General features: G+C 55.1%; 5 protein-coding genes across 28 annotated transcripts; 3 read left to right on the top strand and 2 right to left on the bottom strand.

Moving 5' to 3' along the window:
* The first annotated feature begins 471 nt into the window (after positions 1-471).
* ARVCF (ARVCF delta catenin family member) lies at positions 472-51,309 on the top strand. 10 transcript variants are annotated; one of them, XM_045887131.3, is made up of 20 exons: positions 472-698; positions 5,403-5,455; positions 29,402-29,629; positions 38,644-38,802; positions 38,988-39,511; positions 40,516-41,015; positions 42,102-42,285; positions 43,091-43,208; positions 43,610-43,781; positions 44,504-44,521; positions 45,529-45,600; positions 46,926-47,053; positions 47,358-47,508; positions 47,775-47,973; positions 48,053-48,164; positions 48,278-48,368; positions 48,709-48,762; positions 49,189-49,274; positions 49,871-49,987; positions 50,444-51,309. In XM_045887131.3, exons 3-19 carry the CDS (start codon positions 29,420-29,422, stop codon positions 49,973-49,975), a joined length of 2,883 nt encoding a protein of 960 aa, XP_045743087.1. In that variant the 5' UTR covers positions 472-698; positions 5,403-5,455; positions 29,402-29,419; the 3' UTR covers positions 49,976-49,987; positions 50,444-51,309. The 10 variants fall into 10 exon arrangements, with proteins under 10 accessions (XP_045743087.1, XP_064434095.1, XP_064434096.1 ...); XM_054510392.2 differs by lacking the exon at positions 472-698 and adding an exon at positions 2,872-2,959; XM_064578025.1 differs by lacking the exon at positions 49,871-49,987 and having other exon boundaries at positions 49,163-49,274.
* An 847-nt stretch (positions 51,310-52,156) lies between these two features.
* Positions 52,157-72,259, bottom strand: COMT (catechol-O-methyltransferase). Of its 2 annotated transcripts, none has more exons than XM_045887136.3 (5): positions 72,124-72,259; positions 57,878-58,163; positions 56,838-57,049; positions 56,373-56,504; positions 52,157-52,974 (listed from the first exon to the last, which is right to left on the bottom strand). In XM_045887136.3, the coding sequence occupies exons 2-5, from the start codon at positions 58,161-58,163 to the stop codon at positions 52,774-52,776; spliced, it is 831 nt and encodes a 276-aa protein (XP_045743092.1). In that variant the 5' UTR covers positions 72,124-72,259; the 3' UTR covers positions 52,157-52,773. The 2 variants fall into 2 exon arrangements, with proteins under 2 accessions (XP_045743092.1, XP_045743093.1); XM_045887137.3 differs by having other exon boundaries at positions 56,856-57,049.
* Positions 72,260-72,314: 55 nt separating this feature from the next.
* Positions 72,315-122,086, top strand: TXNRD2 (thioredoxin reductase 2). 5 transcript variants are annotated; one of them, XM_045887135.3, is made up of 18 exons: positions 72,322-72,363; positions 76,451-76,519; positions 83,756-83,812; positions 84,352-84,493; positions 85,040-85,114; positions 86,914-86,992; positions 87,491-87,553; positions 91,304-91,374; positions 99,701-99,720; positions 100,560-100,651; positions 103,093-103,267; positions 113,023-113,159; positions 116,330-116,425; positions 116,717-116,809; positions 118,334-118,405; positions 118,585-118,682; positions 120,438-120,647; positions 121,808-122,086. In XM_045887135.3, the coding sequence occupies exons 4-17, from the start codon at positions 84,411-84,413 to the stop codon at positions 120,559-120,561; spliced, it is 1,278 nt and encodes a 425-aa protein (XP_045743091.1). In that variant the 5' UTR covers positions 72,322-72,363; positions 76,451-76,519; positions 83,756-83,812; positions 84,352-84,410; the 3' UTR covers positions 120,562-120,647; positions 121,808-122,086. The 5 variants fall into 5 exon arrangements, with proteins under 5 accessions (XP_064434100.1, XP_064434099.1, XP_045743091.1 ...); XM_045887134.3 differs by having other exon boundaries at positions 72,331-72,363; positions 76,454-76,519; XM_064578030.1 differs by lacking the exon at positions 120,438-120,647 and having other exon boundaries at positions 72,315-72,363.
* An 18,478-nt stretch (positions 122,087-140,564) lies between these two features.
* LOC123852808 (guanine nucleotide-binding protein subunit beta-like protein 1) lies at positions 140,565-203,267 on the top strand. 10 transcript variants are annotated; one of them, XM_054510389.2, is made up of 10 exons: positions 140,895-141,035; positions 143,101-143,210; positions 143,338-143,559; positions 144,210-144,301; positions 169,043-169,188; positions 169,681-169,806; positions 176,102-176,264; positions 181,086-181,184; positions 187,322-187,537; positions 202,799-203,267. In XM_054510389.2, exons 3-10 carry the CDS (start codon positions 143,454-143,456, stop codon positions 203,114-203,116), a joined length of 1,266 nt encoding a protein of 421 aa, XP_054366364.1. In that variant the 5' UTR covers positions 140,895-141,035; positions 143,101-143,210; positions 143,338-143,453; the 3' UTR covers positions 203,117-203,267. The 10 variants fall into 10 exon arrangements, with proteins under 10 accessions (XP_064434088.1, XP_054366364.1, XP_054366366.1 ...); XM_054510391.2 differs by lacking the exon at positions 143,338-143,559; XM_054510387.2 differs by having other exon boundaries at positions 143,338-144,301.
* A 16,448-nt stretch (positions 203,268-219,715) lies between these two features.
* Positions 219,716-228,060, bottom strand: TBX1 (T-box transcription factor 1). The gene is given in 9 exon segments (XM_064578017.1): positions 219,716-220,351; positions 220,724-220,751; positions 220,753-220,825; positions 220,910-220,977; positions 221,604-221,759; positions 222,363-222,534; positions 223,404-223,505; positions 225,442-225,820; positions 227,133-228,060. Coding segments are annotated over 9 exon segments (1,650 nt in total). The 5' UTR covers positions 227,317-228,060; the 3' UTR covers positions 219,716-219,863.
* Positions 228,061-243,793: the final 15,733 nt, after the last annotated feature.

Below are 243,793 nucleotides of genomic sequence, written 5' to 3'. Positions count from 1 at the left end.
CTGTAAAATGGGAAGGCGGCAGAACTCTCCCTCGCGGATTGTGTGAAGAACACAATTAGATATTGACAGGAGGGCGCGGCGCGCAGCACCCGGGCGAACTGCTGACGCCTGAGAAGGATCCCAGTGAGCTAGGGGCAGTGAAGGAGGCAGCCAGGCTGGAGTCCCGGGAAGGGGCGCAAGGCCTGCCAATCCCCGCTCCGGGCCGGACGGTCTGGGGACGTCCTCGAACGCGGCCGAGGGGGGGCGGCCCGAGGCCCCGGCCGCGCCGCAGCGGTCCCGGCAGGTGCCGGGGCCTCGGCCACTCCACGAAGGGGCCGGTCGTCGTCCGGGACGGACACCCCGGGAGCCCAATGGCAAGCCGGCGTCTCCCAGCGTCCGTCCAATCGGCGCCGGTTGCCGGGCCGCCCTGGGTCTCCCGGCCAATGGGAAAATTCGCGTTCGGATGGGGCGGGGCGGAGGGTCGCGTAGCCGGCCAGACCCGCTTTGCGCACGGGCCGCGCGAGGGGCGGGGAGGGCTGGCCCCGGGGCTGCACGCTGGGCCCGGGAGGGGTCCGCCCCCGCACCGGCCCAAGTTGAGGCCCCGCGGACCGCTAACCCCGCCGCGCCCTGGGGACGCCGCGCCGGGTGCGCCGAGAGACCCGGGGACGCCCGTCTGGGGGCGGGGGCCACGCTGCGGGGCCGCCCACGCCGCGCTCCAGGTAGGCTCAGGCCGGGGGGCGGGGTCCGGAGGTCGAGGCCGGGATTGGGACGAGGCCAGAGGTCCCGGACGGGATCCAGGTTGCGGTCCAGCAGGGGCCGGCGTCTAGGTGGGCTCCTGAGCGGGGAATCGAAGTCCGGCCGGGTATCGCGGCCGGGGAAGGAGCCGGGCTCCGCCCCACCTGCCCCTAGCCCGCGCCGCGGTGCGCGAGACCCTGGACCACGGGGACGGGTCCCTTTGTGCGCGGCCTGCCCGGGCGCCCCGCACCGCGCGCCCCCGCCGAGACGCGGCCGGAACCCGCAGCCTTGACCGCCCTGCGCGACGCCGGGCGCCTTGCGGCTGGGATCCGGCAGTCACGGGAACTTTCCAGGGGCCCCAGGGGCGGCGGGGCCGGGGAACTTTCCTGGGGCGGCGCGCCACTGGAACCCGCTGGGGCACGGCGGGGCCAAGGGGATGTCCCCGCTCCCGCTGCTCCCGCCGCCTAGAGGACGAGGGAGGGGATGCCGCCCGGAGTCCCTGCCTAGTGCCCTGAACGGGGCCGCCCTGACCGGGGATCCCCCTGTTCCGCCACCCCTGGGTCCCCTCGGTGGGACACCGGGCCCCCGGCAGAGGTGGGTTCTCCCCAGTCGGGGTGGTACTCAGCCTGGGTTTGTTGAGGTGTGGCCGCAGGGCAGGCAGCCTGAGATCCCAAGCCTTCCCATTTTAATGTTTAATTAAATGTTGGGTACTTAAAACATGTCACTGTTTCTAACTTGTGCGTAAGTTATCACTGAAAACGGAGCTCAGGGACTCTGGCTGTTTTCCCTCTAGACCCAGGCATGTTTAGAAACAAGAGAAAAGAATCACCCCAACAGTGTTTCATCCTTTGGGCTAGGCTCTCAGTGTAACCTCAGGTGGTTACTCCTTTCTCACACCCGTTCCAGTTGTCACCTACATTACTGTGCAGGACACACACCAAGTCAGGATTTATAAACCCAGGGGGTTGGGAGATGAGCAGCTTAGTGCCTGTGAGGGCAACCTGTCCCCATGAGGACATGCACCAAGGGTGGACTGAGTGCCTCCATCCCCTCCCCCTGCCTCCACTTGAGATGCAAGCCACCACCAAAGGTCTGCTGGTCCAGAGCAGGTCCTGCCTGTCTTGTGTTCAGTGTATCTCCGGATCTGGGATGGTGCTGGACACAGGAGACAGTCAAAACTCTCTACACAGTATACTGGGCCCATGGCCAGTAGTTCCTGAGTAGGTGGTCCAGACCTTGGGTCTGGCCACAGCATGTAGGGCTGTGAATCTGGAATGCATCCTTTCCCCCAACCTTGCCCTGTCCCACCCACAGTACCATGTCTGTCCCCTGCTCCCTCAAGTCTATGGTCCACTGGCACCCAGCGCAGGGCTGGGCACAGAGCATTCACTATGCTCAGGATTCTAGTCCTGGCCTAGGAAGGAGGATCACAGCCAAGCCAACCCCTGCCCTGCTCTTCTTCCCAGTCTTTTCTACGTAGACACAAGTACCTGCAGTCCATGACCCTCCCAGGTAAACTGGGCCAGCTCTCAGTCCTGCTAAGTTAGCTTCCCCATGCCACGTTGGGGTTGCATGGTGCCTCCTCCAGAGGTGGCCCCTCAGGTCTCTGTATCTCTGAGGCTCTGTGAAAGCAGGGTTGTACTTCCATCCCTGTTTGTGCTGCCTAAAGATTCAGGATAGATTCACCACACCCACTTCACCCCAAGAGTCAGGCCTGAAGGGCATGAAGAGTGGGGTCCTGCACCTTTAAGGGAAGCCAAGAGCTACACACAGCTGGGGGGCAAGGACACTAGGCATGCTAGAGTCCTAGCCAGTCCCTAACATCTGCCCTGTGACCTGGTCTGGCCTCAGCAGGGGGAGGGAGGGTGGGGCAAGCCCTGTGGACTGCCAGGGGGCCATTGGGGGTTCTGGGGACTTCCCAGTGGCGGCTCAAGTCAGGGGAAGGCATCTGTTTTTTTACCACCAGCTTCCATCAAGATAGTGATGAAGTCTTGGGCTGCTCAGCAGGAGACCCAGGATTGGGAGTAACCAGAGGGAACATGGGGTCAGGAATCCCTTATTGGGCTTTCCTGACTGGGACAGCTGTACAGTTCGGTTTATTTCACAGGTCAGGAAGATGAGCCCAGAGCAATGGACACCCATTTCATCCCCATCTCATCCCTTCCCCCACCTTGTGTCAGGCTCTTCCCACTGCCCCAGTGGATCTTGAGGAGCCAACAGCCTCCAGGAAAGCGGCGACTAGCTGGTACGGCCACCAGAGGGCACCCAGGACTGCCATGGCAGGCGAGACTGGCCCCACCCAGCCTCCCTCAGGGCTGGGACCCTTCCTGAGGAACCTGGTGGGGAGGCCGTAGCTCTGCTTTCTCCAGACTGCCTGTCCAGGGTACAGAGCTGGAGAGGAACAAGGCCCCTCAGTAGCCCCCAGAGCCCCTCACCACCTTTAGTTCAGGCAAGGGGAGACCCAGGGACTGAATGGCAGCGTGATTGAGCGCAGGCTCGGGCAAGGACAATGAAAAACAGGCCCTGAGTGAGGCCGCCTTCAGACCTGGGCCCCAGGGGACTCCTTGGCTTCCATAGGCTGACCCTGCCAGCATCTAAGGGTCCTGGTGCGGACTCTGAACCAGCCTGTCAGGGTGAGGCTGTGCCTCTTCCACTTTATCTGTGAAAGAAGGTGCCACAGAAGCGGGTGCCTTTTCACATTGCACCCAAAGTGGCCAGCAGCCTGGAAGAGCACGTCAGGATGTGTCACAGTGGAGGAAGGCGTGAGGTTTGAGTGCAGAACGGGCTCCTAGACAGACCTGCCTGACCCCCCCCACCGCCCCCCCCACCCACCACCCGGGTTCCTCATCACCTGCCATAGCCCCAAGTTCCCCGCCCAGCCCACCCAGCTGGGGCCCCATCCCTCTTCTGGACTCTTCACTTTGTGCTCATGGAGCTGCCTCATGCCATGGACACATGACCAGTCCATGGCTTTGCAGGACAGGCCGCTGGGTTCCTGCCCCAATCGGAGATGCAGCAGGCCTTCCCAAGAGAGGGGACAGACTGGACAGATTTTCGGGGTATGCCAGTGTGGGGAGGCCCATGGCATGGTTAGGCTGAGGCTTGTATAGCCAGGTGGAGTTGCTCCACTTCTCCAGACCTTCCTCATTTGGGGATGGAGCCCAATAAGATGCAGGGTTGGTGGCTCCCTTAGCCCCAAGGCTCCTGGCTCAGGGGTCCTTGGCCGAGTAAGTGACCCCAAAGCCTACAGATCAGCCCTGAGGGGGAGCTAAGAAGGGATTCCCGAGACAGGTACCCCCTGCACTCTCATCACAGATCCTGTCACTCGTCTTCTCTTCAGATCCACGTCTGTCCACTCCCTCAGGGCTCCTGTCAGGCCCTGCCCTGCCCCCATCTATACAGTGTCCTGTGACAAGGGTGCCTTGGGGACCCATGCCTCCCAAAGCTGCCACCATCCTGCATCCCCCAGAGCCTCCCACTTCCCCTACCCTCCTCCTGCAGGAAGCCTTTGGTGCTCACCCCCATACATGCCACATCCACAAAGGAAGATTAGATAGAGGAACGATCTGGAAAACACTGTAGAGCCCAGGGGAGAGAGCTTCTATCACCCCTGACTCCCCAGAGATGGCTTTCCATTTGCAACCCAGACCTCCCCTCCTCTTTGTGCCACCCTGGCTTTGGTTTCTGGTTTTAAAGATTTTATTTTTAAGTAATCTCTACATCCAACGCAGGGCTTGAAGAGTTGCATGCTCTTTAGGGTGCCTGGGTGGCCCAGTCAATTAAGCATCTGCTTTCGGCTCGGGTCATGATCTTAGGGTCCTGGGATCAAGCCCCACATTGGGCTCCCTGCTCAGCAGGGCATCTGCTTCTCCCTCCCTGCTACCCCTGCTTGTTCTTTCCCTCCCTCTCCCTCTCTCTCTCTCTGTCAAATACATAAATAAACCTTAAAAAAAAAAAAAAGAGAGTGTTGCATGCTCTACGAACCAAGCCAGCCAGGTGCCCACCACCCTGTTTTTCATTTTTATTAATGTAAACACTTTCTGGCATGGTCCGCAGGCCTAGATAAAGTGACAGGGAATGTGTCCTCTAGGTCATGGGCTGAGACAGGAAGCCATGGGGCCTGTAGCTCCTGCATGTGAAGCATACCTAGCCATAACTCTGGCCCCTTGGTCCCAGGGTCTGGGAGCTGGGCTGCCTGCCTAACAGGGACTCGGGTTCTGGGCTGGCCCCAAGGAGCATCAGGAGAGGCAAATGGCCTGTTGCACAGGGCAGGAGTGGGGTCCCGGAGAGGGGAGCAGAGCTAGGCAAGTGTTGGGGGGAGGCAGTGGGACCCTGGTGCAGAAGTTCTCCTTGCTGTACTGTTTATCACGACGAAGCACACCCAGCCTTCTGGAATGGGGAAGACATTATTACCAGTCTACAGCTGAACAGTCACAGTTTCGAAGACTAGTCAACAGCAGTAGAAACATTTACAAGGGACGGTGGTAGTCTGACATAAACTGCAGACACCACGGTTCCAGTCGAATGGGGATAAGAGTACGTGCACGAATGTGTGGGTACATGTCAGGAGTGCCACCAGATGACCTCAGGGTCAGGGATGACACTGCCCCACCAGGGGTCTGGCCTCATCTAGAAGGGACTTAGCCCAGCAGGTGGCTCTCACAAGGTACCCTGTGGTTTCCCTGCAGGAGCTGGGACTGGCAGGATGGGCGTTGGGACATGCTGATCTCCCTCAAGACAGGTAAGTGACCTGGGCTTGGCCTGGGGATGTCCCCCTCTTTGCATAGGACAGAAGAGTGTCCCGGTGGGCCTGGCAGGTGTGACTGACAGAGGGATGGCCCAGGGTGGTGTATGCTTCCGGTCAGCCTCACTCTGGGGATGAGCCTGCAGTGGGGCTGACACTGGGATGTTGGCTGGATCTGATCTTCACCTATCTTGACTTGGATGCCTGCCATGCAGTGTCTGGTGTCAGCATAGCCTACCCAGCTTGGCTCTTAGCTCAGGTGGTCCCTCCTGCCCGGGGGAGACTAGAACTACCAGCTGGGGACAGACTGTCATGTGCTAGCCCATGGCCCTGGGTGTTACCAGTGTTTGTAGGTTTACCTGGTAGTCGCTCCTCCAGTGAGACTAAGGCATGGTGCCTGGGGAGTATGGCAGGGCTGGGAAGCAGTGTGGTCCCTGTGTCCCCTGGGTCCCTCTGAGTGGTGGGGAAGTACGTGCTGCTAGCACCTGGGCCCGTGAGAGTTTGCTGCGGTGGCTGCATTTATAGAGTGGCGATGGCTAAAGACAATGCCTCTGGTCATTCTTGTTCCTCCAGTATGGGTGCCCAGTCCCAACCCAGCCATCTGCTCCTGCCCCACCGGGCGCTGTCTCTATGGGAGGCTTGGCCAACCCAGCCCTGTGGATTCTCAGTGGCCCCAAGGATCCAGTGTGGACGGCCTGGCCCAGCCAGTGCCATGCTGTGTGATGAGAAGACAGTGGCCACACACCTAGGAGCCCCCAGGCCTCCAGACACCTCAGTGTTCTGTGCCAGGGGCTGTAGGACAGGGAGGGACAGGGCCTGGCTCCTTCTTCCCTATTCCACATGACTGTGGGTGTGGGAAGCTGCCTGCTGGGCTGGTGGTAGCTGTGCATCTGCTGCCACCTGGCGGTGTACCCCTGGGCCGATCAAGGTCAGGCCAGGCAGCTCAGTGGCTGGCTGTTGGGCTGGGGGAGGGGGGGGCCTCTGGATTGGGATGAAGAGGCTCGGGCTGCATCCAGGGCTCAGAACGTGGCATTTCTTGTGGTATGGGTGACGTGGTATCTGGGGGTGAGGTTGGCAGGGTGCTGGCCCCTACCCCCCTTAACTCCTGGTAGGCCAACCAGCCAGACACCAAACGATAGCTCTGGTCACAGGGTCTCCCTTATCCTGCCCGCTGCTCTTGCCCAGTCTCCCAGCATTGCTTGCTTGTTTCCTGTCCCTGTTTATCCCTTTCTACCTCCTTCTCCTGGTCTTCTCCCCGTTTTTCTCTGGTCTTCTCTGTGTCTCTCTCTGCGTTTTCCTCTCTCTTGTTTCTGTCCTGTCCTTCTTGAGTGTGGTGATTGATTATTCTTATCTGCTACAGTGATGAACTATTCATGCCTGCCATGGGCACTGGAATGATAGCTGTGTTCTTCCTGCCATCTCTCCTCTGGGCTGGGACCATTTCACAAACTGGGAAGCAGAAGCTGGGCCCTGGCTAGGGCTTCCCTGCTCTGTGGGGACCCTGGGGTGTAGCCCTGACCACATCAAGAGGGAGATGGGGAGGGGGAGACCTGGGGACTAAGTTGGGATAGGGGCTGATGGCAAGCACCTGTGTATCTCCCATACTCACCTTCAGCCATTCGGTACCCAGTTGCTGAGCTCCATGTCAAATGCTGAGTGTTGTGACCCCATCACATCCCCTCGGGCAACCCCTGGCCTGGCCAAGAAGGCGGCAACAAAGAGAGAAAGGGGCCAACCGTAGAACTGCAAGCTGGTGATGAGAATTGCAGGGCTCCCTGAGAAGGGGGAGCCGGAAGGCAGTGCAGGGCTGTGGGTGCCCTTCATTGCAGCCATGCCAGCACTGATACCACCTCCTGGGGAGCCCCCCTCCCCCAGCCTGGCCTTGCCCCGTGGCAGCCTTGTCATCAGCCTCCGCACAGCTGTGCTGAGCATGGCTGCGCTTCTGTGACCACTGGACCCGTGCTGGGGTTTTTTGGGGTTTTGATGTGTTTCTCAGTCATTGATTGGAATCTTTATTTATTTATTTTTTTTAAAGATTTTATTTCTTTATTTGAGAGAGAGAATGAGAGAGAGAGAGCATGAGAGAGGTGAGGGTCAGAGGGAGAAGCAGACTCCCTGCCAAGCAGGGAGCCCGATGCGGGACTCGATCCTGGGACTCCAGGATCATGACCTGAGCCGAAGGCAGTCGCTTAACCAACTGAGCCACCCAGGCGCCCATGGAATCTTTATTTTAAAGTATGAATTCTTCCCTCATCTGTGTGCCTGCAAGTTCTTTCTCAGTCTTTCGATTTTTGTTTATGATGGAAATTTTTATATTTTACGGTGAAATTCAATGAACGTTTTCCTTTTTTAGTTATTCCATTGTCCTTCCAGAGCACCTAATCAGGTAAAGGCGCCCCTATCTTTTCCTGAGGTATTTCTAGTTTAGTGTTTTACATTCAAGATTTCATCTATCTAGAATTTATTTTGACATAAATGTAGGTTGAGGATTTAACTTTATTTTTCACTTGTATCTGAACCATTTCTTTTTTTTTTTTTTTAAGATTTTATTTATTCATTCATTTGAGAGAGAGAGAGTGCATGAGCAGGGTAGAGGGGCAGAGGGAGAGGGAGAAGCAGACTCCCCACTGAGCAGGGAGCCCGACACAGGGCTCAATCCCAGGACCCTGGGATCACGACCTGAGCCAAAAGCAGATGCTTAACCAACTGAGCCACCCAGGCACCCCTGAACCATTTCTTTGACAAATTCTTTTTTTTTTTTTTAAAGATTTTATTTATTTATTCATGAGAGACAGAGAGAGAGAGAGAGGCAGAGGGAGAAGCAGGCTCCCAAGGAGCAGGGAGCCCGATGTAGGGCTCGATCCCAGGACCCTGGGATCATGACCTGAGCTGAAGGCAGACGCTTAACCATCTGAGCCACCCAGGCGCCCCCACCCCTGAACCATTTCTTGACTAACATTTTCTGTCACCAGAAGTTGGAAGCATCATGTAATGTGTCCTCAGGTTTCTGGTGCCCGTGGCAAGTGTCTAGCCCTTAGCCAGGGACCACTGCCTGATTAAAAATATCAGGTTGGAGCCTCCCCTTGATCAGTCTTTGTTATCAAAAGTCATGGTTATGGGCGCCTGGGTGGCTCAGTTGGTTAGGCGACTGCCTTCGGTTCAGGTCATGATCCTGGAGTCCCGGGATCGAGTCCCGCATCGGGCTCCCTGCTCGGCGGGGAGTCTGCTTCTCCCTCTGACCTTCCCCCCTCTCATGTGCTCGCTCTCTCACTCTCTCAAATAAATGAATAAATAAAATCTTAAAAAAAAAAAGTCATGGTTATTCTGCACGTTTACCCTACATGTGCTTGTTGGAACCACTCTGTTGGGTCCCTCTCCCTGGGACTTCTGTGGGATTCACCTTAGGCTTCACTCTTTGGAGCCAATTGGTCCTCCCTGTGTGGGTCTGTGGCATGTCCTATGCCAGTCTCCCCATGTCTCAGGGCTCCCACAAGAGAGCCTGTCCCCCCTCTGAGAAAAGAGGTCCCTGCACGGTAGAGCCCCTCAGAAGCAGGGCCCCTGCTGGTGTGGCTGGAGAGCCTGGTGCCTGATTGCTGTTCTCTGTCCTGTGCAACTCTCAGCCAGGCATCCAGGGGCCTTTGTCATCAGACTCCTGTGTCATTTCCAGGTGGGCAGGTCGCCACAGGAGCCCCAATCCCTTTCCCAGCCCCACAGCCCGTGCTTCTCAGGCGAGGCAGGAGGAAGAACGTTCTGCACAGAGGACTTGGGCTCAGACCCTGGCTCTGCTCACCCTGTAGGCCTTGTGAAGGGCTTGACGCAGTTACGTCTCGGGTGCCACACCAGCTTCTGGCTGTGCCATCCTTGTTCAGGGTGATTCACAGCTGCTGGTGTGGCCCGTGCAAGCAGGGCTAACCTTGTGAGGCCTATGGGCGAGATGGTGCTGTGCTGGCCCACACAGGCTCTCCTGGGCCGTCTCTGCAAGCCCGTGGTAGCATTTACCCCAGCCCTGCATTTCCCTGGGCTCCCAGCCCCCAGCTTATCTCGCCCGCAGGAAGGCTGCCCACTATCAGGTGGATAGATGGAAGTACCCCACCCCCCTGGCACATCTTGCCAGGTTGACTTTGCAGCTGAAGGGTTTGGTATTTCGAATATGCCTTTAGTTAAACTTTTTCTTTTCAAAATATTTTCACTCTCCGTGAAATCCTAATTAGGCCATTCATTCGTCTGAATGTACTTGCTGCTCTCTGCATTTTGCAAGATAATGAGGCTGCGAGATGCTGCCGCCCCCAAGCTCTCAGGGCCTTCACTTTCTGCCCCGGAGGGAGACGCCGGCACCTCTGTTGGCCATCCCTGCCTGTGGGATCTGGGCTACAGTGCCTGGGCGGTAGGGGGCACTGAGCGTACAGATGGGGAGATGGAGGCCTGGGCCACTCACAAGTCTGCGATGGTGTAGGTGAAGGGGTCTCAGCCCCAGCAAGGCCCACCCTTTACAAAGCAGCATCCGCCTTCACCTCCTGTCACTCCAGGCTCAAGATCAAGGCCAAAGGAGGTACCTCCTAGATCCTGCTGGCCCAGGCTCCCCTGGGTGTGCCTGAGGGGCTGAGAGCAAGGGAGAGGCCACAAGACTGACCCGTAGATGCCAAATGACCATGGCACCAAAGACCCCCATTTTGCTTTTTAAAGATTTTATTTATTTATTTATTTGAGGGAGGTGGGGAGAGAGAGAGAGAGAGCACACTCACAAGCGGGGGTGGGGAGCAGAGGAAGAGGGAAAGAGAGAATCTCAAGCACACTCTGGGATACCAGAGCCCTATGTGGGTGGGCTTGATCTCATGACCCTGAGATCATGACCTGAGCTGAAATCAACTTAACCGACTGAGCCACCCAGGCACCCCCACCTCCAGTTTCCTCTTTTTTTTTTTTTTTAAAGATTTTATTTATTTGACGGAGAGAGAGTGAGCGAGAGAGCACAAGCAGGGAGGGGGCAGAGAGAGAGGGAGAAGCAGGCTCCCCGCTGAGCAGGAAGCCTGATGCAGGGATTGGTCCCAGGACCCCAAGATCACGACCTGAGCAGAATGCAGATGCCTAATGGACTGAGCCACCCAGGCGCCCATCCATTTTACTTTTTAAAATAAATTATAAGTATGTGCTTGTTTATAGAAAATGTAGAAGATACAGAAAAGAAGGAAAATGAAATCATACCTGTTGCGTCTGTACAGCCCAGCACTTTCTGTCCTCCCACAGGTTCCTGGGAGGTGATTTCCACATGTGCATGTTTAAGGGGGCTGGAAGTTGTGATCCCCACCCCGCACCCACCAGCATCTCCCATGTTGGTGTTGGGATGCTTGGCCAATGCAGAAGGGTGGGTGCCCTATTTCCAGGTAGTACTTGCGGTTGACTATGCTGGTCCTGCTTCTCTGGGGCACACACACCCATGTCAGGCCCCCTCTGTCCCTGGGGCCTGTGTGCCCCTCAGCTAAGAGCTCAGAAGGACATCTCATCATGGACTCAGGCTGTTTGCAGTTCTCTACCATCAGGGCCGCTGCAGTAAATAACTTTTGCTCAGAGCTGTTTTTCTACATTGAAACACCTTGGGCTTGATCTTGAGGTTCAGGCACTGCTGGGGTGTGTGTGTGTGTGTGTGTGTGTGTACGCACACGCATCCTCATGCTGGGGACAGAGCCTTGGTGGGAGCCATCAGATGCCAGCGAGACCTGAGAGAGTGGCCTAAGGGTGGGCCCTGTGACAGCCCCTCTCCCAAGAGATAGCTAGGCCCACTGTCTTCAGACAGCCCACCCAGGGCCCTGCATAGGACACAGACCCCAGGAAGGGAGGAACACCTCCAGTGAGGCCCCCACCTCACCTCCTGTCCCCTCAAGCGTGAAATGGGAGCCCAGGTGTCCCAGCAGGCGTCTGTGAGGTGACCCCACTCCTGGTGCTGTGCTGAGGGATGCGGGTGATCAGGAGGCTAGGCTGGTCCCCTGGCTCTGTGGGCATTGCACACAGTGGGTGCTAGGGCCTCCCCTTGGCCCTCGGCCTCTGCTCCCACCAGGCTGTCTCACGCGTACTTCCTCACACCCAGACTGATGCCCAGGGTGTCTGGAGGCCAACACTCCCACAGATGATTACCTCCAAGGTGAGTCATTCGGACCCTTGCGGAGGGCACACTGATGGTTCTGTAGTAAGAGTCGAAGCTTCAGTGAGGAGTCTCCTCTGCACACAGTTGGAGGCCCAGGGCTCAAGGCACCTCAGCACCCTGACCCTGTCCAGAGGACCATGCTGGGGGAAGGGCTCTAGGGCTCTGAGAGTGTCAGCCGTGCCCCTCGGAGCATACCATGGGCTAGCCAGTTCACCCACCATGGGTGAGCGTGGGATCCAGAAGACCTGACAGGGCTGAGAGGGAAACGGGTGGGAAGGGGAGGGGTGCAGGAGGAAGGAAGGGCAAGGATGTAGGAGTATAGGAGACAGGGCAGGTAGGGCTGCAAGGGGAGGTAGGGGTGCAAGGAGGCAGAGGTATAGGGGAAAGTGGGGCTTTAGGGAAGGTGGGAGTTCAGGGGAAGGAAGAGGCAAGGCTATAGGGAGAGGGAAGTCTGCTAAAGAGGGTAGGGAATAGGGGAAGTGAAGGTACCAGAGAGAAATGGAAATACAGAGTGGAGGAGCAGGGATGCAGGGGGAAGTAAGGACAGGTGTGCAGGGGGAGGCAGGGATGCTGAGGTCAGGAGAGAGGCCAGCAGGTGGTTGAAGGTCCCAGGTTCAGGCCCTGTGATACTATTTTTTTTTTTTTAAGATTTTATTTATTTATTTGACACAGAGAGACACAGCGAGAGAGGGAACACAAGCAGGGGGAGTGGGAGAGGGAGAAGCAGGCTTCCCACTGAGCGGGGACCCCGACGTGGGGCTCAATCCCAGGGTCCTGGGATCATGACCTGAACCGAAGGCAGATGCTTAATGACTGAGCCACCCAGGCGCCCCCTGGGATAGTATGTTCTAAGTACCCTGGCCACATGCTGAGCCTTCTGAGGAGAACTGGAGCTGGGAAAGGGGGCTTTCCTGAACACAGCTTGGGAGGGCAGGTGTGGGCTCTGGGATTCCTGAGCCTCCCACCCCCCTCATCAGTGGGCACAGGCGGCCAGCCTCACCTGTCACCTCCTGCCCAGGGTGAGCGGCCGGTTTATTGCCACCCAGGGAGGCAGGTGACCTGTCCAGGGCCCCAGAGGGTGCAGGGCCATAGCTAGGACCACAGCTGGGTCAGGGACTTGTATGGGACCAAAACCATCTTTTCTCTTGGGCCTCCCAGCATGGGGGTAGGGAATTATGATGGGGAACTGAGGCTCAGCAAGCAGAGCTGGGCCCTGCTCCCAGGCCTGCCCCAGGCAAGCACATCTTCTCTTTCCAGGTGTCTTGGTGACAGTTCTCTGGCATTTGCCTGTCTGTAGGGAGCTATTGGTTATGATGAGACTATTTCAATATTTGTATTTGAAGAAATAATTTTAGACGTTTCTTTGCCAAACCTTTGAAACTGGGCATTAGTTAATTTTTATTTAAGCCTTTATGCTTGCGAACTTTTGTCTTTATAAAAGGGCCAGGACATCCAGAGGTGTAGTGAGGGTGGGGGTAGGCAATGCCCCAGGGCATGGTGCAGGGAAGGAGGCCATCTGTGACTATGACACAGGCAGCAGCCTTGTGCCCTGTGGGAACCCTGGGCCCTGGCACGTCCCCTTGCTCCTGGTGACTCTGTGCCCCTCCTCGGACTCCACTGCTCAGAGCATCCCCACAGTTGATGGGCAGGAGGAGTGAACCTCAGACAAGACCCCGGGTCCGAGAACAGCAGTCTTGGGCAGGGCCAGGGGGCTGGGTGGGAGTGGAGGGGTGTTTGCTGTCCCCTTCCCTGCAGCTGGTAGGGGCTGCTTCAGCCAGGGCAGGGGAAGCTCTTGAGCTGGGCCTGGTTCTCTTGTTCACTCCTTCAGCAAATATTTATCTGGTTTCTCCTGCCATGAGATGCCCCATGGCCTCCAGGATACAAGTCTGGTCCCTGTCACACTGGCAGCCCCGCTCCTTGCTGCACCCACCTCCAGACTCAGCAGGCTATGCCTGGGTGAGGGTCTCTGTGGACCCACTCCCTGCATCGTTCTAGATGCAGAGATGCCCTCAGCAAGGCGGCATTCTCCTGAGCCTTCAGGAGCCCAAGGCAGTCTTTCTCCTGACATTTCTCCAGTTTTTCACAAAAATCAGCCTCCCTACAGAACACAGGCCCGGGTTCCTCAGTGCAGCCCAGGCCTGGGAGCCACAGTGCTCTGTTGGTCTAGATGCTGTTTTCCGGCTGTTCATCCTTGCTTCCTTCTTGCAAAGAAATGAATTGAGTACCTGCCACGTGCCAGATGCTGTGCTGGCTGCCATGCAGCAGAGGCCAAGGTGGTCACTTTCCCCAACACCCCCTCACCTTTGTTACCATATGTGGCAGCAGGTGAGGGTTCAGATTTGTTGTGTCGTTTGGCCCATGCAGAGGCCTAAAAGCTGGTGACAGAACTTCACAGTGTGATCCTGGACTCACAGGTTAATTTTCTGTAACTTCTTTAAGTCCTGTCCTCTCTGAACTACATCTATGAGAAATTTCTATTTCTGGCATGTGAGAGGTAGTCAGAAATGCATTGGTCATTTCGACGGGAATCTTGGTTTGGGGACTTAGATACCTATGTGCTAACTTATTTTAGGTTTGTCCTAGATTATTCATATTCATTCATTTTTTTTAAAGGTATTCTGGAATCATTTATGTTGTTGATTCTCTCTGTTAGAAATTGTCTGGGTATTACTCCTGGGAGAGCTTTAGAAATAGAAAACAAGGTGCTCGTTGCAAGGATGTTTTAGCGTTTTTCATTCAGCTCTGGTGCACTCGTATTCATAGTCATTCTTTATTGTTTAATAATTATTTAAAGCTGTGAATTTGCCTCTGAGTATAGCTTTGGCTATTTCCCCCCCAGCTTATTGAGTTATAATTGACATATAACATTGTGTGAGTTTACGGTGTACAGTGTGATGATTTGGTACACATATGTATTACAAAATGTTTGCCACAATAAGATTAGTTAACACATCCTTCATCTCACATAAATTGTCATTGTTTATTGTTATGGTGAGAACATTAAACATAGCAACTTCGGAGCGCCTGGATGGTTCAGTCGTTAAGCGTCTGCCTTCAGCTCAGGTCATGATCCCAGGGTCCTGGGATCGAGCCCCACATCAGGCTCCCTACTCAGCGGGGAGCCTGCTTCTCCCTCTCCCACTCCCCCTGCTTGTGTTCCCTCTCTCGCTGTGTTTCTGTCTGTCAAAATAAATAAATAAAATCTTTAAAAAATAAATAAATAAATAAATAAATAAACATAGCAACTTCTCTCATAGCAACTTCTAAGTATACAATACAGTATTGTCAATTATAGTCACCATGCTGTACATTAGATCCCTGGAACTTATTGTATAACTGAAAGATTATCCCCTTTGACCTGCATCTCCCCATTTCCCCTACCCTTCATTCCTGACAAGCACCATTCTACAACCTATATATTTTTATGTATGATGTTTGAATATATTTTTCACTGTTTCTAAATAGTCAGCTTGGTATGCTTAAATTTTTGTCTTTTATCTATTTATTTAAAAGAATGTTTTGCACATTCTAAGAGCCACAAGATGGCTTTTTTAAAATTTCTATTTTTTGGTAAAATACACAAAATTTACCATTGTAACCATTCTTCAATGTCTGGTTCTGTATCATTAGGTATATTCACATTGTTGTGCAACCAATCTCCAAAACTTTTTCATCTTGCAAAATTGACACTCTGTATCCATTAATGAACATTAATGAACCCATTACCCCCTCTCTCCAGCCCCTTGGAACCACCATTCTACTATGTCTTTCTGTGAATTTGACTAATTTAGATGACTCATAAAAGTGGAATAGTACAGTATTTGTCTTTTTATGATTGGATTATTTCACTTAGCATGATTTCTCAAGATTCATCATGTTGTGGCATGTGTCAAAATTTCCTTCCTTTTAAAGGTGGCATACTCTTCCATTGATAATAACATTCCATGGTCCATAAGTGTGTATCGCATTTTGTTTATCCATTCATCTATTGGTAGACACTTGAGTTGCTTCACCTTTTGGCTATTGCGAATAATGCTGTTATGAGCATGAGTGTAAAATATCTCTTCAATCATTTGCTTTCAATTCTTTTGGATGTATACCCAGAGGTGGAATTACTTGATCATACAGTGATTCTATTTTTAACTTTTTGAGGAACCACCATATTGATTTTCTTTTTATGCCATTTTACATCCCACTAACTGTGCACAAGAGCACCAGTTTCTCCACGTCCTTACCAAAACCTGTTATTTTGTGTTTTTGAGAGTAGTCATCTAATGGGTGAAGGTGACATTTCACTGTGCTTTTGATTTGCATTTCCCTAACATTAGTAATATTGGGCATCTTTTCATATACTTCTTGGCCATTTATGTATCTTCTTTGAAGAAATGTGTGGTCAAATATTTTCCCCGTTTTTAAACTGGGTTGTTTGTTTTTTGTTGTTGTTGATTTGTAGGAGTTCTTTATGTATTCTGGATGTTAATCCCTTATCAGGTACATGATTTAAAAATCTTTCTGCCATTCTCTGCATTGCCTTTTTACTCTGTTGATTATGTCATTTGAACAAAAGTTTTCAATTTTGATATAGTTCGATTTATCTATTTTTACTTTTGTTGCCTATGCTTTTGCCATCATATCCAAGAAATCATTGCCAAATCCAACATCACAAAGCTGTCCCCCTATGTTTTCTTCCAAGAGTTTTATAGTTTTAGGTCTTTTATTTAGGTCTTTGATGCATTCTTAGTTAATTTTTGCATATGCTATAAAATGTTGTAACTTTATTCTTTTCCATGAGGATATCCAGTTTTCCTAGCACCATTTATTGAAAAAACAATTATTTCCCCCATTGAATGGTCTTGACAGCCTTGTAAAAAATAGTTGATCATATATATATGAGGATTTCTTTCTTTCTTTTTTTTAAAGATTTTATTTATTTGACAGAGAGAGACACAGCAAGAGAGGGAACACAAGCAGGGGGAGTGGGAGAGAGAGAAGCAGGCTTCCCGCGGAGAAGGGAGCCCAATGTGGGGCTCCATCCCAGGACCCTGGGATCATGACCTGAGCCGAAGGCAGACACTTAACAACGAGCCACTCAGGCGCCCCTATGAGGATTTATTTCTATTCTATTCCATTGGTCTATATGTCCGCCTTTATGCCATGACCACACTGTTTTCATTACTAAAACTTTGTAATAAATTTTGAAATCAGGAAGTGTGAGACCTCTAACTTTGTTCTTTTTTATGATTGTTTTAGCTGTTCAGGATCCTTTGAGATTCCATATGGATTTTAGGATGGAGTTTTCTATTTCTGTAAAAAATGCCATTGGAATTTTGATAGGGACTGAATTCGATTGGTAGATCACTTTGGGTAATATTGACATCTTAACAATATCAAGTCTTCCATTCTATAAGCATGAAATGTCTTTCCATTGGTGTAGGTAGATCATCTTTAATTTCTTTCAGCAGGGTTTTGTAGTTTTCAGTGTGCAAGTGTCTTTCTTCACCTTAGTTAAGTTTATCTCTAAGTTTCTTGTTCTTCTTGATGCTATTGTAACTGAAATAATTTTCTTAATTTCCTTTTCAGATTATTCATTGTGAGTGATTTCTGTTTATTGATTTTGTACCCTACAACTTTATTGCTTTATTAGTTCTGAGGGTGTGTGTGTATATGTCTGTGTGTGTAATCTTTAGGATTTTCTACATTTAAGATCATATTATCTGCAAACAGAATTTCACGTCTTCCCTCCCCATTTGGATACCTTTTATTTCTCTTTCTTGCCTTACTGATCTAACTAAGATTTCTAATAGAAGAGGACTTGAACAAAAGTAGCAAAAGCAGCATCCCTGCCTTATTCTTGATCTTAGGAGAAAAGCTTTAACTCTTTCATTATTGGGTGTGATGTAAGCTGTGGTGTATGTGTAGTATAATGTGTAGCATGTAGAGTATGATGTCTTTTTTATGTATGCTTGTTATCATGTAAAAGTGTTTCTTTCTATTCCTAGTTTGTGTTTATATCATAAAAGAGTGTCGAATTTTGTCAAATGTATTTTATGCATCAATTGAAATTATCATTTCCCCCCATTATTTTGTTAATATACAGGGTATTATGTTGGTCGATTTCTATATGTTGAGCCATCCTTGCTTTCAGGAATAAATCCCACTTGGTTATGGTGTATAATCCTTTGCATATACTGCTGAATTCAGAATGCTGGTGTTTTGTTGAAGATTTTTACATCAGTTTTCACAAGGGCTGTTGATCCATAGTTTTCTTTTATGGCTTGGTATCAGGGTAATTCCAGCCTTGTAGAATGAGTTAGTAAATGTTCCTTTCTTATCGATTTTTGGGGACAGTTTGAAGATTTATGCTAACTCCTCTTTGAGTATTTGTTAGAATTCACCAGAGAAGCCATCTGGTCCTGGGCCTTACTGGGAGGGTTACTTACTGATTCAATCTGCCTGCTAGTTATTAGGTCAGCTCAGGTTTCGTTTCTTCATGGGTCACTTTTGGTAGATTGTGTGTTTTTAGGAATTTGTTCATTTCTTCTAGGTTATGCAATTTGTTGGTGTATAATTGTTCATAGTATTCTCTTATAATCCTTTTATTTAAAAAAATTATACAGAGAAGAGACATACTGAACACAAGAGAGTGGGGTGGGGTTTTTTTTTTTACATTTTTCAAGTTTATTTTTTATTTTTTTAAGATTTTTATTTATTTATTTGACAGAGAGAGAGCGAGTGAGAGAGGGAACACAAGCAGGGGGAGTGGGAGAGGGAGAAGCAGGCTTCCTGCTGAGCAGGGAGCCCGATGTGGGGCTCGATCCCAGGACCCTGGGATCATGACCTGAGCCGAAGGCAGATGCCCGATGACCGAGTCACCCAGGTGCCCCTCAAGTTTATTTTTAAGCAATTGAATTTGTAAAATTAAGGTAGCTAAAAACGTTCCTTCGTTTTTCTTCATTTTTTTCAGTTTCACTGAGTATAATTGACAAATTTGTAGGCTACTTGGTGTGTACGTCATAGTGGTTGGATATACGAATACATTGTGAAAGAATTCCTGTGGTCTAGTTAATGAGCACATCCATGATGTCATATCTTCTGTGAGTTTGTGTGTGTACGTGAGTGTGTGTGTGTAGTGTTTGGGTTTGTTGTTATTTTTGGCTTGGTTGGACTTTGTTTTGTGTTTCATGGATTCACACCTAATCTCTCTTTTTTTTCATACCTAATCTCTTACACTCATCAATCCACAGATCCACAGATATCTTGAGACAGTAAAAACACTCCCCACAGGCAGCTTGCAAAGGATGGCTAGGGACAGCTGAAGTCATCTTAAGGCACGCAGCGTATCCAGGCCTTGCTGGAAAATACGTTTCAACCCCTCAGCAACCCTTGTTCCCCGAGGCATGTGGTCTGGAGCTTCTGCCTATGGTGGGGTGACACCCAGGTGAAATACCCGGTTAGCCTGGACTTCTCTGGGCAGTCCAGGGCTCCTGGCGAGCCCTGTTTGCTCCCTCCCAGGAGCAAAGGAAAGATCCATCATGTGAATGGCAAATCATGACTCTGAAAATCCAGGAATTTCACCATGAAGTTTCCTTAAGGAATTTCAGAGCGAGGTTAACTTTTTTAGAGATCTCAAGGTAAGGAAGCCAGGCATCCTGTTGAACAAAGCTGTCAGCTAGTCCTGGCCGTAAAAGAGTGTCTGCAGCACAAGAGATGATGAGCGGGCAACAGGATGTACAGCTGACATCTGCGGATGGACGGTGTCCAGCCCCTCTGGGATGTGGACAGCCTGGCGGAGAACAAGCGCTCCGGGGAATGTTCGCCCCGCCAGCAGGTCAGGCCAGGCGCGTGCTTCCTTCCCACACCACAGAGCCAGCCTCAAGCACTTAGGAAACGGGTGTGTGTGTGGGGGATACCTCAGCCTACCAAGAGTGAATCGTAAAATGCCAGAAATAGACACATCCACCCTTTTCTGAGCTGGTGTTCTGGACAGGAAGCTTTGATTCTGACCTGTACGCTGACAAGCCCGCTGGAGGCCTTCTCTCTTGAGGGTGGTTTCTGCCCGTTTTGAGAGCGCCGCTCTGCTTTTTCTGCCTTGGGGAATTTTTATTGTGTGGAAGTTTCGTCCTGGGATCTAGTTTCCACATCTCTTGCCTTCCCTCTGTCATCGACTTCTTGTCATTTTCTGCTGCTTTGGAAGGACTGGCCTGAGTTTGCTTTCTGCTACCCCACTATGTGCAGATTTACTGCGGCAACCCGTGTGCCGTTCCCCGCCTCTGCCCATGGGGGCCTCGTCATTTATGATCACTCCCTTCCATTACGGTCTGTTCCCAGTTCATCAGTTCAACACTGCCTTCGACCTTTCGAGGACACATATCAGCTATTCCCTAGTACTTGTGCTAATAAGTGTGCTAAATATAATTTAGCGAAAAGTGACTCTCTCCAGGAGGATTTGCCCCGGCATGCTGGTGTGCTGTGCTGTGGGCAGTTCTCTGCTGGCTAGGTGCTTCTGTCCAGGGTCCGTGGCCCAGCCGCCCTCACCTGCCACAGAGAGACTTGGTGTAGACCAGAGGCTGGAGCCACTCGCAGACTGTGGTGTCACAGACAGGCCTGGCCTCAGAGGTCTTGATGGGGGGCAACCTTGCAGGTGTTCAGGACAGTAACAGGGTCTGTGTTAGGATGCTGACCCTTACCAGGGCCCACAATGGCTAAGTAAGGAGCGCTCTGCCTACCTTCCCCTCCTGCAACGAGGACCTGTCAGGACTTTCAGGCCACCCACCACCCATTTTCCAGTGGGGCAGGTGAGGTCAGGTCCCATGGGGCAGCTATGGTGAGCTCAGCAGCAGCCACACAGCGTGGATGGGTGTGGGTGTGCCTGTGGGTGCATCGTGCGTCCCTGTGGGTGTGTGCGTGGGCTTGTGGGGGTGGCTGCCACATGTGCCTGCAGGTGAGTTTTGGGAGGTCCCCAAACTGTACGCATGCCTTCTGCAGTGTTCCCACCTCCTTCTGGCAGGGATGGGACACACAAACAAGTCCAGCTCCCAGCAGGCGCTCATGGCATGTGTGGGTGGGGGGCGGGGAGTCGGAGGGGACACTGCAGGGCCTAAAGTCTGTGCTGGGTGGGGGTGGGGTGGAGCCCCCTGCCCTTTCCCACTGAGTAATTTGCATATAAAAGGGGGGAGTTTGTTACTGGCTGGAGGTTGGTAGTGTCTGGACTTGTTGCCATGGGCACTCCTGAGCTTCAGGAGCAGCTGAGCTGGCTCCCAGCCTGGAGAGGGGGTTAGGAGCAGCAAGGCTGGTGTCCAGCTAAGCTTCTGGGAGGGAGGGATGTTCCTGGGGCCCGGGAGAAGCCTGAGCTGGCCATGGTCACCTGCTTGTTGACCCTGGACAAGAGCAGACTAGAGGGGACCTGGCCCTTGCATGCTGTGGGCCAGGAGCAAGGCTGGAAGGGCCTGGAACCTCCCTCCCCAGGGCATACACTGCTCTCTCGCCCACACTCACCTCTGACCCATCCAGAACCGGATGGCCCCAGCCACCCTACCTCTGCCCATGGCAGCTGGAGGGCCTTCCTGCCACCTGTGGTGCTTGTTGGCCCTGTCCCAGGCACTGGGCTGTGGGCGCTGTGCTGCCAAAGTCCGGCGGAGTCTCCCTCCTTGAGTCCCCAGTGTTGTTCCTGCTGAGGGAGGGAATGAGTGGCCAATTTCCGTACACATCTCACTCTTCCCAGAGAACTGCCTTCTGGAGGCTGAAGACAGTCCTGCTGAGCCCCAGGACCCCATCTCCCTGGATGGCAAGAACCTGGGCTGGGCTTTGTTGGGAGCCCCCTTTGCTATAGGCCCCACCACACCCTCCCTCCCAGGGCTGTGGAGAAAATTGCCCTGGTATTGCTGATGATGGGCAGGTACATTGGTGCCTGCAAGCAGCTAGCGGGAATTTGACGGGAAAAGCAGGCAGGGAGGGTGAGGCGAGGGTGTTAGGGGGTGCTTGTTGACTCAGAGGGGCACTGCCATGTCAGGGTTGGCCCCTTGGCAGCCTCCCCGGGACCTGCGTAGATCTGCCCACAAAGAGACTGATCTCTCCTGGGGCCAGCTCTGCCTCGTGCTGTTGCCCCGGGGCCGTGACCCCCCACCCCAGTGGCTTAGTTAGCAAAGCTGCAGTGGGTCAGGCTGAGGTTGCTTGGGGAGGGCTGCCCGGGCAGGGCGCCCGGCATGCAGGGGCACTGCCAAGTGCCTGGTCAGCAGCCGTCAGGGTGGCAGGGACCCACAGGCGGGGATGGGGAGGGGTTCCAGGGCTGGGAGCCTGGTAGGGTGAGCTAGGGCCCTGACAGGGCAACCTTGCTGGGGTGTGGGGAGAAGTGCTCTGTGCTGGCTTCCATCACCAGGCCCACATTGCCTTCAGGGTCTCCTCTCCCCTACCCTGGAGCCAACTACACCACAGCCGGTTCCTCTTGTCCAAGTCTGTCTTGAGGTTGTGGTGGCAGCAGGCCCGCCCCAGGCCACACAGCTGGGCCAGCCAGCTGCATTCTCCCCCGGGCAGGCAGGCAAAGACAGGGACCCCCTACAGCAGGGGAAGCCAGGCGAAAGAAGCAAGGGACGGCGCGCTGGGGTAGGCCTGGATGCCATGCGCAGCCCCCTCAGCAGACCTGGTGCCAGACTTGTTGTCATCTGACCTGTCTGCCCCCCAAGGACTTCTTGTGTCCAGTTCCCACTGGGTCCTGAGCCTGGTGGCTCAGTTCCCATCAGGTGGGAGTTTTCCCCACTGCCAGTGCCTCTTCCTCTTATCTAGGCAGAGTGTGTTCCTTGTCAAAATGATGGGAAAGATAGGGAAAACCGCCCAGACTCTAGCTGACAGCTGTGGGGCTCATCCCAGGGACCCTTCTGTGGGCAGCTGGGGCAGGTGGCACTGGGGTGGGGGGGATCGGTCCCAGCTGCTAATCACCAGGCTCTGCAACCCGAGAGGGGGGTGGCTGGGCTGAGGGGCCCTGCCTCACCCCCCAGAGGCTTATTGGCCACAGGCTCCTAGGGGCTGCACTCCCACTGCCCCTCAAAGGGGCTTTGTGCCACCACAAAGAGGCTCTGTCCCTCACAGAGAAGCCTGGGTGTTGCCATGGTGACAGAGGGGGCCAGGAAGAAGGGGGTCCACCGTCTTGGGGGGGAAAGGGCGTTCCTAGTGTACACAGGCCAGTAGCCAGTGTGGGTGACTGCCATACTCGTCCTGCTGCAGCCCTTGGCCTGGCTAGACAGCCGCCGCAGCTGTGCTTTAGTGGGGCTATCTGGACATTTCATGGACACCTTGGCCCCTTGGTAGGGGCTGAGCTCCCAGGCTCTGGTGCCAGTCAGGGCTGTCTGCTTCTGGTCCCAGCCTGGCTTTGAGTGTCAGCCCCCTCCTCGGGAATGCCTTGGTCCCTGTGCCCACTCCAGAGTGTGGTAGGGTGGGGCTCTGAGCCTGGGCCCTCATAACCGCCCCACCATGCTGCTCTGCTGTCCTTGAGATGGAGTGTGGGGGAGGGGAGTGTGAGCCTCTGCTGGGAGGGCAGAGGAGCCACTCAAGGTGTCTTGGTGGCATTGGCCTTGGAAGCAGCCGGCCAGCCCACCCCACACAGTAGGATACCCTGGGGCTTGACCCCTCCCTTGCCCCCCAGTTTCCCCTCTCATGGCCAAGGTGGAGTGGCTGGGCTGCTGGTGCAAGCAGAGAGGGCACTGTGACTGCCAGGCCCCACCTTCCTCATCTGGAGCCCCATGGCTCCCCATCCCTGGGGCCTTGGGCCCTTGGGGTGCCCCTGGGCTGGCTGCTACAGGGACCGCTGAGGAGTGAATCCTTGCTGCCCATACCCCACACTCGGAGCCTGCAGGGTATCGCTCTGGGACTGTGGCTCCGGCTGGAATCTGGGTCAGGTGCAGGAGGGATAGCAAGGGGGCTGCCCTGAATCCCAGCCTGGGGCCTGGGGGAGAGCTGTCCATCCCCATCCCATGAGTTCTGATAGAGGCAGTTCCCAGGGAACCAAGGAGACTTGGTGACTGAGACCTCTCCCAGTGGGAATCCCAGGCCACCCCTTTAGGTGCCTCTGGTGGTGGCTCCCTGTGGCTCAGGCCTCCCACCGAGGAGGGGGCAGCAGCTGGGATATTCACCTGTCTCTGCCTGCACTCCTGCCAGAGTGAGGCCTGTCTCTGCCCTGTCTGGCCTGCGCTCCCAGCTCCAGGCTCTCAGCTCCCAGACCTCAGGCGCCCTGGGCCCCTACAAGTGTCCCTGCCTTGACTTGACCCTGAGGCTCCTACATCAGTACCGCCCCCAGCCTCTGGTCGTTCTGGACCACTTGGCCTAGGGCACCCCATTGGCACAGGGGAAGAGCCCCCCCCCAGACTGTTCTCCCTGCACATGCGAGTGTGATCATCAGACGAGTGCTGCTGCTTATCCATGTGGACAACCTGGGGGCAGGTCACTAAGGGGCCATCTGTCCCCGCCCCCACCCCCATCACGGCGTCTGGTCCCTTGCAACGGGGGTGCCTCCTCTGCTGGGGAAATCTAATTTCCAGGCTGAATCCAATTACCATTCTGTCAGCTCCCTGAAAGTCCCTCTGCTTCCCTCAGCCCACGGGTGGCACTGCCTAGGCCCCTGGGGAGCTGAATTCCCAGGCCTCCTCCTTCACTTGCTGCTTTTCTGTCTCTTCCTTACCTTCAATTGTAGCAGTAACTCGGCGCCTCCCTGAACACTGGCAACACTGGTGGGTGCAGAACTCTGCTACCCAGGGTGTCTCAGTGACCTGAGACGCATCTCCTTATAGTCAGGACGTGGGCACACTTGCTGGTTTCCATGCTCATTGCTTTGCATCTTATGTCTCTGGCCACATCCCTTGTTTATAGCCTTTACACAGTTAGAGTTGAGGTTCTGTTTTTTTCTTATTGATTTGCAAGAGTGCTTTAGAGATGAAGGGTGTCACTTTACTGCTGGTTGTCACAAAGACCTGATCCCAATGTGTCGATTGTCTTTTGGTTGTCTTTATATCTTTTTCTCCCACCTTCTATTATGGAAAATTGCAAATGCACGGAAGTAGAGGGGGCTAGTGTGATGCCTCCCCGTGTGCCCCTCACCAGCTTCTGCCGTGATGAGGTCAAGGTCTAGAAGAAAAGCCATTGCCTGTCTTTCGTCTGAAACACGCCCTGCATATGTTACTGTAAACGGTGTCACTTTAAAACCCAAACCAAAACACCATAACCACAGTCCGTGACGCTGTTTTGGCGGGGGATGTACAGAAATGCTTGGTTCTCACAAAGTTGAGCTGCTCTGTCTTTCCTTGGCAGTTTGTCCCACTGCTTTGAGGTTAAGAACAGCCTCCTCCCGCCCAGACACCCCAGGCCTGACACTGACTTCCGAGCAACACTGTGGTCCTGGCGGGGATGGACAGACCCGGACTCCGCCCTGTGTGAACTCCCCGGCCCAGGCCTCCTGCTCCAGCCTTGGCTCAGTGCCCATCCTTCTGGGCTGGCCAGAAGCTGTCCCTGCAGCTGCGGGCACTGTCTGACCACAGTAGGGGTGACAGGGTAAAGACGGGCCCCCGTGAGGCCTGGCCAGCCGTGCTGGGAGCAGGTCACCATGCTGGCAGCGTTCAGGGTGGGGGATGCGATGCCCTCCCAGGCGAAGTGGGCTTTGGAGCCAGCAGGCCAGGGTTCTGCTTCTGCTCACACCACTTCCCTATCCAGATGGGGGGCGGGGGCAGGATGAGGTTCGCCCAGTGGCCAGTCCTCTCTTCCCTCTTGGGGACAGCTGGCCGTGTGCCGACGGATGGCCGGCGAGGAGTCGGGACTGGAGCCCAGGCCTCCTGCCTGCCTCCCCCTGCCGGCCTGACCCTTGGGAAATTCCTCTAATTCCTCAACCCAGATTGGACTCGGGCCCCGTAATTTGATTTTCTGGAGCAGGGTTTGGCTGGACTCCTCGTGAGGAAGAATGTCTGGGTCAGCAGGAAGACGTCAAATGTGGGTTTAGGTTTCAGGGGAAGGCTCGGCATCTCCCCCTAGCTCCTCTGGTGGTGCCTTTGCTTTCCTGGTGGACCGAGTGTTAGCCACAGTTGTGCCCCAAAGTGCTCAGGGTCCACGCTCCCCCTGCCCAGCAGCATTTCAGAGCCTTGTTCTTATCTGCCCGCCCACCCACTCATCCACCCATCTCACTCTCCACCCACCCACCACCTTACACCCATTCACCTGCGCATCTGATTCTCCACCCACCCACTACCCACCTACTCATTCACCTGCCCCTCACTCTCCACCCACCCACCACCTTACACCCATTCACCTGCCCATCTGATTCTCCACCCACCCACTACCCACCTACTCATTCACCTGCCCTTCTGACTCTCCACCCACCCACCACCTTACACCCATTCACCTGCCCATCTGACTCTCCATCCACCTCTCTGTCCACCACCATCCTCTCGCACAACCACCTACTCACCCTCCTATCCACACGTCCATTAACTTGTTCATCCATTTCCCCATCCATCCAGCCTTCTGTCCTTCCATCCCTTCATCCATTCAGCAATCTGTCCACCTGGGATCACTTGTGGGATGTCCAGGCAAAGATAGGTTTACCCCAGGTTCACTGCCTTCATTCCTGCCTGGGGCCAGTGAGGCTGGCTCTGCATTCCATGTTCGTTCCTGGGAGGTCGGGCATGGTGAGCAGCCTGCACCAGGGACTGCAAAGCCAGCAGCTAGGGTCTGGATGAGGGTTGTGAGGGCTCTGGCTGATGGGCAGTGTGGGGCCCTTGCCAGGTGAATGGAAGCTGTGATGACACTGGCCAGAGAGGAAATTAAGGGTCAGCTGAGACCCTGCAAGCATGGTACTTCCCTGCTGGCCTTGGGCCCTCCCCAGGATAGGGCCCCTCCCTGATGCCCCTCTGGGGATGATGTCTTTACAGTCTCGTGGTCAATCTTAAAAAATCATGTACAGGGGCGCCTGGGTGGCTCAGTCCATTAAGCGTCTGCGTTTGGCTCAGGTCATGATCCCAGGATCCTGGGATCGAGCCCCATGTCTGCGGGGAGTCTGCTTCTCCCTCTCCCTCTGCCCCTCCCCCTGCTTGTGCTCTCTCTCTCAAATAAATAAATAAAATCTTAAAAAAAATTCATGTACAGTTTGCTTTCCATGTCATTACATATTTATTGTTTTAATATAAAAATAGCATTTTGAGTTATCATCAGAAAAGCCGCCCTCTGGAGTGCTGGCCCAGCTCACCTGTACCCACATGTGCTCCTGTGCACAGGCCGTATACCTCGGACCCAGGAAGGCCACCATGTCAGGGGAATAGGCTTAGGTCTTCCCTGCTTCCTAGATGCCGCCAGCCAGCAGCCTCCCTCTTGCATACCCCAGGGCTGCCCTCAAGGCCACCGAGGTGAGGAGGCTGTGGACTACAGGCCCAGCATCCCCACCCACATGCAGATAGAGGGGTGCACCGTCGGGCTGAGGCAGAGAGCATGGGCCCCAGACCCAGGGTCTCTGCTCTTTGTGGATGGTTACATGGTACTCTTCCTCCAAGCTGGCTGGCATTTGGGGGTGTCTCCTGGGAGACACACAGTCATTTAGCTCCAGCTGAGAGAACTGGGCAATGGGAAGGTCATTGTGGGGTTTGGCTACCTTCTCACTGCCTTAGATTTCTGGGCCCCTGCCAGAGCAAGTGGGCCCCCTCTACGGGGGAGTTCCTTGGAGCCCAGAGTTGGAACATGCTGGAGGGCCCAGGGCAGGGAAGCTGGAGGCTGGGGCTGTCCCCAGGGTCTGCAGCCCCAGCCTGGTCTGAAGGGGAGCCTGAGGTCAGTCAGGAACCCATGTCCTGGCACAAGGAAGGAGGAAGTCACCTCCTAGGTATGAGGCCCACAGATATCCTTTTTTTTTTTTAATGTTTTATTTATTTATTCATGAGAGTCAGAGAGAGAGAGAGGCAGAGGCAAAGGGAGAAGCAGGCTCCCCACCTAGCAGGGAGCCCAATGCGGGACTCGATCCCAGGACCCCAGGATCATGACCTGAGCCGAAGGCAGATGCTTAACCATCTGAGCCACCCAGGTGCCCCACGGCCCACAGATATCCTGATCACCACCTCCCAGGGCCTTGAGACCCATACTTCGACCAAGGGCTTGAGTGACCTGGCTCCACCCCCTGCCCCCCAAGGAGGAAGACCCCACCATGCTTGCCTGGGGCCACCAGCTTCAGTCCATCCATGCACAAGGCCTACTCTACTGTCTGAGTGGCACCAAGTGTGGGGCTGCGTGCATCTGTGGCCGGTACCCAGGTAGCAGTGGGTGTGCCCAGGAGGCTGTGTGCCCACAGCCATGGACATGCCATGCTCTTTGTCCCTTACTCCCCGCTGGCCAAAGAACGCAGTCTATACCTCACTTTCTTCATCCCCCCAAGCTCCTCCCCTCCCCCCATGATGGCCACCGCCTCTCCCAGCCCAACATACTGACTTCGCTGCCCCTCTGCTGGGTCACATTGCCCGTTTTATTTGCGTGACAGGTGCTGGGAAAATGAAACTTAGCTTCTGGGACCTATGCTGGCCTTTTGCTTCACTGGGCCTTGGTTTCCCCAGCTTCACAGTGGGCTGGGCTCCATGGTGTCTTCAACTCTATGTACACGCATGCCCCCCAACTCTGTCCCTGGCTCAGCTGGTACCGATGGCCAGGCCCAGCAGCGACCCCTCCTTTCTAGGGTTCAGTTCTTGCAGCTGGCCTTCCAAGGGTGCTGCCCACTGCTTTGTGTCTCTAAGCTCAAGCCCTGTGTTGTGCAGGGGCCCCAGGGCCAGCAGAGTCTGCCTCAGCCGGCTGGTGTGGGCTGGACCAGGAGGAGGCCCTGAGCACATGGCCTGCACCCCACCTGCTGGCCTGCTGCTATGTGCAGGTCTGGGCTCCATATACTTCCCCTGCTTCTTTTTGCTCATGAAGAACAAATATGCTGGGCAGCCAGGGAGCAAGCAGCGAGAAGAGTGCTGGTTTGTGGTTGCAGCTGCTGAGTCCCTGCCACCCCTACCCACCACCCTGGGGCCCTCAGGGGCAGCACTGGGCAGGGGCCCAGGCAGGCCTGACCCTCCCCACAGACTGGGCCTCAGACACCTGGGACCCTGCCCTCCACCTTCCCTCCAGATCCGGCGTGAGGCGCCTGGACCACTTCTGAGTGCAGAATCCCAACCAGGCTGTACTCAGTTTTTACTCTGTCATGTGGGTAGATAGCACCCTTGTTCCCAGCCAGCGTGGCTGTGAGTGGAGGCCTAACTGCTGGTCCGCAGGCTGGTGTCATCCCCTCACCTGCCCAGGTGTCCCGCCCACCTGGCGGCTGTGGAGCGGCTTCTCTCTCCCTGCCCACTGGTGCACCAGCTGTGTGGCTATGGCTGGGGGCCCTGCCTTCTCTGGGCCGGAGCACTGCCTCCGAGAGTTGGGCCTGTGCTGGCCCCATGAGGTTGGGATGAGCTGGCATGTGCTGTAGGTAGCAGAGGGCCTGGGATCTGAGAGGTGGTCACGCCAGCTCTTCCTACCCTTCCCTTCCCAGAGGGCTCTGGGACGCCCAGTCAGTGGTTCTGCTGAACCTGGCAGGAAGCAGGGGCTCCCAGCTCAGAGCCCCCACACTCCACAGGGAGGGAGCCGGCTGCTTCCAGCCAGCCTCGGATTAATGGCTTTTAATTTAGAATTTAATCAATGCAGCTTCTCTCTGGAGAGCTGGATGCTCTGGTCTGGGAATGAGTTGTATGATCTGTGAGTGGGGTGGGCATGGGGCCTATGATGGCCTCTCCAGGCCTCTGTCCTGGCCCCACCCTGACCTTGCTCTGCTTTGCCTGCAGCCTGCTGGCATCCTGGTCATGGAGGACTGCAACGTGCACTCGGCTGCCAGCATTCTGGCCTCGGTGAAAGAGCAGGAGGCCCGCTTTGAGCGACTGACGCGAGCCCTGGAGCAGGAGCGGCGCCATGTTGCCCTGCAGCTGGAGCGTGCCCAGCAGCCTGGCATGGGCAGTGGTGGTGTGGGCAGTGGGCAGCCCTTGCCAATGGCCTGGCAACAGCTGGTCCTGCAGGTAACACCCCAGTGACTCCAAATGGGTGAAAATGGCCAAGTAGGGAAACAATCAAGGAGCCTTGGACTACAAGCCAGTATTGAATGACTTATTGCAAGATATCCTGAGGCCTCTGAGGAGGGTAGGAGAGTGGGATCCCAAGGGGGCTGGAAGTTTCACTTCAGTGTGCAGGACGCCATGTGATGAATGGGCAGGACACAGCCCAACCCTCAGAATGGCACCCTCCACTCAAGTGAGTCCTCAGAGCCCAGGTAGCTGGGCAAGGTCTATTCTGGGCAACTCTGCAGTCACCCTGGTGACACTGAGGGTTTTACCCGCCCTGGAGTCTCCTTGCCGTGGTTTCCTCCTTCATCGTATGCATCAGTGAGGAAGCCTTCTAGAGGAAGGCTTGAGCAAGACCTCAGGCTCTGCCTACGTCTCAGAGGGTGACCTGGAGCCTCCATTTCTCCACCAGCCAATGCCCTTAAACTGGGCTCAGGCCCCTGCTCAGCCCCAAGAGGCGTGAAGCCCTGTCTCCTCTGTGGCCAGGCCCTAAGGCCTCTAAAGTCAGGAGTAAATGGCCTGGACCCCTCCCTCAGCCACTGTACCCCAGTGCCTGACTTATGGATGGGGCACAAGAGCACTTGGTTTATGGGATGGTAGGGGCAGAACAAGAAAACGTGGGAGGCCTGGAGTTTGGTGTGATTTTTCAGATCACAGTACTGACTGAGGCACAAGGCAGGGGATAGGCAGGGCAGAGCTGTCCCAGGAGCCAGGAGAAGGAGGGCCCTGGGTGGGACTCCACCCCACAGACCTCTCACTGTTGCACCTCCTCACTACCAGACCCAGAGGCCTAGGGGGCCACGGCCTACTGAGTCCCCAGGGTTCCTCACAGAGTGACCCTAGAGGGCCCTCCCAGTGGTGTTTGTTCTGTTTCTCTGACTCAGCTCCCACACTATAGCCCTCCTAAACCTGGCAGCCAGAGCTCCTCCCAGTATGTCCCCCAGCACATGCTCTTGTCACTGGGCCCCCACTCCAGGGAACCAGACATGCTGTTGGCAGCTTGGGGCCGCCTGCACCTCTGTGGCTGGAGAGGGAGCAGGTCTCGGGTGAGACTGACCCAGTTGGGCTAGCTTTGCCTAGCCAGGGCATGTGGGGCCTAGAAGCAGCAGTCCATGTCAGGTTGGGGAACTTGGCGAGTGACCTTTACCCCCAGAGCCTTGGTGGTCTCATCTGCCAGTGGGCAATCCATACGCACAACCCAGTATGGTATATAGTCTCCAGAGGGCCCAGACCCACCAGCAGCCCCTATCATTGGGAAGCTGTCTTTACAAGCCTTTGGTGCTGAGGTGGGCCAAGGAGCCAGTCCACAGGAGGCCAGGACTGAGGCAGGGTGGGTCTAGGTGCAAGAGCCACCCCCACCACCCCTTGGATCTCAGGCACCCCAGAGGGTGAGGGCTGCACCCCCCAGATGTGTTGGGGAGTGGAACAGCCCAGCTGGGCCACATGGGGACAGTGGCAGTCAGTGACCTCAAGGCCATCCTTCAGGCGCCAGGCCCTCTTTCTAGCCCTCCCAGGCTGGAAAGGGCTTTAGCCTCCAGCCCAGAGGGCCCTGCTGAGGGTCAGTGCCCCCACAGAAAGATGTTCCCATAGCCTGGAGCTGCCCTGGCCTCCTGGGGACTGTGGACTAAAGACCTCAGGCTATGACCTCTCCCCGCCCACTGTCCTCCTGGCCTGCCCTTGATTTTTCTGTCTCTTGGGAGGAGATGGTTTTCTCAGGGTGAGATCGGAGAGAACATGTGTTCTCAGGGCTGTGGCTGGACTGGCAGGGCTAATGGGACATTGGGGGAGGCGGGGCCACATCCGCTGGCCAGGCCTGGCAGCCCTGATGCCAAAACTGCTTCCCAGATTTGTCTCAGCAGGAGATACCTAGTGACCTACCTGCTGAGCCCCAGGGCTGCCTGGAGCTGATCCTCAAGGTCAGAGCTGGGGTCTGTGAAGCTCAGGGCCAGTGGCAAGGCAGGTCGCTGGGACTAAGGGGTTGAGAGGCCAGGGGCTACGGCTGTGCTCCCCAGGCTGCACCACTGTCCTGGCCACCTGCCTTTAATCCTCCAGCAGGAAGAGCTCCCCGCTGGAGACACCTGGCTGGAGCAGGGCCAGCCCTCAAGCAGTGGGTGTGTGTTTGTGCATGTGGTCGGGGGGACGCCTTTAGGGACCTGGCCAGCCCCGGGTTAGGCCAAGGTGGGTATGTGGCTGGGGCACTAGCAGCTGGTGAAATTTGGGAGAAGGCAGAAGCAGCTGAAATGTAAGTTCCTTCGGGGCAGTGGTCCAGCCCTCCTACTGCTGCTTCTATTCCAGGTGGCTCCCTGTGGAACTGCCATGGATGGAAGGTACAGGGGGCCAGTGGTCAGGGCAACTCACCCCTGTGCAGGTGGGGAAACAGAGGCTCAGAGGGACATGCAGTGGACACCCAGAGTGCTTGAGCATGCTGGCTGCATAGCCTATGTACATGGCATGTCCAGGAAGAAGGGTAGCCCCTGGGGATGGCTGGATTTTCTGAGCGGGGTCTGGGGCAAAGCAGGAGGGGCACAGGAAGCCCAGGCCTTGCCCTTCTGTCTTGCCAGACCCATGGAACCTCCTTGCACCAGCCCTTGCCCTTATTCATCTCAGAGCCTAGTTTCCTTATTCGGGATACACGAGCCATTGGCTTGCCTTTGTGGGGTATGACCCAAAAGGGCCCCAGCCCAGCCCAGCCCTTCTGGGTCTGCGTTTCCATCCAGCACAGCCAGACTCTCCAGGGTGTGGCTGTACCTTCATGTCATGCCTGGTTTGGAGAAGTCCTGATTAACCAGGCACTGTGATACCACTCCCCTCACCCCCCAACCACTTCCCAGTGGATCAAAAGCATGGAGGAGAGAGAGTCTGAGGCCCTCTTGGCCTCGGGAGCTTTCACCCAGGGTCACCCAACTGCTGAGTACCCCCGCACACACCATTTGATCTGCTCTGACACCCCTAAGAGGGTAGGGGAAACCCTGGGCCTCTGTGTCTTGATGGGGAGAACCCAAGACAAAGTGGATCAGTGCCAGGTCCATTTGGCAGGCCCCGACTGAGCTCTATGAAGGCACATACTTGGGGGGCTGTGCTGGGGTTTGGGCAAGGGCCTGGGGCCAGATCAGGGACATCTGAGAGACTTTGTCATGCTGACATCGCTATAACTACTGTCTGATCAGTCCTCATTTTACAGCAGGGGGAAACATTGGGGTCAGGATAGCAGCCTGTGCCAAAGAGGATGGCCGCACTGGCCCCAGCTCTGCCAGAACTCAGTTTCCCTAACTACAGGGGGAGGGGCCTGTGAGTTCTTTTACTGGAGGCAGAATGAGGCCCGGGAAGCAGGACTCGGCCAAAGTCACTAGGCGGGAAAATGTCACCCCCGCAGGGGAAGTGGAGGGACGGGGAGGCCAGGCCAGGCCGGCCGCTCGGGAGTTAAGGGGCGACCCCAGCCCCGCCCTGATAGCGGCAGCAGAGCCCCGCGCGCGGGGGGGGGGGGGGGGGGGGCGGGACCTCGCCCCGCCCCACCGGCCCCCGCCCCGCCCCGCCTGGGCGCGGCCCCGCTCCATTGGCTGCTCGCCGTGACCGCCGCCAGGTCCGCCCCCGCGGGGAGCGAGTCCGCCGAGCCCGAGCCCGAGCGGCCGAGGCGCCGGAGCCGAGCCCGGTTCAGCTGCCGCCGCCGCCGCCGCCGCCGCCACCGCCGCCGCCGTCCTTACCGGCCCGCGCCCCCACCACCCACGAGCCCGGCCCGATGCCGGCCGAACTCAGACAGGTTGGAGGGAACTTGGTCTTATGCGTGGGGGCACCGTCCCGGGGGCCCGGCGGCGGAGGGCGGGGCGCCGGCCTTCCCGGGAGGACCCGCTTTTGTTCCGCGGAGCCGCCGGCCGGAGAAGACTATTGTCTGCGCTTTGGGCCAGCGCGTTCGGCCCCGGGGCGGGCGGGGCGGCGGAGTGAGCGCGCCGCCCGGGGGGGTGTGCAAGGCGCGGGGCGGGGCCGCGGGGTTTCTGGGGACCGGGCGCCAGGCCCCGGGCGGGGCGACTCGGCGCGGGGAAGCGAGGCCGGGATCGGGGTGGGTGCACCCCAGGGCAGCGCCCAGGACAGGTGCCTGGGGTGGGGGTGGTTGGTGAGGTCCTTCCTGAGCAGCCCCTCTATGCGGGAGGGATGCGGAGTCCGGAGAGGGCAGCCGGGCTAGGCCTCCAGCTCCCTGGGGGGCTCGGTGGGCCTCCCCTCCCCTCCCCTCCGCACTCTTAGCGCGGGCTCCGACTCTGGGGACCTGCGAGGAGCTTCCGGAGCTTTAATGGAAGCCCTGTCTGCCGCGGCAGCACACGTGAGGGGAGGGGTGGAGGAGGGCCCTGCCCACGTGCGGAGGCAGGAGCGGGGGTCTCCGAGGAAAACCCGGGGAGTCAGCCTCCCAGTGCTGGGAGGGAGCGGGAGGGAGGCATGTGGGCAGCCAGCACCTCCTGCTTACAGGGTTTGCGGTCCAGTAACAGGCAGGGAAACTGAGGCCAACTGGAGGAGCAACTGCCCCAGGCCCCTTGTCATTGGGGGCCGGGTCACACCTGCCTCTCCCTGGCAGCTGGGTTTCTGCCTGCTGTATGGTATGGCCCCTAGGGTCAGGCCGCTGACCATCCCAGAGATGTAAGGGTCAGCTGGGGGGAGTTGGGGCTGCTGTGTAGCTGATAAATGTGGGCTGGGCTTGGAGAAACTGGGGTGAGTGACAGCCAGCCCTGCTATCCCCCACAACCTTGCTTCCCCAGTCTGTGGGCACCCACTGCCCCTTGGTCTCTTGGCCACTCAGTGTGGACTGCAGGCCCTGGCAGGCGGCTTCTGCTCTGGAGGGGTGAGCTCCCCATCTGCCTGGGCTGGGCAGAGCCTCTGGGCATCAAGAGAGGGCATCTGTGGTGGCCAAGGGCTTGCTCTGTGGAGAGAGATGCCAGCCTGGATTGTCTTGGACTCTTATCAGGGATGGCTGTGCTCGGTGGAGGGGATAGGGGAACACGTTCATTCCTTCACTCCTCCCTCCCTCCCTCCCTCCCTCCATTCATTCATTCAGTGCTAGCTGTCTTGTGCCCTCTTCGGGCCAGGACTGGGAATTGTGGGAGCCAGGTGTGGGATCCTACCTTAACCCATTCTCTGTGTGTACGGTGGGACCATGGGCAGGGTGGGGCACCTGTCTCGAGGCTTGCTCTTCACGATATGTACCATGGGTGCTCATCTGTGAAGTGCGGTTGGTGACATAGATCCATGCCTCTGGGACTCCAGTCCAGCCCCCCTCCCCCATTAAGACTTGGCTTGTTTCCCCGGCCCCTCTCTCTGCCATTCCCACATGTACCTCAGAGGTGGTTGTGGGCTTTTGCCCCGGTGGCGGCCCCTCTGTATGTTGGCCCACATCTTGTATTCTACTCCCCACGTCCCTTAGATCTGGCCATGAAGGTGGGACTGGCACTATCCTGCTTGTCCTTTGGCCTTGATATCCTGGGTGCTTTCTGTTTCCATATGAGGAAGCCAAGCCCTGGATGTGTGACAGGGCCTAGGGGACCCTCTTGAGAGCAGTGGTGGCTGGCTGTGTTTACCTTTCTGAGGACTGGCCACTCTGGCCCCGGGGGCTTGGAGTCTTGGGCCAGGCCCCTTCCACAAGTTCAAGGGAGCTCCTGGGAAACCCCAGGTTTGGACAGCAGCCCCACTCTGGGCCAGGCCTGTAGACCATGACCAGGTGGACCATGGATGGGAGCGCCGGGGGACAGTTTGGGCCCTGGAGGTAGGCTATGGGAGGCAGGTCAGTGGTCCCAGGAAGAGGGGCAAGAATGAAGCTAGGGCTGGGGATGGGTAACAAGATACAGTTGACAGGATTTGGCAAGATTTGGGATGTGAAGGGCTGGGGGTTTTGTGTCCAGGCTGGTGCTCATGTCTGGAGTGCCGGGGGGACCTGAGTTGTAGGGCCAGGGGTCTCTGGGGTGTGCTGCCCTGGATAGGTGGACATGTGGCCCTAGAGCAGGGTCTCAAGGTCAGATGAGGATGTAGGCACCCCGGTCAGCTGCCTCTGTTGAGTGCCAACTATGTGCTGGTCATCAGGCTTTGGTTCCCCACTCTGCTGCCAGCTCTGAGAGCCCCCGGAGTGGGTGGTTGAATGGGTGTCCAGGCAGTCTGGACACAGGGGTGGGAGACAGGAGGAGGTGATGGGGATGTGTCAGCATGTGCAAGTCCCTCTGGGGGCAGTGCGCACTGTGTCTGGGGGCTGTTAGGACAACATGCAGATTGACGCGCTTGGGCCTGGGGGCCAGGCTGGGTGCTTACACACACATACACACACACGTCTGTGCACATGTCCCTGTTGGAAGCACCAGGTACACGCACGCATGTCCAGGTCCTCATCTGCATGTGTGCCCAGGCGTGTGTAACGGGGGCCAGGCCTTCCTGTGATCATCGGCTGACTCCCGCTCCCGCCTGCCCGCCAGCCTGGGTGAAGTCATCGCCTGTTTTTAGCTCTCTGAGGTCATTTGCCAGTGGGGGCTCTTGGGGCCTCAGGATCCCACTACTAGGCTGCCTGGGCTGGGTGTTAGTGGGTGATGCTGCAGGGTTGCCAGGCCTTGTGGGGTGGAGGGTTCCTGGCTCTTCTGCAGCCCCATCCCTTTGTTCCCTCTACTGCACTGTGTCAGACCCTCATCACAGGCTAGAGTGAGAATAAACTGAGTCAGAGTAGCATTGAGGTCTGAGGTATGCTTACTCCTTCTCCCTCCTCACACCCACCCCCTAACTAGGGAGTTGGAGGCTCTTCTCTGAGAGTGTTCACGTATGCAGATCTACTCAGGGGCCGTGTCCTCCTGGCCAGGCTCTGGTCCCCTCTTGTCGGTCCTGCTCCTCGCACCTCCCCTCCACTTGCAGCCACCAGGGTGTGGCCCTAGGCCCCTCTGTGCCTGGACCCCAGGGCCCAGCCGAGAGAACTCAGCGCCTGACACACATTTGCTCCCATAGTTGCCAAATACAGCTGGGGTCGCCGAGGTGCCGGCAGTGACAGGCTTTCCCTGAGTCTTCTGCTCCGGAACCATCCCAGCTCCCAGCACCCTCAGAGAAGGGTCCAGGCCACCGTGCCTGGCAGCCCAGCTGCATGTCCCCGTTCAGGGTCTCAGTTTACTCCTCTTTCTCAGGGAACATCGTTCTTCCTTCCTGGCCAGGTCCCCACCAGGCATTCCACCTACAACCCCAAACTGAGTGGCAGCCAAGGCTGTGGCCCACAAGGGGTGAGGTATCACTAAAAGGCCTTGCAGAACTGTCTTCCCTGGGGATGCCTGAAATTCCCTGTCAATGGTTTGTGAAGTCCTGGTTAAGCCTCTCCCTTCTGTCAGGCCTCAGTTTCCCTTTTTATAAAATCACATATTGTTGTCCTCTGCTTCTGGGGGCAGAGTCTGCATTCTGTGACTTCCTTCCTGTGTCACCAGAGCCCAGGGGATACACCTGTCCTAACATGGAGCAGGCCCCTCTCTGGACCCCTGAAGACTTTGCGGGGGCCTAGAATCTCAGCACTATGTGCAATTGGGGGCTTAAGCATTTTGTCAGGATAGGACCCCGACCTGAGGAGACTTCACACCCTGAGGACCTCAGGAGGCAGGCCGTTGGGCAGCTCTGGGCACCTAGGCTTGCATACCTCCCAGGCTCAGGGCCAGGAGCAGAGTAGGGCTCTGGGGGCAGGCAGATAGGGGTGTGGCCTTCCTTGGGCCTCAGCTTCGTTTCTGTGTAGGGCCTCAGAGGCCTGGGGCCCACACAGGGGACCCATTCCTCAAGGCACAGCATCTGGGCCACAGAGCAGGGCCTGTCCTCCTGCTGACCTGGCCCCGCTGCCCAGGAATGTGCTCCTGCTCGCTTGCCCGCTGCAGCTTGGGTTTCAGCCCCTACCCATCCTGCCAGATGCTAATCCTAGGATATTGGTGTGGTGCGGGGACCCATGCGGTCAGAGGCCCAGGGGTGGATGGACTTTGGCTCTTGGACCCCTTTGCTAGTCAGCAGAGTCAGTTCAGCTCTGCTATGGACTGGCCTGTCCTCTTTGAGCCTCCGTTTCCCCACTGGCAAGTCTGGCCATAGGCTTATGGGCCTTAAAAGGGCTTCTGTCCAGAGCTATCTTGCCTGGAATTCCACCATGGTTATCCCCTGCAGGGATGAAGGCAAGGGGAGCTGCAGGTTGGGGAGACCTGGGGGGAGGTATATGGGGAGGGGACACCAGGTTCCTGTCAAGGACTAACTGGGCACACCTGGCCTGAATTCACTATCTCTGGGCTCTGATAAAACACCCAGCATCTCACTGGGGAGCACCAAACACTGGCCCAAATGAGGTAGGGCCAGGCTGTGCCCACTCAATACCCTAGGAGTGTCCAGGCCGGAAGGAGCAAGGGTATTTTGGGCATTCTGAGAACTGAGTATTTCTGTCCTGCGAGGGCGTCTAGCTGGCCTTGGGAACAGTGGGGGCCTGGGTATGGCCCTGGGGAGTCTGTGAGCAGTGCTGAAACTGCTCCCCCAAGGCCTCTGCACTCAAGGTTTCTTGGGTGGGGCAGGGAGGAGGCCCAGGACATGGGAGGGCCCAGCCAGGGGTTGTGACCCATGTCAAGAGTTCGACCTGCAGGTCCCACCAATCTCCTTGGGCCACCAGGAGCCTGTAGCAACCAGGCCTTGCAGCTCAGATGGGGCTGCCCAAGACTGCATCACTGGGGACAGGGGCTTTATCTGCCAGCTCAGTCCCAGGAGGCGCCAGGATTGGGGGAGGTCAACCCCCAGAGGTCCGCATGGGATAGGGCAACAGGGCCAGTAAGCCCCATGGCGTTCAGAGGCAGGAGCGGGCTGCTGTCTTCACCAGCTGGGGCTTGCAGGCCCTGGGGTCCATGGGCTCCAGGGGTGGGAAGAAGGCTGTCCTGGCCTTGGGGCCAGCACAAACCTCTACACTCCAGGACCAGGCAAACTATGGGTCCTCCCACTGACACCCATTCCCCCCGCTTGCCCAGGAGCAGAGCCCGGGCAGCCAGGCCTCACTGGCCACAATGCCAGAGGCGCCCGAGGTGCTGGAGGAGACAGTGACAGTAGAGGAGGACCCTGGCACGCCCACCTCCCACGTGTCCATTGTCACATCAGAAGACGGCACTACCCGGCGCACTGAGACCAAGGTATGGCCAGGCTCCGGCAGTGGGCAAGTAGGCTGTGTAGCCACGGTTGTTCCACGTACAGAGTGGCCTCCCAGGGGCCACCTGTTGGTCGGGGGCAAGACCGAGGACACCCTGGCCCTACTGGGCCAGTGTCTGGGCCTCTCAGGCTGCCTAGCCCGCCCACTGGCCACCCACTTCCCCACCAGGTCACGAAGACGGTCAAGACGGTGACCACGAGAACAGTGCGCCAGGTGCCCGTAGGCCCAGATGGCCTCCCCCTGCTGGACGGCGGCCCCCCACTAGGCCCCTTCACAGACGGCCCTCTGGACCGGCACTTCCTGTTGCGCGGGGGTGGTCCGGCAGCCACGCTTTCCCGCGCCTACCTCAGCAGCGGGGGCAGCTTTACCGACGGCCCTGAGCCCCGTGATGTCCCCAGCTACGGCAGTCTCTCCCGTGGGCTGGGTGTGCGGCCCGCACGTGGCCCCCTTGGCCCAGGCCCTGTCGATGGCTGCTTCACACTGCCTGGCCGACGTGAGGCCTTCCCTGCAGGCCCTGAGCCTGTGCCACCAGCCGGTCGCTCCCAGCCCGAGCGCTTCCAGGCAGAGCCATACGGCTTAGAGGATGACACCCGCAGCCTGGCTGCCGATGACGAGGGTGGCCCGGAGCTGGAGCCTGACTATGGCACTGCCACAAGGAGGAGGCCTGAGTGTGGACGTGGCCTTCGTACCAGGTGAGTACCCTGAGCCTGGCAGCTGCCTCCGGGAAGTCTGCCTTCCACTGCCCCACAGGAAGTCTAGCTGCTGGGGCTAAGTTAGTTATGCACGTTAGTTTGAATTGGCCTCAATTCAAGGACAGCAACAAGGGAAGCTTCTGGGATGGTGGAAGTCACACTGGGCACCCTCCCTGTGGGTCTGGGGCATTAGGGAAGTTGGTGACAGTGCCCAACACCTGCTACCCCTGCTCCAGCCAGCCGGCCATGAAGATAGGAGCACAAGAGGCTCAGAGCGTTTCCTCTGAGTTTGAGGCTCCAGCCTTTCTCCAGGCCTCAATTGCCCCTGTGTACAGAAGCAACCAGAAACTAGGTTATCTAGCTCTTCCCAGCATAGACTCTGCCTCTGTCACCTTTGCCCTCAAGTTTTTCTATCTGTAGAGTGAGAACATGATCACAGCCTTGGTATGGATTATGCTGTGTGACCTCAGGCAAGACATCTGACCCCTCCTAGCCTCAATCCCTGCCCTAGGAAGTAGGTTTGATGGTGACAACCCACAAGGACATCTTGTACTCCGGGGGACCAGTGACCTGAATGCCCCTCATACGGTCCCACCAGGATGGCTGTGTGCAGGGAGGGTCACCTCCTGCCCCCACATCCTGGCAGAGCCCACTTGGCCGAGATGGGCCTCATGGGAGGGCAGGACCTCAGTCACAGACAGATGTTTCATAGAAACGCATTTAGCTCAGAATTGGGGAATGCTGCATGGTGATGGGAGTGAGTGAGCTCCCGTCTTAGGGAGATCTAAGCCCTGATAACCATTGGCTGTTGTTAGGCCATGTCACTGGCTGTGAGTCAGTTGTTGCTGGCCTGGGGTGTGACTCTCAGCAGGTACTTGGGGTCCAGTACCAGTGCTGTAGGCCTGTCCCCACCCTTCAAGGGTTCATGGTCCCCTGGAGAAAATAACGGTGGGGTAGCTCCCGAGCAGTGCCGAGATGTTTCTGCGCCCTGCCTGTCTGCACAGGGCCTACGAGGATGTGGCAGATGATGGCGGTGAGCTGATGGAGGAGCGGCCCCCGTTTCCGGCTGCGACAGCCCCTCTGGCCCAGCCAGAACGGGGCAGCCTAGGCAGCCTGGACCGAGTGGTCCGACGGTCGCCCTCAGTCGACAGCGCCCGTAAGGAGCCGCGTTGGCGGGACCCCGAGCTGCCAGAGGTCCTGGCCATGCTGCGACACCCCGTGGACCCTGTGAAAGCCAACGCAGCCGCCTACCTGCAACACCTGTGCTTTGAGAACGAGGGCGTCAAGCGCCGCGTGCGGCAGCTGCGGGGCCTGCCTCTGCTCGTGGCTCTGCTGGACCACCCGAGGGCGGAGGTGCGGCGGCGGGCCTGCGGGGCGCTGCGTAACCTCTCCTACGGCCGAGACACGGACAACAAGGCTGCCATCCGGGACTGTGGCGGTGTGCCTGCCCTCGTGCGCCTGCTGCGGGCTGCCCGGGACAATGAGGTCCGAGAGCTCGTCACAGGTGAGTGACACCTGGCTCCCCCTCGTCCGTCAGGGAGAGGAGAGTGAGACTTGGCCAGGGAAAGACTCCCCCCACCCCCCGCTGCCACCACCATCTGCCCGTTTAGTCAGGAGGTCCAGTTGCTGGGGGTAGGCATTAGGCTGAGACTGAGAGGTCCCCAGCCTCTCTACCTCTGGACTTTGTTGCCTCTCAGGCAGGCCCCCTTTCCACCTGCCCGCATGTCCCCATACTCCTCCAGGTCCAGCCTCCTGGTCCCACCCTCCAATGGGGCCCGGTGCTGGGGGATTGTGCCTTATGGGCCCCAATTGGCCAGGTAGGGTCATGTGACCACCTTTAGGTGGCGCCAGTGAGGCAGTAGTGCCATCCCCCACGTGGCTAAGAAGGGATGGGGAAGAGAAGGCACCTGCTTGTCCAGCCACAGGCCCCCTGCCACCCCCCCCCCACGTGGCTAAGAAGGGATGGGGAAGAGAAGGCACCTGCTTGTCCAGCCACAGGCCCCCTGCCACCACCCCCCACGTGGCTAAGGAGGGATGGGGAAGAGAAGGCACCTGCTTGTCCAGCCACAGGCCCCCTGCCACCCCCCCCCACGTGGCTAAGGAGGGATGGGGAAGAGAAGGCACCTGCTTGTCCAGCCACAGGCCCCCTGCCACCACCCCCCCACGTGGCTAAGGAGGGATGGGGAAGAGAAGGCACCTGCTTGTCCAGCCACAGGCCCCCTGCCACCACCCCCCCATGTGGCTAAGAAGGGATGGGGAAGAGAAGGCACCTGCTTGTCCAGCCACAGGCCCCCTGCCACCACCACCCCCACGTGGCTAAGGAGGGATGGGGAAGAGAAGGCACCTGCTTGTCCAGCCACAGGCCCCCAGCCAGCCCTTTCCTGTGTCACAGCCCCTCCCAGCTGGTAGCTACTGTTGGGTGCCTGTGCACATCTTGCCTGGGCCAAGGTGGGCACCCAGGACCTCTCACGGCTTTTGTCACTTCCTGCTTTCTGGTCTGATCGGGGCATGTCCTGAGCGAGGTCACATGGGGAGGTCAGAAGGTTGCTGCCTGTGTGGTGAGCACCGGCTGGTTGATGACGCCCTGCAGGCACACTGTGGAACCTGTCATCCTACGAGCCCCTGAAGATGGTCATCATTGACCACGGCCTGCAGACGCTGACCCACGAGGTCATTGTGCCCCACTCGGGCTGGGAGCGCGAGCCCAACGAGGATTCCAAGCCAAGAGATGCCGAGTGGACAACGGTCTTCAAGAACACATCGGGCTGCTTGAGGTGTGGGTGGGGGCTGGGCTCGGGCACTGTCTGTGCAGCCACCCAGGACTGTTCCCGGCCGAGGAGGCAGGAGCCAGGCACCAGAGCCTGTACGCACACCTGCGAATGTCCTCATGTCTGGTATAACATGGAAGACAATTAGCCACCCAAGTTTTAGGAGCTTGGGACACAGCCATGTCACAGTTCCTGCCCAAGTCCTGAGAATGGGGCCTGATGGGGCTGTACTCGGCCCCAAGGGCAGCCTCTGGACAAGGTCTGCCACCCTCTCACGTTAGGACCCCATGTCTCCAGCCCTGCTCAGCTTCAACCCACTCTTCCATCACTGTAACAGCCAGGGTAGGGGGAGCCGGGACCCTCATTTCCGTCTGCCTCAGAGGCCTCGTTCCATGTCCTCGTGACCTCTGCCCTAACCCTCCCACCCTGGGAATCACTAGAGTCCCCACACGTGGTCCAGGGTCCCCATGGTCCTGTCTATCCATCAGGACATAGCCCCGTGGCCCTATGCGGTCCTCACCTCAGGGTAAGGTGGAACCCAGAACTGTCACTGTGCGTGGATTCAGGACTCTGGACCCACTTCTCTCCCCTCCCAATTCCGCTGGGTATCCGAGAAGGCCCCCTGCCACACCCAGATGCCAGGCCAGGGCTCCCTCCTAGGGTCTCAGGGGTCGAGACACTGTCGGTAGCCCTAACGGTGGTGTCAGAGCCGGTTTTACAGATGAAGACAAAACCCCAAGGCTGGGGTGGGGGGGGGCTGGGAAGTTCCCATGGGAGCCAGGGTTCACAGGGCTCGCTCTTGGCCCCCCAGGAACGTGAGTTCGGATGGTGCAGAGGCCCGGCGGCGGCTCCGGGAATGCGAAGGGCTGGTAGACGCCCTGCTGCACGCCCTGCAGTCAGCTGTGGGCAGGAAGGACACGGACAACAAGGTGGGGGGCCCCAGCAGGTCCCAGTGGGGTGCATGTTCACAACCTCCTGCAAAGGGTCGGGGACATGGAGCAGGAACTGGGCCCAGGGGGCCCTGAACCATTTGGGCAGCACAGGAGAAGTAGGCATATGCATTCTGGGGCAGTGCCCTGCCCACCGGCCACCCCGTAGTGGCCACAGTGAAGTCCCAGACAAGGTCCTACACGCTGTGTGTTCTCCACCTTTTTCCTTCCTCAGCCTCTCCCTGGGAGTTCTCACCCCCGGGGGCTCCCTAGCTTAGGCCTCCCCATCTTTGCACCCCCAGTTCCTTCTGTGCGCACTGGCTGCGGCCAGGCGTCCCGGGGAGGGGTGGCAGTCTCCGTGCCCACCGGGTGCTGCTCCACCATCTCTCCTCTCCCCACAGTCAGTGGAGAACTGTGTGTGTATCATGCGGAACCTGTCCTACCACGTGCACAAGGAGGTGCCTGGGGCCGACAGGTACCAGGAGGCTGAGCCGGGGCCCCCGGGCGGTGCTGCGGGCTCCCAGCGCCGGAGGAGGGATGACGCTGGCTGTTTCGGTGGCAAGAAGGCCAAAGGTGTGTGGGAGGGACTGGGATATTACACTCTAGGACTCTCCCTGCCACCCCAGGCTGAAGGGTCTCCATACCCACGGCTGTCACGGAAGCTGGAGAGACCACCTGGTCAGCTCCTGATGGGCAGGTGGCGAAGCAGGGAGCCAAGGAGGGTGTACCCAGCCTGCTGGGTCGTCCGGTTGACGGGGCAGCCTTCCTTCATCTGCGCTCTGGGGCCCCTGGGGGAGGGCAGGAGTGAACCTACGTGGTGTCCCTGGTGCCGCCTGGACTGTCTCTCAGCTCCGGGAAGGGTTCTTTGGGCCCGTGTTTGGAAAGCTCTGAAGACGATGCTGCCTCCTGGCGTTCACAGAGCACCTGGAGACTTTGAGATGCCCCGGAGGCAGCACCCCACCCTGCCTTGGTGCCATCCCGCCTGGCATTTGCTGGGTGCAGGTTCCAGGATCTACATTCTCTGGCACCTGCTGGGTGACGTCTGTGCACTGCCTCCCCCCCCCCCCCCCCCCGCTCCCCATGTGCACCTGTTCTGACCCCAGGCCTCCCCTCTCTTGTTCCAATTCTGGGCACTCAGCCCTCCACAGTGATCAGGGTGGGGTTCCACGACCCATCTATTCAACCCAGGGTACACAGTGGGAAGTCGAGGCCTCCCGGGAGGGCGTGCGGGGAAGGAGGGGGTGCTGCCCACTGAGGCTCGTCTCCTCTCTCCTGTGCTTCCTCCGGCCGCCCAGAGGAGTGGTTCCATCAAGGTGAGTCCCTATTTGTCCTGCTGTCCAGGCCCGGTGGGGGCAGTGGGCACCGGGGAGGTGCCGCCCACCCTTATTGTCGAGGCAGTACTCTCCATGACGACCACAGGGTGATCTAGCCCCAGGGCCCTGCCCCATCTCCAGTCCCTTTCCCGGGCAGCCATCTCCATGACAACTGTGTGGACATGACAACGGCAGGAATGTCAGCCCTGGACTCATTGGGAGGCCAACGGGCTGTTCTCTGTAACCTCAGACTCCGCTGCCGGGCCTGGAGCTGGAGCTGGGAGAATCAAGGGGGGGCAGGGTCTGGGTGTATTTGTCCCCTCAGGCACCAGGGAGCAAAGTCTGCCCCTGGGAATGCAGCAATGTGTGGCTTAAAGGGACCACACAAAGGCCCCGTGAGGCTGGGCAGAACAGGGAGCCCAGATCATCAGAGCTCTGCTGCCTTTCAGAGAAGAAGCTCCCTCGTCTGAGATGAGGGTGACTGGCAGCTAGTGAGCTCACTCACAGAGCGGTGCGGGCTGAGGCTGACAAGTGCTAGGTGGGGCTGCTCTAGGGGCTCAGCCTGTGGGTGGTGGTCTCTCCTAGCCAGCAGAGCCTGGGACCAGGTCCTGACCCCAGACAGGCATTTCCCCGTGGCTGGGACTCTTGGCCCCAGCCCTGCTTTACTGTGCAACCGGGCAGGTCTTGTCCTTGGCAGCCCCCAGCTTCTCTGTACCTCCCTGTCATCATCCAGCCTGGGCTCCTGGCTCCTAGTAGCTGCAGGGAGGCTGTTGGGTGGTTAGCAGTGCTGCTCCCGGCACCTAACAGATCAGTCCTGGTTGCTGGGGGCAAAGCTGGGACATCCCCAGGCCCCAGTGCAACCACTGCCCTTCCCAGGGCCTCCTGGTACCCAGTCCTGGACTTGGGGGTGCTCTTGGGCCTTGGGCAGGAAAGTGCCATGTCCACCCTCCTGGCGCATACCTGCCCCGTGCAGGGCCGGCTTCACCTCCGTCTATTCTCTGTTCCAGGGAAGAAGGATGGTGAGATGGACCGGAACTTTGACACACTGGACCTGCCCAAACGAACTGAGGCTGCCAAAGGTGAGTGGGTGGAGGCAGAGTTCATCCCAGGCCCACGCAGGTGGCCAAGCTTTGTGCTACCAAGCAGGCGTGGAGGGCCTTGGGGAGCCAATGGAGAAACAGCGCACAGGTGTGGGGCTCCCCAGAAGGCTGTCCAGTCCCTGGGTACCTGCTGTGGGTTCAGAATCAGGGCCAGTTGCATGGGTCACTCCAGGCAGGGCAGGAGACAGAGGCACAGAGAGGCCAGGCATTTGCAAGGTCACACAGCATGCAGAAGACTAGAGGAGATAGAGTGAGGCCTTCAGTGAAGGACAGAGACCAGCTAGGCAGGACCTCCAGTATCCTCTGAGGAGCTCACATTCACTCCCGGGGGTCTGGGAGCTGAGGTGTGCAGTCAGATCTAGTCTGGAGGCTGATAGTGCAGGGGGCAGAGTGGTTTGTCCTTCTCGTCCCCTGTGTCTGTTGGAGTCCTACTGTGTGCTGGCGCTGTTCTGTACAGGGAATTGAGCCTGAGCCCCAGGCCACGGCCCACCCTGCAAGCCCAGATGCCTCCAAGCAGGGTGGAAGACCCCAGCCATGGGAGGCCTAGGGGAAAACATCACACACAGACCGATGCCTGCGGATGCCTTTAGGGGGAATACCCTGAGTGGGGGACATGCTTGGAGCATCTGCGGAACAGGAAGCCCAGCAGAGCTGAAGTGAAGGGATGATGAGGCATGAGGAATGGGGAGGGGGTGATAAAACATGGGGTGGGAGGACAGGGGAGAGGGAGTAATGTCTGGGTACAGGCCTCAATTGATGGGGGACCAGGAATGGTTGAGCAGGGTGCAGACTGAGAAGGCAGACCCTGTGGCTAGGGGCGTGCACTGGTAACAGCCTAAGTTACATGAGAGAGAACAGGGTCCTGTTCCGGCTAGGGCTCCTCCCCCTAGTTGCACAGCCTGTCTACCCAGGAGGGCTGGCCCTGTTGTTAGGGAGTTTGAGTCCTGTTGCTAGGGGAGCAGCCCTGGTTGCCACCTCCCCCCCTACCCCAGGCCTTCTGGATGCTCTGGCTGCCAGGCAGGTCCAATACCATTTCTTTGGCAGCAGGGTCAAGGGAACAACAACCTCACTTAGACCCACTGCCTCCTCACTGAACCTCTGTTCTTCCATGAAACGGGACTGCTTTCTCCCTCGGGTGGCTCATAACGGGTGGATATGTGTTGATGTTAAATTTTCCCTGACTGCACCACACCCATCTCTGGCCCCAGCTGACTCTTGCCCTGGGGGCATTGATGGGAGGAGGGGGGAGAGGGGGTAATGGAGGGGGCCTGGGTGACTGTGGGCGGTGGGTGCTCTGTGCCCAGGCTTTGAGCTGCTGTATCAGCCCGAGGTGGTACGTCTCTACCTCTCCCTCCTCACGGAGAGCCGGAACTTTAACACCCTGGAGGCTGCCGCTGGCGCCCTGCAGAACCTCAGCGCTGGCAACTGGATGGTGAGAGGCCGAATCTGGCAGGGAGGGGACAGACAGAATCCTGGGTACCCTGTTGGTGCTGGCCTCTGCCTTTGCCCAGGCTGGGAGGGTGGGGACCACACGGGACACAGTGCTTCCCCAGGGTCCGGGAGGTTCGCGGCACAAAGGATGCCAGCTGGAGGTGGCGTTGAGTTGCTTGGGTAGGGCTTTGTCTTGCCAGGGAGGAGGGTCCAGCCAGAGGGAACAGGCAGCTCAGGTAGCAGAGTGTCGAGGCGTGTGGGCGGGACCCAGTGTGCTGAGCACACTCCCCGCTCCATTGCCACAGTGGGCCACCTACATCCGTGCCACGGTGCGCAAGGAGCGTGGCCTTCCGGTGCTCGTGGAGCTGCTGCAGTCCGAGACTGACAAGGTGGTGCGTGCTGTCGCCATCGCCCTGCGCAACCTCTCCCTGGACCGGCGCAACAAGGACCTCATTGGTGAGGATGCGGGTGGGGCAGAGCCGGGATGCAGAACCCCGTGGGCTGCTCTGGGGTCCCACCAGCAGGGGCTGGGGGCCGGCAGGGTGGGGAGGAGTTCAGGGGCCCAGCCCTGCCCCTATCATTCCATCCCTGAGCAGTCTCAAGGCCTAGGCCCTAGACACGGTGGGTGACTTTGCAGCTTGCCGGGGCTCTCCTGGTGGATCCCGCTCCCTCCCGCTGGGCTGGGCAGAGGCGTGCCCTGACAACTAACTCCTGCCCTTCAGGGAGCTATGCCATGGCCGAGCTGGTGCGGAACGTGCGCAATGCGCAGGCTCCGGCGCGACCGGGTGCCCGCCTGGAGGAGGACACCGTGGTGGCCGTGCTCAACACCATCCACGAGATCGTGTCCGACAGCCTGGACAATGCGCGCTCACTACTCCAGGCCCAAGGCGTTCCAGCGCTGGTGGCCCTCGTCGCTGCCAGGTGGGTGAGAGTGCAGCCGGGGGCGGGCGGGGCCTGGGGGGCGGGGCTAGTGCTGATCCCGCCCTGTGCCTGGCCGCAGCCAATCGGTACGCGAAGCGAAGGCCGCCTCCCACGTGCTGCAGACTGTGTGGAGCTACAAGGAGCTGCGTGGCGCCCTGCAGAAGGATGGCTGGACCAAGGCACGCTTCCAGGTGCGGCCTGCCTGGCCTTTCTTTTCCTCTTTCACTTTTCCAGGCTAGGTCCCCCACGGGAATGCCCCTGACCCCACACCCTGTTTTGTGCCCCCCCCCACCTCCACCCCTAGTCAGCCGCTGCTACCGCTAAGGGACCCAGAGGAGCACCGAGTCCCGGAGGCTTTGACGACAGCACGCTGCCACTGGTGGACAAGAGCCTTGGTGAATACGGGGTCGGGGCGTGGAAACCTATCTCTGAGGTATAAGAGATGCTCCTCCACCTAGGTGCATTGATGGTGACAAGGCAGGTGAGGGGTAGGGGGGCCCCTTTCCTGGCTTGCAGCCTCCTACAACCTCTACACCCATGGTGTCCACATTGATGTTAAGTGGGGGTGGGGGGGTGTCAATGGCAGAGGACTGGCAGAATGGTGCAAAGATGTTAAAAGATGTTAGCAACAAAGCGTACCCGGGTCAACGGAGGCCAGCCCTGCTGTGGGTTTGTCTGTCCTGGTATCCCCACTGGTTCTTGCAACCAGCCAGCCACCTGGCTTATACCTTGCAGATGGCGAGAAACCAGGCAGCCGGGACGTGATCCCCATGGAGGCACTTGGCCCAGGTGAGTGCAGATACAGGGCTGCTTGTTTCCTGTGGGGGGGGGGCGGGGGCGGGGATGGTGCTGAAATGGGCCAGGTGGTTTTGCCTTGTGTGTTTGGTGCTGGGAAAGCCTTCCAAGGAGGTGCTGGTTGGAAAAGAGAATTTGGTTTAGGGGTGCTGCTGAGGGGGGTGGGCAACCAGGGAGGGGTCAGTGCCCAGCCACAGTCTCTGGTCTGCCAGCCCAAGGGGGCTGGAGGGTTCTGAGCCACCATGGTGGGAGGGGCCACGAGAAGACCTGGCCTAGGCCTCCAGCACAGTGCTGGGGCAGGGCAGGTGGGGGTATCTCCCAATGAACCCTGTCCCAGGGGCCCCCTGTGTCTGGGCTGAGGGAGAGATCTGCTCCTGCAATGCCTGCCCCTCAGAGTTCCCCTCATGTCCCCACCCCAAGACGGATACTCCACTGTGGACCGGAGGGAGCGGAGGGCTCGAGGCAATGACCCTGCAGGGGAGGCCTCTGAGAAGGAACCGTTGAAAGTAAGTGGCTGTGGGCAGGTGCCTAGGGAGGTGCCTAGGGCATGCCTGAGAGGGGCCCTGGCAAGGTGCTGAGTTTAGGCTGGCCGGTCCACCTGGGGTGGGGCTCGCCTGCAGGGCAGCTGGGCTGGGAGATGGAGCCTGGGGCCTGGCCCCCCAGCCTTGGGAAGTTTATCGTCGGAGTCGGTCTGTGGGTGCAGGTGGTTTGAAGCTCACAGCCACTGGGAGAGAGGGGGCATGGGACAGAGGGCACTGCCCAGAACAATGCACAAGGGCCAGGGGAGTCTGAGTACAAGTGTCTTCACCCTTCTCTGCCTGCATATGTGTGTGTTTGGGGGCAGGGATGGGCCCACTGTTTTCCTGCCTCCAGGGTGGTACCTGCCAACCTGCTCTGTGACCATCCCTGGCTTTGGGCACAGGCCTGTGTGTGTCCACGCGTCCGTGTGCATCTTTGTGAGCCACACTAGCTCAGCTTCCCCATCGTGTGCACCCCGGCTCTGGCCTCACCCACTGAGTAGCCCAGCCCCCACCCATCAGCGCTGACTAACCTGCTCTGTTCTGCCTCTAACGCCCTCCTGCACACTGCCTGTCCGCTGCAGCCCGACCCCGGCAGGAAGGTTCCTCCTGGGCCCAGCAGGCCCGCGGTCAGGCTGGTGGACGCCGTGGGGGACGCTAAGCCTCAGCCCGTTGACTCCTGGGTCTAGCTTGCATGCCTGGTACGTTCTCTCTCGTCTGGTTTTTCATTCAGCTGTTTCCTGTCCTCTGGGAAGGGGCTTCTTGTTAATCTCTGCTGGCTGCATGTTCTGTCCCTTGGTGCTCCCTGGTGGGACTCTGGCTTCCAGCTCAGCAGGCTCAAATGTCCATCTTAGGGATAGGCTGAGGTCTGAGATGGACATGCCCCTATGGGCCTGCAGTCCCGGCTCAGGCACTGTGTCATCGGGGCCCAGAGCAAATGGGGCCAGAGTAGGGATGGGCCCCCCACATTTAAATGCCCCAAGCACAGTGCCCCCCGAACGACCAGCAAGTCGGATTGGCCCTGATGCTGAGATTCTCGGGGTCAGCCTCTGCCACCTCCAGTAGCTGCCTTGGTCCACACTTTCGTTGGCCTAGTCTGTGGAGGGGTCCGCCAGACCCCGGGCTGCCCTGCTTAACCTTCCCCTCTCCCTCTGTAGGTCTCCGGCCCAGCCATTTGTTCTTAGGGACCTGATCGTGGGAAGAAGGGAACTCCAGGGCCGGCCCTCCCAGACAGACCCTGCTGTGGAGCTTGGAGCCCCCTGGCGGCCGGGGTTGGCAGCGCTTCTCGCCGGGGAGCCAGGGCCGGACATTCTGGACACACTTCCCTTCCCGCCCCTCGCTCCCTCCCTCCTAACTCCCTAGGCTGAGTTAGCTGTTTACTGACATGGTGCTGTGTGCGAGTGAGAGAGAGAGAGAGAGAGAGAGAGAGAGAGAAAGCCAGTGGAGCTGCCAGAGTGGGGCCCAGGGAAGCGGCAGGAAGGGCACCTGGCTTTGCTTTGGGGCTGGTGGTATAGAAGAGTGTGCTCTTGTGTGTGCGGGGCCCCAGAGGAGCCTACAGCAGGGAAGGGAGGAGAGGGGCTCAGAGAAGGAGTTTGACTCTGGAAGGTAGAGGGGATCCGCTGGGCGCTGAGTCCCACCCTGCATGGCCCGTGGCAGGGGGTGGGGGCACGGACTGGCCCATGCGTGCAGAGAGGCTTTGGAGGCAGCAAGATGGGGGTCAGGCTGTGCTTGCCCCCACCCTGCCCTCGGCTACATGGAACCCCAGTGCAGCAGGAGCCTTCCCTGAGCGACTCTGGCCTGGCCGTGGCTACCAGACCCTGTCTGCTGGAGTCCGGAGTCACCCCTCTGGGACTGACCTTCGGCAGCAGCGGGGGACGCTGCCTAGTGCCTGCTGTTTGTGACTTAAAAACCGAAGAAAAACACTGACAAAAAGCATTAAAAACAAAACCAAAATAAGACTGTATTGGTAAACACCTAAATTTTTGTAAGAAAACTTAAAAATTAAAAAAAGCAACAAAGGAAACTTCCTATTTTCTGCAGCTCAGATCCTTTGCCACCAGCTGCTCGCTCTTCCCTGCTTGCCAGGTGGGGCATGGGTGGAGGTGGCCCCCGGGTGTCCATGTGCTCTGTCCAGAGGGGGCTCAGCTCCCAGGCTGCAGGGGTGTTTCTGCACATGTCCCAGGCTCACTGCGATCCCCTTTCTGCACACACACACAGGAGAGGGCTTGCTTTGGGGTGGTTAGCTAGGCCCTGATTCCCACGGTGGTGTCGTGGCCAGAGGTCAGTCTGCACACAGGTGGGCTCAGTCAGGATTGGGGGGGGCAGGGGTGGGATCCCTGGAGAGCCTCTGAGGTAGCTAGGGGGCCTTGGGGCCAGGAGCCAGGGTTGGGACTGGGGATTTAGGCAGCTGTGGATTTAGGTAGATGCAAAGCAATTCTACTTCCCTTGCTAGCTGGGCAGCTGTAGAAGCGCCAGAGCTGACCTGAGCCCAGTCTTCCGTAAACAAGGCCGAGTAGGACTGGGGAAGTTCGCTTCTACTCAGTGCCACACAGGGACCCCAAGGGGCCAGGTGCCAGAGAGCTCACACCCTGCACTGTGGCGGGGGCCCCATGTCCACCGTTCCCTAGTGCCTGCTTGGTCAGAGATGGACAGGAAGGCTGACCAGCTGCCCTGTTCCAGTTTCCCAGGACAGCCTCCAGATGGGGGCTCACCTCAGCCTGCCCACATCCCCATGGGGATGCAACAGGTAACCTCAGCCTGGCCACATGAGCCCCCTGGACCAACATTAGCATCCAGTGAAGAGGAGCACTAGCTGAGGGCAGTGGGGAAAGAAGGAGCGGGGAAGCAGTTAAAAAGAAACACTAAATTGATCTATTTAAATATTTAAAATTTTAATTTCTCTTTTAGCATCTTTTAAACATGATACTGGTATACAGGATTAGTAGTAGTGAGCTGATTTTAGTAAAGAAGGTACATTTCATTCTTAAAAAGGTGAAAGAACTCAGGAATCACAAGTGGGTGTGAGTTGTTGGGCACGGTGCCATCACTGAGGCATTGCTGCCACCTGGTGACAGCAAACCTCGAGGACAGACTGCGAGTGCACAGCTCAACAGTTTCCACGGGTTCCCACTTCCAGCGTCTACTGCATATGTCGATGCCTGAAGACCCATCTGCGTAAGAAACCCTATTGATTGAAATGCTGGTGGGAGCAAAAGACACTGTCCTGGGCACCACCCGTCCTGATTTGGTATTTACAAACATACTTTACAGATTTATTGCAATGATTGTGTATGGTGAGCGGGCCACACTTGGGGTAGACCAGGGGTGACAACCTGGAGTCGCCATGGAGAGGGGCCAGGGCCGGCAGGCTTTGGGCTCATACACCTCAAGCGTGCTACACTGGACCCCAGAACTGCAAAAGCGGGTTGGCAGGGGCGCATCCCTTGTGCCCTCAGGCTTGGCAAGGGATCGGGAGCAGGGTGGGTGGTCAAGGCTGTGTTGGGCTGCCCGGGCCCACGTAGACAACCTTCTCCAGGCCATCCACTGCCTTTGAGTATTCCAGGTACGAGGTGAAGTGTGTGCATTCAAAGCGGCTGTTCCCGCGCACATACGCCAGGAAGTCTGGTGTTCCCGGGAAGATGACGTTGTCGGCCAGCAACACTGTCCCCTTCCGTAGCAGGCCACACTCCTGCGGGGGACAGATGGTGGGAAAGGGTGAGGGTGACAGGTGCCCGGCAAGCCCGTCCCAAACTGGGAGGATAAATGCTCTTGGAGATGGTGGCTCCATACACTGGCCTCTGCCTGGCCTGGAGTCAGCCCCGCTCCAGCTCCTGGGGTCACAAGGGTCTCCCCACTGCCTCCCATCTCCTCCCTGGCAGCTGAGCACAAGTCCTGCCTCCAGAATGTGGCTCTGTGACGGAAACTCTTTTGCTCCCCGTTAGGTCCTGCGTCCCCAGCCCCTAGGACAGCGTGTGGCAGGCACACAGGAATTGTTCAGTGATGTTAGCCGGATGAGGAAGTGGAAGAGACAACGGAGCCAGGATTCCGGCCATAGGGCCGACTCAAGGCCAGCGGGTCCTTCGGTCACCCGGTGCCGGGCTCTTGCAGGTGAGATGCCTGGTGCCCAGTGCACGGGCTGCTGTGCGCTGTCACTTGAGGTCCTCATCGGCCTGACCAGGGTGACCCTGCAGGGATGGGGGCCCCTCGGGGCTTTGCTCTGGACATCCCCAGACTCTGGCATGTGAGACGCCCCTTCTCTGCCAGCGCCTGGGCCTGGGCTCTGCAGAAGGAAGGAGCAGATAGACACGGCCAGGGTGGTGCGCTGGGGGCAAGGCTGCCTAGATTATAGGAAGCAATGGAAAGAGAGCTGGAGAGGAATTGCTTGCCTGTGCCGGAGGGGCAGACCAGGGCAACTGGTCAGCCCAGTTGCCTTGTCCTAGGTTTAACTTTGGAAGCAGAGAGCTGCTTTTTCACATGATCATAAAAGTTAAAAAAAATAAGCAATCCGAAACCTCAAAAGCAAAATCAAAGTGACCCCAGGCAGGTCTCAAATTGCCAACAGGACCACATGCAATGGAGCATCTCTAAGTGACTTAAAAACAAGGGCTTTAACTCTGCATCCCACTCCGCCCCCCCCCCCCCCCCCCCCGCCCCAGGGATGTGCCCTAGCACAGAGTCTTACAAGTGTCTCACTTCTCCTGGTGGCCACGGTCCCTTCCAGCCTGTGGGCTGTGGGGGAAGCCAAGGGTCCTCCGTAGCCAGACTGGAAAACTCAGCTGTGAGGTCAGTGAGGCAAGAGACAACCCATGAGCCAGAATTTGAACAGTTAAGTACCACTGTGAATCATGGTGCATTTCCTCGTATAAAAAGAAAGCTCCCTAGCAGTCTTGGCTAGAAAGCCCTAGAATGGAGAGCTGTCCCGGAGGAGGCGCCCCGGGCCCAAGCCCCGGAAAGGCAGCTCAGGTCTCCAGCCGGAAGCAGACAAGGTGAGCAGGAGCAGACTTCAGGAGGCACTGCTGGCCCCAGATGGGACAGTCAGTGGCCTGAAGGTCATCAGACACAGGAAACCAATGAGTTAACCAGGAAAGAAAGAACAAAAGAAAGAAGCTTTGGGCACGTTTGGAGGGTGCTGGGGCCTACCCACCCTTGAGGAAGCTGGACGGAAGGGAGAAAAAGGCAGCACCTATCCTGCCTTTCTCCAGCCACCACACGCCTCCCAACACGGGACACAGACCCCTCAGAGAATTCTGGCCAGAAGCCGACCACATCTGAACAAACCCGCTGCGTGAACCCCTGCGGGGAGGAAAACAGCCTTCCTGGAGGTGGTTTTAAACTGTGCACAGTTCCTTTTCCGTTGGGTGGGCGCCGGGCTTAGTGACTCGCATCTAACAAAGGGAAGGAGGCAGAGGCGGGGGCGTGTCCGCCTGCAGAGGCACCAGGGCTCCTGTGTTGCCCCTCCCATCTCTGCCTCCCACCCCTGGCTATAGGGAAAGCCAGCCGCCGCCATGTTGTGAGGACACCCAAGCAGCCCTGTGGAGAGCCCGTGAGAAATGGCACTGAGGCCTCCTCAGAGCAGCCATCCGATTTCAAATTGCCACCCACCCCTGCCAGCCTCTAAACCCCGACTGAGAGAGGCACGGTGGGGCCACTGCAGAGCCAGGCTGACCCGGCAAAAGCCGAGGGCCCGCAGAGCCCAGCTGCGGGGCTAAAGAATGCGTGTGTAAAAAGCACAGCCATTCCCAATTCATGACTTCTTTTCTTTTGAGATAATTACCAGCTTTGAACAAGCAGCGCTGAGAAAACTATTAGTTTCCTAGTTACGAAACAGCAATATTTGCTACTTTTCTATAAATGCAGGCCCTGCAATTATCACACACACCAGAGCTGCTGAAATCCCTCCCTCCCTGTGCAGGCCCGGCTGGGCTGGCTGTCTGGCCTCTGCCCTCAACACCTGATTTCCAGGTTCACGCCCCCGGCCTGGAGATGGGCCTCCCCTGGCCGGCCGTGCTCCCCACAGCTGCCTCACTCCTGGCCCAAGGATCTCCTTGCCATCCCCCACTGAACACCTGTCTCAGCAGGTGACCAGTCCAACTTCTAGCTCCTGGCTCCCCTGTCCCCCTCCACGCTCAGAGCTCAGCACCACCCTCTCTACAGCCATCCCTCCCCACACTCCACGCACCCAACAGAGATCTTTTCTGGGGACAGATCTAACCTTGTTGTCACCCGCTTAAAACCCCCCATGTCCCCACCAGTGTGTGGCGTTCAGGGCCCTCCACGTGTGGCTCTGGGCCACTGCCCCAGAATATCCCCACAATATCCTGTGCCCTCATAGACCCCCCGGCCGGGGCAGGTTCCTTCCTGCATGGCCAAGCACCTGGCCCTCCACGTCTGCACTAGAACCACTGGTGCAAGGTCCTACCCAGCCTCCAGCCATGGCTCCGGTGGCCATGCAGCCCATGCTCACAGTCCCTCTGCACCGGGCAGAGTGGCCAGCCAGTGGGGGAACTGAGGTGGGTGAGCATGGGATGGACAACATGGAATCACTCCATGCTGGCCACCAGGAGGGGGAGGCCGTGGTGGGGCGAAACATCCGAGCCCCCAGTGGAGGGCCAAGTAGCCACGAAGTGTGATCTTGACCGCCCAGGTGGGGGAAGGTAGTGATCATCGATATAAAGCTGTGTGTGTCAGCTCATTAAGGGCCCGCCCGGTGCCCCACCTGGGGACGAGGCAGCCTCACTTGTGGCTGGCCAAGCAGCCACACTGAGGGCTGGGACAGGATGGGATGTGAGCACAGGGACAGAGGGGTGGAGGGGGCTGCGCAATAAGAAGCCTCAGGGGAAAACAGGCAGGAGATGCCCTGTTGGTGCTCACCCCTCCCTGCCATCCCAGCGCAGGCCACCTAGCAGGCCCAGCCAACTCCTTCTGCCCAGAACACCCTTCCTCCCATCTCCATGCCGCCCTTGAGGCCTCCTCTGGCCCTCCACACTCCCTGCCCAAATCACCGATGCCACCAGGGCCAGCCAGGGCAGCCCCTGCACCAGCAGTCAGCAACGAGGCCCATGTGGGCCAGGCGGTTGCACAACTCACCTCCAAGAGGAGCGTGTCCGGCAGGTACCGGTCCTTCCAGTGGTCGAGGAAGACCATGTCTAGCGTGTCCACGTCATATTTCTTCTTCAGCTGTGGGATGAAGTCCTGGGATGCCCCGACCACAATGGTGACCTGGAACGGCACTCTGTCGGTGCCCATTCTCACAGACCGCCCTGCCTGGACACCGGCTCGAGTGTCACCACCAGTGTTCTTTGGGGTTCTGGGGAGATAAGTCCCCACTCTACCCCTCCCTCCAAGGGTGGTCTTGGGAGTTTCCTGCTCTGTTCAACAGGGTGGCGAGACCTCCCTCACAGAGCTGCTGGGGCTTCCGGGAAACCTGGCCTGGGAGGCACCACGAGGCCAGGTACAACAGGCTGAATGCGGCCTTGAACTGCACTGGGGCGACGCAGGCCCTTCCCCTCCGCCTCGCACAGCCCCTGGCGCCTCCGTGCCTGCACTCCTCACCCTGGGGCAGCAACACACCCTGTCCTGCAGGCCCGCGAAGTCCAGCATCTGCTGGGTGATGGCGGCGTAGTCCGGGTTGATCTCAATGGTGAGCAGGCGGGCCCCGGGCTCCAGCAGGCGGGCCATGCGCACGGCCGAGTAGCCGCAGTAGGCGCCCAGCTCCAGCACCACCCGCGGGCACTGCTCCCGCACCACCGCATCCAAGATCTGGCCTGCGGGGCGGAGGAGGGCGTGAGCGCAGCAGGGGGAGGTGACCCACTCCTGGTCCTGGGCCCGCTCCTTCCAGACTGAGCATCGACCCCTCCCGATGCCTGTTCCCCCCGCCCCCCATCGCACTAAACACACCCTCCGAGCTTCCAGAGTCCCTCAGGCCTCTGGGTCTCAGCACACGCTAGTCCCTCTCTTTCGCATGGTTCCTGACTGAGCCCAACTCGTCCTAACCCAGAGCTGCCCCCTGCAGAAGCCCTCACCCCACCGTGCCCACAGGCTGCACTCAGGGCCTCCCTGCCCCCCTCCCCCGGGCCTGGACACTGTCAGAGGCTCCAAGGGGGCTGGACAATGGCTATCTCATCTGTCCCCAGGGCCCAGCTCCCAGGGGTATAGCACAGCATAGGCCCGTACCCCAGGCTGGAGTCCAAAGGTCAGGAGGCGGCCCTGAGGCCTGGGCGGAACAGAGTCCCAGGAGCTCTGTGCACCCTCATGCCCATCAGGGACAGCTGGCGTCACCCAGCTCCATGAGAAGGCATGCCCGTGCCAGGCCTACCGACTAATGTCGGCTGAGTCGCTGTGTGGCAAGGAAGGGTCCCGGGCAGTTTATCGAAAGTCCGTCCCTCCCCACGAGGACAGTGATGCGGATGCCGGGGCCTCTGCACAGCCTTTACCCCTGGCCGGGGAGCGGCTGCGTGGGCAGCTCAGGGCTCCAGGCAAGCCCCCACCCCAACACCCAGAAGCAGTGACAACAGGCCTCTCCTTTACAGGCTGTGCTGCCCCCGCCGAGGTCCCCTTTCCCATGCCCACTACCTGCTGGCCGGGCTGCCCACCTTTCTTGTCACCCACGTTCATAGCCCACTCCTTCTCCAAGCAGTAGGTATCGATGGCCTTCAGCACGCTTTGTGGGTCCCCGGCCACTGCGTGCTGCAGCACATGGTGCAGGATGCGCTGCTCCTTGGTGTTGCCCATGAACAGGTTGTAGAGGGGCTGCACGACCAGCTCGTGCCAGTAGATAAAGGGTATGGCCAAGCCCCAGCGTCGCAGGCACAGCACCAGCGCCAGGAGCACCAGGCCCAGTGAGAAGGCTGCCAACAGCAGTGGTGGGGCCTCCGGCATCTGAGACAGGGCAGGGATACGATGGGGTGAGGAGGAGGGGAGAGGAGGGGGAGGGCAACGGGCTTCGGTGCTTCGCGGCTGGCCAGGAAGCCCCGTAGCCAGCTTGGGGGCTCAGAGCCCCTCGGCATTAGTGCAGACCTGCCCCTCCTGGCTTACCCACCCTCTCCTCCATTTGGGGGTGCTGCTCTTGCCCCCCATTGCTGATGCGAGCCTTCGAGAGGCTAGCCATGTGTCCCAATTACCCGGCTCATCTCAGTGCCAGGGGAATGCAGACCTCCTGCCCCCAAACAGCTTCCTGCCCCTGGGGCTGCTCCCTCAGGCACACAGAGCAGGTGCTGTGTCTGGCCCTCCTGCCTGGGGACCCTCCCTGACAGCCCTGACGGAGGTGGGCACAGGGGAGGCCCCGTCCGTGTACAGCTCTCTTGGGTCCTCACACCAGGAATAGTCTGGGACACTCGTGTGGCCCTTTAAGTGAGTTTCCAGGTAAGAACACAGGCGGTGCCCAGGCCAGGCACACAGGACAGAGACCTGCTCGCCACTCCCCTCGGGGACAGCTACCAGTGCTGCATCCGCCCTGGGTGAAAGCCAGCCTTGCCGCCTGCACCATAGGTGAGGGAGACCCCCCAGCTGTAGCAGACAACTACCGGGACGGCACCACTTCCCCCTGGCAACCTCCCTTCAGGTAGCTCGGGACCCAGTCAGACGGGGCCCCTGGAGACACAGGCAAGGTTGAACCCCTCAGCCCTGGGCACCTGGCCAGCACAGAGCAGTCTGCGGTATTCTGGGCAGATGCTCAGAGTTCAGGCAAGACACCTTAAAAAATGGGAAAGGGCAAAAATAAAGAGGAACATGGGAAGCTTCCGCCGGGGCCGATGGGTCGCTCTGAGGTGCCTCACAAGGAAGGGCCACGGAACCCCAGCAACCACACAGGCCCTTGCTCTCCCAGAGGTTCCGATTTGGAAAGGCACATCCGGGAGAGCAGGCAGGCTGAGAGCCTTGGTGGCAAGAGCGCTTGAGGACCTTTGAGCGCTCTACACCCCACCACGCTGGACCATGAGGAGACGGTGGTGGTTTGGGGAACAGGGCAGAGGAAGGGAAAACTGAGGCTCTGCCCCAAGGGAGTGTGGACACCCAGATTCAGGTGTTGTAGGCCATGTGGCCTATTTACACTGAACACTTCATCAATGGGTCGGAGTGTGTACACACAATGGGCCCCAATCCTCTGCCCACCCTTGCTCTCCTGTTCCCAGGCCCACCCTGACCTTCGGAACCGCTCTCCCAGCCAGCTCCTGCCTTCCATGCTCAAGAATGGGTCTGTGCACTCCTTCTCTGAGCTCAGCAGCAGAGAAATTGTGTGCAGGATTCTTTTGCCTTTAGATCTCACCAACAGAAACAATAAGCTGAAAATGACCAGGGTCCAGATATCTGGGCCACTTCCTCAAGGCCAGCCTTGCCCATTATGGCAGCGCTTCACCCTTCCGTCCTCAGAAAGCTGAAGGCCCCAAAGAGGTAGTGAGATTTCAGCCTGGGACACCAGGGACACATGACAGCAGAAGGCTTGAAGTCCTAAGCAGGTGTGGCAGGTCTCAGCACCAGAGTGTGGTGCCCCTGCCTGCGGTGCGCCCTAGGCCCCACCATGCCAGAAAGAGTACATCAGGTGTCCTGTCTGCCAAAGCTCTGGGGCCCACACTGGGCAAGGGCCCCTGAGGGGCAGCATGCAGCATGACCCAGGAGGCCGGTGAGGGGGTCACACGGGGGGGAGGGTACAGTGGATAAGGGCGGACTATCTCTCTTCTGGGGGACAGCTGACAGGAAGTAGTGAGGGGAGGCCCCTGCAGCCTGAAGGAGCTGGAACTTTCTTTTCTTTTTTTTTTTTTTTAAGATTTTATTTATTCATAAGAGACAGATAGAGAGAGAGGCAGAGGGAGAAGCAGGCTCCCCGCTGAGCAGGGAGCCCAATGCAGGACTTGATCCCAGGACCCTGGGATCATGACCTGAGCCGAAGGCAGACACTCAACCATCTGAGCCACCCAGGCACCCAGGAGCTGGAACTTTCTACTGCTTAGGATTTCCTAACCACACACCTGTGTTGCTTTGTCATTACTATTATTACTCGTAGTAGTGTTTGGGTGATGATAAAATGGGCCCCTCTGTTTTATTCTCCGCATTTAAAAAAATATCCAGTAAATGTTGGAAATAAATATCAAAAATAAGAAGTAATATTCTACTTAGGTAACCAATTACTTGCTGGACTCTGGGGTCATAAGCTATAAATTTCAATCTCCGTAATACCTGGCTTGTGTTAAAAATCTGGCTTGTAAATCTCTAATCTCTAGATCTGTCTGCACAGCACTGTGTACCTCAGGGCCGATAGGAGGGCACAGGGAGGGGCCACACCCGGGAGGTGGCTCTGCTTTGGCTCTGAGTCCCGGTTACCTAACAGACATGCAAACAGAAAGGACAATGCTTTATAAACCATTCTGGGGGGAGGGGGCATCATCAGGAGGATAAAGGAAACTCAACCCCCGGCCAAGAGGCCAGAGCACAGAAGCCAAGTGGCAACTCTCAGATTCTCTCTGTTTTGTATGTGTTCAAAACAAGCCATAAGGGAAACTTTTTAAGTGGCTCGCAGAGCACAGTTTCTAACATGGTTTCTTGGCCACATCAAGGGATGGAGGCAAAGCTTTGATGCAGGATCCCGGGTCTCCTATCTTTCGTGGCTGTTGACCTCTGGGCAGTGGTGGTAGTGCAGGGAGAAGCTGCTCACGGACTTCAGGGTCTGGCTGAAGAGGCTAGGCCTTTATAAGGCTTCCACAGATGATACATTTAGTATCATGAGAGCATGAAAGAAATAAAGAGAGACACAAATTCATGGAAAGACATCCCATGTTCATGGACTGGAAGATGCGATATTGCTAAGATGTCAGTGTGAAAGTCCTCTACAGATACAATGCAACCCTATCAAAATTCCAATGGCATTTTTTTGTAGGAATAGAAAAATCCTCCAAAAGGTCATTTGGAATCCGAATAGCCAAACAATCTGGAGAAAGAACAGAGTTGGAGGGCTCACACTTCGTGATTTCAAAACTTACTACAAAGCTACAGTAAATAAGACAGTGTGGTACTAGCACAAGGTAAACATACAAGCCAACAGAACAAAACTGAGAGGCCAGAAATAAACCCTCATGTCTATGATCAAATGATTTTTTAACAAGAGTGCCAGGACCACTCTATGGGAAAGAACAGTCCCTCTAATAAATGGCTTTGGGACAAACAGATTTCCACATGCAAAAGAATAAAGTTGGACTCTTACACACCACATCCAAATTTAACTCAAAATGGATCAAAGCCTTGACTTCCAGAGGTAACACTATAAAACTCTTAGTAGAAAACATAGGAGTAAATCTTCATGACCTTGAATTTGGCAATGGATTCTTAGATATGACACCAAAAGCACAGACAACAAAAGAAAAATAAATTGAATTTCATTAAAATTAAAAGCATCAAAGGACATTATCAAAAGAGCCAAGGGACATCAGGACAACCCACAGAATGGGAGAAAATATTTGAAAATCATACATCTGATGAGGGTCTAATATCTTGAAAATATAGGGGTGCCTGGGTGGCTCAGTCACTTAAGCATCTGACTCTTGGTTTTGGCTCAGGTCATGATCTCGGGGTCGTGGGATCGAGCCCCATGTGGGGCTCTGTGCTCAGCGGGGAGTCTGCTTGGAATTCTCTCTCTCCCTCTGCCCCTCCCCCTGCTCATGCCTCGCTCTCTCTCAAAAAAGAACGGGGGTCTTGAATATATAAAGAATTTCTACTTTGCAACAACAAAAAGACAAAGAACCCAATTAGAAAATGGGCAAAGGACATTTCTCCAAAGATCTACAAATGACCAATAAGCATATGGAAAGGCGCCCAACCTCATTAGTCATTATGGAAATGCAAATTGAAACCACCCAAGATAGCACGTTACACCCATTGGGGCGGCTATTTTCCAAAAAAAGTTGGTAAATGTTAAATAACAAATGTTGATGAGGATGTGGGAAAACCGGAATCCTTGTGCGCTGCTGACAGCAACGCGAAATGGTGCAGCTGCCGTGGGAAACAGTCTGGTGGTTTCTCAAAAAGTTAAATATAGAACTATCATATGATCAGCAATGCCACTCCCGGCCCGGGTGCATACTCAAAAGAACTGGCCGCAGGGACTTGAACCAATGTTCACAGCGGCATTATTCACAACCACCAAACGGTACAAACAGCCAGTCTATCAAGAGATGAATGGATGTGGTGTGTCCCTACAATGAATCGTACTTCGTCACTAACATGAATGAAACAATGATTCAGGGCGCCTGGGTGACTCAGTTGGTTGAGCGACTGCCTTCGGCTCAGGTCATGATCCCGGAGTCCTGGGATCGAGTCCCACATCGGGCTCCCGGCTCAGCGGGGAGCCTGCTTCTCCCTCTGACCCTATCCCCTCTCATGCTGTTTCTCTGTCTCTCTCTCTCTCTCTCAAATAAATAAATAAATAAAATCTTTAAAAAAAAAAAAAGAAACAATGATTCATGCTACCACATGGATGAACCATGGAAGGCATTATGGTACGTAAACAAAGGCACAAAAGGATAGATACTATAGGATTCCACTCACATGAAATATGTAGGGTAGGCAAATCCATAGAGAAAGAAAGTAGAATAGAAGCTGCTAGGGGCTGGTGGGGGGGGGGCATGGATATGGTGTTTGTTTTGGGGATGATGAGAAAAAGAAAGTTCTGGAAATAGTGACAATGGTTACACAACACCGTGAATGTACTTAATACCACTGAATTGTACACCTGTAACACTGAAATGGTTAAAATGGCAAATTTTAACTTATGTTTTTTTTTTTTTTTAAAGATTTTATTTATTTATTTGAGACAGAGAGAATGAGAGAGACAGAGAGCACATGAAAGGGGGGAGGGTCAGAGGGAGAAGCAGGTTCCCTGCCGAGCAGGGAGCCCGATGCGGGACTCGATCCCGGGACTCCAGGATCATGACCTGAGCCGAAGGCAGTCGCTTAACCAACTGAGCCACCCAGGCGCCCACTTATGTTTTTTTTTTTTAATTTTATTTTTAAGTAATCTCTACACCCAACGTGGGGCTCAAACTCACGACCCCGAGATGAAGAGATGCACGTTCCATTGACTGAGCCAGCCAGGCGTCCTTAAATTAAGTTTTACTACAGTAAAAAGAACACAGTGGGAAACAAACAAAACAGGCAACCCTGTTTCTGGCCCTCCCTGTTCCAAAAAAGGAAAAGGGACACGCCAATCCCCGTAAGGAAGCAGGATCCAGAAAATCAACCGCTGCTCCCATCTCCCTGGGGGACCCAGGGCGCTCAGGGGTCTCTTGCCCTAACCCCGCTAATTGGCTGTGGGGGGCAACGGGGGCAGGGGGGCGGGTGCAGCATGGACACCTGGGAGGGACACACTCATGGTCCTTCCCGGAGGCAGTGGAGGGGGCCTTCCTGTCTCAGCAGAGTCTGCTTGCCCGGTGTGCTTCCTTCCGACAGCCTACGGTGTATTGCCAGCATCGATCTCTTCACAGACCCCTCGGCCCACAGGGCAAAAATAACACCCGGCCCCAAACCCTCCTTATCATAAGCCCGTCCTTCAGTATTCCCCCTGCAACCATGAAACCATAACCTCCATCAACTCTGATCACCGTTTATCATCCTCCAGACCCAACGGGGGCAATCAAGATGCTTGGCAGCTAGGCCAAGACCCCCAGCCACCCCTGATCCAAGGTGGGGACAGGCGCATGGGCCCCTGACACCCAGAGCCACTGGGCCCAGGACCTTCAGTTCCATGATCCTTTGTGACAAAAGTGCTTCTCTATATCCAGCCTGACACACAATACAATTTCACCGAGGCCTGGTCCCCCAACACGTGCGTGGGGGGGGGCTCCACTCCCTGCCAGGTCTGCCCCTTCCTTGCCCACTCAGTTCTTAAGCTCCAGCCCTGTGGGATGGGTACCTCGGTGCTGCTTCTGTCTCTCTCTCTGCTTCGTAGCCAGATGGTCTATCCCTTGTGTCAGCTAGTCAGTGTTCTTTTATGCATTTAACATATCCTAGATGACACTCTTTTTTCTCTAAAGGAAATGAAAATGTTTTTCATATTGCAAGCAACCGTCAGTGGATAAGTTACCAAGACTCTTACAATTCTGTAAAAAGATGAATCAATATTTTGACATCATTCCTAGGCTCACTGAAAAAACCCGTGAGAGTTCACTAGACCTTTTGGTCCCTCTCTGAGGATCTGCTGTTATGCCCACATTGCCATCACCTCCTTCTGAAGAGCAGGTCCCTGCCCACACTTGTTCTGGAAATGAGGGAGGGCCAGGATGGTCCTTGTGCCTGAGGCTGCAGGAGCATCAGAAGTCCAGGCCAGAGGGAATGCAGGCCACCTCCCTGACCAAGAGCTGCAGGGCCGAGCATCCCAGCTCCCCCAGTCACATCTGACCCTGTCTTAGCACCTGATTCTTGGAGGACCCCCACCACAGGCCCAACCCCGCTTCTGGTCGATGGGCTCATGCACTAGAAGCAGGGCCAGCTGTCTTGGCTCTGAATGGACGACAGGCCTCAGAGTGCACAGAACATTCTGGGGGCAACAAAAGGCAGGCTGGCCAGGATCCCTGTGGGGAGGACAGAAAGGTGGGGGTGGAGTGAGCCAGGAGAGGCCTGCCAGGGTGAGCGTCCAGGGAGGGGTGGTTGGCTGCCTGCCCCACAGGCCAGTGTACAGGGCAAAGCCCAAGATCTCACTCTGCCTGGGGACTGGGACAGTTCTGGTGGCTCATGGGCACTATCAGCAAAGCCCCAGCAACTGTCTGCCTCCAGCCCTGCCCGTGTGCGAACTGAATGCGGACTCCCCATTTTACTCCTCAAAGGCTGGATGGCAGCCCTTTGTTCCGTCTCTGGTCTGCCGCTCACTTAGGGCATCTGGTGGTGATTCGGACTCCCGATCCAGTGCTCCTGACAAACGTCCATTACAGCAGCGAGGGCAGGTTTCAATTCCATGATTCTGAATATACTCTCAGAGGTTGGGTGAGAGGCCAGGCTTCGAAACGGTAGCTCCTGGGCTGGAAGTACTTCCTGGCTTCTTGGGAGGCCTTTTTGTCTCTCTGGTTGATCGTGCTCCTCCCACGGGAGCTTCTCAGCTGACTGAAACCCCCTTCTCGCACCCCTGCTGACAATGTGCCACCATGGTGCTAATTCTGTCCACTTCCTTTCCGATTGGCATGTCTTCACTAAGGATAATTTGGAACTTCAATGGCGTTCGTGGGAAACTGCAGATCTCCCCAAAGTGGCTCCTGAGACCTCTGCCTTCCATCTCCTCTGCTCCTCCTTCCTCCCGTACCACCTTTGTTCTCCCTCCAGCTCCCCTGCATCCTCTGATATGACCCCTGCAAGCCCCTACCTCCTCCTTCCCACCCACCCTGCCAGACCTTCCCCTTTCCTCCAGCCCCTCAGCTCCATAGTCACTGGCACATAGACCCTCCTGCCCCATCAGGGGCTCTCAAAGGACTCAGGGACCCCCAAAAGTAACCACCTGAGGTTGAACAAGAAAAAAAAAAAGCCAACTGGGAACAGACATTAGTCCACAGCCTCCATAAGATTATATACCAGGGCAAAAAAATCTTAAAGGCCTCCTCCATGAACACTGGTGAAAAGCTTTAGCCCTCATATTGAACAGGTAACTAACCTGCTCCATCTGCTAGAAACACAATTCAGATAAAAATATAAAATGAGCAGCGCCTGGGTGGCTCAGTTGTTGGGTGTCTACCTTCAGCTCAGGTCATGATCCCAGGGGCCTGGGATCGAGCCCCACATCGGGCTCCCTCCTCAGTGGGAAGCCTGCTTCTCCCTCCCCCACTCTCCCTGCTTGTGTTCCCTCTCTCGCTGTGTCTCTGTCAAAAAATAAATAAAATCTTAAAAAATATATATATATATAAAATGAAACAAAGACAAGGTCCAACTCTTATATAAACTAGTGAGTTTTATATAATTGTATTTATGCCTGATGCATGGCTATAAGTTTTAAATGAAAACCGTAAGATCTCCATTTGCACCTGTCTCTATGTTTACATATGTATGTACACACGGGTGTGTGTGTAGTATTTCTACCTCCAGAGGTATTACCAAATTAATTTATAAAATCCCTTAAAGTAGTTCTATCTTTATCTAATTGGCTTAGAGAAAAACAAGCACTTAAATAAATTAAATCTTCCCCAAACGCCCAGAAATATAAGAACCAACTCAACTGTTATTCAAGTGTACATAATTTGGGTAATCTTTGGTAAATAAGACTAGCTTATTAATATTGTTGATTTAATGAAACAGGTATATCTTCAGTGTTATCAATATTAAATATAATACAAACATAAATTTTAATTCTACTTTGGCTTACTAGTCAAATAAACTAATATTATATCTACTCAATGTTTAAGATTGCACATATGATAAATCTGATTTTCATCAAACTGAGTTCCTATTCTTTTTTTAAAAGATTTATTTATTTATTTATTTATTTGAGAGAGAAAGAACCTCAAGCAGACTCCTCGCTGAGCTAGGAGCCCAATGCAGGGCCATTCCCATGACCCTGAGATCATGACCTGAGCTGAAATTAAGACCTGGTCACCCAGCCAAGCCACCGAGGTGCCCCTCAACAATCATTGTTATTTTATAATATATCTGCCTCCAAGCGCCTAGCTGGCTCAGTCAGTAGAGCCTGTGACTCTTGATCTTGGGGTCGTGAGTTCAAGCCCCATGTTAGGGATAGAGATTACTTAAAATATATATGTATATACGTATCTGCTTCTAAAAACTGTCTCCAAAATCTTTCTGGTAATTTGCGACCTTAGAGTTATGCCAAGTTAAGTCAAATAACAGATATTCATTGAATACGTAATTTCTACGTAAGATAAAGTGCTGAAACACTCATTATTAATTATAGTTTAAGTTTTAGGGCGCCTGGGTAGATGCTTAAGCATCTACCTTCGGCTCAGGTCCTAATCCTGAGGTCCTAAGACAGATTATTTGTCTTCCCCCTTCCATCAGGCTCCCTGCTCAGCAGGGAGCTTGCTTCTCCCTCTTCCTCTGCCCCTCCCCCTGCTCGTGCTGTTTCTTGCTCTCCCTCTATCTCAAATAAATAAATAAAATATTAAAAAGATATATTTGTACTATTCAGAGTATATACCTCTATAGATTATGACACGGCATACTCATAAAATTTGCTAATCTGTTACAGAATACTGGTGTATGACTGATGATTCATAATTATCTACTTCCTAGTTTTCTCTGTAAAATAAAGGTGGCGAATGGCTAAAAATTATAATCAGTATATGAAAATAAAACAACTACTACAAACAAGGCGAAGCGAAACAACTTTGCATACAAAGAATTTGAGGAAAATAGCATGTGTTTCACATGAAAAGTATGCAAAGAATGTAGGATTTGTTTTTGTTAAGGAAAGAAGTATCCTAGGGTTACATTTTCAAAAAGGGAAAGTATAGGACAAGAACCTGAATGGATATAGGAAGTTGTAGGTCAAAGCTGGCTAAGATTAAATGGATTTATATATAAAGTTTTTGAAATAAGCTTTACTATCAGTAACATACTAATGTAAAACTAGAGTTTGGTTTTCTCTCTGCTAAAGCAACAAAACTTCTTGGATTACTGGTCTGCTTTTAACAAGAGATTATGAAAGGTTTTTCTTTACCCTTTGAGTAATCTTTACCAACATTTCCCTTTTGTGGAAACAAAGATTCTCTCCTATCAAAATAATTTTCTGTGTTTCATGTTGTCATTACCATGTCCTTGATTACATAAGATAATCTAGTCTTCTCACTGGCAAAAGAGCCAAGTAGTTTCTTTTTAAACAATCATGTTATCTCCTATGTTTATTTATGAACTCTTATATTGTCACTTAGGTTAGGTAAATAACCAAAAAATTGTTCCACAGTAAACTGGGATCCTATTTACCCAGGCATTCACACCTTTCGATATTTCTGACAACTCTGCCTTCCCCAAATCAAATCCTAAATGAAGTTATTTTCTTGATTTCAAACTGGCTTTGGGATTTCCCAGAAGGCCTCTGGAAGATCTCAAAGGGTTTGTTTTTTCACCTCATAAAAGAGATGAGTTAAACGTCGTTTTAATTGACACGCTGGATTTCATGAAAGTCATTGTCAAATTAAGACATGCTGCTTAACCTTCCAAAAGTTATATTTGTGAGTTGATGTTATTAGTATCAGGATGTCAGAATTTACATAAAGTTCCTATAAATTTGTGAGTGCCCTCACTGACCATGCAATATTCTGGTATACTGTTATCAGTCATCATTCCAGTTAATACTTTAAATGGTGTGTATGTTACAGAAACAATCAAGTTTCCTTGTCAATTGTGTTATTTTTATAAGGGACTCCCACCAAATCTTTAACTCCTGGCCATTTTAAGTCTTTGTTACCCACAGATAGTTTTTGTTTTGCTCTGATTCTTCTTCAAAAGCATTTGCCATCAGCTACAGGCCAGAGTGCTTTGTCTTCAACAGAAAGAGACTATCTCCGAGACCCATGGAAAGGACTATGACAGGTACCTGAGGTACAGACTTCCACTGGCCTTGCTTCAGTAACTCTTGAGATCATCCCATGGGACTGAGTAAGGGGCTTCAGAACTCTAGTGGAGAAACCTATGGGCTTGTGAAACTAGACAAGAATTAACTAAATAGAACTGGATGAACTGATAAAAGATGATTATAATTTTATATGGCTTTTGTCTGGAATATTCTTGGCTCATTAGTGTTTCATTTTCTGGATATAAAAAAACACCCTTTCTTTTTTTCTCTTAAGCTATCTGTGAGTCATCCCACTCTAGCAAGTTACACTTTTGTAAACAAAACTGAAGCATTTATCTTCTTCTCCCTGCTTGATTCCTCCAAAAATTGGAAACTATTGTTGAGTATTCTTATTTTCATGGCAATATAGTTATTTACATAGGTTCAATAAGAATCTGTCCTCTTTGCAATAGGACATAATTTTAAAGCACTGGTTATATAACCAAGGAATGTCATATTTGAAAATGATGCATGGTATCAGACATGACCAGAAGGTTTTGAGGAACTGCAGTCGACTTTACAAGGAGCAATGCTTACGAAGCCCTCTCGAAAAAACTAGCCTGGTACATGGCTTACAGAGATTCCCAGCCTTACAGGTGAGTAAGGAAGGTCACTTCCTGGCAGACCCAGGAACCCTAAGATATTTGGGGGACCTTGAGAAGAGAGGAATTCACCCAAATCTACAGGTGAAGTCTGATGGCAAGTTCTTGCTTTGGCTTCCTAGCCTTGAAAGGCTTTTAAAATTCCAATCTGAGATTCCCCATAAAAAGTTCCACAAAGCAAACTTAACAAGGTCTATGTGGTCAATTGCCATTTTTGCTGCACTTATGTAAATAATCAGGCCAAATTTAATGAGACCAGAATTATTTTGTAAACAAGAATAATCTTCCTTTGACTATCGTTTTTTTTAAAAAAAGATATATTTATTTATTTGAAAGAGAGAGTGTGCGAGCACACACAAGTGGGGGTTGGAGGCAGAGGAGGGGTCGGGAGAGAGAGTAGACTCCCCGCTGAGCATGGCGCCCGACACCGGGCTGGATCCCACAACCCGGAGATCACAACCTGGGACGAAATCAAGAGTCGGACACTTAACTGAGCCATCCAGACACCCCTTCCTTTGATTATCTTTGATCAAAAAGGGAGATGGCTCTAGAGGGAAATGTTATGTCTCAATGGGGAAAAATAATACACCCTTGTAGGTTATCTGATTCTAATCCTGCTTATTGTGTTCAAGGTTTTACTATACTACCTGTGACTGGGACTACCATCCTGCCATCTTACACGTTTTGTCAGCCCTTACCAAACCCTCAGTTCTTCTAGTTTCCTTCAGTATCTGGCTACAACTCTCCAAATTGATGTTTCCAATTTTTCCTCCTTCCCTCCTGACTTGGCATCACTGAGAACTAAAATCTGACTACCCAGACCCTTCCTGGGACTCCGGTTATCTTGTTCCTGCCCCTTTTCCTCCAGGATCTGAAAAAGCCCCACATGAACTTGATAAAACCTTCAAGGAGCTCATCATCGCAACAAATTTTGTGTGCCCGCCTTCATTCCTGGAACTGCAGCTGCATGGGCCACTCCCAGCCCATGGGAACTCCCACATCTTCCATGCTCTGTTCTGGGAAATAACCTTGACTGTGACACTTCTGTCTATACTATCACCACAAACACTCAAACTACAAACTGGGAAATCCATTGGATTGGTCCTCACCCCATAACCTAGAGATGTTCACACATCAATGTCTAAACTCGTCCCAACTGGCCACCCATAGGGATCAAAAACCAGGTTTACGTTCAGCTCTGACCATTAATCTTCGCTTTCCTTTCTGTTTCCATAGAAAGGTCCCTCATTAAATGCCTGATCACTGGAATCATCCAGCAAATATCCTCTACTACCAAGTCCCAACAGTTGGTTCAACAAAAGGTGATCAAATGGAAAACAGGCTTCTATTATTCAGCAGACAGAACATCTCTTCTTTCCTTCAACAAGAGGAGGACCTGCCGAAGATTCTCTCCTTGACCATACTCTATCCAGGCTCCTCTGAGCCTTGAGAATTCTCAATTAGGTCTCAACCTTGGCCTATAAAGACTTGAACAAACACTAGTGTCTATCAGCTCAAGGGCTGCATCCTTAGGATGACTTTAGGTGGCACGACAGAGAAAACTCAAGGGTTCCAAAAGAAATGATTGTTTCAGCCAACACCTGAGGATATGGCTTCATCTCCCAGCCTCTGTAGAAGCAGGGAAGCCTAACTTCCATAAGCATCACTTAGTATATCCAGATGGGTGTCACATGGACAAACCACCTCTTCCCAATTTTGTAATTTCTCACTTCCCTGACTCACTCAAGTCCTGTCATTCCCATCCCCCCACACACTCACTCTCCCTTTAAAAGTGCCTCTGAACAAATGCGAATGGAACTCAGCTCTTGACAGGTAAATCAGGTCCAATCTGGGGTGACTTTCTCTTTCTCAACATTCTCACGTCGGTATGAGGCCACACCACCCAGACCCAGTCCTGTGGGGTGTTGGGCTCTAGTCACTTTCCTTTCTGGTGTGGCAGTCATTCCCCTGAAAGGAAAAGCCTGGCAATACCCCAAGTTTTCCCCTGGAAAAGTTTCCCTTCCCAGGGGAAAACTTGTTGGAAAGATCACTGAGCCCCTCAGGGCCTGGATGCCCACAATTCTCCCACTCCCAAGCGTCTGATCCCTGCTCAAAGACCAAGTGTGACCCTCCCTTAGCGAGTCAGGCCCTGACCCTGAAAGCCCATCAAGTCAAAGCCCCCCCCAAGAGACAGCCCCCACCTGAGGGTATGGGTCCCCACAGGAGGCTGGATCACCTACCCTTGTCCGGAACCCTATCCCCAAGTCGGATCTTCCCACTCCAACACAGATCTCCCACTTCCTCAACCCAGTCTGGTATCCCAGCCCCTTCCTTTCTGTCCAGAGACTCCCACCCAAGGTCGGATCCTTTCACACGGGTTCTAATTTCCCACCCCGCATCCGCAGCTCCTCACCCTAGGACAGATCCCCAGATCCCCCACCCCGGATCAGATCCACCCCAGGTCGGGAGACCCCCACCCCGGATCAGATCCGCCCCAGGTCGGGAGACCCCCCAGCCCGGATCAGATCCACCCCAGGTCCGCAGACTCCCACCCCGATCAGATGCACCCCAGGTCCGGAGACCCCCCCAACCCTGGATCAGCTCTACCCCAAGTTCGGAGACCCACCCACCCAGCCCGGATCAGATCCACCCCAGGCCCGGAGCCCCCACCCCAGGCCGGATCCCCGCGACCCGCCTGCGCTCTCACCTCGCCCTCGGCGGGCTGCGGCGTCCTTGATCTGGAGGACCCGCCCAGGGCCGGCGCAGGCAGCGCGGCGGACAGCCCGGGCGCAGGAGAGGCCCCGCGCGGCGAGGGCTGTGATGGCGGCTGCGCTGCGGGGAGCGGGCGGGCGCTTCCGGTGGCGGACCTGGGCGGCGGCGGCGGCGGCGGCGGCGGCGGCGGGCGGGGTGCGGGGCGCGGCGCGGGGCGCGGCGCCGAGCGCAGCAGGTAGGGCGGGGCGGGGCGGGGGCTCTCTGCGCGGGGCGGGGGGTCCCCGCCAGGGGTTGTCCACGTGGGGGTGTCCCCGCGGGCAGCACTTGGCTGGGACCGCCGTCTGCCGGCTTCCACCCACCCCTAGCCCCCTTTCCAGATGGGGAAAGAGCTGCGGGACCCCGCCGGAGGTTCTGCGGGGGCGGGGGGGATGATCTGTGCTCGCTGCCCCAGCCCCCGGCCCAAGATTAACAATAGTCCTGATGATGGGGGTGGTGGCTCACCTCCTGAGGTTACCAGACGCCATCACCTGCAGACCCCACTAGTCAGACCTGGCCACCTCCTCCCCGCGAACCCAGTGGGCACACACAGCAGGTGCTCAGCACATACACTGCATAGACTCTGAGGGGACGCTTGTAAACTGATGGGCAGTGAGCACTCCCTGTTTGCAGTGCTTCGCGGGTGCCCCGAGGCAGGGGACAGTACCCGGGCTTGTCCTCCTGGAGCCACCAAGGATCACCAACCAAACCAGGCACAGGGGGTGGTGCCAGGCTCCGGAACAGGGACTGGGTGCTGGGTCATATGCCCAACCCTGCAGGACGGGCTCCCCAGAGCTAGTCACAGTGCCACCACATTTGCCATGGTGACATGGCCAGCCCCACACGTGATGACGTGCTCCCCACCACATGCCTGCTCAGTGACCGACCCCTACCCCTTGCCCCTGGATGACTCCCCATGGGGAGGAGTGTTGAGGGGCCTGAGCAAGGGAGGGACGAGGCTTCCATCACAGAGATGGTGGCTGTGAGGGGAGTGGCAGGGCGCTTGGCCAGCAGTGGAAAGAAGCTGACAGCGGATGTGGAAGGGCAAAGCTGTGTGCCGCTGTGGCCTTGGGGAGCCTCGGGCCTGCAGAGTCCTGGGAAATGGGGAGATAGGGTTGCTCTTAGGGCAGCTTTGCTGACCCCTGAGACCTTGGTCAAAGCACCCACTCTTTTTTTTTTTTTTTAAAGATTTTATTTACTTGACAGAGAGAGAGAGCGAGAGAGGGAACACAAGCAGGGGGAGTGTGAGAGGGAGAAGCAGGCTTCCCGCAGAGCAGGGAGCCCGATGTGGGGCTCGATCCCAGGACCCTGGAATCATGACCTGAGCCAAAGGCAGACGCTTAACGACTGAGCCACCCAGGTGCCCCCAAGGCACCCAGTCTTTGAAAGCATCCTTGCTGCGTGAGTCAGGTGGGACGTTCGTGAGGGTAAATGCAGCTGTGCGGTGGGGCCCTCACCCCATCTGATGCAAGTAAAAGATGGTGCTGCTGCCATTACACCGTCCAGGGCCCTTCAGGCCACTGTAACCTTGGCCTTGCAGCAGAACAGGATGGCTTTGGGGTGGAGCTTTTTGTACCCAGCAGGGCAGCACCAAAGATTCTGCCCCCATGGTCCTTGGGCAGCAAGGGGAAGGAAGCCCCAAGGCTAGAGCTTACTTAGCTGCAGCGGTGAGGGCCTGACAGGGCCGGGGCACAGCGCCAACCCCCAACAAGGATGCGCAGGGCTGATTCCGAGCCTCCTCTTCCATCTGAGCCCAGCTTTCCATCTGAGAGCAGGAAGGCACCTGCACCGTCCCAGGTTTGGGGGTGGCCCATGCCACTCCTGAACAGGAACCAGAATGATACCACCTGTGGTGTCACCTGTCCCCTAACACCTGCTACCAGGAAAGAATGCGTGGTGGGAAGGACAGTACAAGAGGACTCCCAGGGTGGCTCCCTGGGGTGGTCAGTGAGCCTGTGAGCACACAGCAAAGGCTCCGCGTGCGCCCCTGGAGTAGCGCACCATTCACTCCGCCTTGCCACACTTGCTGGGTGCCAGGCCCCCGGTTCAGAGGGGAGCAGACAATCAAAGGACGATGGGTTCAGAACAAAGAGAAGACAGACCTTTCCGGAACTGAGCTCTGAACATGCGGTGGGGAAGGGGAGGCTGGAAGACTGCCCAGGGCACTGGAGTGATGTGTCCCCGGGTAGCCCGCGCAGAGCAGCGCCCACCTCATCCTCCTTACTGGCCCTTGAGATAGGTTACTCTTCCAAGTGTTTATCCGACTGAGAGGGCTCCTGGGTATGCACAGCAGGCGGGGAGGGCAAACCCACAGAGATAAGCTCGCAATCCACATGGCCAGTTGCTCGCCCTGCCCTCTGCCTGATAGCAGGCAGAGGGGACACAGTGTGGAGCTGGGGACAGTCGGAGCTAGCCGGGACCCTGCTCTGTCGGCAGGAAGGACCAGCATCAGCACCTGCAATGGAAGGTAGCGCATTGTCCTGGGCAAAAGCTTCGCGTCCCCCTCCCCCACCACGGAGCAGTGGAAAGGAGAGATGCAGGCGCTCCTCAGGGCCCAGCAGCTGCTTCTCTCCCACCAGCAGTCTGTCTCTGGTTCTTTGGGCTCATATCAAAGCCACCAGAATAACTGACAAAAGTTTAGGCCTCTTCAGAGCCCCTGGGTTGAATTTGGAATTGAGTCCCCTTTGGACTGGCTGTTTGAACCAAGCCTTGGCTCCGTTCGGTCCCATGTTTGCCTGGGCACACATCTCAGGTGGCCTCGGCTGGGGTGGGTACAAAGCCAGGGGTGGGCCTGGCTTTGGGGTGGGTACGGTGACGCCTCTCCACAGGGCAGGCTAGCAGCAGGCCACCAGCTGGGCATCTGGACACAGCTCCCGGTGGCGACTCCCCTAGCTTTGTCAGCCCCAAGCCAGGGCCGCCTCTAGGCTGGAGCTCCTGTGTCCTTGCAGGAGCTCAGCTTCTGAGCCCCAGTCTGTGAGCACAGGGACCTACAAAGCCGAGGTCCCTGAGGGTCAGAGGACCTCAGGAGTATTCTCTACAGCCTTGCCCGCCAGGAAGGTCAAGGTGACACAAAGGCAGATACAGTCTTTTCACTTCTCAGGCTCCAGGGTGATGTGGGGGCAGCCGCGCTGGCCTTGGGTGGCAGAGCCGGATTGGATCACGGGACCAGGTGCTTTGCCTAGGAGCTGTGGTCAGCTCTAGACACAATCCAGCAGTCTGCACCCTCCTCTCCCTCCCCACATACTGATGATTTTCTATTATTTCTTCCTTTCACTACAGGGAGTGGGCCGGTGCTTGGTGCTGGGTATCTCAGGCTTGGGCCCTGGCTCAGAGCTCTGACCGCCTGGTCACACCTAAGGACACACCTGCTCCTCACCTACCCCCCCTCACTCCCCACCCCCTTCCCCTTTCAGGCTATCTCTTGCCTGCCTTCCCAGCAGTTTGCTGAAGAGAGACAGATAATGTCTTCTGCAGGGCAGGAAGGATGTGAGCGACCCTCTGTGCTGGGTGTGGTAGTGCGTTGCCTCTGAGGTGACACCATGGTGAGCCCAAAAGGCATTTCAGAGTCTCTTCTGTCCCAGGGCCCGCAGTGCACCAGGCACTCTGAGAGGCCAGGGTGTGCTGCCTGATGCAAGGACTGCTTTTTATTTTTCCTCGTTTAGAACAAAAAGGGCGCCTGGGTGGCTCAGTTGGTTAAGCGACTGCCTTTGGCTCAGGTCATGATCCTGGAGTCCCTGGATTGAGTCCCACATCGGGCTCCCTGCTCGACGGGGAGTCTGCTTCTCCCTCTGACCCTAACCCCTCTCATGTGCTCTCTCTCATTCTCTCTCTCTCAAATAAATAAATAAAATCTTAAAAAAAAAAAAAAAGAACAAAAGGTGACTGTTGTAACCGAAAGACAGACTCGAGAAGTGTTTTAATCCCATGTCTTGGCTTAGAATGTTCAGTGAAGTTTAAGTTCAGAGCAGTCCTGCCAGTTAAATTACCTTCTTCTTGACCTGATTGTTGCTGTCAAGGTGATTATGCACCCTGGGCCACCCTCACCTGCCGTTGCTTACTTTCGGGGTTTGCGTGATGATGGATACTGTGGTTGCCTTCTGCCCTGATGTGTGATGCGCTGTCACCCGGACCATCACGGGCTGGGGGCTTTGCTCCAATAATGTAGATCCCATACCACATTTAACTGGGCAGAGCTGCTTGCCCTTTGGAAATCGTGTGGCACCTTGCGGGATCCGGGCCCCAGACTTGTCCTGGCCCTTCCACTCACCTCTCACCCCTTTCCCCAGCAGGGCGGCAGGACTATGATCTCCTGGTGATTGGCGGGGGATCCGGTGGCCTGGCCTGTGCCAAGGAAGGTATGTGTCCTGTGCCCTGCATCCTGCCATTGTGGTAGGGCCTCCAAGTTTTCAGCACCCTCCCCCCCCCCCCCGCCCCGAGAGGGCTGCATTGTTCTCGAAGCTGGGTGGAGAAGCGCCCTGTGTGGCCATGCAGAGGGCATTATCTCTGTAGCTGGCCTGCCGGCCTTTGGGTTCCTACGTCCAGAGTCACTCCAGGACCCTTGTCAGTGTGCCCTACTCCCTGCCACTCCCCAGTTGTCTGTGCAGCACCCAGTAGCCAGGATGGTACCCCAGTCTTAGCCTGCTCTCCTGGGCTCCAGCACTGGGCCACATGGGATCTGCCCTCACCCATCTGACATGTCTCCCACCACCCACACCTTGCCCTCTTGTGCCGCTCCAGCCCCTCACCGCCTCGGTATTTTGCAGATGCTTCCTGAAGGTCTTTCTGGCCTTGCTTCTTGCCCTGGCTGTCTGCCCAGCCTGGTCTTCTGTTTGCCTGCCTGATTAGCTGCAGGGTTCACTCACCTTCCTTTAGTCTTTGCTGCTGAGATGGTCCTACTTAGAATGACAGCCCTGCCATCTGGTCCTTGTCCCCAGCTCCACTGTCCTCATTCTTAGCCCTGGCATGTCCCACAGAGATCAAGGTTTGTTCCGTTGTCTGTGTCTTACTCTGTCTCCTCAGCCTGACACCCAGAACGGCCTGGGGCACCCTAGGGTGCTCAGTAAAGATGTGTGGAATGAAAGGGCTGGCCCCAGAGGCATCCAGAGACCTAGTGTTGCAGGTTGCCGCTAATCTGGGTGGGGAACAGACCCAGCATTTCCCTGGGAGCTCTACACTGTGCTGGAGGAGCGCCTAGCAGTCTGCTTGCCCGTCTCAATGATAAGGAGGCAGATGTGGGTGAGGGAGGGGGGAAGCCAGGGGAGAAATGGAGCCCCAACAAGAGGGAGTTGAGCAGGCACCCTGACCATGAAATTCCAGCTCTCTGCTGTCAGATCCTGGGTTTTTAGAATCACAGTCGGCATAAAGGAAATTTGCTGTCCACTGCTCTTCCCTGAGGGGCAGAGGACGGTGCCAGCCTGTGGTGGGGGGCAGGAACCTGGGAAGTCTCCCAGTGGATATGGGGGCCCACAGAGGGACACGAGTCCTCATTCCACTGGGCCACCGCAAGAAACAGAGGGTACAGACAGCCAGTTGTCCCAGCGATGTCCCTTGGAGCAGAAGAAAGCCCTAGATGTTTTTTCTACTCCGGTGTCCAGAGACACATCTCCGCTAACTTGCAATTGTTCTCAGGTCTGTCTTTGCTTTTGTAACAGCGACATTCTCCCTGTGGATGATGGCGCTCTTCTACAGCATTCTTGAGCCATAATTGATGTAAAACAAACTAGACATGTTTAAAGTGGACGACTTGCTATGGTTTGACATATGCACACACCTGCGAAACCAAGTACCCCAGTCAAGCTGGCGAACGTATCCATCACCCCCGTATTCGCTTGCTGGGGCAGCTCTGGAGGCTGGAAGTCTGAGGTGAAGGTGCCAGCAGGGTTGTTTCTTCTGAGTCCTCTGTCCTTGGCTTGTAGATGGCCATGATTTCTAGTGTCCTCACAGGGTCTTTCCTCTGTGTGTCTATGTCCCGATCTCATCTTTTTATATGCACACCAGTCAGATTGGAGTAGGGCCCATCTATAGGGCCGCATTCTAATTTAATCACCTCCATAAAGACTCTGTCTTCAAATAAGGTCACATTCTGAGGTTCTGGGGCTTTGGGCTTCAACAAGAATTTGGAGGGGACGTGACTCAGCTCATAACAAACCCCAAAGTTTCCTCAAACCTTGGGAGCCCCTCCCTGCCACATCCCCAAACAGCCAACAATCTGCTTTCTCTCACTGCAGATGAGTTTGCATTTTCTAAAATTTTGTATAAATGGAACCATGTAATATGTATTCTTACTTCTCTGGCTTTTTTCACGCAGCCTAATTGTTTTGAGATTCATCTGTGATGCTGTGTGTGTCCAGAGTTCATTCCCTTCTATCACTGATCAGTATTCTGTTGTATGCATACACCACACTTTGTCTATTCACCTGCAGGTGGACATTTGGGTTGTTTGCAGTTTGGGGCTCCTGTGAACGGTGCTGCTGTGAACATTTGTGGTTATGTCTTTGTGTGGATATATGTTTTCAATTCTCTTGGATAAATGCCTAAAAGTAGAGCAGCTAGGTCATGTAGTATATCTCTTCTTTTGGTATTTTTTTCATTTATTTCTACAATCTTTTGTAGTTTTCAACATACAGCTTTTGTCAGATTTGTCTCTGTTTCATATATTTTTTAGTAGCTTTTTTTTTCTTTTTTAAGATTTTACTTATTTATTTGACAGAGAGAGAGGCAGCGAGAGAGGGAACACAAGCAAGGGGAGTGGGAGAGGGAGAAGCAGGCTTCCCGCTGAGCAGGGAGCCTGATGCGGGGCTCGATCCCAGGACCCTGGGATCATGACCCAAGCCAAAGGCAGACGCTTAACGACTGAGCCACCCAGGCGCCCCTCTAATAGTTTTTTTTGAGATTAAGTCATATACCGTACTATTCATTCATGTAACGTGCATAATTCATTCATTTTTAGTATATTCGCAGAGTTGTACAACCATCACCACATCAGTTGTAGAAATTCTCATCACTCCCCAAGACTACTCTGTACCCCTTAGCAGCCACTCCTCAGCCCCTCCACCCCTCAGTCCCTCCACCCCTCAGCCCCTCCACCCCTCAGCCCCTCCACCCCTCAGCCCCTCCACCCCTCAGCCCCTCCACCCCTCAGTCCCTCCACCCCTCAGCCCCTCCACCCCTCAGCCCCTCCACCCCTCAGCCCCAGGCAACTACCAGTCTGCTTTCTGTTTCTATGGATTTGCCTATTCTGGATATTTCATACAAACATGTGGTCTTAGTGTGCTATGTTCAGCGTTCATCCACAATAGAGCATACGCTGGTACTTTATTCCTTGTAATGGCTGAATATCATTCCATTGCACGGACAGATCGCATTTTATTATCCACTTGGCCATTAGTGGACATTTGGTTGTTTCCACTTTTGCGCTATGGTGAATAATGCTGCCGGGAACGTTGTGCGCGAGTATTTGCGTGGACGTGTTTTCATTTCTCTTGGGTAGATGTCTTAGGAGTGGAATTGCTGAGTGGTATGGTTTCACCTTTTGAGGAGCTGCCAGACTGTTTTCCAAAGTGGCTACATCATTTTATATTCCCACCAGCACTGTCGGAGGATTCGAATTTGCCCCTATCCTAGCCCCATTTGATGTCTGTCTTTTTTTTACTACAAGTCATCCTGAGTAGGTGTCAAGTACTATCTCACTGTGGTTGGTTTGCATTTTCCTAATGATTAAAGACAATGGAGCATCTTTTCATGTGTTTATTGGCCATTTGCATATCTATGAAGAAATGTCTGTTCAGAAGCTTTGCCAGTTTTTGTTTTTGTTTGTTTATTTATTTAAGGATTTTATTTATTTATTTTGACAGAGAGAGACACAGCCAAGAGAGGGAACACAAGCAGGGGGAGCAGCAGAGGGAGAGGGAGAAGCAGGCTCCCCACTGAGCAGGGAGCCCAATGCGGGACTCGATCCCAGGACCCTGGGATCATGACCTGAGCCGAAGGCAGACGCTTAACGACTGAGTCACCCAGACGCCCCTGTTTTTTTTTTTTAAAGATTTTATTCTTTTAAGTGATCTCTGCCCCCAGTGTGGTGCTTGAACCTACAACCCCGAGATCAAGAATCTCACGCTCCCCCATTGGAGCCAGCCAGGTGCCCCAGCTTTGCCCATTTTGAAATTGGGTTGTCTTTTTATTACTGAGTTACATGAGTTCATATGCATATGTTCCATACTCTTATGTAAATATAGTCTGGATACTAGACCCTTATCAGATATGTGATTTGCAAATACTTTCTTCCATTCCGTGGATTATCTTTTTACTTTCTTGATTGTGTTCTTTGCAGCACAAACGTTTTTGATTTTGATGGCAGTCCAGTTTACCTGGTGTGTCTTTTGTTGCTATGCTTTTGGTATCTGAGAAACAGTTGTCTAATCCAAGCTCTCAAAGATGTATGCCTGTGTCTTCTCCTAAGACTTTTCCAGTTTCAGTCCTAACACTTAGGCTTCTGGTCCATTTCGAGTTCACTTAACAAATATGGGGCTAGGTAGTTGCCTTGGGGTTTGCAGAAGACATCTTGAACTTGTCATAGTCTACCTGCAAGTGCTATGGTCCAATTCACACATAGTACCAAAACCATGTGGCCACATGTTTTACTTTGACATGTTATGAGGCCCATAACACATTGCTATATTTTGTCTAAACAGTTACCTTCCAAAAAAGATTAAACTAATGAGAAAAAAATCTTACAGATCTGCCTGTGTAGTCACCATTTCTGCTCTTTCCTTTGTATAGATGTGAGTTTGCATCTGGTATCATTTTTCTTCTGCCCTAAGGATGTCCGTGAACATTTCTTGTAGTGTGGCTCTAAGAGTAATGAATTCTTTCAGCTCTTGTATGTCTGAAGACATCTTTATCTTGCCTTGATTTTTTTTTAAAGATATTTTCTCGGGGCGGGGGGGGGCGGTGCCTGGATGGCTCAGTCGGTTAACCATCCAACTCTTGATTTCGGCTCAGGTCATGATCTCAGGGTCGTGGGATCGTGCCCCACATCAGGCTCCCTGCTCAGCGGGAAGCCTGCTTCTCCCTCTCCCACTCTGCACTTAGCAGGGAGTCCGCTTGGGATTCTCTCTCTCTCCCTCTGCCCCTCCCCCTGCTCAAGCACGCGCTCGCTCTCTCTCTCTCTCTGTCTCTTTCTCAAATAAATACATAAAATCTTAAAAATATATAATTTTCTCTAGGTGGAGAATTCAAGGTAGATAGTTTTTCTTTTTTTCTTTCAGCACAGCACTTTAGAGATGTTGCCGTCCTGGCTTCTCCCTGCATTGTTTCAGATGTCATCTGCTGCCTTTTTATCTCTGTTCCTTTGTTGTGTGTCTTTTTGTCTCTGGTGGTTTCCAGGATTTGCTCTTTTCATTGGTTTTGAGCAATTTAAAGAGGGTGCACCTTGGTGTAGTTCTTAATTATTTTTCTGCTAGAGTTCACTGAGTTTCCTGAGTCTGTGGATTTCTCATCAACTTGTGAGAATTTTCAACCGTTATTTCTTCAGGGAATTTTCCTGCCCTTCCTCTTCTTCACTTTTGGAGACTTTAATCACACATACATTAGGCTGCTCAAAGTCTCCCTTCAGCTCATGGGTATTGTCTTCATTCTGGAGAGTTTCTATTCCTATGTTTCCAAATTCACTAATAAAAGATTCTGCAAAGTTTAATCTACCATTAATCTCACACGATATGTTTTTCATCTCTTGTATTGTAATTTCATCCCTACAGATTGGACTTGGGTCCTTTCTTGTATCTTCTGTGTTGCTCCTTAACTTTTTGAACATGTGGAATAGAGTTACAATACTCGTTTTACTTCTTTTCTGCTAATTCTATGTCAGTTCTTCGTCAGTTTCCATTGACTGATTATTTCTCTCTTGTGGCTTATCTTTTCCCACTCCTTTGCATGCCTGGTCATTTTTGATTGAATTCCAGACACTTTGAACTTTCCCTTGCTGGCTTCTGGGTATTTTTAGATTCCTAGATACATTTTTGAGTATGTTCTGGGATGCAGAGAAGAGAGTTTGAGTCTTTTGCATCTTCCATTTAAGATTTGTTCGGTGGGTCTGGAGCTGTGCCCAATCACTCTCAGTGACTGGCATCTGACCTTAATACTTACCCAGCTCCCCAGGAATTATGTGTTTTCTCCAGTCTGACTTCTGGGAACAGGCACTATTCCCAGCCCTACATGAGCACTGTCTCCTCTACTAGTCTTTCTGGATGGTTCTTTCCTGGCCTCAGGTGGTTTTCTCACACACACACATGCACTGATCAGCTGTCTGGGGTTCTGTACAGCTCTCTCCTCTCTGGTCCTCTGTTCCAGGACCTCTGGCTGCCTCAGTCTCCCCAGAATCCCAGTCCTCTCCTCAGCCAGGGAGTCCAGTGGAGTTGGCCTGGGCCCCCTCCCCATGCTGTGTCACCTTATTTGTTTCCTGTCTTCCAAGAATCACTCTCCTTGGTCTTCTGATGTTCAATTTCTTGAAAGCACTATTTTATGTCTTTCCCCTGGATTTTTGGTTGTCTCGGATGCAAGGATAAATCCAGTACCTGTTGCCCCATCGTGGTCAGCTATGGGAAACAGACGTTGGCATGTTTGAAGAGTCCCCTTGGCTGGAGTTTTTAAAACAAGCACTGCAATCCCATTATTGGTCAGTCAAGCAAAATGGATTTTTACGTGAAGGCTTCTAAAACTTTGTTCTGATCTTGGTCAATAGACATGAATCGAGTGCGTTCTGTAGTATGTCAGATGCTCACGGGTCACGATGTTTAAGTCGGGCATGCCCTCAGGGGCGGTCAAGTTCAGAGCCCAGGTTGGCAGGGCAACTCCCCAGGCAAGCCAAGGGGAAGCCCCGTGATTAGCCCTGGCTAATTGGTGATGGGGTCAGCACCTGGGACTCGTGGCCCTGGGAGGAACCCACTGACAGCAAGTGGGAGAGGCCAGGAGACTCCAGGCAGGAGGTGGAGTTTGGAGCCCAGGTCTCCCTCCCCCTGTGGGGGCTGGCTGACCCTGGACCTGCCGTTTGACTTCGGAGCTTCCCGTTCCTTGCCCTGAGAATGAGGCTGCAAATGCCCACAAGAGTAGACCATGGGTGGAGGGCCCCCCCGCCATGTCCAGTGGGGAACAGAGGAGGTGAGCGAGTCCACTGGGAGGGCTTGGGGAGAGAGCCAGGGGAAGCTCCGAGGCTGGGGCCTCTCTTGGGGAGTGGGTGCTCCTGTGACACCTGCTAGTATGTGCCAGATGGGCGCTGGGCTCATGCTGAATGTCTGGGCTGGAACCGGGTGCGGCAGGAGGCGGGGGTGGGGGGTGCTGGGCCCAGGGCGGCTGCAGTGGGCTTGTGAAGGAGGGTGGGTGTCCCACTAGGTCCTGGCACTGTGGTGGGTGGGATGAAGGCTGCAGTCAAGAAGAGGCCCGAGGGTGCCCACCTGTGGGCAGCACAACTGTGTGGTGGCAGACAGGTGGGGAGACCGGGGGCAGAGCTGGTGGGCACCTCCTTCCTTGCCTTCATCTGGTCCTCAGCCCCAGCCCCTAAGCAGCTCCCCACCTGCCTGCTCCTCTTGTCGTTCCAGCTGCTCAGCTGGGAAAGAAGGTGGCCGTGGTAGACTACGTGGAGCCTTCCCCCCGAGGTAGGTAGCCCCGGGTGGGAGTCTTCTGTCTTGGGGGAGCAGGAGGATGGGGGCCTGGTTCACATACAGGGGCAGCGGCTGAACCCAGAACCATTCACCACTGCTGGCCAGGCTCTCTGGCAAGTGTCCTCCTTGGCAAGTCAGCTGCCATTACTTTAAAGTTCTTCATTCTTATTTAAAGACAACACAGACTATAATTATAGAGAGTAAATTCCCAGGGCAGGGTTCACCTGGAGCGTGCTTGAGTTACAAACAACCTGAAGGACTCTTTTTTATTTTTATTTTTTAAGATTTTATTTATTTATTTGAGAGAGAGAATGAGTGAGCGAGAGAGAAGCAGGCTCCCTTGCTGAGCAGGGAGCCTGATGTGGGGCTTGATCCCAAGACCCTGGGATCATGACCTGAGCCGAAGGCAGACCCCAACCTACTGAGCCACCCAGGCGCCCCAACTTAAAGGGCTCTTAGACAACTGTAGAGGAGTAGGAGGGCCTTCCAGTCCCCTGAATATAAATCTAAACGTGCCCTTCCCAACATGCCAGGTACCAGATGGGGCCTCGGCGGCACATGTGTGAATGTTGGCTGCATCCCCAAGAAGCTGATGCACCAGGCAGCGCTGCTGGGGGGCATGATCCGAGATGCCACCCACTATGGCTGGGCCATCCAGCCGGTCCTGCATGACTGGTGAGGAGCCCACCCACTCGCTGCGCCTCTGTGCTCCTCACGGTGGGGGCGGCGGGGAGGCTTACTGCCCCATTAACCTTCACAGAAGCGAGCTACCAGACGGGCGCTCACCCGGGGCCCACCCTCTCCCCAACATTCAGCAAAGTCTGGAAACATTTTTGGTTATCACCACTGGTTGAGGTGGGGGCCTCCTGCACCCTCACAAAGGACAGTCTGGCCCCAGAGGCCACTAGTGGGAGGTGAGAAACCGATTTGGCTTCCACAGGTGGCCCCTGGTCTGCTCTGAGCTGCACACAGGCCCCTCAGTGGTTCTCAGATGACCTAGACTCAGGGCCACTGCTGTGTCCTGATGGCTGTGGCCCACAGCCCCAGACCCAGGACAGAGATAGTGGCCAGGGGCATAGGTGTCACATTTTTCCACCTTTAGAATCACCTTGTTTCTTGGGATTTCTGCCCACTGGCTATTTGCGTCTACTTGTCTGTTGTGGGACTCTGCGGTTCATGCTTCTGGGGTGGTTTCTGACATGTCTTGGTGTGTGTTAATAGGGGGACGATGGCAGAGGCCGTGCAGAACCACGTGAAGTCCCTGAACTGGGGGCACCGGGTCCAGCTGCAGGACAGGTACTGAGGCCTCGCGCGGCCCTCCCCCCTTCTCTGGGGACATTTTCTCCCTTGGCAGGCACTTTCTCACTAGAGGCTCGGCAGTGATAAGACCAGAGGTGCCCGCCCGTGGGGTGGGGTGCACACACGCAGAAGGAAGGCCGTCCTGCAAGCTCGCATCTGCAGAGCCTGGAGTAGCAGGGGCTGAGGGGCATGTTGGCAGGACAGCTGGGGCCTGGGTCTGCACCAGGGAGGAGGCATGCTCGGGGCTGGCGCTGGGGAGGCCAAGGGCCAGAGCATGGGGGCACAGAGAGGGCCATCCCAGTGACCAGCGCCTTCCTCGAGGCAGGTGACCTTTCTCCTGTCAGGGTCGACCACCGTGATGTGGAAAGAGCCCATTGAGCCCCATGTTGCTGTTGCAAAGAGGATGCCCGGGCACCACCCTGTGAAGCCCACACTTCACCTCTCCAGGCTCCTCTCCAGGCTCCCAGCCCTGAACCCCACACCTCACCACCCACCTCCTGGCTCCCCGGGCATGTATGAAGGCACCTGGTGTTGTCTGCTGAAGCAACGTCCAACATGATCATTCCAGCCCGAAGCCGCCAGGTCCCATCCGCCCTTTGGGGTTCCCCAACCTGGATACCGACCCAAAGCATCCTCCCTGAGGAGCTGCTACCAGGAGAGGTGCTCAAAACTGCACTCGACTCTGGCGAGGCTTCACTCCTGGCCCTATAGCTCTGCCCTTTGCCCATGCAGGTCATGGAGGGGACACTGTGCCCTCAGAGGTCTGGTGCTCTCATCTGAGCACTATTTGCTTGGCTCCAAGGAGTCTTCCTGGGGCTGTACAGTACACGACTGTTTTGTGCCCATGAAACCCAGGCCAGCTGAGCCAGGGAAGCCGGCCCGCATGCCCATCCTGGGTGTTCCCAGGGGTCCCCCCCTCAGGGAGGTAAGCTGCATCCTGTCGCTTTTCCTCTGTGTGGGGCTCAGTATTCCCCAGGGTAGTTTGCTGGAAGCATAGGGCTCTGCCCTCCTTCCTGCTAGCCCCAGGCAGCTCCCAGGCAAGTGCCAAACAGGCCCGAACGATCCCACCTTCTGGAGGTGCCCCCAGAAGGAAGCCAGTGCGGAACCCGTGTCTGTATCGTCTGGCTGTTACTGGGCTGTGGGGGTGAGTGAGGACTTGGTTCTTACAGCTCAGGCGGCACATGGGGGTGCAGGCCTCGCTTGTGGGGAGGATGTAAAGTCAAGGAGGTGGTGAAGCCATAATTACCAAAGGCGCCAAGAACCCACCACTACAGACTGGCCTTCATTATCAGAAGGTGTGGATCGTCTGTGCACACCTGCACCTGACCACCCTTCTGTCCTCATCATACCTGTTTTCCAGCCTTACGGTCCCCTAAAGGCAGGGGGTGATGCCTATCTGGTGGGCACCCTCCCTTGTCAGCGGGAAGTTGGTCATTTGGGTGGCGGGGGTAACTGGGTGCAGGCGGGGGCCTCTGCTCCCTGCTGGAATGTGCCCAGGTGACAAGGAGGGACCCTGGGGAGGCCCAGCCACTTCTGTCATCACACACCCAGGCTGTACTTGGGCTCTCGGGGCCATCCCGAGCTGGCTTCTGTCCTGGCAGTTCCAGGGATCCCTGGCCCGCCTCCCCTTGCACACCTCCCGGTGCCCCTCTGCACTTGCCCCTTGCCCCGCCTGGGTTGGGGGCAGGGGGCTGTGGGCCCAAGCTTTCCTTTTAGCCATCTGCTCCCTCTTTAGTCCCATAGGTGATGCCTAATTTGCAGAGGAAATATTTGACAATCATATTGTTATTTTGCAGAAAAGTCAAGTACTTTAACGTCAAGGCCAGCTTTGTCAACGAGCACACGGTTTGCAGTGTCGCTAAAGATGGGAAAGAGGTGAGTGCCCAGCTCTCCCAAGTGGCTCCTCTCCGGTGGTCCTTAACCTTCCAAGGACTCCAGCCTTGTTTGACCTCAGTGCTCTTCTCAGTAATAAGCACTGCTGGAATTGACCGCCGATCCCCCCGAGGCTGGTTGTGATTCTCTGCGAGCGATGAAACGCATCACTGAGATGCACGTGGCACCAGGCTGTCCGCTGTGCCAGGCAACAGGGCGGGTGATCCTACCCTCGCAGAGTTTTGCGGGATTGAGGGATATGAGACACCTGCGGGGCTCTGTAAACCGCGGGGTGCTTGGAGTTAGAATGTCTCCCTGCCCTCTTCTGCTGGGCCCCCTCCTGGCTCGAGGACCCTTGACAGGTTCCCAGCTCCAAGGGGCCTCTGAGCTCCTGGCCGGAGGGTCCACACTGCAGGGCAGGAGCTGTGATTAGAAAGCGTGGGTCTCTGCTGGGAGCCTATGCCGACCTGCCTGACCACAGCTTCCTCGGTTTATTCTCAGACTCTGCTTTCAGCTGAGCACATCGTCATTGCTACTGGAGGGCGGCCGAGGTACCCCACCCACGTGAGTGTCCCCAGCACACAGCCTTCCCTCGCACCCCGGGCACATTCACGGTCTCCCAGCTTACGCTTCCCACACCAGTGGCACCCCCACTCTTTCTTTTCTTAAAAAAAAAAAAAAAAAGTTTTTTTCTATATTCACTCTGGTCACTTTCTAATGTTCTCTCAACTGCGTTCTATGGAAGCAGGTTGACAGGGACCCCCACATCCCCTCACTCTTCACGTGGCTCTAGGACACCCCTGCCCCTGGTCTCCTTTATCTCTCTTTGCTGATTCTTCCTTTTCTCCTCAGCCTCAAGTTATTGGAACATCCAGGACTTAACCCTCTTCTTCCTGCCCCTACCCCAAATCATGACATAAGATTCTCATACCATAAAATGCGCCCTTTTAAAGGGTACGATTCGGGGGGGTTTTAGTTTATTTACAGAGTTGTGCAACCGTCAGTCTCCACTACCTAATTCCAGAACATTTTCATGCCCCAAATGAAATCCTGTCCCGTGAGTGGTCACTCCGTTCCCGGCTCCCCAGCCCCTGGTGACCACTAGCCTGTTTTCCGTCTCTGTGGATTTGCCCATTCTGGGCACTTCACATAAATGAAATCAGACAACATCTGGCCTTTGTGCCCGACTTCCTGCACACAGAAGGTTGTCAAGGTTCATCCACATGGTAGCCTGTGTGAGAGCTTCATTCCTTTTAATGCCTGAATAATGAGCCATTGTGTAGCTGGACCATATTTTGTTTGTCCACTTGTCCATTGATGGACATCCGAGTTGTTTGCACTTTGAGCTGTTGTGAATAATGCTGCTGTGAACATCAGTGCACGAGTTTTTCCATGGACTTAAGTTTTCACTTCTCTTGGCTCTATACCTAGGAATGGAGTTGACGGGTCATAGGGTAACTCAGTTTTTAACCTTTTGAAGAGCCAACAGCCTGTTTTCCAAAGTGGCTGCACCATTTTGCATACCCCACCCCCTCCAATGACGTGTGAAGGTCATACTTTCCTGGTTCTTCACATTTCATAACTTTTTTTGGTTGTTGAGAAATGAGTATTTTAAATAAAGTAATGCGTTAACTCTGGAAATCAGAATCTGTCTCCACCGTAGGATTTTGTTTATTGTTGTTGTATGTTCGGTGGTTTTCTGAAGCAATTTTGTAAAGTCTGTATTCTTTTTCAGGGGAGGCCACTGAGGTCTCTGCTCAGTTGGGTTAGTGGTCAGCTAGTAACTAGACAGAGATTTCCTGAAACACCTGGAGAAACGGCCCAGTCTTTGCTGACAGATTCTGTAGGCATTTGGGGGCATGCTTTGGGCAATCAGGCAGGCGCCAGAAACTCTACCTTAGCCCTCACTTCCTGCCCATGCCGGGCCTCGAGGTCAGCCAGAGGGGAGACCTCAGGCTGTGTGGGGCCTTTCCCCGGGTGTGTGTGCAGCCCAGGGCCTACACCTGGCCTTCTAGGTCCCCGGGAATATGCAGGAGCTTTTCAAAGCCCCTGTGGACAGCTCATTCCTTGGCTTTCCTTTTTTCTTTTTTTTTAAAGATTTTATTTATGTGTCAGAGAGAGAGAGAGCACAAGCAGGGGAGGTGGCAGGCAGAGGGAGTGGGAGAGGGAGAAGCAGGCTCCCTACTGAGCAAGGAGCCCCATGCAGGACTTGATCCCGGGACCCCAAGATCATGACCCAAGCCGAAGGCAGACGCTTAACCAACTGAGCCACCCAGGCATCCCTGGCTTTTCCTTTTAAGCTCTTGGGTGGTGTGTTGTTTGCTTCAGCTGTTATCCGTTGCTTCGGGCAGCTGTGGCATCAGTCACCGGGCAGATCCTCCTCTTAGAGAGGCTTCTGGCCCTCGGCCAGGTCAAGCGAGGTTGAAGACAAGCCTTTTGAGTAGGGCCTTCTGGGGAAGCCCCAGCCAGGTCGATCGACGACTGTTTCTTGGGAAGGAGCTTTGCAAGGGCTCCGGCTCACCTCGGCTCTGCTCTCCCCACTGTGTTTCTTAAGTAGCTCATCGTTGCTCAAGCTTGCTGCTGTGCTGAGGGATGAGGCTAGAGTCCGTTACAACTCCACAAAACTCTCTGTCCATACCAAGTTTCAGCCATTTTTCTTGACTAGACTTTCCAGAGTTCTCAAAAAGTTGAATCTGACTATTTTTGCTAGTTGTCTGGCTGTTTTTATGGAAGGGTGAACATTGGGAGGTCCTCACGCCACCATTTTTTGCCAGCGTCCCCTCCTGGCCTGGTCTGCTGTGAGGGCGCTTCTCTGCCCTCACTCCTGTGAGGCAGGTGGAGCTAAGGAAGGGGCCACGGTCAAGGTAGTGGAGAGGGGGATGGGAAGCAAGAAGGGGCTTGGCCGAGGCCACATCCTCGTGGGTCTCCCAGGGGCCCTGGGAAGCAGATGGCACAAGCCCTGAGCCTCCAGATGGGCTGCAGCGAAGTGCATGAGGCCCACAGACTCCCTGGGCCTGGAGGCCACTTCTGCCTCCTAGTTAGACCGACAGAGCACAGATGGAGCAGATGGAGGAAGAACAAGGGAGTGGTTCTGTTTCTCCCCAGATGCCCAAATCCCAAGCCTCCATCTTCGGTTCTGTGCTTTCTCTGGAAATGGGGAGCAGAGGGGGCATGGGGAAAACGCACACCTCCAGTCCTCAGAGGAGCACCACGCCTCCGTCTGGCTGTAAGGCCCTCAAGAGCAGCCTCTGGAGGGGACAGGTGGCTTGCACAGAGGTGGCCCTTGGGCGGGTTACATGGCTCTGTAGGGTGGCGGGGTGCTGTTGTTCAAGGGAGGAAAGGTGGGCGACCATTAGTGACCCCTGACCCTTCAGCCAGGCCTACGTTGGTTCTGCATAGAGCCCCTGAAGGCCACAGTCAGCTCCCAGGAGCTGGGCGGTCATCTGGGGCAGACCGACATATGTGCCCGCGCCAGGGTGCCCTGCAGAGGCGACAGGCCTGGCCCCAGCCTGCTAGACCTCGGCTAGGCGGCTGCCATGTGTCCCCCGGCCAGGGGGGTTAGAGCAGGAGTTATCTGGCCCAGGGGGAGGCAGCCGTCCCACCACCTACCACCACAAACCCTTCCCCGGGGGCCTGCCAAGACTCACTTGTGTTTTAGTTCCTTTGATTTCTAGACCTTTTGGTTTTCTTTACACAAACCCGAGAAATTCCTAGCTTTATTTTTATTGCCGATTAGAATCATAAACTGTTTGAAATCCGCTTCCTCTCCACCCGCACATCTTGCTCTTCTTACTCTCATGGGCCACTGAGGGGACACGGGTCCTTGTCTCCCCCGCCTGCTTAGCGGCCCCTCCTCAGGCTCCACTGGTATACACCCTGGAGGATGCCCAGGAGCGTCCAGCCTTCAGCCCCGTGCCCTTGGGGCCAGCCTGCCCCTCCACACCCTGCGTCACTCTGCTCCCCACCTGTCCTCCCTCAGCCCAGCATCTGGATCAAGGGGAAGGCCCTGGAGAGCAGGGAGGAAAAGGCTGTGGGCCACACGCCGGCTCCCCAACCACCTTGCACAGCCAAGGAGTGCTGGGTGCTTTGCCCAGAAGGTAGATGGTGCACCAAGTCAGATATAGCCAGGTCACCTGTCCCTAGAGGCCACAACCTGAAGAACAGTGTGTGGAGCAAGGAAGCGCACCCATGGGTGGGCTGGGGGTGGTTCTGCTTGAGTTGTGTCTACAGAATGGTCATCCTCTTTGGGGGAAATCTCTGGAGACAGGCCAAGTGATGCTCTTCTCACGTTGATCCTTTTTTTTTCCTGGATAGATCGAAGGTGCCTTGGAATATGGAATTACAAGTGACGACATCTTCTGGCTGAAGGAATCCCCTGGAAAAACGTAAGACCCAACGTGTGCCTTAATGGAGATCCTCTTGTTCACCGTTGCAAACATCAGAACCATTCAGAACCACATGTTGGTTATACACCCGTGTATTACAAAATGTATCAGCTGCTGTCTAGGGGCGGTGGTTTTCAAACAGGGTTCCCAGAGCCCCAGGGTTCCAGTGTGTCCTGTCAGGGACATCACGGAGGGAGGACATTCAAGGAGGAGAAAGTGAGGCCAGATCCTCAGAGAAAGCCGTTGGCCTCTCCGCAGGCCTTGATTAAACATCCCCTTTCCTCTGGTTTGAACCTTGGGCTTCTCTGAAATGCAGCAAAGGCTCCGAAGTTCTCAGAAACTGTAGCCCAGGAAATGAGACGTGCAGTGTGTGAGCAGTTTTACACTCCTTGAGCAGGTGTTCATGCACCAAATGTATTGCTTGTACCCACAGAGCAGGCTGTTGGGGGGTTCCAGGTCCAGACAGGCCCTGTGAGTGGCATTTGGGGGACTCCATGCTCGCAGGGACTGGAAAGGCCACCAGAGGGCAGCAGAGGCTTGGTCGTCAGTGGGCTCTCAGCTGTCTTGGGACTTGCGTTTGAGAAAATAGAGGTGGAGAAGTGTGCCAGGGTGGGTGGGCGTGTGTGTGAACGGGCACCCATGTGCTCTCCTTATCACTGCTTCCCACTTCCTGAGGCATCTCTGGTCGCGGTCGGGGCTTGATTCCCTTGAATGGATGTGGTGTAGTTGATCTTTCCACTACTCCCGAGCATCTCGCTAGGCTCCTTTTGTCGGCGTTATGAAATGCTGCAGCGAAAACCTTTGGTGTGCATCTTACCTGCTGTCATAATGCTTCTTGTGTGTTCTACATACCTGTCGGGGGTTTCCTACAAGCCGAGAACGCAGGTACAGGGCTTTACACGTCTTGCTAGCAGGTGCTCCCTCCTGGTGGGCTGCCCTGTGTTCCCGGTGCACCCCTGCCTGCCCCACCCCCCGCAACTGGGCCGGGCCATCGGCTTTTTCATGAGCCGTAAAACAGGAAGGAGCCTCTCCTCCTGCTCCCGTGGAGGGTGAACGCCGGTTGTTTCTGCCCAAGGCGTGTGTGGTCCCTCCAGTGACTGTGGTCAAGCTCACACAGGCTTGGATCCCTCTGTCGCGTTCCTCTGGCTCTCCAGGCTGTGGTTTCTCCTTTTACTCGGTGATATTATCTCATACAGAAGTTCGTAATTTTTACGCTGTGACATCGATCACTTTTTTCCTTTTTGCTGAAATATCTGGGTTATCTATTCTTTTATCTTTAGCTAGCTAATGGGTTAAACGTGACCTGATTCTATTTGCACTTGCTATTACTAGTCATCGTTCCGTGTGTTTACTAGCCGTTTAGAACTGAGTGTGTCTGTGAATGTGAGAGTGAGTGTGTGTGTGTGTGTTGTCAGCTTGGTCCGTGGCCCACTTTCTATCTGGTTTTCTTTTTTCTTATCTGTTCCTTATCTTCCAGCTGGTTTGCGTTCTAGGGCTGTGATCCCAGGCCATTTCTATTGCACATTTTCTTGGCTTGTCATGTCATTTCACTTGCGTGATGTACAAATGGTTTTTTTCTTATTTTTTTTAACCTACCTTAGATCTCTTTTTACACTTAATGGCTTTTAGATTTATTGCATGTTCAGGAAGGCCTGCTCCACCCCTAAGATTGTTTTTGAAAACGAGCCTCCATATTTTCCTTTAGGGCTTCCACAAGTCAGATTTTCCTTTGCGTCCTCGGGGTGTTTGCGGTTCATCTTTGGTGTGGTGTGGCATGGTGTGTGGTATGGTGTGGCATGGTGTGGCATGATGTGGCACGACATGGTGTGGCATAATATGGTTTGGCATCATGGTGTGGTGTGGCATGGTGTGGCATGGTATGGTGTGGCGGGGCATGGTGTGGTATGGCATGGCATGTCGTGGCGTGGCGTGATGTGGCATGTGGTGCGGCATGACGTCGAGGGGGCCGGGCTGCCAGGGTTCCTGTGTCGCTGACCAGCAGCCCCGCGAGCCAGTCTGAAAGCTCAGTCCCCGAGTGGAGTCCAGTCCTGCTCTGGCTTCTGACTCCGACTTTCCCGTATCACTGGCCCGAGTGCCTGGCACTGGCTTCAGATCTTAGTTTTCTTTTGCACCAATCCCTCTGGGTGGAATGTAGACCCACTTTGCCGGCCTCTCTGTAGTGGTCCTCTGGACCCGTGGTTCAGACAGCCTCGAATGTGCAGCTGCCTCGGAGGCCAGCTCGCTGCCAGAGCTTATGCCCTGTGTGAGGCCCTGTGAGCTTCGGTCATCTCAGCCTCTAACCGAAGGCCAGCATTTTCGGAATCCCGGTCTTTTGTCAAATTCGTTCCTATGTATTCTGTCAGTTTCTTTTGTTTGCTGTTTTCCCATTACCCAATTCCCATTTCCCATTTCCCATTTCTCAGCCTCGGCCCCCCGAATGCCAGCGTCTCGGTGTTCAGGAAGGGGTCGGTTTCTAGCGATTGTCTCTTGGGCCACTGCTCACAGGAGGCTGGGTGTGTGTGGAGGCTGGGGAGGGCGGGAGGCCCAGGCGCGCTGGGTGTCGCCGGTGCTCAGCGCGGTGGCCCAGGGCCCGGGCCCCTCCTCCGCGACCATGTGTCCGGGCAGCGGCCTGCTCAGCCGGGAAGACACCACCCCAGATCTTTCAGTCCGGAAAGAAAGTGCTGTGTTTATTTTCTTCAGAAAAAAAACATTTAGAAGATTTAAAAAAAAAAAAAAAAAAAGCTCTTTCGTTTAGAAGGAATCTAGGTATGTTATTGTTTAAGAAAAAAAAGTGTTTGCAATGTATCAGTCACCCGTTTCTCGTTCTGAGCATGATTTATGTGAGGAAATGGTTTTTTTAAAAAATTAAGCTGGAGATATATCCCTGTACGATGCTTCTGTGAAAATGTGGCTTTTGTCCGGTGCTGTTAATGCAAGTTGTAACAGTGTGATATGGGAGGCAGTGTTTACATGCTGCATTCCTCTGCTGTAGTCAAAATAAGCCCGGAGGGTCTACAGTAGCATTTCTGTATTTTATCAGCTTGGGCTGGGGCTGAGAGGGAGGCCTCTGCTCACACTTGGAGGGGCTGTTTCTGCCAGATTTATTTGCCTTATAAATATTCCCTGTGTTTATTTTAACTCGCCTTTAAAATGGAGTTGAAATTAATATGGACCTGAGGGCTGCCCCCCGGCCCTGTAGTGCCTCCTGCAGCCGGGGGGGGGGGGGGTTGGCGAGGGGGGGGATCTCTGCTCGGTGCCATCGGGAGGCACAGCCGGTGCTGGAGGGCACCCAGCGAGCTGGCCTCCGTCTGCAGGGGGTGCGGCCCCCACCGGCCAGCTCCTCACGACCCGTCAGAGGCTCCGCGTCCCTTATGCGTTCTTCCTCCCTCCATCCCTCCCCATGATGGGGCACGGGCAGCATCTGACCTTTCAGGGTGTATCTGAGTGGGGCACAGTGACCAGTAGCCCTCAGTGGGCCCTGTGGCCCTTCAGCCTTCTGTGGTTGTTCCATGCCTTTGTCCCCTCAAGGCATGGACCCTGGTGGCCACAGAGGTGTTCAGCCTCATAGACATGTCTGCTCGAATCCAGGTCTGGGGAGCCCAGGGCTAGCCAGATGGCAGAGAGGGCATGATGAAGCCCAAGCCCAGCTGGTGGGAAGAATGAAACAGCCTTCACAACACAGCTGGGTGCCCAGCTTGGCACCCTGGAGGTAACAGATCATGTGTGGAAACTTCCACCATATGCAGCGTGAGCTCCCAAGTCTGTGAGCAGGGCCCTGTGATGTCAGGCCAGGGCCGGGGGGAGACCTGGTGGCCCAGACCCTCGGAGCCACACCCTCGGCCTGAGGTGGGACCATGAGATTGGCATCTACTCAGCCTCGGCCCCCCGAATGCCAGCTTTGTATCTGGCTTGTTCGGCATTTCCGTTGTTCTTGCTTCTTCCTTTTTCTGTGTAATCCAGGGCAGGTTGAAGAAGTGAGGAGGATTCTGGGTGAAGAACAGGGTCCCCTGGGCAGGTAGCAGGAGCCCCTTCGGAAGGAACGGTCAGGGGGATAATGGTCACTTCAAGGAACTGTCAACCACCAGTGGAGAAAGTGGGGGTGCAGAGGAAGTGCACTGCCCTGCACGGGGAGACTTAGAGATGGCATGCAGCCCTGCCTGTCCCAGATGTCCAGCCCAGCAGCTCCCTGGCAGGTGGAGGGAGGGTGGAAGGGAGAAAGGTGGGCCGACTCCCCACAGTGCCTTTAAGGAGGCAGGCCCTGGGGTATCTGGCCCCGCCCTTGATCCCACAGCCTGGTGATCTTGGCTCACTCAGCTGGAGGGCCACCTCCTCTTCCAGGCCTTCTGGACCTGGGCATCCTGGCTGGGACTTGGGCCCGGCCTTCCAGCCTGCCCGGGGCCAGGATCCTCAGGTCCCCGCACCCTGCAACTGTTCGGGGGGCCCTAATGGTGGAGAATCGAGGTCACTCTGCTCCACACCCCCACACCCCCTTGGCTCCCTGGCCCAGCTGGTCAGCATTCTGGCCTGGGGTTCACTCTAGGTCTGCAGGCCAGCTCTCTGCACAGCTGGGCTCTGAGCTAGCAGCTTTGGGGTGACCTCCATGCCACCACCTTTCTCTGGCAGCAGAGGACTTGAATGAGACCGGAGCCACCTAGGGGCAGGTCTTCCCCCACGTTGGCCTGCCACACCACTGTTCCCACTCGCCAGCCCAGGCGTGTCCTCTCAGCTACAGCTGCACAGCCCGGCCCTCTGTCCCTGGGCCCGGGGCTCTGTGAAGCCCCGTGTTTCTATAACTTGGGATGATTTAACACTGCCTCTCAGAGTTGGTCCTGGAAGGAGCTTTTCTTTTTGGTGGGGGGGGGACCCTTATTTTGTGTCTGGAAGCTGACTAGGTATTGTGATCATTTTTCTCTTTCCCTGAGCGCAGAAGGGAAGGATATAATTTTTTTTTTAATTTATTTATTTGACAGTGAGAGAGGGAACAGAGCAGGGGGAGTGGGAGATGGAGAAGCAGTCCTCCCGCCGAGCAGGGAGCCCGATGCGGGGCTCGATCGCAGGACCCTGGGATCACGACCTGAGCCGAAGGCAGATGCTTAATGACTGAGCCATCCAGGCGCCCTTGGGAAGGATATAAATTTTTATCATGCAAAGAACCACAGCCATTTGGTTAGGAAAATTCATTGCTGTGAATACTCTCATTTTCTGCTTAATGTCCATGTTCATTTAGTGTGACACATTGTGTCCAGCAAAAGGGAGACCGGCTATCTGCCTGAGACTTGGCTACCAGCCTGTAAAGTCCCGCTGACCATCTCCCTGGTGTATCCCGATGGCTGCTGGGCCCAGGGGCTGAGGAAGACAGCTCCTTGGGGTGGCATTGTTAGGAGGCCAGAATGGAGAGGCTCTGGCTGGGCAGAGGTGGGCCCAGTGTTGGACCTGGGTTGGATGGGGCTGGCAGATCCCAGGCAAGCCTGGAGCCAGTCCCCACTGGGGAGGAGGCCCTGGGGCCCCCCACTCTCCCTGCTGCCTCCCTGGGGCACCTGAGCTCGGCAGCCCGCTTGGCATTTCCTGCACTGGTGGGGCTGCCAAGGAGCCAGTGCCTGCCGTGAGGCCCTCACTTTGTGTGGGTGCTCCCCTAGGGGAGCGGATCAGGGGCCTTCAAACTCGAGAGGCAGGTGGAGGGCTCTTTAAGCTGGGGCTTCATGGGTCTGAATTAAGGCTTTTGTTTCTGCTTCCTCCCCCATTCAGATTTTGAACAAGAAAGCCTGCCCTGTGATTAGGCTAATCCCACGGTAGTTATAGCTTTGCATGAAATGTTTGCACACCGAAGGGCACAGAGAGCGGAGTTGCCCAGAACACACGTACAACTGCATCAGGGGCTCCCGGGATGTAGGGTGGCAACTGCCCGCGTGGGCTGATGCCCTTGTATCCGGGTCTCTTAATATAGTGATAACGCGAGTGTTGCCATCCCTCTAAGGCTCACTCGGGCCCTCCCCCCAGATCCGACAAGCTGGTCCTGACTTCCGCTGCTGCCAGCACCCCTGTCCTCCTGGGCCTCGCCAGGGCCGGCATTGGTCCCTGCACCTTGGCAGCCGGCCTTGGCCCCATGGTTCCCAGGCCCTCTTCCTGGCCAGGGGTCCCCTCAGCAGCCAGAGGGACTTGTCTACAGTTTCAAGGGTACCGATAAAAACAAACCACAGCCCCTCTTCCAGCCCTCCCTACCCCTCATGATCTGGAGACTCCAGAGTCTGTCTGGTTTTGCTTTGGCATTTTCCTACTTCAGCTCATTTGAAGGGAGTTCTCTGAGTTCTTGGATTCTGCGTTCTGCAAAGAATAACGATTATTTGATGAATTGGGGGCAGGGATGGAGTGAAAACCAATATTGTTGATAATCCTTGCTCACAAAGGCAAGACCCAAAATTACCTTCAAGAAGGCAGGACGCTTGTTTGCTTATGAGATTTCAGCTCTACACATGTGGTCAAGGACACCCACTTTTGAATGGCTGAGCTGGCACCGACCTTCTCCCAGATGTGCCCTCTGTCGGCAACTCAGAGCTGGTGGCCTGAGAAGGGTGGGCCCCCGTGACTGGGAGGTGGGAGCCGGAGGCCCAGAGCACCGAGGTGGCTCCATGGGAGGAGCTGCCTGGCCGCCTGCCCTACCTCCTTGTCCAGCTCCCCATCCACATAGTGCAAGAGGGTAGGGAGGGCCCCGGGGGGCTGCAGAAATAAGCCGGTTTTGCCAAAATCAGGAGACTGCCTTCCTGTGTCCTCAGCAACGTGACATGAGGGTCTGGAGCTGTCCTGGAGGGTGTGGCCGGTGGCTGGCTGGCTCCTGCTGGAGGGTCCACGTCACAGAGGCAGGAAGGCTCCAAGACAGGCCGGGACAGCCCCGTTGTCCCAACAGCGGGGTTCCCCCAGTACCTGCATGCTGTGGCTGTCTGAGAGGCGGTCGGCCTGCACCGTGGCCACCACTGGGAAGAGGGAGCAAAGGGCACTGCGTGTTTGGCGTTGACACTTTTACCCAACTTCCTGGGATGTTCAAAGCAGTTCAATTCTGCTTGCATTTTAAGTAACTCAGAATTTCACGTCTTAAAGAAAAGCCTGTACCGTTCACCATATACATCAAGTACAAAAGACATCAGGTTATGTCATTCTGAAAACGTCCCTACACAGAGACCTATTACACATATGTGTGGCCACGTACACACGTGGATACGCATGTACGCCAACGTGTCTATCTCTTAGACATTGCCAGGCCTGTGTGGGGCCCTGAGTGCCTCTCAGTGCTCCTACCAGCTGCGGGGCCCAGTGTCCCTCTCAACTTTTTCACACGGTGAGCTCTGTTCACTCGCCCCGAACGTGACTCCAGCCCGGTTCTGTCCCCAGCCCCTGAGAGGAAGCCGTGTGCAGTTGCTTCCCGTAGGGCACCTGCAGCAGTATTCCACGGGATATACTGCTTTTTGAAATGGAATTATATCATTAGTACTTGCCGGGATTAGTGCTGACATTGGGCTTATCCATCCTTACATCACCTCCTCTTATTCGAAGGCTGAGGGGGTGATCTGACAAGCCCACCCACATGTTGCCACCGGGGCGGGAATTTTCGTTCCGTGTTAGGTTCTGTGCACGTGTGTGTATGTGTGGTTGTATGCGTGTGTGTTCATGCGTGCAGAGTGGAGCTGGGTCCCAGTGTCCTGCATCTCCCTCTGCCCCCAGGTGCCCTCATAGTTGCTGCGGGGAGCTGGCTCTCCTGGCCCCGGCCCGTGTGTGGTGGGGCTGGACAGGTTCGAGGATGTTCTGGCCCCAGCCGCTGCTTTCCCAGAAGCCTCCCTATTGTCCTGTGCTCTCCCTGTCCTGCAAAGCAAGTCTGCTTCCATCTTGGCTGCCGAAGATCTGGAGGGACCCCATGGCAGAATTTACATTAGGACAGAAGGAAAACCATTCCCCTTGTTCTAATGGGACTTTTCTTCACACGCCCGTGGACTCCACATTGATCGCACTCCCAGGACCCTTCATGTGCATGTGCTGTTCTGTCACTGACCACTCACATCCTTCACCACCAGGCAATTTTCTGATTCAGTGACACTGTGTTTGTCATTTATTTCACAGTCAGAGCCTCTGGGAAGTGGGTTTTGTGCCTTGGGACAACCTGTTTGAACAGTTAGCCTCAGCTGACTCATCAACAGTGACACGTCAGCTGACCGGGCACCCCCGGAAAGCTGAAGGGCCCCGTCCCCCCTGTGGAGGCCCCAGTCAGGACAGCTGCACATGGGCCACGGTGGGCCACGTGTGGGACTCACTGTTCTTTCTGTGTCCGTTCCTCAAACAGGTTGGTGGTCGGGGCCAGCTGTATCCTTTGCGGGCATGCAGGTGACAGCCGGCTGTGCTCACAGTCCTGAGAGTGGATGCTCGGTTCCTACAGCCCCTCCCCCACAGCCCTCCCTTCCGGCAGGGAGGACGTCTGCCGCCTGGAGCCAGGCACTTACAGGGCCACTCAGGGCAGATGACCTGCACTCAGGGGACAATTTGAGGCTGACCTTTGAGGCTAGGGCTTCCTGGAGGCGTTTCCTGAGCCACACGCTGAGATGGCTGAGCCCGTCAGGCCAGCTGGATACAGCCGTGAGGCAGGTGGTGCTCCCTGGAGAGCAGCCCCATCCAGGCCCATTCCTTCAGAGGGAGCGGTAACACCGGAGACGGTCAAGAGAGGAGCCATGGGAGGATCTGAGGTCAGGAGAGGGGATAGCAGAGGGAAGGTGAAAGCTGGGACTGCTAGCTGGGAACATGGGTTGAAGGCAGCTATTGTGTTTCTTCCGCCAAGGAGACTCTTCCTCTGTCGCTGCTCGGATCCCTTGGGGGTTGGGGGGGGAGGGCCTGGCCCCAAAGGCTGACTAAATTAAACTGCCTAGAGCCTGGACAAATGCCCCATGGAGGCAGAAGCCGCCTGGGCCCTTGGTATTGGAGGGTGCCCATGTCCCGTGGCTACCAGAGTCCCTACCTCACCTTGGACATACATTTATGAGGTTGGGGCGGGGGGGGGGCGTTGGACAGGGGTCTTTGTGGTTGGTGTTGGGAGCCTCCTCCAGGCTGACTGGAGATTGGTGGGGGAGTGGGTGGCTGGCCAGGGCACTGAGGGTCTCGTCCCTTGGCTCCTGATGTCACGATCCATTAGCATTCTTAGCTTCTGGCAGATGTGGCCCTGGAGTGTGCTGGCTTCCTCACTGGGCTCGGACTGGACACCACCGTCATGATAAGAAGCATCCCCCTCCGGGGCTTTGACCAGGTATGGCCACGTGTGCCCCAGCTCCCACCCTGTGCTCTCTCCCAGGCAGGTGTGGGTGTGGTCTGGCAGTGAGGTCTCAGTCTTTAGAAGCTGGCCCTTGAGTTGAGTAAGGAGATTGTTACTGAAGTAGAAACACCTGCCAGAGTGTGGAAGGAAGGGCTGGCCCATGGAACATGTGGCGACATGCTCCCTGGACCAAAGGGATGTTGGTGGGCACGCCAGGCCAGCCTCACGGACCACGGGGTTGGGTCAGCCCTTCTAGTCACTCCCTTAGTAAGCAGAAAGCATGGGTCAGCTAATTCGCTGTCCCACATCTCCCTTGCTGAGCCCCTCTGGTGTCTGGGTGGGGTGCCACCTCCGCAGGGGCAGCACCAGGTCGGAAGCAGGTGCTAGACTGGTAAGGCCCTGCATGACCACCTCAGGAGAGGGCAGCCCCTGGCTGCCTTCCTAGTCACCGCCACAGACTGAAAAGATGTGGTTTGTGAGTCAGGACGAGCACTATGGTGTCTCTCCTGGCCGCGGTCCACCCTGAGTGCTCAGAGCGTCCCCACAGCCTCTGGGGCCCCGCCGGTTCCACATCCTGTCCACTGTATGGGGCCAGCACCTCACGCAGCCTGCCTGTCAGGCGTGGCAGGAGCTCAGAGGGCCACCCTGCGGGGTCTGAAGAGTGCAGGTTTTCCTGATCCGCATCTGGGGCATAGACACCCCTGCTCACGGCGGAGGCATTCATGTCAGGAGCACGTGGTTTGCTGGGGTTTTTTAACTAAAAACTCTTCAAGGAAAAGTCACCTGTTAAAACCAAAGTCTGGGGCTGTTGCCGTGAAGATGTCAAAATGCCCTCTCATGTGTCCGAGAAGGAAGACAGACCCCCGTCCATCAGTGCTCTCCGGCCTGGTGAGCTCTTGCAGAGGGAAGCAGTGGGCCTGCCCCCAGCCACACCCCAGCCGGCAGACGTGGATACCTGGCCCTCGGTGCTGTTCAGGGCCACGCGCTTTCTTTTCTTCTTTTTTTTTTTTAAAGATTCCATTTATTTGTCAGAGAGAGAAAGAGCAAACAAGCAGGGAGAATGGCAGGCAGAGGGAGAGGGAGAAGCAGACCTCTCCCCGCTAAGCAGGGAGCCCGATGTGGACTTTCCTGGGATCATGACCTGAGCCGCAGGCAGGCGCTTCACGGACTGAGCCACCCAGGCGCCCCTCTTTCACTTCACTCCGCACTCATGTACTAAGTGTCCACAGTGGGGCCATGGCATCCAGGGAAGGTCTGTGGAACCTCGGGCTACGGGTAGAGTGTGCCGGGCAGCAGACGGGAGCTGCATGAGGCCATGCTGCAGGACACAGAGAAGGACAAGGGCCTGTGAAGCAGAGGGGCCTGTAGGCATGAGGACCACTCAGAAGACTGGCCTTCCAGCCCAGGCAGAAGTTGGAGACCGACGAGAGGGGGTGCCCTGGGACATGGGGGCGCAGTGGTGAGGCCGGATGGCCCAGGCCCTGCCTCAGAAGGATGTGCAGCCCTGGTGCCAGCCTACGGCCGGTGGTCTGGCCCCTTGGCTCAGTTGGGCCCAGTAGTTCCCCCACAGACTGTGACAGAGACTCCAGGCTTGTCAGGCGTCCAGAGGGATCAGCAGCCTACACTTGTGTTCTCGTGACTGGTGTGACAATCCTGAATAGGCAGGACTCCTCATGATGTATGTTTCTAAATGAGCAGGCACCAGAGGATTTAAACAGTGGCTTTCATTTTTTCTTCAAAGAAAAGGCTGTGTCCGACTGGGACTCTACCCTGTACAAGCCCCCCGAGCAGCCCCAGGAACTGAGCCCCCATCTGTAGCCAGGGGGTGCAGAGCCTTCTAGGCTGGGAGGAGGGAGCCCTCTCAGCAGATGCCCTGACCCCCCCCACCCCCCCACCATGCCTGCTACCTTGTATATCTTGGTGGGGAGCAGAGGGGCCCCCCTATGTCCCAACTCCCCAGTGGCAGAGGAGGTGACAGCATTTGGTGGTTGGGGGTTTGCCGAGGGAGGGGTGGCAGGTTTGGAGTCAAGTGCCATCTCGTTTGGCCAGACCAGAGCCCCCAGGGGAAGGGGGTGTTTCTCTGTCATTGCTTCTAGTGAAGACTTAGTTAATCGGCATGTGGAGAAGAGCCGAAAGGTCAAGTGCATCCTGACCCAAGGGCCCCAGGTCCTCGGATTTGGAGCTGGCTTCAGATGCTGTCCCAGCTCAGCCCTCAGTTCCACAGAGAACAAGGGGACCCAGAAGTGGGGGTGGACTGAGGCCACGTAGCAGCAGAGGAGGGGCCTTGGACCTTCTCCTCTGGATGGACCTTTCTTGGGCTCCTCTAGGGCTTTTTCAAGCAGGCAGGAGACCACGTCCTTTCTTCCCACAATCATCAGGAGTGGATCTTCTCACTGCCGCCTGGGCCTCACAGCATGTTCTCTTGTGCTTTGCAGCAAATGTCTTCCTTGGTCACGGAATACATGGCCTCTCAAGGCACCCGGTTCCTGAGAGGCTGTACCCCCTCAAGAGTGCGGAGGCTCCCAGATGGCCAGCTCCAGGTTACCTGGGAAGACCTCACCTCCGGCAAGGAGGACGTGGGCACCTTCAACACTGTCCTGTGGGCCACAGGTAAGGGTGCACTGAGCCCCACGTGAGCCACACGGAGGGCAGCAACACCGCCTCCCCTTGCTGCTGTCGCCCGGCCTCCCCTCGTCCTGCTGGCTTTTGGGGGGGCCAGCTATCACAGCACACCTCTTGGGCCATCATAACAGCCCGTGGGGTCGTTTCCATCACCTCGGGGGGGGGGGTTGGTTTGAGCTCTGCAGGAGTGGATGCCCAACTGGCCTTTGTGGAAGTCACACTTTGTAGATTTCCAAAGATGGCATCAGAGATGGGGCAGAGGCCTTGGGCAGAATTAGCCCATTGCTGACAATTAGCCCATTGCCGGACATACTCCCTCCCAGGCTGGCTCCTCCCTGCACCCCAAGGGGCAGGATGGAGAGTGGGGATGCAGTGGGGGAGACGCCTGCCCAGGGCCTGGGCCTCGGCCAGTCTGAGGGAAGGGACGTGGGCTCTGAGGAAAGGCACCCTGGCCAGGAGCCAGGCGGGAAGAGCAGAGAGCTCACCGTGTCCCTCGTGAGCCTGCCTGTGGCTGGGGCATGGTGTTGCCGTGAGTGGGGTCTGGCCTCAGAGGGCTGACGGGTTCTGGGGCTGACTGCAGCACATCTGCTCGGACATCGTGCCCACCTTGACAGCTGCATCCTCTAGGGTCGGAGTCTCGTTTCCTTAAGCCCCCTGCGTCTTTCTTTCTCTCGATATTTCCAGTTCGCCGGGGTCTCTCTGCGCTGAGCCCAGTCAGTTGTCCCTCCTCTGTGAACCTGGGCTCGGAATCTTTGTAGCTGTCAGAATCATCATCCGCCTCCACGTCAGTTAATCATATGTTTGCTGAGTGCTCAGAGGAGCAGTCACGTCAGCGTCTGTCAGGACCTGGTTGGCCTGGTCCCAGCATCCCCTGCAGTGAGGCTCCCGGGAGGAGCAGGGCTGCATCACAGAGCAGTGGACTTTCGCGAAGCCTCTCTGGTTTCCCTGAGTTCTCAGAACGCTTGGAAGTCAGACCATGAGATAAACTCTGGAGGAGTCTGAGCTCTTCCTTGTGTGTGGTCAACACGAGCAGATCTAAGGAGCAAGGAAAATGCTTTGCAGTTAATGTACTGCCTCTTGCCCAGAATTTAGTAGACGACCACAGGAGATATTCTTGTTCAAATCGTGAAAGTAAATTGAAGTAGGTTTATTTTGTTGAACACTCCGAAAGATTTTTTAACTATTTAGATCCGGAAGCGTAAATTGACATTTATCTTAAACTCCATTCTAAAAGGTGAGGTGGCAAGTTTCTCCCCTCCCATCTGCACCCCCAGCCTCTTCCTTTGTCCCCTGATATCACTTTGGGGACCCCAAACACCCACATCCCTTCTCTCGCCATTGGACAGAGGCAAAGGCTCATGCCCATGTGCCATCCACTAAGCCCACGCTGATGGCAATGGCTCAGAGGGCAAGGGGCTGTGCCCTCGGAAAGCCTCAAGGTCCTCCCAGCTTCCAGACAGGTCCCTGGCGGGCGACATGCAGGGCCTCTGGCGCACTGCTTGCCCTCCCCTCTGCAGGAGTCCGTTTTATTTTCTGTATTTTCAAAAAGAGCATCCCCCAGACAGTCTGCCCGACGTGATTGATGCTGGGGGTGGAAGCTTTCACAGTCCTTGGCCTTTGACCTTGCTCCCCGAGGCGGCGCTGCGGCGGCGGTTTCTGGCACGCCTCCTGGGGCTGTACGGGCATGTGCTGACTTTGCTGCTCGCTCCTGGGCCAGGTTTTGTAAACAATCAGGAGCCACTTCCCAGTCTAACAACTGGGAATGTTTTCTGCTGGTTTACCCCATAAGCCTTTAACCAAGCATCATTTCTGCTCGCGATAAAGGATGATCCGATCCAGGAGGTTAAAATAAAACACCCCCCACCCCGGGGCTGGGGGCTGAAGGGCTGGCACAGCAAACGGCTCCCGGATCACACGTCCTGCCGCAGTAGCGAGCGCTCTGAGCACACAAGCTGGGCTTTGACGCGTGTTAAAAACAGGAGGGGAAGGATGCCCCTCGTGTCCGGAGGACACATGCTGAGGCCCATGAGGAGCTTCCATGGGGCTGAGCTTGGGCCTGGCGCCTCGGTCACAGCTGGTGAGGACAGTATGCACAGGGATGGCGAGGTGGGCCCTGCAGTCTGCAAGCCCGGGAGGACTCCGAGCCTCTTCCTCGGCCCAGCCTTGATCTCCACGTGGTGGATTAAACACATTAGCAGTTAAAGCAGTTAATTGCTGTGCAGGGGGCCGGCTCATTGTTTGTCTCTGAATCACCCACCCACACCAGGTGTCTCAGATAATAGACTGGGAACTCGCAGTGAGGAGGATTTCCTGTCTGCAGATGTGCCGATTACAGTGCTGAGTGAAGCCAGTCAGCCTGCACCGCGCCGCGGGCTCGAATTCACCCTGTGCAGTTAACCAGTTGTGGCCTGAATCCTCGGCCATCGTGGGGGGTGGAGGGGAGCAGGGGCAGGACAGGGCAGCCGAGGGGACACTTGGCATGGAAACACTTCTGAGCTGGAGCTCAGCTGAGGTTTAGCTTCGACTTTGTTTCGGAGGCTGGATGGGGGGCCCCTGGAGGAGAACCCTGGGAAAGCCGGCTGCTAAAACTGTCCCGTGCCCCTCAGCGTCTCTGGCCTCTAGAAGGTTTCCTGTCCCCCTCTCGAGGCAAGGGTGGAGGCTCTGGCGCATCCCTCCCTGGGCCACAGGAGTCCTGCCCACGGTCAGAAGGCCCAGACAGCTGGTGTTCCCACCGTCCGGGGTGCTGGGAAGGGCTGTCCTGGCCCTGCCTCAGCAGCCCCCTTGGTCTGTTAGGAATCAGCCGTTTCCTCTTCCTCAGACTTTGTCTAGTTGCCCACCTGTGTGTAAAACCCACAGATAACTTCTGAGCCTCTAAAATGGTATAGAGCCAGAAGGCACTGGGGGCCTGGCTTTCCAACTTTTTTTTTTCTAAATTTTATTTATGTATTTGGGAGAGAGAGCACGGGGGTGGTGGTGGTGGGAGGAGCAGAGGGAGAGGGACAGGCAGACTCCACGCTGAGCACGGAGCCTGAAGCGGGGCTCAATCCCACCACCCTGAGATCACAACCTGAGCTGAAATCAAGAGTCAGACCCTCAACCGACTAAGCCACCTAGGCGCGCCCCCCGCCCCCGGCTTTCCACCTTCTAATCCAACCCCCATATTGAGGACCCCACTCCATGTACAGCCCACCTACACAGAGTGTGGCCATGGACCACAGCCAGGGAGGTGGTGGCATCCTGGAGACAATGAGGGGGCCCGCGGTGCCCAGGGAGTGGAGTGTGTCTGCCTGGGGTGGGGGTGGGGCTGCAGCCCAGGGATCCCCTCTCTACCGCGGGGACTGCTGGCTCGGGTTTCCATGAGGCCGCCTTGCTCAGCTGCATTCAGCTGATGGCTCCGTGCCACAGACACCCCCCTTCGAGTCCTTGTGGAATATCCCCCCGCCCCGAGTGCCGGGTAGCAGCACTGGGAGCTGGGGGCAAAACGGAAGTGAGCCCCCGAGGCTGGGCATTCATGGGCGGGGGTCTCTGAGTCCAGCACGAAGGATGGAGCAGTCCAGGCCCCCGGGCCTCCTGACAGCTGTGAGAGCCCAGGCTCTCCACGGCTGGTGCTGGACTGCTGGAGACGGGCCGGCAGGCGGAGCATGGGTGCGACCTTGTTGAGAGAAGCCCAGTCCAAGGGCACCGGGCCTGTTCTTTGGGCCTGTGTCTTGCTGTGGCTGTAGGAAGCTGCGTGTGGCCGTGTTCTTCCCAGGGGGTACTTCGGAGTGACCTGACCACCTGTCCCACACGCAGACTCCCCGGCTCACCTAAGGCCCACCTGTCTCTGCCGTCCAGGCCTGAAGAGAAGCACTGCTCTGCTCGTGAGCCCCTCATATCCCAACACCTTTTCACTTCAGTGTAAACGTCAAGTGTGTAACTAGCAACGTGAAGAGAAACTCAAATCTGTTTGTGTATGTGGTGTGCTTTCTCGGAGGGAAAGAGGACGTTCATAGAGCTCTTCCTGTAGGCACCTCCCACAGGCTGAGGGAAGTGGCTGGGCCTGAGACCATGGCCTTCGCCACCACACCGTGTGGCCCCTGCTTGTGAACCAGCACCACTGACTCGGTGGCTGTCATTTGTCTCAGCTCTGGCTCACTGTGGCGCCAACCCATTGCAGAGGCCAGGCAGGGGCAGTGGGAAGGCGGCACCTGGGCTAACAGACCGGCCCTCTGGCCTCTGCCCTCTGCTTGGGATGCCCTGCACCGCCACGGGGCCAAGAGCCGTGCCAGGCCTGCGAGCCGACTCCTGCCCATGTCCAGGGTCACCTTGACCCCCACAGCCGTCAGACCCAGGCCAGCCTGCCTTGGCACTCATGGTCTTTGTACCAAGTCAAACTCAGTATTTATGGTTATAACTTGGTAGAAGCCAGTTGCTTTAAAAAAAAAGAAGAAAGACAAAGTGAAAATGCTTCTAAAGGTAAATAGACATCGTTTTTGTGCATTAATGTGCACTAGCTAAATTTTGCCAGTTCTACTGGGAGCCATCAAGCAGCGGGAAGGTTATATTGACATTTGTAATTGTTATAGCAATAATTACCACCTGCCAGGGAACGTGTTCCTTCCTAGGGGTTCCCGTGGACCAAACTGCAGCAGGGCCTGAGCTGGAGGCTCCACCAAGTTCCAGGGCTGGCTGTGGGCGTTTAGGAGCCCGTGTGAGCTTATTTTATGTGTTGTCAGTGCTGCACACAGGCTTGAATAGGAAACGCCCATGATGTGTTTTGGGGCGGGGGGGAAGGGACAGCAGTGAGCAGTGTCATCAGGATGACCGGGGTGGGGGTGGTGGCAGGTGCTGGTGGTCACAGTAAGCCGCCAGCCTCAGGTCATGCTAAGGTTCACTTATTCATTCAGCAAACATTGAGCCCTACCTAGGCCCCAGGGCAGCAGGACGGGTCCTCTGCCCTGCTCTTGGAGGACTTAAGGTTGTGGCTGGGGTTCTGGGGCTCTTGTAGAAGGAACCATTCGAGAAAATAAAAGGAGCCCTTTGCTGTTGTTATCCTTTCCCCTAAAGTCTCAAAGATGACAAGAGACACATAATAAATTTTTTAAAAAGTAGGCCTTGAGGGATCTGACTAGGGGTGGCAAAGGTGTGAGTTCCGCCTTCTGCGTCTGGTCCAGGGTGTCCCACAGGCCAGCCTAGGGGGAGTGGCTGGTTCTGGGGGGCCACGCATGTGCCCCCCGGGAGGGGTGCCCAGGCCCTCCGTGAGCCTGCGGGTAGCTGCTGGTCCAGCCTCCTGGACCCCCATCCTCCTGGCACTCGCTGCCTCTGTGTGATCAGAGCCCCTCATTCGCCTTGTCATACTCTTGCTGACACCTAAATCTTACCTCATTACACGGATTGCCCTTCACTCGTTGGAACGTGCGCTCTAGGCAGGCGTGAAATTGGAGGGAATGCCCGTTTTCCTGCAGCGGGCAGAAAGAGGCCCAGGAAACTGCATGTGTCCAGTTGTCTGTGTCCCTGGGCCCAGCTGTGCAGGTAGGAATGACCAAAGCCGCCATCTGGGGAGTCTTTGACCTCCAGCCTTCTCCAGCCTTCTCCAGCTGGCTGGGTGAGCGTGGTGGCCGGGCTGCCTCCCTGGGTCCGTAGCAGCAGCTGGTGGGACTCCAGTGCCTCGAGGGGAGGGCTGGCCTGGTCCAGCTGCCCCGGGAGCTCTCAGGCTGAATGCAGCTTCCTGCACCATTTCAGGGCCCCCTGGGTGTCCTGGATGCTGGGCACCACGAGGGAGGGACTGTCTTACCTCGGTGACACCAGGGGTGACGTGGTCCCTTAGAGGGACTGAGGGCAGCGGACAAGGCTGAGCTTGGTGAGGGAAGCAGCTCCAAGGGCCCATTCACACATTTATTTGGACATTGCCTCTGAGGGGGAAGTGAGAACATGTTTGCATCTGGAATCTTAATGCCCTCGTTTGCGGTAAATATGATGGAATGTCATTCGCGTATCATATGCAAAGCTCTTACAAGGCAATCAAGTCATGGAGATATGTATAAATAAATGAAAAAAGGCAAGGAATGGGCAGTTCACAGAAGGAAATACAGCTGCTGAATAGTGGCCCAAAGTCCTTAGTTTTACTGGTAAATATACTGGCAATCAAAGAAGGGGAAATTAAAACATCGGCTGGAGGGAAGGAGCAAGCCCCAGAAGGAGCCTTTCACCCAGGCGCAGCTCCCGGCCTTGGGCCTGGGAAGCCTCACCTGGCTGGCTGGCCTTTCTCTGAGGACTGTCCCAAGGGACTAAACTGACACGTGGACAGACTGCCATCCCCATCCCCGTGTGTCCAGGGAGCAGAGATGCGGGAGCCAACCCAGGGAAGCCATTCAGCAGCGCTGGCAGACCCAAGCTGGGTGCCAAAGAGCCGAGGCCCCAGAGAGCAAGAGATCCCGCAAGGCATGGAGCAAATGACCTGCTGGGGGGTGTGGAAAGCACCGTGTGCGACATACAGGGTGATGTACTTGGGCGGGGGGTGCCATGGAGGCACCCATCTTCCCCCAAATCACCTGAAGAGTCCTACCTTTATTTTTGCATAAGAGGAAAATGGTGAGGGAGAAGACTTTGCATGTTGCCTGGGTCTTGCTTCTGGCCATGTACGTCTAACCTGGACTAGAGCTGCCCTGCCTGTATGGCTAGCCACTGGGTCCCCACCCGAGCACCCATGCTGTGCCTTCCTCGGGGGCTCCAGGCCTGAGCTGGGGGGGCGCCCACACCATCTGACTGTGGGGAGACATGACTCTGCTCTGAGCACAAGGCAGCGGAACTTTGAGGGTCATGGGGTATGTCTGTCCCTCCTCCATGACCCTTATCCAGGTTGTTTACTCAGTGAGGCCCGCGTCCCGGCTGTGGCCCGTGGAGCTGACGGGGCCTACCACAGCTCTGGGGCATGGCTGCACAGAATGGTGTGCCTGGGTGGAGCTGGGCCCCCTGCCGACCTCAGGCCTCCCCCACACAGGCCCTGCCAGCACGGCTTCCAAAACCCGAAGTGCCCATGGCTGCCCTTTTAGGGCTGTTTCTGACTGTTTGGGGCAGCCTCTCATTTCCTTCACTGTTCATTCCAGAAGCATCGATGGAGTGCCTTCCACAAGTTGGGCATATTCTGTCTACCCCCACTGCTGTTACTCCTTTTAAATTTATCTTCATATTCTTTAAGACCTTGGATGTGGTTAGACTGACATCTGTGAGGTGTGTGGTTACCGTGGTTACCAGGAGGCACAAGGAAACACTCCTGGCCTCCCAGGACCGGCCAGGCAGGAGTGCCGCATGGCCAGCGTCACAGCGATCGATCGCCAGGAGGTCGTGGGCCTGGCCAGCTGTTGTATGCCCTGCTCCCCAGAACCGGGAGTCTGGGGAGGAGCCTGAGGGCTCAGCTATGAGTCCTCTGCCTGCCGGGACTTTCTCGGCCCACCCAGCAGACCCCCACCAGGGCTGCCCACTGGGCCCAGCTCCTTCCTTGCTGAGGCCCAGCACCTTCCAGTCCCTTCCTAGGTGCACGAGAGCTCTCAGGCACCAGCTGGATCCCCTGCTCGGGAATCAGGCCCGGGCCCCCACGCCGCCTCCTCCAGGCAGGACACTGGCCAGTATGCCCTGTTGCGCTCTGCACGCTCATGCGTCTCCGTTCACGTGACTAGGGCCAGCGTCAGTGGCATCAGGAGGCAGAGACCTCCGGAGCCTCAGGTCGCGTCGCCGGTGTCTGGTATGCTGGGCGACGGGTGTCAGCCCGCCCAGCACCTGATTCCTGCGGCCAGGAAGAGTGAAGAGGCTGGAGCCGGCTCCCCATGAACTTGAGAAGCACGGCTTAGTCGAGTCTCTGTGTTTTGACTTCCCACTCTGGGAGAGCAGCTGGAGACAAGGTTTCCCTTTCACAGGACTTGGTCTTCCAGATGTTCAGCCTGGCACCACCCACTACCCGACCTCTCGTGTATCTGAGCCACCACGAGCTGTGGGAACTGTGCCTTTGACACTGTTCATCTTTGCCTTCAGGGCATTCCAGGAGCCTCCGGGAGCCCTGAGGGGCTGCCACTGCCCTCCCAGGGCCCAGCAGGATGAGTTGCCTTTGCCACCCCTTGGCTTAGGGAGGCCACATTGTCTGAGTTAGGGGAGAAAGGGACCTCTGCTGGCAGCTCAGCTGTGACAAGGCCCAGGGATGGAAGCCTGTGAAGCCTGGCAGGGAGGCTGGTGCCGCCATGCCCAGCCCCTGCCGGCTTTGCACCCGAGAGTTGCTCATCAGGATTAGCTCAAATGACTGCACCCAAGGATGGCTATGGCGTGTGGTTTGGGCTCTGCCATTCTGTCCGTCTCTATTTCCGGCTCTAGAGGTCTCCGAGCTGGGGATTTCTGCTGGCCAGGTGCCACGAGAGGAGGAGCTAAGGGCTTGGAGTGTGGAGCTGCCCAAGGCCAGGCCTCTAGCCCCACTTGCTCATCCCCTGCGCTGGCTGCCCTGAGACCCCGAGCAGGGCGTAAGTCCGTGCATTCTCACCGCCTGCTCTGGAGGATGTCCTGCTGCCCAGCTCTGGGGACACAAGGCCACAGCCTATTCACACAGACCCAATCTGGTGGCAGGATAGAAGTGTAAATCCACCACGAAGCACCATCCCGAGTATGAGCCTGCAGGAAGAGCAACCTGTGGGAGGGTGGGGAACCCCGGGGTCACGGACGGAGTGGGAGGGAAGGGCCATGTGGGGACTCAGCAGGCTGTCGGCTCACTTGGGGCCCACGGGCACACTCCCCAGAGACTGAGACACACATGCACACCCCCCGGCGCCGCTGGAAAATGCTAGCAGAGGGCGGGAGCCACGGCTTCTGTGAGAGGCCTGGGTGGTGTATATTCCATGTCTTGCCCTCAGGGTCTGATGCCTGCAGACGCTGCAAGGCCCTGTCCTGTTCTATCTGCAGCTGCGGCCATGGTGACCTTTGATCCTGCTCTGCTGTGTCCACAAGGCATCCAAGCCTGAAGTGGGCTGCCTCCCCAGAGCCTGGCCCCTGCGCGGGGGAAGCGTTGAGGTCACCGTCCAGGGATGGGGCGTGCATACTCTTGGGTCATCGCTACTTCTAGACATTTTCTGTGGTCAGAGCCATAGGAACTTTGTATTGAAAAAAAAAAAAGGAGAATCAATGAATTTCCGATTCAAATTTGACTTTACGGGGTTTTAACTGTCTTCTTTCCAATGGCACGTAAGATCTGTCTGCAGCTTTATTGTTAGGATATAATCGTTCCAGGACGTACGGTGGAAATATGGGTTGCCGTAGTCTCCTGAGCGAATTATCTTTGTATGTGCTGGGTTATCAAATGCATATAATTAGGCCCATTTGTTTCAGATTATTTACAAGTTACGGCGACTTTTTTTTTCCATTTTTATTTTTTTGTTGCTTGAATATATAAAACGTATATGATTTAAAAAACCAAAATTGTATCATAGGATGTATTTAGAGAAGTCTTGTCCCCTTCTCTGCTTCCTCCACCCCTTTCCCTTCCTTTCTGTTCCTCCTCATCCTGCTTCATCCTCTCGTTGATTCTTTGTGCAAATAAAGGTGTGGGGGTGTATGTGTATATGTTCGTGTGTGCGTGTGAGGCCACAGAGGCCGGGAGCCCCTAGACGTCGTTGCACTTGATGTTTTACCAATTCCAAGCGGGCATGCTGAGAAGCGTTCTGAATAAACCAAGGAATCTCAGTCGGAACTGCTAAAAGTCTTTCAGCCTTGCTGTTTATTTCCTTCAGGTCGAATTGCAGAAACCAGAAGTCTGAATCTAGAGAAGGCTGGAGTGAACATCAACCCCAACAGTCAGAAAATCCTGGTCGATGCTCAGGAAACCACCTCCGTCCCCCACATTTATGCCATCGGAGACGTAGCAGAGGTATGGCCTGCACCTGCCACCTGGCCTCATCACCCCATCCCCCGACCCCAGCTGGGCCTTGGGGCCCTAACGAGGCTCACAGAGGCTCTGGGCCAAACCCCAAGTATTGCTAGACTCAAGTTCTGGGAAGGATTGGGCACCAGCCTCTGCTTGCTCGAATGTTCCTCCTTTCTATGGGGGGTAGGGGGGTGGGGAAGGCTTAAAAACTAAAAGCGCCATCAACGAATTCCTCTTGTGAACCTCCCCATATGTCAGCTCTGAGGGAGGGACATCTGTTTGTGCACAACATGGGCCTCGACTTCCTGAAGGTGGGCTGGAGGTACAGAGCCCTAGAAATGCTGCTGCTGGGCAGAGCCTTGGGGCTATCTGGCCCTGCAGCACTGGGCCTGACCTCCTCGCCTCAGTTTACCCTCTCATCTGTGGACGGGTCAGTACTCTCCCTGACTGGGCTGTCAGACAGGGACATAGCCCCACTCACCAGGCCTCCCTGCTCCTCCCCTTGTGAGTCCCTGGCGGAAGCCCTGCCCCTGGCCTGGGACGCATCTGGTCGGCGCCCCTCCCCTCTTCATGGCCCCGTCAGGGCTGGTCAGTCGTGGGACCCCCACATTCCCAAAGCCTCAAGAGCAGTTGGCCTGTCCTGTACACGCGCAGCATGGCCTACGGAAGGTGGCTCGGGAGGGGCCCTGGCCAAAGGAGCCTGAGAGATGCACCAGGCCCCCCAGACCCCAGGAGGCCTCTTGGTGGCCAGTCCTGCCAGTGTCATGGACATATTTCCTGGGGCTGTCATTACAGATCACCATAGGCTGGGTGGCTTAGACCAACAGAAATGTATTCTATCATATTCTGGGGGCCAGAAGTCTGTGTGGGCAGGGCCGTGCTCCCTCCGAAGCCTCTAGGAGAGGACATGTCCTCATCCATCAGGCACTCCAGACTTGGAGTTGCAGCATTCTCTCCCCGTCTTCATGTGTGTGTGTGTGTGTGTGTGTGTGTGTGTGTCCTTGTTTCTTTCTTCTCAGGACCCTCATTGGATTTAGGGCCCACCCTAAGTGACCAATCCTAAATGATCTCAGTTCTTTCCTTAATTATATCTGCAAAGAGCGTCATTTCCAAACAAGGGTCCATTCTGAGGTTCCAGGCAGACGTGAATTTGGGGGATGCTGTTAAACCCACCATGATGTGTTCTGGCACCAGCCACTTTTCTGGGTTCTGTGGCCGCTGCAGGAACAGACAAAAGTCTTAGCCCTCGTGGTGACATTCTAGTTGGGGTCGCAGATGACAAGTGAGTAAGTGAACTGTTTGAGGTAGATGTCAGAAGATGCTTAGTGCGGCGGTCAAGGGAGACCTGAGGGAGGAGCAGAGCAAGGCAGAGGCCCAGGCGAGCTCAGCGAGGATGCTCATGCCTACCCAAGAGTTCAAGCACTGCCCTGCCCACGCACACCCCAGACCCCACTTTGGGAAATGCCTGGGGGTAAGGGGAGCCAGTATCTACGGCAAGTGGGTCCCTGAGTGGGGCATTCCAGAGCTGAGGGGTTACAGGTGGCAGTTGTCCCCAGTGCTTCGGGACCATCCCTCCCTCAGCCTCTGCTGCAGCTCATGATGGGCGGGTCTGCCGGAGAGCTTGGCACACTCATGGAGACAGACCAGGGCAGGAAGCCGTGCAAGGCTGGGCCTTCCCTTTGTTCCTGAGGGGCCAGCCTACCCATCTGGCACAGGTCTGTCCTGCAGACACTTGACTCCATACAAACCCCTCCTGCTAGGACAACATGGCCTCTGCTGTGCCCATTGTACCAGAGGGGTCACCCACTAGCCGTGGTCAGTGCTGATATGTGAGCCGAGGGGCCGCCACTTGAGTCCCTCAGGCTGCCCGTGAACCCAGGCTCATGAAATGGTGCATGGGGAGCAGACCACCAACTGGAGGCAAGACCGCAGGGACAGCTTGCTGGGGCGTTGGTCAGAGCTCCGGCCCCTCCTCCCACTGAGTCCTCTCTGACCCATCTAGTTGACCTGCTGGTGTGGATGGAAGTGAGTGGCTTCACATGCCTGCTAGACCGGGCAGTGTTGCTGCTTGTGTGATCTCTGGCGGTGGGGACGTGGCACTCTGTGGCGGCACCTTCGGTGTTCATCCTGGGCGCTGCGCCCCGAGACAGCGCTCGTGGTCCCGGGAGAGAGTGCCGCTCGTGTTAGACCGGACTTTCTGCGCGGCCCAGGAGCCGAGCGAGATGGAGAGCCGTCGGCCGCAGGGCTCATGCCAACGTGGCGGAAACCGTAGTATTTCAGACCGTGTTGCCAGAAATAGTACACACAAAGGCGATATCTATTGAATTATTAAATCCGCTCAGTTGGAAAGGTCATTCTGGGCAGTCCAAAGAGTTAACACCCAGCAGTCCGGCGTGAGGTGCGGAAGAGTCCAGCGGGCGGGCGGGGCGGCCATTGTCTAGTGCCGTATTGTGTGCTGTGCGCATGGACATTTCCGCAGTTAGTCAGGCCCGGTGGAATGCACGGGCTGCTTTCACGAGTTTATCTCTGCGGATCTCTATTCATTTCTGGAATGTCAAACAACATCTGCATTTCCTGCTGCTGCAGACGTGATTGGCAGCCGGTCCCAGGCCGACGCGTGTAGGAACACTGGGGGCTGTGCCACCCCCCGCTCCTGGAGCGGGACACACCCTGGGACCGAGGGGCCTCCAGCAGCACGGCATTCGGAGTGCGATTTGTAATGGACTGTGACGTGCAAGCCAAGCTGCGTGTCAGGAGCACATGAAATGCTTCCAGGGTCCACTTTAGCCTGCATCCTGGTTAATGCGGACGATTGAATAGGAGCGGGATCTCCTTGGAGCTCTGTCATGAGGGCAGCTCTCCAAGGTCACCAACATGAGGAAGGGGTTCAGAGGGAAGCCACAAGCGAGGGTGGGTGGCGTGGCTGGGCTCACTGGCAGCTCGCTTGCTCTTCCAGGGAAGGGGGCTGTAACCGCAACTGTCTCCCCTGAGCAGGGCAGGGGGAAGAAGTAGAACAAGTAAACCTGCCCAGGGCCCTGGCGCCCAGAGGCAGATAGCCTTTGGGGGTTTCGGAAAGGGAGAAGCCTCGCTGGGAAGGCATGGGTGGTGGCAGGGGTCCTGCACAGACTCCCCCAGATGTGCCGAAGTAAGCCTGGGCTCCTTCCGTGCATCAGGGGCGGCCCGAGCTGACACCCACGGCTGTAATGGCAGGAAAGCTCCTGGCCCGGCGGCTGTGCGGTCAGTCCTCAGACGTGATGGACTACGACAACGTGAGTATCCTCTGCCCTCCAGCACGCTGCGTCCAGCCTGGAGACAGCTGTGGCTGGGGGGGGGGGGGGGGGGGCGGTGCCCGGGGGTGTGCATGCACATGCCCCTGTGTGGGAGGGTTAGCTTTGTGGGTGTGGCCCCAGAGCAAGTGAGGGCACGCCCACCCCCTCTCGCAGGCTGCCAGCCAGCACGTCCGGGGACCTGGCCTGAGCTTGTTGCTCTCTGGGCCCCAGAGTGGGGATCTTCAGCTTTGGGTCCCCAGGGGGGTAACTCACCTGGGACCTGCTTTCCAGGTCCCCACCACAGTCTTCACCCCGCTGGAGTATGGCTGTGTGGGGCTGTCGGAGGAGGAGGCCGTGGCTCGCCACGGAGAAGAGCATGTGGAGGTACGTCAGGGCCCCGAGGACAGAGGGGTGCCAGGACGGGATGCCTGTGTGGCGCTCACGCCCTGACGACAGCCCCTCCCCGACAGAGGCCTGGCGGGCGAGTGGGAGTGTTGGCGTTTCTGCTTCCCAGGGCCTGCAGTTTGGCAGGGTGGGGCAGGGGGCCCAGAGGGATGGCTGAGATATGGCATGAAGGGACACGTGGGACGGGAGTGCTGGAGGACAGCCCCGGAAACCAGGGCCCACCTTTGTGGTGTGGCCCCTTATAGGGCCACACATCTCCCTCCACCTGGAAAGGTTTCTCCTGCCCTCCAACCTTCTCCTGCCATCAGCTTCCGCTCCCCGCACCCCACCCCCAGCCCTGCCACAGCCCAGCCCTGCCCTCAGGTACCCCCACCTCCCTGCCACCCCTGCCTCTGTTCCCAATCCGTGAGTCGTCCGGCTCTCACAGGCCCACAACAGCCCAGACTTAGGTACTCACCCCAGAGGAAGCCTGCTTCTTGAGTCTGCTCAGCCGGCCTGCCGTGGCCCTGGGGTGGCCCCCGAGGGTACCCCTGGTGGCCCGGCAGGATGGGGGAGCTGGAAGCCTCCAGCATGGCTTCATCTTGCTACTGCCACAGCTTGCACACGGACCGGGAGAAACCAGACCCCATGTGGCCACCACCGCGGGCCTCGTGCCCTTTGAGAATGAGTCACTGGGCTCCAGGGCCTGCCCCTTGCCCCAATGCCCCGGTCCCCTCCATCAACGGGCCAGGCCTGACAGGCCAGCCTTCCCCCCAGCACTTTATTTGCTATTTTTGTTTGATTCATCACAAGTACGTGGGGACATATGTTCATGGCATTCTATAATGTTGTTTTATGTTTCACGATGTTGAATGGCCACATACCCTTTGTTTGTTTTCTTTTCAATTCTGTCTTAGTTAGAACAATATTCGCTGGAGTTCCATTAATTAATAATGGCTGTGCAGCACATGTGAGGGCCCCGCTCATTTTTTACTCGGCCACAGCCCCGAACACGCTGTCGAGCCCTTCTCGGGTGCTGAAAGCCTTTGGCCGACAGCTCCGGTGTGGGCTGGGGGCCTCCCCATGCCTGCCTCCCCCTCCTTGCTCAAATGAGGGCCCAGCCAGCACCAGGGTACCCTGGGGAGGCCAGATAGCCGCTGGGTGGGCTGGGCGCCCCCTTCCGCTGCCCACAGTCACCCCGTCCACCCCCCAGCGTCCACCTGGTGTGGACTCCTGGGGGCTGAGCCTCGGGCTCCGTGACAAGACCTACGTCTGGCTGCACTTAGCCAATCTGGTGCCCACTCTGTTGCTGTGGTCCATCGGGGCCCTGGGGGGGGGGGGGGCGGTTCTGTCCTGCAGACGGTGTGGCTCCAGCCCCAGGCTGGCTTTGTGTGGGAGGGAGAGTTCAGCCATGTCCTTACCGCAGACCACAACCTGTAGGCCACGTGGGCAGCTCTGGGTCCCCACCCCATCCATGCAGCCCACGAGGCTACTGACTGCGGGAATCGGTATCTTGTCACTTAGGTTTATCATGCGTATTATAAACCACTGGAGTTCACAGTGGCTCAACGGGATGCATCCCAGTGTTACATAAAGGTAAGTGTCCTCGAGGGCCCAGGGCCGGGCCATGCCGGGAGGTGAGAGGCAGGGAGTGAGCTGGCGCCCAGGGGTGGGGAAGCTCCCTGCAACCACGCAGGCCCCCTGGGGCAGGGCCGCCCGTGCAGCCCCGGGGCCCCATCTCCAGCCAGGCTGGCCGTTGACGATGTGGCTTTCAGATGGTGTGCCTGCGGAAGCCCCCACAGCTGGTACTGGGCCTGCACTTCCTCGGCCCCAACGCAGGCGAAGTGACTCAAGGATTTGCTCTGGGGATCAAGTAAGTGCGGAGGAATGTCGGTGTGCGCGCTGCTCGGGCTCGCGTGGCTCTGACAGTTGGTGGCCCTGCACTGGGGGGTCTGCTGCTGTGCTGTGGTTCTTACGGAGCGTTCTCCGTGTGCTCAGCAGAGCACCTCCTCAGACCCGGCAGCTCCGTCACGTGAGAGGCAACTTTCTTCTCCAGCCAAATGCTCTTAGGCCGGTCATACCGTGTCGGCTGTGGCCGGGCCACCTGGGGAGCAAGGCGAGAGGCCCATGTCCCTGGCCGCCGGGGGTGGGTCACAGTTTGGGTCTTCTCTTCTTAGAATGAGCAGGGCTGGGGCCCTCCTTCACATGGCCCAGCGCCCAGGCAGTCATGAGCAGGGTCTGCGAGAGCTGCCCCAGGACCGGCGTGTGCTTTCCAGAGCTGGGTCTTGGGCATAGGCAGTGCTTTGGGGGATCCCGGGTCCCCAGGCTTGCCTGGAGCCTTTGTGGATGGAGGCTCTGGGTGGGGGTGGGTTGTCTGGGGCAGTGGGGTGTGGGGCCGTCAGAGGCAGGAGGGTGGAAGGTGAAGTGGGGCCAAGGGAGCAGAGAAGGGCTGCACGGGCCACCCCACCATGTACTTGGGGCTTGGGGCCGAGGCCAAGATCCAGCCGCAGAGGTTGGTAGAGGTAGGAAGTCAGAGGACAGGGCGGGAGCCCGAGGGGCAGGGCCCATACCGGGAAGACTGACGGGGGCTCTGGCACCCTAGGCTTCCTGGCGGGTAATGATAATAAAGATAGGACAGAGCCAAGAGAGACTTAGAGAACACGAATGGGCAATTCACAGGCAAAGAAAATTTAAATAAATAGTAGAAAGATGCTGTGCTTCATTTGGAATTTTTCATGTAATTAAAACACCAAGAAACCATCTTGGTCAGTGAGGGTTAAACGCTTTGCTACTGGCCAGTCTGGTGGTGATCGTTTCCAGCATCTGCATAGTGGAGACACTGAAGGTTTGAGCAACTCAGTGGAGTGAGGAGACCCATGTTCCGACACAGTCAGGAGGGGGGTGTGAACTGGACCCTCCCTCTGGGGGCCTTCTGCCCACAGTGTGAAACGCACACACTTGTTCGTGTCGGGAACTCACGCACCAGATACTCTTAACGTGTGTGCGTAGACGGAAGAAGGGCTGTTTGTTGCAGCCTTGTCTGCGGACGGTGGCAGCGCCCTGTGGGGAGTCCTCACTCACTGTGCCTCCGAGGAGGTGACCGGTGCCCCGCGGGTGGTCGCTGCCGCAGGGGCAGGAGGCGTGTGTGTGGGCAGTGCTGGGTGCTGAGCAGAAGAGCCTGGTGAGCAGGACCAGGCAGGGGGCTGCGCAGGGGCAGGCTGCAGTAATCGAAGTGGGCTCTGTCTCACTGGGGCAGGTGGGGAGAGGGAGCAGACCCACAGAAGGAACAGCTGGAGCCGTGGGCCAAGGTGGGTCTGCGCCTGGTGGTCTGGGAGCAGCAGGAGGCCAAGACGGAGCAGATGAGGGGTCGGGGGTAGGTAGGAGGTGGGCCTGAGGGGGCGCTGCTTGGCATTTGCTGGGAGACATGTGGGACAGGTCCAGCAGAGGTGTTGGCGGTGTTCCTGGCTGCTGGCTGGAGAAGAGAGGGTAGGGCCCAGGGCTGGGGAGCAGGGAGGAGACTGTGACTTCCAAGGCCGTCCCCGCGTGCCATCTTCCAGGGGATGGGATGATGTGGGCATGCCACCCTGTGCTGACTCATCGCCTGAACCCCCCTCCCCCCCGTGTGCAGGTGTGGGGCCTCCTACGTGCAGCTGATGCAGACAGTGGGCATCCACCCCACCTGCGCCGAGGAGGTGGCCAAGCTGCGTATCTCCAAGCGCTCGGGCCTAGACCCCACTGTGACAGGCTGCTGAGGCTAAGCATCCATCCCTGCCAGACCAGGGGCACGCGGCTCACCTGCAGCCCCCCACAGCCAGGTTCTTTGGAGGCTCAGAGCCAGGTACACAGCTGGGGTAGGCTCTGTGTTTAAGGATGGAACCGTGGGGGGGTGATAGGGTGCCACTGTGAACAACTCTCTCCAGGTATGTGGGAGAGCACACCTGCCGTGCCACCTCATGGGAGCCCTGTGCCCAGGCTGCAGGGGCTGAAGAAACGGGGCTGGGAAGGAGGCCATGTGAGGGCCCCCCCTCCACAGGGCACCCCCAGCCGCTGGCCTGGCTGCCGGTGCTCCCCGGATGCAGGAAATGTCTTGAGGCTGGGCTCACACCACAGTGGCCTGTCCTGGGGGTGGAGGGAGGACACTGGGTGTGGAAACCATCCCCTGGCTGAGCTCAGTGGGCTGCTGGGTGGGAGGAGCGGGCCTCCCTCTCCAGCTTAGCCCCGTGCAGAGCAGCGCCGGCTCATTTCTCTGTCGCCCAGAAGGTGGACACGCTGCCTTGTGCATGGCGGCTGCCCACACGTCTGGTTCTGTTAGAGCTTTGCAGAGTCAGGCTGGGCAGGCGGCCGGCGGAGACCTCAGGTCTGTTCATCCCAACCCTCTTCTGAGGAGGAAGAAGTTAGTGAGTCCCTCCTTGACCGCTGCCCAAAGGTTGCATGTCGTCAGGGCCTATTCAGCTGGCCCTGTGAGAGCATTCTCCAGGTTTCAGCAGCCCAGCCCGGGGGGTCCCCTGTGGCTGTCAGCCCCTGCTGGGGTTGGGGTCCTGAGGGCTGAAGAAGACTATAGACAGAGCAGTGAGCACCCCACAAGATGCCCTCAGGCAGGCCTGAGGGGCTGAATGGCAGGTGAGGGTCCCCTGGATTTGGGCACAGGCCTGGGGCTTCTCCTAGGGGCACCCTGGGCACCTGCTCTACTGTGTCCCCCGAGTCAGGGCCGCCCTTGATATGGACAAACTGAGGGCATCCTGAGGAAACTCTTATCAGAATATCACACCTAACAGCTGTTTTGTCAAGAGCCTGCTGTAAATTTTCATCCTTTCAAAATATTTGTTAATAGTGCAGCATGCGTCCCCTGAGACGCATCAATCTGGTGAGGGCGGGGCTCTCTCTGGGGCGTTTCTCATCTGTCCCTAGAGAATCCTTGTGTGAGAGCACAGGGGACATGGCCAGGCCAATGCAGGGATGGCGGGACTACCCCATGCTGACCGTCCCCCATTCTTGTAGGACGCTGGAGCCTGAGCCCAGGCAAGCCTCACCCCCGTCTGGAGAGCCCCTGAGGTAGTCGGCGTGGGTGGCCTCTGGATGGACTGGTCGCGTGCCCCCGCAGGGATGGCTCCAGGGGTTGTCAGCCCCTGCCCCTCGCACACCCTCCAGCCTGGGCCAGCCCCACCAGGCCCCTGATGCCAGAAGATGACGGTGTGCGCAGAAACCCACCCTGTGGGCTGCCCACATCCGAACCCCCCTGGCATTTCTGGAGCGTAAATAAAGAGGGTGTTTTCCTGATGTGTGCCCCCGCCTGTGCTGTCCCCAGCGCGCCCCCCAGGATGGCCCACGTCGGGGTGGGCCTGGCCTGTCGCATACCCTCCATTCCGCCTCCCCTCACAGCAGAGCCACCCCTCCCAGGACCCTCTGCCGGGTCTGTCTGCGCCTCACGGCAAGGCAGGCGCTCAGGAGGGGTGGGAAGCCACTGGCTTTGTTCCAGAGCAACCTGCCAGTGGGGTGGCCCAGTGACGGGAGCTGGCAGGGGTGTTGGAGGCTTTCCGTCCCCTGAGCGTCAGGCACCTCATTACGTTTCCATTGCGGCCCTCGCAGCCGGCGTGTCTGCTGTGCTCAGGCTAATCCTGCACATTGAGGCTTGACGGGCTGAGGGAGCGCCCCTGTCAGTCATTGCCGCGGCCGGCGCTGACGGTGACGGTGACAGGCAGGGCCCTGCATTGTGCTGGAGCTTTAGCGGTGGTTAATCTCGTGTCTTCCTTAAGAAAACATCACTTAGTCTGCCCGCCCGGGAGCCCTGGATGGGACCCTGCTTGTCGGCCAACAAAGGAATGTCTTTGCACCTAATGGGCCTGCGGGAGCCTCAGACACTCGCTTGCCCGGTGCGATGCGTGTGCAGGAGCTCTGGGCCGCCCAGTTAAGACGCCGGGTGCAGGGCCGGGCCAGCGCCCTCTTGACAAGCGCAGCGTGACATCAGCCGTGTCCCATTTAATGCACGGTTGGCGGTGCGCCCCTGCCTTGGGAGGTGCAGGGAGGGCTCCCCTCTGTGCTGGGGGTGAGGTGTTCCCTTGCCTTGCAGGCAGAGGGCGAGGTCTGCAGAGGTCAGCTAACACAGCCGAGCCGCCGGGGGTGCCCGGAGGGGCCCCTGGAGCTGGCCTGGGCCCCTGCCATGGGGCAAACAAGGAACTTGAAGTGGTTCTGTTGCTTGTTGTGACGGTAGAAACGCTGCAGCCTGCGTGGGAGCTCTCAGCACACATCAGGCAGTGTTTGGGGCGAGGACTTTCCACCTCCCTGCCCACCCCACCGGACAGCCGGAGTGCCAGCCCCATGTCCATGACCCCACAACCCCCCCAATGGTTTTCTCCGTGCACCATTTCCCTCGGGGCGGCCCGTGCTCCAGCACGCCTGCTGAGTCCGTGAGCACTCCCGCATGGGGCTGCACAAACAGCGGGCGTTCCCAGCGGAGGCCTGCACAGAAGGCCCAGCGCTGGCGACGGCCATCACCCGGGCCACCTCCGGGGCCATATGCTGCATCAGCCTCTGCCTGCCTGGCCATGTGGTTCGGCACCCAGGATGTCCCACATGCCCCCACTGCTCTAGGTGGGGCCCCGGGGTGACAGGCCAGGGTCCCCTGCCCAGCACTCAGGCACGTCACGCACTGGGGTCTCAAGTCTGAGTAAGAGCATGGGGAGCGGGGCGGATGTGTTGGGCCACAGTGGTTTCTGTTCTGCGTGTCCCAGGGACTGCCCAGGTCCAGACTCACTGTGTGGCCTAAGGCCCCCTCCCCGGACCCTGCCCTGGCCTGTCTCCCTCCTCCCAAGGAGCTCAGGGAGGGGCCAGAGCAGCACCAGCCAGGTGCTCTCCACCTGGCTCCAGGGCTACCTTCCCGCCACCTTTGCATGTTTTTATGGTACAATGAAAATATGATTTTAGGGTGCCTGGGGGGCTCAGTCATTAAGCGTCTGCCTTCGGCTCAGGTCATGATCTCAGGGTCCTGGGATCGAGCCCCACATCGGGCTCCTTGCTTGGCGGGGTGTCTGCTTCTCCCTCTCTCTCTACCTCTCCCCCTGCTCATGCTCTCTCTCTCTCTCTCTCTCTGTCTCAAATGAATAAATAAAATCTTTAAAAAAAAAATACGATTGTAATTCCTCAGATTGTTCCATGTAACCTGTAATTGCCCCGCAACGTCCTGCACGCTTCTGCTTATGACTCCAGATTTCACAGTGACGTTGGTTGAGGGGCGGGAGTGGTGCTGCTCGGGGGCCATGCTGTCCCATCCCTTGCCTCCCCCTCTGACCACCCACCACCCCTCTCCTTCTAGCCCCGTGAGGCACTGTCTCTAAAGGTCCTGAGGCCCCAAGGAAGGTGGGTGTACAGAGAAGGGTTGAGAAGTTACTATGGAGGGCTGGACCCGGACCAGCAGGGCTCAGCAAGCGAGGAGCAGGCTGGGCCTGAGGAGGGTCTCTGGGACTGATGGTGGGGCTGCAAGAGGGGGCATCAGCCCACAGGTGGCGGCCCAGATGCTCAGCCAGCAGGCCTCCAAACCCTCCACAGGTCGCTGGTGCCTGCCTCCGCCCCCATATCCCACAGCCCTGCTGGGACCACAAACTTTGCTGGGTAGCTAGTGGGGAAGGGACCACCGTGCCCAGCCAGGGGCCCTCACAGGGGGAGTTGCCCCATGAAAAACAGCTTGGCGTCACGTGGCGCCTGCAGTTCAGGGTGTCAGTGCCTGTGGCCTCAGGTCTGGGCCTGGACCAGTCCCCAGCCTGAAGCAGGCCCCAGGGGCAGGACTGAGACCCTCACCCCCGGCTCCCTGCTGCATACAGAGCTGTCGGGAGCTGCCACAGAGCAGGCGGTCCAGGACCCTGTAAAACAGGACGCCCGAGTCAACCAGACAGTGTGCTCATCGGGAGCTGTGCCATCTCCAGAGACTTAGGGGCCACCAGGCCATGTCACTGAGCCCTCCAGACCTTGTTCAGGCTCCAGGTGCCTGGCCCATTCTGGTCAGGGGGCTCCCTTGCAGCGTGGGCTCATAGAATTCACGGGAAGTGCAGATGTAGGCATCTAGCTCCTCCAAGTCTGTCACGAGAGGCTTCTCGGTGCTGGGCTGATGGTCGGGGTCCAGGCCAGGGTGGGGGCCGGGCTGCCAGGGGCCATTCCTGTCTCCCCAAGCTGGCACACTCAGATCCAGCCAAGTCTCCCGGGTCCCAGACTTTTCCCACCCATCTCTGTGTCCCTCTGGGAGCCACTCCTTCACCCCTCTCCACTCTGGGGTCCCTGAGTGCCCCTGGCCCGGGCCATGGCCTCGTCCTGCCCAGCCTGACCAAGCCACCACCCACTCACCTTCTTCCTTGTCAGTGCCCACTGCTCCCACCCTTGGGTGCTGGTCAGGGTGTATGCAGGGGACATTGTGGGCTGGTCACTGCCAGAGACAGGTCAGGAGCACGCCCCCCACCCCCCAGATGAGCAAGCAGCAGTAGGGTGTTCTCTCTCTGAACCAATTCTTGACCCAGATGGTGAGGGTGCTTGCATGCTTGGCAATATCTGGGCCTAAGCTGGGCCTGGCTCTGGGGGGTGGGGGGCGCCCAGCCTCAGAAGAAGATGCTTGCTTCTGGCGCCAGACTCACAGGCTGTGGATCTTCGGCCCGACGTGGGGCCGTGGCTTTTCCCTCACCTCAGGCCAGGGCAGAGACAAGAACCAGGGACAGGACAGGGGATGTAGTCATCCCAGCACAGGACCAGGTGTCCCTCCAGTGGAGCCACCTGCAGGCCTGAGCCCTGCCAGCCTTCCGCCTCACACCACTAGGGACCCCACTGCCCGTCCACCCGGGGCCCTGACCCCTGTGCCTTTGCCTCCCCTTCAGCCGACAGGCCACCCAGTGTGAGAGCTGGCTGACTGGCACCAGAGGTGTCTCCCGCTCCCGCTCCAGCGTCTGCCGCCGAGCCCCAAGCCACAGCCCCAAGCCCTCTTGGTGGGGTCACCAGCACAAAAGTCCTCTGAGGCCCCCGGGCTGAGAAAGAGGCCCTTGGAGCCTGTGGGCTGGCGGTCTGCTTCTGCCTCCCCGTTTCCCTTCCCCTCGGTGCCCTCCCCCTGGCCCTCCCCATGCCCCCGTCCTCATCAGGTTTCCCTTGGTGCCAGTACCAGCAGCTGCCTCGTAGAGAAAGCCCAGAGCCAGACGACGGGCCTCGCGGGGGCCCTTTATGCCCCACCCTCGTTTCTTCCTTCCTCGGCCACCATCTTAGGCCTGGGCTTCCTTGCTGGGTACTGAGTGGTCCTGGGAGCTGCCTTAGGCCTTCTATGCCAGGCAGGGGCATCCATGAATAAACAGATACGCCTTGGATGCCTCCCTCCTGGAGCAGGGCGGGGACGGGGGTGGCACGGGACCCCGGCTCTGCCCACCTCGGGCCACTCTGCGCACCCAGGCCTCGGGACGTGCTTGACGCTCCACATGAGTGGCTTCTCTGCTGGGCTTTTTCACGGCGGGGGGGTGTTGAGGGGGGTCCTTCCCCAAAGTTGTGCACACACCAGCTCCGTGCTGCTCACCGCCCAGGCCGGGCGTCCCAGCTCCAAAAGGGCTGGACCTGGGCGGAGCCATGCTGCCGGGGGCCCCCCTCAGACAAGCCGGTGAAGGAGGGAGGCGCGCAGGTGTCTTTGGGGCAGGTGCAGCCACAGGCTGTGGAGATCCCGAGGCAAGAACTGTGGCGACCGATAACTGGGAGACTAAAAGAGACGTCAGTGGGCGCCTGGGTGGCTCAATCATTAAGCGTCTGCCTTCGGCTCAGGTCAGGATCCCAGGGTCCTGGGATCGAGCCCCATGTCAGGCTTCCTTGCTCAGCGGGGAGTCTGCTTCTCCCTCTCCCACTCCCCCTGCTTGTGTTCTCTCTCTCACTGTGTCTCTGTCAAATAAATTAAAAAAAAAAAAATCTAAAAAAAAAAAAACAAAAAAAGACGTCAGTTCACGCGTACAAGCTGGTCACATCTGTGAGTGTGGAGGGGCCGGTGCCCGTCCCCCACCCCCCGACGCCGTGGACAGATCCCATGCCCAGCACTCCCTGGGCCTCACCTCAGCCAGCAGGGCCTGCCTCCCTGCCCCGCAGCAGAGACGGCTGTCACCACTTCCTGTTTGCAGACCCCGCGACTGGGAAAGTTCGCCAAAGGCCAAGGACGTGCAGCAGACACCCTGGGCTCCCGCCGGCCGCAGACAGCACCCACCTCAGACTAGCAACGCGATGTTCCGGGAACGGGAGTGACAGTAGGTGTGCCAGGGCCCGCCAGGAGGCCATACTTGCTCAGGATCTCTGGGGCGGCGCTGGGAGGGAGGAGACGGGACTTTGGGACTGTTTTGCAGATGCTGCTTCTCGCAGTCCCCTGAAGAACCCCTCTGAGCAGGACTGACCCGCCACGCTGTCTCCCCTGTCCCACTCCTCCCCCACCCGGCGGCCCTTGCTGCACAGCGCAGCCCCTCGTGGGCTCTCGGGTTACTGGTTCCGCCACCCGAGGGCTCCGGGAGCCCTGCACGTCCTGGTGCCTGGCCAAGCACCTGTGCCTTCGAGGGCAGGGAAGCGGCCCTTGCATCAGCCCATGGGGCCCAGCAAAGCATCTTAGAGCTGAGCCCGCCTAATCCCAGCCCCAACGTGGTTTACAGTGCTTGGGTTTCCCTAATCCCGAAACCCAAGCCACGGTCCCAGCAGCCGTCCCAGAGCCATCTGAGCGGGCAGCAAGAGTGGGCACCCCCTCCCACGTGCCTGCTGTGTTTGGAGCTGACCCCCTCGGACAGGGCAGAGAGCTGGGCACCGATGAGTGAAAATCCGACCCTGATGAACCCCGGGGGAGCTCAGGAGACAGCCGAGCCCTCTGCTGCCTGGCTGGTCGTGCCCCGGCCTCTTCCCAGGCGGGAAGTCCAAAGGCAGCGGCAACAACAGGAGGGACCGGCAAGGCAGGCCCAGCACAAGGCCTCTGAGCTTCTGGCCTCTAGAGTTTCACAGGACAGTGATCCGGCCTTGTGGTTCCACAAAATTACACCGGTTTTTTTTTTCCTAATAAAATCGGTATATTTGGCTTATAACTGGTGATCAAGTAACACCAAATGCTTGGGAATGAAGTGGGACCATAAACAAGAGACGGTGTGACCTTGTTACACAACAGCAGGGGGTCAAGAGCCAGCTGGACCCAGCTCCCTGCTTTCGCCACCGGCCACTAACCCAGCCAGGGCTCCCAGGCACTGGACACCAGGCATATGGGAGTGAGCACCCCAGCAGAGGGCACCCCACAGTCTCTCTTTTTATAGCTTTATTAGTGAGGCACACAAGCCACGTGTGGTGAGAACAGCTAATGGTGCCTCGTGGTCTTTAGCATCTCTGAAGAATTTTCATACCCATAAATTTCCCAAAGCAGATGTAATTAGCTCCTCAGCTACCGGGGTCAAGATATGGGACAGAATGTGAGGAGATCAAAGCAACGTCCAGATGTGCTTTGTTGGGGCCTCCCACTTGATGAGTGAGACCGATGCCTAGACCCCCCAGAAGTCCCCTTGGGGCGCAATGGTGCAGCCAGGGCACAGGCATGCCGCCGTCCTCCCCGCCGAGGCCTCAGCGCCAGGTCCCTGCCGTGGGAGAGGGTGGATAGGAGGCGAGACCTCCACGCAGCTTCAATGGCTCATTGTTCTGCCCTCAGTGGCTGGAATTGGGCCGGGTGATTATAATAATAAAGTCCTACTGATCAGCCAGTGGTTGGGTTTCCATAGCTTGGGGAGTATTTGATTTTCAAAGTCTTTGGCAGGGGAGATGGTGTATAAATGGAGTGTGTTGTTCACCTCAGCCTGTTCTTTGGAAGTCAGGGTCCCATCCAGCACCTTACTTCCTTCAAAAGATGCCTGTCAGCTCCTCAGTGCCCAGGCACGTCAGGGCGGGAAGCTGCACCAGGAGGCCCAAGCACCGCGTGAGTCCTGCCTTCACCGGCTCAGACAAGCCCTGACCCCCAGCCCAGCCTCCGAGGACTGCCGTGAAGACCAGACACCTGCTGCAGTGGAGGGGGCTCAGTGAGTTGGGGGGCTCATCTTACTCCTGCCTCGTACCCTCTCACACAACACACTTTAAGCCTTTGCCCATGCTGTCCCCTTAGCCCAAAACTGGGCCTCCACCCTTCTGTCCTGGCTGACTGCCCCCTCCTTGGTTAAGATTCAGTGCACGGATCCCCCTCCAGGAAGCCTTCCCTGACACCTGGCAAGAGGCCTGCTTAGGGCTCCCACAGAACGGTGTTTCTCTCTCACCCCAAAGGAGCCTCCCTTATTCACGTCTTTGTCCCCAGCACAATGCCTTGCCCATAATAGGTGCGCAAAACATGGCTGCCAAATGAACATTGGCATGAAATCTTTGTGTTTTCAGTACCAAAATTTCCATGATGCCCTGCTCTGCAAGATCTGAGGACGTGCGCTCCACACACACTATGCATCCTTGGAAAAGGGGTTATGGCTTAGAACCTGACCCAACTTCCTTCAGCTTACCTCCTCCTGGTTCTGACATGCCGGGGCTGCATGAGACAAGCAGAACACCAGATTTGCTCCAAGAATTTCATCAGGCACCACGTGTCCTAACCACAAAGGCAGGCACAGCAAGATTGGTGCCTATAAAATAAGTGTAAGGAGGGGCTGGTCTGAGTAATGCCTGAGCAGCTTATACAGGGCTAACTTCCCTGAGTTAGTAATGGCCAACTCTAGACAAAGTAGAAAAGAGAACTATTCGAAGGCACTAAAGGACAAATAAATAAAAGTGGTGGAAACTAGAGGGAATCTGACCTTTGAAAGGAGAGAAATGCACTGGGTGAGATCCGTGTTTGTACTGCTTTTCCCCTAAGGGCCCTCTCCACGGCATGGCATGGGTGACTGAAATGTGGCTTGATGTTCCAGAGAACAGAGTTTGGGTCAGTCAGAGCATCTGGAAATGAGGAAGAGAATCCCTGAAAATGTGCATACAAACTCCCCTCAAATCCTTGGTTGACTCCTGGACTGCTTATGTATGAGTGAGACTCAAGGGGTCCGGTAGGAAGGTAACAGCTGAGCAGAGGTTTCAGCTATTGCCTACCACAAAAGAGAGAGAGTGTGGCTCTCAAGACCTGCCAAGCTATGGGGACTGTGCAAACACCACGGGCTCCCCATTGAAACCACAGAAAGTCCATGCCTTAGGAGAAAAAAAAACAAATTATGTTCCACCATGAAAGGGTTTGTGAAATTAGGACTCAGGGCAGAACTGCAACAGATATACCCTCACTAATATAAAACTAAGCTTCCAAGAGTTCAAAATGAAACAAAAACAAAATCAACACGCTTCAGAAGAAAACGATCCAAAGCCTCTACCAAGTGCCATTTGTAACATCCAGAATGCAATAAAAAATTACTAGATGGGCAAGAGACATGAAAATGTGATTCCTAGCCAGAAAAAAAGAACGAGAAAGCATCCCTAAGACGATTCAATTAAATTTTAAAACAGGGGCGCCTGGGTGGCTCAGTTGGTTAAGCGACTGCCTTCGGCTCAGGTCATGATCCTGGAGTCCCTGGATCGAGTCCCGCATCGGGCTCCCTGCTCGGCAGGGAGCCTGCTTCTGCCTCTGACCCTCCCCCCTCTCATGTGCTCTCTCTCTCTCATTCTCTCTGTCTCAAATAAATAAATAAAATCTTTAAAAAAAAAAAATTTTAAAACAGCTATTGTAAATATGTTTAAGTACTCCAAGGGGAAAAAAAAAAGGTCACAATGAATGAACAGAAGGAATTTTGGCAGAGAAATGATAACTGTAAAAGAGAACCAAATGGAAATTCTGAGCTGAGTAGTACAACAAATGAAATGTAATTGGATGGACTTTAAGTGATCTTAGGAACAGATTGGAGATGACAGAAGAAAGGGTCAATGAACTTGAAGACAGATAAAGAATTCTGTCTCTGTCTCTGTTCTGATCAAAAGAACAGAGAGTGACATGGGATTCCTGGGTAGTTCAGTTGGTTGAGCATCTGCCTTTGGCTCAGGTCATGATCATGGGATCCTGGGGTCCTGGGATCCAGTCCCGTATTGGGCTCCTTGCTCAGTGGGGGGAGCCTGCTTCTCCCTCTGCCTGCTGCTCCCCCTGCTTGTGCTCTCTCTCTCTCTCTCTCCCTCCGACAAATAAATAAAATCTTAAAAATAAAAATAAAGAACAGAGAACGACAATATAAGAAATATAGACCAGAGAGAGCACACTAGAAAGTCTAATATAATCGTGGCTCAGAAGGAGAAAAAGAGAGAGAAATGGGGCAGAAAAAAAAATCTGAAGAAGCGATAACCAAAAATTTAATGAATTTTGGATCAACTTACAGATGCAAGAGTATCAGCAAATCCCAAGCAGTATAAACATGAAGAAAACACACCGAGGCATATCATGGTCAAACTCTTGAAAAGACCAATGATAAAGAGAAAATCCTGAAAGATGCCAGAGGAATAAGGACACATCACATTTCTGACTTTACATTAGAAAAAATGTAGGTCAGAAGCAATGGAACAAAATTTATGTGAGAAAAAAAAAATAAAGCCAATCTAGAAAATCTATGTGCAGTAAAAATATTCAAAAATGAGGGAGAATTGAAGATATTTAAATGGTAGCTGAAATAATTCCTCAGCTGACTCACACTGCAAGAAATGCAATAGGAGGTTCTTCAGGCTGAAGGGAAATTGCACCTATTGGTGGACATTTGGGTCATTTTTGGCTGTTTTTAGTGAAGCTGCAATGAATGTTAATGAACAATTGTTTGTGTGGATATATGTTTTCATTTCTCTTGGATATGCATCTAGGAGTGAAATGGCTAGGACATATGGTAGGTATATGTTTAACATTATAAGAATGCCAGAGTTTTTCTGAAGTGATTGTACTACATTCCCACCATCATTCTTCACATTTATTTTATTCTTCACATTCTTTGCAAGTACACATGGAACTTTCACCAAGGAGATTACACACTGAGACATAACCCCACAAAAAAAAAAAAATCACAAAAAGATATCTTGAAAATCCCTCAAATATTTAGAAATTAGACAACATACTTCTAAATAACCCAGGGATAAAAGGACTCAAAAGAGAAATTGGAAAATATTTTGAACTGACAATAATAAAAACATTAACACTTCATTGTTCTTGGGATGCAGCCAATGAAGTGATTAGAGGCAAATGTATAGCTGTAAAACATTTGTGTCAAAAAGAAAACTACTTGTATTTAAAAAAATACTTGTGTTTATGATCTCTGACCCACACAACCTCCTGAAGAAAACAGCAGAAGAAGAGCAAATTCAGATCACAGGAAAGAGGATGGAAATAATAAATATAAAAGTGGAAATCAAAAACATAAAAAGCAAGTGATAATCAATACAATAAAATATTGGTTATTAACAAAATTACCAATATCAGGGGTGAAAGAAAAGAAGAAACATTGTTACAGAGTCTACAGGCATTAAAAAGATAATAAGGCAATGGAGCCCCTGGGTGGCTCAGTCGATTAAGCATCTGACTTCAGGGGCGCCTGGGTGGCTCAGTAGTTAAGCGTCTGCCTTCGGCTCAGGTCATGATCCCAGGGTCATGGGATCGAGCCCCGCATCGGGCTCCCTGCTCAGCAGGAGGCCTGCTTCTCTCTCTCCCACTCCTCCTGCTTGTGTTTCCTCTCTCGCTGTCTCTCTGTCAGATAAATAAATAAAATCTTTAAAAAAAAAAAAAAGCATCTGACTTCAGCTTAGGTCCTGATCTCAGGGTCCTGGGATCTAGCCCTGTGTCAGGCTCCCTGCTCAGTAGGGAGTCTGCTTTTCCCTCCTGCTCTCCCTCTACCCCTCCCCACCACTCATGCTCTGTCTCTCTCTTAAATAAAATCTTTTTTAAAAAATAAAGATTTTATTTACTAGAGAGAGAGAGCACAAGTGGATGGGGCAGAGGGAGAAGGAGGAACAGACTCCCAGCTGAGCAGGGAGCCTGACGCGGGGCTGGATCCCAGGACACTGGGATCATGACCTGAGCCGAAGGCAGATGCTTAACCGACTGAGCCACCCGGGCACCCCAATAAATAAAATCTTCTTTAAAAAAAGAGAATAAGGCAATATTATGAACAAAGTTAATTCAATAAATTTGACAATTTAGAAAGGGACAGATTCCTTAACTTACACAGGAAGAAGTAGAAAATATGAAAAGCTCCACATCTATCAAAATAATTAAATTCTTCATTAAAAACTATTCCATAAAGAAAACTCCAGGTCCAGATAGTTTCACTGATGAATTTTATCAAACATTTAAGGAAGAAATCATGTCAATATCATACCAATGATTTCAGAAAACAGGAGGAAGAACCTCTTCCCATCACTTTATGAGGCCAGCGTTACCCTGACAAAGACATTCTAGGAAAAAAAAGTTACAAACCATTATACCTCAAGAACATAGATGCAAAGGTCCTGCACAAAATATGAGCAAGTTGAATCTAGCAATACAAACAAAGAATTGATTATGGCCAAGTGAGATCTATCCCAGGAATCCCAGGAATTACATTGATTGCATTAAACATGCAAACAATGTAATTTACCCCATTAACAGAATGAAAAAGAAAAATATTGCGATCATAGTAATAGATGGAATAAAAGCATTTAACCAAATTCAACATCCATTTATGAAAAAACAAAACTCTGAGAATTGGGACTGAAAGGAAACACCTTCAGCCTGATAAAAAAGGTGTCTATGAATAACATCTGTAGCTGACACCAGACTTCACAAAGACCAAACATTTTCCTTCTAAGATTAGGAGTAGGTCAAGGATGCCTACTCCTACCACTTTTACTGAACTTTATTACCAAAAGTCCTGGCTGCTACAACAAAGAAAAAAATCATGTAGTTATATGTACATACATGTATGTAGGTGTACACATATTATATATAGATTTAAATATATAAATGTCATATATACATAAGAAAGAAGCACAGCTGTTTTTATTTGTAGATAAGAGGGTCATGTCCATAGAAAATCCTAATGAAAGTATAAAACAATTACCAGAACTACTAAGTGAATTTAGCAAGAGCTCAACATAACATGTCAATTCTAGTTTTACATACTAGCAAAGAAAAACTGGAAACTGAAAAAATGTTAAAGTACTATTTATAATAGCATCAAAAACCATAAAATGCTTAGGGATAAATTTAACAAAATACATGCAAATCTGTGCACTAAAAACTGTAACAATTCCTGAAAGAAATTAATGAAGACCTAAATAAACAAAGAGACATAATCTGTTCGTGAACTGGAAACTTGGTATCGTTAAGAAGTGCCCTATCCCCAAATTTACTTATACAGTCAACACAATCCTAATCAAAATCTCAGTAGAAATTAACAAGCTGATTTTTCATAGAAATTGGCAAGTGGATTCTAAAACTTATATGGAAGTGTAAAAAAATCAGAGTAGCTAAAATAATTTTGAAAAGGAAACACAAAGTTGGAGGATGTAACCATCTGATTTCAAGTCTTACTCTAAAGCTACAGTAAGTAAGAGAGTATGCTTTTGCCCAAGGACAAAGATCAGTGGAACAGAGTAGAGGGTCCAGAATTAGAACCACACAAATGTGGTAACTGGATTTTAACAAAATTGCCAAGGTTAATGCAGTTGAGAAGAGGACCATTTTTATTTTAACAAATGGTGCTAGGAAATGGAATGTCCGTATGGGTAAAAATGTACTTCAACTCATAACTCATATCATACACAAAAATTGATTCAAAATACACCATAGGCCTGCATGTAAAAGCTAAGACAATAGAACTTCCAGAAGTACACATAGTAAAAAACTTCATGATGTTAGCGTAGCGAGGGTTTTTTTAGGGTACAAAAAGCACTAGCCACCAAGGTGGGAAACTTCTACTCTTCAAAGGATATCTTTAAGAAAACGAATTGGCAAGTGACAGACTGAGAGAACATATATACAATACATATATCTGACAAACACTTTTAAATTAAGAATGCATGAAAAAACTCTTGTAAATTAATAAAAGATGACAAACAACCACAAAAAAAGCATGGGCATCATTAGTTGTCAGGGAAATCGAAACCACAATGAAATACCACTCCCTTTCTGCCAGAAGGATTACAACTAAGAAGACCGACAATACCATGTGTTGGTGAGGATGTGGAGCTATTGGAATTCTCAGGCAGTGCTGGAGGAAGTGTAAAAGTTCTAGATACTTTGGAAAACTTTTGGCAGCTTCTTATAAAGTTCAATACATGCGCCTACCCCATGACCCAGCAAGTCCACTCATAGACATTTCCCCTAAAGAAATTAAACCCTATGTCTACAAAAAGAACTTTTTCAAGAATGCTCACAGCTTTATTCTTTTTTTTTAAAGATTTTATTTATTTATTTGACAGGGAGACACAGCCAGAGAGGGAACACAAGCAGGGGGAGTGGGAGAGGAAGAAGCAGGCTTCCCGCAGAGCAGGGAGCCCGATGTGGGGCTCGATCCCAGGACTCTGAGATCATGACCTGAGCTGAAGGCAGACGCTTAATGACTGAGCCACCCAGGCGCCCCCTCACAGCTTTATTCTTGATAGCTCCAAACTAAAAATCACCTGAATGTCCATTCACAGGAGACTGGATGAACCAACTGTGTAGTCATATGCAATGGGTGCCACACAACAATAACAAATGAGACACTTGCAACCACAACATAGATGAATCTTACAAATACTGGGTCAAACACAGAGTCCATGCTGTAGGATTCCATGGTTAATAAGTTCCAGAACAGGCAAAATAAAGCTATGCAGTAGAAATCAGAACAAGGCCTATGAGGGATGGAAACACTTTCTGGGTAATGGAATGTTCTATAGCTTAATTGTGTGTGGTGGTGGCTTACTGCACAAAATTTATGGAACTGTGCTCTTAAGACCTATATATTTTATTGAAGTAAATCTTACCTCAATTTAAAAAGAGAAAGAAATAATGTAAAGAAACTGACAAAGACAACAATGGTTTCCAAAAGCCTGTCTTCCTTCAGATTGCTGTAACAGAATACTATAGACTGGGTGATTTATAAGCAACAGAAATTTATTCCTCTCAGTTCCGGATGCTGGGAAGTCCAAGATCAAGGCAGCAGCAGATATGATGTCTGGTAAGAACCTACTTTCTGGTTTACAGCCAGCCAGCTTCTCCCTGGGTCCTCACGTGGCAGAAGGAATGAGGGAGCTGTGTAAGGTCTCTTTTATAAGGGCACTAATTTCATTCATGAGGGCTCTAAAAGCCACGCCTCCTAATACAATCACATTAGGAGTTAGGATTTCAACGTATGAATTTTAGGGGGATAGAAACATTCAGTCATAACAAGGCTGAAGCACAAGGAACCCCAGAGGTACCAGGGTCATGTGCCCAGCCACCTGGCTAAATTGGAAGGGTCTCTGAGGCATCCATGCTAATCACTTAGGGCACAGCCCTACCAGAAGAAGAGGAAACAGACTCTTCCTGGAAAGTGCGACCTTTGAGAAGGCACCAAAGGATTCAGCTCTGTATTTTCAGGGAAACTTTTGGTAGAAGGAGAAAGGTGTTGGCTGAACAGAGAGACCCTGGTATTCCTGGTTCTGGGCTCAGGCATCCACCAATGGGCTCTGGGGAAGGCCCCCGATGAAGGTCCAGGTGCAAGGAGCACAGACAGGCTGCAGAGGCTGACAGTCCTCAAGCAGCTGGCGTCACCTCTCTGCGTGTTCCTGCTTCCTTGTTGCCCCTTTGCTCTGGGCACACAGTGCCAACATCAACCTTGAACACTTCAGAGCTGAAGTCCTTGTTCCAGTGCCCCCTGCCTGACCACTGCCTCTGGGCCTCCTAATTCAAACACTCACATCTGGAACACAACACAAGTGGGTGCATTTCCAAAGGAGGGGCTGCAAGCTGGGTCGGGACTCTCAAGTTTATCATCCCTCAGGCAAGTCTTGGCCTTTATGAAGTCTAGCTTCTCCATATGTGAAATGGGCTGACTCCTGCTTCATCATCCAATGAGAACCTTGCATTCACATTCTGGACGCTTGGTGGGCTCAGCAGAGTAAGCTGTGAAAATATACACAGAGTAACTGGGTGAAAATGTCCTTCCCTGTTAATATATTTCAAGATCAATGTAATATACCATATCAATAGAAAGAAGGAAATAAACATGGTCACATCAATTGATATGAAAAAAGCATGACAAAATTCAATACTTTTCCATGATATAACATTCAATAAACTAAGAATAGGAGGACATTTCCTCAATATGATAAAGGCCATATGCAAAAAATCCACAGCCAACATCACACTCAATGGTGAAAAGTGAAAGCTTTGCCTCTAAGATCAGGAACAAGGCAAGGATGCCTGCTTTTGCCACTTCTATTCAACTTAGTGCTAGAAGTCCTAGCCAGAGCAATAAGACAAGAAAGAGAAATAAAGAAATTCAAATTGTAAAGGAAGAAGTAAAATTATCTCTGTTCACAGGTGACATGATCTTCTATGTAGAAAACTCTAAAGAGTCCACAAAAACCTGCTAGAGCTAATAAATACAGTCTGCAAAGTTGAGGCATATAAAACCAACACACAAAAATGGGCTGCATTTTGATACACCAACCATGAGCAATCTGAAAAGGAAATTAAGAAAACAATCCTACTTATAATAACATCAAGCAGAATAAAATATATGGGAATAAATTTAATTAAAGAAGCCAAAGACTTGCACACCAAAAACTACAAAACATCACTGAAAGAAATTATAGAATACTTAAATAAATAGAAAGACATCCCATACTCACGGACTGGAAGACTTAATATCATTGAAATATCCATACTATACCAAGTGATATACAGATTAAAGGCAATACCTATCAAAATCCCAACAGTGTTTTGTTTTGTTTTTTCAGAAATAGAGAAACCCATCCTAAAATTCATATGGAATCTCAAGGACCCCCGATAACCAAAATAATCTTGGAAAAAATGAGTGAAATTGGAGGATTCAAACTTCCTGATTTCAAAACTTATTATGAAGCTACAGTAATCAAGATTGTATGACATAGTGACAGACATAGACACCAATGGAATAAAATAGAGATCCCAGAAATAAACCAATCTTATATTGTCAATTGATCTTTGACAAGGGTGCCAAGACTATTCAATGGGAAAAGGACAGTCTTTTCAACAAATGATACTGGGAAAACTGGATATCCACATGCAAAAAAATGAAGTTGGACCCTTATCTTAAACCAAGTTGTATAAAAAATAACTCAAATGGATCAAAGACCTAAACATAAGGGTTAGAACTATAAAATTCTTAGAAAAAAAAAAAAGGGAAAATTTCCATGACATTGGATTTGGCAATGATTTGGATATGACACCAAAATAACAAAAGAAAAAAATGGGTAATTTGACTTTATCAAAATTTAAAAGTTTTGTGCCTCAAAGGAAACCATCAAGAGACTGAAAAGATAAGCCACAGAATGAGAGAAAATATTCACAAATTATGTAATGAGGGATTAATATCCAAAATCTACAAAGAACACCTACAACTCACCAACAACAAAACAAAAAAACCCAATTAAAAAATGGGCAAAGGACGAACAGGAACTTCTCCAAAGAAGATATACAAATGGCTAATAAACACATGAAAAGATGCTGAATTTCACTCATCGCTAAAATTAAAACCATGCAATACCCCTTCACACCCATTAGGATGGCTATTATCAAAAACACACAAACAAACCAACCCAGAAAAGAATAAGTGTATATGAGGATGTGGAGTAATTGGAACCCTTGTGCATTGCTGGTGGGGACATAAGATGATGCAACTGCCTTGGAAAAATTTGGCAGTTTTTCAAAAAGTTAAACATAGGATTACCATATGATTCAGCTATTCCACTCCTAGGTATATACCTAAAAGAACTTCAAGCAGGACTCACATAGATACTTGTACACCCATATTAATAGCAGTATTAGTCACAATAGCCTAAAGATGGAAGCAACCCAAGCAGCCATCAACAGCTGAATGAATAAACAAAGTGTGGTATGTACATATTATGAATATTATTCAGCCTTAAAAGGAGCAAAAATTCTGATAGGTGCTACACCGTGAACCTCTTAAACATTATTCTAAGTGAAATGACAAATAATGTATGATTCCACTTAGATATGAGATACCTAGAATAAGTAAATTAACATAGACAAAGTGGAATAGAGGTTACCAGAGGCTGGGACAGAGGCAGCGGTGAGGAATTAGAATCGATACAATTTCTGTTTGGGGTGATGAAAAAGTTCTGGAGATGGGTGGTGGTGAAGGTTGCACAACAGTGTGAATATACTTAATGCCACTGAATTGTACACCTAGAAATGGTTTTAAAAGGGTAAATTTTGTTATGTATATTTTACCACAATTAAAAAATATATATACATAGAGGATGGCCTGAGTGAAAGAAAGCAATTTGAATCAAAAACGGTGATTTCCGATAGGCTGGCCTATTAGTTTTTTACACAAGCCTGCTGCCTGCTCTCTGCTGACAGGCCTTGAGTTGGACTGAGCTGCCTAGTGCCTGAGGTAAGCCAAATTGTCGGGAACTCCCCCCTCCCTCCTTTGAGGCAGGAAGTTTAAATTATCAGGTCAATTAGGAAAGATACAACCGAAAAATACAAGTTTCATTCACACTTCAAGGAGGCGTTTCCTGGCTGGGTGCCACTTTTATTATTTTTGGCGGAGGTGGCTGAAAACCCCACAGACCCAAGTAAAGGTACAATGTGATCTTTGATTCGCGTTTCAAAGATCAAAGAGAGTGAGTTTGGGTGTAAATGCAGATAACATTTCAGAGATGGTTTCATGAAAGGAGTCACTAGACCAGGGCAGAAAGGGAGCTGGTCTCTTACGTGTGTGTTCGCCTTGAGAAACATCTTTTTCCAGTGAATTCGGCTGCTGATGGCCCTAGTAATTTCTGGCCTGCATCCAGGTCCTTGGCCCACAGGGCATTTGGTCTTTGGGCTGGGGGGCCGGCACCCCCTCCCACCTCTTGTCTAGGCACCTTAAGCACACGGAGAGGAGACATGGGGCGGTGCACGCGAGAAGCACTCAACCTCATGCTCCACTCGCTTTTGCAAAGTCTCTGGGTGCTGACTGGGCATGCCACTCCTGGGCAGCAAACTTGGCCTTGGCAGCCTGCCCTCATTGTCCTCTCTCGGTCCAGCCTCGACCGGGGTAGGCAGCACAAACCCACCCACTAGAAAACCCACAGGCTTGCCAGCCCCTAGGCACGCAGGTGGGGAGTCCTCACTGCCAGCGCTGCTCTGCCCTCCAGCTCCTGGGCCGGAGGTATGTAGAACCAGGCACTGGGTGGTGAGAAACACTTTCCATGGAAGCGCTGCTGCCTCTCTATGCCCAAACCCTCCCTGATGCTCTCTGTCCCCAACATTCCTTCTGACGTTCCGTAGCGCCCCAATGCCCAGCTGATGGAGGGCAGTGGCAATGTCTCAAACATCTGTGGGGGAGCCAGGTGGGTGCTCAGCCCCTCCCTCCAGCTATCCGTTCCTCTGCCCCAGCGCGTTTCACGTCTGCCTGCGGGGCACCGCCAATCCCGGCCGCCCCACGCTTGAGAACGCGGCCCGAAACGCTCCAGGTACATCGCGCGGACGGGTTGAGCGCGCTCCCATGACCCCCCGCGCCGCACTGCTGCGCTGGCAGGGCCTGGGAGCGCCTGCGCGGCCCTGGGCCCAAGGCTCAGGGCGCAGGCGCGGCCCTGCTGGGAGGCCAGCGTGGGACGTATGGGGCGGTGCGCGCACGCAGGGGGCGTGGCTGCACGACGTGTTCAGCCTCTGAGCGCTGTGCGGGTTCGACCGGGTGTCGCTAACTTCGGCGGGAGGGTCAGTGGGGCGGCGGGAACCCGAGCTGCCGGCTGGGGCCCCGCCCCTCCATCTCTTCCTAACTCCCTTCCGCAGAGAAGCGCTCGGAGTCCCCGGACTGGGTCCCAGCTGTCCTTCCGAACGGCGAGCCTCAGTTTCTCGGTCGGCGCCGCAGGCTGGGGAGATCCTGAAGTCATTTTCGGGTGCTTCCCGCGGTCTTCGGAGGTCGCCCCCGCGCCCCGCCTCGCCTCACGGCGGCCGATATTGTTCTGCACTTTTTAGGTGGCACTTGGACTCTCGCCCCGGGAGGGAGACCGGTCCGCAGTCTCCAGCTGCAGATCCGTGGACCCTCTTCACAGACGCTTCGCGCAGCCTCAGGTAGGTCGGCTTCTTTTTGCAGTGGGACTTGTGAGCTCATTTCCCTGCGGTTTCCTGCATGGCGTTTGCGGGAGGGGTGGTGCAGTGGTCCACTTGCTATGAGGCTTTGGGCACGTTATTCTACCCCCGGGGCCCCTTGTCTCCAGCGTTATCGGTGCTTTTTGGCTTTGCGGAGGCAAATGCGCGTGCGTCCCGGTACGTGCTCCTTGAGTAGAGCGCTGTGCAGTCCAGGAGAAGGGCCCAAATTCCTCAGTGTTAGGGTGGGGAGAGAAGGGATAGAGGTCAACAGACTGGTAGCCAAGGCGCCAAAGTGTTAAGAGACCCAGGCTTAGGAAGGTTCAGGCCCGTCAGGGCTGGTTGGTTGGAGCAAGGGAACATTCTCCCTCAGGCTGCAGGGGGCACACAGGCATGCTGATGAGCAGGCAGCGGACAGCTAGGGTTCTGATTGGGGGTGGGATTTGGGGCTGGGAGGAAGCCAGGGCAGAGACCTGGGTAGTGCGCACTGTCTCCTGGGCATGGGATGTGGGTTTTGCATGCAGCCTGGCACCTAACCTCAGATTGGTGGCAGGAGCTGGGGTGTGGTTTGCAGTCACTGGTTTTCAGAATTCGATGAGGGACTGAACTGGACTCACAAGTGGACTGCATTTGTGTGCTGCCCCTTGGGCTACTGCCGCCGGCAGGCTCTGGCATATTCTTTTACTGTGTTAGGATGGGAAGGGCTTTCAGGTGGAAGAACCCCCCACAGAGTGAGGGCTGTACCTGAGAGATTCCAGAATGCTTGGGTGGCAAAGGTAGGTGCTCTTGACCCTAGCAGCTTCGAGTGCTGCAGGCTACCCTGGAAGGTGCTCAGCAGAAAGACCAGCAGAGCTGTGTCTCCCTGGAGGAACTCATTCTGATGGGGATAGGAGAGATAAACACATGGGCAACTATGCACAAAGGTGTGTGCAGGCCGTGGTGGCCCGACGTGAGTTGATGGAGCATTAGGGTTGGTGTGGAGGGGTTGCAGAGTGTGTTCTGTGGTGGCTATGAGTGGACCTCCCTTTGCAGAGAGACTGAGGAGGTGGCCACTATCAGGCTGGGCAGTGTGAGAGCCCTGGGAGAGGGCTCCTAGCTTTGGAAGGGAACTGTATCTGGTGATGGTTGCAGCCTCCTTTTCCACTGTGGGGCTCTTTGGGCTGCTCAGGGTTGATGACCACTGCTCTCCAGGCCCTTTATAGCAGTGACTTTGGGGTGGTGAAAGAAGACGTAGCAAGTGGAATTAAACTTGGGGTTTGGATGCTGGGCTGTCGACAGGAATGGGGATGCAAGGAGGTGTGTTCGGGGTGGGGTGGCGTTGCCAGCAGGCTACACTCTTGAGTGGTGAGGTGAGTCTGGAAGGCACGGGTGGGGAGGCTGGAGGGCACAGAGAATAACGGGTCCCTAGGCTTCTGTTGGCAGAAAGGTAGCACCTTCCAAGCTCCTAGTGCTTTGATGTTGAAGGATCTTGTGACACTGTCTACTTACATAGCAGTCACAGTGTTTGGGGTGACTAGGTGACTCCTTTTTGGTGGATTGAAAGGTAGTTCATAACCAGCATGGTGATGTATGGTGGTTAAGCTGTGGTCTTTAGAGCCAGGTTCAGCTGCCTCCATCACTTACTGGTGGTTGGTGTGTGGCCGCAGACAAGTGACTTCACTCACCACTCTGCCTCTGGTACGATGAGAGTACCAGCCTCATCAGGGGGTCAGTGTTTGGCACAGATAGAGCACTCAGTAAAAGGTAGCTACTGTCGTTCTCCTGAAACTCCCTGACAGCCAGCCAGGCCATCCAAGGAAACCCTGGGGGTTCCGATCTGGCCCCCTTTCCTTCTCCTGAGACTGACAGCATCTGCCATCATGCCTTGCCCATGAAACATCACAGGTGGCATTTGCCCACCTCAGACCTCCCAGGACTGCCTCCTGGGCCCTCCTTCCACTCAGAGCTCCTGGTTGGGTACTTGGGGTTTGCCTGCTTAGTGCCTCCTCCTGCTGCCCAGTGGAGGTGGTTGGGCCTGGTTCCCGCTCTTCCCCACCTTGTTTTTGGACAGATTGCCTTGGATGGTGGCCTGCGTCTGACAGTCCCGTCAGCTCTTCTCAGCGCTCCTGAGGCCACAGCTGTCAGCTCCTCTGACCCTCAGCACTTGCCTGGAACGCCTGGGTTTGCCGCACCCCTTTTCAGCCCATCTCTGTCCTGTTGTGTCATGCCCACCCTCCCTGCTGCGCTGTCTCTTCCTTTCTTCCTCCTTCCTCTTATAGTCGATGTGGCAACTCCCCTCTGTTCCCAGCATGCCTCTTGGCCGGCACCATTGGCAGGGCCCTTGCAATCCCATCTGGGCAGCAGCCAATTACACCAACGCACACCCTTGGCAGCAGATGGACCAGGTCTCTCCTGGCGTCACATATGCCCCCCCCAGTGGATCCCTGGATTGAGCGGCCCTGCTATGGGGACCCTGTGTGTGCACGCACAACCTTGGAGCAGAAGAGCATGGCCATGAGTGCTCCCGGCGGTAAGCCCACAGAAAGGGGGCCCCCGGCTCTGCACATGCCTGGCCCATGGCCCCCAGGGTGGACTTCCACTGGGTGCCAGTCTCGTACCCACACACCTTTGATGGCTCCCCAGGGCTTCTGGACCGATATGTCCTTTTGCTTTGAGCACTATCAGGACAACCTCACCTGCATCTTCGAGATCCTAGGGCAACTGATGGACTGAGCCAGGTGTGGGCAGCCCCCTTTGTCGATGGGGACGTGCCCCTTCCTGACGATTATGAGCTCTTCTGCCAGGATTTCAAGGAAGTTGTTCAAGACCCGAACAGTTTCACTGAGTACCGTGCTGTAGCACCTTGCTTCCTGCCTCGAGCCAGCCACCAGTGGCCCCTGGAGCTGCCTGTGGTGAAGCAGTACTTAGCTAAGTACTCAGAGGCCCTGGCACTCAACATGGGTGCTGTCCCAGTTGCTGTGACCACCCCTGCTGTTTGTAGTTCCAACTCTACATCCAGAAATACTCTCCCTGAACAGCAGTGGGCCAAGGAGAACAGCCCTGGGTCTGTGGAATCCCCCACCTTGTCTACTTTGGCATGCAGCACTGATCCTGGTCCTGTGGGGCCAACCTCGTCCCAGCCAGGGGAGGTGACCGCTACATCTGTCCCTGTACTTTCAGGATCTGCTAACCCGCCTGCTCAGAAACCAGATCCAGTTCCACCAGGGGGTCCAGAACCCCAGAAGACAGAGGAGGAGGTTTCTAAGACAGAGGTAGACCAGGAGACATCCTTAGGTACCCCACAGTGGGTGGCGGACACCTCAGAGGCCCCAGGAGACCTAACAGTTTCCCCACTCCCCACCCCACAGCCCTGGATTCTGGGCACAGCCCAGGCAGATGCAGATGCAGATGCAGCAGTGCTCCTTGTGATGAAGTGGCCTACATAGCTGAGGAACCCCATAGCCCTCCAACAGGACGGGGTGGCTTTCCCAGATATTGCCGTATCCACTTGTTTTATTGCTGGGCAGGAGGTGCACCTGTTTGGGCTCTGCTCTGAGCCCTTGTCTCCTTCACCACCCCACCACCTGTTATAGCAGAATATTGGGCTCTACGCTGTGCCTGTCATCCTCTGACTTCCCCAGTGGCCCAGAAGCTGCCTCCTCAGCTGTATTTCCACTGGTTGGACAGTTTCATACAGCAGTCCTCATCAGATATTTCTATGTCTTTATAACCGCTCCACTCCCCAGACCCCTTTGTTCAATGTTGGCTGGACTAAACTAGGTCTGCCATGTCAGCCCTGTTTGGATCTGTCCCTGGATGGTGTCTCTGCTTTGGCCCCCTTGCCCATCTTGGCTCCCTGTGACCTCTTTCCTCTTGGCTGGAATTTAAGGAAGGCTGCATGGAGGAAGCAGCCACTTTGATCATTTAGTATGAGTGGGATGGCAGAGAAAGATGCTTCCCTATGGGTTTACCAGCAGTCTTGGCCAGCTAGGGAGGTGAGATACAGGCCTCCTTGCCAGTCTAATTCAGTGTCAGGCATTACTCCCTTTTGTATATTAAGATTGTAGTTATGCCTGGTTTTCTTCAGAAGTTGACATGAATTTCTGTGTCTCAGTGCCTTTGCCCATGTTGCCCTCCCACTTTTTGCTCTTCAGCAGTCCCTGCCTCCTTGCCCACTCTTACACATTGCTGACTCAGCACTTAAACCATAACACTATAAATGACTTGTATCTTTGGGTAGGCTATGAGCCTCTAGGGCAGGGGCTCCATCTTGATCAGCTTTGCATCCCTGGTACACAATTTGGTACTCATTAAACATATGTTGAATTTATGGCTCAGCTTGTGGTGTGGTGGCTGCTGACAAGCAGAGCCCTTATTTTGTTAGCCGGAACACTGTTGCCTGTTCTGTTGGGAACCGGCTAGGCCCTAGCCATGAGTACTCTAGGTCGGTGTTGGAGGTGTGGTTTCTGGTGGGGGCTTTGCGAATTGAAGGGTCTGGCTGAAGGATGGAGTTAGGACTGGCAGGTAGAGTGTGGTTTTGAGAACTGACTTCCTAGAGCTGGAGGTGAAGTGAGGAGCAGGCAGCAGACCAGAGCTATGAGGCCCAGGGGCCAGAGGATTGGAATGAAGAAAGACCTGTTCTGTACAAGGATGGGTTTTCTAATAATGAGAACTGAGCTCAGAAGCTCCCTTAAGCCAAATTTAACACAGGATGGGTACAGTGTACCTACCCAGAGGAACAGTTAGACAAGAATGTCAAGTCCCTTCAGTTTTATAATTGTGGAAACAACACTTTCCTGGAAACTAGGAAGAAAAAATAAATGGAAATGTGAACTGCTACTAAAACTAGTTATTTTAGAGAAAAATTAGTAGTAAGCAAACATCTGGTAAAAATTTTTAAAATAGACGGGTTGGGATTATTTAGTAATTGTTAACTTTAAAAGGCTCTGGGTTCAGATGGTTTTATGTGTGAGCTATTTTAAGGCACAGATGCCTTGTAAATAAAACAGTTGCAAGTCTTAGAAATAAGTGGGAAGGTGATATAACCCTAAAAGCAAACAAGCAAGCTAACAGAAGAAATCACTATGCAGCCTTGATTCTGATCAAGTGTGGGAAATCCCTGCACATTGTAACTCAGCTCCAGATGCATTGCTGCCCCTCCACACTATTGCTCAGTTCTGGACCCTCCTTTTTCAAACCCAGCTCAGACTGCGTCCCACCCCCACCCACTGGCCTGCCAGTGGGTCTGATATTGTTGGCCATATCTTTTGAGTTGGTAAGATGTCTCTGACAAGAGAACCTGGGGTTACTCACTGGGGTGATGGCCCAGTCACTTAGTTGACATCCCCACTGTTGCTGGCATCTGCGCAGGACACCTTTCTCATCTACATTTAGTGGACTGGAAGTGAATCCCTTTCAGCTCAAGATTGCCATCTTCCCTTCTGACCCCCCCCCCCCGCCCCCGCCGCCATTACCATCTCCCTTGGGCCCCAGACAGCTCCTGCCAGCTTGGTTTGTAGTCTGGCATGCCTCTCCTCAGGGCCAGTTCTCCCAAGGCAGGCCCAAGAGGATCTGCGGAGAGGCCAGATGACCTGTCTTTTAATTTGGAAAATGGGCCCTATTGTGGTTGGGCTCTCATCACAAAGGAAAAGAAACAAGGGCAGGGCCTTAGCAGCAAAGGCAAGGTTGCCAGTTCCTGGGTGCCCTTGCAGGTGGGATCAGGAGAGGATGGGAGGGCTCTGGCATGACCTTGCAGATAGGCAGTGCATATGGTGTTGCAGAGCGACAGTTTCCTTGGCAGCCGTTGCTGTGCCCTGTCTTTGGGCAGATGCAATGACCTAGCTGCTTTCCTGTTCTGAGGGGGGAGAAGGAACAGAGAGACAGCAGAGGAGGCCCTGCCATGCATGACGGGAGGAGGATCCTTGGGTCATTCGCCACTCCCAGCTCTTCACACACAGGTGGGCTAGAGGAGGCTACTCCTGGGAGCAGGACAGTCTGGCAGGGTTTGCTGGCTGTGCTCAGGGTCTGGCTGATGTGCTGGGGTCTGCCTACCGGATCATCGTGCCCATCCCATACTTGGCCTTGGAAATAACCTGGAGATTTTATTTCCTAAAGGTATGACACAGTGGGCACTATGGGAGGATTTTTAAAGTACACGTCTCCAAGGAAAATTTAACACCAGAAGTATTATGGATACGGTCCTATGAGAGAACTTTTTATAAAGCTGCAACAATGAAAGTACTTGGAATTGGTGTGGATGGATGAACAGAGGAGAATAGAAAACTTTGAAATAAAGCCAATAAATGCAGGAATTTAGTTCATGCTGAAGGTATTGTTTCAAATTAATGGGGGTGAAATGGACTATTTAGTAAAAGGAGTTGGAACAACTGGTTAGCCATCTGGAAAATAGTAAAACTGGATACCCACCTCACTCTGTGCCAGGCTCCACTCCAGATGGATTAAAGATTTCAATATTTAAAAACATAAAAGTACTACAGGGAAGTATGGGTGATTTTTTTTTTCTGCCTGTGATCCCAGAACTTTAAAAGTTCTAGGTATCCAGAATTGCTGAAGGTATGGAGAAAGAGGCTTTTTCTTGCTCTTGATGGGAATATCAAATACTACAATTCACCCACATAACATTTCTAAGCACACATACCCTGACCACTTGCCTATGGGCAGATGGCTGTTGTTCTTCTTCAGTGTGGGGCTTCAGAGCATGGACTTGAGCTTGGTCACACCTTGCCTCCACTTGCAAGCTCATGGTCTGTGGTGTCACCTGACCTCATAAGGTGGTGGGAAGATCGAATGAGATAAGGCCTGTGTAGTGGCCGGAGCCCTGTCAAGTGCCTAGTGGGCACTCACTGCATTAACAGCAAAGCTGGAGACAGCCCAAAGGCCCTGTAGTATGGAGTGAGGTAAATAGAGCTGTTCTGTCACATCAGTCAGGATGAGCCAGATTGTGCTGTAGTCAAAACCTCCCACGTCTCACTACTCATCTGTCACAGACCAGCTGGGGTGGCCCTTGCCCATTGCAGAGGACCTGTGCTGACAGGAGTTCACTGGACGCATTCTCCGTAACCACAGAGGCAGGAGAAAGATCACAGTGAACCACAAGTGATACTTACATCCCTCCTTTTCCAGTACGGTGGCCAAAAGAAGCTGCCAAACCACACCTGAGTTCTGAGGGATGAGCGGCTAATCCTCCAGTGGGGTGGGGCTGTCAGCATGGAGAAGGTGAACCTGATGCTCAGTAGTGACCCTAACCGATCGCCAAAGTGGGGGCAGGCCTGCATCAATACCCGTGGAAAGATGCCTGTGAGCTTACTAAGGCCGCGGGGCTTAAACAACAGAGTGTATTTCTCCCAGTTCTGGAGGCTGGAAGTCCAAGATCAAGGTGCTGGCAGGGTTGTTTCTCCTGCGGTCTGTCCCCTTGGCTTGTGATGGCCATCTGCTCCCTGTCTCCTCACATGGTTGTCTCTCTGTGCCTGTCCTAATTTCCTCTTATAAGGACACTAGTCCTATTGGATTAGGGGCCACCCATATGACCTCATTTAACATTAATTTCTTCTTTAGAGGCCCTGTCTCCAAATAGAGTCACATTCTGAGAGGGTAGGGGCTAGAACTTCCAACAGGTGAATTGGAGGGGGGGGGGGGAGACACAATTTGCCCATAATAATGCCCAAGATGGATTTCTTGTTTTTCATTTTTGCAATTTCCAATAATGTTATGGTGAGCACTCTTGGGGGTGCAGAGCCTCTCCAGGCCACGGCAGCAGAACATGCTGGGAACGCTTATTTCAGAAATCTTTGCCTGCCTGAGGGTACAAAGACATTACCCTGTATTTCCCAGTTTTAATGTTTTGCCTTTTACATTGACTCTCAAGTCAGCTTGACTAATGGCGTGGCGTGCAGAGGGCTCTGCCGTGGTCATCAGATAGCCAGTGACGGGCACGGGCCCCTCCACCTACCTGCGCCAGACATGTAATAGGAGTGGGAATCGGTTTGAGATGTGGAGCCGCTGAGTTTGGGGGCTTGTGTATCCCACAGCGTGACCTATCCTACCCTAGCGAGTAGAGGCCCCTTTCCCCACAGGGCACGGACCTTCCCACCCCAGGTTAAGGATGCCAAGCTGACCCAGCCTGTCCATGGTGCCATCCTTCTCATACATGCCTAGCTCTCTGGTCTGGTCTGTCCTCACCAATGATCTATCTAGCTTTATAGTGAGTCTTTATAGCGAGTCTTCATTATTTGGTAGAGAAATGTTCCCACCTCCCCCACCCCTCCACCCACACCTTGTTCTTTAAGTCGTCTTGGCTAGTTTTAAGAACACATCATCATAAGCACAGGATGGTACAGTGGACCATGGTGTTCCGTTGCTTGCCTCCAGCGGTGGTCAGTCCTTAACCTGGGGGCGCCATGTTGGTGGACAGCTGGCCGAGTGAGCAGTGCCAGACAGTGGGAGTCCTGAGCTCACTTTCTCTTGGGGCTGTGGCGTCCTCATTTGTAAATGGGCAACATGATCTCTCTGTTACAAGGGTGTTGATGGTGAGCCTGGGAGGAGTCCCTGGCCTTTGGGGTGCCCTTGGCAGCCCATTCCTTCTCTCCTGGCCTCAAGGCTGCACAGCCAGGGCTGGGGCCTGTGGGTGGTGCGTGCTCATCCACTTGCCAGGTGGGGCCACCAGATGGTGGAGAGGAACATTCTGGGCTGCTCACCTGTGTGCCTGAGCAGCACGGGGCCTGGGCTGACAGCCCACACTCTGCCATACAGCTGGCGAAGTGCAGGTCCTGCATGGTCAGTGTAGGGACGCTTGGCCCTGGGAGTGCCACATCTCATGCCCCATGGGGTCCTCAGTGCCGAGCGTCGTTCACCTTGACACTTCTGCACCATAGCCAAGGTTTTCTGAAGGCCATGGGTGGGGAGATGGGCAGCCCGTGAGAGCCTGCAGGGCAGGGGAATCCAGGAAGCATGGGGTGGCCAGGTACCTGATCCAGTGTGCTGTCCCCTAGGGCGTGGCAGCCTTCCCACCACCAAGACCCTGTGTTCCTCCCCCTGAAAATCAGGGTGCAAATGGGAGCCATGGATGGTGACGGCCAGGAGGGTAACCCTGAGGCCAGTGCAGCTCTGCCCGTGTTCCCACCCCGCTCCAGGTGCCCACTTCACAAAGCCCACCGTGGCCTCCTGGTCCCTATCATCATGTCCCCTGCCTCCATCCCCCTCCATCCCCCTCTACCCCCCACAAGTTGCTGAACTTTTGCAAGGCTCCCTTTGCTGCCTGTGTAAGGGAGAGAATTTCTGCCTTGCATATGCTTGGAGGCAGCCGGCAGGGCCCTCAGGGCTACCATCACTGTCCCTGACCCTTCCCTCCCCCAAGGCTGCAATCAGGCGCTGCCAGTGGCTGTTAGTGCCCGTGCACACATGTGAATGTGTGCACCTCGACACGTGTGTGTGCACAGACCGCACAGCCCATTGTGAACATGCGGTGTCTCGGTGGGCACGTAATTTGCACATCTGTGAGTGTGTGTTAGGTGGGTGGGGGGCCTCCCCTGCCCGAGGTAGCCCCTGTCACAGGAGCAAACACATGCATCCCTGTCAGAAAGTGTATCACCACCACCATGGTTACAGACCCCCTCTCCAACTGGGATCAGGTTCCCAGGAGCTGCCTGGGCACTAGCCCATGGGGACTGGCCCACTCCGTGCCCAAGGTGAGAGTGGTCTGGGTGCTGTCAGCATTGGGTAGCTGGCCGCCGTGGACCAGAGCTCATGGTGGATGTGGGCCCCAGAAGCTGGTGCATGGGAATGGTCACGCTTCCTGTAAAACAGCGAGCTTTTCCGTGTGTTCACCAGGGACAAAAATGCTGCTGGCCTGGCTGGCGTCCCACCCCTGCCTGTAAGTCTGTGGGGGCAGGCTGGCTGAAAATGCTCCCGAGTTGGACTTCCTTCCTGCCGTCTTGCCAGGCTCCCTGGACCTGCTCCTGGGGGTGATGGGCGTCCTAGCTGCAGCTTGAGGCGCCTATTTGTGGGGTGGCCCTGCCTGCCCAGCCTGCCTGCCTCTGCCACCCAGCAGCCCCTCTCCCTGGCCTTTCCTTTCAGTCTAGCAAGATTGGCCTGTCCCCCCGTCCCAAGCAGAAGTCTCAGTGGCCCAGCTCCGAAGCCCCTGCTGGCCGTGGGGCACACGGCCGCACCTCACGCACTGCAGCTGCTAGTTTGTCAGACATCACTGTGCCTTTGTCCATGAGGCTCCGTCCTGCTGCCCCAGTGCAGTCTAACCCTGCCAGGCAAAGCACCGAGCAGGGACTTGGCTGTGGTATGGCAGGGCAGGACAGGCACGCTGGTGGGAGGGCTGTGCTCCCCTCTGCCTGGGCACCCATCGTACCACATGGGCCTTGACCCCTGCAGAGGAGCCAGGTCCCAGGGCATGTGGCTGTAACTTTGCCTCCATTGCCCTCTCCTCAAACACAGTGGAGCCCTTCCAGAAGGGGTGCTCGCACACCTGGTGGGGTGAATGTCTAGACACGGTGTGGGGCACTGCTGGGTTTACTGCAGGCAAGGAGTTCCTATGGGGCCTGGGACAGTCCTGTCTGAGGTCGTGAATCTTCCTGGACGGGGCACCTTCCCCCTCAGAGGAGCCAGGAATGCGTGAGCTTTGCAGGAGCAGAAGGTCTCCACGTTACGGAGCAAGTGACTTGCTGCTCTTGGGCAGAACACGAAGCTTCAGGCCAAGGATGGAGGTGGCTGTCAGTCTGTCCCCCAAGGGCCTTCAGGAGTGCAGCACTCTTGACTACCACAGAAGCCTGTTGTTCCTACAGCTGTCCCCCAGATCTGCTTTGCAGCCTTTCTGGCCCATGGGGAGATGCCCTGCCCGTCCTCGAAGCTTGGAGGGGGCTCCTGGCAGCTGGGCTCTACGGTTTTCTCGGTACACTCAACAAACAGCCAGCACAGGACCCTGTGGAGCCTCAGGCCGCCATCACCTGCTGCTCCTGGGACACGGCTGTGCCAGAGGCAGGCAGGCCTGGGACTGGCCTTCAGTGCCCTAGGGGAAGGGCTGCTGGAGGGCATTCTTTACACCCTCTCACCCCCACGCTGTACACACAGAGTTCCATCAGTCACCGGGAGAGTTGGGGATGGCTACAGTTGGGGTGTGCCCTTGCCGCCCAGGGGGAAGGCGGGTGCAGGGATGGTGCCAGGCTCCCACCTCCCCACCGGACTCTGGGGCCTGCGGTGCGCAGGGCTGCTCGTAGCACTGTCCTCCCTCCACTCGGCCTCCGTCCCAGGCGGGGCTGGCCGCGCGCGTCCCCGGAACCCCTCCCTGGGATCTGCATCTTTGAAGCCATGGATACTGACAGAGGATTCAATGAATCCAAGGTCGCCAGTCGGGCGTTGACAGATGCCCGGCCGCGATACTCTTTCTGATTTAATAACCGAATGGGAGGCTGGCCCTTGGTAATAATTAGGGCTAATTACTGAGGAGGTGTTGACAGACGGGCTGAGAGGAAACAAACTACCTTTATCCCCGGGCTTAGAGTCAGATTACCGGCCCAGTGCTATCTGCCCCTCAGAAAGTAGACGCTTCAATCACTCACCGAGGCTTCAAAGGGGAAAGGGCCTGACAATGCACGGCGTTTGGAAGGGAGCTATGAAGTGCGCCTTTGACTCCGAATCGCCAAACGGAGCCCCATTCCAGAAATGGTTTCTTTGTGAAGTTTGAGTTACCCCCGGCAAAGCTGCCTCCCTGGCTCGGGGCCGGGGAGGGGTGCAGTGGGCGCAGGCTGGGCTGGGGCTGGGGCTGGGACGGGCCCGCCCTGTCCCGATCCCTCCTAGGCTGGGCCTGTGCCTGGCAGCCCACGGGGCCTGAGCAGGGAGGTGCAGCATGCTTTCCTTGGCCCAGGGACTGTGTCCAGTTCTTTGTGGCTGTGAGCTGCTGGTAACGGGATAGGGATCTTACTATCCCTGAAGGGCTTGTTCCTTCCCTTGTCTCATCCGGGCGTGCTTTCTTTTCTTTCTTTCTTTTTTTTTTTTTTTAAAGATTTTATTTATTTATTTGATAGATAGAGACATAGCGAGAGAGGGAGCACAAGCAGGGGGAGTGGGAGAGGGAGAAGCAGGGTTCCCGCCGAGCTGGGAACCTGATGTGGGGCTCGATCCCAGGACCCTGGGATCAGACCTGAGCCAAAGGCAGACACTTAACGACTGAGCCACCCAGGCATCCCTGGACATGCTTTCTAAAGCTGTTGTGGGCAGGTCTAAGCTCTCTGGTTTGGTTTGGTTTGGTTTTCTAAGGGGTCTAGCATGCTAGACTCCAGCGGTGGTCAGTCCTTATCCTGGGGGCGCCGTGTTGGTGGACTGCTGGCCAAGTGAGCAGAGGGAGAGGGCGAGAGAATCTCAAGCAGGCTTCATGCCCAGTGCAGAGCTTGATTTCACAACCCTGAGATCATGACCTGAGCCGAAATCAAGAGTCAAGATGCTTAACCAACTGAGCCACCCAGGTGCCCTGTAGTCTGGGCTCTCTGGAAGGGACTGTGCCCTTGGCCTTACTTATGGCAGGACCACCCCTCTGGGGCCTGGGCATCACTCACAGGGCTGCCCCCACCCCTGGCTTGAGTGATGAGCCATGCTGTAGATGGGACACTGACCCCCAGGGGCCTCAGCGATAGGGTGACGACTTGGAACAGTGTTGTCCTAAGTTGTAGGCTGGTTTCTGATGCCTGTATGTGTACCTGCTGACTTCCCTGGGACTCCCTGCATTTCAAAGACCATGGAGGGCAGTGGTCAGACCTCCATTCCCCTGGTGGGAAGCAGGAGCCCTGGGAAGTTTCCCAGTGACCTGGCCTGGACCGCCCAGGTCGCTGTGTCTGTGATGTGGCTTCGAAGGGCCAGTTCTGGGACTCTTGCTGTAGTCTGTCCTGACCACAAAGGCAGGAGGGTGATGAAGCAGTACTCAGGACAGGACTGTCCAGAGAGCGTCTTTCCGGTTTCAGGTGTAGCCTGGGAGGCACAAAGTAAGTGGGTCTCTGTTCCTGCCAGCCTGGAGGACCAGCCACTTCAGAGGCTTCCCACTAGGATGGTTGTATACTTTAAGGAGAGAATGAGCTGGTCTGGCTGGTGGAGAGCAGTCTTGTTAGATCAGCATTCTGCCTTTCCCTGGCATGCTGCTCTGCTTCTGGAAGTGACCATGGTGGTGATGATGATGATGGTAAAAATCATCAGCTAGTTTGCTTAGCTATTAGGGGCACTATTGATGAATTTAAGTCTACTTCTGTGAGGGCAAAAATAGGATGGTAAATTATTTTAAATGGGATAAGCCCTTAAAAATTGGCATTAAATCTGTTTAAAGTCACCTAAGTAGAATTAGAAATTGTCTCTAAGCCAGAAAAGTCTAAACAGGAAACTGGGTTTTCATAATGTGTTAGCAGTAACTCCAATTGACTGTAGCTTGAGAAAAAAATAGCACAATATTGTCTAATATATTTTATTTGAAAAACAGCATCCCAGAAAATGGCCAAGAGAGCAGTGGCCCAGTGCGTTAACTTGTGCACAGAAGCGTGCTTGAGCCCTTTTCTCTTCTTATTAACGTCTTATGTGATTAGCATTGTACGGTTGTCTCAGTCGTGAACCAACACTGGTACATCATTACTGACTTAAGTCCATATTTATTCAGATTTCTTGAGTTTTTACCTAATATCCCCCTTCTGTCCCAGGATGCCATCCAGGGCATCACATTACATTTAGTTGTCAGGTGTCCTTAGTCTCCTCTGGGCTGTGACAGTTTCTTAGGCTTCCCCTATTTGTATAGCCTTGACAGTTTTATGAGGTACCAGTCAGGTCTTTTGTAGAATGTTCCTCAGCTAGGATATGTCACGTGTTTTTCTCATGATTAGACTGGGGCTGTGGGTTTCCGGGAGCCAGCCTTCAAAGACAAAGCACCATCTCATCACATATTAATGGTACATGCTGTCAAAATGACATTACTGCCTTGGTCACCTGGATGAGGTAGTGGTTGTCAGGTTTCCTCTCTGTGAAGTTAGTCTTTTCTTTCCCTTTCAGACTGTCCTCTTAGGAAGGAAATCAGTATGGGCAGCCCCTCACGAGGGGTGGAAGTTCTGCTGTACATCATTGAGGGCTGAGTATCTACACAAATTATTTGGAATTTTCCTGCATGCAAGATTTGTCTACTCTCCCCCATTTATTTATTTCTTCAATCATTTTATTATATCAGTATGAACTCATGAATACCTTATTAATATGATCATTACTATGAAATGAACTTAGAGTGAGTACTTAACACCTGTCTACAACAGCACCACCACAGTCCCAACATAGAAACTGATCCATTACCTCAGAACTTTCCTCCTGCTCCCCCTCGGTGGCCAGCCTCTCCTTCCACCCCCGACCCCCAGCCACTGCCCACCTGTGCTCTCTACCTCGTTGGGCCGGAATGCCATATAACTAGGCTCATATTGTGTGTAACCTTTCACTCACCATAATTCTCTGGAGATCCATCCATGTTGCATTTTTCAATAGTTAGTTCCTTATTATTGCTCAAGAGTATTCCATTCACCTGTGGATGTTCATTTGGGGCAATGTGAACAGAATTGCTGTACACATTCATGTATAGGTTTTTGTTTGCACATCTATTTTCATTTGTCTAGAATAAATATCTAGGGGTAGGATTGCCAGGCAATATGATACATGTATATTTCATTCAATAAGAAACTACCCAACTGTTTTCCAGAATGCTTGTACCATTTTGCATTCTTACGAACAGTGTATGAGAATTCTGTGCTCCACGTTTCCATCACCAAAACTTGGATTTATTCTTTTTTTTTTTTAAGCCATTCTAATATTTGTGTTCAGTTCCATTTCATTTAAACTGTCAAGCTTATGTGCACTGACTTGTTTATAGCATTTCCTTAATATTTGTTGTGTCTCGAGTGATAATCCTTCTTTCATGAGGATTGTTTCTTCTCCCTTTTTTTTGTAGTTCTTTGTCTAGAGATTTATCAATTTTACGAATCTTTCTAAAGAACCAATCTCTTGTTTTGTTGATATTCTTTATTGCTTTACTATTCTCTATTTCATTTGTTTCTGCTCTATCCTTATCATTTCCTTCCTTTAGCTTGCTTTGGGGCTTATTTTGCACCTCTTTTTCTAGTTTTTTAAGGTGCAGACTACATCATTGATTTGAGACCTTTCTTTTTCTAATGTAGGCATTTTTTTTTTTTTTTAAGTAATCTCTACACCCAGCATGGGGCTTGAACTCATGACCCTGAGATCCAAGAGTCTTACGCCCTACTGACTGAGCCAGCCAGGTACCCTGAATGTAGGCATTTAATGCTGTGTGTTTTCCTCCATGCCTCCCTTTAGCTGCATCCTACAAATTTTGATTATTTTGTTTTTCATTTTTATTAAGTGCAAAATATTTTCTGATTTCTCTTGGGATTACTTACCTCTTTGACCATTTGAGTATTTCAAAGTATATTGTTCATTTTCCAAATATTTGGAGACTTTCCAGTTACCTTTCCATTATTGATTTCCAGGTTAATTCCATAACGTTAGTGAACATATTTTGTATGCTTTTGTTTCTTCTTCATTTTTTAAGGTTTTGTTTTATGACCCAGGATATGGTCTATCTTGATGAATATTCCATGTGCATTTGAGAAGAATGTGTTCTTTTCTGTTGGGTAGAGTATTCGCTTAATGTCAATGAAGTCAAGTAGGCAGATAGTATTAGGATTCTGTATGACTTTTTGGCCACTTATTCAACTAATTACTAAGGAGGAGTTTAAGTCTTAGCTATAATTATGTATTTGTTTATTTCTGCTTTCAGTTCTGTCAGTTTTTCCTTCATGACTTTTGAGGTTCTGTTGTTAGCTGAATATATATTTAGGACTCTTATGTCTTTTTGATGAATTGATACATTTTTTTATTTTGTATCTTTCTTATCCCTGGTAATATTCCTTTCTCTGAGGTCTACTTTCTGTGACATTAACATATCCTTTCCAGCCAACTTTCTTTTATTGTATGTATAGTAATTCTTTTTCATCTTTTTACTTTTAATCTGTGTTTTTATATTTAAAGTGGGTTTCTGCCAGATAACTTACATTTGGGCCTTTTTAAAAAAAAATAGGTTATAATTGTTAGATCTGATAATTAACATGTTGAGAGCATTTACATTTATTATAATCATTGATATGATTCTATTTTGGTCTACCATTTTGTTGTTTTCTCTTTTTCCTCTGATTTTTTTGGTTCCTCTCTCTCCTCTTTCCTGTCTTCTTTTGATTTATTTAAATATTTTCAAATGCTGTGTTTAAATTTTTCTATTGGCTTTTCAGCTATATCTCTTTGTATTATATGTTTTTAATGGTTCCTCTAGAGATTGCAGTGTACGTTCTCAACCTTTCACAGTTTTCTTAGGGTTAATATTATTTTTCATTTCAAGTAAAATATAGAAGCCTTACAATCATATAGGTCCCCTTACCCTCCTGCCTTCATGTGATAGCTGTTGTATTGAAAACCCTACCAGACAGTGTTATCGTTTTAACAATATACACGTTCACTTAAGAGGTGAACATTGTCTTTTATATTTACCTGGATATTTACTATTTCTCTTCCTCTGCCTTCTTGAAGTTCCACATTCCCTTCTGAGTATCATTATTTTTGAGCTGTAGAACCTACTTTAGTATTTCCTTTAGGCCACATCTGCTGGCAAGAAAGTCTCTTAGTTTTCCTTCATCTGAGAATGTCTATTTTTGCCTTCATTCCCAAAAGAGAATTTACTGGATATAGAGTTTTTTTCTTTCAATACTTTAAAGATGTTCCACTCTCTGCTGGCTTCCATAGTTTCTGATGAGAAATCCACATTAATTCAGATTATTATTTCCCTATGTATGTGTCATCATTGTCCAGATTTTTTTCTTTATTATTTTTCAGCAGTTTAATTATGATGTGTTTGTTTGTTTTTAAAGATTTTATTCATTTATTTGACAGAGAGAGACACAGCGAGAGAGGGAACACAAGCAGGGGGAGTGGGAGAGGGAGAAGCAGGCTTTCTGCTGAGCAGAGAGCCCAACACGGGGCTCGATCCCAGGACTCTGGGATCATGACCTGAGCCGAAGGTAGACGCTTAATGACTGAGCCACCCAAGCACTCCTAATTATGATGTGTTTAAATATGGTTTTATCCTGCTTATGGTTCACTGAGTCCTTAAATCTATAAATTTTTGTCTCTTCCCAAATTTGTGAAATTTCAGGCAGTTATTTATTCAAGTAATTTTCCTGCTCCATTTCTTTCTCTTCTTCTCAGACTCCAGTTACACGACCTCAGACCTTTTACTGTTATTCCACAAGTCCCTGATGTTCTAATCGTTTATTTTAATTTTTTTCTTTCTGATTTTATAATTAGATAATTTCTGTTGACCAATCTTCATGTTCATTGGCTCTTTCCTTTATCATCTCCCATTCCATTATTGAATTTTTTTTTGTTTTGGATATTGTATTACTCAGTTTTGAAATTTCCTTTTTAAAAAAATTAACTTATGTTTCTCTGCTGAGAGCTTTCCTTCTGTTCATTTCAAGTATGTTTACCTTTGCCTCATGGAGCATAATTATAAAAGTTGCTTTAGAATCCTTATCTGAGGGGCGCCTGGGTGGCTCAGTCGTTAAGCGTCTGCCTTTGGCTCGGGTCATGATCCCAGGGTCCTGGGATCGAGCCCCGCATCGGGCTCCCCACTCAGCGGGAAGCCTGCTTCTCCCTCTCCCACTCCCCCTGCTTGTGTTCCCTCTCTCGCTGTATCTCTCTCTGTCAAATAAATAAAATCTTTAAAAAAAAAAAAAAGAATCCTTATCTGATATCCCCAACATCTGAATAGTCTCAAGGTTGGCATCTATAGGTTGACTTTTCCCTTGAGAACTGCTCTCATTTTCTGGTTCTTGGTATGTTGAATAATTTTGTATTATTTCCCAGACATATCCTAGTTGAGTGTTACATGGGGTCCTCTGGAGAACGTTGAATTTTGTATTAGCAGGCAGTCAACCCAGTTAGAATTGCCACACAAGTTCTGTCTTGCCCTTTGTGGGCTATGGTTTTAATCTCTTTTCAGTTTTCAACGCTTTTGAGAGGCTCCTTTGGGTCTATCCCAGGCTTATAAAACTCAGTAGTGAGCGTGGGACTTTTATGGGTTCATTCACAGAATTAAGAAACCTTTTTCTTTAGCTCTTTCCTCTCTGCAATTCTCCCCCCAACTCCACACACTCCATCCAGCAGGATCCCCTTTTCTTGGTTCCTCTGGCCAAAAAGACAGAGGTTTCTCTCAGAGTCACTTCTCCCACACAGTTCTGTGTCTAGGGCCCATTCTTGGGGCAGTGCTCAGAGAGAAGAGAAAAAAAAAACCCATCAGGAATTTCCTCTCACATTCTTTAGACTTTTTCTCTGTAAAGTTGTGCAGAAACTAGTCTAAGTTTTAGCCACTGCTGCCTTGCAGCTATGCAAGCTGGGCCTACCCCAAGGCAATGCCCCAAGATATACTAATAAAAATGGGAAACTCATTCCCATACAGGTCACTTCTCCAAGGTTTTGCTTGCCTCCAAAATCTGCCTGTTATTGTTCACTTTTCAGAGTTTTTAGGTAATTGGTTTTTATATTTTGTCTAGAGTTTTTAGTTGCAGTCAGCCAGAGAGAGAGAGAGAGGCTCTAGTGAACTTATTTCATCCTGGCCAGATCCAGAAGCCTGTCAATGTAGTTTTAAATTACATTTCTCCATGAGTCATGTTAAGCATCTTTTTATACGTTTAAGGGCCATTTTCATTTTTTGTGACTGTGAATTCATGTCTTTTGCCCATTTTCTGTTTGGTCTTTAGACTTTCCTTAATTTTGAAGATTTCTGTATATTCTAAAGTTATTAGAATTTTATCTCTTTTGACATGCAAAAGTTTAAAAATGTCTTAGGTATTTTATCTTCTAATTGGTATTGTGAATGGAGGTTTCTCTAACAGGTTGTTGTTTGTGCATATGGAAGCTATTAAGTTCTCTTTGTTAGTCCCCCACCCTGCTACATTACTAAATTTTTTTTTAATGCTTGAATTTGTTTTATTATTGATTATCTAAGGCTCTCATGTATATCATCATGTCATCTGGAAAATAATTTAATGTTTTATTTTCCAAGTCATATGCCTTCAATTGATTTTTCTTATTTAATTGCATTGGCTTAGACCTCCAGTACAGTTTTGAATAGTAGTATAGATATTGGGTATTCTGATCTTAGAGGAAATACCTCTGATATTTCTTCATAAAGTAATGTGTTGACCTTAGAAGGAGGGGTGTGTGTGTGTGTGTGTGTGTGTGTGTGTGTGTGAGTATTTTAATAATTTTAAGAAACCCATCAGTTTCTCTTTGGTTAGTTGGGGTTTGTTTTGTTTGATTTTGTTTTAAGATTTTATTTATTTATTTTGAGAGAGTGAGAGAGAGACAGCACGAGTGAGGGGGAGGGGCAGAGGGAGAGGGAGAAGCAGATTCCCCACTGAGCAGGGAGCCAGGTTAAGTGTTTTAATAAAAACCTAGGTGCCCTGGTTAAGTGTTTTAATAAAAAGTGGGTATTGAGAGGGGCACCTGGGTGGCTCAGCCAGTTAAGCATCTGCCTTCAGCTCAGGTCATGAGCCCAGGGTCCTGGGATTCAACCCTGGGTTGGGCTCCCTGTTCAGTCGGGAGCCTGCTTCTCCCACTCCCTCTGCCGCTCCCCTGGCTAATGCTCTCTCGCTCTCTCTGTCAAATAAATAAATAAAATCTTAAAAAAAAGGGTATTGAGGGGCAACTGGGTGGCTCAGTCGGTTAAGCATCCAACTCTTGATTTTAGCTCAGGTCATGAACTCAAGGTTGTAAGATTGAGCCCCGTGTTGGGCCCCAGGCTGGGCATGGAGCCTGCTTAAGAATCTCTCTTTTCTGTCTCCCTCTACCCCTCCCCTCCCCTCTAAAAAAAAAAAAATGGGTATTGAATGTTGTCAAAAGTTTGTGGGTTTTTTTTTGTCATCTATGGAGATAAATTATATGACTTTTCTCCATAGATTTATTAATATGGTGTATGACATTAATGGATTTCCTAATTAAACTAACCTTATGGGTGCCTGGGTGGCTCAGTTGGTTAAATGTCTGCCTTCGGCTTAGGTCATGAGGGTCCTGTGTTGGGCTCCCTGCTCAATAGGGAGCCTGCTTCTCCATCTCCCTCTGCCCACCCCTCTTGCTCTCTCTCACTCACGTCTCTCTCTCTCACACAAACATGCTCTCTCTCTCAAATAAATAAATAAAATCTTAAGAAAAAAAAAAACAACAACTACCCTTGCATTCCAGGGATAAATTCCACTTGGTCATCATGTATTATTTCTCTAATTTGATGTATTTTGTTTGCTTAATATTTTATTTACTATTTTTTATATGATATTCATAAGTGATACTGGTCTCTACTTTCCATCTGGTCAAAGCTTTAAATATAGGTCATGAATTCTGGCTTGTAGTGTTTTTCATTGTCGTTTTTAAAATTTGTGGATGAAAAACATAATAATAAAATAAAATTTGTGGATTAAGTACTTCCCCTTTCACCTAAAATTTGTTGTTTAATAAATGGTTTTAAATTTTTAGTTGGGAGGACATTTTAGTTTTTATTTTGTTAATTTCTGATTTAACTGCACTGTGGTCATTGTATATGTTTATAATATTTCCTTATGGAACTTACTGATGTTTTCTTTGTGACCCAGTATATAATTTTTACACATGTTCACATGCACTTGAGAAGAAGGTGTCATCTCTGTTATCAGAGTGTAAAGTTCCATGTGGATCCATAATATTTACCCCATGGAGTCTTCTATTTCCTTACTATTATTATCCACTTGACTTGTACTGAGAGCAGTAGTCTATCATGTTCTCCAATTATTGGTGAGTTTTTTCTGTGATTCCTTGAATTTCCTGTAGTTTCTGTTTATAAAGGTGGTGTTTCTGTCATTTAAGACATAGGTATTCAAAACAATCATATATTCATTGTGAATTGCAGCTTTCAGTATTGCAAAGCGTGTGGGTTTGTCAATTCTAATACTTTTTGGCTAGAATTCAACTTTGTTGACATCTGTATTTCACTGCTCTTTTATTGTTTCTATTTGTCTGAAATACCTTTGTCCATCTCTAGTTTTAGCCTTTTGGAATCACTTTAACGTTTTTTTAAAAAAGATTTATTTATTTTAGAGAGAGAGAGAGCATGAGTGGGGGCGGGGCGCACTGAGGGAGAGGGAAAGAAGTCCCAAGTAGACTCTGCGCTGAGCACAGAGCCTGACATGGGGCTCAATCTCAGGACCCCGAGACCACAACCTGAGCCCAAACCAATCAGACACATAACTGACTGCACCACCCAGGCGCGCCCCCCCCTTTTCATATTAACTTTATATTTTAAATATTCTGTGTATGGTCTTTCATCAGATATATGTGTCATGAATATTTTCTCCCGTCTACAGCCTCATTTTTTACATCCTTAATGTCTCTTAATGAGAATTATGATTTTGAGTTTCATCCATGTGAGACTGGAGTTTATACATTTTCAGTTTTGTGGAATATCCTATTATATGAATGTTTTATTCTTTTCTACAGTTGATGGTCATTTGGGTTGTTTCTAGTTTTTATTAGCATGCATAATATTGCTATAACATTCTTGTGCAAATTTCTTCTTGTACATATATGAGAATTTCTGTAAGGTATTTATCTAATAAAGGGGTTGCTGCATCATAAGGTGTGTGAACTAGTCCCAGATTGTGTTCCAAAGTGATTTTTTCAATTTATGCTCCCTCTAGCATGGTGAAGGGTTCAAGTTGTCCCACGTTGTAGTCAACATTTGACAGATTGTTTAATCTTTTGCTAATTTGCTAGGAGTGTAATTATATCACATTGTGGTTTTGACAGCCATTTCCAAGATTATTAATTAGGTTAAATACCTTTTCATATGTGTATTCATCATTTATGTTTCTTGTGATATATCTGTTCAAATCTTTTGTTTATTTTCCTTTTTGGTGTTTGCTTTCTTATTGTATTGATCTGTATGTTGTTTATTCTGGATATGAGTCCAGGGTGGGTTTGTCTTCCTCCCCCTCCTCTAGAATGCTTTTATAATTTCAAGCTTACAGAAAAGTTGCAAGTATAGCATAGTAAATACTTATATATTCTTCACTTATGTTCTTCAGTTGTTAGCATTTTGCCACATTTGCTTTACCTCTCTATATGTAGAGATTGAAATTTCTTTTTCTGAAACATTTGAAAACTGTACAGACATCATGACATTTCACCCCTAAAACACTGTAGCCTGTGAATAAGGGCATTTTTCTAGGCAAAATACCATTATCCTGCCCAATAAAATTAACAATAATTTCATATTTTAAAAAATATGTATTTAGAGAGAGAGTGAGCATGAGCAGGCGGAGGGGCAGAGGGAGAGGGGGAGAGAGAATCCCAAGCCTACTCTGCACTGATGCCGGGATCCCGACCTGAGCTGAAATCAAGAGTCGGATGCTCAACTGACTGAGCCACCCAGGTGCCCCACAATAATTCCATATTATCTACAGTCCATATTCAGAAATTCCCCAGTTGTCCTCCCCCACTTTTTGATCCAATCAAGGTTCATGTGTTAGATCTGGTCACAATGCCTCTTTAGTCTCTCAATTTAGAACCCTCACCCTGCTTTTTGCTCTTGTTTTTTCTCTTGATCTTGACTTTTTGATAAGTCTGAGCTAGTTGCCTTGTCCAGTATCCTGTAATCTGGATGTGTCTGTTTTCAGCAAGTTGTTGGCACAGATGTACAAGGATGGTGCCGTGTTTTCTGGCCTCACCTCAGGAGATAAGTGATGCCAGTTTGTTTACTATTGGCGGTGCCAGCTTCAATCTCATGGTGAAGGTGGTGACAGCCAGATGTCTCCATCATAAGGAACATTCTCCTTCTGTGATCAGTCAATAATCTGTAGTGTAATACCTTGGCACAGTGCAAATCTCCTGTTTCCCAACAGCCTTTCACCCGGTTGGGTCCTTTTTCAAATCTGAGTGGTGATTTTTATGATCTCTTGCTCTCCAATTGTGATTTTAGTTCCCTCTTTTTATTTCTTTAAAAGCATTAAACATCTTGGGGCGCCTGGGTGGCTCAGTTGGTTGAGCGACTGCCTTTGGCTCAGGTCATGATCCTGGAGTCCAGGGATCGAGTCCCTCATCGGGCTCCCTGCTTGGCAGGGAGTCTGCTTCTCCCTCTGACCCTCCTCCCTCTCATGCTCTCCATCTCTCATTCTCTCTCTCTCAAATAAATAAATAAAATCTTTAAAAAAAAAAATAAAAGCATTAAACATCTTTTATATGCCTGAATGCTTTGCACTCTAGGGGTCTAGTTCTGCCTTTTGTTGTTTCTCATGGCTCTCATTCATGGTGCCATGTTTCCTTTTTTGTTTCTAAGAGTTTTGACTACTTGCATTTCATAGGGCTTTATCGGTGAATTCATTCAGGCCTGCATTGAACATGGGCTCCTATGAGAGACATTCACAGACTGAAGTTTTGGAGACCTCCTAAGGTGGTGTAAATTAGGACTAAAGCCCGAAGGCTGGCATCATGCGGGCACCTCTGGGTGTAGGTGTACTTCTGGTTCAGTCTAACACTGAGCATTTAGTCTTGTGGGGTCTCATCTTTATGGAGATGCTCCTATGAGATTGTCCACTTTGGGAGGGCCCTAAACTTTGTCTTTCATAGACTCAGAGGCCTTGCTTAAGAACCAGAATTCTAGGTCACTAATGTAGCAGATGCCCTTAGGGCAGGTGCCAACTGGGGGCTCCGTAGACCTCACTACATTTGACTTCCACTTAGTGTTTGGCCTCTGAAGGTTCTAGACTTTTTTTTTTTTTAGACAGCTTAGTGATGTACTGAAGATTTTCGGTCTTTATTTTAGTTGTTCTGTGGGCATCTATCCTGCTACAAAGTGGTGCCTCCCTAGTCTGTGCTGGTTATGGAATTCTTAGGTGCCTTATGGGGCTGCTGGAAACCATTCTGTGCTCTTGTGGGGCTCACTTATGGAGGGCGGGGAGGGCGGGGCCAGTACCTCATGGGGCCCCGCTCCCCAGCCCTGGAGGTACTCGCAGCATCCCGTGCAGCCTGTCCTTGCACTCCCAGACATAGGCAGTCAGTGAGGCAGGACCCAGTGGGCTGGAGCTGGCAGGAAGAGTGCTTGGCTGACTCTGGTTGTGGCTTCCCCGCTTTGGCTCACTTCTCAGTGCTCCTTGTTGATTCCAAGCTTCTTTAAGGACCAGTGGTCCTGTTGCGGTAAAAGGAAAGGGTTCTGTGACTGAGTGCACGGTGGGTGCTCAGGGCTGACTCATGGGTCAGGCTGTGGTCTCTGGGTACCAGCTTCTCCCTTGGCCCTGCCTCCTCTGCGTTTGCCAGTCTTTGGTGGTTTGCCTGCCTTCCCCATGAGGGGCACCCTTGGGGCCCATGGCTGCCCTGCCTGCCTCAGGTGTGTGTGGCTTGGTGGGAGGGTGAGAGCCAGCTGTAGCCTGGTCCCAGCCACCCATGTGCCTTCCCACAGGGGACCCTGCTTGCCTGCTGCTCCTCATGCCAGGAGGAGAGCTCCAGGCCCCTCTCTGTGGGGATGACCCTGAGGCCTGCCAGGCTGCTGCTTCTGAGGCAGGACGCAGGGGGGCACTGTCGTCCTCCATCCAGAGGCCGAGGGCCTGAGGGGCTTTCGGGGTTCAAGCATCAGTTGGAAAGGCTGTCAGGGTTGCGCAAATTTTGTCAGATTGTCCTTCTTTTTAATTTTGAAAAGAATGTGTCTCTCTTTGACATCTCGAAGAGCAGGCAGAATCCGAAGTTGTGCTCGGTGGATTGAGTTTCATGTTCCTTTGCCCTCTGGGAGGAAAAGACGAGTGACAGAACAGGGAAACGAGGCAGCGGCGGGCGGCTGGTACCTTGCACTGGTGTTGCACAAGGGGCTGCGGCCTCCGCTCCGGGCGGCCCACTGCCAGGGGAGATAGGATAACGCAATTATTCTCAATTAGATTAATAAAGAATAATTAGATGTCATAAATCAAGTAATCATACGATATTGTCATGGGAAAAATATGTAGCTAGAATTAATTAGTTTTCAAATAAAGCGTTTATTTTAATTGCTTGAAATGATGGAGCCCTTAATTGCCAGTGCATCATTTTGGCCTGAACATTTTGGTTGTTGTAACAACGTGACGGGTTTGTTCCCTGCGGTTCTGGGGAAACAATAGAGGAGAACTTGATTTCATCACCTCAGACCGAGCCTTGTGCTAGTGAGGTTCTGGAAACTCCCATCAGGCCGCAGGCAAGTGCCAAGTGTGGGCTGTGCTTCGGCTGGCGCTGCCCAAGGCCCCCATGCTGCCTGTGCGTGTGTGTGTGTGTGCATGCATGTGCATGCGTGTGTATGCATGTGCGTGCCCTCTGTCCGTGTGCGCATGCGTGTGTATGAACGCAGCGTGTGCGCGCGTCAGCACCGCACCGTGGGAGGCTGTGCGGAAGTGGTCTGTAGGGCTCCGAGGCCCAGACCGTGGGGATGGGATGCCCCCCGCTCCCCAGCCCTGGAGACCGGGGCTTTTCTGATGGGTTGAGGTGCTTTAGCGGGGTTCTGCATTCTTGGGTTTCTCCAGATCTGGGGCCCTGGAGCTGACCAGCTGTTCTGATAGCACAGACAGCCAGTAGCTTCGGAGGGCCCTATAGCTGCTCCTCTGAATTTTGTTCCAAGCCTGCCTGCCGGAGGGCAGCCTTGCAGGGTTCACAGCCCCGGCTGAGCAGTGTCTCCTGGCCGCTCACCTGTCCCAGGCCAGAGCAGGGGCCATGGGTCATGGAGCAGTATGGAGTCAGGTCTCTGTGCACAGGAGGCCGTCCTTGTGTCTGGGAAGAGTCAGTTGGTTTTTAGCGAAAGGTGAGAGAGGCTTTTACAGTAAAAACCCTAAAAAAAGAAAGAAACAAACAGGGACTTGGCCATTTGTAAGCTTCATTCCCAGGGACCCCTTCCTTCTCTTTGAAACCCCTCGACAGAGGCGGGATCAAGCAGTAGAGCGGCTGCCCATGATCTCTCACCAGTAAATGTGAGCATCTGCCCCTTCCTGGCCCTAGCCCTGTAGTGTCTGCTTTGGGTCGTTAGGATCTCAGCCCCAACCCCACTTCCAGCCCTCACGTGGGCCAGGCCTCAGCTAGCCTGGTGCTGGCAGTGGCCTTCTGCCGGGTCTCTGCAGCATTTCCCTGACTCCGGTGGTCTCCAGAGTCTCAGGTCACTGCCTGTCCCTGTTCCCTCCCACCCCCCGCCCTGCTATCTAGGTGACTCAGAGCCCCCTGGCTTACAAGGCCCCAGCTGCCTTGACAGTGGCATTTCTCAGGTGCTTTGAACCTTTCACTCTAGTGAAGCTACTCCGGGCTCTCTTCTGAAGAGAGAGAGAAGGAAAGGGTCTGGGATGGTTTCAACGAGGGGAGGTACAGGGCTTCCCGGTTGAGAGTGTGGCTGAAACGGTGCCTGGACTGGTCTCCTGCTGGAGAAACCCACGCCTCTCCTGCCTCTGCGCCTGCCTGTCTCGGCCTCAGCACTCCTTCTGCGTGGGCCTCCGTGCTTGGCCTGGAACCCCCTCCAACCTCTGGCATCAGCCAAGGCTCCCTCCTGGAAGAATGCTATCTTCTCTGCTCCTGTTCTTTGCCCTGCCCAGTTCCTCTGGTGGCTGTGGCTCCCTCAGTGGCCGGGCAGCCTCCTCCCTGCTCTGTGTCCAGGCTGGAGAGGGGCAGGTGGGGAAGGGCCTCAGAGCCCAGCAGGAGAGGCCCTCCTGATGAAGTTGCTGCAGCTCCCCAGCAGTCTGCTCCTGGCCTTTCCCTCTGTACCCTCAGCCTGGCCTGGGACCTGCAGGCTGACAGATGTGCCCCCGTGGTCATTGGAGTAGGTCACTTCTGGTCTGGCAACCATCCCTGTCCCGTTGCTGGGGTGGGCTCAGTGAGGACACTGGGAGGCTTCTCCTTTCAGGTGGGTGGCCCCACAGGGCCAGTGATTTGAGGAAGGGTCACTCATCTGTGATATCAGTCCTCCTGGGGAGTGGCAAGGTAACTCAGTCCCTGCCCCTTGCCCACACACTAGTGCACCGGCCTCTCTGCCTCTTGGTGGCAGCGTGCAGACTTCAGGCCTGAGTCTGAGGGGCCTGGGGTAGCTCACCAGACCATCCCCTGCCTCCTGTTTCTCCAACAGTAAGTGTGGTGTTGCCTTCTCTAAGGGTGGAGGTACAGGCCCTCAGGACCCAGCAGGTGGTGTTTGCAGCACATGTGAGAGAGAGCCTCCTCTTCGTCTTTGGGTCCTGCTCGCTCTTCCAGCCCCCAGGGACCCCGCACACCTCTTGTCTGTCCATTGGTTCATCCCTTCAGTATGCACTTGCTGAGCAGCTGCTTTGTGCCTGATGCCAGTGGCCAGGCCTGTGGTCTGGGGGGAGCAGGCCAGTGTGGGCCCTGTTCCCCGAGCTTGCTACAGGGCCAGAGTGGACAGCATGTCCTGGCATGTCATTGCTCCCCTGCAGGGAGGAGAGGAGATGGGCATCAGGAGGGAGGAAGGAGGCTGAATTTGCAGTACTCAGCCAGGCCCAGAGGCAGGACAGGCACCCAGGGTGTGTGGAAAGCCCAGGTGAGGAGAAGGCAAACCGAGTGAGGAGGAGTCACTCCACCTGCTGCTGCGGCCAGTGGGATTCAGGGAGTCAGAGGGTATAGCTGGTGGGTGGACAGCAAGCCCTGGAGGCCAGGGGTGGGCTCTACGCAGGGCGCTGAAGGTGAGAGTGACCTCAGAAGGGTGTGGGCGCCACTGTGCCTACCCAGAGATGGTGCAGGTTGGGGCCACGGTGATGCCATTTGGGTGTAGAGGCCAATAGGCAGGATGGAAGACAGGCTGAAGGGGGTGGGTAGCATCCAGGGAGGCTCCGACTGCCTTCCTGAAGGATGACAGTGGGTCACTCACACCCTTCCTTGGTCCCCAGGTGACTGCACCCCCACCCAGTATGGCAGCCTCCCCGCTCCCACCGCCAGACCCCCAGTTTGTCCTCCGAGGTACCCAGTCGGCGGTGCATGCGCTGCATTTCTTCGGAGGAGCCCAAGGACAGGGGCGCCCACTCCTCCTCTCAGGGTGAGTAGCTGCGACCCCAACCCAACCCCGGGGGTTAGCCCAGGGTGAATTTAGGGGGCGGTGGGCTAGCAATGAGCCCGGGGCTCATTTGGGGATCCTAGTGACGGGCTCAGGCTGCCCATCACTCGGGCGGGCACACTGACTTTTCAGAACCCACTCGACAAGCTGTCCCTTGGGCCTGGCCCCCTCGGAGGAGGCAGGGAGCACGCCCTGATAGACACCATCCGGTTTACAGTGTCAGCGGCAGCCCCCTGTCCCTCTGCCTGAGGTGTCCTCAGAGGCTCCTGAGGGCCCTCTGCCCGCCATCCCTGGAAAAGGAGCACTGTGCCACTTTTACCCGTAGTTCACATGGACAGCCGTCACCTCCACGAAAAGCCCCCGAATGAAATGCCTGGTCCACTGCTGTGGGGTTGCCAGGCCAGCCCTGCAGAGCATGCTGGGAATGTTCTCTGACACCTCTGCCTGAGCCGGTGCTTGCGCTTGTCAGAACAGGTCCCTGAGCGGGCTGGTGCACATCTGGAGCCTGCAGACGCGGAGGGCGGTTGCTACGCTGGACGGCCATGGGGGCCAGTGTGTGACCTGGCTGCAGACACTGCCCCAGGGGCACCGGCTCCTCAGGTGGGTCTTTTTTTTTTTTTTAAGATTTTATTTATTCACTTGAGACACAGAGATACAGAGGGAGAGAGCATGAGCAGGGAGAGAGGCAGAGGGAGAGGGAGAAGCAGGCTCCCCTCTGAGCCAGGAGCCTGATGTGGGGCTCGATCCCAGGACCCTGGGATCATGACCTGAGCTGAAGGCAGACGCTTAACCATCTGAGCCACCCAGGCGCCCCTCCTCAGGTGGGTCTTGGTGGCAGCGAGCCAAGAGGGGCCAAGAGCTTGCCACTGGAGGCTCTCGGGGTCTCCCCCAGCTGCCGGGGCAGCCCCTCCCCATGGCAGAGCAGTGTGATCTCTGCCCTTGGCCCGTCCGGAGGCCATGTCCGGGGACACTGGGTGCCCGGCACTGCAGCCTCTGTGACCACTGCTCTGTCCAGGCGGGTGCCCACCGAGAAAAGCCTGAAGAACGCACAAAACAACTCCGTCTGCAGCCCCACACGCCACCTGTGGCCTGAGTAGAGCCCTCCCTGGCCCGCCAGGGCTCTCCAGTGGCAAGAGCTAGGCGTCCATGGCTGAGCTCAGGGCTTCTCCTTAAAGGAGCCTCAGCTTCCCTCCTGGGGACCCCAGGGCTCTGGTGTTGCAACACCTGCTCTGACGGACGGGTGGCTCCCTTCCGACGAGGTGGCGAGGACTGGTCACCAGGGTGGTGCAGAGCCTGCGCCTGAAGCCCACCCACTGATTGGGCTTGTGCTCCAGACCCCGAGTGCAGCCACCCCCCGGGGCACCGGCTGGGCCACACAGGTGCCCGGGTCCATGGCATTTGGGCTGACTGGTGCAGGGAGAGCAGGAGATGGTGAGAGCAAGGTGGGGGTCTGGCACCCCTGACAGAGGATGCTGCACGTGCCAAGCCACGGCGGACCCAGCTGTGAGCGGCTGTGAGCAGAGCCCAGAGGGGTCTGGCACTGCCACCATGGCCTTGTAGAGGTGCCAGGCTGGGGACGCCAGGCGAGAGGTGGGCCAGGAGGCAGCAGGAAGGGGCAGATGGGTGGGAGAATGAGTTTCTGTCTACCAAGTTTAAGTGAAACTTTCCTGAAAGCCCTGCAAGGCAGGTCTGTCTTCCTGCTGTGGACTCGGAGCCTGGACATCTAGGCACCATGGTTCCCGATCCCCAAAGGACGAGGCCTGTCAGGGACCCACCCTTCTTCAAAGCACTTTTGTGCTAGACATGCCGCTCCCACCACCCTGAAGGTGGCTCGCAGGTGATCAAAGGACCAGAGGTATCCAGGAGGGCGGTGGCCCTGGACACGTGTGCTTGCAGAGCCCCAAACTGGCCCCCTTCTCCCCCAAATGGTGTGGAAGGCCCTCCCTATGGTTGTGGATTTTCCCTGATGTTTAGAATAGAGGTTGCATCCAAATACCCCACTAAACCGCTTGCACTGGGGGCTGCTCTTTGTAAACATTCCTCCTGAGTTCTCAGCCAAAAGGTCTTGGGCCCTTTGGTGCCTCCTGCCCCTCCAGGGCCCAGATGCCCTGGGCTGTTCTCAGGGAACTCCCAGCCCTGCGGTCTGCTCCTCAGAGAGCTGGCCTGACGTGTGGGGAGGCAAGCGGCAAGGGCAACCGGTGAATGAATGTTTGCTGGGCCTCCCCTTTCCAAGCTGGATGCCACTGCGGTAGCCCTGCTGCAGGCAGGGGCCCGTGGGTCAGGAGGTCTGCGACGCAGACCGTGCAGGGACTTGGAATGCCCAGGTGCGTTTACGTTGCACTAGAGGCTGTGCGCCCAGCTGTGTTTGGAAGCCAGGTCTCTGCAAAGTGGCCCTTGAGAAAGGAAGGTACGCTTTCATGTCAAGGGGAGGCTGGAGGACAGAAAGCTGGGAGTCAGGCTGAGCCTTAGGCGCCGCCCTCATGCCCGAGGGCACACCTGTGTCCAGTGACAGCCACCCAGGTGCTGTGTTTTATTGTGGCCTGTAGCCCCCTTGCAGAAAAGTGCACGGACCAAGTTTACAGACTGTTGTATTATCACAGAGTGAGCACCTGGGTAACCACTCCAAGTCAGGAGGCAGAACACTGATGTCTGCTCCGTTCTTGTCCCCAGGAGGCAGCCCCCTGCACCTCGTTCTTGCCTTACGACTCGGAATGTGCATCTCCAAAAAGCATAGACTTGTTAGGTCTGGTTTTTTTCTTACTTAAAAAAAAGGGGCCATGCAGAACAGCTTCCTTTGTACGTGACTTCTTCCACTCAGCTGTACTTTGTGAGGTCCACGATGGTGTGTGTAGCCATAGGGCATTGTGTGGGATTTTTCTGTGTGGTATTCCACTGGATGTGTATGTATACCCAAATTATTTCTAATTCTACCTTCAGTGGAGATCTGGGTTGTCCACCTGGGGCTGAGAAGCTTAAGAAGACCCCCGTCTGGGTCTCCGGGTGCCTGGTGCACACGTGTCTGCAGGTTGGACCCTGGACCCAGAGGTGGGGCGTCTGGGCCACAGGGTGTGCACACGTTGGGCAGCTCAGAGGGTGCCAGGCTGTCCCCAGTGCGAGTGCCCCCCCACCCTGCACTGCTCTCTGGGGCCTGGGCACTTCTGGGTGCAGCCTCATTTGCACTTTCCTGACCACTTAATGAGCCAGCCCTCTTCTGCGTTTGTTATCCCCTGGGATAAAGTCTCCCTTCAATCCACATTTCTCTATCGGATTGACTACCTTTTTCTTATTGAGTTACAGGAGTTCTTTTTATATTCTAGAAATGGCTGATATTTTTATATCACCAGGTACTGCTCCCACAAAGTGGCTTATCGTTCTCACTCCTTAAGGATGTGTTAATGAGCAGAAGTTAGCCATTTAAATGGGGTCAGGTCTGCCATCTTTCCCTTTTGGCTGGTGCTTCTGTGTCGTGTGAAGGAGTCCCAGCCACAGGTCGTCAAGACCTTCCTGATCTCCCAGGAGCTTCAGTCTTGTTCCTTTTGAGCCCACACTGCATCTGGAATTGACTGTTGGTGAGGAGGAGCGTTCTTTGTTTCTGTATGGATACCCAGTGGTCCCGTCCTCCCTGCTCTCATTTCCCCTCCAAGTTCAGGGATGTGGGCAGCTGAGGAAGTGGACAGTAGGGGGTGGCTTCCAGGCAGAGGTGTCGGAGCAGCGTGCCCAGCGGCCAGAGAACCAGGGTGATGGGGCGAGGTCTCAGAGGCAGCTGGGGAGGTTGGGAGATTGGCTGCTTCATGCAAGCAAGTTTGTCGGTGGAGCGTGGCAGTAAATATCTTGAGGAAGATGGGAGGCAGGTTTGTCCCAGTCAGAGAATAGAGTCACAAACCTGAGAAGGAGGAAGGAGAGGAAGAAGCCTTGGGGGCATCAGCATGAACTTGTGAGGTGTTGAAAATATATACACAAAGGTATACAGAAATACTTGTGTATGTGTGTTTGCATGTGTGAGTGTGTGTGTGTGAAGCTTGTGTGTGTGAGTGAGGAGTGTGTGTGTATAGGGTATGTTTGCATGTGTGAGGTGTGTGTGAAGTATGTGAGTGTGAATGTGTGCATGAGGTGTTTGTGTGTCTGAGGTATGTTTGTGTGTGTGACTGTGTGTGAGGTGTGTTTGTGTGTGAGTGAGCTGTGTGTATGTGAGGTGTGTTTGTGTGTGTGTGAGGGAGGTGTGTTTGTGTGTGTGACTGAGCTGTGTTTGAGCTGTATGAGGTGTGTTTGCATGTGTGTGTGTGAGAGAGGTGTGTTTGTGTGTGTGACTGTGTGTGAGGTGTGTTTGTGAGTGAGCTGTGTATGTGAGGTGTGTTTGCGTGTGTGTGTGAGAGAGGTGCATTTGTGTGTGTGTGTGTGAGGTGTGTTTGTGTGTGTGTGAGGGAGGTGTGTTTGTGTGTGTGACTGTGTGAGCTGTGTTTGAGCTGTGTGTGTATGTGAGGTGTGTTTGCATGCGTGTGTGTGAGAGGTGTGTTTGTGTGTGTGACTGTGTGTGAGGTGTGTTTGTGTGAGTGAGCTGTGTATGTGAGGTGTGTTTGCGTGTGTGTGTGAGGTGTGTTTGTGAGTGAGCTGTATGTGTGTCAGGTGTGTTTGTGTGTGAGGTGTGTTTGTGTGAGCTGTGTGTGTCTGTGTCTACGTGAGGTGTGTGCGTGTGTGTGTGTGAGAGAGGTGCATTTATGTGATTGTGTGTGTGAGGTGTGTTTGCATGTGAGTGAGTTGTGTGTGTATGTGAGGTGTGTTTGCGTGTGTGTGTGAGAGAGGTGCGTTTGTGTGAGTGTGTTTGTGAGGTGTGTTTGCGTGTGTGTGTGAGAGAGGTGCGTTTGTGTGAGTGTGTTTGTGAGGTGTGTTTGCGTGTGTGTGTGAGAGAGGTGCGTTTGTGTGAGTGTGTGTGTGAGGTGTGTTTGCGTGTGAGTGAGCCATGTCTGTATGTGAGGTGTGTTTGCGTGTATGTGTGAGAGAGAGGTGCGTTTATGCGAGTGTGTATGTGAGGTGTGTTTGCGTGTGTGTGTGTGAGAGAGGTGCGTTTGGGTGTGTGAGGTGTGTTTGCGTGTGAGTGAGCTGTGTGTGTGTGTGAGGTGTGTTTGCGTGCGTGTGTGTGAGAGAGGTGCGTGCGTGTGTGTGACTGTGTGCGTGTATTTCCTGGCTCTGGCGAGAGGGCCTGGCGGCAGCAGCACCCCCCAAGAGTGAGCACACCAGCACCCAGATCTTGGTTTGCAAATCTCTCTGCACCGGAAGGAACAAGGATTCCTTGGAGAAATGATTCCGGGTCTGGACTTTCTTGCTGATGGGCACGTGTCAGAAGGACTCCGAGCCAGCTCGAAGGGGGTCCCGTTGGCCAATCTGGGATGGTTTGAGCACAAAAATAAATAATATGAAGTGTAGATGACAACCCACTGAGTAATAGAGGAACACGTTAAGTCCAAACTGATGGAAACAGAGAGAACAGAAGGAGAGGGAAACGTCCATTCTTCCTGTAGGATAGCATCTCGTAAATGGAGGAGCTGGTGGGCTTGGGAGTCCCCTGCCAGTGGCTGGGAAGGCCTAGTGGTCAGGTGGGCAGCATCTCTGTGTGCCAAGGCTGAGCCGTTTGAGGGTTAGGGTACAGACTGACCACCCGGGGTCTGATGTCTCTTAAAGGTATTTTGCTTTTAACTTGGCAGTATCGGGTGAACACACTTTTTCTTTTTTTTTTTTTTTTTAAGATTTTATTTATTTATTTGACAGAGAGAGAGTACAGGAAGGCAGAGAGGCAAGCAGAAGGAGAGGGAGAAGCAGGCTCCCCACTGAGCAGGGAGCCCGATGCGGGACTCGATCCCAGGACCCTGGGATCATGACCTGAGCCGAAGGCAGACGCTCAACCGACTGAGCCACCCAGGCGCCCCTGAACACACTTTTTCACAATACCGCGGGTCAGCTCCTATCTGCCCTCCCTTTGGGTGCGGTGTGCCAGACATTTGTCACAGTCTGCAGTACATCTTGGGAGCCTGACACCCTGATTGTTTTCTTAAAGTATACACACTAAAGTTTGCTCTTTGTGTGGTGGTTCTGTGGGCTTGATGATGTCCACCATCACGTCAATGCTGCCCCAGGGCCACACAGGGCAGTCAGCACCCTGCAGAGCCTCTGTGCTGCCCCCTGTAGGCGGCGACCCCAGTCCTCCCCGTGCCATCATGCCGCCCCCGGATGTCCCACCAGGGGAATCATGCCATTGGTGGCCTTTTGGCTCTGGCTTCCCTCGCTTAGCAGAACGCATCTGATATTCCTGCGGGTTGTAGCATGCGTCCCAGTTTGTCCCTCTCTACTGCTGAGTGGAATTCTGTGGTGCAGATGCACAACGGCTGGTTCCCCAGCTTGCTGCTGAAGAGTCGCGTCCAGTTTGGTTTGGGCGGTTAGGAACAGAGCTGCTGTAAACATTTGTGTACGGGCTTTTGTGTGAATATAGGTTTTAAATTCACTTGGGAAAATGTGTGAGGGTGGGATTGCTGGGCTGTCACAGTTAAATCACAGAGGGAAGGAGGAGGGTGAGCTCACACTTTGGCAGCATGGGGAGTGGCAGGAGGAGCACAGGAGGCTGGTCATGGGGCGTGTGTCGCAAAGCTCCCTGGAACCTGGTTGACGTTGCCCCCTTGGGATAGCCCATGAATGTGTCAGGCATCAGGCATCTTGGATGCAAAGCCCTTCCTTGGCTGAGGTGTGCCAGCCAGGTAAGCAATACCATCTGGGTCCCTCTCTGGACGGTGTCCCCTGCCTTCCTTGGTGTCAGGCTGGCCCAGCCGGCATGCCAGCATTTGTCCAGGTGGGACACCCAGTCTGCTCACCTGGGAGGCTCACGGCCTGTCTCCTCTTGGTTTGGCAGTCAGGGCCGGGACCTGAAGCTGCGCCTATGGGACCTGGCAGAGGGCAGAAATGCCATCGTGGACTCTGTGCCCCTGGAGAGCATGGGCTTCTGCAGGAGCTCCGTCCTAGCCGGGGGTCAGGAGCGCTGGATGCTGGCCATGCCAGGGAGAGGTAATGACGAGGTGAGTGCCAGCCCGCGTGGTGCCTGGTTCCACAAGCTGCTTGCACTTGGTTCCCCTAGATGGGCATGCTCATCCTAAGCACCTGTTACAGGAACGCTGTGCCCACCACAGGAGCCCCACAGAGTGCCGGATTGCAACTCCAGGGGCCTTGGTCTGGCCACCTGTGGGGTGCCTGGTGGCGAGAGTCAGGAAGGAAGGCCCCAGCACCCAGTACTGCATGGCCTGAGGAGTGCAGGGGGAAAGACTGCCTGGAGAGGTCCTCTGAGGACTTAGGAGCAGGCATGCATGGAGGGAAGTCCCGGGCAGGCCAGCAGGAGGTGGTGGGAGAGAAATCAAGGCCTTGTGGAAGTCTGGGCAGCAGGGGCAGCCTTTTGGGGAGCTCAACTGGGTTCTGGCATGAGAGGCCTCAGTCAGACCTGGGATGCTGGGGCTAAAGGCTGCCACTGGGGTAGTAAGCGCAGAAAAGAGGGGGCAGGTGGGCGTGATGGAGCCTCGGAGGTGATCGTCAGATGGAGCTCAGGCCAGAGTGGCCAGCAGTGGTTGGTGACGGGGATCTGGTCAGGCTGGACAGCGTGTCCACATCCCCAGAGGCAGAAGAGGCAGAGTCCACCAAGGGAAGTGGTGCCCAGGACATGGGAACCGGTGGTGGGAAGCAAGGGTGGAGGGTAAGGTAGAGGGTGACAGTGTGGCAGGAGGGGCCAGCGCTTGGGGAGCTGAAGGGAAATTGAAGAAGAAACCCAGGAGCAGCGATTGGACAGGCCCGGTGAGTGCGGGAGCATAGCTGCTCAGGGTCTGGGCCGAGTTGGGCGGGGCGGGCAGGGGCTCTGAGCGTGGGGCAGGGAGGGCTGGGGGCACACACATGCAGGGAGAGCGAGCCTCCTGTCTGCCACGCACGCCCACGGCTCCCCGTGCTCCCTGCTGGCCCCAAGAGGCTGTGCAGCAGGCGGCGCTGGGCAAGGACACGGGGCCCCATGTGCACAGCGAGGTTTGGCCCCTACCCAAGAAGACTCGTTTGTCTTAAAGCAGATTCAGTTCATAAATAATGAGAGAGGAACAGGCATTTATTTGTTCATGATTGCGTTTAAATCACCAATTAGGAGCTACATACGCTTTTCTTGCCAATTTGCCAAAAACCTGTTAGAAGTTTTATTAATGTGAAAAGAGAGGGGTGTGCTTCCTCCCGGACAGCCGGGGCCAGGCAGCACCAAGCCTTGCCCCTGCGCTGCCCGCCACAGAGCCTGGCCCTTCCTACGGACGTGGGGGTGCCGTGTGCGGCCCTCCCCTTCTCGGCCACTCCAGGCCTTCCTGGCTCCCCCGGGGCCTGGCCCCGGACACCCCCATGTGCTGCTCGAGGTGTTCCGAACTGCCTTGCTGGCTCCCTATCCACCAGTGCAGGCGCCATCTGTGTTTTTCAGGAGCAGCCAGTCCGAGGACCTGGGATATCCTGGGAAAATGGTGGTTTTCCATGTTCCCACCTGGAATCTGCCTGGACTGAATCTGCTTGGAAAAGCATCGCTGGCCTGTGCCCAGACAATGCCCGGGGAGGACATGCTCCCACCCCGCTTGGCCATCTGGGTGGCCACACTTGCCCAAACCAAACATTTTACCTTCTGGAAACAGAGGTTGCAACTGAATGCCAGATGGAAAGCACACTGGTGTCTGTAGGAGGCTCCGAGCACAGGCATCCAGGGCCTTGCCAGAGCCCAGAGGTCTTCCTCGGACCCACAGCGGCCCCTGGGCTTGCCCTGGTCCTCAGGCCCTGGGTTCCCCACTCTCCTGCACCCAGGATGTGGCTGTGGGTGCCACCACTCACACTTCCTCCCACAGTGTCTTGCTCAGGCTTCAGGCTGTCCTGGTTTTCCCCCTCTCCTTCCCGAGCTGCCTTGCAAGGTGACTCACCCCTACCTGATCCCCTTGCCTTCACCCTCCTCCTCACTCACACCACCAGAGGGATCTTCCTGGGCCCACAGATCGGGAGAGGCCATTCCTCACTGTACCCGTGCGCCCTTGTGCCAGGCCATCCAGGGTGTGGGCCTGTGCACACTGTGTCCAGTGACGTCTGTTTCTTCTGGTATCCCTCCCCCCACCAGTGCATGCAAGCAGTCAGGGTGGCTTCTCCCCCCAGCCCCCCAACCACCCAGTCAACATCTTTTTTTTATATCTTAAATTTTTATATTAAAAAAATTTTTTTGAATTTTTTAGCAGGGGGAGGGGCAGAAGAGAGAGAGAATCTTTTTTATTTTTGAATTTAATTTTTTTTTTTTTTTATTCATGAGAGACAGAGTGAGAGAGAAAGACAGAGGGAGAAGCAGGCTCCCAAGGAGCAGGGAGCCCGATGCGGGACTCGATCCCAGGACCCCGAGATCATGACCTGAGCCGAAGGCAGATGCTTAACCATCTGAGCCACCCAGGCGCCCTTGAATTTAATTTTTTAAAAAGATTTTATTTATTTATTTGAGAGAGCGAGAGAGAGAGAGCACAAGTCGTGGGCAGAGGCAGAGGCGGAGGAAGAAGCAGACACCCCGCTGAGCAGGGAGCCCGATGCGGGGCTCCATCCCAGGACCCCGAGATCATGACCCGAGCCGAAGGCAGACGCCTAATCGACTGAGCCACCCAGGTGCCCCTATTTTAAAAATTTTTTTTTAAAGATTTTATTTATTCATTTGACAGAATGAGAGCACAAGCAAGGGGAGCAGAGGCAGAGGGAGAAGCAGGCTCCCCGCTGAGCCCGATGTAGGACTCGATCTCAGGACCCTGGGATCATGACCTGAGCCAGAGGCAGATGCTTAACTGCTCTGAGAGAATCTTAAGAGAGGAGCATTTCTTTTTCTGTTCTGTGGGGCGTCTGGCGTCTGGGGTGAGCATGCCCTGGCTGGGGCTCACAGGCTTCCCATAGTGTCTACAGCCGATTCTCAAGCAATAAGCCTGAAACTGAGCCACTGTGCCAAGGACACAAGGGCTCCGAAAGCCCCCTCCCCTTCTCCTGGATTTTCCCCTTACTTCTGGGCCATTCTTAGGTACCACTGTGTCTTGGTTGTCACATGACTTTTCTTGCATTTCTTTTTATTTCGCTAGAGCTTCTCCTTGAGCATTTTTGCTGTTTCAGGGGCTCCTTCTTCTAGCAGCCTCTTATTTCATGACAGTAATAACCGCTCACGTCACTGAGGGTCTTTTCTGTCTCCTTTGTGGGCAGTGGGGGCTGCAGTGGCTGGCATGGACACTGATCCTGCAGGCCCAGCAGACGGTCGGGGGGCCTGTCTGCATATGCTTACATATGTGCGTGCTTGTTTGTGGGGATGTGTACGTACTCTGCAGTTAGCCCCTCCCCTACAATACTGTGTGGGCCTCTGGTGAGAGCCCTGTCCAGAAGGGCCTCACAGTCTCAGCCTGTGGGGGTGCCGCCCCCACGCAGGCCCGCAGCTGAGAGGACCAGGCCGTGACACTGGCTTTCTACCCTGCCTGCCATGTGCCCTCAGATGGACCCAGCGTGCAGGTAGCAGATCTGGAACTCCCACTCAGGACTTAATCTCAGGCCTTGGGCCGGTTCTCCCACATGGGGTAGTTAAGAGCAGCCCAGCTCAGACCCACATGCCTTCAGTTCACTGGGCGGCAGACAGCACCTATCCCCTCTGCACCTCAGACTTCCTCTGCAAACCGGAGGATGTCCCCTTGTTGGCCAGGGATGATGTTGGCTCCACAATGGCTGCACATTGTGTGACATTATCAGTACAGCCTCTCTCGCCCGTATCCAAGGGCGCCAAGGGCTTGTTGAGCCTCCCCCTCATGGAGCGGTAGAGCTGCTTCACACGGAATCCCCTCCACCTCCAAGCACCACAGGAGGGGGCGCCCTTGTCCCTGCTCAGTGGATGAGGGAGATGAGGCAGTAGGGATGCAGATGGCTGGGGGCCCAGTTTCTGGTCTGCAGTGCTCTGGTGCCCGAGCCTGCTCCTTGTGGCTGCAGCTGTCCCCTGCAGATGGCGTGGGGCAGAGCTGGGCCCAGCTCGGGTAGACAGGCCTGAGTGTGACCTGGCTGTGTGGACCAGAAAGGCACATCTTCCAGCCCGGGCGCAGGAGGGCCTGCACCTGCATTCAGGTGACACAAAACACTGTGGGGTGCTGGGACCAGTCAGGCCCCAAACAGAGTTCCGCTTGGGTGCATACCATGTTCATTTCCTAGGCTTGCTGGTGGTCCCCAGGGGTTCCCTGTGCAATTCTTTTTTTTTTTTTTTTTCAAAGATTATTTATTTGTTTGTCAGAGAGAGCACAGGCAGAGGGAGAGGGAGAAGCAGGCTCTCTGCTGGACAAGGAGCCCGACGTGGGGCTCCATCCCAGGACCCTGGGATCATGACCTGAGCCGAAGGCAGACGCTTAATTGATGGAGCCTCGCAGGGCCCCCCCCATGCACTTCTGTAAACCATTTGATACACCTGAGATAGTTCAGAGTTGTTCACATGAAAGCCCACATCAGGAAAGAGGAGGCAGAGATCAGGAGGATGGACAAACTGAGTCTGTGCCAAGCCAACCTCCTGCTCAGTGAAGAGGTAAAATCAGGAGGGGCCAGAGGCGGCTGCCAGCCAGGTGGTGATGCTGGTTAGAGGGACATGCCGGTCACTCAGTAATGACATGTGAGTTTCACAACGCCCAGCAGCGCCTGAGCCCACGAGCCTGTGCGGCCTAATTAGGAGGCTCAGCTCCCAGGTTCCTCCGGGGAGCAGACAGAAACTCGCAGCAGCCTTGGCTAATCACCTTAAAAGTCTCTTGTTTGTATAGCACAGGCTCGACTTGGCGCCGGCCCAAATAAACTTGTTTTCTTACTGTCAGGTTCAGATTCTGGAGATGCCATCCAAGACGTCAGTGTGCACCCTGAAGCCGGAGGCAGATGCCAAGCCGGGCATGCCCATGTGCCTGGAGCTGTGGCAGGTAAGGCCCAGCGCACGCCAACCACGCCCTGCTGGCCACGCCTTCTGGGCTGTGAATCATGCCCCATTCAGGATTTGATTTTTCGTCAAATCAAAGGACAATTAGCCCCCTGGGAATCCATGTGCACGCTGCCTTCCGCAGCCTCGGTGTCCCCGCCGGCTCCCACTGCTGTCCTACCTACAAACTGGCTGGGGCAGGCCTGGCTTATGCTGTCCCCTGCATGGTGCCCCCCTGCCGGTGCAGTGAGGAGGGACAGCTGGGTCAGCGGAGGGCTGCGAACTCTGCTCCCTCTCTGCACATCGGCGTGCTGGGGCTAGGAGGGAAATGCTGACACCCTGCAAGCCAGCCCGGCCCCTGCTTTGCTTGGGATTACTTTCTTTTACTTCTTTGCCTCAGAGGCAGGAGTGGGCTTAACATGCTGACTTTCCCTACGGCCACACTTGGCGTTTCTTTCTTTCTTTTTTTTTAAAAGATTTTACTTATTTATTTGACAGAGAGAGACACAGCGAGAGAGGGAACACAAGCAGGGGGAGTGGAAGAGGGAGAAGCAGACCTTCCACAGAGCAGGGAGCCCGATGGAGGGCTTGATCCCAGGACTCTGGGATCATGACCTGAGCCGAAGGCAGATGCTTAACGACTGAGCCACCCAGGCGCCCCTGGCATTTCTGATTCATAGCCATTTTCTTCTTTCTTGTCTATTCTTTCTTTTTTTTTTTTTTTTTTTTTTTAAAGATTTTTTATTTATTTATTTGAGAGAGAGAACACATGAGAGGGGATAGGGTCAGAGGACGAAGCAGACTCCCTGCCGAGCAGGGAGCCCGATGCGGGACTCGATCCAGGGACTCCAGGATCATGACCTGAGCCGAAGGCAGTCGCTTAACCAACTGAGCCACCCAGGCGCCCTTGTCTATTCTTTCTGATTAGAGAGGGTCAGAAGACATCTCCTGGGGCTGGCAGCTGAAGCCTGGGACCAGGGAGTGGGCCACACACCTGAGTCCTGGCAGGATGGGTTTCGGCTCCAAGGCCAAGTGTGAGGCCTTGGGAGGGATCCTCCTGGGCCCACCCACTTGCCTCTACTAGAAGCCCCATCCCTCCTCAAGGCACAGCCTCCTCCCGGCCACAGGGAACAGCACTGGCTCAAAGCATACGCTTCTGCTTCTCAGGGCTGCTAGTGTTTAGGGCAACAAAGCAAATGGTCTGGTGTGTTCACTTGGAAAGAACCGTAGGCAGCATCTCAGCCGTGGCGGAGACCGTGGTGGACAGGTCATTGACCAGTGCCTGCCCTGGGGAGCACTGCTTATAGGCCGTTTTCCTAGCACTGTTCAGTTCACCAGCACCTTCTGGCAGCTACACTGAGCCTGCCTGAGATCGGAGGAGGTGATCCTGCCTCTTGCCACACTGCTTGTTTGAACTCTTTACAAGATGGGCTTGGGCGCTTTAGAGATGTCTATGGGGCCAACAGGACCCACAGGGCCAGGCACCCCCAGAGACCTTGCCCCACACTTTTTGTCCCTCCAGGGACCTGGGCCTTCTTGCCATTGGTTTCCCCCTATGCAATTTCTTAACTGAGAACATTCCAATTGGAATTCGTTTCCAGTTGGAAATCTCTTATAAGCTGATTGTGTGGCGTCCTGGTGCTGCCCACGGGGAGCTGAGTGGGCGGGGGCTCTAAGAGAGGCGCCTGAATGGCAGTGCTCCTGGCACCTGCAGGTCTGTGGCGGGGAACAGCCTGAGGCTGGGACGCCTGGGGCTGAGGCGTGGCGCTCACACTCCCGGGCAGGGCATCCCGGCTGCATCCGCTCCCACTCTGCTCCCTGGAAACACTGTCGTTGCGTAATCATGTAAAAATTCCAGCAGAAAAATGTGTAGAAACGGGATGTACAAACTTGTTAAGGTAATTAATATAGTTGACAGAAGGACAAATCAAGTTTTTGTTAGTTGATACAGATCCAACGCAAAGCCTTCTGTTAAAAAAGAGTCAACATTAATTTGAAATGTCCTTTTTTTCTCTCCAAACCTGAAGGTCCAGGTTGTAGTTTATTAATTTGAGTGTGGCAGAGGGGCCTGACGTGGTATTTCTCACTGAAACATTCAGATGTATTCTTTTTTCATCTTTTTTAAAAAGATTTTATTTAGGGCGCCTGGGTGGCTCAGTTGGTTAAGCGACTGCCTTCGGCTCGGGTCATGGTCCCAGAGTCCTGGGATCAAGTCCCACGTCGGGCTCCTGGTTCAGTGGGGAGCCTGCTTCTCCCTCTGACCCTCTCTCCTCTCATGCTGTTTTTCTCTCTCTCTCTCTCTCTCAAATAAATAAATAAATAAAATCTTAAAAAAAAAAAAAGCTTGGTTTAAAAAAAAAGATTTTATTTATTTGAGAGAGGGAGAGAGAGGGAGAGAACATGAACAGGGGGAGGGGCAGAGGGAGAAGGAGAAGCAGAGTCCGTGCTGAGCAGGGAGCCTGACGATGTGGGGCTCAATCCCGGGACTCTGGGATCATGACTTGAGCCAAAGGCAGATGCTTAACGCCTGAGCCACCCAGGCGCCCCATATTCTTTTTTATGTATTTATGTATTTATGTATTTATGTATTTATTTATTTTTTAAATATATATTTTTTTAAGATTTTATTTATTTATCAGAGAGAGAGAGAGACAGAGGCAGGCAGAGGGAGAAGCAGGCTCCTTACTGAGCAAGGAGCCCGATGTGGGACTCGATCCCAGGACCCTGGGATCATGACTTGAGCCAAAGGCAGACGCTTAACTGACTGAGCCACCCAGGCGTCCCTTTTTTTTAGATTTTTAAAAAAACGGAGCGTGCGCACACAAGTGGTGGGGAGGGGCAGAGGGAGGAGAGGAGAAAGTAGACTCCCCGCTGAGCGCCACACCAAGGGGATCGACCTCAGGACTCAAGGATGAAGACCTGAGCTGAAGGCAGGCAGACTGAGCCACCCAAGCACCCCATATTCTTGTTTTGCTCTTCAAAGTGGCTGACTTGCATTGTTAGGATGATTATCACATAAAAGGTCAGGAATATCGATCACAGCAGCCCTGAGAACGGGCTTTCAGACCCTAGGCCTAGGGTCCCCTCTAGTGAGCTGGGAGTTCCTCCCAAAGGACTGGTCCCAGGAGGTGCTGTAGGCGGGACCTGCCTGCTGGGGTCCCTCCCAGTCAGCATGCCCAGAGACAGGAGAAGACACAAAGCGAGTCTTTGTGGCAACTTCAGGTCCTCACCCCATGGAGATCAGCCTGTTACCAAAGGCCTGAGGCCATAAGACCACTGTTCTGCCTGTGCCGCATGTTACTGGGGGCCACAGGGGCCCTGCAGCACAGATGGGGAGCAGCAACCATCAGGGCTGCAGCTCAGCACTTGGTCACCCTTGGCAACAGTGAGGTGGGCCCCTGCAGGTCAGTCTGGCTCCTGATCTGGCCACCCTGTGGCACTTTGATAGGTGGGTGAATAGCATGCAGCCCCTGAACGAGCCGAGATGCTCAGAACCCAGAGACCACAGGCATGATGCAGACTTGGGCTACAGAGACAGACCAAAACCAATGTGTTGGCACTGGGAGGAGCCCCAGATGTGGGAGGAATGTGCCCAGGGGATGGGAGAGGAGCAGGGCCCTGGGGGCAGGGGGTCGGGGAGAGGCTGGGCAGAGGCAGGGTGGATGGCAAGCAGGTGACAAGACAGATCACTGCCCTGAAGGGAAGAGACCCAAGTGGGCCCCAGGTGAGTTCCTCAGAGCTGACCTCTAAGGTGGGGCCCAGCAGGTCTGGCCTAGGGGGTTGGCCTGGTCAGCCGACAGACAGAGCATTGGGCTGTTCTCACCTGGCTCTCACCCTCCCAGCAGAGTCCAGATATGGCTGCTCAAGGGGGAGGCCCCTTCTGGAGAGGCACAGCTGCCTGAGAGGAGGTACCCGAGCAGAGGGCCTGACCACTTCTTAAAGCAGTCTGTACGTGTCTGGAGAAAAGCCATATAAATAATTTTATACCGCACAAATAGTTTCCAATTGGGTGACTTGAAAGATACCAAAATGGAGCTCTTCCCCATTACAAAACTACAGAGAAAGCATACCAACAGTGATGGCTTCGCACAGGAGACCAGACGGAGGCAGTGGCCACGCTCAGCTGCTCGCAGCCTTGGCCCCTCCATGGCAGGCCTCAGCAGGAGCTGTGCACACACAGGGTTCATGGTCACAGGACCCATATCCTGACTGCTTGCCCAGTCGGGCCCACGGAAGTGGGGGGGGGGGCAGTCAGCCTGCAAGAGGCCCCAGGGAGGGGCACAGGCTGCCAGAGGCTAAGTGGAGCTAAGGAGCCTTTCTTTGTATGAACATCTATTACCATCAGAAAAGGTGTAGAAGGGGCACCTGGGTGGCTCAGTCCGTAAGCGTCTGCCTTCGGCTCAGGTCATGATCCCAGGGTCCTGGGATGGAGTCCCACATCGGGCTCCCTGCTCGGCAGGAAGCCTGCTTCTCCCTCCCCCACTCCCCCTGCTTGTGTTCCCTCTCTCGCTGTGTCACTCTGTCAAATAAATAAATTTAAAAGAAAAAAAAGAAAAGGTGTAGAAGCCGTTTCCGGGGATGTGCAGGAGGCGTCTTCCAGGCTAGCTCTGGCCTGCGAGGATTCCCTGGGCTGTGGGTAGGTCTTGGTGACTGTGTCCTCCCCATCATCTGGCCCACCATCTCCTTCTGATCAAAGAGCTGGTCTGCATCAGGCTCCCCCTGGCTCCCTTCACTAACCGGGGCCCCGGTGACACCACACCCTAAAGCCTGTTTCCCTTTCTGATGCACAGAGAGAGCCCTGCTTCCATGTGTAGAGGATGTAGTATCCACTTATTAGATACATGACCTGTTGCTTTCTGGCTAAACCCGGTCACCTTGCTTAGCTGAGCAAAAAGGTTCTTTCTGGGCGCTCTTGAATATTGTGGAGAGGCACTCTGTGTGATGTGTACAGCATCTGGACCTGGAGCCCCTCTGGGCAGACGGAAGCACCCACACAGCTCATAACAGGAGCTCCAGCAGGTGGGTGAGGAGGGCCTCCATGATGCTGTCAGTCCCTGTCAGCCCACGACCAGTGAGGCCCAGGCACCCTGCTCAGTGCCAGCCTTGCCGCCAGCAGGGGACTGTTCTGGGAGTTGCCGGTGACCCAAGAGGCAGCCTCGATGACCAGCCTCCCCCTCCCCACCCCCCGCCGCCAGGATCCATTCTTACCATTGACCATCCAGAGGCTGGGGGCCAGGCCCAGAGTTCCCCGAGGCTCAGCTGAGCTCCTGGCTCTTGGAAAATTCACTGGGGAGGGGATGTGCTCAGTTATTTCTGACACTTGAGTGACGCCAACCCCAGGCAGCTCAGCAGGAAATTCAGAGGCGAGTGAAGAGCAAAAGGCATCTGCTGGCGTGTGCTTTGCCCCAGAAGCAACCTGGGTCCCTGTCTTGGAGCCTGGGCACCAAGCATGGGGCTGCCGCTCTCAGTGCTGGGGTGACACGGAATCCCGCTGTGCTCCCCTGGAGTGGTTGCCGAGGCTAGATAAACGAGGCGTCTGTCCCGGGTGCGGAGCCCTCTGACCCGCATCCTCATTCATCACAATAACTCAGGGCCGGCAGAGCTCGGCTCACACCAGTCAGCGCCCTGGCGACTCACCAGGCCTGGGGGGGTGGGGGGCTTCCGCGGCGACGTTGACAAAGCACAGAAAGTTCATTTTTCATGGAGATGGAGCTCGCGATTTCCTTTGGCTGGCAGTTCTAGACAGGTGACCGGCCTCACGAAGGGGTGGCCGCAAGTCTCCGCCTGCAGAAAGGAGGCAGGAAGAAGCAGCAGCGCCCGGCCGGGCTGGTGAGCAGTGGCATGGCAGTGTGAGGCGGGGGGCTGCACAGGGCGACCTCGGGCTCCGTGGCCTCCAGTCTCAGTCCTCGGAGCGCCCCCAACGCTGGCCCGTGCCAGCCCGGTGCCACTGGCGTCCGCTATCGGGGGGCACGCAGAGCCTCTGAACTGTTAACTGCCATGCGGGAAGCACGGGGAATAGCTCCCTGGCTGGGCCACCCCCACTCCCACCCCAGCGGGAGAGGCCGCCCCTCTCTGGAGCCCCTTCTCTCCCCAAAACCTACCAGGAGCCTTCGGGTGCTGACTGCTGTGCTGTCCCCGCAGGCCGACTCCAGTGCCCGCCCACTCCTCCTGGCTGGCTATGAGGACGGATCGGTGGCCCTGTGGGACGTCTCTGAGCGGAAGGTGTGCAGCCGCGTCGCCTGCCACACGGAGCCCGTCATGGGCTTTGACTTTGACTCCCAGAAGGCCAGGGGCGTCTCGGGCTCCGCGGAGAAGGCGCTGGCTGTCTGGAGCCTGGATGAGCAGCAGGCCCTGCAGGTCAGTGCGCCAGACCCGAGGTGTCATTTATCCTGCTTTGCACTAACAGTCTGATAGGCTGAAACAATATTTAGGCATGAAGAGGAGTTGTTGCAGATCCCTGGCTAATTAATCACTGCGAGGCGGGGTGCAGGCCAGCCTGTCCGCGGGGCCGGTGCAGGAAGAAGGGGGCGTGGGCGTTTGTGAACCGTTCACATGGTTTGGGTTTCTCTCAGACCTCGGGTTAACAGCAGTCACGTCTTGTCCATCTAGAGAAAAGGCATGTAGAGTCCGGGAGTAGGCAAGTCCATTTGCAAAAACTCAGAGGAATTCGGTCAGTAAGGAACTGATTAATCAACAAAAACCAACCCAGTGTGGAGAAATCCACAGAGGCACGCCCCCAGGGCAGTCTGCAGGCCAACCCCAGGAAAGTGGTTCCTCTCTGCCCACCACAGTGGGGAAGGGGTGTGAGGCCTCTGGCTGGAGTGGGGTGTTGCTAGAAACCTTCCCATGAGGTCTCAGTGGACTCTCCCTTCCCACATGGCTCGTGGAGCACTTGGGGGCCAGGTCTGGGCCTGTGGCTGGTGCTCAGCATGTGGTGGCCCAGCCTGCACCCTCAGCCCTGTTTTGGACTTGGGGGGTAAAGTTGCGGGGGGAGCCTCCTGTCCAGGCCTCACACTAGGGCAGGTCCCTGGGGGGCTGCAGGTCACAAGGGATGAGACGTGTGATGCCTCTTGGCCCCCAGAGGGTGGCCTGGGTGCACTCTGGTGTCTTGGGGTGGCCGAAGAGTCCCCATTAGCCAGGAAGCCTTGGAAGGCTGAGACTTGGCCACTTGACTAGCGAGTGGAAGCTGCATGGGAGGGCAGCGCTGTAAACCTGGGTCTGGTCGGGGAACAGGGCCCCGGTTGGGAAATGTGTGGCCCTCAGGGAGACTGGCAGCAGAAGCAGCAGAGGCTTGGCGCCTGGCCTCACCTGGAGTGCTGGAGGGCAGTACCGCCCTTCTCTGCAGGAGCTGTGGTGGAGAAGGCATCTCCCCTCGCCAGGTGGTAAAGCCTTGCCTACTAGCCTGGCAAGCCTGCCTCACCCCACACTTGCCCAGCCTGGACCCTCACAGCCAGAGGAAGAAGCCCTGGGCAGGCACCACCAAGCCCCTGAGGCACATGGGTTGGAGAGGGGAGAGGCGGGCGCCCAGGGAAAATCAGGGCATGCTGCGGTGCCTAGCAGGCATCACACGTCCTGGGTGCCATGCAGGGGTGGGGCCTCACCACCCGGTCATCCCGAAAGAGGGACAGAGCGAGGACAGCTAGGGCAGGTGTCTCATGGGGTGGGTGAGGAGTCCTGGGGAAGATGGAGGCTGAGAAGGAGCCAGGTGGCAGGGTGCTGGAGGGAACGGTGACGGACATGGAGGCCCAGAGACGGACACAGCTCGGGCAGAGGGAGACCTGGGAGGGGCCCTTTCATGTTGAAGCTGGAGTTGGGACTGGCATCCTAAAAAGAAGGATCCTGTCCGAGAACAAAGGTGAAAACCAGAGCAAGTGGCCAGCAGCAGCAGGGCGGAACTGCCTACTGTCCTGGTGTGAGGCTGCCTGGTGTCTCTCCAGGTGGGATCCGAGCAGGAACCTGAGGGTGGGGAGCAGCCGGCCAGAGCCCAGCAAGAGAAAGGAAAGAGGGGATCACAGGTCACATTTGGGGATAGGGTACACATTTATGCTTCCTTAGCATTGCTCCTTTCCAGCAGATCAGCTTGTGCCAGTACATGGCTGACTACAGTAAAGCCAACGACCCATCTGTCCTTCTGTCCTTCTGTTGTCTTAGAGAGCCCATGGAGGCCCCAGGGGAAGGGGGGTTAGACAGGCTTCCAAATGAGGCCAGGCCTGGCTGTGGTGGGTCAGAGCTTCTCATGCCTCTGTCCCGGCGGAAGGGTCCCAAGGCCTTGGAATGGTGGACCTGAGTGGGGATGGGAGTGAATGTCGTCATGATGGCTGTCATCTTTAAGACTGGGGCAGAGCCAGTCTTCATGTCCTCAGCAGAGGAGGGCACCTCACTGGGTGTCGAGCCCAGCCAGGTAGGCCTTGGAGTTCTCTCTTGCACCCCTCCTTCCTGCTCCTCGAGCCTGGTGGGGACCAGGCAGGGCCTCCACCTTCCCACTGTGGGGTCCAGTGCTCCATCCCGCTATGGCTTGAATTTCATATGGCCTGACCTTGCAAAAGGCTGAAGACTCAGTTGGCTCCCCTGAGAACCCCACCCTGGACTGCAGTACCCCCAGGGGTACTGGGCGCTCTTGAATATTGTGGAGAGGACCCTGGAAGGGTCCCCTCCTGCCGACCTGGCCCAGATCTGCCTGCTCTCTGCCAGCTTGTTCAGGAAACAGCTGCTGGAACTTAAGACTTAAATTTATGGGGCATGTTCCAGTCCAGAGATGAACTTTTACTTTTACTGATGAACTGAAAAGTTAAAGCACAGAGGATTATTAATGAACTTGAAAGTTAAAGCAGAAGGGGAGCCAGGCATTGCGGAGTGGACGTGGTGGTTACGTGATGGTGTTATGCTGGGCTCGGGGCCCCACTCATCAGTGCACATCAAAGCAGGAGGACAGTGCTCCTCCTGCTGAGTGCGGCCACTGAAAACGGCTGCGTGTCAGGTTCAGAGTTGGCCCCAGAGGCCCTGGAGATTTTCAGGTTGTGACGCAAGGCCTCTGAGGAGGACGTATCAGGGGCCGGCGCCCACCGGCATCCACAGGCATCCTCGCCCCGAGGCCCCCGGTGCACCGTGCTGGCCTGCTGACGCGGCCGCCCGCCCTGGCCCTCGAGCCACGTGGGCACAGATGTGCCTCACCTCGCAGCCTGCTGCCGGAGTCTCTAATGAGCCCAAATCAATCTCTCCCGGGCGGGCGCTGGGAGCAGAGACGCAGATGAGGTTTCCCGCAGCAGAGCGTGGGTAATGGGAACCAGATGGCGACCGCGCCGCGTGCACATTCCTGGCACCTGAGGTCATGTGCTGTGAGAGCCACTAGTGGCCAGGGATCCCTCCCAGAGGGTCCTTATCCAGGATGGGTGCGGCCAGGGGCCATGGCAGTGACCGGGAGCCTGTGGCCACCCTCCTCAGGACACCGTGGCCTCAGGGGCACGTGGCAATGCTGGGCCACTCGCTTGCCTTCCAGAGGTGGCTTTCCCTCCAGCCTCCAGGGGATTGGGCCTTGGCTGTCGTCAGACACAGGTGGTGTGCAGACCTGCTCCTTCCTCCTACACTTGGGCAGAGCCCATGGCCTTGAAGCAGGGCTGATTTACGGCCAGCAGTATTTTTAGGCCTTTAAGTAATATTGAGGCCCCCCACCCCAGCCAGCCTGGGCTGGGAATAGGACCAACCACGCTTCCCCGAGTTGCGCCCATGGCTGGTTGGCCAGGCATCCCCTTGTCCCGCTGTGTGTCTGCTGCCCTCTTTCTCCCAGGCTCCACCCTCTAAAGGGTCAGTAGCAGGACCTGTGGGACAGGTAGGAAGGAGACTACAGGGCCCTGAGACCAAGCAAATTGTGGACACAACTCAACTCCCAGTATGCATCTCAGGAACACAGCAGAACAAGCAAGGCTCTGGGCCGCCGTGACCATGAACAGACGCTGTTGGACCCTCCTCCTCCTCCTCGGGAATACAAGCCCAGGACAGGGACGGGCCTCTTTGGGTTTAGGTCCCCATCAAAGCTTCTGTTGCTGCTTCTCTTCATTCCAGCCAGGGGAGCCCGCTTCGTCCTTTGCTTCAGGACCAGAGTCACTCCTGCCCCCATGGGCAGCGCTGGGCATCTTAGCCCCTCCCAGGTGGCGACACTGGCGTGGAAGGCGTTCTGTGCCCTGGACTCACCTTCCAGTGTGTGAAGACCACGGTTCAGGGGCCGCTATGGAAATTCACATTCCTCTTCCACTTGCCTTGGGTTCTCGCAGACTGGAAAGCAGCCCTTTTCTCCCTGTTAACAAATCCACATAAAGATGGAACATGAAGGAGGTGACCCTGAAGCAGGGCCCCACATGGGTTCCAGGGAGTCCATGGCTCCGAGCCCAGGGGTCCCCTAGCTACCCCTGGGCTTGGGGCATAGTCCACAGAAGAGAAAAGGAGGAGGGATGGTGAAGGTCATCAGTCCTCATTCCCAGTACCCCCGTTCTGGTCCATGAGAATGGAGAGGGGTTCAGGCAGGTGCACACCCTTACATGAGAGCACATGCACAATGGTCTCGGCTCCCACAGTCCTTCTCCAGCATGTGCCACTTGGTGGCCTGAGCATCGTGGTCCACCAATTGGTAGAGCCAGGCACTGGCCAGAGCCCTGGAAGAGTAGGAGGGGGTCCCTGACCATGAGATGCAGGGTGGGTGTGGAGGTGCCTGGGCGGGACACTGCGGGGCTGCCCAAGTGCTGATTGCACTGGCCAGGAATCCAGGCCATGCCTCACGGAGGCAGGGGCTGTAGCAAGCCTCCCGCGCATGCTACAGGTTGGACAGCATGTGAGTTTGCTGCCAGGTTTTGGTCTCATCATATTTTGCTGTCTCATCATATTAGATCCTCCTTCTACTCCTAGTGGGGAAAGAATCTGGATCGTGAATAGGCGTTGAGCTGTCAGACTCATGGCTTTCATTCTCAAATCAGTTAATTTAATGAATTGCATTATTTGGCTTTTATGATATCAAAACAACCATATAGTCTTAAAATAACCTGTTACAGAGCTTGTCCATTTCCGTGTGGTGGGGCTCGTCAGAGTTGTTCAGGGCCATCGGTCTGTCAATAAACTAAGCTGCACCACCTCCCCTGTTACCCAGCTCTGTTTATGGTGCTGGGGTATTCAGAGCCCTAGAATCAAGGCAGGCATCCCCTCCTCTCCTGATCTCTGGATAAGCTGGCAGGGGTCTGTTTTGTGAGTGGCCATGGGTCGCTCTTTCCCGCTGGGGCAGGTGTTTCCTCTGCAAGGAAGGCTTGATTTTCTTCTTGGACTGATTTAGGTTTCTTGATTTTTTTTTTTTTTTTTGGTAAGTTGCCTTTTTCTAAGAATTTGTCTCTGGGCATAAAAACCTTCAAGGTATTTCCATACTACCCTTTTTTTAGTAGTTTGAAATGATTGTGTAGACTCTGCTGTATTTACAAAACTGTCCCATTTTTATCCCCAATCAATCTTACCTTTGTTGATCTTTAAAAATCTTTTTCTATCCTTAAGAGTCTCTTATGGTTTGAAAGGAGAAAAAAAGAAAAGAAAAAAAATCCTTTTCTGTTTCATCATTTCTGCTCTGATCTTTCCCTTCCTTCCTCCCGTGTTCTGTGGGCTTGGTCTGCTGCTCTGACTTGAACTGGATACGGAGCCCACTTGTTCTCTGCCGACCGGCCCCCCCAGTGGCAGCTGCAGCCTGGCTTCAGCCCTCTAGCTGCATCCCACGTTGGGACATGTCACCATCTTCATTCTGGGGGGGGACCTGGTCTTTGTTTGTTCTCTGACTGCCGAACTGATCAGAGTGTTTTTATGTTTCCAAATGCTTGATTTTTTTTCTCCCCAGTTTTTTTTTTTTTTTTTCATTTTTGAATTTCTAACTCAATGCTGTTGTGGTCGGAGAATAAGGTCTGAATGATATCAGCTCTTTGAAATGTGGAGGCCAGTCCAGTTGACATAAGTATTCCACATGTGTGTGGGAAGGAAGTGCTTCTCGTTGCTGGCTGCATGGCCCCACCTGCACACGCTCGGGCAGCCGTGGGGGCCGTGCAGTCCCGACACCGTGTGTGTGACTGGGCGCCTTGGGAAGGGGCAGGGAGAGCCCGGTGCCGAGGCACATTTTGGCAACTTCTTCTGCACCCTGTGTGTTCTTGCCTCTGCATTTTGAAGCTGGCTTAGGAACATACAGGTTTAGAATGGTCATCTTCCTGGGGAATTGAACCTTTATACTTTAGTGACTCTTGTTACCCCTGAGAAAGATTTTTGCCTACAAGCCTATTTGCCAACTATTAATATGGTTCATGCCAGCTTTCTTCTGATTATACTACTACTTTTTATAGCTTTTTTAAAAAAATCTTTTGCCTTCAGCTTGTCTTCAGACATAGGTATCTCGCTCACAGAGCTGGTTTTGCACACGGATTGCATTTCATCACTGCCCTTTTGTACCGTAGCTGTTTCCCGGGCATTCTTACTCCTCAGGCACTCTTTCCAGAAGCCGAAAAGGCCGCCCGTTAGGGAACATCAAGTGGGGGCCTCCAAGTGTGTGAGTCTGCACATTGATGGTGCCCACAGTTCTAGGTGCTTCTCTGGGTTTGTCCTGGCCCTCCACTGGGCTGTGGGGGAGCCAGCTCCCAGCCAAATCACCAGCCTGTGTGGGTCTGGCCACAAATTTTGATTTCTGTGTCTTCATTTTTATTCAGTTCAAAATACTTGCTATTTTCCCTGATGATTTCTTCTTTGATCCAGTTGTTCCTTAGAAGCAAATTATTTAATTTCCAAATATTTGTTGATTTTGTAGATATCTTTAATCTAGCTTAATTCTGCTGTCAGTGAAGGAACCTGCACAATGTCAGCCTTTAGATATTTATTGAAGCTTGTGTTTGGCCCAGCACATGCTACATTACATATTGGTGAACGCGTGTGTTACGCAGTTGTTGGGGGGAGTGTGCCGTCAGCACGACCTCGGTCAAGGTGGTTGGTAGCATTCACGTCTTCCATATCCCTACCGATCTTTTCATCCAGTTTTTTGCCAGTTACTGAGCGAGGTCTTTGAATCTTTGAGTGGTTGTGAATGTGCCTATTTCCCCCTTTCTGTCTGTTTTGCTTCATGAATTCTGAAGCGCTGTCATTATGCGCATTTAAGGTGGTGACCACATCCTGCCGAATGGTCATCATGAAATATCCCTCTGTAGCTTCTGTCACGTCTTTTTTTTTTATTGTAGTAATTTAATTTTTTTAAATTGAAGTGTAGTTGACACACAATGAATGTTACATTAGTTTTGGGTGTAACACATCCTTTGCCTTGGGGTCAGCTTGGTCTGACGCTAATACGCAGAGCCAAGTTTCTCAGGTTTCCTCTTTTCGGGGCATGTCTCCCTCATTTTCAACCTATGTCCATCTCTTTATATTTAAAAAGCATCTTTGGCAGTCTTGCTTTTTAATCCTTTCTGGCAATCTCTGCCTTCTAATTGGAGCACTTAATCTGTTTGCACTTACTATAATTATTGATGTGCCTGGCATTACGTCTGCCATCTTGATATTGGTTTCCCACTTGTCACTTCTGTTTTTGACCCTCTTGTACTCCTTTCCTGCCTTCTTGTGTGTTAATCAAATATTCATTTTTTAGTTTTCCATTTTATTTCCTCTCTTGGTTTCTTTGATATAGCTCTTGTCATTTTCTTCTGAGTGGCTACTTGCAGGCTCACAGTACCCATCATCAACGTACCCAGCCCTACTCAGTCAGTGTTGCCACACCGTTTCCCCCAAAGTGTGTCATAACTCCATGCTAGAAGGATTCCATTTACCACCCTCCCACCCTTTCTCTAGCTGCTGTTATACATTTTACTTCTACACACCTTATAAACTTTACAATGTTATTGGTTTCGCATTAAATTATCAGTTATTAAACCTAAGATCAAGACCTGAGCTGAAATCGAGAACCAGACGCTTAACCGACTAAGCCACCCGGGCACCCTCAGATTTTTTTTAATACATGAGGAATAGTACTATAAATGTGTTTTCTCTTCCTTAAGATTTTGTTAATATTTTCTTTTCTCTAGCTTATTGTAAGAATATACAGTATATAATACATATAACATACAAAATATGTGTTAACTATTCATGTTATCAGTAAGGCTTCCAGTCAATAGTAGGCTATTGGTAGTTTTGGGGGAATCAGAAGTGATAAATGGATTTTCAACTGCATGGGGAGTCAGCACCCCTAACCTGCGTGTTGTTCAACTAGAGCTTATATTTACCCATCTGTTACCATTTCTGGTGCTCTTCCTGTAGATCCGAGTTTCTGTCTGGTTTTATTTCCCTTTATCTGGAAGAATACCCTTTAGCATTTCTTGAAGTGTAGTTCTTTTGGCAAAAGATTCTCTAGCTTCTGTTTATGAACAATGTCTATTTCACCCTCTTTTTAAAAAAGAATCTAGGGATGATGGTTTTGTTTTCCTTCATGTGCTTTAAATCTTTTTTTTTTTTTAAAGATTTTATTTATTTATTTGAGAGAGAGAATGAGAGAGAGAGCACATGAGAGGGGGAGGGTCAGAGGGAGAAGCAGACTCCCTGCTGAGCAGGGAGCCTGATGCGGGACTCGATCCCTGGACTCCAGGATCATGACCTGAGCTGAAGGCAGTCGCTTAACCAACTGAGCCACCCAGGCGCCCTCCTTCATGCGCTTTAAAGGTGTTATTCCATTGTCATCTGGTGTCCATAGTTTCGAATAAGAATTCATCGTATCTTATCATTATTCCCAGACACACCATGTGTCTCACTCCATGGTGGCTTTCAAGGTTTTTTCATCTGTGGTTTTCAGTAGTCTGACTCTCCTGGAACTTCTTCCATAAGTTAGACAGTTGGATATCATTCCATACTCCCTGAGGCTCTGTTCCGTTTTCTTCAATCATGTTCTTCTCTCTGTTCTTTAGATTGAATAATGTCTATTGATATGTCCTCTAGTTTGCTGACTTTTTTAAATGATTTACATTCTGCCATTAAGCCTATCCTACAAGTTTTTCATTTCAGTTACCGAGCTGCTCAGTTCTACATTTTCTATTGTGGTTTTTTTGCGTTTTGTTTGTTTGTTTGTTTTTTATGATTTTATTTATTTATTTGAGAGAGAGAGAGAACACGAGCAGGGTGAGGGACAGAGGGAGAAGCAGGCTGCCCAACTGAGCAGGGAGCCCAATGCAGGCTCAATCCTGGGACTCCAGGATCATGACCTGAGCTGAAGAGAGATGCTTAAATGACTGAGCCACCCAGGCACCCCTCTTCTTTTTTTTCAGATAAAAGACTATTTTTTTAGAACAGTTTTAGGTTCATAGCAAAATTGAGAGGAAGGTACAGACATATCCCACATGCCCCTTGCCCCTAATCCCATACATACACAGTCTCCCCCATTATTGACAGCCCACCAGAGTGGGACAACTGGTACACCAGGCAGATCTACACTGAAACATTATCACCCAGAGTCTACAGTTCACAGTAAGTTCACTCTTGGTGGTGTGCATTCTGTGGGTTTGGACAAAGGTATAATGACATGTATCCACCATTATAATATTACACACAGTGTTTTCACTGCCCTAAAAATCCTCTGTGCTCTGCTCAGTCATTCCTCCTCTAGTACTGACCCTTGACAACCACTGATTTTTTTTTTTTTTTTTTTTGCTGTCTCTGTGGTTTGCCTTTTCCAGAACGTCATATGGCTGGAATCATACAGTATGTTGCCTTTTTGGATTGGCTTCTTTCAGTGAGTAATACGCATTTAAGGTTCTTCTGTGTCTTTTATAGTTTGATGGCTCATTTCTTTTTAGCACTGAATAATATTCCATTGTCTGGATGCATCACAGTTTATTTATCCATTCACCTATTAAAAGACATCTTGGTTGCTTCCAAGTTTTGGCAATTACGAATAAAGCTGCTATAAATACGGATGTACAGGGGTGCCTGGGTGGCTCAGTCGTTAAGCGTCTGCCTTCAGCTCAGGTCATGGTCCCAGGGTCCTGGGATCGATCCCCGCTTTGGGCTCCCTGCTCGGCAGGAAGCCTGCTTCTCCCTCTCCCTCTCCCCCTGCTTGTGATCCCTCTCTCGCTGTGTCTCTGTCAAATAAATACATAAAATCTTAAAAAAAAAAAATACGGATGTACAGTATTTTGGGAGGAAGGTGGAAAGGGAGAAGAGAGAATCTTAAGCAGGTTCCACACCCAGCACAGAGACTGACGCGGGGCTTGAGATCATGACCTGAGCTGAAAGCAAGTGTTGGATGCTTAACTGACTGAGCCATCCAGGCACCCCACGGTTTTTTGTATAGATATAAATTTTCATCTCCTTTGGGTAAATACCAAAGCATGCAATTTCTAGAACACATGGAAAGAGTATGTTTAGTTTTGTTAAAATACCACCAAGCTGTCTTCCAAAGTGGCTATAGGGTATTGCATTCCCGCCAGCAGTGAATAGAGTTCCTGTGGCTCCACATCCTTGCCAGCATTTGGTATTATCAGTGTTCTGGACTTTGGCCATTCTAACAAGTGTATAGTGGGTATCTGTTTTATTCTTTATTATTATTATTGAAGTATAGTTGACATACAGTATTATCTTAGTATTGTTCTAATTTGCATTTCCCTGATAACATATGACAGAAGCACTTTTCATGTGCTTACCTGCCATGTGTTGATCTTCTTTGGTGAAGTGTGTGTTAAGGTCTTTTGCTCATTTTTTAATTAGGTCGTTTGTTTTCTTACTGTTGAGTTTTAAGAGTTCTTTGTACATTTTGGTTAATAGTCCTTTACCAGATGTGTGTTCTGCACATATTTTCTTCTGTTCTGTGGCTTGTCTTTTCATTATCTTGCCAGTGTCTTTCACAGAGCAGAAAATTTTAATTTTAGTGAAGCTTAGCTTATCAATTCTTTCTTTCATGGATCGTGCCTTTGGTGTTGTGTCTGAAATGTCATTGCTGGGTGCCTGAGTGGCTCAGTCAGTTAAGCATCTGCCTTCAGCTCAGGTCATGATCCCAGGGTCCTGGGATCAAGTCCTGCATCAGGCTCCCTGCTCAGTGGGGAGTCTGCTTCTCCCTCTGCCCCTCCCACTGCCCCTGCTCACATGTATGCTCTCTCTCTCTCACAAAAATAAATAAAATCTTTAAAAAAAACCTAAAAAAACTAAATAAAATGTGATTGCCAAGCCCAAAGTCATCTAGGTTTTTGTCTTGTGTTATCTTTTTATGATTTTTATAGTGTTGTGTTTTATATTCAGGTCTGTGATTCATTTTGAGTTATTTTTTGTGAATTAGAGGTGTGAGGTCTTTGTCTAGATTCATATTTTTGCACGTGGATGTCCAATTTTTCCAGCACTGCTTGATAAAAGGAGTATCTTTTCCTTCATTATGTTTCCTTTGCTCCTTTGTCAAAGATGAGTTGACTCTCTTTATGTGGGGTCTATTTCTGGGCTCTCTATGCTGTTTCTTTGATCTGTCTCTTCTTTCATCAATACCACACTGTCTTGACCACTATAGTTTTATAGTAGGTCCTGAAGTCAGGTAGCATCAGGCCTCAGACTTTGTTCTTCTCCTTTAACATAATATGTTGGCTGTTCTGGGTTGGTTCTTTTTTATAATCTCCATTTTTCTGCTAGTAATTCCTGTCTGTTCACTCATCAGGGAAGTTGTTCTTTATAATTATTTGAATGTGTTTTCTTTCTTTCTTTTTTTTTTTTACTTAAATAGCTGCTTTAAAGTTTTTATCTGATATGTTCAACATCTGTGCCATTCTGGGTCAGTTTCTGTTTACTGCTTTTTTCCCAGTTGACTGTGGATCCTATATTCCTGCTTCTTTGCATGTCTAATAATTTTTTTGTTTGTGTGCTCAACATTGTAAGTGATACATGATGGAGACTCAGAATTCTAATCTTTTGCTCTGAAGAATATTTACTTTTGTTCTTGTAGGCAGTTAGTTCAGTTACTGGCTGTTCACCTTGAACTTGTGGAGGCTTGGCTTTATGCTCTGTCAGGGCAGATACGTGGAGAGCCCAGGGTCCTTCCCAGGCTCCTCTAATGTGGTAAGACTCATCTTCTGAACTCTGCCTCTCCTTCAGACCGTGTAGAGCTCCGTCTCTAGCATTGTTGCAGTAGGTCCAGGGTAGGCCCTACCCACAGGTGTGATCCTTCTTCCTGAAGCAAGACCATTGTGGCATCTCACCTGGTGTTGGGTTGTCAGGTGGTGTTTGTGCTTTGGCTGGCTGGACCCCAGATCATGGTTGATCTCCCCTATCTATTCCATCTAACCCTGCTATAGTCACTCTGGTAAACCTCGTGTGGTGTCCTGACCATGCACAGCCCAGCCTTCACACAAGGACTGATGGGGAGCCCAGACGCAGCCTTCAGGCCCTCCCCCAGTTAACCTCCATGCTGCTGGCTCACCCCACAGATGCAGCTGCCCTAGCTGCCCCCACGCTCTGATCTCTGCCTCCTCAGCTTCATGTGGCCTCTAGGCACCACCTAGATTTCATGGCTGGGACCTTTCCCAGGGCAGATTGCTGCCAGAGTATTTGGGAGGCTCCCCTCATCAGCTGCCCCTCCCCACCTGTTGTCCACTGCCTGCCCAGACATGGTTGCTTGGTATCTTTTGTCCAGTTTGATGGTTGTTTATAGCATGAGGACTGTTCTGGTACCAGTTACTCCATCATAGCCACAGTCCTATTGTTCTCGCTTCATGAATGATACGCCCGTTTATCTCTAGAACAGACAGTCATAGCTCTTCATTGCAAATTGTACCCTTTATTATTGCTAAGTATGGTACATAGTCTGTCTTCATGCTTTTTCCTCTGAATTCAACGTTTCCTATTACTGACATTGGACCCCTGTTTCTCTTGTCTGCACTCTCCTGGTATATCTTTGCCAATCATTCTTTCGGTGTCTCTCTTACACATAGCACAGATTTGGATTTAACTTTGGAACCTAATTATAAATCTGTTGAGTATATTTTTATGGAGAAATACAAGAGCAAATGCTAGGAAAACATGGCACCTAGTGTCAGGGACGGGGAAGGAAGTCACGTTGTTTTTGTCATTACTTAGTGGATTGTCAGATAATCTCTCAAGTATGAGGTTGACTATTGTATCTTAGGCCCCAAATGACAAAAGATGAGCAAATCAGTGAATTTAACAAACATCCCATCTCTCTCACTATCCCCCCATATTTCAGTTAGTTACATAACCGGTTCTAGAGCCATAATCTATGTATTGTTTTAGGTCTAATCCTACTGGTAAGTAGATTCCTTGCTTTCTGCCAGATGATCTGCTAAAGTTCCCTGGTTATCTCTTATGAGACCAGAGTTAATCTTCCAGTCCTTCAAGAAGAGCTTATGGCTGAAGAAGATATACAAATGGCTAACAGACACATGAAAAAATGTTCATCATCATTAGCCATCAGGGATGGGTTAGCCCGGTGATGGGTCTTAAGGAGGGCATGTGCTGCATGGAGCACTGGGTGTTATACGAAAACAATGGATCGTGGATCACCACATCAAAAACCAATGATTTATTGTATGGTGACTAACATAACATAATAAAATTTAAAAAAAAAAGGGCTTATGGGAGCAAATTCTTTAAGTTCTTACATGTTCAAAAATGCTTGTCTATTGTTTTTATACTTGAGCAGCAGTATGGCTGGATATAAAATGCTTGGACCATGTCTGTCTTCGCAGCCTCTACTGTCTGCTGACACAGATGTGGCCGTGGAACATTTTGAGGACAGCCTAACTTACTTCACAATTGACATGATCTTTTTGCCTGACCACCAAAAGGACTTTTTAAGCTGTTAAGTCCAGTGATTTTCCTAAGGTGTACCTTAACGTTGACCATCCTATAGCCTGTCTTTGGATCTGGATCATAAGGCTTCAATTTTTCTAAAAATTAAAATTGATTTTCTAGGGGCGCCTGGGTAGCTCAGTCGTTAAGCATCTGCCTTTGACTCAGGTCATGATCCCAGGGTCATGGGATCGAGCCCCGCATCAGGCTCCCTGCTTGGTGGGCAGCCTGCTTCTCCCTCTCCCACTCCCCCTGCTTGCGTTCCCTCTCTCACTGTGTCTCTCTCTGTCAAATATATAAATAAAATCTTTAAAAAAAAATTGATTTTCTAAATCACTGAATGTTAGAGACCCTCTGCCTGTCTTCCATATCTGCTGTTTTCTCTCCAATCCATTGTAACTCTTTGTTTCCCTTTCATTTCACTCACTTTGTATCATTCCTGCTCTTACTGTCTTGTTCCAGTCTCCTTCTGCCATTTCCCATTCCCCTCCATTTCTTTGAGGTCTTCCTTCCTTTTCTTTCCTGTGCTCTGTCAGTTCAGTTTTCCTCCTCTGTGTTTTGCTACTTCAGATTCTTGTTTTATAGAGGAAACTGCTTCATGAGTTTTGTTTTATTAAATTATGGCAAAAAATCCTTGGTGACAATTTCTGGTTGCTTCCAAGGAATGTTGGCTTTTCTGTGTTTCTTCCTTTTCTCTTATGTTATCTTTGCAGAGATGAGTGATTCTTAACCAAGACTACCATGGCCCCATTAGGAAGTGAATTAGGAGAAAAGGGTGTGCTGGTAAGGGACAGCAAAGACAACTTCAGGGCAACAAGAGCTCATGGTGCACAGGGCTAGGCCAAACACAGGATCAGTAGAAGGAAGTGGCTACTGTGTATTGTCACAATGATGGCAAAGTGCCTTTGTCATTTAGTGCATGGGGACAGAGACGCCAGATTGCAATGCATGAGACAGTGCCATGTAACCATGAATAGCTGTGACCACAAAGACAGCTCTGATTCCTTACCTGCTGCAGGAGGTGCGTGTTGGCGAGGGGTCATCACCCAGCACTGACTATGGGAGTGCTCTGCCTCCAGAAAGAGGTTGGCTCCCAGTGTCTCCATGGAGATAGAACACACCTGTGCAACTCCTTGTTTTGTTTTCCCTGCCCTTCTCCCAGAACCAAGCTAGGGACTAAGGTTTTGGCCATGGCCAGTGTGGCAGGCTCTGCAGGTGCTCCTGCGGCTTGCACCTTCGGTGTTGTCCCCCACTGGTCCTGCCTGCACCCACTGGCTCCCCCACTTGGTGGCCCTTCAACCCTCCCGTTGAAGATGGACTTAGCATCTCTCATCCTCCTCCTGCTGTGGGTGGGTGTGAGGTTTCCTCAGAAGGGGAAACATGCAGACTTTATGCTATCAAACTGGAGATGCGTCTTGCGTGGACGCTAGAGTGCAGTGTATTTCCGTGGTGAGGGGCCCCAAGACCCAGCCCACTGAGGTCTTTCCTGAGGGCCTGATAGGCAGAGAAACAGAGCAGCCCATGAGTTGCTCCGAGACCTTGTATAGGGGAGCAGCTCTGCGGGACCTCAGGGGCTCTCTGAGAGAAGGGCCTGAAGTCTTCTGTCATAACCCAAGGGCTTGGCCAAGGGCAGCAGTCAGGCTGCTCCCCTCAGCAGCTCTGTGCCTGGCTCCTGGGAGGTAGGGGGGTAAAGTTTGCAGGAGCATACAACCATCTTGGCGGCCTAGATGGGGCTGTCCAGGGGTGGGAGCCCCTGGGATGGGTCTAAGAAGCCACTTCATGGTTCTCTTGATCTTATAGGTATGCAGAACTCATGAACTCACCAATCCTGGGATCGCTGATGTCAAGATCCGGCCAGACCGCAAGATCCTGGTCACTGCGGGCTGGGACCATCGTGTCCGTGTGTTTCACTGGTGGACGATGAAGCCACTGGCCGTACTGTCCTTCCACAGCGCCACCGTCCACTGCGTTGCCTTTGCCACTGATGGCTTATTGGCCGCAGGGTCCGGGGATCAGCGCATTAGCATCTGGTCGCTCTACCCGATCCGCAGCAATGCGTCCACTCCCTCGTTGGGACATGCAGAGGGCAGGGAGGTGGGCACCCAGACTTTGGCCTAACCCAGGCATGTGGAAACCGTGCATCGGGACCCCTGAGGACAGCCAGTCGCGGTTCTCCTCCTCCAGTTACAAGAGGGGCTTGGTCCATGGAGTCGTTTTCTGCACAGGCTTGTGTTTCCTTTTGTGAAATACAGCATCTGTATGACAGTGACTCTGCAGTTCACAAAGAGTAACTGGGCCAGACACCTGGGCAGCTGTGGCCCAAGTGGGAGGCCAACCTGGGGCTGCTTTACAATCAACCTCTATTGCAAACCCGCAGGCTCAAGGTATACATTCTCCGAGGTGACACCCTGGATTACTCCTTAGGGTCAGCTCCAAGAGCTCTCCTCAGACCTTCCACTGGGCAGGGCAGTTGACCCCTGTCCAGTGGGAGACACCAAATGTGGCCCCCAGGTCCTGCTGACTCTGTGTGGCTCCTCACCCCAAGGATGACCAGGAGCTCCTGATGCTCAGGGCGGAAGCCAGAACCTGTATAAAGAAGTGAGCAGACCCCTCAAGGGAGCAAGGCAGGAGGAGGGTGGGCTGTGGATGACGGCAAAGGCAGAGAGAGCTCATGGTTCAGGTCCAGGCCAAGCTCCCTGAATCCATGGGAGGAAGTGCCCCACAGAGAGGAAGACCAAAGATGGCAAGGTGCCATCTTCGGGGTGGAAAGCACAGCAGAATTAAGTGTGGCCGACACAGTCACCAACAACACAGAGCCAACAGTGTTCACACAGGGCAACTGGGAATGAGCAGCCGAAGCAGCGAGTATGTCCAGAGTCTCCTTCCATGCATGTCTGGGCCCAGCTGTCAGGGCATCTTTTAAAGCTGGGCTATTGATTGGGAAGGAATGGGACCCTGGAAATTGGGGTGGAGGCTGTGGGCAGTCATTGAGGAAGCTGGGGGCCTCAAACCCCTTTGTTCCGCTGCCTTTTTTGCCAGAAGAGCGCCCTTCGGTCTCTGCCTGAAGAGGTCAGTCCTCCTTTACCTGAAGGACCCGGAATGGCTCCCCCTGGGGCGGGGTCCTTGTGGGACACTCAGGACCACCTCCCCCCACCCCAGCTTTGTTTATAACTAGACTCAGGCCGCAGGAGGCCCCAAAGGGTGAGGTACAAAGTGTGGCCCATGATGAGGTGGCTACGCTCCAGAAGAACTTCGTGCAGATAGAAATCTGGAGAACACGTGTGGGATCCAGGTGACAGGAATATGAAATGCATCAGGCCAGATCCATGGAAACAGGGCCACTAACAGAGGGTCTGGACTTGTTGCAGCCCGAGGAGTTAGAAAGGGCCCCCGGGTGCAGTTGCTTGGTTGAAACATGGACCACAAGGCAGGTTCGCTGAGTACGGTTGAAATGCCAGAACCACCTCAGTGTACTGCAGAGGGGGTGACCCGAGGGTTCGGGGAGATTGGGGTACTCGAGGGGACTTAGCACATGAGAGCTGCTCACCCTCCATAAGAGGGGCGGAGCCTTTTCCCAAGACTTTGAGGAGTACGTCCGCAAGGGGAGCCCAGCATCCTTGGAGAGCTCTGTGGTTTCTCTTCTCTGCAGGTCAGTTGGAGCCACTGCCACAGAGCAAGGTTCTCTAAAGGCAACGGAGTCACTGAATCTCAGAATGGCAAGGCCTAGTAGTGGCACTTAACTGTCCAAGACGGAATAGGCGTGCTTGTGTGGTGGGCAGCCTCAGCCACAAGCAGCCAGACTGGCAGAGATGTGGGCATGGGCTGGTGTCCTTGGGGCCCTGGAAGTGGAGCTGACAGGCAGCTGGATCGAGTCTAGCTTGGTCTGCTTGAGCGGAAGTGTTCTGGATTGAGCAGACAGATGTCTGACCCGGGCCACCGAAATAGGTTTACAAACCCCCAGTCACCGCCCCAGGCCCCTTAAGGAAAGACCCCACTACACTGCCAACAATGTATACTGCTGGTCTCCTGTCCAGCCTCCCCAGCGACCTACGGCCACTCCCTAGGGGACTGTATACCGTTGGAGCTCATGGAAGGCCCATCCTGGGGACTGGCCTACCCACATGGGCCCTGTTGGACAGAGGTGCTGGCGAGTGTCCCCCAGCACCTCTGGGAGGGACCACGCTGGCCCCTGAGTATCCTGTAGCCACGTCACCGGATGGTGGGGGACACATCCAGAAAGATTTCCACATGATGAATGTCAGAAGGAGAGGCTCTGTTTAGGCTGCAGGCACTCGAACCTCACAGAGGAAAACTGCCAAGTAAGCCACCCTCGGGGTGCTCCTCACAGGGAGGCTGTCAGGTCAGAGACAATGGAGAGTGGCCTCGCCAAGCCACAGCCCTGCATGGCTCCCACGAGAGGCCACACGCTGAGGGTGTTCTCCTAGAACACGGCTGTATAGGCCTTCGGTAGAACCACCGTATTTACGAAAACAGCCATGGAGGTGTGTGTTCCAGACGAAGGGACAGGGCGCTGCAAGTCAGCATGAGGTTTATTAAACTCAGAGATGCTTCCAGAATGTCTGAGGTGAGCTGCGTGTGTTGGCTGCCAGTGCCTTGCCCCTGGAGATGGTAGAGAGAGGTGTTGGCAGGCACAGACCCAGAGTCCATACATGGGCCTCACTCTCCTGTAAAGGCACGAGCAGAGGTGCATGGAGGATCACAGGCAACTGACCCCCTACAGAGGTCACATGCTGGTGAGCAGTGTCCCAGAGACATCTTGTGGCCGAATCTTGGTGTACGAGGGCCAAATTGGTCTGTCAGAGCTAGTCCTGTGTGCCTGATGGGGCCATGTGGATAAGGCAAGCAGTTTCCAAGTTCACCCAGGCCTTATGGATGTTGTGTGGAAAGACTGGTGGCCAGGACTTTTGTCCACTCAGCTGAGCCACCTGGAACCCCAGTGGACCAACTATACTGGAAACACTAGTGTCTGAACCAGAGTGAGGCCTCTGTGCCCACTGTGGGGCCCACAGTTTGGCACAACACGGCCTCTGCCTCCACAGGATCTGGGGCATTAGCAAATCACCACAGACCCGACCAGTCTCAAACTCCCCGGGGCATAAGACGAAACGGGCCCCACCCCAACACCCAGCCTGGGGAAGATACTTAATGTTTGCAAAGCCTCAGATGGTCCTTGTCATATTCCTAGGGCTGAGTCGTTCCTCAGACCTGACCCAGTGTTGGGGGGCTGGCTCTGCCAGGGACCCAGGTGTGCAGGGGCACTGCCATCTTCCAACGGCTGTGCGATCCCCTTGCTGGAAGGGCTCAAGCCAGTCTCCCTGAGCATCCTCCAGTGGGCTGCAGAGTGGCCACAGTGCATCCCTACGGCTCTCCCACAGGACAAGCATGTGCCTCTACAAGGAGGAGCCTCTATGTGGATCCAAGGTTGCCCTTCACCAGAAGGACGCATGCGCTCTCATCAGTCCCTTTGATGTGAACTTAGGGCCCTGAATGTTCTGGGAATGGCTTTTTTTCCTTTGCATGGGTGCTCATAGTGGCTTTATTCATAATAGTGCCAAACTAGAAACAACCCAAATGTGTTGACAGATGAATGGACAGAGAAGCAAACTGTGTGGTGCATCCATATGATGTAGTCCCACCAGCCAGGAAGAGGAGCCTGGATGGACCCTGAGGAACTGGGGTGGGAAGACAGCGTCCAAGCATCTCAGGCCGCACGCCTGTGTGCCTTCATGTCAGATGCTTTCAGCAAGACTCTCCCGGGCTCAGCCCCCCTCCGCACACCCAGCCACATCTGGCCGTGGCAGCCGGGTGGCTTGGCAAAATCAGCCCTGTGATTTTCTGCCCGGTTCCTAAGTGCCTTTCCCAGCTACTTACGCTGTTCACTGAGCAACGTTTTTCAGGACTTACACCCAAGCGCCGTTACATTCAGGAGCCACTTGAATTTACCACAGTCCACAGCAGCCAAACCGTGGTGATTCTGACATCGGTATCGCCCAGGACGACGAGGAAGGCTGTGGCTCAGGTGCCCAGGGGGCGGGAGACCCGAGGTCCCCCAGGCAAGCGAGGGGGACCCACTGGCCAAGCGTCGCTCATCAGGTGTCCTCAGGCGTCCTCCCCCTCAGCAAGCCGCTTTCCGGTCCAGCCCATCCACTGAGAGAGGCTCACCAGTCTCTCGAAGAAGTCTTCATTAACACTCTCCTCGGAGAGGCTGCTCACAACCAGAGAAAACTCTCCTGGAGTAGCGATGGAATCAGCGTGCAGTTCTGGCTCTGGTCAATGTGTTCTGCTGTTCTGTCCCTGTTGGAAGAGCTTCCATGGGTTAGGAGCGCGGGCGCGGTGCGGCCGGGGCCTCTGGTTGGAGCCTGACAGGCTGTAGTTAGGGGTCAGTGGGGTGGGCACCTCTTCCAGCCCTCCTGGTTGTTAGCAGAATCCAGAGCCTCAGCTCCTGGAGGCTGCCCAGCCTCTTCACGGCCAGCAGGAGTGGCCTTGGGGTATTCTGTGTGGTGACTTCGTCGCCCCGGGTGGGATCTGGATGTTCTACTGGGGAGACAAAAGCATCCCCGATCACCACCTCCAGGGTGAAGGGTGCCTCTCATCAGCAGGACAGACAGGGCTGCGGCGGGGCCCACCTCCAGGCCACCTCCCCTGAAGGGCAAGCGGCTGTGCCATCCTGACCAGCCAGCCCAGGCAAGTGAGTGGCCCAGCGTGTGCCTGCCTCAGGAGCCTTCTGCTGATCCTCTTCCAGACCCATGGTATCCCTCAAGGCCGGTCGCACAGTCATCCCCACCCGGCACGTGGGCAGGTGGACAGCGCTTACCCAGCACCCACTGCGGGCCGGGGTCCCTCTCGGACAAGCGGGAGGCTCATGGCAGACCAGGCGGTGACCAGGCCGATGCGGCCCCCGGACATTGAGAATTCACCCCCTTTGCCTGTGCTCTCTGACTTTCAGCGGTGGGACGACGTCGGACAGCCATGGGCTTGGGAAATACGCAAAGCAGCCTCCGCGTGTGGCAGGGGGCGAGCCCGGGGAGCTGGACGAGGCACTGAGACGCTGAGGATTAGCTGAGGAAGGGGGACCTCGCCGTGCTCGCCCGGCAGGCTGGCTTTGTGCTGACGTGCAGTGCGTGTCTTCACGCTCCTGAGTGAGTGATGTTCAGTCAGGTGTTACCCACCTGCGTCTGTGCCAAGAAGCCACAGAACACCCTCTGCACAAAAGGACTGTTTGCACAAAGAAAAAACATTCCTTCAGGGGGTTCTTTAGAAACGCTTGATACTCAACTAGCTATAACTTCATGGGAAAGCCTGGTGTCAAAGACGAGCTGGCACAGACGAAAACCTTCCAGAACTGAGCTTGCCGTGCACCTGTGCTTCGGGGCAGGTAAGCTGCCACTGCCCCAGCCCGCAGCTCGGGGGGCGGGGGGTGGCGTTGGTGCTGCGGCCGCCCCAAGTCTGGCGCACTCCATCCCTCCTGCAGCACTGCTGTGCTCACTCCTGCCTGGACTCAGCCTCCCCGGGCCAAGCTCTCCAGCTCGCCCAGGAGCTCCATTTGGAGTCGGGTGGGAGGGAAGCCCCTGGGCCGGACAGAGCTGAGCGAGATGCTGAGAGCCAGGCAGCGGCTGGTGAGGGGGCAGACATACACCCAGCCCGCCGGAGACGTGCCCACCAGGTACAGGACTGTCAGTTCTACAGAGGAAGTCCTAAACCTGTGCTTAGGGAATCCCTGCGGGAAAACATTCGAGCAAGAGATAGAGCCACAGACCGGAGGAAGTAGGGCATACCTGTACTGTGGGCTAAGCTGAGAGAAGGTGCTCAGGGCCTTCAGATGAAATGCTTCTGCCTCCATCCCTGCCGGGAGGGAGCCTAGAGCCGCTCCACCTGTCCACCCAGCACCCGACGTGGGCTCTCTGATCTTGGAGCAGGGTCAGGAATGTATATCCCGTGGGCCATCGACAGACACCCTTGGGCCACAGCGTCTGGGACCTCGGGCCCACAGAGCCACAAGTATTCATGTGTGCTGGCCCCTGCTTCCGTGGCACGGGGCAGACGTGGGGAATCTTGCTACTGCGACAAAACCAAGAGGCGTTCAGGGGTGCCAAGAGCCACACTGAAGGCCAAGGGGCCTCCCACACGGGCCTGGGATGCGTCAGGCAGCAAGATGACGGTCACCGTCGTCTGTTCAAACGGGCAAGATTCCGATGGGCCAAGAAGTCTCATTGACACTTGAACAAGACAAGTTAACATGAAGTAGACCAGCAAATATTGTAGTAGTGAAGTAGGCCAAGCATGCCTGAAGATTGCTATGGGCTGAATGTCTGTGTCCCTCCACAAATTCATAGGTTGAAACCTAACCCCCCAGGTGATGGTACTAGGATGGGGCCTTCGGGAGGTGCTTAGGTCATGGGGTGGAGCCTTTGTGAATGGGATCAGTGCCTTATACAGGAGACCTCAGAGGGCTCCCCCTGCCCTTCTGCCATGTGAGGACCCAAGAATCGGGCTCTCACCAAACTCTGGCTCTGCCTTGATCTTGGACTTATAGTCTCCAGAGCGGTGAGAAATGAATTTCTGTTATTTATAAGCCACCCAGTCTGTGGTATTTTGTTACAGCAGCCTGAATGGACTGAGAAAAGATGCTATATTTTTATTGTTGTTTTTTTTTTTTAAGATGTGAATGTTAAGGGGGTGCCCGGGCGGCTCAGTGGGTTAAACATCTACTCTTGATTTCGACTCAAGCCATGATCTCAGGGTTGTGAGATTGAACCCTGTATCGGGCTCTGCGCTGGGCATGGGGCCTGCTTAAGATTCTCTCTCTCCCTCTCCCTTTGCTCCTCCCCACTTCTAAAAAATAAAATAAAAGACGTGGAATGTTAAGAAATCAAGTCATTTGGTTTCATCCTGTTGCAATGATCACTGCGTTAATACACCGGTCCAAACTCATAAGTATACAGTATGTACGTGGCATCTAAGGGTCAGCAAGTTGGGAAGCTTGGTGGGGCGGTGGAGCCTGGGGAGGGCTGGGCACAGGGAGCACTGTCGACGGGAGCACCTTTGCATGGCCTCTCAGCATGGCGGTCTCAGGGGAATCAGACTTCTTCCATGGGGCCTCCAAGAGCTCATCCAGCAAACCAGCAGGAGCCTTCTCCGCCCAGCCTGGTATCAGGAAAGGGACACGGACCCCACCTCATGAGGGAAGAAAGTCAGAATGTTTTCATCCTTTGCAAAATAAGGCTCGTCCTTGTATATCTCCCTGTGTAGTGAGAAAGAATCAACATAGACAACTGAGACCCCAGGACTCGGGGGAAGGAGCCTGGGGCAGGACCTGGGCCTCCTGCCATGGCCAGGAGGGAGCATTGAGCCACGCACTCCCTCCAGCCATGCACACGGCACCCCTCACCCCACCCTGCAGGGTGTGATGAAATGCTCACGAAGAAGCTTACTCATCCCAACACACCAGGCCATATCTCCAAATAAATGGACAGCAGATCTGGACCTCCCCATCCACATGAAACCCAAAGAATCCTTCATCTCGGGGTGCTGAGAACACAGCTAAGGAAGAATAAGAAGCAGCCCAAGGAGAAACGAAACACAGTTTAGCACTTTTAGTACCAGCTTTAGTGAATCTCTTATCGTGTGGGTAAGTGTGTGTGTCTTGCCTAAGATGTTAAGATACTTTCAGATCTCTATATTAGGCTTGTCATTCTTATTAAATATTTAGAGGTGTTTTTAGTGCATTTGCAACCAATGTTTCAAATTTTATTCTGCTCAATATCCATACATTTTGATATATCCACCGAGTTAGGGTGTGGCTATAGTGACAATTATTTATTACACAACATACAATTTATAAATCTTGAGAATTTATCAAACCATTGGCATTGTTTTCTATTTTGGAGATTTCAAACAGAGGCCACAATGAGGGGAAGCACAGCAACCCCCAGGGAGCCAGCTCCCTCTGCACAACATTAAACCAAGGCTGGGCCTGTGGTGTTGAAGGGTAGGCACTTGGCACCTTCCTCTTGGGAGCGAGGGCTCCCAGGACTGAGGTGAGCTCTGGGACATCCGGAGCTTGTAACTACTCATCTAGAACATGGGAGTGACCACTCCAGCAGATGCAAGTGGACAGAGTTCTACATGAAATGCATCTCCTCCTTATAGACAAGACAGATGTCAGGCGTCTGATGTGCAGATGGGGGGGGGGGGAGACTGGATCCTACCCAAGTCCGCAGCCACGGGGGCGAAGCCCACAGCGGACACACCTTTCCCATCCATAACCTGCAAACTCGACTTTCCCCTTCCCTAGTTGGAGAAGTAAAGAACGAGAATGTGCTGTTTGCTGAGCAGGAATAATAAATCCTACAGCCATTCCCCGCGCACTGCTCAGCTCAGTTAAAGGGGCAAAGAGGGAGGAGAGTGGAGAGGGGGCGAGAGGAGAAAGGACACCAGAGTGGGCTCAAAACAGAAGAATGGGGCAAGAAAGTGTTGGCAGGTTCTTTATATGCCCCAGGAGGACTTAGTATTCATTAACATTCACCCTCTTGAGGAGATGGTTGTGTGAACCCTGACAAAATTCCGCCCCCCAGGAACACCCTCCTGCCCCTTTGCTGGCCCCCGCCACAGCCCTGGCACCCATGGGTCTGTTCTCTCGCTCTGCAGCTCACCTCTTCCAGAATGTGTGTAGATAGAATCCCACAGTGTGGCGCCTCCGCTCTGGTCACCCACGATTCTGCATTTGGGGTCCAGTGGCTGCCCTGCCGAGAAATGGCTCCTTTCTCCCAGAGTGACCCTCAGGCCTGGGAGACCTGGCTCCTGAGCAGGGTAGGCAGCTGGACCCACTGCCAAGGTGGTCTGCCTTTGTGGAGCCTGTCTTGAGCCCCTCGGCCCCACCCCATAGAGCCCACCAAGGCCCTGGCCAGCATGGAGGCCACCGTCTGTCCTTCCCTCTGGGAACATGCATTCTTTTAGAGCAGAAATTGTATCTCAACAAATACTGGGTGGCAGCTATTTTGGCATGTGAAAGTGTGAACATGTCACTCCATGCTCCCTACCTCACACCACACCTTTGCCTCCTCGGAAAGAGAGAGGGCTAGTGGGGGCCCTCCCAGAGCTCCTAAAGAGTCGGGACCCCTAACTAAAGCTATACAAACAAAAGAGGGAGACACTGTCCCTGTGAGAGAGAGACACATGAGCTAGCTGGACTGGTCAGGGCACAGGCGCTTGGAGAAACATCTCCCAGGGGTCCTAAGCCCCACACGCAAGGCTGTCACCAGCACCCCCAGGGTGTAGGACCCACCGCTCAGGCTGGGGGCTGGACTGCCTGCCTCATGGGTGTGTCTGGGTCCCTGAGCACCAGAGAGGCTTGTGGAGAGAGCGTGGGGTGGACTCAGCCTGGGGCAAGTAGAACCAAGAGAGCAGCTCCCAATAGGAGGGATGCTCACTTGTCTAGCTGCTGCCCAGCTACATGGGGGCTCAAAATACTTGGGGCTGCAGCTGTTCACGGGTCCAGACTCTGACGTCTGGGCCCATCACTCTGTGTTGGGACCATCCTATGCACCGGAGGGTGCTGAGCAGCATGCCTGGCTTCCACCTACCCCGTGTGGCCATCAAACAAAAGTGTCTCCTGACATTGCCCGATGGCCCTGCAGGACGAAACTTCCGCGTTAAAAACCCCTGGTTTAGAGACAGGTTAGGACTTGGTCAATCCAAGATGAACAGAGTGGCTCTTGTAAATTATGGATAATCCAGGCTTCCTTTAATTGTTAAATACATGGAAGCATACATGAAAAATACAAATTTGCCATTTTAACCATTTCAAATGTCCAGTTCAGTGGCATTAAACGCATTCACGGTGTTGAGCATCCATCTCCCGAACTTTGCCATCTAAATGCAACTCTGTCCCCGTTGCACACTAACTCTCCATTCCCTCCTCCCCCAGCCCCTTACCCCCCTCCAATACTTTCTGTCTCCATAGATCTGACTCCTCTGGAACCTCATGTAAGTGGAATCCTACGGCATTTGTCCTTTTGTGTCTGGCTTCTTTCACTGAGCAGAATGTCCTCAAGGTCCATCCTTCTTGTAGCCCGCGTCAGAATTTCCTTCCTGTTTATGACCTGATAATATTCCATTGAATAGATACACCACATGTCTGTTCATTCATCTGTCTGTTTTTATCCACTGGTTAGTTGATGACACTTGGTCGGCTTGCACCTCCCGGCTATTGTGACTAGTACTGCCAAAGGACACAGGTGTACAAACATCTGTGTAACTCCCTGCTTTCAGCTCTTTGGGGTACACACCCAGAGTGGAATTGCTGAGTCCTACGTAGTTCTAGGTTTGCTTTTTTTGAGGGACCTCCATCCTGTTTTCCACAGCGGCTGCACCGTTTTACATTCCCACCAGCAAAGCACGAGGGGCCCAATTTCTCCAGATCTTCACCCACACGTGTTCTGTTATCTGTGTGTGTGTGTGTTCATAGCAGCCATCCTAATGGGTACGAAGTCTCTCGTGGTTGGTTTTTTTATTTTTATTTTTTAAAGGTTTTATTTGTTTGTTTGAGAGAGAGACAGAGACAAAGCATGAGCAGCGGGGAGGAGGCAGAGGGAGAGGGAGAAGCAGGCCCCCCGAGGAGCAGGGAGCCCGATGTGGGGCTTGATCCCAGGACCATGAGATCATGACCTGAGCCGAAGGCGGACACCCAACCGACTGAGCCACCCATGTGCCCCTCTCTTGTGGTTTAAACCAAATTTTTCATTCATCATAAATTATTTTCCGGGTGATAGGTGATAGGCTCTCTGTCTTCTGGAAACTTAAATTCTCACTGGGATGAGAGAATTCCCACCTGTGTGGGAAATAGCCGGACACTGGAGGGAACCCCAGCAGCAGAGTGCAGCGGGGGGGGGGGACAAGCTTTGAGGAGCAAAACGGCCTCACCAGCCCACAGAGGGCCGCTCTGCCCCCTCACGTGTCCTGGCCCACCTGAGACTGGTCCTCTTCCTGGCGGCGACCACGTCCAGGTGCCTAGATACTGAGGGCTCCCACCTACAGCCCACCAGCCACGTGGCCTCAGACTCAGGAGAGCTGGGGGTGGCAGGGAAATGACAGTGGCATGTGAAGAGGCCAGAGGCAGCTGCGGCTCTGGGGACAGCCCTGCAGTAGCTTCCGGGAGTCCAGGTCTCCGGAAGGGGGTGCCGACTGTGGCTTTGGGCCCCAGCTGTACCTGGACCCTCCTGGCTGGCCACCCGAAAGGGAAGAAGGCTTGGTCGTTGGAGCCAAGGAGGTGAGACATGCCTGGAACCACCCAGGCCCCCCAGAAGGGCCCGCTGTACAAGCCCCCTGGGGCACTGGGGAGAATGAGGTCCACCGCCATTCTCTGCATCTCTGTGCCCTGCAGTCGCTCCCAGGAGAAGGGCCAAGCCAAAGCGCTTTCGAGCTGGCTGGTGGCATCTTAATGAAGCCGCTGGCTTTTCTTAGTCCTTTTAAGACGTTTCGTAGTGTTACCAGAAGGGTGATTCTTCGCATGGAAGTTGTTGCTTCCATATTTTGTGGCAGCCCCTCACCACACACCCAGGCTCCGAGTTCCCACTATGATGGAAGACCTGGCCTGCTACTGTCCTCCGCAGAAGAACGGCAGAGAACACACCACGGTGGGGCTTCCTGTGGCTCTGAGCCCCATCAGCAGACCCTGCGGGGCTGGCCAGGCGGGCAGCCTCGGAGGACACAGGGAGGGGCCTGTGTCCCAGCTGGTGACTCAAGTCTACCTTACCACGAGGTGGAAGGTGCCCTTGGGCGGAAACACCAGCATCTCCGAAGTCAGGACGTGTTTCCATCGAAGGGGGGGGGGATCACAATCTGATCAGAAGGCCTTTTCCTTGGTGGCACATGCAGGAGTGGGGGACCCGGACCCTCACGTGTCCCCAGTGCAGGTGTTGGTGGCCAGAGCTGGGCCGGGCTGCTCTGTGAGCCCAGGGGAAGACACGGGGGGTGTGGGGCTGCTGGAAACAGAGGATTAGGCACTGACTGGATGCAACTGAAAGCTGATAAAGGATGTCGGCAATGCCATTCCTCTTTATAATTAAGAAGATAACTTAATTACTGCTATTAAGACCTAAAGCTTCTCCCCCATGGGGGCTGCTTTTCACAAAACACCTTTGGTTCTGCTGTTCCCCACACACAGACCTGGCAGCAGTTAAGTGGAGGTGCCGAGACTGCAAAGTCTCATCTTGTGAACCCATCTGGTTTGAAGTAGTACGACAAGCAGGGAAGGGAATCGAATCAAAGGCAAGATTTGTGTGCGTTTTTTTAAATACAGAAAATGTGTGGGGTAGACCAGGAAACGACTCCAGCCTCCCCTCCCAGGGCCGGGTGGCATGTGGGGCCATGTCAGGTCCCCCCACCGCCCCAGCTCCCCGGCTGCGCCCACGTCACAGTACAGAGGTGGCCTTGTGGGTGAGGGAGGCATGTGGGGATCAGGTTTGTGCACAGCCTCATTGGAACCCATACCGAGGAGGAGAGGATGCTCCCCACTGCTCACAAGGGCCTCCACGACTCACACCGCTCCCACAGGGCCGGGGTCAGCACCCAGCATCAAGGGGAAACTGAGGCACAGGGCCTGTGGCACCCGGGAGGTGTGCTCTCCCTCGCACCCAACTCCAGGTGAGGCCACACTCCTGCTGCCACTGGAATCGTTCCTTTTGTCCTAGAAGCAGCTCCTCAGGCCCCCACCCTCCGTCTGCCTGCACAGGGCTCCCTGGGCTCTGCGCGCTGCCACCCCCGCCCCCCCCGCAGCTGTGGCCCCATGGAATTCTCTAGTGTGCGGACGCTTTGATCTGCCGCACACCTGCAGATCCGTGCTTCGCACTCACCCACCCGTCGTCATACGGGTCCCACACACTCTGCGGACTTCCCCCACCAGAGGGAAAGGGGTGGCTGAAGCCCCCCCCCCACACCAGGTTTCCTCCTCCTCTGCAACTCCAGGCTTGAGGTGCCACCAAACAGGCTCCCCTCATCCCATGGCAGAACCTCAGTGTACCGCTCTGCGCCCCCAAATGCTTCCCTGTGGAGGAGACTGTGCCACCAGCCCCTCCAGGAGGTTTGCCATCAGGGACCTGTGCCCACAGCCGCCTGTGCCCTATGGCTCACCCAGCATGCTTGTCTGAGGCACTTTCTCTTGGTCTCAGGAAAGCCATGTGGTGTTGCCAACTTTACGTAGTGGCAGCAGGGGGGCAGGGGGGTCCCATTCCAGAGCATCCCTGCCCTGGCCGTGAGCCTTAGACGAGACCCTGTGGGCGGTGGGTTTGTTAGAGTCCTTACGTCTTGGGCTTTTGGAATACCTAGATGTTGGGGTAGCCCACACCCGGGGCAGCGTTTCCCAATCCTTCCTAGGAGCTGGAGGGTTTATGTCGAAGACAGAGGCTCCAGCGCCCAAGGAAGACGGCACCGCAGGCCCTGCCTGTGGCTCTGGGCTGGTCTTTCTCCTCTCAGAACAGCAAGCTGGGCTGCTGGGAGGAGGGGGGGTCGTGCCAGCGCACCCCAGGGTCCATGGGTTCCCTAGGCCCCTTATGTGGGACCAGAGGGGTGAAGCGGGGAGTAGACAGGCCCCACCCCTCCTCTACTTAGTCAAGAGTGAACCTGTTTCACTCGTTGGGCATCCATTGTTTTTTGAAGGGCGTCGAGGACTGAGGAGTCTGGGGTCCCCGGACCCGATCTACCAGGTCCCTTCTAATCCAAGCTTTCGTCCTCCTGAGTCCTAGCAACTGGACACCTGGAGACAGGCAAAGGGAGCAGAACGGGACCTCTGAGCCAACGAAGGACCCCAGAGGAAGCCACTGAGGGGTGAGCCCCCGAGGAAGCGGGTCGGAGGGTCCCCAAACCCCACACAGCGCAGCACGGTGGCTCATGGAAGGGGCAGGCCAGGTGTGTCCGCAGAGGTGCCCAAAGCGAGGGACATGGAAGCTGCCAGGATAGTGGCTTTACAGGGAAGTCAGGGACTGTCTGGGGTAGCTGCCCACGGGAATGTCAGCCCACGGCAGGCGGTGGCGACAGCACTGTCAGTGTCCTTCGCCGGAGACTGGACGCTTGTCAGCAAGAAGAACTGCTGGGCGGGCGGCAGTGTGGGCCATCCTTGCAACACCCCGGAGCAGAAAGCAGCCGGCCGGGCCGCCCTGTTGCATGATCCCATTTATGAGAAGTTCTTAAGGGGGCAGAGGGGAGGGCGCCTGGGTGGCTCAGTCATTAAGCGTCTGCCTTCGGCTCAGGTCATGATCCCAGGGTCCCGGGATTGAGCCCCGCATCGGGCTCCCTGCTCCGCGGGAGGCCTGCTTCTCCCTCTCCCACTCCCCCTGCTTGTGTTCCTTCTCTCACTGTCTCTCTCTCTGTTGAAAAATAAATAAAATCTTTTAAAAAAAGGGGGGGGGCAGAGGGGAGAAAACCATGCCCTCGGGGGGCTGTTCCCCAGTGCAGGGCCGCCCTCATCTGCAGCGTCCGGCGAGCTGACCTGCCGCCCCTGTGCTGTCCAGCACTCAGAATGCAGCCGGGGAGGAACTGAATGTTTCGTTTTATTCTACTTTTGTTCATTAACATGGAAGCGGCTGGCCGTGGCTAGCAGCCACCGTGATGGACCGCAGCAGCTTTCCAGCTTGAGTGGGTGATGATTATGGGAGCAGGTGCACAAGCAGGAGGCCGGCCGGCTGCACCCCAGAGACCCAGGCGCTCAGCTGCATCCTCCCAGCACCGTCGCTGGTTCAGAGGGGAGCTTCCGCTCACTTTAGCTTTAAACAAAACCAAAACAGAGATCTTTCCAACTGTGGTTCTCAACCCCTGACCCTCACCATGGCCAGAGTGTAAAGTGTGCAGAGGAAGAGCGCGACAGTGGGCCTGGGAGGGGTGCCCAGCACCTGCAGGAGAGACTAGCTCTGCAGCCTACAGCCCGTCATTCCTGCAGGCCTCCCAGGACAAGAATGCAGGGTGCATTTGTGGTACAGACGGGAAACAGGCTGCACGAGGGGGGAGCCCGATGGTGCATGCGGCTCACCCAGAGGGAGGTCTGCCATGAGGGGTAGTAGGACGCCCATCAGGGATGGATGTCCAGAGCTGCCCCTATGAGTCCCTGAAGCTGTGTCCACAGAGCCCCCTGGCCACTCAAGCAGATACTTCAAGTCTTCACGCCCTGGCACGAGATGAACTTTGAAGCTTTGGCGGCCCCCGGCTCCAGAGCTCACCCCTCAGCAGCTCAGTCACGCCCTCCCTTCATAGACCTGCCTCATAGAAACGCTTCCTGCTGTCCAATTTTTAAGCCTTTGGTCACCTCATGCCACCAGGGTGAACACATCCAGGAAGAAAGTGTCCGGTCTAGAACAGACACTGGGAAATGCCTGGCTCTGCTGGGGAGAGGTGGCACCGGGTTGCCCCTGCCATGTGGCAGCGACTGCCTCGAACATACTGGGACAGACACAGAAGGGGAATAGAACCTCAGCCATTTGCATTTCCCGTCCATCTTGCGTCCAAGTTAGCAGCCTTGACGTTGACCGGTTGTCAGCTTTTCCTGCCTGGATTCAGGAAGGGAGGGATCAAAGGGTTCCTCTGGCCCCATCCCTGGTGTTGAGTTAATGGGGAGAGGTCCCTCACCACCTGGCCTGGGAAAAACGCTTCACAGACAGGTTTCAAGATGACTCATGACCACTGTCATTGTGCCCCCTGCCCAGGTCACTCCGTGGGGACATTCACAGGGAACAAAGTCAATAAACAGGGGAAAACGCCGGCCTGGGCTAGGGCCAGCCAGGGGAAATGCTAGAACAGCAGAACTGCCTGTTTTTGTCTTTCTGCGATCAGTGTCTGAGCTTCTCCCCTTCCCAGCCCCCAACTGACAGTGTTCTGGCGTGATGGTTATTTCTAGCTTCCGTGGAAAAGCACCCAGGACAGGCAGTGGCCCTGAAAACAGGCCAGGGCTGCCCGCCTAAATCCTAGAAGAGGGACAATTGCCTGCCTGAGTTAAGTCAAAGGGCCCTAGGCACACCTGGGGCTGGGGCGGGGCCCCGTACGCTCAGCCTTGGGGAGGAGGGGATGAAGCTGCAAGGTGGAAGTGGGGGCGGGGAGCGGGCGGGCAGGGCCTGGAGGAGACCCTGGGAGCGAACCCGGATGGGGCCACGGCGGAGGGGGCGGGGAGAGGACGGAGAGGGGCGTGGCCGAGAAGAGGCTCTGGAACCCGGCCGGGAGGAGGCGCTCGGAGGGCACTGTAGGGACACCCGCTTCGTTGCGGCTTGTGGGGACTGGAGCTGGGAAGGCCCCGAAGTCCCCGAGTCGACCGGACACGCTCTCCCCGACATCCCCCGTATGATCTAACTGGACACAAATAAATGGACACGCAGGCAACTTCCAAAAGAGGCGAAACCTTTATCAAGTCGGCGCCGGCGCGGTATCTACAGTATCTACAAATATCTACACGTATCTACACCGCCTGCAGACGGGCTCTCGGGTCGTCTACACTGCAACTGCCGGCCGGGCCGGGGGTGGGGGTGGGAGGGGGCGACGCGGTCTCGCGGAGAACAATAAATATCACTTCCTTCCGCCGCTGACCGGGAGCTTTGGCACTGGCGGGCGCGGACCCCGTGGCCCTCCGGGCTGGGGAGGGACCCGCGGTGGCTCCCGGGACTGGGAACCAGAGACTTCGACAGCCTCAGGGCTGGACGGTGGAGGACCCCGATGGCTTCGAGGCTGAGGAAGGGGAGACCCGCACTGGCCCCCGGGGCTGGAGGAACATGTTCTTGGACGGCCCTTGGGGCTGGGTGGACGGGGACCCCGACGGCCCTCGGGGCTGTGCGGGGACCCCGGGCGGGGAAGCAGCCGGCGGGCGCCCGCATTATCTGGGGCAGTAGTCGTAGGAGCCGGGCGGCGGGGCCCCGGCCGACGAGTACATATTGGCGGCGGCGGCGGCAGCGGCGGCGGCGGCGGCGGCGGCGGCTGCCGCCGGGCTCACGGCGGGGTGGTGGTGGTGCGGGTGCGCGTGCGTGTGCGCGTGGTAGCCGTGGCCGCGCAGGCCGGGCAGCGGGTAGGGCGCCGGCCGGCTCTTGGCCCCGAGGTAATGGTCGTAGGCGGCGGCCGGGTACTTGTAGGGGTGGTGGTGCAGCGGCTCCGACGCGCCGGGCGCCTCCAGGCGCAGCTCGGGGTGCGGAGGGCTGGGCCGGCCTCCGGGCGCACCGGGCAGCGGGACGAGGCCGCCGGCGCCGCCGGCCCCGGGCAGTGCGGGGCTCAGCACCCGTGCCAGCAGCTGCGGCGGGTGCGCCGGGTCCCCGAGCACGGCCGCTCCGCCCGTGTCGCGCTCGAATTCTCGTCGAGCCTCGGCCGCGTCTGCGGGGAGGGCCGAGGGGTGAGCGCGCCGGGTCAAGACGGCAGAGGGGCCCCGCGAGCGCCCCGCCGCCGCTGGCGGGGAGGGGGCGCCAACCCGCACTCGGGCGCTCCCCACCCCTTCTCGCCCAACCTGCGGGAGACCCCGGCCCTCCGCAGGGGCCTCGCGCCCCTCCGTGGGCGGCAGGCGGGGCGGGCGGGGCGCAGCCGTCGGGCCAGGCGGGCGAGTGCGCGCTTGCCCGCCGCCACGGCCGTTGTGCAAACGGCGCAAAGGCCGCGAGCGCCCCTGGGGCTCGGGCGAGGCCAGGCTCGGCCGTCTGCCCGGGGCGGAGCGCGCGCAGGGCCACGGCCCGGATCCCACGACCCCGGCCCTACCTTTCTCTGCGCCGTTGGGCTGCGTGGGGGGAGGCCACGGGGTTCCGCGAGCGCGCGAAGGCGCTCATAAGCGGCAGCGCGCCGGGCCGGTGGTTCCGGGGCCTGCGGGAGGGAGGAGGGCAGCGGGTCAGGGGGGCACCCCCGCTGGGCTCCGGAGCAGTCGCCGTCTCCTCAGAGGACACTCACCAGTCCTCCGGATCGCAATCTCGGAAGCCTTTGGCGAAGGGGTTGCTGGCGATCTTGAGCTGCGTGATCTGCGGGGCGGGGCGGGGGGGGGGGGCGGCGGGCATTGAGCAAGTGGCTGGAGCCCCTGCACTGGGGGTGGGAGCACCGAGGTAGGGTAGTTTGGAGGAGCTTCTCCATAAGGGCCCTTTTACTCTTCCGGGACAAGAACCTTCCCACAGTTACCTCCCTCACTGAGGTTGTCCCTCTCTCCTGCCAAAGGGGAAGCTCCTTTCTTGCTAAGGAACCCCTTTGTGGCCCCAAGTGATTGGGATGGAGACCCTGTGTCCCTGGCTGGGATGGGAATGTGGTCACCTCCACCAACCACCCCGCAGGGTGTGTGTGTGTGGTGATGGGGGGGGTGCCCTAGGAATTTGGGTAAACCGTGGATCAGGCCCCTGATGGGGAGTTTCCGGAATGGTTTGGAAAACAAACTTTCAGGCCGCACTGACAGTTGCTGCTAGAGAGGTCAACCTGATAGGAGGCTGGGCCAGCCTGCAGCAGAGGGGAGGAGGCTGCTTGAGGCCCTTGGGGGTGGGACTCCATTGGTGTTGGGTTCCGCCAGAACCCACAACCTTTGGGTCCAAACCTCTGTCCCCCAGGCAGCAACTGGAAATTGCAACCAGAAGTATTGAATTTGCCCATCCCAGGGCCTCACCCGGTGGTTCTGGTAGGCAGTGACCGCAGTGAAGCGAGTCTCCTCAAACACAAAGGTTTTAAAGTTCTCCTCAGCATATTTCTCACTATCTTTGCGTGGGTCCACATAAACAACGTGGAAGCGGGGCTGGTATCTGTGCATGGAGTTGAGAATAATCTGGAAGACAAGGTGGCAAGTTTGGAACTAGGAAATGGGCCAAGGTCCGGATAGGCAGTGAACTCCCCAGAGAACTTGGACAAAACTCTGAACTCCCGAAATGAGGTCCTGCCATGGGGCTCAAGCGGAGACTGCAATCAACTGGGGACCACCAGGAAAGACACTCCAAATGGCAAAAGATCAGGGTTTTGATCCTCTTTCCATAGGTCCCTGAGAACTACTTCGGGCCTACGGTGGGGGGGGTGGGGATTGGTAGGTGGCTGCAGGCCAGAGCTCAGCCCAGCAGGAAAGCGGCATCACCCGCCTGGATTGTGCAAAGCCTCCTGCTGCTACCCCCCCATATGGCCCCATCCCTTCCAGTTAAAAAACCTCCAGCAAAAGATCAGGAGTGGAGTGCGGCAAGCAAGGGGACACCCTCTCCCAGGCCTGAGGGCCACCAGGCCCTGTGAGCCCCTGACCCAGAGGGGCCTACTCTCCTCAGCGTGTCCCTATTCACACCCCGAGCTGCCCAAGCTCTCTGCCTCTGGCTCTGGTCAACAGGGACTCTGGAGGGCCCGCACCGGGGATAGCGACGTAGCCTGGGGAGGTGCGGGGATCGCTCACATGGCCGTTGTCATCCAGCAGGTTGTTGGTCAGCTTGAGCTTGTCGAAGGACACAATTTGCTTCATCCACTGGGCACCTTTGGCAGGCGAGTCAGGGTGGTAGTGGACGCGGCCTGGTGTGGCAGGGTCCGCCTTCCCGGCCACCAGCCAGGAGGAGCTGTGGAAGGCGTACCTGGGGCAGCACCGGAACAGGGGTCATGCCGTGTGGGGTGAACCAGGAGGGCCTTGCTGAGTGAACCCCAAAGGTGCCTCTGATGAGTTTCCCCATCATCGGTGAAATTGAGCCTCAGGCTGCCACACAGACTGGGAGTATTTCCGAGGGCAAGATCGTGAAGAAAACCGAAAACGCCCTCCCGTCCCAATACACAAAACAGCAGGAAGCCCAGCACCAAGGGAGGAGGCTGGGCTCCCGGCGCCACATTTCCACATTTCGCTGCACGCGGGTCTGCCCGCTCTGGACCTCCCCACCACTGGTCTCCGAGTTGCCAGGCCTGCGGCCCGGATTTGGCAGCACGGGCGGCCTCGGGCGCAGGGCGGACCACGTTCTCTTTATTAATTGCTGTTAATTGTCGGGGCAGCTGAGGCCCGCCCTGCATAATCTCTCCCCGCCACTCCACCTTTCCTGCTCAGCTCCAGGGCCCAGCGTTCCCGGGGAATGGGGGAAGGGGACAAGGTGCCCACGCTCACCTCGTGGGAGAAGGAGATGAGAAAAAAAGGCAAGGGCTGTGTGAGAGGGGCCTGTCCGCCTCAGGCCAAGCTGGCCCAGGGGCATGGGAGCTGTTTCGGGCCTACAGCTGGTGGAAGGGCCCAGCCAGTGTGACCTCCTGAGGGGAGTACCCAAGAACTGCTGGGGGTGGGGTGTGTGTGGGTCTAGGGTCTGACAGGGTTGGGGAGGGAGCGGGTCAAGGGGAGTCAGCGGGACAGCCGGGGCAGGTGCCGGGACTCCTGGTCACTAATGTCCTCGTGGGCTGCCCTCAGAGGCATCACCAGGCAGGGACCAGCCGCTTCCCAGGGCCCCCTCTCAGGCTGCTGGGCGCTCACCGGTAGCGCTTGTCGTCCACTGGAACGAAGTCCATGAGGAGCATGTAGTCGGCCATGGGGTCCATGCCGAAGAGCTTCACTTGAAACGTGGGGAACATGCGCCTGGGGGCGGCGAGGCCTCTGGTCACCTCGGGTGGGGGAAGGCAGGGCTGCCCCACCTTGACCAACCCCAGGACAGGTAGGCTTCCTGCTGGCTCCTGCGTTCAGCGGCCTGGCCCCTCCACCTCCTCTCCTCTCTCCCTCGGCCACTCTAACCCAACAAGGCCCCTGCCCAGCTAAGGGCAAGTGGAGTGGCAGGGCAGTCCCCTGCCCCCCTTATTGAAACTCCAAATGGCTCACTAAGCACTAGAGCTGAGCCTCCGCGTCCCAGTGTAGTCGATGGCTTCTCCTGCCACATTTGCCCGCACAGAGCCAGCCTAGCTAGCCTTTGCTAATTCTCGGCTGTCCAGTGCAGAGCTAGCCTCAGCCGGCAGCACCCGATTGGCAAGACTCCCCAGACGCGGTCCCAGAGAGTCTCAGCCCTCCACTGAGCCTCCCCCAGCTCTATCTGAGCGACGGATGTAAACTCCCGGCTCGAACAAAGTGAAACCCGGCCACTCTGTGTGGTTCCCAGGAGTCCCAGTTGCCCTTTCAGCTGGGTCCGCGGCTGCTCCCCAATCCCCACAGCCCCGACTCTCAGGCCCTGTCTCCGGCCCAGTGATGGAGTCTTCCCCACCTTCCTCAGGGACACACACAAGTTCCCACCCGCCACCATAACCCCCCGGACTCAGCTACTCTGGGACAATCTGGCTTGTGCCCTCATGGTCAGCGAACTCTGACTCTGACCCATCCAGGCTCTTGAAAGGACATTCTGCAGCTCCTGGAGGGGCGGCTGGCCATGGGCTGGCCCTGTCCTGACCGCAGAGCAGTGCCAGCCACTGGGCCCTGGAGAACAGCACGAGGCTTCGCTCCCACCTGCCCTTCCTATGGCTTCCCCTCATAGGCAACTCCGTGCAGGCAGCGGGCAGAAAACAGATGCCGTGGAGCTGGGACTCCTGATCAGGCCTGCCACCCCACCTCTGCAGGCCGGTGGGTGCTACAGAATGCTGGCTTCTGGGATGAAGCCTGGCCCCCGCCAAGGCCCTTGCTGGGCTGGACTGGGGTGCCGTCCTCAGGGGACAGTAAGGAGAGGCTGCGGAAGACCCACAGAGCTGAAGCTGAGCACAGGCCCCAGGATCCCCAGGGAGGACAGCCGTGGCAGGGAAACAGAAACCGCGAGAAGGCTCTGCAAACAGGCCCTGAGCTCCCCTTGGCCGTGCGGTAGAAGAGCCGGTGTCTCCGTGTGTACATTACACACAGATCGGCACCCGCCTTTGTCTGCTGGTCAAATCGGCTGCATCGCAAAACTTGTTCCCCTTCTCTCTGGGCCCTTCAAACAAATACAGGCCAATTGGAAGGCAGGGGGCCCCAGCAGCAGAGCCAGGCCCCACAGCCACCTGAAATTTAGGCCTGAGGAAACCGGGGAGCAACTTCCACGGAAGAGACCATACTGTTTTTAAGGGTCTTAACTTTCTCCCAAAATTTTCCAGAGAATTGTCCAGCTGCCCGTTTCTATCTAACCCGTATAGACTGAACTGGGGAACTAGAGACGTGAATTTCCTTTGAGGTGGGATCCACTGGAAGCCGGCTGGTTGGCGAGGCCGCTCAGGGGCGGCTGCCTAACCCCTAGCCCGGTGTGCTCCGAACCGGCCCGGGCTTCCGGCGGCGGGCGCCGTGGGGCTGCGGGAGGGGCGGGCCGGTCCGCCGGGCTTCTCTCCACCGGCCTTCCGAAGCTGCCCGCGCCGTCCCCGAGGCCCGCCCGGCGCGCCAGGCGGTTGTCGCTGGAGCCGGGACCGCAGAGAACCCAGAGCCGGCCCGCGCCTAGAGGGGGCCGCAGGTGGCGGGGCCGCGCCCCCACCCCGCTTCTCGGCCCCACTCGCGTGGATCGGACCGAGGCGCGCTGCCCGAGACCGGGGCCTCGTGGGGAGGGTCGCGGGCAGTGAGGGGGGGGCACCCTGACCTGCCGGCCTTGGTGACGATCATCTCGGTGCCCAGCTGATTGAACTCGTCCCACAGCGCCTTCATCTCCAGCTGCACACTCACGCTGGCCACCTTCGCGTTCTTCTTCACTGGCGCCTTGGCGGCGGCCGCGCAGCTGGCCCCGGGGCCCTCGGGCTCGGCGGCGGCGCTGGTGGCGGCCCCGGCGGCCGGCGCGAACGGGTAGGCGTGCGGCGGCGGGCCCGGGGCGCCGGGGGCGGCGGCGGCGCACGGGTCGTAGCGCGGCGGCGGCGGCGGCGGCGGCGGGGGCTCGCGCGGGCCGTACGGGTCGGCGCCCGGCGACGCGGCGCCCGGGAAGCCCCCCGCGGCCCCCAGGCTGCTCAGGCTGCTGGCCGTGAAGGCTGCAACGTCGCAGAAGTGCGAGAGCTGCGTGAGCCACGGGCTGGACACGGCGGAGATCATGACCCGCGGGCCGCCGCCGCCGCCGCCCCCGCCACCGAGGTGAGCGCTGCCCCGCGCCCCGGGCCGAGTGGCGGGCGCTGCGCTGCGCCCCGGGCCGCGCCGCCCTACACCGCGGGCCGGCCCCGAGGAGGCGCCCCGCCCCGCCCCGCCCCGCGCGCGCGCCCCCCCCCCCACCAATGCCGAGACAATGGCCTCCCTCCCCTCCCCCGTCTCTCGCCCCTCCCCCGCTCCTTCCCCCCCGTCCCCGGCCCCCAGCCCGCCCGCCGCGGCTCGCTCGGCCCGGGGCCCCCCGACCGCCCGGACCGGCTCCCCAGAGCGCCGGGCCCTCCGCCGCCCCTCGCTCTGCCGCCCTCCCGCGTTGCATTTCTCCTTTCTCTCTCCAGGCTCTTTTTCCAATTTGTTATTTCTTTACCTTTGTCTTCCTCGATGAAATTTTCCCTCCTAATCCTCTTTCCTTCTTCCACTATCTTTTTCGTTTCTCTTTATTTCTGTTTTACTTTCTGCCTCTTTCTTTCTCCAGTTCTGTTCCTCTCCTTTCTTTCCACTTCATTTTTCATCACTTCGTCTTTCTTTCCAGTCTGCCTTTGCCTCTTATTTCTGTAGGTCTTTTCCTGTTATTCCGGGTTTTTTTCCTCTTTTTTTTTTTTTTAACAAAATAAAAACTGGAGATTTTCTCTAGCTTTTCCCTTTTTTTACGACTTTATTTTCTGTCTTAAATTTTCCTTCACTTTCTTCTTTTTCGTTCTTGCTCTCTTTCTTTTTCATCTTTCTCATTTTTCCAACTTTCCTTTTGAGTTTTCTGTGTTTTTTCTCTTCTCAATTTCTTTTCCTCCCGCCGCCCTCACACTTTCTCTCTCTCGTTTTCCCAGTTTCCCAGACTCTGTGACACACTCCGCTCCTGCCACCTTCCCTCCACCTCTCCCAGCTTGCGGCCACCTCTGCCACCTTTCTCCAGTTCTCCTCTCCTGTCCCTCCTGGCTTCCACTAGTCCTGTTCTGGGCCTGAGTCTAGCTGCTTGCGGGTGTCTCTGCAGCTGGGTCCCCAGGCTGGAGGGTGCACAGGCTTTGGGCAGGATGCCTGCCCTTCTTCTCTGCTCCCGAGTCGCTGGAAGCCTGGAGCCCCCCCCCCCCCCAGAGCTCCCTCCACCCACTCTGTGCCCGGGCCCTGCCAACACTCTTTGCTTGGGCCCCACGGCAGCAGTGGCAGGGGGACTGGCGGGCGGGTCCCCGTAGACACAGCAGGACGGCTCACCTTCCATGTCCCTGGTGACGGTGCTGAAGTGCATCCCTGCCAGGGATCCCAACAGCCGGTGGAGCTTCGCCTGGTCGGAGGACCGGGGGCCCAGGCGAACGGTGCGCTCTGCGGCCTCTGCTGCAACCAGAGAGGCGATGCTGAACGCGCTGGCCCGGGGAGACAGCGGGCTCCGCGCGTCCATAGGCGCCCTGGCGGCCTGGCCGGCGCCGCCTCCGACTGCGTGCACCCAGCCGCACCGAGGCCAGCCCAGCCCACGGGACCCGGGGGCGGGGGCCTGCGATGCCACTCACAGCCTCCAGCCCTGGGCCCAGGGGATTATGGCGTCACAGCCCCCCACTCCGGGCTGGTGGCAGCCAAGGGGCCCAGATGGGTGGAGCGCCCTGGGAGTGTGGGGCCCTTCTGTTTTTCAAGCTCCCTGCCCCTGGCCTCTGCTCCCAGGGACCTCCGTGACCAGCGCCCTTCGAACATCCCGCTGTTCCCACCGAGGCCGGGGTTCCCTCTGTCCGGCGAAGCCACTGTCAGGTTCTACAGTCCCCGAGTGGAAGCAGCTACTCCGGGAGCGCCCAGCCTCAGCCAGGGTCAGTGAGGCACCGATGGATCACCATGGGGCTGCCTGGGCTCAGCCTTGCCCCTGCCCTCAGCCCCTCCCGCCTCCTCCTCCCTGGCTGCCCCTGCACCTGGGTGAGGAGAGGGCAGTTCGGGCTCCGGCACTGGCCACAGGCGGACAAGCCCAGAGCTGTGGCGTCGTCCGTTCCTCAGCGCGGCGGAACGGGACCCAGCCCAGCAAGCGCCCCCCCAGCCCCCTTCAGCCGGCTCACTGTCGTGGCTGGGGACCCCGAGCAGAGGGACACCGCCCAGGCCGCGCAGCCCGGGAGCCCGAGTGTCACGCGCACCCGCGCGCACCACCGGCCTCTGGCCAGGACGCTTATACATCCGGAGGGTGGGCAGTGCCCGCTCCTCCGACCTCCCCGCGCACCGGCCGGGCGCAGGGAGGGCCGGGGGCGGGGCCTGGACTGGCCCAGGGAGCCGAGGACACGTCGGAGGAGTTCAGGCCGCCGGGTCGGATTGTACGCTGCCCCCTGCCACCCACCCTGCCCACCTGGGAAAGCCCTGATGCCTTGGTGTCCAGCCAGGCCCCGGAAGATTGAGTCAAGGCCAACCCTGAGGCCTCAAGGCCTCTAGGCCCGGGCATCCAGGACACTGAGGCCTAACTTGGCCTGTGCCTTCCCTCACCTACTGCCACTGAGGTCTTCTCTGACCAGTTCAAGGCATCCATGGCTTCGCGGCCCAGAGTTTCCCCAGCAGAGCATCAAGTCTCTCAGCCTCCCAGGAGCCTCTCTGGCCCTTCACGGAGGCTCTGGCAGTCAGGGCCTCCATTTCCAAGGCTTCTCGCCTGCAACCGTGTTGTAGGCCTTCGCCTGCGCTTGCCTGGGATGAGGGTGGGAGGCAGGTGGCGTCTTCCAGGGCTTTTACAATCCCGGGGCCTCAGACCCCAGGCTGGAGAGGGTGCTGCCTAGGAAGTGGGGAAGGCTCAGGAACTGAGGACCAGGGAGTAAGCTCCAGTAGGAAGGGACTGGCTCCTGGGCCTGAGGTCCAGGAAAGAGCACAAGGCGGTGAGTGCAGCACGGGAGCATGCGGGTATATGACTGGGGTGTGGTGTGTGTGACTTCCCGGACAGTGAGCCCCCCTTACTTGCCCCCCCCCCAGCTGCGGCTGTAGTTGTGGAGTGTGGAGGGAAAGGGAAGCTGTTGCCAGACGTGCCTTCAGTCCAGAGTGGCCATTTGGGGCTGTGACAGTGACACTGACCTGTGGGACCTATGGGCAGGTCCAGGGGGTTGTGAGATGTGGAACCAGCTGGGCTTAAGGTCCCTCTTCCTCTTCCCTGAGCAGGGCAGCCCACTGCCTCCGGGACCCCAGGAAGAGCTGCGTCTGATGGCGGGGAGAGCCCAGCTGGGAGGGGACATTGGTGGGGCCAGGTGGTGGCAGTGTTGCAGGAGTCATGCCCACTGCTGGCAGTCCGCACCCAGAAGGGCACGCAGGGCAGTGTCACCAGGGGTACCCCACGCCGGCAGTCCATGCCCAGAGAGGCCCTGGGCCCTGCCGGCTGCATGTGGGGCCCATGTGGGGGCTCTGGGAGGGGCTCCTGTGTGTGGTTGTGCATTCTCTGGGACGCCTGCTGCCCCAGCAGGTGGGGATGCTAGTGGTTGTGTCCTGTGCACCTGGGGAGCCTTCTGCGTGTGTCTGGGCACACACCTGAGGGCAGTGGCCAGATGTGGAGTCGGAGGTGACACCAATATTGAGAAGGGAGAAGTGAAAGTGAAAAGCCCTGGGGCTTCCTGGATGGGTCTCTGGGGCACCGTCCTGAGGCCCTCGGGCCTCCTCCGTGTCTGAGGTGGTGGAGAGGAGCGCACGATCCTCCCAGCCCCTCATTAACCCCTTCCTGCCGGAACTGAGACCTGCTGGGCCGGGTTGGGAGGGCAAAAGTGCTGGAGCAGAGGACTCTGCGGGGTGGGCAAACCCTGGTCGAGGAAAAGGGCGCCGGGAAGAGATGAGGGGCCTCACCCAGGCCGCTCTGTCGTCGCGGGGCCGACCCATTTCCACCCGCGGCCGATACTCACCCGCGCGACTGCAGAACCCCAGACCCCGCGGCTCAGTGCCCGGGCCCTCCTGGAGCCCTCGACTGGAGAGGCTCGAAGCGCGAGGCCGCCCGAGCCTCCAGCCCGCGGCGGAGGCGCTGCCTCCAGCGCCCACCCGGGCTGCGCCTCTCGGAACCACCCTGCGTCCCTCCTGGGGCGCGCACCGCCCTCTGCGCTGCGCTCCGCCGCCCCGCAAGCCGCCCGCGCGCTCGCTGCCGCCGCCGCCCCGGCCCCGGCCCCGGCCCGCAGCCCGGAGGGGGCGCGCCCGCCCGGCGGCCCGCGCCCCGCACACCCCGGCCCGCACGGGCACGCCGCGCCGCCGCCCGCTGGAAGCCTTCCTCCCTCACCTGGCCGGCCGCGGCTCCCTTCCGCCTCGCTCCCCCTGCCGGCCGCGCCTCCATTACCGCGAGGTAGGAGGCCTGGCGGGGCGCCGGTCTGCGCCGGCCGGGAGGCCCGAACGCCCGGCGGTCGGAGCCGCCCGGGGTCTGCCTTTTGGGGGCGCCGTCCGCCCGTCTGCCTGGGGCGCAGAGAGAAGACAAGAGCCGCATTTTGCGGCCCGGCTGGCTGCGAAGTCAGGGTTACTATGAGACCATTTTACAGGCCCTAAAACCGAGGCTGGGCGTTGCCGGACCGCCGGTAGGTACCGGGTGGGGACCAGAAGTCCGACTGAGGGCCGGAGGCGGGAGAGGCGGGAGGAGGCTGAGACCGAGGTACGTCCTTGGCACCAGGACAGCGGCGGCCTTTGCTTCCCTCTGGGCCCTGCACGGGGTCCCACGTGGGCGCTCGGCTGCGCCCCAGCACTACCCTGCAAGGCTCAGCCACCCCCCCGCCCCAGCATCTTTGGAGTTTTGCCTGAAGCAAGCCCTGTGTCGGAGGTTTTCTCCCCAGCGTGCAGGAGGTGGCCCCTGAAGAGTCTTGACTAGCGGGCTGCCCGCCCAGCTCCGCCTCCAGAGAGTGCACGTGTCTCCCCCAGGGGAGCTGTCACCACAGGCACCTTCACACTCTTTTGGCAGGCAGGACCCCACTTCTCATCCTCCGTCCATTTGTAAAGGCACACCTCTAGCGCTGGGACGGGCTGCGGCTAATTCCCTCCAAACTTCTCCGTTCCCGGCCCTGGAAGGACCTGTGCACCCTTGTGCATCTCTGGCCGGCGCCAAGCCCTCGGATCCTTGCACTCAGGTGCTCCTGAAGACTAGGGGCACACCACCCGCACCCCCAGCGTGGGTCTCCTGCCATCTGGGGCAAATGCATACACAGATGGATCCATGCAGGTGCCCAGAGGATGTGAGTGCGTGGCGCACCGGAGACCCCCTCCTCCAGGAACCAGAGTTTGGATCAGGGCAGAACCAGGCTGCGCCTCCCAGGGCACAGACAGAAAAGAGCCTGGCTTTACTTGATCCCAATTATTTTGTTTCAGGATTGATCAGCTGGGGACTGCCTCAAGTGTCTGCGTAGACTTGGCCTCAGGGGTCGCAAAGGAAAGTCCTGCACCAGGAACACCCTGGACCCTGGCTTTCCGCCTCAGTCAGCTCCTCCACCCCAGGACGAGCCTTGAGCCTTCCGAGCCAAGTCTCCACAGGGCAGCAGCGGGGGCGAGAGGCAGGCAAGCTTCGTTGGAGCCCGGGGAGGCGGGCGCACCGGGTGGCTCTGTCCTGCCTTCCCAGCCCCGTCCCCACCTCGACGCTCCAGCCTGCCACTGGGGCCTCACGCAGAACCTTGGCCCCTCGGGCGCGCCCCATCATTCCTCCACCCAGTGAAGGTGCTTTGGCCCTGATGCTGCAAACGTGGCTTTCAGGGTGGCGCTGGCGTGGATAGGCAGGGACCCCAAGCTCTGGAGGCGGACGGGTGGGGCTGCCATGCCCACATTGTCTGCACAGTGGCTGGGCTGTGGCCTCCTTACCCCCGGTCCCCAGCCACCAAGCAGGGAGAACCTCCAGCTCCCTGCCGCGGAGGATCAGGCTCTGTCGTCCGTTCCCCCCACCCCTCCCAGGAGCCCAGGCTGCGCAGTCAGCGGGCGCCCTGCATGGGGTACTGCTTGCCCGAGCACCATCTGACCACATGCCATGGGTTTACAAACCCTCTGGGTGCTGGGCTGGCACTGGCGGGGGGAGTGGGGAGTCTTCAGGGGCTATGGTGTGGCCCCGGAGCTGGGGCCAGAATGGGGGCAAGGGCAGTATCTGGCCCTGGCCCTGCAGTGCACACATCTGATCTCTTGTGACATTGTCCTGCAAAGAGGCGAATCCCTCTCTCCAGCTTGGGGACTCAATATGCGCAGAAGAGTGGTGGCTCCCTTGACCTCTAACTGCTCCCTGGCCCTTCCCTCCGCATGCCCCTCCCCCTCCTGAAGCAGAAGCACCTATGAGTCCACCTCTAGGCGTCCTCGTTGGTGTTGGGCTCTTACCCAAACCCCTGGTGGGCGGGGATGTGTGTCTGCCCAGTCCCGAGTTCTGTGGGGTGTGGCAGAGTGCAGGCGGAAGTCCTGCCTGGGGGCCCCAGGCCCATAGTGGGGTTCACACGAGGGGGACTGAGGGCTCTGAGGGTATGCCCAAGTGAGCCCGGCCAGGCGGATCCCATGAAGTTCGTGGCAAAGGTCCAGGAGTTAGAAACAGCCTGGTGTGTGCACTCTGGTGTTTGGAGAGGGCATGGGTGGGGGTGAGTTGAAGCATGGCTAGGGAAGGAGCTGGCCCTCTCACCCCTCCCGTGACATCCCTAGGACTCTCTTTGGACCTCGGTGTCACCTGCCTCCTGGTCCCAGAGCAGGGCTTGCTGCATCTCTGGAGTGCTGCTGCCTGGACCCTGGGGACTAGTGACTGCAGGATGAGCAAATAGGGAAACTGAGAGTCGATGGGTAGATCCCAGAGGGGATGGCGGTAGTGGGCAGAAGAGAAGACAGGACAGAGAGACACACAGCCCCGTGACACCGGGCCCCTCAAAGGCGGGAGGGGATGGGTCAGGGCCTGCACAGCCACGTGTAGCTGGGTCACAGCCTCCCCTCTGCCGAGGACTTAGCTGCGCCCCTTCACGGGGGTGCTGTCTTCCAGGGGAACATGACGGGGAGACGGGGAGAGGGATGGCAGGCCGGATGGGGCTGTCAGCTAGGCCTGGGTGATAGGAACCCCTGCCCCCCGCCAGGCACCAGGGCCTCCTGCAGTCTGGAAGTTCCCAGAACAAACAAACAAACAGACCGATGCATAGCCAGGCCCTGGGCTCCTCTCCGATTTCTGGGCCTGTTGATTTAGCTGCCCACTTGGCGGGAGGACCCAGCCACATGGGGAGCCGGCTGTCCATCTGTCTGTCCATCTACTGGTCACGCTAGCCTCTGCACCCCAGGTGCCGTCGGGCAGAAGTGGGGCTCAGAAACCCGGGGGACAGAGATTTAGGTGTGCTACTGACAGGACTGAGGAAACCAGTCCCACCACCACCCCTTGCTTGCCGTCTTTGGCCAGGACAGGACTGACACTTTCCAGGGAAACGGACAGGCCCCCAAAGCTCCTGCAGTGTGTTGGCTGAAGGTGAGTGGCCAGAAGGTGGAGAGCTGCTCAGGTAACTCCGGTCAGCTGGGGACCCTGGCGGGGAACCAGCACCCCTTTCTTAGGTCCTGACATGGTATCCCCACCAGCACACGCCCACACTCACGAGCACGAGGATGAATGTACATGCACGCACATACCACACACAAACACACCCACAGGAGTGCGCACACATGCGCATTATACGCACACGAGCAGGGACACGTACACGCGCGCACGCCGGATACACACCTGCATACCCGTGAGCATGGGCATGCACACACATACTGTACACACGTGTGAGCAGGGGCACACACATGCATGCACTGTTCATACACACAGACACCGAGTGCCCACACCGGTATGTGCAGAACATACACACAGGTGTGCGTGTGCGCGCAGGTGTATCCTTCACAGGTGGGCACTGTGGTGAGTCTTCAGTGTCCACGACGCTCATGTCACTAACTCAAGTGAAACTCAGACTTCCTTGACTTGGTCGAGGTCCATGGGAAGCTGCAGGTACCACGTGATGAAGGAAGAATAAAACGCGGCGATCCACTCATGCTGGGTAATTTCCTGAAGGCAACACACTCAGATGATGCCCCGGGGCGGGGGCAGGTCTAACAGCCAGGATGATGCCCTGGGGATCGGGGACAGGAAGACTCTCCCAGCAGGGTCACTCAGCAGGGATCCTTCTGGGTAGAATCAGCTGGGAGGTGGGTCTTCATGCTCAGGTCCCAGCCCTGAATCAGGCTTGGAGGCCAGCATGAGCCCGGGGAGGCTCTGGAAGGAAAGAAACTGGGGATGGGTCAGAGACAGTGAAGAATGGCCACTAAGCCAGTTACATCAGCACCACTGTTAATAGGTACTAGTGAGGGCATGCTCCCTTTATGGTCTTTGGATCTATTACGCCTCCCCTCACAGATACTTAGAACATGTAAAAAAGTTGCATGTATCTAACGAAAATTTTGCTAAATGTTTAAGTTAGCAATTAAATTCAAGCTGCCCACATATTCACTGTGACAACCAAGTGTGACTCCTTGGAGAAGCTCTGTGTCAAAATCTGGTCCAAGTGCAGTGGAGAATGGGCTCTGCACCTGTGCCCCTCCTCATCCACTCTGCTCCCTGGCTCAGCCCCCAGGGCTGCTGGATCGTCCCCATCAGCCCGGGACCATGCCCAGGTGCCGTAAGCCTGGCAGCCGAGCCTTTGCGCCCGCTGCCCTCAGCAGGCCCACCCTGATTCCCTCTGCCCGCTGACCTGGCACTGAAGGCAGGAGGAACGTGGATTGTCCAGCCTGGGGCAGGTGACAACACCGTGAGGACACGGGCCTGATGGGCAAGGCTCTAGAGGGGGGGCTCCTCTACCAAGGGCCAGCACCCAGCGGGTAGATGGGAGACTAAGGCCCCCGAGAGACTGGGGGAGGCAGCCGGACCTCCATGGTGGATGCCACCCCCCAGCAGATCTTCCAGCCCGGGCTCGTCTCCTGCCTTTCTGGAGAAGGCTTTGTGCGTTAGGGAAAAAGCCAGGGATAACATATTGGATAATTGACTCCTGTAGGGAAGGGCTCTCTGTCCTCTTGGCCCTTCAGAGCAGGGTGGAACGAGGGGTGGCTCAGTCATCATGAGCTGGGGCCAGGTGGTGATCCTTGCTCTGTGGTGTTCCGTGTCTGGGACACACCTTGGCCTCCCCAAGCTTCAGTGTTCCTGTCTGAGAAATGGGGAGAATTCTCAAGGCCCCACAGTGTGGACTCAGGGAACTTTGTCAGCTCTTGAACATGGCTCCTCAACTGAGATCACCATTGCAGCTCCCTTGACCTCCCTGGGCCACCCCCCAATCTCAACTAGTCCCCCAGGACTGGGTAGTACAGCTCTTGTCTCTGTGGTTCTGTGGGGAGTCAGTGGCCCAGTGGGGAGTGGTCCTGACTGTGTCCCCAGGACGTCCAGTTACAAACACTCTGCCCAGCTTCCACACCTGGCCCAGGGGCCTAGACTCAGCCTCAGTTTCCCCATGTTCATGAGCACGGCTCCGCCCCACCCCAGCCAGCCAAATCCCTTCCCTCCTCCAAGACTCCGCTGAACCAGGTTGGAATTTCTCAAAAGCAAACAAACAGGCGAGCTCAGAGTTGCGGTTTTCAGAGCTCAGATTCCGCCCGTCTCTCTGAGCCGGCATCAAGCCCAGCCCAGCCGCCCCTGGCAGGCTGGACGGGCCCCACAGCTGAGCCCCCCGGGTCGCCGGCTGTTGGACCAGAGTGGGGGTACCACGCTCAGAGCTAACCCGAAGCACTGGGCTGCTCCCCTTCCCTCCCGAGACCCCGCAAACATGGCTGGAGGCCGCAGACTTGGCCAGACAGAAAGGACACCTGGTCTGCTGGGGACATGGCTGGACGTGAACAGGAATCTGCTGCGGGGACAGTGGCTGGTGACGGTGCCCCGTTGAGGTCAGGCAGAGCTGTTGGAGCAGGGCTAGTGAGGACTGGAAGGGTCGGGGTCTCGGAGGATCCGGGCATTGGGGGGTTGACCCTAGGCAGCCGGCAGAGCGCGTGGTGATGTGGAGGCTCAGAGGCTGGGCCATGGTGGCCGTGTGGGAATGCGGGGGTGGGGAGGCGGGCCGAGGGCGGGAAGGCACCTCAAGGGGCCAGGCGGGCCGAGGGCGGGAAGGCACCTCAAGGGGCCGAAGGGGCTAGGAGGGAGGGCTGGGGTGAGGGGAGGGGCCGAGGGGGCTCTCGCCAGGTGGTCTTAATCTCCTCAGTGAAATAGGAGTCCTGGGGGCGGGCGGGGGAGGTGGGAGCCTGAGACAGCTGCGGGGAGGGGACAGCCTGACAGCCCTGAGGCCCCCCAGACTGGGAGCCCTTGCCTGCCAGGCCCGCTCCCTGAGTCAGTCCTGGGATGGGTCCCTGGGCCGAGACTTGGAGCCGGTTCTTCTCCCCACCCCCTCCCCTTGGCCTCTTTTGCCTTCATGGCCCAGAGGGTCTGGCCTGTGTCTGTGCTGTGTGTGCAGAGGTGGCCTGGCCTTTCCTGCTGTCTAAACAGCCTTCAGTGACTGGGCGGGGCAGGGGCTGGGTCACTTTTGCCTCTACTGAAGCCCCCCGCTTAGATCCCCACTAACCCACTAAGCTATCCATGGCCCTGAGGTAATGCCTGTGGGGGCCAGAGAGGAGGAAGTAGGGGCCCCTGGCCAGGCCCAGACCCTCAGTTTCCCCTGGCTGGCCCTTCACAGGGACTAGGACAGAAGGGAGGGCCTGGGTGGGTCTTCCTTTTTCCCCACCAAGGGGCCTCCCACAGAGAGGGAAACTGAGGCTGAGAGGAAGTGGGTGAAATTGGCTTTGGCCACTAAGCAGTGGGGACAGGAGGGGACGTGGGCAGCGTGGAGGCGCCGGCTGCCGCTTCCTGCTAAGTGGGTGCTTGGCACCAGCTGTGCTGGGCGGACAGACAGACAGATGCGAGCTTTCACTGGTGTCCCAAGCCAATCCAGCCCCTCCTTCCAGGGTGTTTGCCAGGACCTAATGCACCCAGGCCCCCCCATGCTGGGTGGGGTATGGGCGGCGCCAAGCTGTCTCAGGCCTCCCTGGGAATGGCCAGGCCCTGGGGCGGATGCGAGTGTCTGAGGCGCCAACCTGAGAAACCGAGGTGGCCCTCCAACAAGGACGACGTGAAGTGGGAGCACCTGGGTCTTCCCAGGCTCGCTTTCCTTCCGATTCCATGGCAGGCCCCTCTCTGAATTGCCCGCCTGCCTGGGTCCTGGCTCCTGTCTGGGCCCCTGGCCATGTGTCCCCTCCTTCTTGGCTCTGTGCCATGGTTCTTCCCCTGGGTGACAATGAAACCCTTCTTAGGACTGTACCCCTTTGCACCTGCTGGGCCCCGCACTCTGTAGGGGGGGCGCAGGGGAGCGCTCACTCCAGGGCATTGGCCAATGGTGTCACTGGTCCCTTCCAGGCCAGGAACAGGGGGGCCAAGAGAGGAATCAGGAGACCAATCTGGCCCACATGTGGACACAGGAGTGAGCAGCAAGGCAGGCCCATGCTGTTTTGGTGGGTGGCCTCGAATGTTGCCGCAAGAAGATGGCACATGAATGGGGGCTAAGCCAGCCCTGGTGAGCTGGACCAGGGCTGAGACCTGGGGAGTCAGCCTGCACTGGTGGGGAAAGGTGGGACTGGTCCCTGAGCTTTCCTCTCCCCAGAGCCCCTTCAATGCAGCACCCAGAGAGTTCCTGGCAGGGCCTCAGGTGTCGCTGTTCCCCCAAGCACCTCCCGTCAGTCTCCGACACGACCGTTCATCACTTTAGAGGAAATTTTTACAGATTCTTTCCTAACATCTGCTAAGCCCAGCCATAAGCTTACTTCAGGGGACAGCACCTTTCAGTCTGGGAAGATGGAATGTGGCCATGCCCTGTAGATGTCTGAAGGGCTGTCCTTGGGCAAAGGAAGCAGGTCTCAGGGGAGAAAGTTCTGGAAGGAGATTTGTTGCTCCCAGATGAAGAGCAGTGAGGTTGTGCAGAGTGTCTGGGAGGCAAGCAAAGGAGGTGGCCATTGGGAAGGGAGGAGGAGAGTTGGGGTGCCACGGGCCGCAGGGGGACAGGGAACACGGAGCCACTGGACTGAATCTGAAGGACATTTTCCTGACTCCAGCTCTGGGCTTTTGGCCTTGCTTCCCGGGACACTCAGCATGGATCTGTTCTCTGCACGTCATCTGCCCTGGGAGCAAGGGCTGACAACCTGTGGCCTGGATGCTGAGGCATTCAGAGCTCACTTTCCTTGTCCACAGGCCCAGTGGGAGCCTGGGACCCTCCTTCCCAGCCCAGGACTGGGGCAGTGAGGACTAACCACATTATGGATCAGGGGATAAGGGCAGAAGTCTGAGGCTGAAAGACGTGTCCCAGATCAGCCCATGCGGGCCCCAGGGACTACTGTGAGAAGCAGTCATTGATTGGTGGGTGCCTAGCATTGTGTCAGTAAATTATACCTGTTACGTGCACGCTTCACGAAGTAGCAGTGGTCATGGTGTAGGTGCTGAGGACACTGCCCTAGTGCCTGGACACTGCCCTCTTGGTCTAACACGTCACCTCCTCCATTCTACATGTGCTGTCTCTCTTAATGTGGCCCCAAGCGTCCCTGGCTCTGATCTTAAGGCTGGATGTCTCCGAAGAGGTGCCCAGGCCCTTCCTGACCTCCTGGCAGCACCCCCACCCAACCCCACCAGTTGGTCTATGGCCGGGACCTAGTCCCAGAGCAGCTCATCGCAGCCATCTGACAGCCAGCATCAAGCATCTTGGATTTCGGGCAAAGGGACCCCCCACCTGGTGGCAGTTGACACCTGAGCCCACCCCACCCAGTGGCAAGGGGCAGGGGTGAGTGACCTGGCTGGAGACAGCTGCTGTGGGAACAGTCAGAATATCCCAATGTCACTCGCCCTGGGTCCAGAGGGGAGACTGAGGCACAGAGCAAAGCAAGGCCTCTGGCATCTGTGAGGGGTCTTGCCCAGCCAGGGGTCCTGCCACAAATCCATCCCGGCCCTGCTCCCGGTGCCCTGTACACCTCTGCTGTCCACCCGCCCGCCCAGGCAGAAAATGGCCATTTCCTCCGGCCCCTGCCCTAGGGAGCGACACGGAGCTGGCAAAACAAACAGGCCGTTCCTCCTGCGGCCGCCGGCTGGTGATGGATGGCCAGAGGGGCTGGCCTCGCTGATGGACGACCGCCCATCATGTGGGGGCCGGAGGCGGGGGCCCAGTGAAGCCTCAGCCGCAGGCACAGGCTCGCACGCGTGAGCCGTGGTGCTGGCCTCGCTCTACCTTGAGACATGCCTGGGCCAGAGACCCAGGTGGACCGACACCCGGGCATACCATTTCCCCCAGCCTCAGTCTCCCCATTGGTGTGTGTGGGGGGTCGTAGTCTAGGCCCCCATCATGGGTAGGGATTGAGCCAACATACCTGAGGGTGGGGTCCTCCATAGCCCCTCTGAGGCTCCCACCTGTCTCGCAAAGGACTAGCATCCCTTCCTCGGCCTGTGCTCTAGACCTGGCCAGGCTGGGGTCCTTCGAAGCCTTTATCAGCACCTTTGCGTGTATGTTTGGGCTCAAGGGGCCTCCGCAGCCTGGGCCCCCCCAGTGGAGCCTGAGCGGGCTGTGCAGGGCATGGCACCTGGTTGAGGTTGGGTCCCTGAGCTCAGGGCAGGGTCAGGCAGGCACGCCGGGAGTGTCTAAGGTGTGAACGAAGGCTGGGCAGTGGGACCCCCGGTCTTGGGGGTCTGACAGGGCCTGGGTCCACTGCACTGACCCAGAAGGCCCTGGGGTGCTCTGCCCCAGTTATCCCCTGCTCCAGCCTTCATTGGCAGCCCTTCTCTCTATCTGTGGGTGAACCAAGGCTCAGGAGAGTTCTGGCTGGAGGGCATATAGGCCTGGGCTGAGGTGGGCCCCCCTGGCGCTCCCGAGTCCTGCGGCACCCAGCTGATGGCGACTCCCACCAGGCAGGCCGGACGTGCTAATGGTAGTGACGGCCCCGCAGAGGCCACGGCTGACAAGCCTACAGGCCTGGCAGGCTCCGAGAACTTCCGGCCTGACTGTCGGCCACCTGCAGGGCCCGAGGGATACCCAGCCACCCAGCCTGAGGCCGGCAGCAGCAGTGACCGGCTGGAGAGGAAGGGGCGGCTGTGACCAAGCCTCTGACCCCCGCCCCCCCAGCTGCCCAGCCCCACCGGGAGCACGTCTGGCCAAGAGGAAGCTTCTGAGACCCCCACTTCCTGAACCTCAGAGCAGGCTGGGCTGGGGCCGCCCACTTCCCTCCAGAGCCCCCAGCCCTGCCCTCAGCTCCTCCAACCCAGTCCTGTAGCTCCATGACCCCCAGCTATGTGTTTTCCGGGGCGGAGGGCAGAGGGGGCAGCCCGGCGACTTGCCCTGATCTAGGGTCAGCAGGGGCAGGAAGCCCCGTTGAATGGGGTGTGAAGAACTGGTGGGTGAGGGGCCTGGGCAGAGGGGGAGGGCTGGGCCGAGGAGGGACGTCTCCTGGAGATGAGGCTGCCCACAGAGCAGGGTGATAGTCTCGGCCAGAGGACCCTTCAGATGCAGGCTAGCCTACTGCTTCAACCCTGTGGGTGCCAGATGGGCCTGCCTCTGCCATGGCCCCGGTGATGCCCTGATTCAGCCATCAGCTTCTAGAGCTGGGCTGGGGACAGCTGAGGTCATGGTGCCCCGCTGAAATGAACTGTGAGAGCAGCAGGTGATGCTAGAGCTGGAGTGTCCGAAGGAAGGCCTTATGGGCAGGGATCTGGGATCTCAGGGGGAGGCTCTCAGGCCCTTAGCTCTGGTGGGGTTGGATTGTGCCTGTGGGGCTGGGTCAGGCAGAGACGTGTTGGCCCCTCCAAACTGCTGGGGGCAGGAAGTCTGGGTCTGGCCTGGGCTGGCAGAATCGGGGGCAGGACCAAGGCCCAGGCAGGGCAGGAAGTGGCCCTGGACTCCAGCAGGGATGGGGTGGCCTCTGAGAGGCCGTTTCCTCCCTGGGAACATCCTGCCCAGGCAGCAGCAGGGAAGAGGGCTCCAGTCCGGGAGGGCAGGAAGGGCCTGGGGCTCAGTGTGCCCTCAGGCAGGGCCCTGGGAGGTCCCAGGAGAGAATGACCTCATGGATGTCTGAGCCTCAGTAGCTAAAAGGCCAGTCGGGCCTCCCCTCACCACCGACTTGGAGCTCCTGGCCTCCCCCCTCGGGCTGAGTTCCTGGAGTTTCCAGCAGCCAGCCTTATTCTGCCATGGCCAGGTGCTCAGACCCCCGCCCAACCTCAGTTTCCCATATGAGCCATGGCCAGAACCCACGCCTCCCAGCCTGCATGCAGCTATGAACAGAGGGCCAGGAGCCGAGGGCAAGACCCCACAGGCAGCAACCTGCCCCTCAGAGCTCAACCCAAGCCATCGGGCTGGGCCTGGGCAGACGGCCCAGCCCCAGCTGCCCCTGTTCCAGGCCCCGGGAGGGGGTCAGCAACTCAGCAGCCCCCCCACCCCCCCCAACCATGTCCTAAATATAACCGGAGCAGGCGCCTGGCCGGGAATAGAGACCTCTGTCAGCCCCCAGCAGGTGCCAGTGGGAGGAAAGTCAGTGTGATTGGCAGGGGTGCCGGCCGGGCAGGCAGCCAGATGTGGGTCATGTGAATGTCCGGTGGCAAGGCCCAAGGGTGGGGCAGCGTGTCCTCACAGGACAGCTGGGTGCCCAGCCTGCCCTGTTCAGGGTAACCCTGGACCCTGCCCTCACCCTCGCCCCACTTCTGAGGCTGCTGCCAGGCCCCCAGAAAGGGCAGGCCCGCCCAGCACTAGCCCTGTGCCTGAGCCCTTAACACCATCCCACCCTGCCACTCTGAGCCCCCGACCTGCAGCCCCACATGGTGACCGATCATCCATCTGGCCACGTGGGGTCACTAAGCGGATGCTCAGAATGCTGTCCGGCACTGCCCAACATCCCTCTGCCCCTCACCCCTGCAGGGTTCTTCTTCCTCTCCACGCTTGGGACTCTTCCTACCCTGTATGCTCATCCTGGCACTTACCGCCAGACCCTCTACTCCAGGCTGTTTTGCACTGACCGCCAGCCTGGCTGATGGAGCTAGACTCCAGGTCCTCCAGAGTCCCCCACCCTGGACCTCACCTCCTGTCCCAGCATCAAGGGATGCTCCTGACCGGACAGTCAGGTGAGGCCTTCTTGAGCCCCACGTCACTGGGGTCAGGGCTCTGAGGAAGGCAGGTGGGACTCAGCTGCCCTCCCAGCTCCCTCAGGCAGCATCCTGGGCTCCAGGCCAGGTCCTGCCCTGGCCTGTCTCCCGAGCCCAGCGCTGCATCCCCCTCTGCTGGGCAAGTCCTGGACGCCCTTGGACATGGCTCTCACCAGCCAGCTTGCTCTACTGTTCACTTAAAGCAAAGCCTTCTCCCCTACTCCTTCCTGTTGAGAGGAGACTGTCCAGGTAAGAATCAGTAAATATACTGAAAAATGGCAAGCAGCCTGAGGGATGGATCCTTGCTAGTTTTCCACCGTGGTCATTCCAGTTACTTGAGTACAGATCAACAGTTTCTCCTATGCTTGACTAAAGTCACGGGAGTGGCAGGTGCTGGGGTGGGGAGGCCTGTCCGAGGCACCACAGGGGTCCGGTGGTCTGGCCTGACCCTCAGAAGTGACATGGAAGGGCAGGGCTGGTCAAGACACCCAGCTGCCCCTGGACTCCACTGGGGTGTTTGTTGATTGAATAAATGAGTATTTGTCTAGCACCTACAACGTGCCCGGCACTGTGCTGGCCACATGACACGTTGCCATCCTGGAGGTCAGAATTCTGGAACCTGGGGCCCTAGGAGGGAGTCTTGGGTCCAGAGACTCTTGTCCGAAAAGGCCTTGGGGAACCTGGCCATACCCTCCATCCTGGGCTTCCCCTCTGTAGCCCCCTGGCTACGGTCTTCACGGGCCCTAGTGATGAGAACCTCACTCCCCACAAGCAGCCCACTGCACCCAGGACAGTGAGCTTTGCAGTTCTTGCTTTGCAGGTTGTTGAGGAGAAAGCCTATCCTGGGGCACGCGCAGGGCCAGCACAGGGGGGTGGTGCCCGGTATGGGAGGAGTTGGGTGGGGACGTGGGAGGGGGCAGACTGGGGAGGCTGGGTGTCAGCTGGAGAGTGGGGACTGCAATCTGCAGCCCCTGTCCCACCACCCCTCCTGGCCTGACTCTCAGGCCCTCAGAAAGGCAAGTCCCACCCCAGTTCCATGGTCCTGCTGTGCTGGACATGGTAGCGGCCACAGTGTGGGCTTGTTTGTTCTTCATCTAGTTTTTCTGGTTTGGAGCCTGGATGCGCCAACAGGGCTAGGGGCCTGGGAATGGGTGGGGGTGGGGAGCAAGGAGAGGAGCAGGGGGCCCTGGCAGAGGTGTGGCTGAGGGAAGGGATCAAGCCTGAGTGCAAGGCCATCCCTGGACCTGCCTTGCTGTCACCTTCCTGTCTTTACCTGCCCTCACCTGCAGACAGGTGGGTGAGCTCCACCCTGAGCCATGGGGGTCACCCACATGGGCTTCCAGGAGGAGGTCTGTCCTGAACCCATCTGCCTTCAGCCTCTGGCCTGGCTGCAGGCTAGGGAGGGGACCCACGGTCCCGGGGTGGGAGAAGGTTCCCAGCGACCACCTAGCTTTCGTTCTTGGCCCCCTCAGCCTTCCTTGGAGAAGCCTGAGTAATGTACTCTGTGTGTGGGGACAGAGGGGACAGGGGGCAGTGGGCAGTGGCTCGAGGCTCCGGAGTGTGGAGGTCCTGGGGGAGGCACCTCCCACCCACATGGCATCCATCTGCCTTCAGTTTAAATCCAGGCTCCTCTGCTTCCGTCGGGTGGGGCCCTAGGCCTCTCTGTACCTCTGGAGGGGACTGCTGGGGGTCTTCCTCCTTCCTCCTGCCTCCTGGCCCCCCATGACCCATGGCCCACCTCATCTTCCTCTAACCCCAGCTGCCCAAAATGCCTGGGATGCCCTCTCCTCTTCCCAATTAAATTCAGCCCACCTGCCCTTTTCCCAGATCAATG

Source organism: Mirounga angustirostris, unplaced genomic scaffold (genome assembly GCF_029215605.1).
Source record: "Mirounga angustirostris isolate CCGP_5_RB_7025 unplaced genomic scaffold, mMirAng1.0.hap1 SCAF_14, whole genome shotgun sequence".
Taxonomy (NCBI): Eukaryota; Metazoa; Chordata; class Mammalia; order Carnivora; family Phocidae; genus Mirounga; species Mirounga angustirostris.
The sequence above is the reverse complement of the archived record's forward strand: the minus strand, read 5'-3'. Positions and strand labels throughout refer to the sequence as shown.

What these genes read in the sequence shown, in the direction of transcription:
- ARVCF (XM_045887131.3), top strand. Translation starts at nt 29,420, where the DNA reads ATGGAGGACTGCAACGTGCACTCGGCTGCCAGCATTCTGGCCTCGGTG. An exon ending in ACGAACTGAGGCTGCCAAAG is followed by an intron (nt 45,601 to 46,925) that starts GTGAGTGGGTGG and finishes CTCTGTGCCCAG; the next exon opens with GCTTTGAGCTGCTGTATCAG. An exon ending in CATGGAGGCACTTGGCCCAG is followed by an intron (nt 48,763 to 49,188) that starts GTGAGTGCAGAT and finishes CCCCACCCCAAG; the next exon opens with ACGGATACTCCACTGTGGAC.
- COMT (XM_045887136.3), bottom strand. Translation starts at nt 58,163, where the DNA reads ATGCCGGAGGCCCCACCACTGCTGTTGGCAGCCTTCTCACTGGGCCTG. An exon ending in GAACGTGGGTGACAAGAAAG is followed by an intron (nt 57,050 to 57,877) that starts GTGGGCAGCCCG and finishes TCCGCCCCGCAG; the next exon opens with GCCAGATCTTGGATGCGGTG. An exon ending in GGGTGTGTTGCTGCCCCAGG is followed by an intron (nt 56,505 to 56,837) that starts GTGAGGAGTGCA and finishes GTGCCGTTCCAG; the next exon opens with GTCACCATTGTGGTCGGGGC.
- TXNRD2 (XM_045887135.3), top strand. Translation starts at nt 84,411, where the DNA reads ATGCACCAGGCAGCGCTGCTGGGGGGCATGATCCGAGATGCCACCCAC. An exon ending in CCATCGGAGACGTAGCAGAG is followed by an intron (nt 113,160 to 116,329) that starts GTATGGCCTGCA and finishes TCCGTGCATCAG; the next exon opens with GGGCGGCCCGAGCTGACACC. An exon ending in GGATTTGCTCTGGGGATCAA is followed by an intron (nt 118,683 to 120,437) that starts GTAAGTGCGGAG and finishes CCCCGTGTGCAG; the next exon opens with GTGTGGGGCCTCCTACGTGC.
- LOC123852808 (XM_064578018.1), top strand. Translation starts at nt 140,580, where the DNA reads ATGGGGCGGTGCGCGCACGCAGGGGGCGTGGCTGCACGACGTGTTCAG. An exon ending in CAGGGGCACCGGCTCCTCAG is followed by an intron (nt 169,807 to 176,101) that starts GTGGGTCTTTTT and finishes TTGGTTTGGCAG; the next exon opens with TCAGGGCCGGGACCTGAAGC. An exon ending in CAGGGAGAGGTAATGACGAG is followed by an intron (nt 176,265 to 181,085) that starts GTGAGTGCCAGC and finishes TCTTACTGTCAG; the next exon opens with GTTCAGATTCTGGAGATGCC.